Raw genomic sequence first — 288358 nt, 5'->3', positions numbered from 1 at the left:
GGACAGGCTTAAGCTGAAACCAAAATCTCTGAGGCAAGTTACAAAGGCTCAGAGGGCCTGAAGAGGGAGATGAGAGGGTATTAAAGATCACACTGATTAAAGGTCAGTCCCATGACCTCTCGACGTCTCTCGGGCCTTGCGCCCCCAATCCTAGTGGTAACCTACAGAAAATTGTTTATTGGCGTAAGGGAAATCACTGACAGGGAATGTTGATAATTAAAGTTGATAAAGGAGATGGACCAGGCATCAGGCATGATGTAAATAGCTTTCTGGTCCCCCACCCCCACTCCTCGGGGCAGAAGTTATATGAGCTGGATCTGGGATCGTGTGTAGATTTGGGGAGGGTGATTTGTGTATGTAATTGTGTTCTGATCTTCCAATCCGCAAGAATTCTTGCCACCTCCATCACATCCCCAATCAATAAACCCTCCGTCATGCTGAGGTGTGGCATGTCTTCTGCTGAAAACCTCAGATTCAGAAACAACACACACTGAGACACACGCTCGCGTGCGCGTACACGCACGCTTTATCACCCTCATGAAACAAGCTCCTTTCAAACTGGTTTAAAAATAGCACTAATCCATTCAGCTCATTTTTCAGCATTATTTTAAGATGAAAAATAGAAGATCCCCTGGTCTTTGAGAGGGAGAAAGGCTAAAGCCTCGCCTAGTCTTAAAAAGTCCTGATAATGTTGCTAGAGAGTAAGCCTTTGCAGTCTTTGTTCCATTTTCTCTTCCTCCATTCAACAAAAGTTGTTTATCGGCTAATACCCTGCCATCTGGGTATTTATAGAGGTGGGTTTCCTTTTCAGGTGGTGGTGCCAGGGCAAAGCTACAGCATCAAGCCCTTCCCTGTCCCTGGCCTCTCCGTCGGCTCTCCGCTCCCCACGCCCCCCTGCAGTGACTGGAGGCCGGTGGATTTGTGAATCAGCTTTCCCTTCCCCTACACAGGGGAGCCCCTAAACGCTGCTGGCCGTTTGCAAAAGGCTGTGTGTATGTGTGTGTTTAATTGCAGGTTTATTTGTTCCTGCTCTGGGAGTCTGTCTGTCTGTAACTTGGATGACTGCTCTCTGAGAAGCTGTAGCTGGCTGATTCCGTGGGCGACCGAGCAGGATGCGTGGGCGCAGGAAACAGAAGAGGGAAAAGAAAGCGGGAGGGAGAGAAAGGGAACGCGAGAGAGAGCGAGCGGGAGCCTTAGAATCTGTTATTTGCGTCACTTGAGGAGCTGGGGCTATCTGCCCGACAAACACACAGAATTAATCCGAGTTATAGCCAGAGCTGTCTCCGCTACAGCGGTCAGCTGCGAAAGGGCGGGGAAAGGACGCTCGCTCCGCGCCTGTGCCGAGGCGAGCTTGCACCCGGCGGCGCAGGGCGTTTGGGGAGGGGGGCTGTCCTGCTGGGCAAGCCCTGGGGGCCCCGCACGCCCGGTGCACACCAGGCTGCAGCCTTCTCTGCAGCTGCCCAGACCAAGCCTAGGGTGGCGCCCGCCTCCGCCGCCTTGCTTGTTCAGTGGCTGAGCCGAACACAAAGCGTCGTCTCTGAGCAGAAGCCTCTTCTCGGCTGAACCAGACCCACCAAAGAGGAGAATCTGCACGTGACGTCAGTAGCTGATGACTGACGCAGGCTGGCAAAGGAGACTCAAGGCGGCTGCTCCGCGCTGCCTTCATGAGTCTATTTTCTCCAACCCCTTCGTAGTGAATTACTAGAACGCAAAACACACATACACACACACAGACACACAGACACAGCGCCTTCAAAATATACATTTCCAAAGGCGGTGTGTTGCAAACACAGCGAGATTTTGCAAAGCATGGGTGGGAAACGTGGGAAGGGTATGGAGGGTTTTTTTTTTTTTTTTTTTCCTTTCCTCATTTGGGAATCTCCAGCGTGGACCGCATTAGACTCTAGAGCTTTTTTTGGAAGCTCCTCTGGGGATGGGGTCTAAGCACCCCACCCCACCCCCATTTTCCAAGCATGTCTGGTCAATGGGGACCTGCAGCTCTAAAAGAATACAACCACTCCAAAGCCGCCTGGTCGGGGAGACAGTGAGGAGCTTGCAACAGGCGGAGGCAGACGGGAGTTAATGGGAGGGAGGGAGAATATAAGCAATATTTGGGTGTTTTTCTGCTTTGAAAAAATCATCTGCAGTAATGTGAGTGAGTGTGGTGGTGCAGGGAAAAGTGGGGAGGGGGCGCTTAATGCACATCTAATGTTTTGGACGTAACGTTCCAGCGAAATGCCTTTGTGTGTGGAGGTTTTTTCAGTACTTTCTAAAAATAGCATCAGGGTTTGATCGTGTTCCAGAAATAGACCGAGGGCTGCACTGGGATAAAAAGCCAGCGCGGGTGGAAGAAAACCTGGACATCACCGCATTCCTCCCCCCCCCCCCCCAACTATGTCTGGAAATTAATTGTCGGATTTTTCCTTTCCTCTCTCCTGTCTCCCTCTCTCCACTTTCTCTTCCCACCCGTGTTTCTCTTTCTCTCTCTCAAGGAGTTCCCGTTTGGGTAAGTAATATTATGTCATGTGCATGCCGCAGACTGTGAGTATGAACTGAGGCTTACTTCGTGCATGCCCTGGGGTTCTTTTTTGGCTGCTTTTTCACCCCTTTTCTAAAGAGAAGGGTGGTACTGAGTAGGGGGTGAGGGGTATAGCTGTGTGTGTGCATAATGAATTTGGGGCTGCATGAAAAGGAACCGAAAGGGGGAATTCTTGCAGAGCCGGGAATCACCCTGACCAATCTCTGAATCAATAGCTGCAACTCTCTCTCTCTCTATGGGTCGGCGCTGTTGAGCCCGGTTCTCTCGACTGCCCCCCTCCGTTCCCTATTTTCTCTGTCTTAAAGGGTATCCAGATACGACTTAATGGGCCATCTCTCTGCGAGATTAATGGAGGCGATGCGATATAGATTAAAATTGCATGGTGGGGCTGGGAGGTAAAAGAAGGAAAAATCCGCGTTCCTTTGACAAACTTCCCTGTTCGCTCCGGTCCGGGAGCCCGAGGACCGCGACCCTGGCGGATCCCGGCTGGCCCAGGGCGCGGTAGCTGTCCATGGAAGGCAGGTGCTGAAAATTCCTTGGTCCTTGGCGAGTTCAGCTCCGAGCGCCAGGGGGCGGGGTTGGCGCCAGTTGCGGATAGCCCCGCCCTGAATGCAGAAGAGGGATACGGAGAGGAGAGGGTTAAGGATGTTCAAAGAGGATAGTCGTGACTTCGGTGAGAGCTTTGGGGAAAAGGAGGGGTGAGTGGGAAGGAAAGGGAAAAAATGTAAAGGAGGGGGTGCAAAGTGTTATATTCGAGGATGAGCCAAGGCCCAGCGCTCCAGGAACCGCAAGCCGGTGGTTTACCGGCTTTCTCCGCAGAGGCCAGGCACTATCTGGGTCTCCATTCCCAGGCGCCCGCACCTTCCCGCCAGTGGGTTTGAAAGATTTCTCTCCAGTGATGGTCCCTTTCAAATAAGAGGCTATAGGGTCGCTCTGTTCGGACTCTCGTCGCTCCCACTTCATGCCCCCCACGTTCCCACATCCTGCAGTTCCCGGGAGGTGTGTAAGGATGTGTCTGTGCGTTATGGCATTTTTCTTACTATTCCCTTTCCTTAGCGTCCTAGTCATGGGAGCCCCAAATGAGTTGGTGGAATGAATGAATTAGAAGCCAAACCAAAGCACAGGAGTTGCTGGTGCGATGCGCAGAAAATCCGGGCTTGTGAACATCGCCCAGCGCCTTGAATCCAAAAATGCCAAAGGGTTTCTGAAAACCGGCTCTGAAGGAACCTAGGGAGGGAGGGGGTTCTTCTCCAAGTTCCCAAATGTTATTGGGGAGACCATCAACTCCCTGGGGTTATGGGTTTGACCCAACGTGATATGCACTGCAATCAACTCCAGTGACTTTAGTTAAACCTGTAGCCAGACAGGTGAAGAGGGAGGAAGGTTATCAGAGGCCAGAGTGGGGGGGGTGGTGGTGAGGAATAAACATCACTCGGGCGTACAAAGACATCTTGCTGATTAACTCCTCGGGGAGAAATAATAAAAATGCATCCTCAAATTGGCCCACAAGGGTGGGCTGTACACAGTGGGGGGGGGTGTGTGTGAAGCTATCTTGTAGATCTGCAGTAAGCTTGTGTGCATGCAGGGATATTTTCTACACCTGTAATAATAATAAAGAAAAAAAAAGGACGGTGAGGTAAGTATCTGTGAGGTCTGGCCTTCAACTGAAAGAGGAGAGCCCAGGTCCCCCATCCTAACCCACTAACAGCCTATGGCTTCAGTGACCTGACCACCCCCCCATCCCAACTCTGGGCACTGGAGGCGTAGCCCTGGGGTGCGGGCTGGGGGTCGAGTTATTTTTACTTTAGAAGTAGTCTTATCTGGGAAGATTCCCTGGCTGAGACAGTATTCGTCAACTCATAATAGTAACAAGGGCTGTTACTGATGTTGTGGAGAATAACACAAATAACTTCAACCCACACTTCGTCTTGACAATTCAGCTCAAACCAAAGCTGCTCGCAGCCTCCCGGCCCACCCCTCGGCCTCCTCGTCACTCACCCGGACCCACTCGTTCCCTTTCCCAAGCCTCTCCCCTCTCAGCCCCACAAGTTGCGTGGTTATGTTTACAAATTCTGCCACATTTGCAAAGGCAAGAGCTTGGGGGGGGGGGGGGCGCGGCGCTAGGAGGGATGGCAGCGCAATAAAACATATGCAACACGTGGAGTGGTGGGAAGCGGGGTCACTACGGGGAAAGAGAGGACGCCCCATGTCCTCATTTTCCCCCCGACCCCTCTCCTCATCGCTTGACACAATGCACAAGTTTACCCCCGAACTAGATCCTATTAAATAATTCAATGGTAGCGGTGTAATTTTGGTTGGAACCAGCACGGATTCCCAAGTCGTGACTGCAAAAAGTGAGTAATGCGCGCTGGCTGCGTCATGGCTCTAGTCACAGTTCATTCCGAACTGAGAAGGAATCGTGACTTCGCCTGGAGACGTCCCCTACAAGGGAGACGGGGAGGTGGGGGGGGGGGACAAGCCGGGGGGGGGGGAGGGAATGGAGGTGGGGGGGAAGACCTATCCAATGAAAACCGCTGCCAGGGGGACTTTTGAACTCCGCCGCTCGCTGTCTGGCTCTTCCCTCTCGGCCCGGTGCACCTCTCTCCATCTGCCCCCCCCCACCCTCCTGCCGGCGCGCTCGCCAGCGCGCTCGCTCGCTCGCTCTCCCCGCGACCCGACGAGTCCTCAACAAGTTGGAGGAAGGCAGGAACGCAGGGGTTAAGCTCGGAGAGCCGCAATTACCAAGATCGTGACCCTCCCACACAGTACAGTAACTTATATACTTACCTGGAAGAGCCCGCTCTGCCGCCGGGCCAACACCCGTGGGGGGCGGGGAAGGGCGGGAGGGGAGCGGGCCGGTCGGAGAGGGGCGCCTCCAAGCTGGCTGCAGTGCGGACCGGACCGGCGCGCTCCAGGAGCCTGGGGACCCAGGTAAGGAGAAGGGGTGACGGTGCACAGGTCGGCCGGCGGTCGGTCGGCTCAATGGTCGGCTGAGCAGAACTTTTTCTTTTATTTTCCCCCCACAGGGGGCCGCGCCGCCGCTGCGGCGGCCGCGGACTGGGGAGCCCCCTCTGGCGCGGCGGACGCGCCGACGCTCCGAGGGTGTGTGCGTGCGTCTGCCGGTCGCCGAGCCGAGGGGACGCCGTGGGAGGGTGGGAGGGTCGCGGAGCTGCCGGAGGGTGATGGATGGGCGGAGGGGGTGGGCCAACAGAGACTTGGAGACGATCTAGCTGGATTTTCTCTGGGCAAGCTTAAGCCAGAGCGTGCGTGTGCGCCCGCGCCCGCCGGCACGTCGATTCCAGGGTGGCAAAGAACAAATATGGCAACTTTTCCCCCCAAGTTCTGGCGATGTTTTGCAACACCCCACTTAGGCTGAATCTCTCCTCCCCCGGGGGGACTACCCTCGGGGAGGGAGGTGGTCTGAATGTTCCTTTGCCCAAATCCTTCTTGGACCGTGATGGGGCGAGGTGGGGGGGGGGGGGGGGGAGGAAGACCAGACTGGGGAAGGGTGGCGCTGCCCTGGGGAGAAGGAGGGCAACCCCTCAAAGTTTGACTACGTTGGATGGTGGAGGGGGCCTAAAGGGAGAGAGGGAAGAGGGAAGGAGGGATAACGTAGGAAAGAGATCTCCCTCCTCCTTCCACCCTAGTCTCCCTTCCCCTCCCCTCTGCTTCCTCCAGCAGAGGGTGGAATCTCCCGGCGTTGTGGGAGCCGGCGGTCAGAGAGGGGCTCGCCTCTTGTTGTTCCCCTCAAAATTCTGCAGAATGGGTAGGGAGTGCGGGGCGGGGGCTGGGGGGGGGGGGGCTTGCAGCAATGAAAGGGCACCCGAGGCAAGTGGGACGTTAGACACTGAACATCTAGACGGGTTTGGGGGGGGGGGGTACGGAAGGAGGGGCTTCACCCTGCCTATCGAGCTTCCAGAACTTTACGGGGAGTGGGGTTCGAGCCATCCTCCTTTTTTTTTTTTTTTTTAAAGAAATAGGCTGACTACTGTGCAGTTTGGATATATTTTCTGTTTATCTTGGCCTGTCATTTTACGTCTGAATCTCCTGGCTTAGGTCCTGTTGGGAGAGGTCGCTCTCTTGAACCCTGGCCCAATATCTCACGCCCTCGCCTGGGCTGGAATGGGGCAGGGGGGCTTGGCCGGATTTTTTGCAACAACAATATTTTAACGTGTTCCAGTCTGGGTTTTGTTAAATAATTAGAAATGGAAATATTTTTTTCCTCCCTCCCCCTTCTGGAAAAAAAAAAAAAAGGAAATGTGAGCTCTCTCCTGATTGGTGGGTGACGATTTTAGTCCTCACCAATGAGCTGGCGGCCTCGTCTGTATTTATTTAGTGCTCTGGGGGAGTTTTTCTCTTTACGCAGCGCCTGTAGTCACGGCTGGAACCTCTGCTGGGGGACTAGGAGGGACAAGAGGGGGTTCAGGGGGAACCCGAACTGTACCTGTTTAGAGATCCGCGACCTTGCAGCCGGGGCTGGCGGAACCCTGAGAGGGGAAAGAGGGTGACAGGACAGATAGGCGTGGAGGCGCAGGGTGCTGGGATACCGAAGAGGGGTGGAGGCTGGGCTCCGGGATCCCTGGTCCCCTCTCCGCGCTCCTCCTCTCGCCCTCCACACACCTCGCTCGAGGCTGTTGCGGGCTGAGTTGGGGGATCGCGGACGGTGTGGAGAAATGGAGGGATGGGGCGAGGGGTTCGAGGAGGGGCGAGAGTCGGGCGGGCGGCGCGCGGGGTGGGAAGGCTGAGCCGCGTTGGAGCGCGCTGGGGAGACCCAGCCTGCTCGGCTCCGGGGTTCGGAGACATCCTGGGCTGAAGGCGGCGGCGGCGGACTGAAGAAGCCGACAGACTCTGCCCTTCGCGAATCTTTTTGCGGTCTGGGCTTGCTGTACATAACTCAATAGCCGGAAGCCCTTACCCCAAAAAGCATTCGCGGAGGGCGCACTCGTCGAGAAGACGGCAGCCACCAGCGATCGCCGAAGTCCGCACCTTCCCGAAACGACTCAGTCCGAGCCTTTCCCAGCCCTCTCCCCGTTTTCCACGGAAGAATCAGTCCTTTCCCTTGCGTCCTTCCCGCGCTCCCTGAGGCTTTGGTCACCGCCTGTCCTCCGCACAGGTCCCCCACCCCCAACTTTTTAATCGACTTTGTATCACAGGGGGAATCGGAGCAGGCGGTGTGCGTAATGTTTTAGGCGAAGTGGGAAAAAGCTGAAATACAATAAAAGTTTACACAAGTTGTGTCTCCCCCCCCACCACCACCAACCTCCGCCCACACCCCAATAAGCCCATTCACCCACTGCAAAAAAAAAAAAAAAAAAGGAATCTGGTCTTAGGGCCAAATCGGTACCTGGAATATGAATCAGTTTAGGACATTTTCTGGCCATTTTTGACCCATATGATTCAACTCTGCAATATAGGGGTGGGGAAGCCCTTGAGGGAGAGGCGGGAAGCCCTCAGCATCCCCTTTCCTAGTGGGGGACCCCGAGGTGAGGGGAGACGCGGTGAACTGGGCAGCTCCGAAAAAGAGGGAAAATACCCAGGCACCGCCCGCTCCCCGGAGTCCCTTCTTCCCCCCACACCTGCTTCCAACCTAATTTGAAGCGTTTTGCAGCCTCAGGTCCCCCTCATCTCGCCTTGCTCAAAACTAAGTAGCACAGAAAGGGATAAAACATGTGAAAACTGGGAAAACCCCCGCAGGGAAGGAGCATTTGGGAGACGTGGCTGCACCCGAGTCAGAAGCTCAGCAGTGGCAACAGCAGCGCAGTCCTGGCCTCTTTAGGTGCCCCGTCCTGGGGAGCGGGGCAGAGCTGCAGGATTGGGGATCAGCTCTGGGTCCCCCCCTCCTCACCTCCCCTTCCACTGCTTGCAGTCGTGACCGCTTCGGTTACAAGTGGCAAAGATCAGGCCTTCACCATGCTCTGCGCCCCCCACGTCCTTCGTCAGCTAGAAACACTGCTAGACGCCCTTAGGGACTGAACCAGAAGGACACACAGACACACGGAGGCTCAGAGGGATGGACACGGCTAGAGGATGAGTCTAGGGATATGAGAGTCCAAGACCCGAGGGCTTCGAAGCTTCGCATTTTCCGGGAGGGCCTGAATTTCGCCCCCCCTGCACCCCAACACCATTCTCCCAGCAAACTAAACGCCCACCATCATTCCCTTCTCCCTGAGCCGAGCACCCAGAGTCTACCCTCTCCCGTAGGAGGAAAAAGGGCTCCCAAGTCCGAGAGTGCTGGACAGAGTCAATCTTTTCTAGCTCAGCCTGCGAGGAGGCACGGAAGGCGAGGACTCCCAACTCCAGGGATAAATCAGAGCCCCTCTCCCCAGATAAAGGAGATTTTCTCTCTCCGGTTGCGTTTTCTGAAAGAGTAAAAGGGTCCCTAAGATCTGCAGAGGAGATGGAGCCAAAGCAAAAGCTCTGGGGGATTTCCTCCCTGCCTCTCACCTGGGGCCGTCTGTGGAGCGATAGCTTCGCGGAGGGAAGAAGCGCAAAAGCCAGGCTAGATTAAAAATAGCCTCACCCCGTGTCCCTTCAGCATCTCTTTTGTTTTTCTTTTTTTTTTTGCTTCTTACCTTCCCCTTCTCTCCCCAGCCAGAAAGCCCTCCTCTCTCCAAAAGCCGGAACCTCCACCAGGTTTTGGAGAGAGGTGACCTGAGCGAAGTGAACTCGCACAAAAACGGTAGAAGCCGCCTGAGTGAGGGCGGCTCGAGGTTCCCGCGCCCCTGGCCCGCCTCCCTCCGCCCACCGGGCGAGGTGTGGGGCCGGGGCTCGGGGGCCCACGAGCACCCGGCCGAAGCCGGCGTCGTGCGCGCCCGAGCGAGTCCTCGCCTCGCCTCGCCTCAGCCAGACAACTGTTGCTGCTTTGAAGAAGCTGCTGCGGCTGCAGCACAGCTGCTGGGGCGACCGGCCGCACACCGGCCGCTCACTGATCCGGGGCGGGGGGCTTGCGGAGAGGGGGTGGCCTCGTCCCGGGTGGGGGCAGAGGAAAGCACCCCCCTCCCCTTCCCCTTCGCCAGGAGTGAAAACTGGTGGCTTCTTGTGCGTCTTTCCTTCCCTCCTAAGGGCGGCTGCTTCACCCTGAGGCCAGTGGGAGCTGTCTCTCCGCTTTCTCCCCACTTTGCCTTTGCTGAGAAAGGAGGGCAAAGTGGGGGGAGGACCTCTTTGAACCCTCAAACTGCTAACGCACACACCTTTGGGAACAAACAAAAAAAAAAAGCCACGTCACCCAGTAAGCCAGGGGCCTGATGGAAACTTCCAGGCACTTGCATCTGATGCAAACTGTCGAGCGCCTACATTAGGGAGGAGGGGTAACGGCTGGAGACCCTTCCTCACCCCATGCTTCTCCATGGGGTGGGAAGTGTCCAGGGAGCCCCGGGGACGCTTGGTCCCCGGAGCCCATCAGCTAGCTCAGCTTTTGCCTGTGTCAGAAAATCCAGAGCAGGCTGGTCTCCCGAGCCGAGGAAGGGGTGAAGACATCACGGAGCCCCCTCTCTGTCACCCGCCCCCTGGTGGCGGGGTCAGGCTGGGGGTTCCACGCGCTCTCACCCTCAGGCCCAGTTTTGGTTGCTCTGTTCCTGCGCGGCTCCCCACTGCCTCTCCTGCTCTATCCGTGGCTGGAGCCAACTTTCCTCCCCTTGCCCGGCTCTTTTGCCCCTTCTGGCCTCTTTTCCAAGACCTGTGGTTGCTTTGAATCCCTTCCTTACCAGCCTTAGGCTGGAGGCAAAGGAAGGGACCGAGTCAAAGAAATTGAGCTCACGTCTGCAGTCTCAGACCCGGGCCCTCTTCTCTGTCTCAGGACTTCTCAACCCAGGGGGCTGTGTGGGCATCTCTGAAAAGCTCTCTTCTTGCTTCAGCCCCCGGCCTTGTAACTCTTGGCCCAGATGCGCCCCTCTGCCCTTTTCCTTCCCTGTAGCCTCCCTACCCCCATGATTTCCTACAAAATGTCCCAGCCCCCAAACATTCCCGTTCTCCTCCAGAGCCAGCAAAGTAACCTTGCCCATCCTTGGCCCTTTCAGGTGGTCAAACCTGCCCTGACCCCTGGAGGTCTGCGTGAGGGGTGGTCACTGAAGGAAGAGCTCTCAGAGGCCATAGGAGCTGAAGAGTCCGCACAGATGAATTCTGGAGTCCCAGGTAAGTGCAGAGCTACCCCAGCCCGTGGCTCCTTGGCCTGGGCACTGTGTGTACACTCCCCACTTGGTGACGAGACACAGGGAAGCCAGAGATCCAGTGCTTGGGGATGGTCCTCGATGGCTTAGCATTTGGCAGAGAGAAGCATCCACCATACAGGTGATTGGGGAGGGGCACAGTACCCCAGAAAGCAGCCCCTTTCCTGTCTTATCCCCTAGCAGGGCCTGGACCTGGGTGTTTGGAAGCTCCCAAGCCTTCAGGACTCAGGGGTGCAGGGCTTCTTCAGTGGGGCCCAGAGCTGCCCCTCTGCCCCCATGTCCTGGGCTATGTCAGGCCTCTTAGGGGCCCAGGAGAGTTGTGGAGTTGAACGGTGATTTGCTGCTCAGCTTAGTTTTTCTGAGGAAGCCAGCACATTGAGTTCCGTCTACTTGACTGGGGTTCATCATAGGAAAGATAGGAAGATTTTTAGGTTATTGATTTTTTTTTTGAGGGGTAAGGCATTAAACTCTAAACACATTTACTTTTACTATTAACCAACAAAATCCTTTGCTACAGAGCTTTTGTTTAGCTGCCTTGCTGAGCTTCAGAGTCATACTGTGATTTGCATTGGGAAATACAGTTCAAAGCTAGGCAGAGAATTTTGAAACTCCAGGGCTGTTAGATTTGTGAGATGGGGACTAACCGAGCTCCCTAACTTATCCTTGGCTGTTATGTGAGCAAAATGTAGGAAGCTGCCAGAAATTCTAGAGGAAACTTAAGGCTCATGGTAGAACAGAAGCACAGTCCATGGAAGACCTTCGGATCATTACACAACAGACCTATTTACTGAATTAATTAAATGACTGCTACATAGATTTTGTGAAATGTTTACTTTTGAGAATGGAACTTTAATAAGTTGATTGACTAGAAACCTCTATAATCCCACCTTGTAAAGTGAGAGCAAGATCTTCAAATCACTGGCTGAACCTAACTTCTCTTAAATTCCCCTTTTGAATATAAGTTTTCAGCATCTGTCTTAGAGCAGCAGGGCTGTAGTTCATTCCAAGAGGTTAACATCTCCTTCTCCCCCTTTAATTGATATTTCAGTTGCCTTGTAGAAACATCTAAGAAAATAATAGAGGGGGTAAGATTTTCTTGCCTGAAGGGTAACCTCTTCTAAAAACATCTGTTGATGGGTTATATCTCAAACTTAAATATAATACGTAGCATGTGAAAGCTAGAAAGAGCTATAGATATACAGACCAATACCTTTATTTTATAAATCAACAAACAGGGGTTCAGAGAGATTAAGTGATTTTACCAAGATCACACAGCTGGGGCTCGAACCCAGGTTGTTTACTGTCTGCTCTGGATTCTTCCGGCTTCGCTCAGTAATTCTTAGCACTACTAAATAATACAGACAATCCATAAACACTAATTGTAACAGATTTCCTTCCAAAATGGCTTGCATTTAGGATGCCAGGGTTCAAAGAAGAGTTTACCTAAAGGTTCGTCTGCTAGCAGTTAGCGTTCTGTGGGCATGACTAGGTGAGGCAAGGCTCTCCTCTCTTGCTTCTGACACAGCCTAGGCAGACCTCAATGCCTCCACGTGGGCCTTGATCCGCTAAGGAAGTCATCAGCACAAGAAATTTGCTGTGTCACGGAATCCGAGTACTGGTCTCTTCCAGAGCCTCTCTCAGCCTGCAGCAGTTCCATGAGGCCTAGGCCTCTCTCCCTTATTTCTGTCCTCTGGTCGGCAGCTTGAATCTTATCCTTCTTGCCTACTGGGCTTGACTGGGAGGTGTTAGGAGGGTAGTAAGGGCCAATTGAATTCTCCCAGGATTTCTTAATTACTTGACAAGCAAGGAAGGTCCATGAAAGCAGCTTTCAGACCGAGCAGGGATTCATTTGATCTTTGTCCCTCGGATATCTTTTAGAGTGCTGCGGGTCACCTGCTCCTAGGACACTGGCTTGGTCTGGTCAGTTTTAAGATTTACTGCCAACGCCTGGATCTAGCTCAGCTTTGCATATTTCCATCAGTGATAGCCATTTTGATGCCATTATTAATCATGTCTTCAGCACATAGGAAGAGTAGCCATGCTGTGTGTGCTATGACCAATAAATTATTGTGATGGCCTTTATTCATAGACCCTCCCTGCTGTTTGCGTCCTCACTTCTCTTTCCGGGTGTGCTCTTACTGGCAACTTCTAACTAGGAAATAAGATGCATTTCTCAACTTAAAAAGAAACAGATTGGAAGGAAGAAAAATGAAATGGAGTGAAAGATACAGTTAGGTTAAAAAACAAAACAAGGAGATTGGCAAACAGTGGAAGGCATTAAAAGAGTTAGTTCTATCTGATCCTGACTACTTAGGTTCATGACCCTGGAAAAGCTATTGTCTCCTTCCTAGGCTTCTGATCCTCCATCTATAAAATTAGGTGCTTTAGAGCTCAGATCCCTCTTGTTCATTCATTCATTCAACACATGTTGAATGTTTATAGAGTCCTTACTATACATCAGGCCTTATTCTAGGCATTGGGGATATAAATAAATTATTCTCCCTTTGATAACCTAATGAAGTTATGGAGCTTCTTCCCAGAAAAACAAAACAACCAAAGGAAAGAGAAAAAAGAGAAACACAGATATTTTACATAAAATTTCAAGGAGCTCATGACTTCCCTAGGCTTCACTGGGCCCTAATTAAACATTTTTCATCTAGTTAGTCTCGAAGTCCTATATTTTACAAAATTAAGGTTTGCAGCTTAGGTTGCATCATCAAATCTTGATTTGTAGCTGTTCTCTTTTTTTTTTTTCCTTAACCTAGCAGCTCTGTGTTGTGTTTTTAATCATGGTTTTTGGCCTCCCTTTTTTTGTAGAATAGATATTTGGAATTAGGTAATACTGCAAAAGGCTAGAGTAAATGCTGAACATAAAATCAGTAACTGAAAGGCAAAGCAGGCATGGAGGTGAGGGACAGAAGCAGATGAGAAGTTTTAATGGCCAAATCTAGCCCAGTCCTGCAGAATTTTGAAGTGACAATCCATCTTTCAGGCTAAATGTTCTTGGCAAAGTCTGGTGATTTGGAGGAGGGAACAGAGGTTGGTGTTGAAGCTGGACAGTGTAATGTCTCAACATCAGGGCTCATAGCAAAGATGAATTTTCTCTGGTGCTTTTGACCACCATGGAAAATTAGAGATAGACAGGAGAGGGATTCCTTGAGAAGGAAAGGAACAGTCCATTGGTTGGATTATTATGTTGGTAGACTGGCCCTGTCGGGATGACCCTGTTGGGTTGATAGGTTGCTTTTATATAGCATAGCTAGGGACTTTATGGCAGGCAGTGCTGCTGAGATCTTCAGTAAAGGAGAAATTGGAAGTCTTTAAGACTCACAGTGGACATGGAGAGGTCAGCGTGCAAAGGTCCCCCACCCCAAGTCTTCCAAAGCCTCTTTCTCCCCTGCTGTTAACTCCCTCAGAATTCTTCCTTGCAATGAGGAAGGCCTGGCTTTTTTCGTTTAGGTTGAAGGATGTTTATGGACTTTAGTGTGATCAGCTACTGATGCAAGCTTTACGTTCAGGATGAGCTGGATGCTCTTACTCAGCTCTCCCAGGGTAAATAGCCAGTGAAAGGCACTGCTGGGACATGACCTTGGAAGTGGAAGGTCTGGATTAAGATCTGAATTTGTAAAGACTTCAGGTAGATTGTGGGAGGATCCGGTGAAGTATGTGAGTTTCTACTTAAGCAAGAAAGTAACAGATCGCTGCTGCTGAGGCTAAAGAATAGAAAGATCCACCTAAAAGCAAACCAGTCCTTCTCATTTGCTCAATTTCCTTATCTGTAAAATGGGAATAACAATAACAACCCTAAGGTTCTGGTGAGGATTCAATCAGATTATGCATGTAAAGAGCTTCACTCAGTTCTCAATAAATGTTAATTGTTGTTATTATTATGTTTTTTTTCCCCTGCCTGACACATATAGCAATGGCATACAAGGCTTATATCATGGAATCTGCAGTCATAGGACCAGAGCTATTCCCTGAGTAACAGATAAAAGATAATCTTTTCTGAAAGCATCTGTCCATTTGCTCCATAGCCTGCCAGTGCCCAGGATTACCCGACTGGGAGTAAATCAGAAGGGCTGATAGGAAAATCTTTTTCTCTACTTGATGCATCCCTACCCAAAGATTATCTCTTTGTTGCTTCATTCCCCTTTAATTCCTTGCTTTCAAGTTCTTTTTAAAAATCTATTGAATTTAATCACAATATTTTTGCAAATCATTCCCTTTTTTACTTTTTAAACTTTTTTTTTGATCAGAGGGGGAAAAAAAGGATTCACCCAGAATACTTACCATTCACCTTTTACATTCGGCTTAGATCCAGTCCTAAGCTTTCAGTTTAGGTGATTCCCACCAAGGAAAGAGTAAAGGAACAATAGAAGGGCAAGAACAGATAACACTATTTGCTATCATCAAAGATGCTTTCTCTTTCCTTTTCACATATATTTTCTCTTCGTTCCTTCCTTCCTCCAGCTTCACTTTTCACTGTCTTATAAATCTTTTTGTCTTCTCTTATCACCCCTCCCCACCTCAAAAAAAATCTTTGCTCTCTTCTCTTTGATTCACTTAACTTGCTCTATCAAACATTTCTTTCAAGTCTTGGTTGAATGTTGCAGGGTGACGAGAGGAAGCATCTGATGAGGTCTTTATGTTTTCTGGGGAATACTAGAAGAAAAGGGCTACTCTTTGTACCCTGGAACCTATAAAGCATATCTGAAGCCATTTCAAAAGATGTTTTTGCCTATGTTTACTTTTTATGTATTTTATTTAATTTTCTTAGAAACAGGAGCCTTCTCCACAGGCCTTTCTGCATTTCCCCCACAACCTACCCATCAACTCTACTCAAAGACTTTTCTTCTCTTTTTAAAAAACCTGAAAGCTCAGGGACATGTCAAACGTAAACTGCACAGTAGTCCTTGCTATCTCTTCTTTGCAGCCTTTAAGGGGCGGCTAAAAGCAGCATAATTTGAGGAAGCAGTGCAACCTCTTGGTCTAAGACCACGGGCTTTGAGGCCAGTGAGATCTCGGTTTACTGGTCAGTTCTGTTCTTTTCAGCTGCGTGCACTGGAGCAAGTTCTCTCTCTGAGTCAGTTTCTTCATCTGTAAAATGGGGATATTCAAATGCCTATTTCAAAAGGTTGTTGGGGAGATGAAATATCAGTTAACAGACAGTCTGGTACTTCAGGTGTGTAGTATGTCCTCAACCAATACTCACTGCTAGTGTTAAGACAGGTGCCTGCAGACCCAGGGTCTAGATAGAGTCCTGGACTGGTTCAAAGAGTTGAAATAGGAATAGGAAGCAGGTAATACCACCAGGAGTTGTGAGGTGGGAGATGAGTCTAAAGTCAAGGAGTGCTGGGATCATCCTGAGATTTTTCCAGAGGTTGTGAATTGGGCTGGGAACTGGTCTGGAGCTGAACAAACAGTAATAGCCTCTCAGGACAGCTGTCATTCAAACTGCAGTGATTTATACCACACTGACCTTTTAACATCTCCACAGGCAAATCAGACTGACTTTGTAAAAAATTATGATCCCCAGGGTTGACCCTTCTTTAAAGCCCAGATCTTAGGTTGGTAGGAAAAACAATCAACTAAAAAATTAATTTCACTGTTTCACAGTGGAGTTAAGTGATTTAAAAAAAAAAATTAAGGGGTCTCTTTTACCCTTTGAGTTTGTGACAAGAATACTTGATCAGAGATAAGCAAAAGAGCAGAAAACCCCCTTGCTGGAGATGGGTGTGGTATGAACCAAAATCAAATTGTCTGAGAAGTTCTGCAATTCTTAGCTGATGAAGGGGTAGTAAGTAAACTGGCAGCCTATACATTGATTTTGAAAAGGAAGGGTGAATTAGATATAGCCCTCCAAACTTTATCCTCTATACTTCTACCACCTCTGAACCTCAGCATCACCTTTAATGAAATGATATTTGAGTAAAAGAGGAAAATTGTTTCCCCTTAGCAAATTTCCTTATGCCTCTCTTTTTAAATTTTAAGTTATATGTAGCTAATGGAGCACAGAAGCAGTCATTTATAATAAAACTTTTTAAAGAAAGAAAAAAAAATTATTGATAGCTTCCTGAATTAAAATTTGCTCACTAAAATCTTAAAGAATTAAAATTAAAATGTTAAGAAAATATTTTAGGCTGTAACACTAATTTAGTATTTTCATATATTTACAGACTTATGAAATCCTCCAGTTCATAGCTATTTCCCCCTCAAACTTGCCCTCCAGGGAGCTGGTCCAGGAAAAAAAACTGTTTCAGGTAGTTTTACATAAGAATTACTTGCATTTAAATATGAAACAGTCATGAAAACATTGCTGTCTCTTCAAATAATAAACAAATGGTATTTTAAAGATACAAGCTTATTACTTTTTTGAGGATTAGCTATTAGCTTTAGAATTTTTTTTAAAGTCATGCTTTAGAATTCTGAGAGAAAGGAAAATATTTTTTTCAAGGAAGGGGAATCTTTAAAGATAAACTGTAAAATATTTTTAATCTTATGATGAAAAATCTTGCTTCTCCACTGAGAAGCTACCTTTCAGCTTCTCTGAGATTTTAACATGAAATTTTGTTTCTTTTATTTGCATAATATTAAAGATAGTTTATCACAGTAAAGATCATTATTTAACCAAAGCTCAAATATCTAAGAAGATATTTTATTTACGATTATAAAGCATTAATTTTTCATGTGGCACAAAGGAAATATAATTTCCACAGAGCGATGTGTGATATTCATTAATATGCTTATTTTAGGGAGGAGTGGCACTTTCTTCTACTATTCATAAATTTATTCCTTAATTTAAAAATAAAATGTTTTTTTAATCTCTTTTTTAGTTAGAAATAGAATTTTCAGTCAAAATGTTTTCCCAGATATAATTTTAAATTGACCACACTTTTTTTTTTTTTACTAACATATTTAGGAGTTTATGTTTTAGCACTAGATTGAGTTCATCTTTAGTTTTTTTTCTGTATATGCTCACAGATTATAAAATGTATAGATTTTAATATAACACATCAAAATAGGTTGTTTTATTTCTAATATTTATGCTTCTAGAAGGATTATATATGGCACTAAATAGGGGCTATATATTTATTGATGTGTTTTTGGCAAAAATATTTTTTATTTTTTTAAAAAAATGTAATAAGGCTTTGTAATAAAGTAGTAGATTCTAAAAGTTGCTTGAGGAAGCATATTATGGAATTAAATAAAGTTTATGGGAATTTCCCAAAAGGATCGCAATTTAAAAAGCCAAATATCCTCCCCCAAAGTATAAAAACCCAGGTCATAGAATTGCTCCAAATTAAATTTCTTTTCAAAAATTTCACAGATCTTTCATTGTCTCTCATACCTTGTACCACAATCACCAACCTGTTGCAAATGTACTAAATCTGCCATAGAGAAGACATGATGTGATTAAAAGGATGAAATTCCTCATGTAGTCACTGACCTCTTCTCTCTGCCATTTTCTTGGGCAGACAGGCACAACCTCAGAAACAATTTCTCCATATACACAAATCTTTTCCCATTTTTACTGTTGTCTGTTAATATGCAGTCCTACAGGGGAAAATACAGCTTCTAGAGCTATCTTTTTTTTTTTTTTAATTAATGGAGGTTATTTGATAGTCAGGAAGGTGATACCTGTTAATTCTTCTTTCTTTTCAAGGGGGTCAGAATTATGTTTTTGATGTCATGCACTCTTGGAGGTTAATTAACATTTACTGAAAGTAGGGGAAGGAGTCTGTGATCTTAAAAAGATCCCCAAAGAATGAGGTGAAAATCTGTCACTAGTTTAGGAATTGATTCGGAGAGGACAGGCTAAAGAGAGATACAGGAACCTTATCCCAATGTCTTAGATCAGGGGCGCCATCAAATCCCTGAAACTGTATGCTCGACATCGGTCTACTTGTTAGTTTCATTATGGCGTTTTTGTTTTTTGTCTGTTGCGCATGCGCACGGGCACACATATACATATATATATTCTCACCAGCAGAGACGGTAGCTCATCTTTCTTACCCACAAAGTAAAACTTAACCACTTGTATCTGAAGGTAACCTAATGTTTGAACATAGTCTCATGCTGGCTTAGACTGACTGATATACTGGAAGAGATAAATTCCTCTAAATTTCATTTAAAATTAAAGTAGAGTCTGCACATGAATAAGCTAAATATTGACATTATTTTTGACATAAAGTAGTCTTTTCATTAAATGTAAGTTGCCCTCAACTCTGAATTAAACCTTAGAGGTCTTGTGTCCTTAAAAAGACTGATGGAACTGTGTCTGACAATGCTAAATAAAAATGTCTTTAAATAAATAAAATTTTAATCTTCAATCCTGAATACAGGGAAATTCCAGCAATGATGTGGGAAAGGCACTGCTTTGAATGATTTAGCATTAGTATCATGCACCCCCCAAAATTACAGTTGTCAAATTTTTAAATCCTGTGACAGGAGAAGGAATGCTGATTTTATTTTCTCTTTGTAAACTACCTTGAGATCCTTAGAAGGAAAACAGTAGATAATATAATTATAATCTTCAGTGTTGCTGTAACCATCATTATTTATTGATAATTTTGTTATTTAAAAATATTGTTCACGGGCAAAAAAGGAAATAGTATGAATAGCAGAATAAAAGAAAAAGTAAAACATGAAAAGAAAAAGGAAAGAGAAAACCTGACCATAGGAAATTAAATGTAGAGGACTAGTTGAGGTAGGTTTAAACACATAGTATAAATATCAAATGAAATTCTTCTCTATTCCCCTTTTTTTCTTCAGGAACGCACATACATAAACCTAAAAGTTATACACAAGAAGCAGTTTTTAAATTGATTTGTACAAGCTTATTTAAAAACTTCACTGCTATTAAATTTGCCATCATATTTGGTAAATTTAGAAATCAGTGTTTTCTGAAAGAAATTTTTTTTTCCAAACTAGAAACAGATTGAAAGGAGAAACGGTCCATTCATCCTTCACCCTGATAATTGGATTAAGGGCTATCTGAGTCATAAAGATAGTTAACTTTCTAAAATCTTAATTACTCCGTAATGACATAATTCTTCAAAAAGTAGCAATTACTTTTAAATATCCTGAATAAAAAAATAAAAATTTGGAGGAGGATTTTCTTTCACAAAAAAAAAAAAAAGGCTAGCAAACTCTACAAAAACAAACAAAAAGTTTGAATCTATTTTGTTAATATATTGAAAGTATAGATTTGGAGGGAAATGTTCTTTTGGGGGAATCTTCAGCAAAGAAAAAAATACATATTTGATTTTAGGAAAGGCATTACAGTGAGAAAAATATTTTTAAAAGGACATATATTAAAATATATGATGAAACTGAGTCTTAAAAATAGTCTTTTGAAGTTTTGGCTCAAAATTTTTTAACTGGTTTTCTTTTCTTCCCTTTTGAAAAATTTTTTAAAAATTATGTTGATTGAGCAATACTGATCTGAAAACCGTCCCCCTCCTTGTAGACTGGCTTAGTTTGGCCTATAAGAGCTAATGGCTGTACTTAACTGAAGATCCCTGTTTTAACAGAGCCCTTCTGCTGCTTCTATGTTTGCATTTAAAATATGTTTACCTTGTGAAGTACACTAGTCACTTTTTTTTCCCTTTTTCTTTTTTTGATGTTTTCTTTTCTCCAGAATTTTACATGATGCTGCTCCCCAGTCCCTCCAAAAAGTACCTAATCAAAATTTTCTTTTGTCTTCTTTTTTTTTTCTTTTTCTTATTTTATAAATTAATTTTTCCCTGCAGATCTAATACCTTTTACTTATAGCAAACTCATAGTCCTGATACACTAGAGCATTTTTATTGGGGCCACGGTGGCATTTCTGTATCTGAGGCCCAGTATTATGTGCCTTTGGTTAAAACAGTCTGGTGAAATATTGGAACTGCACACAGTAACCATTTGATGGGAACAAAGATGTGAGTCTGACCTTGACCCTAACAGCACCAAAGCCCCTGTTTATTCCTGGTTTTCTCTGACAGCTGAGGGAACAAAGGACACCTTATATCCTTGGGGAGGCATATAGAGAACTGTAGTGGGCTTCTCCTAAATCAAACTGAGCGTTCTCAGGTTCATCTGTATATGCACACGCTTGGTATACAAGCTGTGCCTTTTCACCCAAACCTGTCTTAAGAAGAGGTTTAGTCCAGTCTGATTGATGGTTTTGAAAATAGCTGAATCCAGATCAACTGGTTATTAAGTAGTGAATGATATGCCTTCATTGACACTCAGACTAAAAATTGATTGTTACATGTTCCCTCACTCCCTGCAGAAGTTGATGCAACCCTGTTGATTTATTCATTCATTTGGTCAAAAGAGATCCTTCTGGATGACCAGTCAGATGCTAAATGTGAATGAAGAGAACTTATTTGTTAATGGTGATCTTTGAGTTCTATAGGTCTGTGATTTTTTAAAAGCCATTCTCAACTGTAAGATTAGTGGATTTAAAACTAACCTTCACTAGTTTCTTAATAACAACAACAAAAATGATAATCCCTAGTAGAGAGTAACCAAGCCGTGTTTTTACTGTTTAGGTATTCACTTAAATTGTGAATTTCTTGAAAGTAGATTTCCATGGATTTTCAGCTTTTCACCTCCCCCGCTCAATGCACAGACACAAAACATTCTCAGAATACACACATACACACACAGAAATCTATTGCCCTGTTTCCATGATCTTCCATATTTTGTTGTACACAGGTTGGCCTGAAGAATTAGCCAATTCCCAAGTCATCTTGTGTATGTTCTTTCAACAAGGAATCTTAGGAACTGATTAGTACCTCTGAGGTCATCCAGCCCAAATGCCCCATTTTACATAAGGCGTCGTTGGTGGCTCAGATGGTAGAGAGTCCACCTGCATTGTGGGAGACCTAGGTTCAGTCCCTGGGTTGGGAAGATCCGCTGGAGGAGGGCATGACAACCCACTCCAGTATTCTTGCCTGGAGAATCCCCTTGAACCGGGGGCCTGCTGGGCTACAGTCCGCGGGGTCTCAGAGTCCTGGGGAGTTGGACACAACTGAGGGACACAGCCCGGCACACGGTGTAAGGCTGTGTCTTGTCGAAAGTTCATAGAATATTAGGAGCTGGTCCAGGGTGAGAGCCGTCTAGCTTGTTGAGGTCCGACTCTGGGCAGGATAGAGATATGATGCTGAGTTCCTGGGTGGGGCCAAGAAAAAGAAGCAGAAAAAAGGACACTGTTGTTTTCTGGCTAGGGCATTTTTCTAAGGTAGAATTATCAAAGACTAAATATTTGGCACCCCTTCTCTATGCCTTCCAACTGAGTTGAACAGTCTAATTTTTTCATTAAGTCTTCTAAAGGAGACGTATTTAAGTGGCCTCCTGGTGAAGCTCAGAAATCAAACTATTACCCTTCTCTTTAATAGAATAATACAACACACATTTATGAACATCTGAAATGTATGAGCATTACATGTTAGCAACAGAAGGATAAATTAGATGATGTCTGTGGAAGCACCTGGCATCCATAGTAGATGTTCAATAAACGTTCATTCATTCACTTATGACCAATAAGGACAGATTTAAATCAAGACAGATTCAAACAGCAACTAACAGAGGGCAAAATGAATTAAGTCTAACTAGAGGTCAAAACAAAGTTTCAATGCCCTGAAAGGAAGGACGCTTAATTCTGATGGGAGTTCTGGGGGGGCGAGGGACATGTGAGCTAAGCCTTGTATATTGAGTAGAATTTTGATAGAAGGATGGTGAATTAGGGATTCCTGGCTGTGGAACTTGATAATAAAGGTCTGGAAGAGTGAATGCGAGGTGGATTCTGGGGTAATATACTGTGATTGGAGCACTGGATGATTGGATGGTGAGGAGGAAAAGGCCACTACAAAGACCGGGGCCAGCTTATAGAGGAAGCTGAATGTTGAGCAAATGACTTTGTACTGAGTTTGGAAGGCATTGCAGGATCACTGAAGGCTTTAGACGGGGGAGTTGATCTCTGATGATAATATTAGAGAGTGGTTTCAAAGAGCAAGGAAATGCAAATAAGTGACTCAACTTCATTCTGGCCATTAGGAAAGACCCGCGTTTTTTGTTTTCCTTTAAGGGAAGTCAAGATATTGTGAGGGTATTTGATATAAACTTAAGTAGGATGATACCATTTAGGTGACCACAGAGCCTGATGACTTGAGGAGCCATGTGGGCCTTCGTTGTCTTCCCTGTAGAACTCAGGGTACCTGGGAGCAGCCAGGGCCCTCCAACAAGCAGTCAGGTGATTGGGCATCGTGCAGCTGTGTGTGCTGTGAATGAAGCATCCTTCCCGGGGTGGAAAAAGCCCATGTCTTGGGTGGAAGAAAGACCTCTGAAAATCCAGTGCCTTCACCCAGAGTTCCATTATGGCGTCGAATGTGTCTGGTCTCCGGGGTCAGTTATGTTCCTTTTGAACTGTGTCTGCAGATAAGGTAGTACCTTCTCGGACAGGTGGGAAAGCCAAACCTGTCGGGTGTCCATGCATATGTCTTGCTCCGAGGATACTAGATGTAGGCCTCTCTGATAAGAGCTGTTTTCTACTCCTGATGTTGAGCCTTTGTTTACTCATGAATCCGTCTTTTAAGTTTTTTTAATTTAATTTATTTTTTTTGGCTGCGCTGGGTCTTGAGTGCTTTCTGGGCTTTCTCTAGTTGTGGCGAGCGGGTGCTCCTCTTCACTGTGGTGCATGGACTTCTCCTTGCGGTGCCTTCTCTTGTTGCGGAGCTCAGGGCTCTAGGTGCGTGAGCTTCAGTAGTTGCAGCACGCGGGCTCCATAGTTGTGGTTCCTGGGCTCTAGAGTTTGGGCTCTGTAGTTGTGGTGCGCAGGCTTAGTTGCTCCACGGGCCTATGGGATCTTCCCGGACAAGGGATTGAACCTGTGTCCCCTGCGTTGGCAGGAGGAATCTTACCCACTGTGCCCCCAGGAAGTCCATGGATCCAATTCTTGACCCGGGGTCTTTCCCCTCCAAACTTGATCTCAGTGAAGTTAATTTGTCTCCCTTGCATCCCCGTTTCTGTCTGTGCTGGTCCATTGCCAGTAGGAAAGTGTTTTTCCGTGGGACTCAGAGTGGGAAACAGACCCTCCTTTTACGTCACTCCACCCTGCAGCTCTTGTCCCCTCCTATTTTCCTGGCCTTTGTGCCTGCCCGGTTTCCCTTTCTGCTCCCAAGTGCCCACATCACTGTTCCTCTTTCTCTCGTAGGCCTTTTGGCTTCCGTTGCTTTTCCTCCGGAATCGTTTCTCAGGCGTGCATCTCAGCTTTGCTCGGATGCCCCTGTCCCAGGCCTTCTGTGTCCGAGTGAGGTGTGATAAGTCAGACAAGGGAAATCCCCTCTGTGGGTGCAGAAAAGACTCGGGCAGACCTCAGCGTGCTGTGGATCAACAGGAGAGGAGGCCTGGGGAGTGTGTGTGTGTCTGTATAAGTGGGACTGCCCTGCGGTGTGTGTATCCAATAGAGCAGTTTTACTCGAGGGAATACCATACACTGAATGTTTAAACATCTGGGCTGGACTTCTTACATCCTTTGGACAATATCATGGTTTAGGAATTAAGTGGAATCTATTAGGAAATACTGCATCTAATCTCATTTTATTTTTTATAATACTTAGCTTGCTATCTATCTGATTAACTATCTATCCACTGATTCTTTTATCTGGATAAAAATTATCCGGATTGATGTTCACCTGATATCAATGACGGTTATTTCTAGACGGTAGGACTTGGTGTGGGGTTTTTTTCACTTTTCTTTTTTTTAACTTTCTTTTTGATGCTTTTTTGCATTGCTTAAATTCCTAATGGGAGATCAGAATACAGGAAAAGATATGCAACAGAGCCTACGTGTCCACAGTCTATGTGTCCCTTAGTACTTAATCTCATTCTGGTTTTGTTTTGTTTTTTTGCATTTCATACCAGTGACTCATTTAATTTGTAACTGAAAATTTGTACCTTTTAATCTCCCTCACCAACTTCTCTCAACACCCTCTCCCACTCTGGCAACCACCTATTTGTTTTCTGTATCTATGACTCTGTTTCTGTTTTGTTATGTTTGTTCATGTGTTTTGATTTTTAGATTCCACAAATAAGAGAAATCATACGTTTTTTGTCTTTCTCTGTCTGACTTATTTCACCATGAGTAATACCCTCTAGGTCCATCCACATTGTCACAAAAGGCAAGATTTCATTTTTTAAAGGCTGAGTAATATTCCATTGTGTATATGTATATATATATATATCACATCTTCTTTATTCATTCATCTATTTATGGGCACTGAGGTTGGTTCCATATCTTGGTTATTTTGAATATTGCTGCCGTGAACATAGGGGTGCATATCTTTTCGAATTAGTGTTTTTGTTTTCTTTGGAAAAATACCCAGAAGTAGAATTGCTGAATCTTATGGTAGTTCTATTTTTAATTTTTTGAGGACGCGCCATACTGTTTTTCACAGTGGCAGTACCATTTTACGTTTGTTCTCTTACCATATAAAAGAGGAGGAGATTTTAAAAGCCCCAGCCAGCTCCCCAGATGCATTATTTTAACTTTGTTTTTCTTTTTAAATAAAAATCACTATTGTTTCACTTTTAAAGGTACTTTATTCTTTTAAAAAAATTGTAATTTTAAAATTATTTTTTAGGCACATAAAATAGAACAACTAATGGAAGGATAACTGAATGCATGGTAAGAGATAGTCAATATATTATTGATGAGATACAAAATGAGATCATATTGTTATTTTGAAATAGAATGATTGTGTTTAATTTAACTTAAGTTGAAAGAAGAAAAAAGAAATTGAAGGAATTACTAAATTTCAAATACATATTTTTTGATCACAGGAAATATCATTTCTCAAAATATCCCTTCTAATTTTAAGAAGAGATTATGAAGTACCTTAAGAAGTTACAGCCTTTATGTTTTACCCTGAATGATTTTGTTTTTTAGGCAATGTTGATTTATTCCTCTCATGCAAGCATTCTTTTTTTTTTCTCCTACCTCTTTCTCCCTCACTTTGATTTTATTGTTGTATCACATTATTTTGCTATTGTTTTGATTATGTTTTTATTATTTGTGCATTATCAGGTTTCATATCATTTCTATAGCCATAATTCATATCATAGCTACTGTCTAGTATGTGTACTTTTTATTATATCTTTTACAACAGCTTCTCCACCCTGAAGTTCTTTATTTGGATTTATTGTATAATTGGCTGGATTTTATTGTAAACACTTTTTTTTTCCTTCTAAAACAACTTACTGTACTGTTTCATTGAGTTCTTTTGTATTTGTTGCCTATATGTTTGAATAAGCATACTATTCTTGGGTCACCCTTTATTTCTAAAGAGCTATGTAGTTATTCCTCTATTATCTTTTTGGCATTGAATATTATTTCGGAGAAGGACGTCAGATGATTATTTCTCATTGTCAGTAATTTACCTCGTCTGACTGAATGTGTGAAAAGTTTTTTCTTTACCCTTGATGTTGTGTTTTGGCCTTGTGAATTTTATATTCCATATTTCTAGAACCCAATGTATGCTTTTCAATAGACATTTTCAGTTCTACCTGACTTAATATTATTAACTGTAAGATCTTAGCAAATTATTCACCTCTTTATGCCTCACCTTATCTGTCATTCAGTCATTGTTCAGTTGCTCAGTCGTGTCTGACTCTTTGCAACCCCATGAACTGCAGCTCCCTAGGCCTCTCTGTCCATTGCCAGCTCCCGGAGCTTGCTCAAACTCGTGTCCATGAGTCAGTGATGCCATCCAACCATCTCATCCTCTGTGGTCCCCTTCTCCTCTTGCCTTCAATCTTTCCCAGAATCACAGTCTTTTCTAATGAGTCTGCTCTTTGCATCAGGTGGCCAAAGTATCAGAGCTTCAGTTTCATCATTAGTCCTTCCAAGGAGTATTCAAGATTGATTTCCTTTAGGATTGACTGGTTTGATCTCCTTGCAGTCCATTTACAACTTATCTGTAAATGTAAATAATTATGTATGCCTCTTAAAATTGGTTGGGATGATTTTAGTTTTTTTGTGTCAAGTGCATAGAATAGTGTCTGGCACATAATAAACTCTATTTTAAAGGTTACTGTTTTTAGGGAAATTTTCTTTTGTTGGGTCTTCTAGTACTTTTCCCCACTTTATTTATTGAGTCTGAAACTTTAAAGGTACCTATTATTATTATGTTTATCTTCCATGTTTATTGGCTTCTCCCTGATCTGCTTTATCTCTTTCACATACATTTAATTATTTCAACCTTTATTCTACAACTGTGATTTATTTTCAGCTCTGTCTATTCTGTCCCTTTGGTATTTTTATTTATAATTTTTAAATGATATTGTTCTGGCATCCATTTGTTCCCTCCAACCTGTTGTTTCTTTTTTTCATCTCATTCTGGTGGGTTTTTTAAAAATCATCTCTTGACCTCATGTTCTTATACGGTTGTTCTTTAGTTAAACGCACGTGAAAAATTTCTCTCCTCTTTCTTGCATTATATTTTCTAGGCTGGTTATTTGTGTGTCTTTTGCATGCTGTGTGTGTGTCATATACAGACTTGTTTTAGTGCCATTTCATTTTTTAAAAATATTTATTTATTATTTGGCTGTGTTGGGTCTTAGTTGGGGCATGCAGGATCTTCTGTTGTGGCAGGATCCACCAGGGAAGTCCCCGAATTTATTTTTTATCTTGATCATGCTTTTGCAGTTCTATCTATATTATTTTCTCTCTCTACTCTTACAGTGGTAGTGGTGTCTTAACTATCATCTCGCAGTATCATTTGTGTTTTTCCTTAAGGCCTAACACTTTAAGAGCTCTCCACTTTTTCCTAAAGAGCAAGGGAACAGAGAGGATTCACCTGGAGCAGGCTTTGTTAGACAGCTTGGGCTCTGCTCTCCCTTTGAAGGTTCATGAGTTGTCCTGGACCAGCGTTGTCACTGCCTGGCTCCAGTTGGGAGGTGGATCTCCTTTTGCTGGGTAGATAACTTCTGGCTTCAGATCCATGCCCCTCTCAGGACATGCCTGGAGCCTGCACTTCTGCAAGAGGCAGCCTTCTTGTCCACTCTTCCTGCTTCTCTTATGCAGCTTGCGATTGTTTCCCCTACTTCCCAGTGAAGGAGGAAAACCCTAGGCTGGTCCCAGTTTTCTTCTTACCAGTTTGGAGTTTTAAGTGAGAATTCTCGTGATTGGTGTGACGTATTTGTGAGAGGTTTTGAGAAGTCAGGATGCAGTTAGTGGCCGTTCCATTCTGCTGCCCGGCTCCACCCCAAATCAGAACTGATTTCCTTTTTAAAAAAAGTTTTAATGTATTATGTGTTTATTTGTTTTGACTTCGCTGGGTCTGTGTTGCTTCTCGAGGGCTTTCTCTAGTTGCGGCGAGTGGGGGCTACTCTCTAGTTGCGGTGCGGGGGCTTCTCGTTGCAGAGGCTTCTCTTGTTGCAGAGCGTGAGTTCTAGAGGGCATGGGCTTCAGGAGTTGTGGCGCTCGGGCTTGGTTGCCCCACAGTATGTGGAATCTTCCTGGACCAGGGGTTGAACCTGTGTCCCCTGCATTGGCAGGCAGATTCTTAACCACTAGACCACCAGGGAAGTCCCGATTTCCTTTTAGCTGCCACTTTTGGAGTCTTACTTCCAGCCCTGGCTATGCTCCTTTTCCTTGTTGCTACTGGAGAACTTCGTGGTCACTTCACTAGGTTCTAGGGAAGGGATATCTGTGAGGCAATTTTCTCCTGGTAACCAGGGTCATTCTCTGGACCTCATTCACTTCCATCTGTCTTGCTTCGTAGGACTATTGAGGGGCTGATTGTGAAGTTAAAAAAAAGAACTTTTATGGAATTATATTTACAAAACTAATACATGCTCATTTCAACCAGTTCAATAATACAAAACTGTATAAATACTAAGTTCGTGTTTTCCTCCCAGCAAGCGCCGCGTTTCCATTTCTGTGAGATAACAGCTTGGGTGTGGGAGGTAATGTCTTTAAAGACACAAGAAGCCTTTAGAGATAAGGTGTAGTGCGAATTCATTGTACCAATAATATGCACACACAGATTTGGTCCTTTTGTAAAATTAGCTAATTTGGTGGGATATTCCCAATGTGGTCTTGGAAGGCAACTTGAGAAATGTAAGCGCCACGCAAACAGGGATTGGGGCTTCCCTGGAGGCTCAGCAGTAAGGAATCTGCCTGCCAGCGCAGGAGACTTGGGTTCGATCCCTGGGTCAGGAAGATCCCCTCCAGGGGAGGAAATGGTAACCAGCTCCAGAATCCTTGCCTGGGAAATCCCGCGGACAGAGAGGGGAGCCTGGCGGGCTATAGTCCATGGGGTCGCAAAGAGCTGGATACATCTTAGACTAAAAAATACCACCGTCTGACACACACTGCTGACCCTCCATACTTCCAGCAGTGCCTGACACAGAGTAGCACTCATTTCATTTTTATCCAATAAATAAGCAAATGATGGAATCACAGTCCTCAGGTGTGTTTGTTTATAAAGACACGCATGCCACTTGTCTTAGGCAGCTCAAGCTGCTGTAACAAAATACCGCGGACCGAGTGGCTTAAATAGCAGACATTTATTTCTCAGGATCCTGGAGACCAGAAGTCCAAAATCAAGGTCCTCGTAGCTTCGGTTCCGAGTGAGAGCCAGTTTCCTGGCTTGGAGACTGCCTGCTCCTTGCTGTGTGTTCCCATGGCCTTGCCTCAGCACGTCAGCCCGTGTGCGTGGGGAGAGCAAATTCTGGCCTCTCTCTCTCTTCTTACAAGGGCACTAATCCCATTCTGGGACTCCGCTCTCATGACCTCCTTTACATCTAATTACCTCCCCAAGGCTCTGCCTCCTAATTCCATCACACTAGGGGTTAGGGCTTCAGCATATGAATTTTGGGAGAACACAGACATTCAGCCCATAATACCATTTGAGTGCGGTGGGTAAGGACTGGAATATATGACTGGCTGTAAGCTGTTTGAGTTAAGGTCTGTCATCCGGCTGTATCATCCTGATTATTTTAACCGTGGTTCTGCACCAAAAGATGGATGGGAAGAAACATCGGTATGTGGATTTGGAAAGAGAGTTCAGTCTGGGTCTGGGCTTTCCCTGTTAAGTAAAAGGAATTATTTCCTCTCTGGGCTAACCTTAGAGTTCATTGTGTTCAAATACTCTTTAAAAAAAATATTCATTTGTTTTTGGCTGCACTGGGTCCTCGTTGCTGTACATGGGCGTTCTATAGTTGCGTCGGGTGGGAGTTACTCCCTAGTTCTGGTGCGCGAGCTGCTTCTTATGGTGGCTTCTCCTGCTGCGAAGCACAGGCTCTAGGGCACAAAGCCTTCAGTAGCTGTGGCACACGGGCTGAGTTGCTCTGTGGCATGTGGGATCTTCCCGGACCAGGGATCGAACCCATGTCCCCTACGTTGGTAGGTGGATTCTTAACCACTGGCTCACCAAGGACGTTCTCCAATACTCTTGTAAGTGGTCAGGATAAAGAGGAACCCTAGACAGGTTGTTTTATTTCAAAGACAATATCTTCATCATCAAAGGCTCTGGAAAGTTCTTTGGCAGACACAGTGAGGCTGGACGTGAGATTGTGGAAGGTTTGGTGTCCACCTCACACAGGAAAGCTCCATGCCTCAGGATTGGCAGAAGACTAGCTTGGTCCATTTAAGGACCATTTAAGGTCCATTTAAGGACCAAGTCACTGCAACTGACTCCACACACACACAAAAGAATCCTCAATTTTCTTCTGAGGATTCTTTTTTAAGAATCTTTTCTGGATTCTTGGTCCAGAAGGACAGTAATATTGGAAGTATACTTTTGCTGTTAATCAGAGTTCATACATCCTCTGCAAGGATGAACACACATCAGTAATGAGTGAAACGAATCTTAGTTTGGTGAACTTTTAAATCTTTTTGAGTGAAAAAAGTGTTATAAAATGGGTTTTCATTTTTATTAACCTTACTAAGGAAAAAACTTTAATGTAATTTTATTTTGTGTGTGTATGGTTCCCATGTTTCTTGTCCTGTTAGGGTACTATATCTTTTTATCTCTTTTTAAAAATGTAAAAGAATTATGTTAACTTGGGGGAAAAAATCATTCAGAGTAGAAGATTGGATACAGAAAGAGACATAATCTGTTGGGATTCATAAAGCACACTTTTGTTGGCCAGTTTGGAAAAAGATAGTAATAAGTGATAGGTTATAGAAATGAATTTGGAATAATTATTATTTAGAATTTGAAATTCCATGGCTTAATCCTTTTTTTAAAAGCTTGCTTTATTTTTGTTTGTTTTGGTTTTTGGTGATTGAGTTTTTGTTTTGGGGATCACATAAATCTATGCCCTGATTATGCCATATTGTTTGCATAAACTTTATTTTAATGTGTTATTTCTAATTAAAAAAAATCCTTCAAAGAATCAGAGCAATATTTTTCCATATTTATTTTTAGCTCAGTGGTAAAGTTATATAAGAATTTAATCCAAATTTGTCTCTGAAAATGTAGACATAATCTGTTAATACAGAGTAAGACATATAACTGATGTACTAACCTGATAATTTTTGTAGCCAACATTTAAAAACTGTGATGCTGTTTGAGTAATATTTGAAATAAATGAAATAACATGGAGCTTTTGTGTTTAAAAATCATTATTATGTAACATAGGCTTAGTTTGAGTTGTAATATCTCAACTACATGTTTCATTCTCATTAGTTCCCCCATATATCTTACCTTATAATATGACCATACATGAAAAAAAGTGTGATTTTTAAATAAACAAAAATTCTGAATATTGAATAACTTATTTCTATTCTTTCAAATTATTAAAAATTTTTTATATAGGAATAGATATTTATTTTGACCTAGACTGGTGCAATTTGGTGATGTGAAAAAGTTCCTGGGCAAAAAATCTTCAATTAAACTAGAGATCCTTTAGACTATAAGGAAGGGCAATGTTAAAACAGCATTAATGGGTTTATTTGTGTGTGTGTGTGTGTTTAGTTGCTCGGTCGTGTCCAGCTCTTTGCAGCCCTTTGGACAGTAGCCACAAGTCTCCTCCATCCATGGGATTTTCCCAGCAAGAATATTGGAGTGGGTTGCCATTTCCTTCTCCAGGGGATCTTCCAGACCCAGGGATGGAACAGACCTCTCTTGCGTCTCCTGCGTTGCGGGCGGATTCTTTACCTCTGAGCCACCAGGAAAGCCCTTATAGGGATAAAGGCCCATTTTATTTAGATTTACTGTTGTTGGAAGTTTTCCATTTTGTAAATGTAGAACTGTCTGAAAATTGTGTACTGTGGCTTGGTTTTGTGATTTTTTTTTTTAATGTGCCTTAATGTTTTATTGTGCAGTCGCTAAGTTGTGTCTGATTCTTTGTGACCCCAAGAGCTTTAATGTTTAAGTGCCACAAAAGTAATCTGAAGGCAGCTACTGTTTAAAATGATTCACAAATAAATATTTGTTGTTACTAAATTGTTGAAAAAAATGAAAACTCAAAACAGGAAAAGTAGTTAAAGCTAAGATTTCCATCACCACCTATTATCCACACCAAAAATAGGATTCTCCTAATGGGTTAGTTCTCCTGTCATGGTTCCACAGATCCCTGGGTCTGGGATGGGTACCAGCTCACACCACAGGGTGAATCTCAGCTTCCTGTGTGGACTGTGGCTATGTGATCTTCCTTCTACCTCTTAAATGTGATTTGAAAATTGCTTAAAGTTGGGAACTTTTAAATAACATCTTTGAAGCTATGATGTACTCTTCAATGATACCATTTTATATTTTCTGTCTAAGTCAAATTGCAGCTGCCCTTCCGCCATGTCAGCTGGCTGTTAGTTCTGTGTTAAGGCAAGGTGGAAACTTGGGCTTCCTGGACTTAGGTCCTCCATCTAGGGGTGATCTTTGCAAAGAAGTTTGCAACACTTGCTGTTGGGAGCTGCTGGGTATGGGAGATTCCCACAAAGGGCAAGAGTAATCCTTGGCTGGGTTTTCTGTGGTCAGAATAGGCAGAATGTCTTATTCCAGAAAAGTAAATCTAGCTTTTGGACTGGATAGGTAAATAGCTATATGAACACTGGCCTGGAATTCCTTTCCCCATTTGCTGCTTCTATCTTAGGTGGTCCATGGAATGAAAGTGGATTTTTTTCCTATGTGTGCTAGAGTAAGATCTGGATCCTAAAGTCAGCTCAGTTACTAAGTCTTAGGCAGCTTGCCAAACCTCTGTCTTCATTTTGTCTTTTGTAAAATATGGAGCATAATAATTGCTTATTTGTAGTACAAGAGTGGCTCTGAAATCTAATAAAATTAGAATATACTGGAGGGTATAAAGTACTATATGAGGGCTTCCCAGGTGGCTCAGTGGTGAAGAATGTGCCTGCCAAGCAGGAGATGTGAGTTTGATTGATCCCTGGGCTGGGAAGATCCCCTGGAGAAGGAAACGGCAACCCACTCCAGTATTCTTGCCTGGGAAATTCCATGGACAGAGGAGCATGGCAGGGTACAGTCCATGGGGTCACAAAAGAGTGGGACATGACTTAGAGACTAAAAAATAACAACAATAACAATAAAGCACTATATAGATATAAGACACTTCTTATTATCATAAGTAATAATTACAGACTTGCTGGAGAAATTGAGTGCCATAGTCCCTTGTGTTCTAAGTTATTTGAGAGTTAACATATGTTCTTTGGAGACTGTGCTTGAAAATACACCAAAGAAATTATCCAGTCGTAAAGAGTTGTCTGTGGCATTGTGGATGCAGCCGATCTTATGGACAAGGAGCCCAGGACATCTAAATGAACCTGACCGGCAACATCGAGCAAAAGGGTCTAATGCTAGAACGTCAGGGTTGGACAGAAGTAGAAAAGATCCGAGGAGGTCATTTCATCCAAGTCTCTACTTCTGGTCAGGTCCATTCTTGAAACATTCAAGAAGGACCTATTTTATTTTTAAATATCCCCCAAAGGGAGTTCTCAGAGTCTCTACCTTAATCTTCTTAGTGAAGTTCTTCCTGACGTCTGACTGTACCCATGATTGTTACAACTCAAGCTCATTTCTGTAGACTAGGTGCTTTGAAGGTACAGAGGACAATATATCTGCATCCTGATGGAATCTAACTCTGGGCACATCACTTCCAAAGCCACCCATCTCAGATTTTCTCTGAGTGGCATGGCTGGCTGAGGCTGCCATGTGTGGATGTGGAGTAAGTCATCACCATGCAGTTATGGCTCGGTTTCACTAAGAGGACACATTTTTCAACAAACAATAATCTTACCCCCTATCATAGGTCATTAATGTTTATAAGACTCTTTCTCAAATATTAGTGCCTTTGGCTCTCATAACAAACTCAACTGTCACTGCCTCCGCTTTGAATATAAAGAAACTGATGCTTGAAGAGTTTAAATCAGATCTGTGTGTTTGGGGACTTCCCTGGTGGCCCAGTAGTTAAGAATCCACCTTGCAATTTAGGGATGTGCGTTCCATCCCTGGTCAAGGAACTAAGATCCCACATGCTGTGGAACAACTAAGCCCAGTGAGCCCCAGTACTCTGGAGCCTGCGAGACACAACCGAGACTTAACGCAGCCAAATCAATCAATAAAATCTTAGAAAAAGAAAAAATCTGTGTTCATCCAGTAACAAGGATGAAAAGGCAGAACTCAAACACAAGACTTTTGCCTCCAAGTGCAGAAGACTAATCAGGACTTTCCGGAGAGTTTTCTCATGTCCCCAGTAATTCTGTAAACAAATTGGGATAACCAGTGCTCTAGACAAAAGAGGGAGTAAAACTGGGATCGCCTATGACTTCTAATTTGAGTCCAGGCAATTAATGCTCATTCTTATAGGGATGACTCCCTTCTGAGAATTACATGCACCTACATAACAATAGAATGACTTGGAAACAATGACTTTCCAACCACTGCCTTGGGAGTCAGTGTGAATAGTGCTGCATGACCTTGGGCAAATTATTTAATGTCTCCAGAAGGTGTCTTGTATTCGTAGACAGGGAATTGCAGTAGTCCCTACTTCAGATGCTTGTGTGGACATTAAATAAATTAATATATGGAAAGCATTTGGCTCAGATGGGAATATGTTCAATGTGTAGTATGTATTATCTTAGTTATTATTGTGTTGAGACATTTTGTTTCACTCTCAAAATGTCCTGGAAGTCATATTGCTTCCTCATGTGAATCTTTGACCAGGAGAATTCAGGGAATCATAGAGAGAAGAAGAGTGATGGGAGTACTGGTATCTATACACTCTCCATTTGTGTGCGTACGTGTGTGCGTCCTGTGTGGCATATCCTAGTATAATACGCCTGAGAGCCACCAATTAAACTAGAAAAATTTCCAAAAAGAGAAGGTAGATGTCACAGATCATTTTCTAAAACTCAAGCATTTTATTCATGTCAAAGCCCTTCAAGCTCTGATTCAGAGCCCATGTGATTTTATTTAACTCTAATAGTTTTTTTTTTTTTTTTTTTTAAGAAGCACTTACTCATTATTTGGGCTTCCCTTGTGGTTCAGGTGGTAAAGAATCTGCCTGCAATGCAGGAGACCTGGGTTTGATCCCTGGATTGGGAAGATCCCCTGGAGAAGGGAAAGGCTACCCACTTCGGTATTCTGGCCTAGAGAATCCCACAGACTATATGGAGTCACAAAGAGTCGGACACGACTGAGTGACTTTCAGTTCACTCCTCATTATTTAACATGTGCCAGACCCTGAGTTAAGTACTTTACAAATAATAACACCTTTGATTGTCACGACAAGTGTAGAAGGTAGCTATATTAATATACCCACTTCCCAGCGAGGTAATTGAGGTACAATCATAAATATAAATCCATCTATAAAATAATATAAAAAGCATAAAATAATTGAAGTTTATATATTTGCATTGTACTACATACTTTCTTCTTTTACAAATGATTCTTAATTTTTTTAAGGCTTTTAAAAATTTTATTTATTTACTTATTTTTGGCTGGGCCAGGTATTCATTGCTGTGCATGGATTTTCTCTAGCTGTGGCAAGTGGGGGCTGCTCTAGTTGCAGTGTGCAGACTGCTCATTGCGGTGGCTTCTCTGAGAGCATGGGCTGAGTTTGTGGTGCTTGGGTTTTATTGCCCTGTAGCATGTGGAATCTTCCCAGACCAGGGATTGAACCTGTGAACCTTGCACTGGTAGGTGGATTCTTAACCACTGCACCTTCAGGGAAGTCCCTAGTGATTCTTAATTTTTGATGATCCGATTTCCCAGCCCACTTGAGGTTAGAAGCGGTGGGCTAGAAGTTGGGGGAAGGGTGGCATTGGTGGCAATAAGATGGAAAAGCTGATTTTGAGATAATAATTGATAGTGACAGGATGAGAAAAGCTGATTTTGAGATAACCAGTAGAAAGACTATAAAATGCAGTCATGAGAACTCAAAGAGCACACTGGTTCAAGACTGTTTAATGTAGTGGAAACAAGCCCTACACATTCAGTACATCTTGAGTGCATAACTCCTTTCTGGCCAGTAACAGGTTCACGCTGATGACTAGGCCGTCAGGAAGATGTTCCTCTGAAAGTGAAGGAACTATATATATATATTTTTAGCTTGTCAACATGTCTGTTTCAAATTGAGCTATAATTGACTTATAACATTATATTAGTTTCGGGTATTCAGCATGACTCGATACTATGTACGTACTGTGAAATGATCACCTCTAGAAGTCTAGTTAACATCCATCACCATGTAGTGAGGAATTCTTTTTCTTACAATGAGAACTTTTAAAATCTGTTCTCTCAGCAACTTTCAAACCTACAATACAGTATTGTTAACTATAATCACCAAACTGTACATTATATCCCCAGGACTTATCTACAGTTGACCCTTGAACAATGCAGGAGTTAGGGATGCCAACCTTCTGTATAGTTAAAAATGCACATAATTTTACAGTCTGGCCTCTGTATCCAGGGGTCTGCAGCCGTGGTTTCAAGCAACTGTGGATCATTTGTGTGCTCAATTGTGTCCAACCCTTGAAATCTCATGGACTGTAGCCCGCCAGGGTCCTCTGTCCATGGAATGTTCCACGTAAGAATACTGGAGTGGATTGCCATTTCCCACTCCAGGGGAATCTTCCTGACCCGGGGATCAAACCTGCATCTCTTACATCTCCCACTTTGGCAGGTGAATTCTTTACCACTGAGCAACCTGGGACCCTTGGGGATTGTTTAGTGATGTAGTATTCAGTGTTGGATCCAAGGAAACTGCCAGGAGATCCGTCCTGAATATTCATTGGAAGGGCTCATGCTGAAGCTGAAACTCCAATACTTTGACCACCTGATGCGAAGGACTGACTCATTGGAAAAGACCCTGATGCTGGGAAAGATTGAAGGCAGGAGAAGGGGACAACAGAGGATGAGATGTTTGGATGGCATCACTGATTCTATGGACATGAGTTTGAGGAAGCTCCAGGAGTTGGTGATGGACAGGGAGGCCTGGTTTGCTACAGCCCATGGGGTCACAAAGAGTCAGACACAATTGAGTGACTGAACTGACCTGAACTGATTCAGTATCAGAAAAAAAATTCATGTATAAGCGGATAAGCAGTTCAAACCCCTGTTGTTTGAGGGTCAATTGTATTTTATAACTGGCAATTTACACCTTTTAACCACATTTACCCTTTTTACTCCCCCTTCCCCAGCTCTGTATCTATGAGTTAGATGTTGTTGTTTGGATCCCACATGTAAGTGAGACCAAACATTATTTGTCTTTCTCTGTCTGACTTATTTTGCTAGCACAATACCCTTTAGGTTCATCTGTGTTGTCCCAGATAGCAAGGTTTCCTTCTTTTTATGACTGGATTACCTCTGTCTGTCTCTCATTCTATTTCTGCTTTGCAAATAAGTTCATCTGTATCATTTTTCTAGATTCCACATGTAAGGAATATTATACTGTATTTATTTTTCTCTTTCTGATTTACTTCGCTCTGTATGGAAATTTCTAGGTCCATCCATGTCTCTGAAAACACACCATTTGATTTCTTTTTTATGACTGAGTAGTATTCCATTGTATAGGAATCCATGTTCTTTATCCATTCCTCTGTCAATGGACATTTAGGTTTCTTCCCTGTCCTGACCACTATTTTCTTTGTAAAAATTTTAGAAAGTATGCTTAATCAAAAAGAACTTATTAATAAAATCTAGCATCTTAGTGTATGCAACTGTGTATAAGTTTGTTAGTTATAGCATCTTAGCGTATGCAACTGTGTATAGGTTTGTTTTACAAAAACAATCCTGTATATGGATTTTTCACTTAAACTATTGAGAACAGATTTTCATGTAATATCTACCCACGTATGTGCTAAGTCGTTTCAGTCGTGTCCAACTCTCTGCAACCCTATGAACTGTAGCCCGCCAGGCTCCTCTGTCTGTGGGATTCTCCAGGCAAGAATACTGAAGTGGGTTGCCATGCCCTCCTCCAGGGGATCTTTCTGATCTGGGGAATATCTACTTACTACAACATAATTTCAAATGGCTGAGTAGAACATGCATGTATCATGATGTATTTAACAATCCCTTATTGTTGAAAATTTCTCAGCCTAAAAATTTGGGGAAGAGGCTATTGTAGGTAATGTAGCAATGAATATATTTGCAGGTAAATTTTTGTGAATGTTCCTGACTAGTTCTTAGACTAAATTATTGCCAAATTACCTTTCAGAAAAGTTGTTCCAGATAGTAAAGCACTTTGTAAGGCCTTGTATGAAAAGCAGTTGAAAAGAGAGTTAAAGAGGGGGTGAGAGGGAACTGCATAGATGGGTCTGCTCCAGTTAACTGGGAATGTCCTTTTGTTGAGGAGTATCTCATTTCCAGATGAAATCATATACCTAAGGTGTTGTTTTCTAAGACCTCAAAGAGCTTTTTTTTTTTTTTTTGGTGTGTTCTGTTTTTCTGCCTGCTCCAAACTCAATGTGCAGGAATTATGAGCAGTGGATCAGAATTAAAAGCCTGGATCAATGTTCTGTGTCTGCTGCATGCTGTGTGATATTCGGAAAATATTAAGAGTCCTCTGAGCTTCACTTTTCCTCCTCAGTAAAATGGGAATAATAGTATTTCACATGAGGACTTCCTTGGTGGTCCAGTGGTTAAGGCTCTGTCCTCCCAAGGTACGGGGCCGGGGCTCAATCCCTGGTCAGGAAACTAGATCCCGAATGCTACAACTAAGAGTTCACATGCCACATCTAAAGATCCCATGTTTTGCAACTAAGTCCTGGCACAGCCAAATAAATATAAAAAAACAGTATCTCCCATTACTGCCTCATGGGGCCTTCTGAGGTTTAAAACCTCAAAATAAGGATTATGTACATGCATTCTCTTTTCAAAACAATGAAAACATTTATGCATGTAAGATATGAAGGATATAATTTAGTATATATATGTGTGTATATATATATATATATAAAATGTCCTACACACCCTGTACCTCTGATCAAGGAAGAAGGTCCCCCACCAACCTGACAAGGACGCATGGGTTCTAATCCTATATCTGACACCAAATAGCCTTGATGGTTTAAGCAAGTCACTTTCTCTTTCTGGAACTATTTCCATATTTGTGAAATGAAGGGGTTATATTATATGACCAGCAAGATTTTGATCTGATCTTTATTAGCAACTCTCATTCAGAACAGGAATTATTAGTCCTATAAAGGAAACAAGATCGAGACAGATTAAACCTGTTACCAATGGTTGCACAGTTTATATTTTCATCTGCTCCTTTCTGCAAGGCTTGTAGCAAGGGATAAAATGTGGGTGATTATTCCCAGTTGTTACTAGGAAAAATTTGGAGTATAGTTTTTCTAGCCCCTTTCCCTCAAGAATTCCTTTCTCATTGTCTTTTTCTCTTTTAGTCTCTTGGCTTGCTCCATTATTGTTTGGCAAGGTTAATTCAGGTATAAAGGGTTTAAAAAACATAGTTGATGTCACAGGGACCCAGGATAAAACTGAGTTCCTCACTACATAATGAGATCTTTGAAACCAGGGATATCTTACTAATTTTCATATCCCCAGCGTCTGACATAATGTTTGGCACATAATTGGTGATTAATGATAATTGTTATGAAAGGTAGGGCAGTGAGCAGACAGGGGTCCAGGCATTGTATAAGGTATCTGTCTTATAGTCAATTCTTGGTCTCAGACAACTAGCTCAGTAGGAGTCTTCTTTTTTAATATTAAATTTTTTAAAAAATTTCTTTTACTTTTTTGGCTGTGCGGAGTCTCTGGGGCTGCTGTGGACTTCTCATTGCAGTGGCTTCTCTTGTTGTGGAGTACGGGCTCTAGAGCTTGTGGGCTCATTAGCTGTGGTTCACGGGCTCAGCTATCCCGTGATATGTGAGATCTTCCCGGGCCAGGGGTCGAACCTGTGTCCCCTGCATTGACAGGCAGATTCTTAACCACTGGTCCACCAGGGAAGACTCACAGTGGGAGTCTTAGGAAGTACTTAGAAGGTACAAGGAACTTAGGAAGAAGCTAGTGGAGACAGAGGATGGGGTTGAAATCCTGGTTCTGACACTAGCTGAGTGTACTGAACCTCAGTTTCCTCATATGGAAAAATAAAATAGAGGTAGTGTTGCCTCACTATCATGGTTATATATAGCACTGGGATATAGTGAGGGCTCATTACAGGAAAGATCCTCTTCAGGAAAGAAATGTTACAAGATACTTTGGGGCAAGCCATGAGCAGCAAGGGAGATCTTTGGAAAACTTTGTTCTTGGTCATCTTTTAACTGATGCCACCAAAAAATTGGTATTTTCTCCTCATTGCTGCATCCACCAGTGGAATGTGTGAGTGAACACACTGATGTGTGCACCCACTCTTGGTTTCTCATGGATAAAATGATACCTGGAGAATATATAAGGTCTTCTAGAGGAACATGATGTTTTTCTTCCTGTGGGCATACTTTTAGCACTTGGGAGATAGCCACTTGACAGACAATTGAGCACATTTTCTTGGAAATTCATTAGGGAAGTCCAGTGTTCCAAGAGTTTTAAATTTGTTCCTTCCTCAAACCCAGTATATTTGATTTTCTATTATCTGCATGCTGACTGCCTATTTGATCTGTAGTCTATCCGACCATGATTCCAGCCTATCTTCTTCCTGACACGTAAAATAACTCTAACAAAGACCTTGGGTGCTGTACCTTTAATTGATTCTCTCCGGGAACATAGTTATTTTAATATCATTTTTTAAAAGAGCAACAACAAAGAAAGCAGTGCCATAAAGGTAATCTAGTTTAAAAATATATGTAGATGGGATTCCAAATATTTTGTCTTATTCTGTGTTTCTGAATTACTCATCCCATAGGGGAAATCTCAATGTTTCTGTTTAGTCTCTAAGTTGTGTCCGACTCTTGCGACTGCGTGGACTGTAGCCCGCCAGGCTCCTCTGTCCACGGGATTTCCCAGGCAAGAATACTGGAGTTGCCATGCCTTCCTCCAGGGGATCTTCCCGACTCAGAAATAGAACCCGAGTCTCCGGCACTTCGGGCGGATTCTTCACTGCTGAGCCACCGGCAAATCTCATTACCTCAGTGGCAAATATTACCCATCCTACCAGATTCAGCTCAAATGACACTTCTTTCATAAAGACTTTTCTTCCCCCAACTCTAGAATGGTCCATAAGTTCTTGTTTGGAGCCAGTATTATAGCAAGTCCAAGACATTAATTTATTTAGTAAGGAATAAAATGTTATGATTAAGAATTTATTATATAAAATTTATGTTTGAGATGTGTGCGTGCTCAGTTGTGTCTGACTCTTTGCGACCCCATGGACTGTAACCCGCCAGGCTCCTCTGTCCATGGGATTTCCCAGGCAAGAACACTGGAGTGGTTGCCATTTCCTACTACAAATGATCTTCCTGACCCAGGGATCAAATACTTGTTTCTTGCATCTCCTGCGTTGGCAGGCTGATTCTTTACCACTGCGCCACTTGGGATGCCCTTATGTTTGAATTTTGTTTTGTTTTAATCTTTTTTATTTTGTTTATTTTGTTTTGTTTTGTTTTGTTTTGTTTTGTTTTGTTTTGTTTTAATCTTTCAGAACTGCAGACTCCCACGTTGGCTATGGAGCCTCACTGCTTCTGGCCTAGGAAGGATATAAATTCCTCAGTGATCAAAATAGCTCTGGTCAGGAGTAGGTGACAGCTGGGCTGCAGTCATCACTGGTCTTTGTTACCAACAGATTATTCTAAATATTTGATAAATATAACTATCAAAAATACTTTGTTTGAGGTAACTGTTAAAAATAATAGTTAATATTTGAAGTTCCTCTCATATACCAACTTGTATATTGGTATATCCTCTCATATACTACTCCTTGTATATTGTTTCAAATTCTGACAACAACCATGAAGTGAATTTTCAACACTTTAGGGATGAGAAACTGAGATTTAAAGAAGCTAGGTTACTTCCTCAAAGTCACCTAGTTTATACTGACTCTTAGTTAATTGTATGGCATCACTTAGTCTGGCTTGGGCTCATAGTAGGTTCGTAGTAAATAGTGGTTATTATTATTGCCATCAGTATATTTTAAAGGAATGAGCATAGGTCTTCTAGAGAATTCCAAATCTCATGTTCTTTCCTCTGTGCTGGAGTACTTCTATTGTCTTTTCTTTGTCTGACTTCTTTCTGGTTAAAAATAATGACAGAAAAAGATGGCTATTTTCTTGGTATTAGATGATATAATTCATAGGAAATGTACTTTGAAACCTGGAAATTTTAGGTATTAAAATTATAATTCTATCAATTATTAAAATAGTATAATATTCAAATTTTAATTATTATTATTCATCTACTTCCATTATTATTAGATTGTGAATCCTGCTGCGTAGAAATCTTGTCTACTCTTTGTGTCCACAGAGCAATTAGTTACGTGAGGCTTAATAAATGTATTGTGCATAATGCATTTGCATTTACTTGCTTAAAGAGGTAGATTGGGGTCTGCGGACAAGTCTGGGTTTGGTCTAGGCTGATGGAGAGGTAAGCTGATCCAGTGGCCACTCAAGCAAGTTATACAGTATGATAGAATGGAGCTCCATTCATTCATTCTAAAAGGCATGTTGAGCATCTAATCCACGCCAGACACCACTCTAGACAAAGGGACATCTGTGAAGGAGAGTGAGAAAGTCAGGCAAAGGAAGCAGATAACACGTAAGTAGGAAAATTACCCACCGCACTAAGGAGTGAAGAAAATAAAAACGGCTAAAGTGAAAGAGAGTTTTTAAAAAGTAAGGCGGAAGATATATCTGCTTTAGATAGGGTAGTATAGGCCTTGCTGAGACCTGGATGAAGAGAAAAGACGAGCCACGTCCAGATCGGAGAGGAGAGGGTCCCAGGAAAGGCCAAGGCTATGAGGCGGACACCCGATTGGCATACTTGCAGGAGAAATGTGAAGTCCGAAAAGTAGTCAGGAGCCACATCGTTTAGGCCTTATTGTGTGTGTGCTCAGCCGCTCAGCCGTGTCTGACTCTTTGCAACCCCGTGGACTGTAGCCTGCTAGGCTTCTCAGTCCATGGAATTTTCCAAGACAAGAATACTGGAGTGGGTTGCCATTTCCTACTCCAGGGTATCATTCTGACCTGTGGATAAACCCACCTCTCTTGCATGTCCTGCATTAGCAGGTGTGTTCTTTTCCACTGCACCACCTGGGAAGCCCTTAGGCCTTATTAGCCCCAGTTCAAGAGTTGGGGTTTAATTCCAAGGTCAGTGAGAAAACCATTGGAGGGACTGAAGCAGAAGAGAAGGACATGCTCTGACTTATTCTTAAAAATATCTCTTTGGTAACATATTCAGAGGCTTAAAGAATGAACTCATGGTTGCCAGGGGGCAAGGATGGGGGGAAGGATAGTTAGGGAGTTTGGGATCTACATGTACATACTGTTATATTTAAAATGAATAATCAAGAAGGACCAATTGTATAGCACAGGGAAGTCTGCCCAATGTTATGTGGCAGCTTGGCTGGGAGGGGAGTCTGAAGGAGAATGGGAACCTGTGTATGTGTGGCTGAGGCCCTTTGCCGCCCACCTAAAACTATCACAACACTGTTAATCGGCTGTACTCCAATATGAAATAAAATGTTTAGAAAAATTAATTTGGCTACTGGTAAATGGATTGAAGAAAGGCAAAATGGAAGCAGGAAGACCAGTTAAAAGGCTGTGCTGTGCCCAGTCACTCGGTCATGTCCGACTCTTTGTGACCCCATGGACTGGAGCCCACCAGGCTCCTCTGGCCATGGAGATTCTCCAGGCAAGAATACTGGAGTGGGTAGCCTATCCCTTCTCCAGGGGAACTTCCCAACCCAGGAATCGAACTGGAGTCTCCTGCATTGCAGATAGATTCTTTACCGGCTGAGCTACCCAGGAAGCCCAATTAAAAGGCTGTTGCAGGGGAATCCCCTGACAGTTCAGTGCTTAGGACTCAGAGCTCTCACTGTGAAGGGCCTGAGGTTCAATCCCTGGTCAGGGAACTAACATACCACAAACCACACAGCCAGAGAAGAAAATAAAAAAGCTATTGCAAGTGAGAGATAACAGTGGGAGATGGTGAGAAGTGGATGCATCGTGGAGTTTAGGTTCTTGGTGCTCCCAGGAACCTGGGATGTAACATGCCGCTGATAGCTTCATTTTCTCTGGGGCTGGAAGCTAAATGAACAAAATTTTGCCTCTTCAGGACCAAAATTGTAGTCTTAGAGTTGGAAATGATTGAGTCTCCCATTTTACAGATGAAGATATAGAGGCAAAGATGAAGTACAGTGACTGGTCAGAGTCGCATAGCTTCTCACTGGTAAATCCATCAACAGGCCACTTCTCTCCCAGAGATCTTTCCTTGGCAGAAAGCCGTTCCTCCATAGCAGTGTTCGCTGCTTTTGTTTTGGCATAAAGCCTAAAAGTCAGGCCCAGAATATTAGGGGGATTTCCTGTGAGTTGTCTAAATGGTTTTGTGGTTTGGTGACTGGTGACAGTCTCAAAAATATGACTGGGCCTGATCCTTGTTTCTAGTACAGATGTCATCCACAAATAAAAACAGTTTTGCTTCTTCTTTTTTTTCCCCTAAACACCATGGATTTTGTCTCTTTTTTATTTTTCTTTGTTGCCCTGACGAGGACATTCAGTACAATGTTGAGAAAGGGTGAAAGCACAGAATCTTGCCTTGTTCCTAAACTTAATGCGGCGGGGGAGCTGTAGACTTGTATCAGGTTAAAGATGTGCTCTTCACTCCTAGTTCACTAAAATTGATGTGTTTTTTTTTTTCTTTTTCCTGAATGGTCATTTGAAGTTCTTTTTCTGCGTGTGTTGACATGATTGTGTTACTGTTCTTTTTTTTGTAAGTGTGATAAATTACATTGAACTTTAATATTAAACCAATATTACACTCCTGGAATAAACTCTCCCTGATTATGATATATTATCATTTTTATGTATTATTGGATTTGGTTTGCTAATATTCTTTTTAAAAAAAAAATTATTTATTTATTTGACTGTATCGGGTCTTTAGCTGTGGCATGTGGGATCCAGTTCCCTGATCAAGGATTGAACCCAGGCCCCCACATTGGGGGTGTGGAGTCTTAGCCACTGGACCACCAAGAAGTCCCTGGTTTGCTAATATTCTGTTAAATATGTTTGTCTATGGTCTCAAGAGATATTAATTATAACTTTCTTTTTTTATAATGTCCTTGGCTATTATAAGGGCATTATAATGCCTCATAAAGTAAGTTTGGATATATTTTCTCCTCTATTTTCTCAAAAAATTTATACAAAATTGATATTCTTTCTTTTTCGTATTTGGGTAAAATTTATCAGTGAAACCATCTCAGACTGGAATTTCCTTTACAGAAGATTTTTAAATCCTTCCCCATAGGTAAAGATACAAGGATTATTTGGGTTTTCTATTTCTTCTTTTATCAGTATCTAGGACACAAATTCTGTTTCAACTAAATTCTCAAATTTATTGACATAAAGGTGTTCAGAATAACCTTTTATTATCCTTTTAAAGTTTGAAAGATTTGTAGTGACACCCATTTTTATTCTTTATATTGTTAACTTGTATTTTCTCTCTTTTTCTTTATCAATCTACCTAGAAGTATGTTACTGCTATTGATCTTTCTCAAAGAATCACTATTTGATATTGAGATTGTTTTTCTATTTTATTGATTTATGTTCTTTATTATTATTTTTTATTACTACATATTTTGACTTTAGTTCCTCCTTTTCTAGATTCTTGCATTGTTTATTTAAAATCTGTTCTCTTCTAATATAAATGTGTAATACTCTGAGCACTATGTTTAGCTGCATCATACAATTTTTCTGATGTGATTTTTTAAAGTATTGTTTATTTCAAATTCGATTTGGGGATAGTTTACATCTCTTTTTAAAAATTTTTGTGTATTTATTTACTTTTGGTTCTCTTGGGTGTTCTTTGCTGTGAGGGCTTTTTTCTAATTGCGGCTCGTGGGGGCTACTCTCCGGCCTCACTGCAGTGGTTTCTCTTGTTGCAGAGCGTGGGCTCCAGGGTGCTCAGGCTTCAGTAGCTGTGGCTCCTGGGCTCCAGCGCACAGGCTCCGTAGCTGTGGCCGAGGGCTTAGATGCGCTGCAGCATGTGGGACCTTCCTGGCCCAGGGATCAAACCCATGTCTCCTGCATTGGCAGATAGATTCCCTACTGCCGAGTCTCCAGGGAAGCCCTACATCACTTGCTGTTAATGATTTATGATTCAATTCTTTTGTGATTAAGTAACATGCCGTATAGCTTCAATCCTTTGAAAGTTACTGAAAATGGTTTTATGACCCTGCCACTGCACTGTGCTTAGTCGCTCATTCGTGTCCAGCTCCTTGCGACCCCGTGGACTGTAGCCAGCCAGCTTCCCTGTCCGTGGGATTCTCCAGGCAAGAATGCTGGAGTGGGTTGCCATGCCCTCTTCCAGGGGAACTTTCCAACCCAGGGATCAGACCCAGGTCCTCCACATTGCACTAGGATTCTTCACTGTCTGAGCTACCAGGAAAGTCCTTTATGACCCTATATATGTTTTATTTTGGTGAGCATTTCCTGTGTACTTGAAAAAAAAAGTGTATTCTGCAATTGTTGGGTATAATTTTCAGTGTGTTAATTAAGTTGTTGATAGTATTGTTCCAAATCTTATATTCTCACTAATATCTTTGTCTGCTTGTTTTATCAATTACTGAGACAGAAGAGTTAACATCCAACAATAATTGTGGATTTGTTTATTTCTCCCCTTAGTTTTGTTTCGCTTCCTTATGATTAGTGTTTATGCATTATATCTTTTGCCATTTAAAATTTTTAACTCATCTGTTTGTTTAAAGTACATCTCTTTAGCATAAAATTAGGTCTTGTTTTCTTATGCAATTTGATAAGTGCCTTTAATTAGAGTGTTTAATAAATTTACATTTAACACAATTGTTAATATAGTTGGATTTATAGCTCAGCGGGTAAAGGGTCTGCCAGCAATGCAGGAGACACAGGAAACCTGGGTTTGATCTCTGGGTTGGGAAGATCCCCTGGAGGAGGAAATGGCAACTCACTCCAGCATTCTTGCTTGGAAAATTCCATAGACTGAGGAGCCCGGCTGGAGAAGGCAATGGCACCCCACTCCAGTACTCTTGCCTGGAGAATCCCATGGATGGAGGAGCCTGGTGGGCTGCAGACCATGCGGTCGCTAAGAGTTGGAAACGACTGAGTGACTTCACTTTCACTTTTCACTTTCATGCATTGGAGAAGGAAATGGCAACCCACTCCAGTCTTCTTGCCTGGAGAATCCCAGGGACGGGGGAGCCTGGTGGGCTGCCGTCTATGGGGTCGCACAGAGTCGGACTGAGCACTGAAGCGACTTAGCAGCAGCAGCAGCAAGGAGCCCGGCAGGCTACAGTCCATGGGGTCAAAAAGAGTCTGACACAGCTGAGCACATGGCACATAAGTCTGCAATCTTATTTTCTATTTGTCCACCTGTCTTTGTTCCTTTTTTTTCTCCTCCTTTTTTAATAATTTAGTATTACGTAGCACTATTTTATCTCCTCTGTTAGCCTTTCACTGTATCTATTTGTTTTTTTCTGGTTGATCTAGGAAGTATTATTTACATTCTTAACTTATCATAACCTTCCATGAATTAATTTGATGCCACTTTGCATATATTATAAGAATCTTGCAATGTGGTATTTTCATATATTTTACTTCTACATATCTTATAAACTGTACTTTTACACAATTACTTTTTAGGCAATTATACAATTAGGAAATAAAAATAACTATATTTATCTACATATATAATGATGCTCTTCACCTCTTTGTGCAATTCTTCAGCTCAAAGAACTTCCTTTAATATTTTTTATAGTATTTGTCTACCAGCAGTGATTTATCTCAATTTTTATCTAAAAAAAAGACTTTATTTTTGCCTTCAGTTTTTAAAGGAGGTAGAATTCCTGATTGGCAAATTTTTCTTTCAGCATTTTAAAGATATTCTTCCATTGTCTTCTGGCTTTCATTGTTTCTGATGAGAAGTCAGTACTTAAAATTTTATTTCTCTGTATATGATTGCCTGGCTATTTAATATTTTTCTATTTATTTTTGTCTCAGCAATATAACTATAATATGTCTAGGTATAGATTTGCTCTTATTTTTTCTTCTTGAGATTAATTGCATTTCTAGGATCTATGGGTTAATGGTTTTCATCAAATAAGGGGGAAAAGTTGGTCATTGTATCTTCAAATAATTTCTGTGATTGAAACTCAATTTCCTTTTCATCTAGGACTCCAGTTACACCTATACTAGACCATTTTATATTGTCCCTCATACCCCTGGGATCTGTTCATTTTTTTCAATCTTTTCACTTTCTGTACTTCAAGCTCTTTGATCTCTTCTCCAGCAATGTCCAATCTGCTGATTAGGCCATTTGGTAAAATTTTAATTTCAGATGTAATAATTTTTACATATAGAATTTCCATTTGGTTCTTTTTATAGTTTGTATTTATATATGGAGATTTCTTCTGTTCACCTGTTATGTCTAATTTTCACCTAAGGTTCTTACTATGTTTTAAAGTTCTTGTCTACTAATTCCATTATCTGTGTTATCTCTGGGTCTGTTTCTTTTGACTATTTTTTCACCTTAGTTCCAGGTCACAGTTTTCTGTTTCTTTTCTTAACTAGTGATTTTGTTTTCATAGTATACTGGAAATTGTGGATTTTACAATGTTGCAAGTGGTTTATTTTTCTTTTTTTGAACAGTGTTGACTTTTGTTTTGTCAGGTAGTTAATTTAGTCACAGATTAGCTTGATCCTTTTGAGACTTGCTTTAATGTTTTTAGAGAGGGTATAGAGTAACTCTTATTCTGTAGCTAGAATAGACCTACTCCTAAGTCTTTGCCCTTCTAAGATCTCAAAGGAATGCCCAGTATGTATAGTGAAGTCATCCTATTCTGATTTGTCAGACCTCCAATGTCTCCAAGCCCTATGCAATATCTGGAATCTTTGCACAGCTCACAGTTTCTTAATCATTATTCTCTGCCATGGCTTGTAGAGTCTTTTCTATGCATACATAATTTAGTCTCCAGTAAAAGAGTCAAGGAGACTTTTATGCAGAGTTATCAGAGTTATTGCTCTGTATACAGCCCCTTTCTCTCTGGTATGCAACACACAAATTTCAGCCACCTTAGCAAACCTGAACTCCAGTTATTATCCCATCAGATCAGTGAGATCGTTGTGCTTTGATTCAGTTAACCCTTCCTGCACCACATCCAGAAGGTTCTTTCTAGGAAGGAAGCTGAAGGTGATTATGCAACTGACATCATGTGTTTTCCTTTTCTCAGTGACCACATTGGTTCTCTGATTGTTGTCCAGAGTGTGAACACTTCTATTTCAGTTTTATATTTTTTTATAACAGAACTAGTCTAGTACAAATTCACCCATAATGACTGAAAATGGAAGTCTCTAGTACAACGGAGTGGTTCACGTTCAATTGTTCATACCTCTCCATCTTATATGACTCTAATTTTGTTTGTTTATAGCGGAAGTATAATGGATTTACAATATTTTGTTGGTTTCAGGTGCATAGCAGTGATTTGGTTATATATATATTTTCAGATTCCTTTCTATTATAGGTTATTACAAAATATTAAATATAGTTCCTGTGCTAAATAGTAAATCCTTGTTGTTTATACATTTTATATGTAGTGGTGTATCTGTTAATCCCATACTCTTAATTTACCCCTCCCCCACCTTTGCCCTTTGGTAATTGTAAGCTTGTTTTCTATGTTTGGAGTCTATTTCTGTTTTGTAAGTAAACTCATTTGTATTATTTTTTAGATTCCACATATAAGTGATATCATATAATATTTGTCATTCTCTCTCTGACTCACTTCACTCAGTATGATAATCTCTAGGTCCATCCATATTGCTGCAAATGGCAATATTCCGCTCTTTTTTTTTTATGACTGAGTAATATTCTGTGAATAAATATACCACATCTTCTTTATCCATTCATCTGTTCATGGACACTCAGGTTGCTTCCATGTCTTGGCAGCTGTAAATAGTGCTGTTATGACTATTGGTGTGCATGTAGTTTTGTCAAATTAGAATTTTTGTCTGTTCCAGATATATGCCCAGGAGTAGGAATCCTGGATCGTATGGTAGCTCTATTTTTAGTTAGTTTTTTTTTTTTTTTTTTTCAGTTTTTTTAAGGAACCTCCATACTGTTCTCCATAGTAGCTGCACCAATTTACTTTCCACCAGCAGTGCAGGAGAGTTCCCTTTGCTCCATACCCACTCTAGCATTTATGATTTTCAGGCTTTGGGGGAATGGCCATTCTGACCCGTGTGAAGTGGTACTTCATTATAGTTTTGATTTACATTTCTCTAATAATTAGTGATTATTATAGATGGCTCTAGTTTTACTTTTGAGAAATGGGATATCTCTGAAAAGGCTTGTGAAGCTATGTATATTTTACAGACAGAGAGCATGGCCAAGGTGATATGTGAAATTCAAGATGTTGTTTACAAACTCTGGTTTAATGTTTTTCCTGTAAGTGTGGTTGTGTGATTTTGTATATTCGTGTGTGAGAAAGTAAGAGTGAGAGAAGGTGAGTATTAGAAGGGGTAAAGACAGATCAGGTAAATATAAAAGTAGGGAGGACACACTGCGAGGGTCCAAACCTTTATATTTAAAAAATAATACTCCACATTGGAATGTCCCTTTTGGTCCAGTGGTTAAAATCCTGAGCTTTCACTGCAGGGGGCATGGATTCAATCCCTGCTTGGGGAGCTAAGATCCTTAGAGGCCATGCAGTCAAAAAACAATACTTAGCATGAAAGTGATTTAAAACATAAGCCAAATTTAACTCTTGTCACAGTAGCTAAATTTTCAACTGCCTTATTCTAAGTGCTTCTCGTATTTTAACTTAGTTAATCTGCACGACAACCCTCTGTGGTAGGTGCTAGTATTAGCCTCATTTTACAGATTGGGAAGCTGAGAAGCAGAGACATGGTATAACTTTCCCAAGGCTTGCTGTTCTTGTTCAGTCACTCAGTCGTGTCCAATTCTTTGCAACCCCATGAACTGCAACACACCAGGCTTCCCTGTCCATCACCATTTCCCGGATCTTGCTCAAACTCATGTCCATTGAGTCGATGATGCCATCCAACCATTTCATCCTCTGTCACTCCCTTCTCCTGCCCTGTCTTTCCCAGCATCAGGGTCTTTTCCATTGAGTCAACTCTTCGCATCAGGTGGGCAAAGTATTGGAGCTTCAGCTTCAGCATCAGTCCTTCCAATGAACACCCAGGACTGATCTCCTTTAGGATGGACTGGTTGGATCTCCATGCTGTCCAATGGACTCTCAAGAGTCTTCTCCAACGCCACAGTTCAAAAGCATCAATTCTTCGGCACTCAGTCTTCTTCATGGTCCAACTCTCACATCCGTATATGACTACTGGAAAGACCATACCTTTGACTATATGGCCCTTTATCAGCATAGTGAAGTTTCTGCTTTTTAACACGCTGACTAGGTTTGTCATAGCTTTTCTTCCAAGGAGCAAGTATCTTTAATTTCATGGCTGCACTCACCATCCTCATTGATTTTGGATCCCAAGAAAATTAAGTCTGTCACTGTTTCCATTTCTTCCCTATCTATTTGCCCAAGGTTACAAAGTTAATAGATAGGAATTAGGGCTTGACCTCAGGTGGTCTACATCCAAAACTCTACCTTTTTAACCTGTGCACTGCCTTCAGAACAGAGAAAGATCTTGTTACTCTTCATTACCCTTTCCTAATTTTTCTGTCCCCATACTTTAAAAGGGCTTCCCTTGTGGCTCAGCTGGTAAAGAATCTGCCTGCAACGCGGGAGACCTGGGTTTAATTCCTGGGTTGGGAAGATTCCCTGGGGAAGGGAAAGACTACCCACTCCAGTATTCTGGCCTGGAGAATTCCATGGACTTGCAAAGAGTCGGATACAACTGAGCAACTTTCACTTTCATACTTAAAAAAATTCCACATTAAGTTGTGGTGCGGTGTAAAAATCTCACTGGGATTTAGTGCTGGTGAGAGACGCTTGACAATTGAAGAGCCCAGCATTCTGTTGGTCCAGATTTTTCACTTCTTAACTTCTTCTATTTCATCAGTTTCAGTAACCAATATTTGTTTTGATATTTAAGTGACCTTCAAGTGCAGGCAAAAGTTGATGAGTGACTCAAGGAGATTTTCGGTGCCTATCCTCTTAATCTGGACCTCTTGAGAGACCAGCTGACAGTTGTGATGACCCATCTTTCTCGATGTCATAGGAAGTTGTTGGGAAAAAAATATCACTTCCCTAAATCATCAGTAATTCACATCGGGCGGCTGACTGTTTCTGCTTCTGACGGGGAAGGGTGCGCTGGGATCCTGATTGAGACTAGTGGCTGAATCGCGCTAGGATTTTTCTTCCCACTTCTCTACCTGCCAATTGCTATCTCCCTGGGATGAGTTCTTCCTGTGATCTTTGAGATTTCAAGAAGGAAATGGATAGCAGATTGCAGGCTATTATTACGGCAAGATCATTTCTCTTTGGCCACCAAACAGTTGTTCCCTGAGTCATTGAACCACTCTGTTCAGTGTCTGTCAAACTCAACTGCCTTTGAAATTTAGAGGAGAAAGTCTGTGTGTGCCAAAACCAAGGTCCTGAGTCACCCAGCGCCCTGCAGGAAGACAGCAATGAATCGGGCTGGAAGTAGTGCCAGGAACCACGCCTTTCAGTTAGTATGGACCTACATGGGCCTATTCCACAGACATCTTTCCAGACATAAAATCTCATGTCCTCGCAGATAGGAGGTAACACTGTCTATTCTCTCTGCTGTCTGCAAGGTTCCTCATTAGTGAATCATCTCCCTAAGTATCTTTTAACACGGATTGAGCCATGTACTAGGGAGATCATATTTTGAAATGTCTAAGGAAACTGCATTAGACATTACAGTTTATGATACAAAATAGAGGGAGTTTGTATTGGGAAACATAACCTCTTATTTACTAGGAAGACCTGAGTTTGGACAGATCTACCTGGGCCCATTTGAAAACCAGAAAACCACTGTCCTTTTTCTCTTGTCAACTAGAGTTCTGCAATTATTCTATATAATTGTTATTTTTCTTTTCTTTTTGGAAGGAGTCTCCTGCTGAAGAAAGAATCTAAAGAGATGCCTAAGTTCCAGGGGATTTTCCTCTAAGACTAATAACATCAAGATAGCTTTGATTTTATTTATTTATATTCATTATTTTTTTCCACAAGAGAAATGTATATCATCTTCAGAGATCTTGGGTTAGAATTTCTTATTTCACTTTTGCTGGTTGAAGATGAATCTCAAACCCTGATGCTGTATTTTTGTTTATTTCATGAAGAATTTCAGATGGTGCTTGACAACTGATACCTCCTATAAAACCAACAAATACTGTCATACACTGTGTCTATTAAAGATATCTTCCAAGTGTCATTTCACCAAGTAAAGAATTTGAACCACCTCACACTGTACATTTTTGGTTAAATATTTGAGAGCTATTATTTTGAAAGTCACCCATAGTAATTAATAACCAAGTCAAAAAAATTAAAATTTGGGGTCTGTTTCTACATTTATACTCCATCTTCTCCCTCTTTAAGTTCTTCTGGAAACAAAACAGAGTATCCCTCTTCCAGCAAACCACTTTCAAAATTCCATGTAAGAAAATAGCAGACTTGAACTTATGAAGCATCACCATCAGTTTCTGAGGATTCCGGGACTAGAACACAACCAGAAACTTTATTGTTTAGGACGTGAGAGCCTAGAACATTAACGTCTGTGTTGGAATGGTATTGGCTCCAAGGTTAAAAATAGAGGACCACAGTTTTATTGCCTGTGATTATGACATACTCCCCATGAATACCAGTATAGCTCAGACGTGTGCTGAAGGCAGCCAAAGGGTAAATAAATTAGCTGAGATGACTCAGAAAGCACCGAGGGAGCCAAGGTGTGTAGTCGTAATAAGGGACTTTGTTCTTGAGAACAACTCTACTCAGAACTCAAGGAACAGAGCCTCAAAGAATTATAGCACTTAAATGAGTTTCATTTATAAGCTTTCTCTACAGACATGGGAAAGAATACACATATGATGACTTATTATTATGTTTGGAAGTTCTGGGCACCTACCAGACATTCAAGCCAATGCACTTTTCCTTTTAACCCAACAGAATACCTGAGTCACGTGTACTAAGAATGTTTCAAAAATAGGGACTTTCCTGGCGGCCCAGTGGTCAAGACTTCACTCTTCTACTGCAGGGGGCTCTGGTCCCATCCCTGGTGAAGGTACTAAGATCCCACAGGCCATGTGTGGCAAAAAAATAAAAAATAAGTTTTTAAAAATAGGTGAAATAAAAAGACTAAAATACATTGATGTAAAGACCTTGAGATTTTCTTCAACCCCTCCTGCCAGCTTACTGCTTGTAACAGCTTCCTGCTAAGGCAGTGCGCTACTACTGAGGCTCATCTTTGTAGAATATTTTTTTCTCAGTGATTTGTCTGCACTTAACCTGGCTGCATTTTTTCTGTGCCAGGACAAGATCTGGTTGTCCATTGTCTTCCGTGAAGGCATCTATGAAAGGTTTTGAAGTCCACTGGTTAAGAGGAAAAAGTGCTTTCGTGTTTGATCAGTACGTGGGCAAAGGGTAGTTGGAAACAATGCTGAGTCACACTCAAAGCAGCTGCATTTGCAAACAAAGTGAGAGGGCTCCATCACAGGCTTTGAGGTCCCAAACCTGGGTTCTGGCCTTGGCTGAAATCAAGGGCAAACCTCTCAGTGACTCTCAGCTTCGTTTACCTTTTGGTTAAATATCAACATTTATTGAGCACTTACTATATACTAAGCACTTTTAGTCATTTTCACCTCACAACAATCCTGTGGAGTAAGCATTATTTTCACCCCCATTTTACAGATAAGTAAACTGAGGCTCAGAAAGTCTGTGAAACTTGTTCAGTGTTACACAGCTAGAAAACTAAGAAGACCAGGATTCAAATTCTCATCAGTCTCATTTCAGAGTCTGAGCTTTTAGTCACCCTGAAATGGGTCTAATAACAACACTGTTATTGACACTGTGAGGATCAAAAGAGATAATGTTTGTAAAAGCACCTAATTCATATACACATGAGAGGTATTATAATTGTTAGAATGAGGTCATTTAAGAAAAGGGAAAACTAAGAAATAGTTCTATGACTTGGTTATGGAAAAATATTTTCAAATGCCTATAAACCAGAGCTTACTTGTTCCTTGTAAACCAGCTTAAAATTTCCTGACACATTATGTTTCTTGACAGTACTCCATCAAAATGTGAAATATGATATGTTACATAAATCAGGTATAATGAATGACCATTTCACTTTATTTTTTGTTTTGTTTTTTATTTTAAATTTATTTTTTAATTGAAGGATAATTGCTTTACAGTATTGTTGGTTTCTGCCAAACAGACCATTCCACTTTAGATTGTATCTGTTTTTGAAAGCTGGACAAGCTGAAAGACAAAGAGAAGCAACTCTGATCCATTGTTAACCCTGAGCCAAGCTGCACTGGTTTGCTATTTTATTTAAGTTATGAACACATTTGCACAGAAATTGAGCTCAGATACCAGGGAGTAATAATGTTGGTTACCAGTATTCTAAAAAGTATTATTTGTTGCTTATAGGACAAAAGAGGATCAGAGTCTATAAGATGAAGACATAATGTTCCTTAAATCACCACCACAATCCTAAGTTCCTTTACTTTCAAATAGAAATTTAAAAGGACCTCAACAAGCAGTAAATTTAGAAACACAGTGATCAAGATGTTTTGTAGACGGATAGTTAAAAACAACCCAAACAAACAACAACAGAAACCCCCAAGAATATTGAAAAGATTTATTTGAATTCCATATGCTGTTTCTCAGAAGTTATATAAAAGCCAAGTGTTTGGACCCCAAAGCCAAAATATACTTTCCCCTCCATGGGATCTGTAGGTTCCTCAGATCCACAAAGAACTCTGCTTTTGCTGCATGAGTCTGTCTTCTGTGGTTAGAACTCTTTTGACAGGTGTTGTGTGAGATGGACGAGAAGGCTCAGACCCTTGTTCCTTCCTTCTCTGTGTCAGGAACTCATCAAGAACCCTTCAACCATCAGCAGGACGGTGATAGCGACATGGCATAACCAGATGGAGTCTCTTGGGCGAACCACTTCTTAGAGTCAAACGACTGGCTTGCCTTTTCCTAGTTCCCATAGTATTGATGGAATTCATTAAAGTGATTGGTTATTTTAGGGTTATGCAGACAGATATGAATGTAGAATAATAGGTAGATCCAAGAGTAAAGGAACTGTGGTCACACACATGTCACAACATGAAAACAAAAACCCTCGTTACCAGATACTGCGCCCTTTGGGGAGCCAAGGACTGCAAATTTAGAATTCATATTTATATCCCTTATAAAGAGTTTCTTCCAAATTCTTAAGCTTGATGGTAACAGTACTTCCCCATCTTTTTAGTTGGGGATATTTTACCTGATAGATGTCCCTTTTTTTCTGAATTATGAGTCCATAGATAGAAAATACCTTTCAGAGCTATAAATTTACATCACATTTAGTGCATGTTTCATTTTTATTCATTTTAATTCATTTTTATTGAAAAGAATAGCAACTTATGAAATTGGGGCTACACCAGAAAATCCACACTGAATGGTTTCCATACTTGTGGGCTATCCTAGCTGATCTCTATCTGCTGGATTATAAAGGTTTCTCTTCTGAAAATCAAAGGTTTAGTTGAGTCACAGCAGCAGTTACGTCGCTGGTATTCCAACCTTATGCCTGTTGTCCAAAATAGGAAAGGGTTTGCACACTAGACAATTTGAAGTGGTTTTGTAAAGTTGCATGGGCTCTGTTCTTGGAGAAGGTAAACCAGAGATGGGTTACCCTAGGAAGGAAGAAACAGGATGAGGTAACTGAATGCCCTGTACAGTGTTTGAGGGACAGGGAACTTTACACTCTTACTGTTCTAATCCCTATTGAACGCTGTTAACTTCTCAGAGCCCTTGGCCACCAACTACCCTTTTATTATCTGAAGTTGGAACTTCACTTTCATTCTATCAGTGAGAATATTGAAAATCCATTGTAGGATAAATAGAAGAGGGTACGTAATAAAGAAGGTGACCAGATTTTATAAATGAAAGATTTGCAACTAACTGATGGAATCTGCAATTTTTTGGAAAGGTGCTATTCTAGACTTACTAGCCTAGCGTCCTTTCACCTTAGTTTTACTAGTTCACGCACTTTGAAAAGAAAAGAGGGCATGAATAAGGAACCACCATATGAGAAAGGAAGCCATGAATCCCCTTGAGAAAAAATTTTTTGGAGGAGAAAGGCTTATAAAAATTTATCTAGGTACACCCAAACCAAAATGGCTTAATAAAGGACCATTTTGAAAAAGGCAGTCTCATGAATTTTAACATCAAGAGGGAATCAAACAGTTCTACAGGATATGTGATTAAATCCTTTTCTGTTTTGAATATTTTTTTTTCCTTTTGGTTAGCTCAATTTGTTTAATAGTGAATAGATGCTATTTGTGATGTCCAAGAGGTACTTTGTGGGTTTCAACAATAACAGTAAGCAAAAATAATATTGCTAGAGTCATGTTTTAAGATCAACTGATTAACAAAATTCAAGGCCTTGTATGGTTTTTGGATCTTGTGGCTACAGCTTTACTTTCCAAGCTTTATTCTGGAGTGAGAGTATAATTTATTTTAAAGGGCTGAAAATAAAGAATTCCATGCAAGATCTTGTTTTATCAACAGAGCAATAGCAATTGTTGGAGCCGTAAGCTGACATTCATTAGAACTTTTGAATCAATCATAGTTTTAAAATGTTTATTTCTTTTTACTGTTTTCTTTTTCAGTTTTATTGAGATATAACTGACATACAGCACTCTATAAATTTAAGGTGCACAGCATAATAACTTGACCTATATACATGGAAAAGTTATTAACAGTAAGTTCAATGACTAGAGTTATAAAAAAATTTTTTTCCTTGTGATGAGAAATTTTAGGATTTATTCCTTTAGCAACTTTCAAATATATTATACAGCAGTGTTAACTGTAGTCATTATGTTGTTCCTTAAATCCCCAGTAACTATTTATCTTCTAACTGGAAGGCTGTATCTATTAACCACCTTTATTCACATTTTAAACTCTTTTCAGTCTACTATTAGCCATTTAAAAAAACGATGATTAAAGATTCAGATTTTTTTTTGCACATTTTTTAAAGTAGCTATTTTTTATCTTATGAAATGATCCATAATGTTTTCTAATAAAGGGTTTCAGTAACATATAATTGAACAAATCTGTGTCTAACAAATTAAACCATTGCCACATTGTTTCCTTTCCCCAAAAACAAGTTATCTTTAAATAGTCTTTCAGCAATATGTTTTAAAAAACCACAAATACAGACTTTTTCCTTTTATATAAAAGAGTAAAAACACTTTCATTTGTTCATGAAACCTGGGTGGGGGAGAAGAGATAATTTATATTTTCCTTCATTATAAGTGCCACATGAAGAAGATCTGAGGTGAATTTTTAGAAGAGAAAAAGAAGAAGAGACCCTGGTAAGTTTTAAAACCATATATATATACATATAGGATGAACACTTAAAACTTCACAAGATTTCTAGAAGGCCTCAAATGCAAGCATTCATTGAGGTTACACATCGAAGATAGTAAGAATTACAATTCAAAATGCAGTCTCAAAAAATCACGATCCTTCCAAGCCTTATTCAATCTAGTTTCCTGTCTAGACTTGCAAATTGAACTGGAGAGTTGAAGCAATTATTCAGATAATTCAAAGGAAAAAAATCCCCTCACCGAAAAAAAATTTTGAGGAGCCTAAACTATCTGAATTGTTTGTCCTCACTGATCAATTCACCAGATAATTGTACTTCAGTCTGAGAATTTGAAAAGGGCCTTAAGATTTGAGTCAGTAAGAAATTTCGTGAGTATTTTTTTTTCCTGTGCGTTCGAACTCAATAAGACGTGTATAATTTATAGGAAAAAGAAAGGAAGCTCTCGGAGAATCCTCTTTCAAGAAAATTGGAAGCTATTTTTATGAGGGATAGAAAATCTTGTATTTGTAATGACCCCCCTCTCCCTACTAAAAAGTTTTCTTAAGTCTAACCTTCTAAGTACCTTTGTTTTTCAGATGAGATGACAAGATTTAACCAGAAGACAAAAGAAACTCATTAAGCTATCTTCAGCTGGATGCGATACCCTGTAGTTATGTTTACATGGTATTTGTATATTCTTGTGAAATACACTTTAAATAAAAGGAAGGAATTATAACCAGTGTTTAGTACACATTAGTATTTTTATTGGTAGATGCTAAGGTAACAGCCAAGCTTTGAAATTATAAAGGTTCAGAAGTTCAAAACTAATTGCACTGATCCAGTCAGATAAAGGTAGATAATGTTAAAAAAAAAAATTTTTTTAAACACATTATAAGTATACTTTAAAAATTTAAAGAAAATGTTCACATAAAACTGAACTGGACTGTAAATTTCAAAGTAAAAATTGTGTAGATTAATAGTCCAGGAAATATATCAGATATTTAAATTATTTGAAATTTGAAACCCATTCATGCCAGAAATTACTACTGCAAAGACCTGTCATACATCCTATTAGAAAATTAGAAGCATAATCTTGAAACCAGGAATAGTTAAATAAGTATTAAAAGGAAGCTTATTATTTATCTCACTTTTTTCAAATATAGACTAATGGAATACATTCAACAGAATCACATTAATTCTGATACTGCTTTAAAGAAAGTTCAGGCACACACAAAATTTAAAGGACAGTTCTTCTACAAACAAAAACATCATCAAAACAGTGATTCCAAATCATACATGAAATGGCTCTTATCTGTTCACAAAAATCCTAAACTTTATGGAGCTAGATTGATAACACATAAAAAGAAAACAAAACCAAAAATTAAAACTTTCTCAGATTTAACTTTTAGGATCTTCCATTACAGTTTTGTCGTATTTGAAGATTTTTTTCAAGATGGAATGATTAAATATTTTAAACTTTTTTTAATAAAGCTTTTATAAAGCCTGTGGCAAATACTGGCCTTAATCCCTAAATGTTAAACTAATAGTAACTGTTAAAATGATGTACATATTTTTTTTTTTTTTTTTTTTTTTTTGATGTACATATTTTTTAAAATTTAATGTATGTTCAGAATTAAAGTAAAAATAGATCATTCTAAGATAATCTGAAAAATTAAATTTTGTTTATTAACAATCAGTTTGGCAATTGTTTTATAACTTAGAAAAAAAGAAGATAGGACTAAAATATGTTTTGTTGGGAATCATAGCTTATAAATATGTTGAAAGCATGTAAGACATTTTATCATATGTTTACGTGAACCTTATTTTAAAGGAAAGAACCAAATTATAGAAAGAAGATGCTATCCTTGTAAATTACATTGCTAGAATTTTTGCCAAGTTGGAACATCTTTATGAAATCATAATTGATAACTATAGAAATTCCCTGTCAACATAGTCCTGAAATCTCTTTAATAATTCAAAAAATATTTTAAAAGACCAAAATTAACAAGTTTGGATTAATAATTAACATATGATACTGTTAAAAAGCAATATAATCTTGTATTTTCTTCCATAAGAAATCATTGGTAATTTCTAAATGTTAATACAAATTATTTTTAATTCATAAACCTTTTAGTTTAGGAATAACATTATTGTAAATATTGAAAACTCTTCTGCTTTTTAAAATTTTAAATTCTTGATATTTGAAATACTAATATTTGAAAGGAAGATGAGATAAGTTCATTAAAGTTTTATTTCTATGAAAAGCAAGGAGTTGCCAAGAAAGTACTAACTGCTTAAGATTTTTTAATTTCAAGTTTTGAAAAACTGAAATTAAAAAAACTCTGCATTGTATCTATTTATAAAACAATGGGAAAGTATACATTCTGAATAGAAATTCTATTTAAAGCACTTACTAAATACCAAAAGCAATTGTAACAAGATATAAAAAATTTTTAATTGTTTTAGTCAAGCTCTTTTTAGATTTATAAAGCAGAATAACAAAGTTTTATTTTGAGTGCTAAATATTTAAGTAAGTTGATATTTTACTGCTCAGATTTTTGTAACCTTTAGTTGGAATAGAAACCTTACTTCAAGTTATTTATAAATTCTAAATATAAAGTATAAATTCTAGAATTCATCCCATATTTATTTATTGGCTTTTTAAAATGCATATAAAAATAATGCATTTCTGTTTTCACAGATAAATGAACTAGTAGCAAGAAACAGAAACCATATGGCATATTGAAGATTTCTTGCATTTTATTTTTTAAAATTTGCTAAAACAATAATTTCAGAAGAAAAGGTTATTTTCATTTTATCTGAGACCTGTAGTAAAATAAGTAACATTTTCAAAGGAAAATAATACCATTAATTTTCAACTTTCTATTTTGCCAATTCTTAGGCTTAAATGAAACAGATATAGCAGTTTACAATTCTGATGCAAAGGGTAACTCAAAACATGGTTCATAATCTTATCTTACTAAACTAAGTATTTGCATTGCTATAAAAATAAATATTACATGTTGTATGGGGTGAAAATAATAATAAAATGGGTATTATACAGAATGCTAGGAACTGCCACAGAAAGAATCAATAAGGGGGGAAATTTTAATACAGTTTTAGAACCTTCAAATCTATGGCTAACCAGTTCCATTTACTTTGCTTTACTTTCTTAATGAATTAGTCTCACAATTTTGAAAGTTACAGAGGGATAGCTTGGTTTTAGAAGATGCACAAAGGTTAAACAACTGGGTTCTCAGCTACCTGACACTTAGAAACAGCCAGTTGTGAGGCATCATGCAGGCAACAGAGTCCTGTGCAGATTTTTGGTTTTCATACAGAAATGCTGACATTATAAAAACACAATAACTGGTTTTATAGTAACTATATGGAGTTATACCAACATTAAGAAAAATGTTAGGGATAAGCCCTATTATCTCCTGAATTTCTGTTTAAGCATTGTCCTTGATTTGAAAACAAAATTGACTCAATTACAATGAACTGTATTTAAGAAAAAATCATTTAGGTATGTTTTTGAGTTAAAATAACATGATTTAACAAAGTATTTATAGTGATATAAAATAGGAACCATAGAGAAAACTAAAATGGCAATTAAAAAATAACCCTAAAATGTCATTTTACTATTTTATTATTCACTACTATGCCTTTATGAAATACCAAAAATGTTTTAAAAATAGTAATGCTATATCTGTTAGCATATAATTTTTAATTAGCTTAAAAATTTCATAGTGTTAAAAAATCTGTTTTCTGGTCTCAGAGTAATTGCCAATATCAATGAAAGCTTAATAAGTAAATTGCATCTCTTTCTAAAACATAATTTCAGATATTCTAAATGATATTCCTCTCTAGGTTTTGATCAAAGAATTCTGACATAATTCTAGCCTTTGGACTCTTGATCATGATAAATAAATCTTTAAGAAGTTTTTTTAAATTTATTTTTTAATTGAAGGATAATTGCTTTATAGAATTTTGTTGTTTTCTGTCAATAAATCTTTAAGAAGCTTTAATTTTGCCTAACGTTAAAAAAAATCTTACCTGTATTTCAAAGTATTATTAGAAAGAATTGAAAAACAGTGGCAACTTTAATATAGGTAATAATAATAGAATAAAATAATAATATTTTAAAATTCTTCAGAAGTTTTTGTCTTTATGATTTTTTTTACAAATACCACATAAGGAGAAATAAAACCATCAAAGATTTACTGTATAACACAGTGAATAATATTTAATACTTTATAATAACCTATAATGGAAATAATCTGAAAAAATAATATATGTATATATAACAGAATCACTTTGCTGCACACTTAAATCAAAATAAATCTACTTTTAAAAAAGAAGAAATATAAAATTATGGTTTAAAATGTCTGCAATGTACCACATAAAATAAATATTGCAAAGCAATGATTTTTTTAATTACTAGAGGATCCCATTTCAATACAATTTTCTTTCCTTTTTTAAATAAAACATTTTGATTTTCTTTTTTTTATTAGCTTCTCATGTTTTGTTTTATAGTGATATCCCATTTTACTGGAGAACTTTCTGTTTGAGACTTACCCCAAATACAATAGATTTGAGCATTCTCAGTGACATTATTGGTTCAAGCTTGGCGAACTATTGACTACATTTCTTTTGCTATCCACATGTTAATAAAAACAGCAACAAGCAAACCCTCTGGTCTTGATCACTCTTCACTATCATGATTGACTAGAATTTTAGAAGCATTTTTAATTCTCAAGACGTGTTAGGCATTCAGATGACCCCTGGCTCACAACTCACAGATAAAAAAGAAATTGGCTACCCAAAAAGAACATATTGTGCATATATAAATGTTGATAAAAATGGACAAGAAGACCACTTCACTGTCTTGCAGTTTTTCAGGCTTTGACTTAAAAACATGTGTACTAATACACATTGGCTTAGGTTAGAATTAGTCTAATTCCCCCTCCTTTTTAAAAAAAATAACCTGTATTATAACCATAACCAAAGAAATAGCAAATGAATAAATACATGGAAGCACACATGTATATTCTTTTGGTTTTGCATATTTATTGTATTCATGGTTCTAACTAAACTGTGATACTATGTTATGCCGCCCGTAGACTATCCCAAAGCTCTCTTAAAAAGCTCCGAGATTCATCTAAGTAATTTTCAAACAAGTATTGTTGACTTTTGCAACGTCATTTAACTGGGTTAATCAAAAGTGTTATGAGCAACCTAAATGAGCACCTAAGAATGTCACTCACTTTTACTGATAATCCATACCATTAATCTTCATAACATTTCACCTGATGTCTGGGTTTACTGTTGCAAATGTTATAAAGTAGTTACTGGGCCAAACATGATCCCAGCCCTACTATTTATTTATTTTTTTTAATGGTGATAGAATTGGAAGTTGATTTACCTAGGACTGTTTTTCTGGAGAAACACGGATAATGGGTGGAGGAGGGTGGGAGGGAGGGGAAAGGAAGAAACGTCTTTATTCCTCTCTATCTACAAACCTGGAAAGATCTAATAACTGCCAATTCTGACAAAGCCTATTTGCAATCCCTTTGCATTGGACAAATGACCTAGACTTCTCAACAAAATATAGTAATTTTTATAATATTATAATTTTCCAAATGAACAGTGTCAAGTGATTCTAATGGGGTCCTGTAACATCTTGGTATTCAAATTGTGATCCTATGTGGGGTTTTTTTGTTGCTTTTGACAGGAGTAAGTCTAGTTCATTATCTCTAAATGTATCTTGAGAAAGCTACTATTATATTTTTATTTGTCCTTCGTATGTGTTCAATTTTCTCTCTACATTTTAAAATCTATTAGGTCACCCTAACCAATATAAAATTATACTGTCCTTAGAAGAGTTGACCGGCAGAGGATCCAAACCCTTTGGGAATTCCGTTCTTGGAGTTTATGGAGCTGGTGGTTTCCTCCTCTCCCTTCCCTCTTCTCTCTTCCTTATCACTTTTCTCTACATCTGCTGAGAAGTAAAAGAATCTGTCTGCAATGCAGGAAACCTGGGTTTGATCCCTGGGTTAGGAAGATCCTCTGGAAAAGGAAATGGCAACCCACTCCAGTATTCTTGCCCGGAGAATCCCATGGACAGAGGAGCCAGGGTCGGGGGTAGAAGGGCTACAGTCTGTGAGGTCACAAAGAGTTGGACACGACTGAACAACTAACAATTTCATTTTTTCAGCATATAAGGGCATGCTCTCTCGCCCACAGGCTCGACAGGCTTTATACCAGTTTACTCGGTGAATTCCTTGTGACTGCATGTTCTTTTCTGTATTAAAGGGTCACTATAAAATAGGAAAGCCCATAGGGTTGGGCTTCCCAGCCATGGCAAAACCTGCTGTGAGGTCCAGAGGAAATTTACAAATCAATACATTCTCCATAACTGTTTAGTAGGGATGTTGTGTGTGAGTCGCTCAATCGTGTCCAACTCTTTGCGACCCCATGGACGGTAACCCACCAGGCTCCTCTGTCCATGGGATTATCTAGGCAACAATACTGAAGTGGGTTCTCCAAATAGGGATGTTGGAGTGTTGAAATTCTTTTTTTTTTTTTTTGAGGGAATATTTGTATTTAGTCTGCTCTCCAAACAGGATGTTTTTAAATCTTGTTAGCTTTTTTTAAAAAAATTGGAATACCAAAGAAAAATCATAATATGTGAAGTTCAAATGTAGACACTGAATAAACAGAGACTTGCTTTCAGTTGTCATTTGGGAGAACATCTGATTCTGTGTCCAGGAGTTAGTCCATCGGTCGTGTCCGACTCTTTGAGACCCCATGGACTATAGCCCAGTGCCAGACTTCTCCGCCCATGGGATTCTCCAGGCAGGAATACAGGAGTGGGTTGCCATTTCCTTCTCCAGTGTGTCCGGGAGATCTGACTTTAATTCTGAGTCTGGCAGTGACTCTCGGTATAAACTTCTACAGTAATTTCTTTGTCTGGAAAGTGGGGATAACTCTATCAGCCACAGAGGTTTCCTTACAGGATTAATTGAGGTAATGGATAGTTAAACATTTTGGAAAGGTGAAATCCAGGGCATAGAAAAGAGAACGGGATGGGAGGAAGAAGTTCTGGATTTTTCAACCTGCTGGTTGTATCACTTTGGGTGCTTTCCTCTCCCATCCTAGTCTATTTATAAGATGTGCAAAGTGAGCTAGTTGAGTTTAAATCCTCTAGTTACTTTGACAACTTGTCTTCGGGGGTGATGATGAACCTTTGGGTAAATGTCTATTGACAAGATAGCAAGGCTCCGAATTACCCCCAAAGTGGGGGTTTCCAGAGTGCTTTTAATTTTTTTTCAGCTCTCAGCTTTACTCCATTTCTTTTGCTTCTCATGCTTCCAGTTTTTTAGGGGATACTGTCCTGGAGGGTATTAAAAATCACGAGAAGCCCCTGGGTACAAAGGTATCTGTGACAACCAGAAGCATTTTTGTCTAGATGCCCTGCATTGAAGTATCTTGCCACAGAGTGGGCTGTGGGGGAAGGTTGGCTATTTGGCTGCCTCAGCTTCTGTGTTTCTATGTATTTCATCTCCTTGTAAGAACCTAACTGGATAGCTAACTGAAGGGGTAAAAGGGATGAAGGTTTAAGATGGTTGAGTTTTTACTGCCTTAATTAATATATCACCTCTACTGAAGTTTCCCCAGCATTGGACTTAATGCCCCGTAAATGAAGTCTTAATCATCTAATAGCTTTCTTTTCTTTAAAAAAAAAAAAAAATGTACCTTTGCCTTTCTAAAGTTGATTGCTTGGACACATGACTGAGACTACAAAGGAGATTTAAGTTTTGGTGCAGGCAGCAAGTAGATGGTGGGTGGTTAGGCCAGGGGTAAAACAAAAATAATAATAATAATAAAGTTTCTTTGAACAGATTGGGTGGGAAGAAAGGGAACTCAAGTGTCTCTTTATAACTATTTAATAAGAGAGCTCTAGGTCTTCTTGTGTCAAGAAGACATTCTAAAATATATTTTAGAAGTAAACACAACTTACTTGTTAAGCTTTCATTGTTATTGGCAACTACTTTAAGAGACCAAAATACAGATTTTTAACACTACAAAAAATTCCTGAGTTAATTAAAAATTACATGCTAACAGATATAATATCACTAGTTTTTTTCTAGAAAAAGATCTTCCAAACCTTTTCCCTCACAATTCCTAAAGGCACTTTCTAATTTGTCCAGAGAATGGTCAGTCCAAATAGGCACCAACCGAGTTCATTTCAACCCATTCAGTAAAAGGAGACTATTAATATTAATACTGGGAAACAATAAGGTTCCATATAAGGAGACTGAATGAAAAACAAAAAAAGGAGTTTTTTTCTCTTTTCTTCCCCTTTCCTCTCTTGCATTGTAAGAACTGTTCTCTGTTGAACCCTGAGCTCTCTGCCGTGTGGTACCCTGCAATGAGCTATGGATTCTCAGAGAAATGAACTACCTTATCAATATTTGATGGAGAGCTCAATCTGTAGGGATCCTGCCATTTTTCTGAAGCATGGTTTGGACTGCGTCTTGGGTAGCCTCTGTGTCCTGCAGCCAGCGTCCTGTTTTTCCCCTCTGTCTCTCCCTCTCACCATACCGGGGGCTGGAGAGCAATCGGGAGGCAGTGGTTGATCACTCCACAGCATCGTGCTGGGGCGGGCTGGGTGTGTGAGGGGCTGGGAAGTGAAAAAGAAGGGGTGAAGAAAACGACCAGAGCTTTTCCTTCTTCTGAACAAGGTTGTCCGAAAGTACAATTCTTCATCTTTTAGTTTTGCTAGCTGTTCTCTATTATGTCCCTGGCAGTTCCTCGTTTTGAGCTCTTTGCATCTACTGAAGAAGATAAACAGTTCAGAAAGCTGTATGACCTCAGTAAGTCATTTTACCTTTCTCATCTTTCTCTGTAGAGAGAAAAAATTGAATTAGAAGATCTTTAAGGACCCTTTCAACTTGAAAGACCAATGTCTTATTACCAGGGATGCAGTGAGAATTAGTAACACTTATCTGATGAGTAAATGATGCTAACATCCTGTTTCTTGGACGTGCTATAAAGGACGGCGTAATATAAGACTACTTATACTGTAAACTTCACTTAGTTACTCTGTGCAGGGGGAAAGCTATCTTTTTTGTGAGCAATTAATGTTTTTTGATGTGAGTGTGTGTGTGTTGAGGTTCTTTCTTGTAACATCCCATTGAATGAGGGTAGGAAGGCGTCGAATGTGACGACCACGGGGGTAAGGATGGACGCGCAGCCTGTCTGTCCATCCACATATACACTGAGTGGCTCTGCAGACAAGGTCACTGGTCAGGGACGGGTTTCTGAGTTTTTAGATCTACTTAGGTCCTTTACAGCTTTTTTTTTTTTTAAACTTCTTGCACAGTTTCCAATTTTCTTGCCTTTAAATTCAGAAGAGTGGTAAGGGGAGGTAGCCAACTATTAAGTGATTTATTTTTCTGGAAAGATTTTTATGACTAAAGGCAAAATTAGAAGATTGTCTTTGGATTCTGGTTTCCCATACTGTCTGTTGGTCCCATTTTTGGTAGTAGTTCACTTTGATTTCCTCCACCTAAATTGTCATATCAAATGTAAATGTTTCCACACATATGTTTTTGTAAATGTACACGTGGGCATATTGGCGTGTCTTTTTTCCCCCTTGTTGGTTATCTATTTTATTTTTGGCGTGGCTTTTAGAATGAGGTTCTTGGGGGGGAGGCACATGGCTGAGTGTTGCTGAGCATGCCTTACTCAATTCTGATACTGTCAGTAAATCCTTTCTACTTCATATTTCTGCTGTAGTTCCCTTATTATAAAAGAAAAAGAGAGAAAATATAATATGGTACACTTTGGTTACAGAAAAGGGGTAGGTATTTTTATCTTTTCCTCACCCAGTTTTACCTTCGAGAACAAACTGAAATTTGTATTTCTTTAACTAGTTCGGTCATAGGTAAACCAAAAGAAAAAAAAAACAATTTTAAAAGAATAAGGGAACAACATTTTTAAGGTGGCTTTGTGGCTTCAGGGAGAAGGAGAAGATGCCAAAGGTAAAGTTGAGAAAGGAAGCGGTTTAGCTGTTATGAGCAATGCTATCACTGAGAATAGCATGGAAGAACAGCCTTCAAGTGTCGGAGCTTGCAAAAGCCTGACTGACCATCTTCCCTTGTTTGCGTGAGTTTTTGAGAAACAAAGATAAATAGATATATAGATATGGATAGAAGACGTGATCATCTCTAGAAAAACAAATAGTTTGCTGATGGTAGAGGAAAGATAAACTTAGGTAGGTTACTTATTTTCTTTATTCCTCTATTTCCTATAAAAGTATAAGAGAGGTCATTTGCCCTAGTCTTGATGACAAAGCATATCTCAAAATTTATGTCAGGTTAATTTCCAGTCTCCTTCCTGAACCCTTCGAAAAGCCTCTTTATTCATCACTCAATGAAAATCCAAATAATCCAGTTGTTCCATCCCCCTCATGGATTATTATAATTTTACTTTTCACAAATTAACCAAATAATTGAAGGAAAAGTGAATTTTTTCCTCCAAATTTCAGTGAATTTGACTGTATAGAAAATTACCACCTTAGCATCTTGTGTGGATGGGGCTATACAGACCCGTAGTGAATGATCAGGCAAAATAACCCCATTTTAAGCTATGTCCCTATATTCAGGGTTTACGGTCCCTTGTCCCACTCTCTGCTCACCAGGGCCCACTGATTATTGAGGGGAGATACCTATTTAAAATTCCACAGAATCTTTTATCCAGTTCTCATCCGTGTTTGATGTAACGTGACATCGCCAATAGACAAAGGGAGATGAGATGGTGCCTGATGCTCGGTCAGATGACGGGCTTGGAGCCGTCAGGGTAGGCATTGCTTTCCTAGCACAAGTGGGTGGAATTAGCCCCTTTAGAGGGGGCTTTCATTTAAGAACGTATGCACTTTCACTGATGAGAATAAAGACTTTAAAAATATTATCAAGAAAATCATATTCCAAGTAGAGAAATTAGAATATGGCCTGGGCAATAGGGAGTTATTGTTATTTTGGTGGCATTCTGATTATGTGGGAAAATATCCTTACTTTTTAGATGAACACAGTGAAGTATTTGGGAGTTAAATGCCACGATGTCTGTAATTTCCTTTAGAGTACCTCAGCAAAGAAAAAAGGGAGATGAAGCAAATAATAATTAAATGTCAATAACCATTTAAATAGAAATGATGTATGCATGCATATTTGTTATACTATTTCTACTTTTCTTTGAAATTTTCCATAATAAATAATTAGAATCACCCCCTCAAACCCTTTAGGGATTCAATATTTTGATGCCAAAAATACCACACATATTGATAAAATAAATTTTCATCGAGATAATATTTTTGTGCACATGCAAGAGGGAATCATAGATTTAGAATTTCTCTGGTCTAAGGGCAAATTTAAAATTCTTGGTGGTGCTTTAGTTCTTAAGAATATGATTAGTAAGACATAAATTGTCATAAAAAGAAAATCCTGTACAAAAATACTATTTAATGTTTTTTAAATGCATTTAAAATCCTAGAATTGAAACTACAAGAAAAGCACAATAGACATTAAAAAATGAAGACAAGTTCCTTTTTATTTACTTGAGCTAACTGATGAGAAGTTTGGGGTTCTGACCTTGGGGCAAGGTGGAATGTTGCTTGAAGAAGGTCACAGAAATAAAACTTGGATTCTCAGAAAAGAACTTGAGAGGAACTCAAGGTAGTCAGTATCACCATATAAGCTAACTGAAAATCTGATGTTGATGATATAAATTATGAAATTACAAATTGTACCAAGATATTTTATTTTAATTGTCTTTGGAATTGCCAGATTTATGTACTTCTTTTTTTCCCCATTTATTTTTATTAGTTGGAGGCTAATTACTTTACAATATTGTAGTGGTTTCTGTCATACATTGACATGACTCAGCCATGGATTTACATGTGTTCCCCATCCCGATCCCCCCTCCCTATGTACTTCTTTAAAATATTTCTTTGACCTTTTGAATAGTAATTACCACAATAGCTATGTTCTAACCAAGTAATGTAGTACTTTTATGGTATATTAGTATAGCATTTGTTTCTCACTAAATGTGTGTTTATTTATTGCCATGAGGACACTAACAGAAAAATACCTCCAGTAATGAAGGGATTCTTTCTACGTAAAATTCTAGAGTGCGCAGCTCAGCTTCACCTATGTTAATGTCAAGCTCTTTGATTCTTTGCTGTGCACAAATGCATGCTGGAAACTACTGTTATTATATTAATATGTCATATTGATTTAAAGATAGAAATAGCCCAATTTTGTTTATATAGGTAAGGAGAACTTTCCTTTTGAACACCTTTTATCTTTTTTTTTCAATTAATACATATAAAATGGGCTCATTTCAAGTATGGGGCTTCTGTGAGAAATACATTTCATCAAAATAGTATCACCATTTGAAAAAACTTTAAACCTGTATTCAACATGGAGGCCATTCTTAATAGATGTGAAGGGTCTGGTAATCTTGCTCTTCTAAAAACAATCACTGCCGACTTGCAGGTTAACGAAGCTCAGCTGTGCATCAGGAGATGAAGACAGGCCAATGCAGACTTGGTGATTCCCTGGAATTTGCTTTTTAGCAAGAGCAGTGTGGTTCAATAGATAAAGTCCTGGACTAAGAAACACGAGACATGGGATATTTTAAAGTCTTAAAATTTGTGTCTTTTAAGTTAGCCTTGCATTAGTAAATAGTATTTAAAAAAAGAAGAAAAAGCGGGGGTGTTACTCCTGGGTTCCAGTCCTAGACATTTCCTCTGACTTCTGAACTTAGTGTGTTCATTAGCAAATTGAGAGCTCACCCATTAATAGCTGCTGACGTCTTCTCAAACTGTTTACTCTTTGCGGGGCACAGTTTTGAGCGCTTTACATTAAATTTCTTTAATTCTCACAATCTTAAAGGAGATACTCTGATTATGCCTAATTCATCAATTAAGAGATTACATATCCTGAGGTAATCAAGTGCTGGGTGGAAATCAGAGGCTTTTTAGAGGTGGGAGGGTCCACGGAAATCATTTAAGCAGCGAGGCAGTGCATCATGGTGGTTAAGGGTACAAGCTCTGTCCCCATAATGCATGATTTTCAAACTTGGATCCTTCACTCATTAGGGATACATCTTGGGTTAATGACATCACCTTTGTTTGCCTCAATTTCCTCATCTGTAAAATGGGGATGATAATAGGTCTGCATTAGAAGATTGTTAGGTTAAATGAGCAATGTTTAGTCATCTGCCATCTAGGAAACACTTATAAATGGTATAGATGAGGAGGATGACGCTGTCAACGGTAGGGTAAGTAAACACTATTGTTTTAGTTAGAAGAATGTGTTACAGAGTTATTAAGAGATCCTCAATAAGGTCAGAAAAAGGCTGCAGGTGGCAGTGATGGTCTTGATGGGAAGAATGGAGTTAACATTATCAGTGATATAGAAGGTTTCTTAAAGAAAGAAAATAGTTTGAAGAAGCAAATTGAAGAGGGGACTGTTAGCCTAGAAAGGCAGGAAAAAAATGTGTGTTATATTGCAATTGAGCAAAAAGTTTACAGAAACAGTGGCAGCAGTAACATAGAAATGAGGCCCCAATTTGGGTGCTCATGTGGAGTGAGTCCAGTTTCTCTGGATCATCACAGACACATATAGAAATGTTAGAGCTAAATGGGACCTTGGAGATTGTCCTGTACAACCCCCTCATTTTACATTTCTATGAGAACAGAGTTTGGAGAAATTTGGCCGGGATTACGTTACAGCGATGCCAGGGAAATTTGTGGTATGTTTCAGGGAGATTTCAAGTAAGGATGAATGAAAACAGAGAGGAAGTTTCTTGAGTTTTTTAAGTGATACCCAGGTAGAAGAGCAGAGTAGAGAAGACAGTGAATTTTCCCAAGTTAATTTTAAAAAAGAGGGAGAGAAGGAGGAAGAGAGAGAACTCTAATTTTATGCTAAACAGTGTTCCATTGGATTTGTGATTAATGTATAAAAGTCCATGATAAAGAAAATTCTTTTTTTTTAAAATTATTTCTAGGAACTTGGCTTCTAAAATGAAAAGGAAGTTTGGGGGAGAGTCTGGCAGTGCTCATGGTTCTAGCAGATGAAGAATCAACCCCATTTGCAGCTGGTGTTGAAACTGGTAAGCAGTTAATCTGTTACTGTTTAGGATGAATATATCTTGGCTTTTTTTTTAAAAATCAGTTTTAACAAAGTTTAAGCTTAGTGCTTTCTTATAAATAATGAAGACTCTCAATAGGATTGAATGAGATTAATTTGGCGTGGAGTTCTGAATAGGTTAGGGGACAGAAATCCTCCTAAACACTAATAATACTCTGCTGAGTTTCCTTTGCAAGCCACTGAGCCAGTGTTGGGTTGGAGGGAGTTTGAGGGGTTTAAAGGCTCCTCACTGTGCTTGTTCCCCAGTAACAAAAGATAGGGTTAGTGAGTGAGGACTAGTTAGTCTGTTTACATGGAGAGAAAGCCAACAGCACTGTATTTTAGTCGCTCAGTCATGTCTGACTCCTTGCAACCCCATGACTGTGGCCCACCAGGCTCCTCGGTCCATGGGATTGTCCGAACAAGAAGACTGGAATGGGTTGCCATGCCCTCCTTTAGGGGATCTTTCAGACCCAGGAATCATTCTTTACCATCTGAGCTACCCGGGAAACCCAACAGCACTGAGGCTGAAGCAAAGTTTTTATGGCTCTGAATCCACTTGTGTATTCTTTTTTATAAGAAGCATTTACCTATCATGTCAATATTTTAGTAAGAGGCTTTTATTATTATTATTATTAAAAAAAAAAACAACTTTGCTGTTATTTCTGGCCATATCACCGCCTGCACTGGTGTAGGGTTTGGAGATTTTGGAAGCTGTTCATTTCGTTGCCTCAAGCTCACCCAATGCCGCAGCCCACCTCCTTTGCTGGGATGCTTCAGGAAAATGGGTGGGGTTGAGGAATAGACGCCCAGGGTTAGTTTAAGTCCCTCTGGTTTTGGCCTGTTGATTCTGCCTTCGCTGGCTACTCCCACATCAGCATCGGTTTGGTGTACTGAGTCAGAGAATGAATTGGAGATGAAGAAACTGAGGCACGATGTAGTTGTATGCTTATTTTCAATCCCTCAGGAGCGTATGACAGGCAAACTGACAGGCAGAACTCAAGCGTCTAGTCTGGGTGGGGAGACCTTGGAGGTCACGTGGCTTCCATCCTAGGAACTGGTTGAGTCTATGGGTGGCCAACTATTCTACCCTCAAAAGAAATCTTTGCTTTGTATTTGCAAATTATATCACAAAGTTTACATCCTTTGAAAATAATGGCTTAAGAAATCAAAGATAGCCTAGGGTCACATAAGGAAAGGAATTTTTTAGTGCTTGTGCATGTGAATTTTTAAACCTGTAAAGTATCAAGGTAGTTTGAGCAAGATTCTTTTGGTGATATGAAAAGTGATATCTGTGGTCAGCATTCTTTCTTGTGGATCTAACTCACCTGAGCTCTCCAACTTGATTCATCCATATGTGAATCCCACATGGGATGTCCTGGTGAAGAATAAGAAATTTCTGTATGGTTAATGAAAGCCCACAAGTCTCTAGTGGGAAGTGCACTTATTTGTATTTAGTGTATGAAGAGGTACCATCAGCCAGACTGTGAAACATGCATCAAAATACAAAAGAGAAAATTAGAATAGGCCCTCAAATGTTGGGGAAATAAATATTAGACAAATTGTGTTGGTGTTTAAAAAAAAAGCTAAGTTGGAGTATGGTAGAATCTTACAGAAGGAAGAATTAGAAAACAGGTCTAGGAAAAGAAATTCAAGGGAGAAACAGCATAATTAATATTTAATTTGAAGTATTAATAGTGGGTCCTTCTGTGAAATTAAGAGGAAACATAAGGAATCTGAAAATTTTCCAAGAAGAAAGTAATTTTTCTTTGGAGAAAAGGCATGATGTGAGTTAATGAATGTAATCCTGAATTAAAGTGGAGAAAAAATTATCAGCATAAAGAGGAAGAGGGAGGAGCAGGGTAATTGTTTTTAAAAATTCAGCCTAGATCTTATTCTGTCTTAAAGTATTAGTATTTTTAACTTAGAGTATGTAGCGTTTTAAACATCTATTTTTGCGGAAATTGATTTGTAGTTATAAAAAGCCTTTTGAAAGTTAGAAAGTTTAGGGTTTGGATTTTTTTGTTTCACATATTGATTTGATATTTAGACTATAGAAAATATATATAGAGGGGGCATTATTATGTATTAGAAAAATCTTAAAATACATAAAGATAGTTAATGGCTTCAATATATTGAAAGAGTATTAAAACTACTGAGCCATATACATAAGAACAAGATATACCAGTGACAGAATAACAGAACAAGTAAGGATAAGAAACTACTACCTTGTGATGGTTCTGTGATAAAATTTAAACAGTAAAACAGGATGACTTTTTAATTGACAGCATCTATTTAATTAAATTATATTTAGGCCTTGCTGTCTAAAATTATGACACAAAAGTTCAAATAGCCATCATCCTATTATGATTTTTTACAGAGTAGAAAGTGATCATATTTATTAACCTGCATCTTTTTCATTTCCATAGGAAAATCTAAAAAGTTTTATCTCCTGATGAACCATGAAGATTGTTTTTAAACGTGAAATGTATCATCTTTAGGTAAGGAAACGTTTTCCATTGTTTATCAATCTGTTGAAGAGATAGCATTTCGATTAGAGAAAAGAAGTAACATGTACTTAAACTTTGCTTATCCTAACTGATGCCAAACATTATGAAGAGAAGAGAAAGCAAGCTTTTTTAAATTAAATAAAACAAAGTAGTTGGAAAACTTTGATTTAAAAAGATCAATTTCCCGGAAAAAAAGGAGACCCTTTTTTTTTGCGCTTCCTCACAGACTGACATGATAATAGAATTCCCATCATTCCAGCTTTCCTAAGTATTTAGACATAAAGTTAAAACTACATTTAGAACAATCAAAAACTAGAGATTTTTCAGACAAGTAGAATATTCCTAAACATAAATGTAAACGTATATGGAAATAAAAAGTAGACTATTTTGATAAATTTGAAAGACTGGTCACTGTTTTAAAAGCAGGCCAATGAATTAAAGGTAATTAAGGTTTGAGAGAGAAGCTTAAACTCTGGAATAGACTCTAAATATTGCTTTGTAGGGTCATAACGTAAATATAAACAATTAGTTTAAATCAGGCAAGAACTTGTCCTGTGTGTGTACCTCTTTTCAGTTTTTGCTCGTGTAATACTGATAATGTCAGAGAAGAAAAGACAGACTAACTTTTTGAGCATAATAGAATATTAGCAGCTCATTCTATTTTGGGGAGAAATTCTATTAGTACAGTTTACGTGTATGAACAGTATAAATTACATATATGAAAATCAGATGTTTTAAGGTAGATAAACTAAAAATGCAGTTAAAATGTCTAAACATTTAGAGATGCTTTGAAGTATTTTATGGGTTAAAAGAATAAAAGAAGTAGTCACTGAAATTATATGTAGAATCTGTTGTAAGATCTGCAATCTGTACATTCTAGCTTTGTCACCAATACCAAATTTGGAAAAAGAAATAGATTGCAATGTTTGACTTCTATTAACATATATTCTAAAGAATAAACAAGATTTCTCCTAATTGTAAATAGGTTAATATAGTTACATGTGAATATTTTAAAAAGTACAGTATAGATATTTAGGTTTTTAAGAAATACACGTAAAAAATTCATGTGAAAAAACAGAACCTAAAAACTTTGGGAGAAAAATACTGAATTTTTGGTATGAATTTGAAGAATTTATTTCTAGAATATATTTGTTTCCTCCTTAGGAAGAAACTCATGTTAATATTAAGTATATAGGTTAAGACTTACTCGAATTACTTAATTAGGATATACTAAACTGCTAAGTTATTTTTAAAAGAACAACTATGGTAACCTGAAAAAAAACAAAATTACTTCTATTGTAATCTTTAAATGCATCTTTCTAATGTATCAATTTTAAAATCTCGTATTTTAAAGGATAAAAGAAAAGAAAAAATGACTAACCTCCTAATGGAAAATATGACCTCACAGCACTGAGTAGAGAGCTGTAAGCATGTAATACACATACGAGGAGATAAGTTTCATTTCTGACTTGATTTTGAGTCTTTCTTATGAATCATATATTTTAACATCAGGAGAGTAATATATAAAATATGCATTAAATTCTTATAGTCTGGCAGCTATTAAAAATAGGAGAAAAAAATGCAACTTCTTCTAGCTAAATTCTAACTAAAGTGTTAAGTGAAAATTAAAGAAATACAGAAGCTAAAATAGTATAATGAACTAAACTTCATAATATCTATGTATGTATAATTTTTTATGTCTTGTTATGTAGCATTTATCTCAGTTGTTAATGAAACAACATAGTGTGACATGAGTGAAAAAAATAAATGGATAAGTATTTTCTCATTGAAGTTTACTAGACCAAAACCTTTACTAATAAGCCAAATGTAATATGAAGAGACACGTTTAAAATAGAATATTGTAGAATAGTTTTGCTGAGGACCTATCTTAAACAACAAGGCTTTGGGTTTTTGCTTATGTATTAGGATTTCTGAGTTTTGTGATTCGAAATTCATGATAGATTTTGAATGCCCCTTCAAATGGCAAAATGTTTCAATGAAAAAATCAGATATTGTGTACATTTTATTTTATATTTGAGTATGAGAAAAATGGCAGATACTTTAGGAGAATTCTAGTTGTTGTTTTACTGCACGCATCAAATACCAAGCAATTATTTTGTCTGTCAGTCAGTTACAGGTCTGAGCAGGTTTCTTTCTGTTAACTACAGATTAGGCATTTAATTAATATTGATAACACAGTGATCTCTAGATGTGATTGTCATCTTTTTCTGAAATTATGGGCAATATACTTAAAAGAAATGTATTTTAAACCTCATTTTTAATTAAAATGAGAAAGACTTTGAAGGAGTTTGTTCGTGAGTAAAAGATTTGCTGTGCAGTTTTCTGAAAGAATGAAACCTTCATTTATTTTTCAAATTATATTAAAATGTTTCTTTACCTGTTGTTTGCTGATATTTTAAAGTCAGAAAGAAATAAAGCAATGGTTTATGCTGTAATCTGATTATCAATATAGAAAAAGGGAAGCAAAGTATGTTGGCATATAAGGTTTTCCCTTAAAAAAAATTACCTTGAAATTTAAAAGATATATTGCCCATAACTAATATTATCTTATTAGGACTTACTTAGACTTGCATGAACTTTCTTAGTCAAATATTTGAGGAAATTCGTCTTTATAAAATAGAGAGATGTAGAACATATGTGGCCAGTTATAGGCTAGTCTTTCTTGTTGCTTCCCAAAACTTCGGAAACAGGTTTTAAACTAATAAAGTTGAGTACCAAAACCTCTAGGCTATAATAATTTAGAAAAACGCCAGAAAGTTATAGCGAAGGGGAAGATTAATTGAAGTTAAGTGTCCCCTTGATTGACAAAACATTTGGCACTGTGAAGAGAGCTCTGGAGATAACAAAAAGTTCTCTGTCAGGGATAATTTTCTGGGCAGTTGGCGTTGTTTGTGTGATAAAAGAAGGCGCTGAGATAGTATAACTGTAGCTGCTTGACAAAACTTCCGAAGTTAGTTTTAGATTGTGAGGGTAAAAGTAGGTGTAACAACTAGGAGTTGGGATGGGTAGGAGAGCAGGGTTCGTCAGTCCCGGCGCCACGATGGGGTTAACCATGGCGCCGCCCGGTGCACTCTGGGAGTTGTAGGCCGCAGGCATTGTGGGAGTTGTCGTAAAAGTTCGCTTTCTTGCTGTGATGGCCGCCGCCGAGGCAGGAGTTTGGAGTTTCTGCTGTTCCGGACGGCTTGGGGGGCTCTCTGAATCGTTAGAGGGCCCCCAGCAGCCCCCAGGTTGCCAAGGGCCTGTTAGTTGTGTGTTTGGGAGGTGGGAGAGCGGTCTGACGGGTTAATTTGGTGGCCTACTGTGGTTAGATTGGCCAGGGGGGCCTTTGGCGGCTACAGGCTCTGTGAGGGGGGCCCCAACCTGTTAGGACCCTGGCCGTTTGGCCTTCTGCCTTTGAAATTTCTCTGTGGCTAGCGCCTGAAAGTTTCAGAGTCTGCTTTATTTTGTTGTGGTTTGTGCCCTGCGCCCCTCCCCTGTTTCTTATAGCGTTCCACTCTGTCCTGGTACTCGTTGATGCTTACGACCCTGTTAGGGGTTAGGTTGGGCTCGTTTTCGTGGTCTGGTGGGCTTTATGCACGAGCTGGGATTTTGGAAAGGGTGGACGGCAGTAGCTTGGGTGTTGTCTCTTTTGTTTTAGGTGTAAGAAGTTGCACGAGTTGTGAGTCTGTCGTTGGTGAATGTGTAATTCACTTTCTCTCGCTTGTTGTGAACTTTGCCCTTGTTTGCTAATGCTGCGAGGCGGTGGCCGGCCGTTCCTGCTTGTGAAATGCTTTTTTGTTGGCTTGAATGTGATGTTAAATCTTTGAAGCCTTCGGAGGAGTGTTTTGCAGTTGTTTGTAGGAAGGAATTGTGTGCAAAAATGGATATAAAGCAAATGCCAGTATCACAAGTTCCTTTAGTTCTAGGAAGCAAGCCCCTGTGACGACTCTGGTGCTCTGAAGTTGTTATGAAAGTTTTATGGGAATCAGATTTACTTTTCCTTGTGTTAATGTTACTCTTGGCTCATAAGATTCCTGTGCATGTTGGGACAGTTTGACCTTTGTTATTGGGTGTTTTCTCAGTATCAGGGCAAAAGGGGACACTGTGCACTCCCATTTAACTGCACCTATTAACTTCTCAGGATAACACCAGATTGCTAAGCAGGTCATCATCTGCCTTACCTACTGTGCATACTTGGACCTCACTATTTCTGGTGTCTAGGAAGTTCTTTCAAGTTTGGTGAAGTCGGGGATTTCCAGTAACGTACAGTAGATGCTTTGGAAGTCAGGTATCAGTTTTTAGATTGGAGTGGCAGGCCACGTTACAGAAATTATTTAAAGAGAAAGTAAGAAAGTATGTTCCCTTTTTTTCTTGGTGTAACTGAAAGCATCTGAAACCGGTTTCTGTGTCAGTACGTTACACCACTTCATGTATAATGGAAAAGCCCTTTGCTGTTTTGTGATGAAGTGGATTTTCATAACTTCGCTCTTGTTTGAATTTGCTCAGTGCTTGACTAGTTGAGAGATACTAATGGTGGAAAAAGGAGGAGCAGAACTAGATGGGTTTGTATGTGTGTTTCTTTTGAAGCATGATTTCAGGTTTAAATTGGCAGACTGATATTGTTGGCTTGCTAATCAGGTAACTTCAATTGTGCCACTCATGTAATGTGTGTTTTGTAATCCATAAAGCCTTTTCCTTTCCTCTGACCTCACCCCAGTGTGTCTCAGTAATATTAGCTAACTTTCCACTTGTAAAAAGATTGAGACACATAATTCTAAATGATCTGTATTTTCCATATTGGTTATGTTTTGGTGATTTAATAGTATAATGAGTGAGTTTTGTATCTTAGGAAAACTGGATAGCTGGAAGTTATAGATTTGTAGAATCACTCAGAATTAGTCAAAACCAAGCACGATTTTCTTTGAAAAAAGATACATAAGTTTTAAACTGCCAGGCTACCTCAGACTTGAGTTAAGTAGAACAAACAGTTCATAAGACGGTGCTCTGAGAGTGGATGGGTGTATGTAAGTTTAGAGATAAGCTTAATGCATTTGCAAAGAACCCTCGTTCTTGGGACATTTAACTAGTGGACACACTTCTTCACTAAATGGGAAGAGTTTATACCCAAGAACTGTAACATTTGGCCCCTGAGTTCTTTATTTTGTACCCTGGTTTCCATCTGTACTACTCTAGTTCTGCTCCTGGTGTAAAATGTGTTTTGTAAAACATAAAGTCAATAGTAGTTTCAGAAAAAAATATATAAAAATCCACTGCCTAGTGGGGAAGATAATCCCCAAGGTTTTGTATTGCATAGATGTGTCAAAAGCTGTCCTTTTGAAATTTAGGTTTGCGTGGGTTTGGTGAAATTTCTTTCAATGAGACATAAGCCAAAGGGTAACTTTCTTGACTTAGGCGTTAATAAGTGAAAGCCTTTGTTTCTGGTGTTCGTTCAAAAAAGAGACACAGACTTAGTTCCAGGTATGGCATACTCTGTTTTATTGTGCTTTACTTGGTTGCACTTTGCAGTTTTTCATGTTATTTGTTTACTTTTGCAAATTGAAGGTTTGTGAAGCATCAGTACCATTTTTCCAATAGCGTTTGCTTACTTTGTGTCTTTGTGTCTTATATTTTGTAATTCTCACACTATTTCAAACTTTTTCGTTAGAGTTGTTATGATCAGTGATCAGTGATCTTTGATGTTACTGCTGTGACTTGCTGAAGTTTCACATGAGGGGTAGCATTTTTTAGCAATTGAAAAAAATTTTTTTTTCTTTTTTGGCCACACCTTGTGGCATGCAGCGTCTTGGTTCCCAGGCCAGGGACTGAACCTGCGCCCCCTACAGTGGAAGCATGGAGTCTTAACCACTGGACCACCAGGGAAGTCCCAATTAAACATTTTTTAGTTATAGGTCTGTATGTTGTTTTTTTAGGCATAATGCTATTGCACACTTAACAGACTACACCATAGTGTAAACATTACTTTTATATGCCCGGAGAAACCCCAAAATTTGCATCACTTGTTTTATTTGTTTTATTGTGGTGTCCTGCAGCTGAACCTGCAATATCTCTGACGTATGCAGCAGTATAATTTGGGAGATAACAAAAAATTGTTTTCATTTTAGATTATAGCCAAAATTTGGAAACACTTTTGGGGGGAGGAGTAGGAGTATCTATTTGAGGCTTTTACTTAAGTCCTTTCTAATTCCATTTCCCTATATTTAATTGCTCACTTTGCTGAAAGTAAGCATCTCTTATTAATGTGTTTCTGTATCTGTGAACATTGGTGAGTGGTAAAACTGGGTATACAAACGCATTCAGAGTTTGGCCCTTGTTTTTTTGCTTACACTGTTTGAAGAGGAGGAATTGTTGAGTGTATTTTGTGCACTTGTATGTGTATTTTGTCTTCTTCAGTTTCATACTTTTGTTTTTAGATTGCAGTACTCTTAACCATGGGCTTCCCAGGTGGCTCAGTGGTAAAGAATCTGCTAGTGTAGGAGATGCAGGAGACGCAAGTGTGACCCCTGGGTGGAGAAGATCCCCTGGAGGAGGAAATGGCAACCCACTCCAATATTCTTGCCTGAAATGTCGCATGGACAGAGGAGCCTGGTGGGCTACAGTCCGTGGGTTCACAGAGTCAGACACGACTGAGTGACTGAGTGCAGCACAGCACGCAGAGTGTATTGGCACCCCTCACCTCCGCCTTTCCGGGAGAAAGAGGAAAAGTGTTTAAATGTTTTCCATGCTTCTCAATTTTATTTTCTGATTTTTTTCTGCATATATTTGTTGGATAACACACGTTATTTTTGCTCTGATGGACCTCATTTTTTGAAGTTAGAGAATTAGTCATATAATTTTTATGGGCAAGACTCAGCAAACCAATAGTTACTCAAAATACTATGTCTAAAGTAAAAGACATTAATTCATTTCCATCTGAAAGAGAGCAAGATCATTAGCATATATCCTGCCACTTAAAGGATTCTAGCTGTATCTTAAAGGTTCAGAAGACCTTAAGAGATCATTTTGCTGTGTCCTCTCCCTTCTTTATTTTTGTTTGACTTTCTTAGTGTGCCTTTGTGGTTCTAGAACTTAAATGACATTTTTGTTTAGTTTGGAATTTGTTTTTCCAAGTTAATGTGCTTCAACTTTTAAAACCATTTTTTTGATCTGAAATATTTGTGATAAGGACATTTTCTTAATAAAGGATTCTTGTCATGTTACAGTTTTATAATTAAAATGCTATGCATATTATATTTCTATGTGGTAGGGAAAAATGAGTTAATAATTACCTTAAACCTTAGCACAAAGTGCCAGAATTTGTCATCTAAAAAAATCCAGGGTATATAGCTAAGTTTGCTTTTCTATTAGTAGTAGTCTATAGTTAATGAAGAGACAAATGACTTGTCATTTTCAGACAAGTTTCACTTGAAGACAATATTACTTCTTGCCCGATACTCTCGTGAAATACATATTTTTGAAAAGTTTTATTAAGAAAATATTAGAAGACCTTAAATTCACAAGATAGAAGAAAACAGTTCTGTGTGTGTTTACTAACCAAAAACAATTATATTTGTAAACTGCTTTTGTAGTTTGTTTTTTTAAACTCTCTAATATATGTTTCTGGATTTTAAATTGTTTTTAAAGAAGTCTTTTTGAGGAAGTGAGGACCCTATTGTCATTGAAGTTGTTTTAAAAGAGTGGCCAAATTTTTCCTTTTTATTTTAGTGTCAACCAAAGATGTAAAGTATGTGCCGTTTATGATGAGAAATAAAAGGCCTATTGTATTAGAAAGAAACATTTTTAGAAGGAAACTTAACAGTGAAGCAAATGAAACTGTCTTATATTCTTCTACCTGAGGAGAAAAACTTGTAAAAAACATAATTTCTATAAATGAAACATTTTGAGCTATGTAATATAAAAAGTTTTTATAAATCAATCGGAAAAGATGGAAGGACTAAGCCATGGTTTGATAATTCACAAAAGAAAAATGTGGCAGACTCTCTTTTCCAAAGTTGGCCACAACAGTATCTCCCAGCTCACATGTTATGCAACATAATATTACAGTGTCATCAGAAGGTGGCATCTCTCCACTTCCTTAAATTTGGGCAAGAGAATATGGTAGAGGTGCTGTGCTTAGTCGCTCAGTCGTGTCCGACTCTGTGCGACCCCTTGGACTATAGCCCACCAGGCTCCTCTGTCCATGGGGATTCTCCAGGCAAGAATACTGGAGTGGGTTGCCATGCCCTCCTCCAATGGAACTTCACAACCCGGGGCTTAAACCCAGCCCCCCCACCCCTCATTGCAGGTGGATTCTTGACTGTCTGAGCCACTATGAAGCCCATGGTACAGGTGATGATGTGCATTTCCAGGTGTTGCTGTTAACTTGCCTGACAGCTCCTGCTTCCTGGAAGCCAGCCACTAAGTTAAAAATACAGTTCTCTGAGATCTGTATGTTACAAGAAGCCCAAAAGCGTGAGAAGAGGCCCTGGAAGATGAGACAGCGAGTAGAGAGGTCAAGGAGCACCACGGAACCAGAAGAAGTGAAGTGTAAGTGAAGCAACCATTCTGGAAATGGATTCTCCAGCCCCAGCTGCCTTGGCTGTTGCTGTGGAAATTAGGAGAACCACCCAGTGGCGCCTCTCCCAGTTTTTGACACCCAAAATATTGAACAAAATAAAATATTTGTTTTCAGCTTGTGAGGTCTTGAGTGCTTCATTATTCAACAACAGATCACTGGAAAAAAGTCCTGAGAAAAAAGATTTTGTTAATTTATAGTAGATGGCGATATTGGAGAATATATTTTCATGTCTAAATCCAACAAGGAACTAGTACCTACAATACGATAAGAAATACCTTGATCATCAGAAAAACAAAACAAAACAAATTACCAATAAAAGATGTTATAATCATGTTCATAAAACAGAAAGATATGCTCAAACTCATTAGTAATCAGAAGGGTTCATATTAAAGCAACAGTATAATCTCTCTCTACTTAGTAGACTAACAAGCAGAAGGATGGGTAATGTCAAGTGTTAATGGGGATGAGGCTATACATACACTGGTGCTGAGAGTATAAAGTGGTAGAACCATTCTGGAGAGCAATCTGGCGGAATTTAGTTAAATGAATATAGATATTATTAATAAATTGTTTCTGGGTATGTGTCCTCAAGAAGTCTTAAACAGGTCTCCAAAGAAACAAAAACAAGGATATTGATCTCATTTGTGGGTTTTTTTTTTGCAGTAGTTTAGAGTGAATCTGGGATTCTTTTTTTTTTTTTTTTTTAATGTATTTATTGGCTGTGCAGAGTCTCAGTTACAGCACGCGAATTCTCGGTTTTGGTACGTGGGATCTAGTTCCCTGACCAGGCATTGAACCCGGCCCTGCTGCATTGGCAGCACAGAGTCTTAGCCACTGCACTACCAGGGGAGTCGGAACCTAGGGTTCTTAATTCCTTTGGGGAGGTGGGGATAGGTAAAATATAGTGGAAACACATAGATAGTACTGTGCATTACACAGAAGCAAAGGACTACATATACTGACCACATATGCATATATTTTTAAAAATGCAGTGTTTAGTAAAAGTAATAATGAAGTCTATAATATAATACCATTTGTATACATTTAAAATACATGGACACAAAAATGTTTTAAAGAAAATAGTCAAAAACATGTCAAATATAGGATGGTTTCCTAAGGACAAGAAGAAGGTTGCCCATAGAGCAAAAAGTAGAGAGAACAGGAGCAGGAAATGAGGTAAGAAGATACTAAATGAAAAGAACAGTGATGATGATGTGCTATAAACCAAGGTATATGATCAAACTTTCTGTGGGTGAGATCCAATGATAAGTCTTCCCAAGAAGAGAAAATCGTATCTGGGAGGAAAAAAGTTTTAAATGAGATAAGTACTTAGAAAAGTGTGGTCAGACAAGCATTCTCATATTTTGTTAGATATACAAACTGGTATGACTTTCGTAAAGGACAGTGTTTTCCAAGAACCTTAAAAATGCTCATCATAGCAACAATAATTGTAAATTGTAGTTAAGAAACAAAAACCATGTCAATAGCAACAGTAAACATGAAATACTGAAGGATATATTTAGCAAAGTATGTTCAAGACCTGTATTCTGAAATTGCTGAGAGAAACTAAAGGATACCTAAATAATGAGAAAGATACCATGTTCAAGGATTGGAAGACAATATTGTTAAGATTTCACCTCTTCTCAAATTGGTGTATTGATCTATCTGTAGTTCAGGCTGAAACTTATATGCAAATACAAAGGCTCTAGAGTAGCCAAAATAAGAACAATGGGAATTGCACTATCTGATTTTAAGACTTTATTTTTCAAAAAAATTTTAGCCATGCTGCATGACTTTGCAGAATCTTAGTTCCCCGACCAGGGATTGAAAGTGCCAAGTCCTAAGCACTGGACTACCAGGGAATTCTCAAAACTTTAAAACTACAGTACCCTACATGTAATTTTAACAAAATGAGAAATTAACGAGACAAAACAAAATGGAGGTGTGCACATGATGTAACATCTAGTGATTTTCAAAAAAGTGCCGGAGTAAATCAGGCAAAAACAATCTTTTCAACAAATGATTCTGAAACAGTTGGGTATCCATATGCAAAATGATGAGTCATTCCTAGCCTCATGATATACACAAAGATTAACTTGAAAATCTAAACATAAGAGAGAAAACTAGAATAAAACGAGATAAATCTCTGTGATCTTGGATAATGTAAAGATTTTTTAGATAAGAAAAAATGAAAAAATGATAAATTGTCTTTCATCAAAATACACTTAAAAAAAGTTAAAGATCGGAAAAAAATATTCGCAACTTATCTCAATAATTGCATTTCTAAGAATTTAACAGAATAATTGGAGATGTGTATAAGAATATGCTAGTGCTTGTTTCAGCTTTTTTTATATTAATAGCTAAATACCTGAAACAACCTAAATACCCAAGAATAAAATGTTGTTTAAGTAAGTAAGGAAGTGTTAATTGCTCAGTCGTGCCTGACTCTTTGCGACCCCGTGGACTGCAGCCCACCCAGTCTCCTGTGTCATGAGATTTTCCAGGCAAGGATACTAGAGTGGGTTGCCATTTCCTTCTGCAGGGGCTCTTCCCCACCCAGGTATCAAACCCAGGTCTCCTGTACTGCAGGCAGATTCTTTACCAGCTGAGCTACAAGGGAAGCCCCAAATGTTTAGAATCTATGATATATCTATACTTGGAATCTGTCAAGCCATTAAAAATTATATAGAGAATATGACTTGGAAAAATATTTACTATTTTAAGTACAAAAGCAGATTACAATGTAGTATGGACTCTGGTTTTTTGCTGTTATGTTTATTTTGAAACTAGGTTAACAGAATACGTTGTTTACTATCATTGATAAATGAGGGGCAAGTGGGATTTTTTGTGATATTGTACCAGTGAGATCTGAAAATATGGCTACCTCCATATGTATTTCTTCATCTCATTAGAAATAGAAGAGATTAAAAATTTAGAGCAATGATATTTAGCTCCAAGGTAAACCAAGTTCACCATTTCCTTTTACTATAAAACAGGGTTTATACTCACTGTAAAAGGTATTGACTAATGTTCACTAATTCCCCAATTGAACCTCTTAGGTTTGACTTATTAAAAATCTCCCCAAGTTAGATTAAGAGGACACTTGTATCTCAAATCAGGTGAGAGTTCAAATGAGATTTCAACAAGGGCACAGTTATAACTAAGCCTGGATCCTTAGTACATTCCCTGGGATATGGAAAGGGTCAGAATATCTCATCCCATTTTACCTGTGTGTCAAATTTACCATCTGCTAGTTGAGCAGCCCCAGATCAGGAGTTCAGGATCACTTAAACTATTGACTACTTCCACTTTGAGAAGGTAAAACAGATCATCTGATAGTGTTTGAATCTATATTAAATAAGGAATAAAGAACCTACAGACTTCTTTGTTTATCTTGGTGTCCCAAAGTTTTCATTTCATGATGAAAAGAATGAATGGAGTAACTCTGAGATCTCCAACTTTGACCAACCCTAAAACATCAAGGAAGTTATCAAAACAGGATAAATAACTATTAAAATAATGGTATGTATATTTTCAGTATCAGTTAACTTTTTGAAAGTAAAGTAGAAAAATGTTAGTGGTAGTGTTCAACATTTTAAACCATATCTTCTATATACTTGGAAACCACACTCAAAAATTACAATCTTTTCTAAAAATTATTTTTGTTGTTTTTTATGAATAATATATATTCTTAGTTTTGGAAATCATCTTTTTCACGTTTCCATTTAAATGATTAAAATATTTCATTCATGAAGTGATGATTGAGCAGTATTTCAGGAACTTGTGAAAATATTAAAATTGAGCCCTTTGGTCTCTACAGATTCAAACCAAAAAGAGACCTTTGTTACAAAACTTAGAAAAAGAGTAAGTATTCCTTCCTTTCTTCATTAAACACACATACATATATGCAGATATTATAAGGTGCCAAATGTCATTACCCGGTGATGATGAAGGAAAAAAAATGTCTAAGCGACAGTGTATGGATTTGAATAGAAAACAGGGCCCTAGGAAGTACTCATGTTTTGTGAAAAGGTTTCTCCCCAACAAAAACTACATTTTCAAAGTTTTATTTTTAGACAGTTGATGTCAAAGAGCTATTGTCAATTGCATCCACATTTTTTCTTTCCCACTGAATTTCATTTAATTCAGATAATGCTGAAACCAAGAGCATTGTTTTACTTTGTGTCAAGCTATAAAGATCACTTCCTTTTTTAAAAACAAAACATGTATTTATTTGGCTGGCCAGGTTTTAGTTGCAGCCCATGGAATCTTTTAGTTGTGGCATGCCAACTCTTAGCTGCGTCATGTGGGGTCTAATTCCCTGACCCAGGGTTGAACCCAGGCCCCCTGCATTGGGAACATGGGGTCTTACACACTGGAGCACCAGGGAATTCTCAAGACAACTTGCTTTGTGCTCTGAGAAGAAGCCATTTCGCCATTAGGATTATTTCATTTTTTTCCTCCCTTCTGGTATTCAGAAAGTGGAATGTTGCCTAAATTGACTTGATTTACACATGTTTCTGATGATTTCTTTATTTGTGATGAATCTAGCTGCCGACTACATCTGTTTTTAGCTACTCTTGTCTAGTAGTTCTTTGTCAAGTTAGCTAGATACCATTTTTGAAGATGACTTAAGCTTTTTTCCCATGTAATCCTACCTTTTGTTTTGCTTTTCCTGTTCATCAAGGTGTTCTCAACGTGATAAATCTTTCACATATGTATGTTTGAAACTTTCAGAGATATAAGAAGGTATGTGGTGTGTGACTTAGCGGTATCATAGCTTTAAAAAGTTTTGTCACCGAATGCAGGTTTGTGTGCATAATTTCCGAGTTTGGAGTAGAGAAAGGCTTCTTTCAAGGGGCATACAAGGAAAATGGGTGCTTTTGCTCAAAAAACCTGAACTCCCTAATGTTTTTTGGAGAGAAGTCTTACAGGCAAAATTTGGGTTGGTGGCTGCAGGGTGTGTGTGACTTCCCTCTGATCTTCTGGTAGTGAGATAACAGAGTGATGTTCCAGCATTGTGCTCAGCCTGAACTTACCATCATCCTCCTGTTTCAGCAGGAACGTCCAGTTTTATAAGCAGTCAGTCAGAAGTACGCCTACAACCTGGATTTGCATTTGGTGCCTGAGTGGGGACAGTCTTGTGGGACTTAGCCTGTGGGATCTGATGCTATCTTCAGTAGTGTCAAGACTGAATTAATTTAATTGCTCATTAGTGTTGGGAAACACATTTGGACATGAGCTAAATAAACTTGCTTTCGTTTTGCTGTGGCCCATTCTTGAAATCTTTTCTGCATGAAGTCACAGATCCTCTCTTGGTGGCCCACCCCAGGAACTCCTCTGAGACCTGGGACATGAACATTCTCTTGTGCCCAATTTTCGTACAACAGAACCATAAGACTTCTAGAAGAAAACATAGACATGTGTACTCTTTCACATTGGTCTTAATATTTTGGGGGGATGTGTCACCTCAAGCAAGGGAAACCAAAGCAAAAATAAACAAATGAGACTACATCAAACAAAAATGCTTCAGCACAGCAAAGGAAATTATCAGAAACGCAGGTTGTGTGATGATAAGTTTAAGAATTAAGGATTTTGAGAGGAGGAAGATTAGAGGGCCTAATCTAAACATAGTTCCTTAAAATTATAGAAACTTTCAACATGGTCCACTGGAGAAGGGACCATTTCAGTATTCTTGTCTTGAAAGTTCCATGAACAATATGAGATGGCAAAAAGATAGGACACCGAAAGATGAACTCCCCAGGTTGGTAGGTGCCCAATATGCTCCTGGAGATCAGTGGAGAAATAACTCCAGAAAGAATGAAGAGGTGGAGCCAAAGCAAAAACAATACCCAGTTGTGGATGTGACTGGAGATGGAAGTAAAGTCTGATGCTGTAAAGAGCAACATTGCATAGGAACCTGGAATGTTAGGTCCATGAATCAAGGCAAATTGGAGGTGGTCAAACAGGAGATGGCAAGAGTGAACATTGACATTTTAGGAATCGGCGAACTAAAATGGACTGGAATGGGTGAATTTAACTCAGATGACCATTATACCTACTACTGAGGGCAAGAATCCCTTAGAAGAAATGGAGTAGCCATCATAGTCAACACAAGAGTCCAAAATGCAGTACTTGGATGCAATCTCAAAAACAGCAGTATGATCTCTGTTTGTTTCCAAGGCAAACCATTCAATATCACTGTAATCCAAGTTTATGCCCTGACCAATAATGCTGAAGAAGCTGAAGTTGAATGGTTCTATGAAGACATTCTAGAACTAATACCCAAAAAAGATGTCCTTTTCATTATTGGTGACTGGAATGCAAAAGTAGGAAGTCAAGAAATAACTGGAGTAATGGGCAAATTTGGCCTTGGAGTACAGAATGAAGCAGGGCAAAGGCTAATAGAATTTTGCCAAGAGACAGCACTAGTCATAGCAAACAATCTCTTCCAACAACACAAGAGAAGACTCTAAACATGGACACCACCAGATGGTGAATATCGAAATCAGATTGATTATTTTCTTTGCAGCCAAAGATGGAGAAGCTCTATATAGTCAACAAAAACAAGACCGGAAGCTGACTGTGGCTCAGATCTTGAACTCCTTATTGCCAAATTCAGACTTAAGTTGAAGAAAGTAGGGAAAACTACTAGACCATTCCGGTATGACCTAAATCAAATCCCTTACAACTATACAGTGAAAATGACAAATATATTCAAGGGATTAGATCTGATAGAGTGTCTGAAGAACTATGGACAGAGGTTCGTGACATTGTATAGGAGGCAGTGATCATCGCCAAGAAAAAGAAATGCAAAAAGGCAAAATGGTTGTCTGAGGAGGCCTTGCAAACAACTATGAAAAGAAGAGAAGCAAAAGGCAGAGGAGAAAAGTAAAGATATACCCATTTGAATGCAGTGTTCCAAAGAATAGCAAGGAGAGATGAGAAAGCCTTCCTCAGATCAATGCAAAGAAATAGAGGAAAACATTACAATGGGATAGACTAGAGAAATAGACTAGAGATCTCTTCAAGAAAATTAGAGATACCAAAGGAACATTTCATGCAAAGATGGGCACAATAAAGGACAGAAATGGTATGGACCTAACAGAAGCAGAAGACATTAAGAATAGATGGCAAGAATAAACAGAAGAACTATACAAAAGTGATCTTCATGACCCAGATAATCACTACGGTGTTATCACTCACCTAGAGCCAGACATCCTGGAATGCGAAGTCAAGTGGGCCTTAGGAAGCATCACTGCGAACAAAGCTAGTGAAGGTGATAGAATTCCTGTTGAGCTATTTCAAATCCTAAAAGGTGATGCTGTAAAAGTGCTACATTCAATATGCCAGCAAATTTGGAAAACTCAGCAGTGGCCACAGGACTGGAAAAGGTCGGTATTCATTCCAATCACAAAGAAAGGCAATCCCAAAGAATGCTCAAACTACGTCACAATTGCAGTCATCTCACATGCTAGCAAAGTAATGCTCAAAATTCTCCAAGCCAGGCTTCAGCAATATGTGAACTGTGAGCTTCCAGATGTTCAAACTGGATTTAAAAAAGGCAGAGGAACCAGAGATCAAATGGCCAACATCTGTTGGCTCATCGAAAAAGCAAGACAGTTCCAGAAAAACATCTGCTTTATTGACTATGCCAAAGCCTTTGACTGTGTGGATCACAACAAACTGGAAAATTCTTCAAGAGATGGGAATACCAGACCACCTGACCTGCCTCCTGAGAAACCTGTATACAGGTCAGGAAACAACAGTTAGAACTGGACATGGAACAACACACTTGTTCCAAATTGGGAAAGGAGTACGTCAAGGCTATATATGGTCACCCTGCTTATTTAACTTATATGCCGAGTACATCATGAGAAACACTGGGCTGGAAGAAGCACAAACTGGAATCAAGATTGCCTGGAGAAATATCAATAACTTCAGATATGCAGATAACACCACCCTTATGGCAGAAAGTGAAGAAGGACTAAAGGTTTTGATGAAAGTGAAAGAGGAGAGTGAAAAGTTGGCTTAAAACTCAACATTCAGAAAACTAAGATCATGGCATCTGATCTCATCACTTAATGGCAAATAGATGGGGAAACAGTGGAAACAGTGGCTGACTTTATCTTTTGGGGCTCCAAAATCACTGCAGATGGTGACTGCAGCCGTGAAATTAAAAGACGCTTGCTCCTTGGAAGAAAAGCCATGACCAACCTAGACAGCATATTAAAAAGCAGAGACATTACTTTGCCAACAAAGGTCCATCTAGTCAAAGCTATGATTTTTCCAGTAGTCATGTATGGATGTGAGAGTTGGACTATAAAGAAAGCTGAGCACCAAAGAATTGATGCTTTTGAACTGTGGTATTTGAGAAGACTCTTGAGAGTCCTTTGGACTGCAAGGAGATCCAATCAGTCCATCCTAAAGGAGATAAGTCCTGAATATTCATTGGAAGGACTGATGCTGAAGCTGAAACTTCAGTAGTTTGGCCACCTGATGCAAAGGACTGACTCATTTGAAAAGACTCCGATGCTGGGAAAGATTGAAGGTGGGATGAGAAAGGGATGACAGATGATGAGATGGTTGGATGGCATCACCAACTTGATGCACATGAGTTTGAGTAAACTCTGGGAACTGGTGATGGACAGGAAGGCCTGGCATGCTGCAGTCCATGGGGTCGCAAAGAGTCGGACACGACTGAGTGACTGAACTGAACTGAACTTCTCAGATTTGGTCAGAAAGAGATGTGACTGTGGAAGAATGGTCAGAGAGATGCAGGGATGCTGGCTTTGAAGATGTAGGAAGAAGAAGGGTTCCATGAGTCAAAGAATTCCTGCAGCCTCTGGTAGCTGAAAAAGGTAAGGAATCAAACTCTTCCCTAGAGCCTCCAAAATGAACAGTTCGATTTTAGTTCAGTAAGTCCCAGGTTGTGATTCTAACCTATAGAACTGTCAGAAAATAAGTGTGTGTTGCTTAAAGTCACCAATTTGTGGTAATTTATAATATCAACAATAGAAAACTCATACTATTTCTGTGTGTGTGCATGTGTCCTAAGGAAGCACAGCTGGTTGTGGCCTGTCTTCTTCACTACACTCAAGCGATAAGGGCCTTTTCTAAAGTCCTCAAAAGCACAAAGATCCATCTGATACCAACCATACTTTAAGCACTGTAAACGTCTGTCTATTTATTGGGAAAGACCCTGATGAAAGATCGAAGGCAAAAGAACATGGTGGCAGAGGATGAGATGGTGAGATAGTATCACCGACTCAGTGGACGTGAACTTGGGCAAATTCAGGGAGATAGTGGAGGACAAGAAAGCCTGATGTACTGCAGTCCATGGGATCTCAAAGGATTGGACATGAACACAACTGAACAACAACATAATTCTAGTAAACATATAATAGCTTCTAAATAAGTAGTCAGTAAATGAATGAATGGATTATTATTGTAGAAGGAAAAATGTAAAAGTTAATGGCAGGGAGCAATAACTTCCAGTTGGAAAGTAAAATCAGTCACATATTTTTAGCTATATAGCTCATCTTTTGGTTCTACTTTTCTCTTAAGTTATAACTCACAAGATTTTCCTTTATTAAACCAAGAATTGGAAAGAAGCTACACTTCTTTGTCTCACTGAGTCCAAATCAATTTTTTTAACTGTCTGCCGGAGGGGAAGCAAGCTGTTAAAGATAGTATACAGTTAGTTGGCTACTATTTGTTGTGCTTTTGGAGGCTCACCTGGTAAGTCTACCAACTTCATTGTCACCTCTTACTCAAGAGTGATTGGGTCTTAGGAATACCACCCCCTGTTACTCAGTTTACAGGGGATGTTGAAAAATTGAAATGCTGGTTATGTCTCTGTGAAATGGATATTGCTAGTGAACCTAGTTCACATTATTGATATAGGGGACCTAAACATATTTTCCTATCTCTAGCTCCCTTCTGTTTTTTTAGTTTTGCAATAAGAGAATTTTAATAAGCCTTCTCAAAATCTTCTAATTAAGATAGGGGATGGAGAAATAAATAGCCCCTCCCCTGCTTTCCAAGCGCCCAGGTATGGAGGGAACTGAGCAAAGAGTATGCCTAAAGACTGCAGGCTAAAGAGTTGAGGAAGGAAGAGGCAGGAGCATGACTGGCATACAAGGGAAGTAGGGCAGAAAAGGAAATGGTAGAAGCTGAGGTTAGGCACCTGTTGGCTGCATTCAACCGTAAAACCTCCTTGTTATACAATAAATTGCATTTATTCCTCACTCCCACATCCGTGAACCTGCTGGTGGCTCAGCAGTAAAGAAGCAAGCAACCTGCAATGGAGAAGACCCGAGTTCCATCCCTAGGTCTGGAAGATCCCCTGGAGAAGGAAATGGCAACCCACTCCTGTATTCTTGCCTGGGAAATACCATGGACAGAGGAGCCTGGCGGGCTACAGTCCATGGGGTTGCAGAATCAGACATGACTGAGCAGCTTCCACTTTCCCACATCCATGGGTTGACTCGATTTGGCTCCAGGCCATGGGCTGGGCTTAGGTCTTCTCTGTTTCACAATTATCTTGCATCACCCAGGTCAGATAACAACTCATTATCACATATATTGCAAAATATTTCAAAACCAGAATCTTCTCTTTCAAGAGTATGAGGAAAAGAACAAGCCCGAAGTTTCGTGACCTTGGACAGCTCTCGTATTTGGTTAGCTCACATGTAAAATGGGATGGCAAATAACGCCCCATCTTTCAGAGAAGATAGAGATAACAACTGAGAAACCTGAGAGGCCTGCTGGGTTTACACATCTACTAGTAGTGGGTGTGTTGCAGGACAATGGGGTGCAAGAGGATGGTCATGTGTCCCAGTCTCCAGCATCCAAGTGAAGGTCCTTGGCTTTGCACAGGAAAGAACCCAAGAACTGGCCACAGTATAGGGCAAGCAGGTTTATTTAGAGAGGGACACATTCCACAGGCAGAATGTGGGCCATCTGAGAAGGCCCTGATACAAAGGGTGGTTAGCTTAGTTCTGTTTCTTTATAATTTCACATATGTATTTATGGCTGTGCTGAGTCTTCATCACTGCACAGGCTTTCTCCAGTTGCAGCAAGCAGGAGATACTCTCTATTTGCAGTGTGTGGGCTTCTCATTGTGGGGGCTTCTCTTGTGGAGCACGGGCTCTAGGGCCTGTGGGTTTCAGCAGTTGCAGCACGTGGGCTCCATAGCTATGACTCCTGGGCTCTAGAGCGTTGGCTCAGTAGTTGTGCTGCAGGGGCTGAGTTGCTCCATGTCATGTGGGATCTTCCTGGATCAGGGATTGAACCCTTGTCTTCTGCACTGGCAGGCAAATTCTTTATCACTGGGCCACAAGGGTGGTTAGTTTTTATGGGCTGGGTAGTTTCATACACTATCAAGTGGGAGGGATGTTCTAACTATTCTGGAGACGGGGTGGGGATTTCCACCGCCCACTTTTTGACCTTTTGTGGTCTGCCTTTTATGCACTGGCATGGTGCCTGTGGGCATGTCATTTCGCTCACGCAGTGAGTGCGCACGCAGATTACAGGGACTTCCCTCGTGGCTCCGTGGGAAAGAATCTGCTGCCATTGTAGAAGACGGTTTGATCCCTGGGTCGGGAAGATCCCCTGGAGTAGGGAATGGCAATCCACTCCAGTATTCTGGCCTGGGAAATCCCATGGACAGAGGAACCTGGGGGGCTACAGCACATGGGGGTCACAAAAGAGTTGGACAGGATTCAGTGACTAAACAACAACAAAAGGCAACAACATGTATTACATCGAGTGTATCAGGAGGTTCAAGGTCTACTGGAAGTTGAATTTCCTGCTGGGTCAGGTCTGGTTTGTTTTAACCAGTTTCTCTTGTATCCTTAATGGCTAATGGTTGTGCGCTGCCCCCTTCCCTCCTTTCTCACTCTCAGACCTGAACATTTAAGTCTTTAATCCATTTTGAGTTTATAGGGTATGAGAAAGTAGTCCAGTATAATTATTTGGCCTATAGCTCCATGGGACTCAGCAGTGTGTTCCTCTGGTCATTAGACCTGTATGCCTCAGTGAAACATGCAAGTCACTCAGTTGTGTCTGGCTCTTTGTGACTCCATGGACTGTAGCCCACCAATCTCCTCTGCCCATGGAATTCTCCAGGCAGGAATACTGGAGTGGGTTGCTATTTCCTTCTCCAGGGGAACCTCCCAAGGATTGAACTCGGGTCTCCTGCGTTGCAGGCAGATTCTTTACCATCTGAACCACCAGGGAGCTCTCGTAGCTCGCTGTGAGCTGGGCACACCCTCCTGTTGTGGTGGGGTTGACTACTGCGGACTCTCTGGTAGGTGGGGCTGACCCTCAACCTGACTGGCTGCAAGGTCATGCTTCCTGCAATGGATACAGGCTTTCTGGAGCCTGGGGTAGTCTACTCTTGAGGCTGTCTCTGTGGCTCAGAGTTCCTGGGCAGCTTCTGCTGCTAAGGGTGGGGCCAGGTGCCTTGGTGCTAATGGTCTGGCTGGAGGATTACAAAATGGCACTTGCCACACCAGTGTTACTGTGGAAGAACGAGCTCCCCAAGATGACTGTCACCAATGTCTCTTTTCCCAGGGGTTGTTCCAGTTGCCTCCTGCCTCTCCCAGAGGCCCTCCAAGATCAGCCAGTGGGTCTGACCCAGGCTCTTTTCAAACTACTGTTCTGTGCTGGGGTTTGTGAGATTTTTGTGCACATTCTGGTTTTTTTTTTTTTTTTTTTTAAAGGAGTAATTAATCACCTCGCTGTTTTTTAATGGTACTTGCTCATTACAAAAAAAAAAATACAAACATTAAAAAGCAGAAAATGACTCCAGATCTTACCACTCAGAAGTAACAAGTATTAATATTCAACGAACATTATTTTAGACATGTGCATGTATATAGATAAACAGGTTGGAGAGAAGTATCCTCAATGAAGATCCTTCCACAGTTAGTACATACTTTAAAAAAAATTATTTATTTATTTGGCTGAACTGGGTCTTAGTTGAGGCAGGAGGGAACTTTGATCTTCGTTACAGCCTGTGGGATCTTTAGCTGTGGCATGCAAACTCCAGCTGAGGCATGTGGGGTCTAGTTCTCTGACCAGGGATTGAACTTGGCCCCCTGCATTGGGAGCCGCTGGACCTCCAGGGAAGTCCGTTCCCACCCTCTGAAGAGCAGAGTCTCTGTTTCCTATAGCTCTTGACCTCCTCCCCAACATAAAGCCCTGCTGTTTTTCAAAGCCAGATGTTCTGGAGCCTCATTTTCCTGGGGCAAGAGGTGCACAACCTTTGGGCTAGGGAGCCCAAAGTGGGGTGAGGGCCCTCGTGCTTCTGGGAGAGGCCCTCTATGATTGTGATATTTCTGGTGAGTTGCCCACCCAGGTGTGTGGGTTCTGCCTATATTGCATCTCCATTCCTCCTATCTGTCTCATTGTGGGTCCTTCTTGATGTCTTTAGTTGTAAAAAAAAAATCTTTTCTGATAGTAGTCAGGTCATTCAAATAGATAGTTGCTCTGTAAGTAGTTGCAATTCTCGTGGGTCCTTGGTAAGAGGTGAGTTCAGGGTCTTCCTACTCCACAATCTTGGCTACCTCCTCATAATTTAAAAAAAATTTTTTAATTTTTTAATTTTTTCCATTTATTTATATTAGTTGGAGGCTAATTACAATATTATAGTGGTTTTTGCCATACATTGACATGAATCAGCCATGGATTTACATGTATTCCCCATCCTGAACCCTCCTCCCACCTCTCTCCCCATCCCATCCCTCTGGGTCATCCCAGTGCACCAGCCCTGAGCACTTGTCTCATGCATCCAACCTGGACTGGCGATCTTTTCCACAATTGATAATATACATGTTTCAATGCTATTCTCTCGGATCATCTCACCGTTGCCTTCTCCCACAGAGTCCCAAAGTCTGTTCTATACATCTGTGTCTCTTTTTCTGTCTTGCATATAGGGTTATTGTTACATCTTTCTAAATTCCATATATATGTGTTAGCATACTGTATTTGTGTTTTTCTTTTTGACTTACTTCACTGTGTATAACAGGGCTCCAGTTTCATCCACCTCATTAGAACTGATTCAAATGTATTCTTTTTAATGGCTGAGTAATATAAAAATATGGAACACTTCACAAATTTGCGTGTCATCCTTACGCAGGGGCCATGCTAATCTTCTCTGTATTGTTCCAATTTTAGTATATGTGCTGCCAAAGTGAGCACACAATTTTTTTTTAACTTAAAAAAAGTATGTATGTTGTATATGTCATATGGCTTAATACTGACAGAGAAAAACAAATAGAAGATGTACTCCCAATTGCCAGCTGCAGTTAGTGGGAATAGGAAATGAGGTGGGATACTTTCTTATATGTGGACTTCCTTGGTGGCTCAGACAGTAAAGCGTCTGTCTATTAATGCAGGAGACCTGGGTTCGATCCCTGGGGTCAGGAAGATTCCCTAGAGAAGGAAATGGCAACCCACTCCAGTACTCTTGCCTAGAAAATCCCATGGACGGAGGACCTTGGTGCAGGCTACTGTCCATGGGGTCGCAAAGAGTTGGATATGACTGAGCAATTTCACTTTGTCACTTTCTTAAATACTTCTGTGAGCTTTTGAAACTAAAAAAAAAATATCAAAACTATATTTTTCAATCACTTGTTTCAAAATGACTGGTTTAGTTTGTTTTGTTTGTTTGTTTACAGAAGGTCTCATGAAACGTATGTTCTCTTATAAAGTAGGTGATAGAGTAGAAAAGAGCCCTGGGTGTTTAGAGAAGACCCCTTGGTTCTAGAAACAGACCTGCTGCACCAGAAAAGTTCTTAAGCAAGAAGTTCATCTCAAAGGGTTGAACTTCTTGAGAGCTGAATAAGTAGTGGAAACTCATGCTGAAACAAGAGAGTGCTAGTGTGATGTTTGAATGGATAATGTGAAGTCACTTTGAATGTGATAATGCAGTACTGAAGCATGTACATGTTAATGCTCATATCTTATGGTAATATTATGTTTCAGTAAAGTTTTACTTTTTTGGAAACCTCCTAGTTTCTAATGTCAAAGGCTTTTCTTCTTTATCATGGCACTATTTCTTTTTTAACCTAGAACTGAACACCTTCTCAACTGAACTTAAAGGAGAAATTAAGTGCAATATTTGGAACTACATTTAAATGAAGATGAGGTAGAAGACAGAACTGTTACAAGTATGTAAGTTTTATTGTACAGACAAATGAAGGCTTCAGCTCTGTTGTATTGTTAAATATTCCTAGCTTCTATGTAATTCTCTAATTACAGAACTTTATTTCATTATGTTGAACTAGTCCTGATTTCACCATGAAAATCTGACCTGAAACTCTGTTTACAGAAATATTGAATATGAATTTAAAATTAAATGTTGACTATTGGTATATTAAGAGATACAATTGGGTTGATTCATATTTTTTCCATGTTAAAGATTATTCTGAGCTCTAAATATTTTAAATAAATGAGACTGAAATCCAATGTGGTTGTGTCTGACTATGTTATCTGTGTAACAACCAAATATTTCTAAAGATTGTTCTTCATTAAGCTTATTTTAAATGCTTTAATTTAATTGGAGTATAATTGATTTACAATGTTGTGTTAGTTTCAGATGTACAGCAAAGTGATTCATTTGCACATATATTAATAGATATATTAATTCTTTTTTAGATTCTTTTCTCCTGTCAGTTATTCCAGAATATTAAGTAGAGTTTCCTGTGCAGTACAGTAGGTCCTTGTTGGTTATCTATCTTATACACAGCAGTGTGTGTTCATCCCAAGTTCCTGATTTATTCCCTCCACCGCCCCCCACGTTTCTCCTTTGGTAACCACAAATTTGTTCTCCATATCTGTAATTCTGTTTCTGCTTTGTAAATAAGTTCATTTGTAACTTTATTTTTAAAATTAGATTCCACATATGAAGGGAGAAGGAAATGGCAACCCACTCCAGTATTCTTGCCTAGAGAATCCTAAGAACAGAAGAGCCTGGTCAGCTAGAGTCCATGGGGTCACAAAGAGTTGGACACAACTGAGTGACTAACACATGTCCACATATGAGTGATATGATATTTGTCTTTCTCTGGCTTCACTTAGTATGATAATGTCTAGGGTCTAGGTCCATCCATATCACTGCAAATGGCATTATTTCATTCTTTTTTATGGCTGAGTAATATTCCATTTTATGTTTGTACCACATATTCTTCATGCATTCCTCTGATGATAGACATTTAGGTTGCTTTCATGTCTTTGCTATTGTAAATAATGCTACAATGACTATTGGGTGTGTGCATGCTCAGCTGTGTCTAACTCTTTGTGACTCCATGGACTGTAGCCTACCAGGCTCCTCTTGTCCATGGGATTTTTCAGGCAAGAATATTGGAGTGGGTTGGTATTTCCTCATCCAGCAATGAACATTGGGGTGCATGTATCCTTTCGGATTATGGTTTTCTTAACTACAGGTTTTAAATTGAAATTTCAGTTCTACACTTAGTTTCTATATGCCCATTAGGGAAGTTACTTAAATGTTTTAAGCCTCCCTTTCCTCATCTTTAAAATAAGGATAAGAGTAGTGCCAACCTCACCTAACACTTAGTGTCTGTGCACCATTTGCTGCTTAAGCAGTATTTCCCCATTTTACAGACGTAGAATTGGAACGCTTAGTAGTTTAATCCACCCAAGATCGCTCAACTAGTAAGAGGTAGAAGTGTGATCTTGTCCCAAATATCCCAGACACTGGAGCCCAACGTTTTATAAGACTGCTTCCTCTTTGGAGAGCTTTTAATGATTTTATATGCTTGGAGGTATGGCTCTACCAATCTCGGGGAACTGTGGCCTACATTAAATTTGAGCACAGAATACTGCTGAACAGTAGACCACCACAGGTTCCTGTATATATTAGTGTCTTTAGTGGTTCACAAAGTTTATCCAGGGGCAAATAATTGTTGTTCAATCCCAAAAGGGTATAGTCGTCTGAACTAGAAAGGGGTTAACTCTGGTGTGTACCGCTTCACTCTGCGAAGTCCTTATTTTTACTGTTAGTCAATAGAATAATTAATATTCCTTAAAGGAAGTTGAGGTGATCAGAATAAATGTGTGCATTGTTAACAAAAATTGTTCCTGTTAACTGCGTGGGTCATGACCAGATTTTACAGAGAAGGAACGGATACCAAAATGAGGTGGTTTCAATTTTTGATATTCCTTGAGTTAACATACTTAATATGATTTCTGACAGCAAAGGAAAGTATGTCTCTATAGTACCTGTCCTTATTTATTAAAAAAATCCTAAATTTCAAAATCAAAATTATTTTAACTGCCTATTTAATTTTATGTCAGGTACCATGGGAGGTGCTAGAGGGATGTATGTGTGTTCTTCAAAACCACAGCAAAACCATTAACGGATATTTGTTGCTCTTTCCTCTTCTCTACTCCACTCCACTCTTTGCCAAATTTGTACTTATTACAATTTTTACCATATAATCAGTTGGAAGTATGCTTAGTGTCTGTTTCTCCTGCTAGACTATTTTCCTTCCTTCATCATTCATCTATTCAGTAGGTATTTATTGAATACCTACCAAGTGTCAGGTACTCTGAGATGCATATCTGAGGTGAAGATGTGATGTTGAACAAGAAAAGGTCACTGCCTCATGAACTTACATTCTACTGGGAAGATGGACAGAAATCAAATAATCAAAGAATCTGAAAACATTAAGTATTATAAGGTAAACAAATTAGGGTTACGGGATAAATAGTGACAGGGCAAAGGATACAAGGCTATGTGGTTTATTTATGTAGGACAATCAGTGAAAACCAACTCTATATGGTGAGCAAAAGTCTAAATAATGTAAAGGACTGAGTTTTGGGAAACAGGAGGTAAAGGGTTCCGGGGGGAGGGAATAGGAAGTAGAACTGCTTTGAGACCGGAATGAACTTGACTTATTTGAGAAATTGCAAAAGGTATGGCTGGAATCAAGTGAACACAGGAGAGCCTGGTTGATACTGCTGAGGAGGTTGGGTGGATAAACTAATATTGGAGGGTTTTGCTCTTAATGTGATATAAAGTTTGTGAAGGGATGTAAGCAAAAGAATGATATCTAATTTACTTAAAAGAAATTCTAGTTGCTTCATGGAGAACCAACCCCAAGACAGGCTTCAGGGAGACAAGTTAGGAGAATATTGCCATATTCCAGCTAAGGAATGTTTGTCATTTGGATTAGGTCAGTAGTAGCAGAAGTGGGGGAAGTAGTCTGTCAAGTTATATTTTGGAGGTGGAATGAAAAAGACTTGCTGAAGAATTGGATATGGGAATGCAATGGAAAGGGAAAATAAACCAAGGTTGACCCCTAGATTTGGGGCTTTTGAAAGAGGGTGTATAGTGGTGCCTTTAACAAGGGAAAGAAGGTGTTTGTGTATGGCGAGGGTAGAATTCTGTTTTGAACATGGTAAGTTTGAATTGTCTATTTTTATTGTACATCTGGGTGGAGATGTTGAGTAGGCTGATGGAGATTATATGTGTGTGTGTATTTATATATATGCAGGTGAAAGTGTTAGTCGCTCAGTTGTGTCCGACTCTGCAACCCCATGGACTGTAGCCTTCCATGGAATTCTCCAGTCAATTCTCCAGGGAATCTTCCCAACCCAGGGATCAAACCCAGGTTTCCTGTATTGTAGGCAGATTCTTTACCATCTGAGCCATCAGGGCAGCCAAGATATATATACACTTATAATAAATGTCCAGAGACATTTGGAAGTTATCTGCTTACAGTTGATATTTATAAACAAGGGACCATGGACGTTCCCTGGTGGCTTAGTAGTTAGTATTCAGTGGTTTCACCACTGTGGCCCAGGTTCAGGTTGTGCCCCAAGCTGCGAGGCTTATCCAAGATCAAACAAACAAAAACAAATAACCCTCTTCCTCCCTAAAAAAGCAAGGGACTAGATTAAATGTAGAGAAGTAAAGAGAGCTGGGAGCTGAGCCCAAGGGCACTGCATTATTTACAGAGCAGCAAGAGCAAGGGAACAAGTGTCTTTTTAAATTCATGGCTGCAGTCACTGTCGGCAGTGATTTTGGAGTCCAAGAAAATAAAATCTGTCACTGCTTCCACTCTTTCCCCTTCAAGTTTCCATGAAGTGATGGGACCGGATGCTGTGATCTTAGTTTTTAAATGTTGAGTTTTAAGCCAGCTTTTTCACTCTCCTCTTTGACTCTCACCAGGAGTCTTTAGTTCCTCTTTGCTTTCTGCCATAAGAGTGGTGTTATCTGCATATCTGAGGTTACTGATATTTCTCCCGGCAGTCTTCCAGCTTGTGATTTATCCAGTCCAGCATTTCAAATGATGTACTCTGAATATATATATACTTTGCTTAAGTTAAATTAGCTGGGTGATTGTATACAGCCTTGACATACTCCTTTCCCAATTTTGAACCAGTGTATTGTTCCATGTCCGGTTCTAACTGTTGCTTCTTGTCCTGCATACAAGTTTCTCAGGAGACAGGTAAGGTGGTCTGGTATTCCCAGCTCTTCAAGAATTTTCCATTGTTTGTTGTGATCCACACAGTCAAAGGCTTTAGTGTGGTCAATGAAGTAGAAGTAGATTTTTTTTCTGGAATTCCCTTGCTTTCTCTATGATCTAAAGAATGTTGGCAATTTGATCTCTGGTTCCTCTGCCTTTTCTAAACCCAGCTTGTTTATATGGAATTTCTCAATTCAAGTACTGCTGAAGCCAAGATTGAAGGATTTGGAGCATAGCCTTACTGGCATGTGAAATGAGTGCAACTGTATGGGAGTTTGAACTTTCTTTGGCATTGCTCTTCTTTTGGATTGGAATGAAGACTGACTTTTTCCAGTCCTGTGGCCACTGCTGAGTTTTCCAAATTTGCTGACATATTGAGTGCAGCACTTTAACAGCATCATCTTTTAGGATTTTATACAGTACTACTGGAATTCTATCACCTCTACCTGCTTTGTTCTTAGTAATGCTTCCTAAGGCCCACTGAATTTACACTACAGGATGTCTGGCTCTAGGTGAGTGGCCACACAATCATGGTTTTTTGGGTCATTAAGACCTTTTTTACAGTTCTTTTGTATATTCCTGCCACCTCATCTTAATTTCTTCTGCTTCTGTTAGGTCCTTGTTGTTTCTGTCCTTTATTGTGTCCACCCTTGCATGAAATCCTTGATATCTCCAATTTTCTTGAAGAGATCTCTGCGTGCACATGTGCTAAGTCGATTCAGTTGTGTCCAACTCTTTGCAACCCCATGGAATATAGCCTACCAGGTTTCTCTGTCCATGGGATTCTCCAGGCAAGAATACTGGAGTGGGTTGCCATTTCCCCCTCCAAGGGATCTTCCCAACCCAGGGATCAAACCTGAGTCTCCCGTGGCTCCTGCACTGCTGGCAGATTCTTCACCGCTAAGTCACCAGGGAAGCTCCAAGAGATCTCTAGTCTTTCCCATTCTACTGTTTTCCTTTATTTCTTTGCATTGTTCATTTAAGAAGACCTACTTATCTCTTCTTGCAATTTTCTAGAACTCTGCATTCAGTTGGGTATATCTGTGTAAGTTATGACAAACCTAGTCATCATATTAAAAAGCAGAGATATCACTTTGCCTATAAAGGTCCATATAGTCAAAGCTATGGTTTTTCCAGTAGTCATGTACGGATGTGAGAGTTGGACTGCAAAGAATGCTGAGCCCTGAAGAATTGATGCTTTTGAACTGTGTTGCTAGAGAAAACTGTTGAGAGTCCCTTGGACTGCAAGGAGATCAAACCTGTCAATCCTAAACACTGGACTGCCGGGGAATTCCCAGAATAGTGTTGAATGAATGAATCTTTACCTCTACTTATCTGTTAGATAACTGAGTATCTCTAAGTTCCAGGTACTGTTCTATGTTCTATAGATTTGTAGTATAGTATTTCCAATAATCATAAATTGTACTGTGAGTTATATATATGCATAAAATATATACATATATATAAATGCAGCAAGATATGTATTTTTAACTTATATAACTCTCTTCCCCTCCTTCTACACTATTTCTAAGAAGGATGGAATTGAATATGTGGAGGGCCCTTTGTTGGTGAGCAATGATGTTTGTGATATATAAATCTGGGGCTATTCTGTAGGTAAAGGTTTTGACAAGAGAGAAAGAGGAGAAAGGTGAGGTAGAAAGAGAGAGTGGTGAGACTTCAGTTGAATTGGACAGGCATCTCCAACCAAAGTTGTTAGATTCATTTAAAATAAAATATGATGCCAGCTTAACTCACACTCTGTTGGGCAACTGACAGTTTATGAAGAACAGTAATTAATCCTGTAAGAAGGAGTGGAGAAATAATACATAATCCAGTACAAGATTATATCTAATTAATCATACAAGAGGAGGATGGAGGAGGTTTTGTAGGGAGCGATAAGTTTCCTAAATATTACAAAATTATGACTTTAGCTTCAGGATGTTGAACTGTTCACATTTAGAATTATTACACTTAAGTCCCTGCCTTTTAAGAAACTCTCAAGTCTTCAATCAGCAGCCCCTACTGGTTAAGAGATATAACAGAGGTGGATTCAATCCCTTGGTCAGGAAGATTTGAAGGAGGGCATGGCAACCCACTCCAGTATTCTTGCCTGGAGGATCCCATGGACAGAAGAGTTTGGAGGGTTACAATACATAGGGTCCGAAAGAGTCAGACGCGACTGAAGGGACTTAGCACGCACTGGATCAGAAAAAACTTCGGGTATCTTATATGATTTCCAAATCCCCGCCAGAAAAGGAAACAAAAATGCGTGTGAATCACTGGACAGCATCACACAATTTCTTAAACTTTGTCTTCCCCACCCGCCCCCACCCCCACCAAAAAACTCCGGAAATACAAAAAGAAAGTAAAAGAAAAACCTCAACAGTCCTTTAAGTCCTGTTAAACCACAGAGCCCTTCCCCCGCATCTAGTTGTTCATCAATCCATGTTCCCATAATATTTTCATTCATTTTATAGTTCTCATGCCATTGTGTATTATAATCATTCGACTCCATGACGTTTATTTGCCTTGAGCTCCATCCGGGACTCTAGGAACTTTGTGATTTAACGCTGGGCGCGGGACCGAGGCCTGGCATTTAGAAGGCCCTTCACGTACGATGTGTAACCGCAGCGAAGCTGTGCTGTGCGGCCGCACGGAAACGGGAGAGGCAAGCGTTTATTCGGAAAAGCTTCCGGGAACAACGACAGTACATGTGACAATGATACCGAGTTGTTTAATAAAGATGTGAAAATAAAACAACAGCTCCGCGTCAACTTACTACTACAATCTCGTTCCATTCGGTCCTCAAACCCGAGCTCAAACCAGACTGTGTCTGATTGGCCAATCGGAGCACAACCTCCCGTAGTCGCGAGGGCTCCTCCAGCCAATGAGAGACGTGGGCGATTTGGTGGGGTAAGAGGTCCTCCCCACCCCCCCACGGAGGAATCCTGGGGGCGTGGTGACGCGTTGGGCGAGGCTGAAGTTTGATTGGCAAGTGAGCGATCAGCAGCCTTAGAAAGGATACGCGGTCGAGAGGGAGAAGGGGAGGTCGTGGGCGGGGCAGTGGAGCTAGAGTCAGCCAATGACTGACGCGCTGCTCGCAGAGCGAGCGGTAGGTCACCAATGGCGGCACGGATATGGTGCTGTGGGCGGGGCTTAGGCTCAAAGCGGCGTCGGGGGCGGGGGGTGCGCAGCGCCTATTACTGTCGTCCTCACCGTCACCGCCGGCGCCTCTTCCTGGATTCATTCATTCGATTTTTTTCATTCACGAAGGTAGTGAGGCCTGGTTGAAAGCCATGGAGAGCGTTTTGCCTGCCACCGGTTTCCTGTACTGGGTGGGCGCGGGCACCGTGGCCTACCTGGCCCTGCGTATCTGGTGCTTGCTCTTCACGGCCGTTCGGGTCTGGGGTTTGCGTAACGAGTCGGGGGTCGGACCGAGGCTCGGTGAATGGGCAGGTGAGTAGAAACCCGCGCCGCCCTCCCCCTGACTCCTGCTGCTGTTCGCGCGGCTCTGGGCCTGGCCTGGCTTGCGCTCACCAGTTCCGGGCCCGGCGCTTGGCCTTCGCGTCCCCAGCTCTCCTCCCTCGTTTCTGAGGCTCCAGCGTCTTGCGTACCCGCTTGTCCCCCACGCCATCGCCTGGTTTGCTTAGACTTGTAGTAGAGTTTTTAAATACTAAACACACTGCTGGCTTAACTCAGCGAATCTAAAGTGCCACTTGGGTGCGGGAGAAATCTGGCCTCAACTCGCTGAGGCTTGTGCCGTTTAAGCCATTCTGGGTCCGGGGAGTTACTTGTCTTGCTGGTTGCTTCCTCAGTCACAGGCTACCTCTTCTGAGAGCTTTTGAAACAAAAAGTTTTTGGCTTGAATACAGGCCCTATGCTCAGGATGAAAAGCATTCTGTTGTCTTTTGGGGGGGCGAGGGTGGAGAATGGACAAGAATTTCCCAAGTCTTTCTGCTCTTTGGAACCTTGGGTTCGGCCTATTTCATATAATTTACAAAGTCTTTTTTTTCCCTTTTTAAAAAAAATTCTTGGCTAAACTGTCCTGGAGTCCTAATGAATAGCAGGAATCATTGTTTCTTCAAGATGGTAACTCTTCATGTAGAAGTCAGAAATACCTTCTGCAGAAGGAGATTTGCAGGAAAGAGTATTCCCGCAGAGAGTGAGCTAAACAAACCTAATCATAGTTTTGGGAGTTAGGGTGTCTGGTTTACGATTCCCTGTAGGCAAGAATTCTGAAAATGTACGGGGAAAGGTCAGATTTAGAGAAATTGGGAAAATTCCACAGAGAAGTTTTTGCTTTTTTCCATTTCTGCCTTTTTTGTTGACTTTCTTTCCCTGTTTAGTTTCTGTTAGCTTTTTTTTTAAACCAAGTGATATGCCATTCTCCAATTATTCATTCTGCTGTTTTATAATTGATTTTAAAAATTTTGATTGGTTTTATATATAAATCACAGAGCATTTTGGTCTGGTTAGGGGTTGATTTCAGCCTAGGCTCAAATAAGGTATATAAATAATTTACTCCATATTCTTAACTTTATTCACTCAGAAACATTTCAACAACTTGGTAGGAAAAACATAAATTAACCTTTTGGAACTGCAACAAAAAGCATCTCAAGTAGGAATGAATAAGCATCTATTAACATAATAAATATTTTAAAAACTTACTGTTTTTTCATCATTGAAAAAGCAAGTGAAGTGCTCAAGGTTGTTATAATCAAGATTATAATTTCACTGCCTGAGTTCTTGGTTGTCTGGTTTGGAAAACCTGTTGACTTTTGAAATAGTGGAATAAGACTTCAGTGTCTTAGAAAATCATATATGAAGATGAATAAATTTTATAGTTTGTAATTAAAGACTTATGGTAATATTTTTTTTTTTAACTGTCTAAAATTGACGACAGTGGCTGGTAACTTAATTGATCTATGTCATCTATATAATAATCCATAGTAAAAGCCAAGTGTTGTGACCTTGTCATTTCATGAGTGATATTTATATTGAAAAGATTTGGCCTCAGAGGAAAGATTTTGATAAATTAAGGACAGTGTTTAAAAAATTTAGAAATGAAATTTGAACTTGAACATTAGTATCTAGCAGAGAAGATCATAAACTGAAGTATTATCCAGTTTACTTGTTGGGAAATTTGTCTTTTTTAAATACTTAAGTAGAAGGAATGAACAAGTTGTTATTTGTAACATTACTTATATGTGGTAGCCTGAATCTTAAAATACTTCGTCCTTTATCTCTCCAAATTCAGGGAATCTTTGGAAAGCAAAAACTGAAATGATTTGGAAAACAAAGCAGCAGAGATGATACTTGAATAATTAGGGTTAAGTTGTAATTAAAAACAGGTAATTTGTTCAGCTGAGTATTAGGGTAAGCAAGCCAGGGCTCCTGTGCCTGTGGCCCTGAAAGCCAAACCGACAGCTGGTGTTTGCAGCACGATGAAGGTTTATCTGGGGCTTCCCAGGCGGCGCTGGGGGTAAGGAACCTGCTTGCCAATGCAGGAGACGTAAGAGACATGGGTTCAATCCCTGAGTCGGGAAGATCCCCTGGAGGAGGGCATAGCAAGCCACTCCAGGATTCTTGCCTGGAGAATCCCGTGGACAGAGGAATCTGGCAGGCGACAGCCCATGGGGTCACAGAGAGTCGGAGGCCACTGAAGCAGCTCAGCAAGCAAGCAGCAGACAGGTGTGGGAGACAAGTCTCAGATCCACGCTGACTTTGTGTTTAGAGTTTTTCTGTGTTTTGTTTTGTTTTCTAAAAGAGGCTGGGATTAATCATCATCTAGTGACATTTCCTAATCATCATTTCGGGAGTCAGAGTGTCTGGTTTACGGTTCTCAGGCCACGTGGTCTGTGGCACAGGGGTCTGTGAGCTCTCCTTGCCCTGGAGAAGCAACTTGAATTTGTACATTAATGACATTGATAACAGCAGTTTCAGTATATTAATGATATTAACAATAGCAATTGTAGTTTGGTTGATTGGTGTTCAGTTAGCACAGGATTGAGGTAGAAGGGACCAGAAAAGGAATAAAGTTTTGGATAAAGAGATTAATCATAAACTCAATAAGTGAGCTTGGTTTTAGGGAGTCTTGGTGTCGTTAGGGAGGCATTGTCTGCTTTCTGATATTGATGTTTGTTTAACATCTTGCTCTTCTTAACCAATTATTTTAAGTACTATATAATAATGTGTGTTGAGTTGGTGGTATATTTTTATACTTGTCATGCTTAAGTCTCTGCACGTGAGTATGATTAATTCCTGACCAACGCCCCCCCCCCCAGCCCCGCCCCTAGATTTTAGAATCTGAGAGGCAGGGACTGTGGGTCCTCCTTTTTTGTTTTTTGCCCGCAGTAATTGGCACATGGATCAGATATCAGTTCTTCTAAACTTAAAAGCTTGGAAAATCCCTGAAATACAGTCAGACTTTGCAGTCCACAAAAATACTCCAGACCACAGATTCCTTAGTCTAGTGGATTTTTAAGACCGCCCATTACCTGGCCCATCCTCTAACTTATCTCCTTCATCTCCTAATCAAGAGCTGGGTATTCCTTTCCCTCATTCTCTCCAGTTACAGTCCCATGCAAGTAAATTACTCTGATTTCACTAGGTCTCTAGCGGGTGAGTTTAGCCAATTTAGTAGGTAAGTCTCTCTTGCCTGCCATTGTCATGTGATACTTTCTATATTCCTTCCAAGAACATAGAGTCCTGTGAAAGTAGAGTTTCAAGTTGTTTGAAGATCTCTGTAGCAAGTAATGAGAAGAAGAAGGCTAACAAAGGTGATTAGGTCTTATCAGTTTCCTGAATGTCACCAGGGAGTTTATTACACTTACCAAGCTGAACCTCCAGAGAGTCACTAAATCCGTTTGAGAATGCCAGAGTGATAAACTTGGCACTTTGACCAGAGTGAAAATGAAAGTAGTGCTGGGTATTTTTGTGTGTTTTGTTTTGTTTTTTTTTTTTAGAGCGGGGCAAGTAGTATAAAGCAGAGAAACAGATGAACTTAGTCATAAAAGTTCTTAAAAATATTTATTCATTCTGCATTTCAGCTCTGAAAAGGAAGTCTGTAGGCCTAAATGGAGAAAATTCTCCAGATTGGAGTTGGCAGTGAGCTGTGTGCTCAGTCGTGTCCGCCTCTCTGCGACCCCATGTACTGTGGCCAGACAGGCTCCTCTGTCCATGGGATTTTTCGGGCGAGCATGCTAGAGTGAGTTGCCATTTTCTTCTCCAGGGAATCTTCCCGACCCAGGGATGGAAAATGCATCTCCTGTGTCTCTTACATTGCAGGCAGATTCTTTTTTTTTTTTTAAATATTATTTTATTAGTTGGAGGCCAATCACTTTACAACATTTCAGTGGGTTTTGTCATACATTGACATGAATCAGCCATATAGTTACACGTATTCCCCATCCCGATCCCCCTTCCCACCTCCCTCCCCACCCGACTCCTCAGGGTCCTCCCAGTGCACCAGGCCCGAGCACCTGACTCATGTATCCCACCTGGGCTGGTGGTCCGTTTCACCATAGATAATATACATGCTGTTCTTTCAAAACATCCCACCCTCACGTTCTCCCCCAGAGTTCAAAAGTCTGTTCTGTACTTCTGTGTCTCTTTTTCTGTTTTGCATGCAGGCAGATTCTTTACCTGCTGAACCATCCAGGAAGCCCAGGGGCAACCTTAAAGAACTCGTGCTCGGGCCATGTAAGAGATGGCAGGTGCAGCTGGAGGATGGGACCTAAAAGCATGCCCTAGTCTTATTTGGAGGAAAAACCAGCGAGGATGGTTTCCTGGAATTAGAAATTCAGCCTCTGTACTCTGAGCTGTTTCCTCTAAGCTCACACCAGCCTCCATTGTCTCCTGCTTCATGTTTTTTTTTTTTTTTTCCCCTTGTTCTTCCTTTCTGTGCAATGTTAAGTTTCCTATAAAGTGTCAAATGTGAGACCTCAGAGACTCAAACCTAGACTTGAAGTCTAGCTCCTTTGTACTTACTAGAGTGTAGCTTTGAGTAAAGTAGTAGACATCTGTGAATCTCACTTTCCTCATCTGCATAATGGGGATAATACTGGTGCCTGTTTCATAGTATTGTTGTAAAGGGTAAACGAGAATACTTACTCTTTGTAAAGCAGATGGTGCAGTGCCCTTGTATATAAATGCTTGATAACTTATTGTTACTAGTCCAGTAGTCATGTATGGATATGCGAGTTGGAGTATAAAGAAAGCTGAGCACAGAAGAATTGATGCTTTTGGACTGTGGTGTTGGAGAAGACTCCTGAGAATCCCTTGGACTGCAAGGAGATCCAACCAGTTCATCCTAAAGGAGATCAGTCCTTGGTGTTCATTGGAAGGACTGATGTTGAAGCTGAAACTCCAATCCTTTGGCCACCTGATGCAAAGAGCTGACTCATTGGAAAAGACCCTGATGCTGGGAAAGATTAAGGGCAGGAGGAGAAGGGGACGACAGAGGATGAGATGGTTAAATGACATCACCGACTCAATGGACATGAGTTTGGGTAAACTCTGGGAGTTGGTGATGGACAGGGAGGCCTGGCGTGCTGTGGTTCATGGGGTCACAAAGAGTCGGACATGACTGAGCAACTGAACTGAACTAGTAATAGTGTTAGCCTTAGTAGCATTATGTACCTATCACTTTAGCTAATTGACAATATAAAGCTTAGGAAGAAAAAATTAATAGCTGGGTGACTCCATCTTCAGAAAACTGAGATTACCTTTGCTACTGCAATTGAGTGTTGAGCTTCAAAACTAATTTTCTGTTTATTTTTGTTGGTTGAGGAAATTTCTTTCGGTTTCAGAAAAAATTATTGAAAAATTTAGTGAATAGAATATATGGGTAAGTGAATTTGAATAAGTCAGTTCCATTGTCTTTGAACTCATTTGTAGGTAAACGATGAGTTAAAAGAAATTTAATAGTGTGTCTTTGTTTGGGCTGCAATACCAAAAATACTGTAGACTCAGTGGCTTAGACAACAAACATTTCACTCAGTTCTGATGGCTGGGAAATCAGATCAAGGTGCTGGCAGATTCTGTGTCTGGTGAGGAACTGCTTCCTGGTTTATAGATAGCTGTCTTCTTGCTCTATCTTTACATTACAGAAGGGGCCAGGGAACTCTCTGGTGTCTCTTGTAAGGGACTGATACCATTCTTTAGGGCTCCACCCTCATGACCTAATCACCTTCCAAAGACCCCCACCCTCAACACCATCACATTCAAAGGTTAGGATTTCAACATAAATATTTTGCCCCTAACATAGGAATTCAGTCTACAGCATAGATCCTTCATTCCATTCCTCTCCTGCTCTTCTATCATGAAAATAAAAATACTGAAATATTATAGCAATTTGTATTTCTGCCTTCTGGAATAGATGGTGATTAAGGCAGGGAGCGTGGGCAGAGTGTATGATCCAACACTATTTATTTGTCCATCCGCTGCCCAAATCCTCTTGAGTTCTGGCCAGGGACCAGGGGGATGGCCAGTAGGGACGAAGAACAAAGCGCCCTGTTAAGTGGGTAAAAGCAGACGCCCTTGGTTCTGTGGAAGCTTGTGCAGGAAGGTCAGAGTGGTGTGACCCGAGATCCGAAGGGAAGTGAAGAGTAGCAGACAGGGCAAGGGCACCAGCAGGCGCTAGGCTCCTGAGTTGGGAGAGAGCAGGGTCCCTTTAAAATAAGACCTGAGTGCCTGGAGCCAAAAAAGGGTAGGCCTGATTTAAGATGGGAGTGGAGCGGGGTGAAGGGGCCAGTGAGCAAGGCAGTGTAAGAACATGGGAAACAATTTTGGGAATTTTAAGCAGAAGGGTAATGTTGAGTTGCAACTTTATTTTTTATTTATTTGGCTGTACCAGGTCTTAGTTGTGGCATGAAGGATCTTTAGTTGCAGCATGCAAACTCTCAGTTGCTGCACGTGGGATCTAGTTCCCTAACCAGGGATTGAACCTGGGCACCCTGCATTGGGAGCATGGAGTCTTAGCCTCTGGACCACCAGGGACATCCCTGAGTTGCAACATTTAAACAGAAGTTTTTGCTTCTGTGATCTTTCCGAAGCTGTTGTATTGCCACAGAGATAGATCAGTGCAAATTATTCAGTTCATCTCCATTAAAATTGCCTTTAAAAATGCAAGATCATACTTTATAGTCAGGGAGGCCATTTCTGTGCACCTTCTGGTTATCATCTTTCAAAGACTATTTCTCTCTGGGGGAAATCTAATCACCCTGGTGTGGGAAGTGCTACTCTTAATCAGGGACCGGATGATAGCGTTGTTGAATGAACCTGGAAACCAGGTCATTGCTTTCTTGAGGTCAGTCCATAGAACTGAGGTGTGATAGTTGAGAAGCGCCTCACGTCAGTCTCAGAGGGAATGCTTTATTATTGATTTTGTCTGGTGAAACAATGCGTTTGCCCAGTCTGTAACTGGCAGTTCCAGAGAGACTATCCAGTTTCTGATAAGTTATCCTTACTGTTATTAAGTGAAGTTATTTCTAGTTAAGTGATGTCGTCATTGCAGGAAGAGAGGAGAGGCAAGAAAAGAGCAAAGTCTTAAAAAATAAAAAAAGATTTTGAACCATTACTGCCTCTCAAGAGTGTGACAGTGGGTAACAGTAGCGCTAAGGGGAAGTTTGGCTTTGAGGTCAGTGCAATGTGAGCTCTGCTACTTGCTAAGCTGTTTGACCTTGGGCAAGGATTGCTAACCTCTGAGCATAACTCCCTTCATCTACTAAATAGGGCCAATAACTTTTGGGGATTATTATGACAATGAGATGACACTGAGGGTCTCATGTAACCTTTTGTGTGTTTTTATGGGTATCAAAGAACACATATTTAAGGCATCTTTATTTGTACACATTGTTCTTATTTGATAAAAGGGAATTGTTGAAACCAAGAAATAATGTAGTTCACTCAGCAGATAAACTGTTGGAAATCTGAGGCTGTGAATGGATCAGTTACGAGGTGATTCATGCTGTTGCAGGAGGATTCCTTGCTTTGTGGAAAGATTTACCAAAGTCTTGGTTTACCAAAATATGGTTCCCATTAGTGAACCTAAGCTATCATGGACTTAGAAAATCTGGTTCTATGCAACTTTTCAATGACATCTGTAAAAAACCTTAGGTTTTTCTTCAACTCTTCTTCTGGCGCCCATGTACAGTCCGTAAGGAGACCTTGCTGACTTTAACTTCAAAATACACAGAATCCAGTTTCTTCTATCACTCTGGTGTAAGCTACCAAAATCTCTTGCCTTGATATAACAACAGCCTCTTGTCACTGATTCCACCTTGCTTCCCCTATAATCGTGTCTTAAAGAGACAGCTTTTCAGCTTTTAAACCTGAAAAGCCCTAGTCAGATCATGTGATCCTTTGTCCAGATCCCTCCAATATCTTCAGATGAAAATGCAAAATCCTTCCTGTGGTTGACAAGGCTTTTGACCACCTGCCTCCTGCCTTCTTTTACCTCTCCTCTCCTATGTCTCCTCTCTGCCCATGGTTTGTCTTTCCCTCCCTCCCTCCCTGCTAGCTGCACTCTTTTTTTCCTTGAACTCGATTCCTTAAACATGCTTGGCATTGCTGCCTTGATCTTTGGTTATTCCCTCTTCTTGAACGCTCTTCCCCAGATGTCCGTTTGGCTAAGCCTTTTTCCTTCCTTGTAATTTTTACTCAGATATCACCTTCTTAATGAAACCTTCCCTTCTACCTTTAAGCCAGCAATCCAATCTCCTTCACCCCTCTTCTGACCGTGGTAGCCTGCTCTACTTGGCCTTTATGGCGTAGCATTTGGCACCATCTCCCATTCTGTAGATGTTCTTTTCTGATGTTTCTTGTTTATCTACTCCTGTTAGAGTGGCAACACCATGAAGACAAAGGTCTTTTTTGTTCACTTTTGTATCTCCAGCACCTAGAACAGAGCCTGCACTTAAGCGCTAATACTTAGTTGTTGAGCAAATGAAAATATTCAGGTAATCCAGTATTTTTGAGGGATAGTGTATTTTTTTGTGGGGGATTATCTTCTGTTTCTACATTCTCTTTTTAGTTATAAATCTAAGAGCTATTAGTGGTCTCCCCACCTCTAAAAGTGAAATTATTTAGTCTAAAAACAAAATATAGACTATAACTTCAGGGAGATGTTCTCGTAGTGCAGACCCTGGAATTAGACTACTCAGAATGACTTTCTGTGTCCCAGACATGCGTGTACTTACCTGCTTCTTTCTGCTTCTGTGTCCTTTTGTTCGGGCAAAGACTTTCAGTAGTTTCTGTGGTTGTTGAATGTTTTCTCTGCCTGGAGTGGGCTTTCTTCTGTTGTTCACTTTTTCTTACTCCTCCTGTTCATGAAGTTCTACCTACTTTTCAGAGTCCAGATTCTGATTGTTTCTGTGCAGCTGCCCAGATGGAAGCCATCATGTACTTTTGGAATTCTGGTAGCTCTTGTTTTATCATTTTTTGTGGGCTTTTCCACACTTTACCTTTTTAGTTGTTTGAGCGTATGTGTGTGCATTCCTGTGCATGCACGCATGACTTTGTTCTTAACTATGAACCTGTCAAGTTGAATTATATATGAATTATATATAGTGAATGAATATATTTTCTTTGAATTATATTTTGACGGGGATGGGGATGTTTTGCAACTTGCAGGTTATATTTTGCAAAATAATTTGTACACCTTTTTTTCCTCTTTGTTTTAAAACCTGAAGTGACGCCTTAAAAGCTGGTTGAAATTAAACCAAGGCTGACTAGACAAAGATGGGTTATTGAATTATTGCAGCAGAGCTGGGATAACAGTTTTGAAAGTGTGAAATGCAGTGAGAGCAAAGAGATGTCCGTGTGTGTGTGTGTGTGTGTGTGTGTGTGTGTGTGTGTGAGTGTGTGTGCAACCCCATGGTCTGTAGCCCGCCAGGCTCCTCTGTCCATGAAATTTTTCAGGCAAGAATACTGGAATGGGTTGCCATTTCCTTCTGCAGGAGATCTTTCCAATTCAGGGATTGAACTTGCATCTCCTGCATTGGCAGGCAGCTTCTTTACCACTGAGCCACCAGGGAAGTCCATCCTTGTGTAGCATCGGTAATAAGCTAATCTTTTTTCATACATGTGTTAAAAACCAACCACTCTGCCAGACTTAATGAATATTTCAGTATTAATAGAAATCTGGTAATATATTTATTATTTAAACCCGAGATATTTTTTTTACCCCGTTTGGCTGCACCACGTGGCTTGGGGGATCTTAGTTCCCCGACCAGGGATTGAACCCTCAAGTCCCAGTCACTGGCTCACCAGGAAAGACCCCTCAAGTCTTTAAAAATTGTTGTAAGTAGATTTTCCTTTTATAAGAGAGTCTTTCCCAATACAGGTTTTAGTGAAGTTTGCTAATTGGCAAAGCTGAGATGAATTAGTGAAAAAATTGAATTCTAGGATGTATTGACCAAAATGTAGTTTTGTTATTTTAAAGTCCCAATAAAATGAACCCACACCTTCTAGAGCCTTCCGAACTTTTGGGGGACATTGAACTGAATTTACTAGAATATCTCTTTGGTAGTAAAGGCATTGAATTGTCAGTGTATATAGTTAATAACTGCTAGAAAGTTAACCACAGAGCATTGAGTATATGCATTTTTTTGCTTCATGGAAAGAAATGAATACTGCAGTTGGTTGATCATCTACAAAAGTTTAGTTGGCCATTTTCTGAGAAACTTGAGAAAACTGAAAAATCATTAGGAGGCAGAAGAGACTAATGAGAGAATAATAAAATTGGAAGGACCTCTTCAGTTGAACTATTAGGGAAAGAAGCTGGAAGAGGTGAGATGATGATGTAACCTTTTGTGTGTTTTTATGGGTATCAGGGAACATGATAGAGAATATCTAGGCAAGAAGATCAGTGACAAAGAGCAGAAAATGGGGGATGCATCAGTGGTGGGTTGATTAAAAGCAGTGGTAGGAGTGGGGCTTCCTAGTGGTCCAGGGGTATAAGACTCCACTGCAGGGGGCACGGGTTTGATTCTTGGTCTGGAAACTAAGATCTGACATGCCCAGCAGCCAAAAAACAACCAAAAAAAAGTATTTAAAAAAAGAAGTGGTAGGAGTGATGAGCAGCAAACTCTGACAGTAGAATAGATTTGTCAGGGTGAATTAAGAGTGGAAACCTAGTAAGGAGGACTAGTAGAGGCAATGAGGGGTAACAGCAAGGGTGTTGGCAAAACTTACCTCCATCACACATTTCCACCACTGGTGTGAGGCGTACAGCCTCCTCTGAGCCTGCATTCTGAAGAAGTGCCATGTCTCTGTAGCCCCTAGGGTACCATCATTTCAAGTTCTCGTTACATGCCTGCATGGACATTGAGATTGGGGGACTTCCTCATTATATATGGTGCTTCAGGCCAAGTGGATCGATCCAGTATGCCTTATCTGTAGTTGGCTGTGCCTCTAGCCTTAACTACAGATGATGCTGATGACACTAAATTGCCAAGGAAATATTATATAGGTTTTAGGATATGCTTCTCAAGATGGCCAGGAAAGGGTACAGAGAGTCTCCTTTAGAAATTTAAATTCCAGTTTTTAAAGTTCCCTTAACCCTCCTGGTATGTTAACAAAAAACAACCCTAATTCTCCAGATTGATTTTATTGTAATGTCTGGTGGTAACTGCTCAGTACCAAGCTCACTTCCAGTGGAAACGATGCCAAGCTTGCTTTAATGATCACTGAAACTCCCATCTTGTCACATCAACGGAGCTAATAAACTAAACAAGCTCCCTTAGTCTTGCACATTCAGTCTAATAATTCTGCTGTGGAACAGGGAGCAGCTGCTTATCTATGTGTTCCAATACCTATCATTGCCTGTCTTGAGAAAGGAGGGGATGATCTCCTTATAGATAATGGGGGAAAAAAAAAATAACCCACAGAAGGGTAGACAATGATGTTCACACATTCTGAATTAGAGGAGGCTGGCTTAATGAGATCTTACCGTAATAATGACATCTTAATTTACAAATAGCTTTTGCAAGTTTTCTCAAATGATTTCCATAACCACGTCATATACCAAGACCAGAGGGAGCTGCAGTGACTGTAAGCATGTTACGCAGCTAGTAAATGACAGAGGAATCCCGGTGTTCCAACTGCAGACTCCCACCAAGGCTCCTGATGAGGGTGATTTTAAGGCAGTTTGCAGTACCTGTCCAAGAGCTTATATGTCCGAGACTTCCTCAAATGTTGCCTGAAAGTGAAAGGTCTATTTCTACCATATTTTCGTCATGACAATATCCATGGGACATAATCAGTTGGATGTGCTTGTTAAAAATAGAGCCTAGGGGTTCACTCCAGACCCATTCAATGAAAATCTCTAAGAAAAGAACTTGGGGAAATGTATTTTTTAACAAATTAAGTTGATTTTTAAGCTCATGCATTTTGGGAAGCACTGGGCTGGGATCAGGCTAGTCTTGGAAGAAGGCAGTGGGTTATACATGCAGGCTTTTTAGTCAGATAGCTATTCTTAGTACCAGGACTTGGTTTATAATAGTGTTAAAACTTCCCAGTGATTTCTGTACTAAATATTTACATGTAATTTTGACAGTTAAATGGAGATTCTATTTTAGACTACTTCTGTGTTTGTGCTTTGAAAATAGATTAGGAAGAAAGCAAACAAAACTTGAAACTTCTTTCTGTGGCTGTGCAGTGAGAACTATAAGCAGCATACCCAGTCTTTACTAACTGGAAATCAGGTGAGAGTAGGGGGCAATAAGAATGGGTTTTGGTGGATGCAAGTAATGGAAATTTTACTTTGCTTTTGGGTAAGACCATGGGAAGAATAGCTGAAGACTCTGGGAGCTTCTTCTCTATAAAGAATTGAGAGAACAGTATGTTCTTACTTTCTGTTTGCAGTCTTTTTTGGTGACCCCATTTTTTACTTTATTGCATTTACAGACAAGAACATTTTAAAATCTTTCTTTCTTTAAAGGTGGATTTTTACAAAGTTATCTTTATTATGAAATTAATGTAAGTGATACCGATTGGGTCAATAGACAGGAGAGGATATTCGTTTTCTTAAAAAAAAAAAAAAAATTAAAGTCCTCCAAATGATGAAGAAGCAAAATGGGTTTAGGTTTAACCAGAAGAAATTCCGATTTTAGTGGGCCATATGGATGACATTTGTAGTGATTAAACAGTGGAATCAGTTTGTTCATTCATTCAGCAGATACTCATGCATTATGTGCTGACTATATGCTAGGCATACAGCACTGGGTCTGGGGATTAGTAGGGAGTAAGAAAGTGTTGGCCTGTACCTTCTTTGTTCTAGTAGAGGACACAGATGATTACAAAAGCAGCTCCAGAAAGTTTACTGGGAGCCAGCTGTGGGGGCACCTCTTCAGGGGTTGAAAGGTTTTCTGGAAGAAGTAACATTCAATCCAATGTGTGGAAGGAAAGATGATGATGATGGTAATGGTTAATAATGGGAATAAGACAAAATGATAAAACTTACCATGTACCAGATACTCTTCTAAGTACCTCAGTTAATTCAGTTACTCCAATCAGGTAGGTCTCATTAATACCCCCATTTTACTGAAAGAAAGCTAAGATAATAGAGTTGTTGTTGTTGTTTAGTCGCTAAATCATGTCCGAATCTTTGCAATCCCATGGATCGTAGTATGCCAGGCTTCCCTGTTCTTCACTCTATCCCGGAGTTTGCTCCAACTCATGTCTATTGAGTCAGTGATGTCATCCAACCATCTCATCATCTTTTGCTCTATTCTTCTCCTGCTTCGATCTTTCCCAGCATCAGGGTCTTTTGTTGGCCCTTCTCATCAGATGGCCAAAGTATTGAAGCTTCAGCATCTATCCTTCCAGTGAATATTCAGGGTTGATTTCCTTTAGGATTGACTGGTTTGATCTTCTTGCTGTCTTTGTCAAAGGGACTCTCAAGAATCTTCTCCAGCACTGTAGTTCAAAAGCATCAATTCTTTGGTGCTCAGCCTTCTTTATGGTCCAGCTCTTACATTGGTACATGACTACTGGAAAAACCATAGCTTTGACTATATGGACCTTTGTCAGCAAAGTGATGTCTCTGCTTTTTAATATGCTGTCTAGGTTTGTCATAGCTTTCCTTTCAAGGAGCAACTGTGTTTTATTTTTTGTGGCTTCAGTCACTGTCTGCAGTGATTTTATAGCCCAAGAAAATAAAATCTGTCACTGCTTCCACTTTCCCCCCATCTATTTGCCATGAAATGATGGGACTGGATGCTATGATCTTAGCTTTATGAATACTAAGTTTTAAGCCAACTTTTTCACTCTCTGCTTTCACCCTCTTCAAGAGGCTCTTTAGTTTCTTTTCTGCCTTTAGAGTGGTATTATCTGCATATCTGAGGTTATTGGTATTTCTCCCGGCAATCTTGATTTCAGCTTGTGATTTATCCAGCCTAGCATTTCACGTAATGTACTCTGCATAAGGCAAAGGAGAAAAGGAGAGATATTCATTTGAATGCAGAGTTCCAAAGAATAGCAAGGAGAGATAAGAGGTCAATGCAAAGAAATAGAGGAAAACAACAGAATGGGAAAGACTAGAGATCTCTTCAAGAAAATTAGAGATATCAAGGGAACATTTCATGCAAAGATGGGCTCGATAAAGGATAGAAATGGTATGGACCTAACAGAAGCAGAAGATATAAAGAAGAGGTGGCAAGAATACACAGAAGAACTGTACAAAAAAGATCTTCACGACCCAGATAATCACGATGGTGTTATCACTCACCTAGAGCCAGACATCCTGGAATGTGAAGTCAAGTGGGCCTTAGAAAGTATCACTATGAACAAAGCTAGTGGATGTGATGGAATTCCAGCTGAGCTATTTCAAATCCTGAAAGATGATGCTGTGAAAGTGCTGCACTCAGTATGCCAGCAAATTTGGAAAACTCAGCAGTGGCCACAGGACTGGAAAAGGTCAGTTTTCATTACAGTCCCAAAGAAAGACAATGCCTAAGAATGCTCAAACTACTGCACAGTTGCACTCATCTCACACACTAGTAAAGTAATGCTCAAAATTCTCCAAGTCAGGCTTCAGCAATACGTGAACCGTGAACTTCCAGGTGTTCAAGCTGGTTTTATAAAAGGCAGAGGAACCAGAGATCAAATTGCCAACATCCACTGGATCATCAAAAAAGCAAGAGAGTTCCAGAAAAACATCTATTTCTACTTTATTGACTATGCCAAGGCCTTTGACTGTGTGGATCATAATAACATGTGGAAGATTCTGAAAGAGATGGGAATACCAGACCACCTGACCTGCCTCTTGAGAAATCTGTATGCAGGTCAGGAAGCAACAGTTAGAACTGAACATGGAACAACAGACTGGTTCTAGATAGGAAAAAGAGTACGTCAAGACTGTATATTGTCACCCTGCTTATTTAACTTATATGCAGAGTACATCATGAGAAACGCTGGGCTGGAAGAAGCACAAGCTGGAATCAAGATTGCTGGGAGAAATATCAATAACCTGAGAGATGCAGATGACACCACCCTATGGCAGAAAGTGAAGAGGAACTAAAAGCCTCTTGAAAGTGAAAGAGGAGAATGAAAAAGTTGGCTTAAAGCTTAACATTCAGAAAACTAAGATCATGGCATCTGGTTCCATCACTTTATGGGAAATAGATGGGAAACAATGTCAGACTTTATTTTGGGGGGCTGCAAAATCACTGCAGATGGTGACTGCAGCCATGAAATTAAAAGACGCTTACTCCTAGGAAGGAAAGTTATGACCAACCTAGATAGCATATTAAAAAGCAGAGACATTACTTTGCCAACAAAGGTCCATCTGGTCAAGGCTATGGTTTTTCCAGTGATCATGTATGGATGTGACAATTGGACTGTGAAGAAAGCTGAGCGCTGAAGAATTGATGCTTTTGAACTGTGGTGTTGGAGAAGACTCTTGAGAGTCTCTTGGACTGCAAGGAGATCCAACCAGTCCATCCTAAAGGAGATAAGTCCTGAGTGTTCACTAGAAGAACTGATGCTGAAGCTGAAACTCTAATACTTTGGCCACCTCATGAGAAGAGCTGACTCATTGGAAAAGACCCTGATTCTGGGACGGATTGAGGGCAGGAGGAGAAGGGGACGACAGAGGATGAAATGGCTAGATGGCATCACCGACTCGATAGACATGAGTTTGAGTAGACTCCGAGAGTTGGTGATGGACAGGGAGGCCTGGCGTGCTGTGGTTCATGGGGTCGCAAAGAGTCGGACATGACTGAGCGACTGAACCAAACTGAACTCTGCGTATAATTTAAATTAGCTGGATGACCATATACAGTTTTGAAATATTCCTTTCCCAATTTTGAACCAGTCCATTGTTCCATGTCTGGTTCTGCCTGTTGCTTCTTGACCTATATACAGGTTTCTCAGGAGACAGGTAAATGGTCTGGTATTCCCATCTCTTTAAGAATTCTCCATAGTTTTTTGTGATCCACACAGTCGAGGCTTTAGCATAGTCAATGAAGCAGAATTAGATTTTTTTTTTTTGGAATTCCCTTACTTTTTTTATGATCCAGTGGAAACAATAGAGAGGTCAAGTCATTTGTCTGAAGCCACATAGATAGTTACGTGGAGGACCTCCTGGGGTTGGAACTCCTGTGACCTCTCTGCAGACTGCATTGATGAATGAGAAATCGGTGGGTAAGGGGAGTGGGAGAATGGGAGAGTTTTTCAGCGGATAGAACACTGGGTGATGACCCTGAGGAAAGTGACAGCTTTCAGAAACTTTGGGCAGATGGTCCTTGGGAGAGGAGAGGCAAGAGATAAGACTTAGAGAAAGGGGCAGCGGGCCAGTCCTAGAGGACCTTGAGACCCTGTGAGGGTTTTGTTTATCCTGAGGGCAGTGGGGAGTCACTGAAAGATTTCCAGCCGTAGACCTCACCGTCAAGTGTGTATTTTGGACAGTTTACTGTGGCAGCTTGGAGATTGGATGCGGAGGGAGGCACCCAGAAGATCGGGAGCCCAGCAGGAGACGGTGGTGGTGATGGTGGTCAGCCAGGAGCTGAGTGATGGTGGTTGGGATCAGGTCATGGGGGCAGGGACTGAGCGAGGGAGTTAGACAAGAAAGACGCAGATACAGGTCCTGGGCCCTCAACATAGATGGGCTGTGGGGATGAAGGAGGCGGCAGAATCAAGGACTGTGGGGTGTCTGGGCAGATGGTGATGCTGACCTTGGAAACACACAGAGGAGCAGGGTTTGGGAGGGAAATAGTGATTGCTCTGTGGTTCTGTGCGGGAGTCTGTCCAGCAGTCTTCCTGTAGGTTAGCACTGGACCAAGCCTGGGGAACTTACCACAGTCCTTTGGCTCAGCAGTCATGTATAGTAGTCAGAAATTGTATGCCGTTAATACATCATGTATTTTACAGAAAATTTAGGACTTCTGTGGTGGTGCAAGGGCTAAGACTCCCATTTTCCCAATGCAGGGGGCCCAGACTCAGTCCCTGGTCAGGGAACTGCATCCTACGTGCTGCAACTAAGACCTGGCACGGCCAAATACATTTTAGAAACCACTATTTAAAAAAGGAAAATTTGATGGAATTTAGAAAGATGATAATGATGGCCCTATATGCAGGGCAGAAGAAGAGACGCAGAAGTATAGAACAGACTTTTGAACTCTGTGGGAGAAGGTGAGGGTGGGATGTTTCGAAAGAACAGCATGTATATTATCTGTGGTGAAACAGACCACCAGCCCAGGTGGGATGCATGAGACAAGTGCTCGGGCCTGGTGCACTGGGAGGACCCAGAGGAATCGGGTGGAGAGGGAGGTGGGAGGGGGGATCGGGATGGGGAATACGTGTAACTTTATGGCTGATTCATATCAATGTATGACAAAACCCACTGAAAAATAAAAAAAGGAAAATTTGGAGCCTCAGTATATAGTATTTTAGGAAAAAGAAAACCATATTTTTGAGCCATTTGAGTGTATCCCATGTAGCACTTTGTGGCTTGAATTGGTAAATGTTTGCCAGGATAAACAACACCCTTACAGGGTCTCAAGGTCTTTCAAGACTGGCCCGCTGTCCATTTTCTGCCCTTTTTAGGCAGAAAAGCCAGAAAGCAGACTATTAGAAGACCTGAGTTCCTAGCCTACCTTCCCACCTTTGACACTTACTAGCTGTGGAATCATCAGTCAGCCATTCTGTTTATTTCTCCTATCATATATGTCTAAAAATACCCACTTTGTCTGTCTTCAGAGATGCTGAGTCTCTGAATGTGTCTGGAAGCACAGCACGAAGTACAAAGCATTATGCACAAACAGGGCGTTGGGCTTTTTCCTTCTGTTTTCGGTGAGAAACCGAGAAACAGACTTGCCCCATGAGTTGATCAGATCCTTTATGTGAGGTTCAGATTGCTTCAGAGATTTATTTTGGGATCTGTTCCACCTTTGTCATGATCAACACCTAAGTTTCTATTGGTTTGATTGTCTAATATATGTCAATTTTAGAAAAAACAATTTTGTTGATGTAAGCTGGGTTTCTGAATTAAACTAATTTAACCACTAATATGTTAATTTTAAATAAATACTTAAACTTCAACTTTTATTTTTAACTTACACAAAATCTGTGGTTAGGTGTCAAGGATTAAGGATATAGTTAAATTACTGGTATTGAAAAGTCATTTCAACTCTGATGTAATTGGAAGACTCTCAAGTTTGACATAACTGTTTAAAGTTCCATTATTGTATTATAAGCATTACTGTAAGAAGTAATTATAAGTTCCTGTCATTTCTCATGCAATATCCCATTGTTTTTGTCTCCAGGTTTAAAGATAATCAGAGAGTACTTTTTTTTAGTTAAAGGTTTTCTATTACAATCTTCATTTAAGCTAGATTCTTTTCGGTTATGACATTGATGACGTAATAGCACTTTCTAGATCTCTATAGTAAAAGTATTATCTTTGATATGAGGAAATAGTTTTCAGGTGTACTTTGAACCTAATTTTTAAAACTATAGCAAAGATTAGGACTATATATGAACATCCAAATCTTCTAAAAATATTTGCTTCAAAAAAAATTACTTTTTAAAAAAATTGTGAATTCTTTTTTTGGGGGGAAGCTTCTTAATATTTCTTCAAATGGAAAACACTCACTTTTCTCTCCTTTGGCATTCCTGTCCTTGGGTTCTCCCAGAGGCAGATACTGGCAGAGGCAGAGGCAGGGAATCAAGTGCAATCAGTTTTTTGGAAGGTGATCCCAAGAAACACCAGTAGGGAGGGAGGCAGTGAAAGGAACACAGCCAGTACAGTGGGTATTGTCGAGGCTCTGTGATCACCTGGAGCTAGTGTAGAACTCAAGTTTCAGAGTTACTTTACCTTCGGGGTCTAGAAGCTCAGATATTTATACACCCATGGCCATTAGTCACTGGTTGAGGGCTGTTGGTGGGGAGCATTAATCTGATAGCACTTAGGTCGTCCACTGCGCACTTGCTGGCTTCAGCTACCAGATAAAGCGGTTGGGCAAAGAGATACACTTGGAATGTGCTCTGCAGTGGTGTGGACAGGGCATCACTGGCTTAGCTCTAATTCCCATCACAGTATTTGCCCTTGGTTTCATTTTTTTAATTTTTAAAAAATTTTTAAAAAGTTTTTTATTTTAAGGTGTTTGTTTTTTATGTGGATTTTTTTTTTTTTTTTTGGTCTTTATTGAATTCGTCACAGTATTATTTCTGTTTTCTGTTTTATTGTTTTGACCCTGAGACACGTGAGATCTTAGCTCCCCGACCAGGGATCAAACCCGTACCCCCTGCATTGGAAGTCAGAGTCTTAACCACTGGACTGCCAGGGAAGCCCCTCATTTTCTATAAACAAAACAACGAATAAAGCCCAAGGAGGAGGAGTTATTTCCTGGAAATAATAAATACAGTAGATGGGAGGTAGAGGTTGATTTATGTTAGACTCTTTCTTTGTGGTTGGGGGTTTTGCTGCCTCTCAGGGTGGTTGATGGATTGGCCTATTTTAAGTGTTTCTACACTTTTTATAAATACAGATGACTGACTAAATATTGAATAAACCTCATAGGCTTATGGTTGCATTAAGGTATGACTTAATTTCTTCCTCTCCATAATTGAATTCTGATCTACTAAACCGGAGATGGTTTCCCCAAGGTCCGTACAGAGTGAGGACGGCATTGGAGGGAGTTGTGGCAGATGTGGTTAGTTGCTTGCTGACAGAACGCCAAGTTTATGTAGGTATTGGACAGCCATACACTTCAGAGGAGGTTGGGCCTCTCCTCAGCCCCAGAGGCCCAGTCCTGAGTAGTTTACACTCATCTTGATGATTCCTCTTTCCTTGCCACAAGTTGGATCGGGAATAGGCATGAGCAGAGTTCTGGCCACTGCGATGTGTGGGATGTCCTAGGGGGAGGGCTTCTGAGAAGGCTTTCCTTCCTTTTCAGAAGAGGCAGAAAGAAGGGTATTGTTCTGTGAGGGTGTGATGCCCGTTCCCATCCTTGGGGCCAGAGGGGACAAACCGAGGAAGGAACCAGCACACCTTCTTTCAAGCAGAAAGAAGGGAAGCATCTGGGTCTTCGATTCTGTCCCTGAGCTGCTGAATTCACCCATTCTGGAGTGCCTGACACTTCCTGTTATTTTGAGATGACACATCCCATTTTTCTTAAAACTTTCTGTTACTTGCAGCTGAAAGCATCCTAACCTACAGGTTTGGTAGAAAAGGAGGGAGATTTTCTTCTGTGGAGTAAAAATTTTATGATTGATTTAAGGTCCTGTAGACTTGGACAGGGCTTCCCTCGTGACTCAGATGGTAAGGAATCTGCCTGTATGCAGGAGACCTAGGTTTGATTCCTGGGTCAGGAAGATCCCTCAGAGAAGGGAGTAAACTACCCATGGAATTCTCCAGGCAAGAATACTGGAGTGGGTTGCTGTCCCCTCCTCTAGGGGACTCTTCCTGACTCAGGGATCAAACCTGCGTCTCCTGCATTGCAGGCAGGTTCTTTATCGTCTGAGCCACCATTTGGTCTAAGTAACTGTTTAATTTTAGGGAGTACCTAGTGATCTGAGGACGTTGACCCAGTGTGGTTCAACTAAACTGGAAAAAGATCAAGACAGAGGGTGAAGAAGTGAAGGAGGTTGGGCATATGTGTGGGTCTTCTGCTTCCTTAGTGCTTGTGCTGTGCTTAGGCTCTTTCCGACCCCGTGGACTGTAGCTCCTCTGTCCATGGAATTCTCCAGGCAAGAATACTGGGGTGGGCTGCCATGCCCTCCGCCAGGGGACCTTCCCGACCCAGGGATCAAAGCCAGGTCTCCTGCATTGCAGGCGGGTTCTTTACTGACTGAGCCACCGAGCTTACTTCTCTCTAATTGCATTATAAGAAGCCAGTAAGGAGTCAATAGTATTCATCACCCTGGCGGTGTGTTCTTAGCTTTGCCATTTTCCCATATTGAGCTTCCCCTGTAGCTCAGTTAGTAAAGAGTCTGCCTGCAATACAAGAGGCCTGGGTTTGATTCCTATTTTGGGAAGATTCCTTGGAGAAAGAAATGGCAACCCGCTCCAGTATTCTTGACTGGAGAATCCCATGGACAGAGGAGCCTGGCAGGCTACGTACAGTCCATGGGGTTGCAAGAGTCAGACACGGCTTAGTGACTAAACCACCACCATGACATCCATTTCAGATATTCCTGATTGGGGACAGCAATCAAGTATAAGGTTAGAGATTCAGTATTATATAAATTCCCTTACTTTTAAAGTCTAGGGAACATTCCTGGCAGTCTAGTGGTTAAGACTTAGCCCTTCTACTGTGGGAGATGTAGGTTTGATCCCTGGTCCAGAAATTAAGATCTTGCATGCCACTTGTGGCCAGAAATTTAAAATAAAAAAATATAGTCCAAATGGGGAAATATGCCATCCGAGTCACTGAAAAGCTGGAGCAAAGATACAAGGAGCTTAGGAAGGTGGATTCTGCTTTATATCCCAGGTGGGGATATGGCCTTACTGATGCTGAGTTTAAGAACCAGGAGAACCTGCTGTGTGAATCTAAATACTGTTTTAAAAAGAAGGTATTGTTTGAGTTCCTCTTGAATAGCAGAGTGCAGAAACCAAGTCTAAAAGGACTGTAGTACAATAATTAAACCTCACAGGCCCGCCAAGACTCAGGTTGGCCCTGCACCACCCCTGGGGCTCAAGGGAAGCTGTGCTTTTTTTGTGTGGGTATGTCCCTTCTTATAAGAGAGATTCAGTAAGGTACTCAGATCTTGCCCTGTGAATGAAGGGGTGTGTGTGTTCTTTTCCTGCCTTCCTCTTTAAGAGGTGAAACAGTCATTGGTTTTTGGAAAGATGACTATTTTTTTTTTTATTATTTAAGGTAAGGCTTTATTGCTGATTAGTAAAAGAATCTGATTCTTTGATAATGAATCAAAGGCAAGTATTAGAAGACTAGCACACCTAGTGTTACCGGTTTTAATTTTGTAGCCTTTATGCCTCTTTTTCTTTCTTGTTACATTTTTATGTAACTACTGTCTCTGCTCCTTACTTGTACTGGCACACCATATCAGGCATAACAGATATCATGGATATTGTATCATCTGTTGTCCAGCTGTTTCCATACTCCCCTAATTATCCTTTTTTATTTGATTTCATTTAATTGATTCAACAAATATTTTATCATCTTTGGTGTGCCAGATACCTTGCAGTGTGCTGGGGGGATTAGCAGTGAACAAGATGGGCCCAAGTCTTGGCTTTCATGGAGCTTGCATTTTAATAGGGAAGGATGGACAGTAAACAAACAAATAGATACTTGGTAAGTCTTGTGATGAGGTCAACTAAGAAGAAAAATAAAGAAAGTTACGTAATGGAGAATAACAGAGGAGCATAGAGAGGAAGTGTGTGTGCCTGCTACCTTATATAGGGTGGTTCAGTCAGTTCAGTTCAGTCACTCAGTCATGTCTGACTCTTTGTGACCCCATGGACTGGAGCCTGCCAGGCCTCCCTGTCCATCACCAACTCCCAGAGTTTACCCAAACTCATGTACATCGAGTCAGTGATGGCATCCAACCATCTCATTCTCTGTTGTCCCCTTCTCCTCCTGCCAGCATCAGGGTCTTTTCCATTGAGTCAGTTCTTCACATCAGGTGGCCAAAGTATTGGAGTTTCAACTTCAGCATCAGTCCTTCCAATTAACACCCAGGACTGATCTGCTTTAGGATGGACTGGTTGGATCTCCTTGCAGTCCAAGTTTCTCTCAAGAGTCTTCTCCAGTACCACAGGTCAAAAGCATCAATTCTTCAGCACTCAACTTTCTTTCTAGTCCAACTCTCGCATCCATACATGACTACTGGGAAAACCATAGCTTGGATTAGATAGACCTTTGTCGGCAAAGTGATGTCTCTGCTTTTTTAATATGCTGTCTAGGTTTGTCATAACTTTTCTTCCAAGGAGCAAGCGTGTTTTAATTTCGTGGCTGCAGTCACCGTCTGCAGTGATTTTGGAGCCACCCCAAAATAAAGTCTGTCACTGTTTCCATTGTTTCCCCATCTGTTTGCCATGAAGTGATGGGACCGGATGCCATGATCTTAGTTTTCTGAATGTTTAGTTTTAAGCCAACTTTTTCATTCTTCCCTTTCACTTTCATCAAGTGGCTCTTTAGTTCTTCTTCGCTTTCTGCCATAAGGGTGCTGTCTGTATATCTGAGGTTATTGATGTTTCTCCTGGAAATCTTGATTCCAGCTTGTACTTCATCCAGCCCGGCATTTCACGTAACATGCTCTGCATTTAAGTTAAATAAGCAGGGTGACAATATACAGCCTTGATGTACTCCTTTCCTGATTTGGAACCAGTCTGTTGTTCCATGTCCAGTTCTAACTATTGCTTCTTGAGCTGCATGCAGATTTCTTAGGAGACCGGTCAGGTGGTCTGGTATTCCCATCTCTTGAAGAATTTTCCAGTTTGTTGTGATCCACACTGTCAAAGGCTTTGGCGTAGTCAATAAAGGAGAAGTAGATGTTTTTCTGGAACTCTCTTGCTTTTTCAGTGATCCACTGGATGTTTGCAATTTGATATAGCGTGGTTAGGCAAGGTTTTCTCGTGAGGTGACATTTGAACTCAGACCTGAATGGAATTGCCTGTCTCCACTCCAGCCTTGCTGGACTCCTGGCTGTTCCTTGTGCATCTACACCACAAACTTAGAACTAACCTCTCCCTCTGCCTAGAATACTCTTCATATGGATAACCAGGATTTAAATAAATGGGGGAAGGGTTTTGGAGTGACCAATTGTGTTGTCAGGCAAATGGAATTCTTTCTTCTCTTAGGACTGAGGACGATTGGTCTGGCTGCCACTGAATGGTGTAGAAGACCCTAACTGGAGCTTTTAGTTTTCTTTGGTGAAGCACTTAAAATAACATGAATAATTTGTTTAAATATACATGGTATTTAGATGATCTTTTGAAGACTTAATCCCACCCAAAATAACATGAATAATTTGTTTAAATATACATGGTATTTAGATGATCTTTTGAAGACTTAATCCCACCCAAGTTATTTTGCCCCATTTGCAACTTTAAAAAATTGAGTCTATCTATAATAAAAAACTCGGTGACAACGCTTTGTCATTTGACCTAATAAAGTGTGATTCCCTAGGTGATACCCATGGTCTTCCATCACTTTACTTTCAACACAATAAAAGCTTAGAAAACTTACTGATACGTTGAAGCCTAGCAACAGTTTTATGCAAAAGCCATTTTTAAAACAACAAAGGAACTGTTGTTTTATTAGCTCCTCTGAAAGCTGTACATTTATTGAGTTTATCTAGAAGTGCAGTATTTATGTGTTTCTTTACTAATCTTTTTCCTAAGCATATTTAAACTACACCCTTATGATTGATTAGGTATGTAAAGAAAAGGCAGCTGAATTGCTGAATAGCATCCCCTGTGGGTTTATCTCTAAAATGATAATGCAAAAATAGAAAAATTAAAAAAACCCTGTTTTTGCTGAGCATATGATTAATGTTATTGCAAAAGAACTGAATGATTCAATACTACAATCTCATGGTGATGCCTTGTTGGGACTGTTGTTTAGTCGCTGAGTCGTGTCCAACTCTTTTGCAACACAGTGGAATGTAGCCTACCAGGCTCCTCTGTCCATGGAATTTCCCAGGCAAGAATACTGGAGTGGGTTGCCATTTCCTTCTCCAGGGGATCTTCCTGACCCGGGGATCAAACTGGCATCTCCTGCATTAACAGGTGGATTTTTTTTTTTTTTTTTAACCACTGAACCACCTGGGGAGCCCAAGGGACTGTAGTAGTCATATATATGCTTATTGAAGAGGAGAATTTCTCTTTGCACTTACTTCTTGGATTACTCTGTACCTGAAGTGGGTCATTTTCACCATTTCTAAAAATCATTCTTTTCTTTCCACCTCATCTTTTATTTGTACATTATAGATAGTGGTGTTTGGAATATATTTTTTTGTTTTAGCTGTTAGCCAGTCAGTGATTATCTTTTATAATGGTTTTCAGGGAGAACAGAGATAAGTAAAATTCAGAAATATTATTGAAACATCCTTTCTGAGAGCAGCTTTAACCTCATTTCTCACCCTTACTTTTTTTTCTGGAACTATAGAACAGACCAAATTAGGTTTCACCAAATTTTCTTTTAGCTAACTGTGCCCTCCAGTGGAGAAAACACAGGGCAGTGAAATAGCCCAGGTAATAAGCAGCAGAGTTGATGTAATACATCCAGGTAAGAGCCAAGCTGCATAACTCTTTCCTGCATAAAACAAAGAGCTTGTTGTCACCTCCATAAGCAAGAATACTATGCATAAGTCCTTCTCTTTATGAGTTTGTCGAACATTCAAAGAGGAATTTATTCTTTGTGCTTTGACTTCATTGCTTTAAAAAAGTAGTTGATGCCAGGCTTTGCTGCCTTTTGTCTGTGTTGTGATGCCATGTTCAGTTTATGAACCATCAGGCAAGTTTAGCAAAAATTGAGAGGAGGTAGTAACTGGAGATGGAGAAGGCAATGGCACCCCACTCCAGTTCTCTTGCCTGGACAGTCCCATGGATGGAGGAGCCTGGTGGGCTGCAGTCCATGGGGTCACGAAGAGTCGGACACGATTGAGTGACTTCACTTTCACTTTTCACTTTCATGCATTGGAGAAGGAAATAGCAACCCACTCCAGTATTTTTGCCTGGAGAATCCCAGGGGTGGGGGAGCCTGGTGGGCTGCCGTCTTTGGGGTCGCACAGAGTCGGACACGACTGAAGCGACTTAGCAGCAGCAGCAGTAACTGGAGATTTCCTCCTAGAATGAACTCAAACAATGACTTTTTTTTCCCCTTAATTTTTAAAGATGACAAAAGAAAACCCAAAATTAATTTAGTGGATGTAAACAGTAAACATCTTGTTGCTGTACCTACCTATGTTTAAGGCATTCAGAAAATTGTGAATGGACCACTATTCCCCTCTTCTCTGAATAGAAAGGTCCGCTGCCTGTGCTCCGACTGTTGGCCTGAACATGGTCTTTTGGTGCACAGGCTTCAGCATCGAGCATGGTAACTGCACGTGCCTGAGCCCCTGAGAGCATTGCAGAGGCGCATGCGCAGAACGAGGGCTGGTACACGTGCAGCTCTGGGCTAGCGGATCTTCAGCCTGAGGGGGTGCTGAATTCTCCCACCTGATGGACATATTGTGGCCGCAGACTTCCTCCGTGTCTTTGCAGTTCTAGGGTCAGAGAACCGGATCACTCTCGTGATGGGGAAACATAAAAAGAGATTTGATGGTAGTTTTTATGTTAATGGAAATTTTAAGATATATATCGAGAAAATAAGTTAGTGGGTGATATCTGAGAAATAGTAAACATGGGTTTTCTTTTTCTTGACTCTTAAAAAACCCAGGCCAATTGTCTTTATAGTGAATTTTCATTTAGTATTTTCAACATATTCAAGAAATATATGCTTCCTTTATCTCCTTTTAATGGAGTATGTATTATGTAAACTTTTTTTTGCACAAGAGTGATTCTTAAAATTTAGGCATATGGAGGACAACTAGAAATAAAGATACCTGACTTAAAAATCTTAAAAATGCAGGTCTTTGAGCAAGAATCTTTGCAAAGTAAACTTCTAAAGGGTCTTTCACTTGAACTATCCTTTTGCGAAACAATATAAGTATCTTAAAGTGACACTGCCAAACTGAACTCAATTTTTAATTTTAAGTACATGTGGATTTTTAGAGGGGAATTTTGAAAATTTGGAGGGAAAATTTTGATATGACTGTGATTTGATATGATATGAATGTGATTAAAGTTTTTTATTAAAAATTATATTTATTTTATCCCTTTTATTTTAAATAATGAATTACATTTTAAGATCTGGTTCACTTTGAACTGTAATAACTGACTCTAGAGGGCGCTGATGAGCACCAAACACTTCCTAAAAATTTATATTGCTTTTTATTAAAATGAAGTTTCCTTTGACTTTTAATCTAGTGCTTGAACATAAATATTTTGCATCACCAGGAGAGCCTAAAGCAAATATACTTAGTTTTTTTAAAAACTGGGTAAATAATTTACCCTTTTACTTTGAAATTCTTTGAAAATTCCATCAAATGTGTGCAATTTCTGTAAACCACCTTTGCATCCCATTTTTGAAAGCTTGTTTAATATTTCAGAAGAAAAGCACCTACTTCATGGATATAAAGTACAAATCTTAGTAATGGATAAATTTGTCATCTTTTAAATTCAGGTAAACTTGCAGAGATTTTAATATTTTAGAAAAAAACTATTCCAAGAGTGTATCCTAAAGTTAGATTTTATGGAATTAATATTTAGCTATTAGAGTCCAGATAAGATATGCTTTATGTATTTTAGGAGATAAAATACTTTAAAAAGCATAGTGATATATTTGGAGAAAATAATCAGACTTTTAATGATGGGAAAGTTTTTACAAGATTGCTCCTTCTACCCAAACTCCAAAAATAGTGATGCTGAAAATGTACATTAAGAAAAAGATCTATATTACAGATGGGAAATCTTGCTAAACAAAATGAATTGTCATTAATTGGAATGTTAGCCACTTCAAAGAATGAATTTTTATATTAATGTTTGCATTCTCTCAAACTATGAAAAAATGATTTATTTCTTTTTTTCCTGACTACCCAACATTTCTTTGGAAATATCACATTGTTTTCATTACTGCAGGCAGAAAGCCATATTGAAAGAATCCTCTCAGTAATTTGATATGAAATTTTTTTTTTGAAGGTGTATGTGCGTGCTCGGTTGTGTCCGACTCTTTGCAACCCCATGGGCTGTAGCCTGCGAGGCTCACCTGTTCATGGAAATTCAGGCCAGAATACTGGAATTTTCTGTTGTTTTTTTTTCATGGAATTTCATGGTTTTTCAGGCCAGAATACTGAAGTGGGCTGCCATTTCCTCCTCCCAGGATTTGAACCCACATCTCCTGCATTGGCAGGGGGATTCTTTACCACTGCACCACCTGGGCAGTGTTGTCCAATAGAACTTTCCAGGGTGATGGGAATATTCTGCATCTGCTCTGTACAATTTGGTGGCCACCAACTGCATGTGGCTTTTGAACACTTGAAATGTGGCTAGTATGACTGAAGAACTGAACTTTAAAATTTTATCTGATTAAAATTAAATAGCCATGTGGTTAGTGACTACTGTGGTGGACAGTGTAGATTTAAAGTGCTTCTTTTGGATGATAGATATATCAGGGGTTGAATTAATGACTGATGGTGTGAATACATATTTCAGTTAATCCTCTGCATTTTTATTGTCTTGCCTGAGATACTATAATATGTAAACATCTGACTTTCAAATAACCACATTTGTGTAGAAACAAGAACTTTGTCCTGAAAACTAAGTCAATGTGTCTGTTTAGGTGTAGAATTCTGTGACTCTTCAAAGCCACAAATTAAAGGTTTTGTGCCCCTTGACTGTATCGCAAACCATGAACGTTTTCTTCTCAGTAAATACAGTTACATATTAAAACGCAGAGGATATGACAGCTGATTGCAAAATGGAGTGACTGATTAAAGCAAAGCAAAAAACCCCAACAAGTCAGAATTCACATGAACCTGCATAGGAATTTGAGTATTAGAAAGAGGAAATTTGTGCTCGTATCTGGTAAATAATGTTAAAAAGTTTGAATGATGCTTTACAGTTTCCCAGGCAGTTGCAGTTTCATCTTCTTCTTGGATTCAGTTCAGTTCAGTCGCTCAGTCGTGTCCAACACTTTGTGAGCCTGTAGACTGCAGCACGCCAGATTTCTTGGTCCATCACCAACTCTCTGAGCTTGCTCAAACTCATGTCCATCAAGTAGGTGATGCTATCCAACCATCTCATCCTCTGTCATCCCCTTCTCTTCCCACCTTCAGTCTTCTCCAGCATCAGGGTCTTTTCTAATGAGTCAATTCTTCACATCAGGTGGCCAAAGTGTTGGAGCTTCAGCTTCAGCATCAGTCCTTCCAATCAATGTTCACAACTGATTTCCTTTACGATTGACTGGTTTGATCTCCTTGCAGTCCAAGGGGCTCTCAAGAGTGTTCTCCAACACCACAGTTCAAAAGCATCAGTTCTTTGGCACTCAGCCTTCTTGATGGTGTAGCTCTCACATCCGTAGATGACTACTGGAAAAACCATAGCTTTGACCTTTGTCAGCAAAATAATGTCTCTGCTTTTAATATGCTGTCTAGGTTTGTCATAGCTTTTCTTCAAAGAGCAAACTTCTTTTAATTTCATGACTGCAGTCACCATCTGCAGTGATTTTGGGGCCTCCCCAAATAAAGTCGCTGTTTCCATTGTTTCCCCATCTATTTGCCATGAACTGATGGGACTGGATGCCATGATCTTAGTTTTTTGAATGTTGAATTTCAGTCTTGGATTATTAGCCCCATTTTACAGGTGAGGGAGCCATGATTTAATCAAAGATTTAAGACTCCTTCAACAGACATTTATTGTTCATTTATGATGATATGTAGATTTCTCAGTTAAAAATAGAACAGTCGTCCTTCCCTGGAGGAATGAGCAATCTAATGGGAAAAATTAAATAAACAGGAAATTACAGTATGACATGTTTGATACTATGCTGTATGTATGCGAAGGATGCAATGGAAGAGCTGGAGACGCAGTGACTGATAAGAGCGATGGGAGTCCTCCAGGTGAAGTCTGTGGGGAAGGGTGGGAGCAGAAGTGGGAGAATGTTTGTTATAATCAGGGAATCTATTTAGTACATTGAAGATACCCGAAAACTGGGGTGTACAAAATTTACTAGCGGTATTACATCTTCTTGTCCTTGTTTTTCTTCTCGCTCAGCCTGAAGAAGGGCTGGGCTAAAAATAGCTCCTGGTACAGTGATAAAGCATCCTAGTAACAATTCCAGGGAGAAAGGTCAAACTAGACTTAGTTATTTGGCAAACACTAACTTACTTTATTGATGTGCTAACTAGACATCATTTCATTTATTAAAACAGGTCCATAAAGATCTGTCCTTGTTTCCCCTCACTTGTCCCCACTTTTACATCTTTGCTTCTGCTGTCTCCCTGGGACTTTAATTCACTGTTTTCCCAGAGCCTAGAACAGTGCCTGGTGCATATTAGGTGCTCAGTAAATATTTGATGAAGGAAGAAACGAATCCTAGGTTATTATCCTACAAGTCACTGTGAATGTTTAAGAGTATTGAAAGATGTTTTTTCAAAATTGAAAAAATTGAGAGATTTTTAATATTCAGACTGGCCTTTTTCTCTCCCCAGTGCTGCAATTACCTTTTGTATATACCTGGGGCTTACTACGTTGCAGGCAGATTCTTTTAACCACTGAGCTACCAGGGAATCTGCATTGCGTATAACACGCTGTCCTAAAACTCAGTGGTTTTAAGAAAACAGCCAAGTGTATTATTGCTAATGATTGGTGGATCAGGAATTTGGGCGAGGCCCAGTGGATGTAACTTTGTTCCACATGTTAATGGCTGGGGTGACTCCACTGGGGCTAGAATGTTCAAGATGGACTCAGCTCCGTATCTGGGGCCTTGATACTCATTGAGGGGCCAGTTCTCCTCTGTGAGGCCTCTCTAGATGGTCGCTCCTCATTTGCTAAACTGGCTAAGAGTTTTCTTCCATGGCAGTGAGATTACCGTTCCAAGAAGGTAAAAACAGAAATTGCAAGGTATCTTAAAGCTTTGAGCTGGAATCCTGCAGTGTCACTTTTGCCACGCTCTTTTGGTCAGAACAAGTCATAGGACCCAGCCAGAATCAAGTAGAAAGGAAGAGATTCCACCTTTTGGTGGACGAACGGCAGATTCTCCCAGCAAAGTGGCCCAAGTTGGGAGGTGTTGTTGCAGCCATCTTGGAAATGATCTACCGTGGTCAACCCTCTGAGTGTAAGATCAGTTTACATTTCTTCCGCATGCAAAATATATTTACCCTTCTCCCAGAGGTTTTGGAGTTTTATCCCATTTCTTCAAGTTCAGGATCTTATTATTTAAATAAAGTACAGATGCATGTGAAGTTCTCAGCACCTCTGCTGTGGTACAGCTTCTTAGAGGTCTGTGAACTCCACACCCACCCATGCCCAACATACACTGGTGGGCCAGGAGCAGGAAAACTGTGAGAGCTACTGCCATTTAGAGAAAGGAAGAGTGCACAGGGAACTCTACTCAATATTCTGTGATAACCTGTAGGAGAAAAGAATCTGAAAAAGAATGAATGTTTGTACAGGTATAGCGGTACACCTGAGACTTACCGATGTTGTTAATAAACTGTACTCCAATCTAAAATAAAAATTTAAAAAGAAAAAGAAGAATGAGAAGAACGTAGCTATCATAGCAGTTCTGAAATTCAGCTGGGCTCTCCATTGCCTGTTTTCTTACTCCACGTTGTGAAGATATTCCATGATCTGTGCCCATTTCTCCTGCTTGGGAGTTGTCCCCTAATACACTGTTTGCTGGGGCTGTTCGCTCTACCTTTGGGGTTTTGATTTTCTCCTCTTGCTGCTTTTCTTATTCAGAAGAAATGGGTTGTATTCACAGCTAAGGAGCTTTGTCAACCTCTTTCCCATCTGTATGAAGTTGGGACCTGCAGATGCTTTTTTTCATTTTGAACTGTTTTTTTTTTTTTTTCTCTTTTAGTCCAAGATGGTAGTACTTTTAGCATTACAGTTTTCTTAAAAGCATTGAGGGTTTTCTGTGAATTTTATTGGGGGTTGATTATTCTAAATCCCCAAAACTACATCCATAATTTTTTCCCAAGACCGTCTTGTCTTTGGTTTCCATCTATAAGACAAGGGAGGTCCTTATGATTCTTACAAGTCCCTTTGTGTAGGTGAGAAGAGTCTATTAGATAATACTTTAAGTATTTCCAAGATCTCAAAAGCTTTTAGGGGCAAACCCTTGACCTAATATTTACCTGAAGACCATTTCTTAGTTTGAGAATCTTTGGCCAATTCTGTACCCTCTATGTCTTCTCTAAATTCTGCTTGGAAATTAAATAGGTCCTTATTTAGTTTATTTCTCTCTGGAAAATTTCATCTAGGAGGTTTTATATCTGACTTCTCTTGAACAAGAGTAAGCAATTGTACTGGATCTGCATTTTCACATTTTCCCTTCTCCAAGAATCCCGACCCAGGGGTTGAACCTGGGTCTCTTGATTGTACACAGATTCTTTACCATCTGAGTCACTTGGGAAACCCTGCTAACACTGCATTTCTAACATTAGCTGGTAATTACCAGTTTTACTCACTTATGGTACCTGTTTGGTTCCTTTGGAATTTGAGTTTGTATTCTTTGCAGTCACAGATGATTGATTTATACTGTAGGTTTTTTTAGAATAAAGAGGATAGAAAGTAACTGGTACGCATGTGGTGAAGTGGTGGGGATGTTTTAGGTAGGATGAACAGGAAGGCCTCTCTGAAGGCATGATATTGAGTGGTATTAAAGATGACAAGAAGCCAATCTTGTGACAAGTAGGAGTGTTCCAGACAGAGGGGAAAGCAAGTAAGACGACCCACAGGTGGGACTGGGCTTTGTGGGCTTGAAGAAAGGGAAGACCTTTGGCTGGGCTCTGTGACTAGGTGTGGGGTGTAAGACGGAAGTGGTCGTAGAAGAGGTAGGCATGAATGAGGCCATGAAAGATCCCACGGGACCTGGAGAGGACTTTGGATTTTATTCAGTGAGTGTTGGGACATCATGGAGGAATTCAAGAGGGGTGTTGATGTCGTGTGATGCCGTTAGGTGCGATCACATGTCATGTGATTTCATTAAGGTGACTATGGCTGCCGTGTGGCAAATAGACTGTCGTGGCCAAGGATGGAAGCCGGATGGGCTCTGAGGAGCCTTGTAGTCATCTAAGGAGCCTTGCAGTCATCTAAGGGAGGTGTGAATGGTGGTGCCTTGGACTGGGGTGTGGTACTTTATTTAGGGCAGGAGTCCCCGACCTCTGGAATCTAAGACCTGATAATCTGAGGTGGAGCTGATGTAATAATAAGAGAAATAAGTAGTGGTGCTCAGTCGCTCAGTGGTGTCTGACTCTTTGCAGCCCAATGGACTGCCTCCCGCCAGGCTCCTCTGTCCATGGATTTCTCCTGGCAAGAATAACTGGAGCGGGTTGCCATTTCCTTCTCCAGGGCATCTTGCTGATCTGCATTTCTTGCATCTCCTGCATTGGCAGGTGAGTTCTTTATCACTAGCACTACCTGGGAAGCCTGATAGAAGTCAAGTGAACAATAAACGTAATGTGCTTGAATCATCCCCAAACCATCCTTCTGCACGCCGTCCGTGGAACAGTTGTCTTCCACATGAACAGTCCCTGGTGTCAAAAAGGTTGGGGGTCCCTGCTTTAGGGGGTGAGAAGTACTCGTGCATGGTATGTATGTGAGAGATATAATCGACAGGTCTTGTGGGTGGATTGGATACAGGATGTGGGAAGGAGAATCAAAGCTGACTTCTAGGCTTTTGGCTTGAGCAGCTGAATGGGTGGTCCCATGAGGAATCTGGAAAGAGGAGCAAGCCTGAAGTGGGAATCAAGAGTTACTAAGTTTGTGATACCTACTATGAACATGAGACCAATGATAAAAACTAGCAATGAAATTGTTTTTATCTCATGGCTATTTGTGCTTTATTCCTTTATTGTTTAATAAACTGCCATTTTCAGATTGAGATGCGAGTTTGTAATGAAGCATATGGATGTGTATTGGAGGATATAGGTATTTTAGTCATTTACTGTGAAATGAGATATCTGAAATCAGATACCTTCAAGAGTCAGGCATTGTTTGTAATTGTAAATTGTGAAAACTTCATTGGCCCCTGAGAAAGATATCCATTCCCCCCACCCCCACCCCCATTTATCCCAACTGGGTGTGGTTATAAGGATCATGTGTCATTTGTCATTCGTATGTTATTGTTACGGAGAGTTCATTAATTTTTACCGTTAAAAATAGTGGCATGATGGTAATGTTCTGGGAGAACCTTCCAGAGGTGTGTAACTCTTCTCATTGAAAGCAGCGTTTAGCTGAGACCAGAATCCTGACGTCATAAGGCAGGAATCAGGAAGTTTAATGGCTTTGATGAATTAAAGTGCTGCTTGTGAAGGACAGTAACTTCACTTTTCTATTGAGCTAACAGCTTTTTATTGTAGAATTCCGATACAAAATGAGATAATAGGTTTTTCACTCCATCTCCAGAGTCATTTGAAGATAGCATTTTGACTAGATCTGCCATTTAAGTCAGTGGCCTTAGAAATAATTCATGATTTTATTTTCAAATTGCGATTTTAGGCTATTATCACGAGATGGTCATGATGCCACTGTGTTTCACTGTCATTGAGCTGGGAAGAAATAATCTTTTATATAAGATGAGTTAATAGTTTATTGCTATTACCATTGATTTTACCTTTTTTTTAGTAAATGAGAATCATTTAAACTTCAAATTCAAATGGATGTTTTATAGAGCGCATAACTGATTGAAAACTACATAAAATATGTCCTCTTGCTAACAAAACGTTCGGTTTTTCCTTCTTTGTGAAACCCTGAGTAGAAATGTGCTAGAGAGTGAGGGTGTTTGTATTCCAGTGGTGTAGCTGAACCAGACAGGTCTGCAGCGCAAGAGGTTATTTTTAGACACTGGGTTGCCATTTTTATCCTGCAGAAATATTCATCAGTGGCTTGCTGACAGGCCCTCAGTTTTATAAATGTGTCACACAGACCAGATTTTGTTCTTTGTCTCATTTTTCCTCCAACTCTTTCCTTTTCCCTTTGCTTTGTTCATATAACCATTTGGAGGAGGAGAATGTTTTTTTATTTCAATTCATGTATTAGATACTTCAATTCACAGATTTCAGCATCACACAGTTCATTCATCTCTCTGCAGCTGCTTACGCATTTCTGCTTATTATCTATTATGGGAAAACTATTGTAGATCACTGAGCTTGTGGGCAAGAAAAAGAGGTGCACATGCATTGGAGGTTATCTTCGTGGGCCCATTCAGCTTTTGGCTGCATTCTCCAGAAGTGTTATTTTATGTGTGTATTTGTATGCAGTGTGTGTGTGTTTATTTACTTGTCTTACCCGACTTGGGACTGGCATTATTTTGCATGAGCAGTAGCTGTCTAAGGGGCTAGGGGTTACCCTGTGTGGCAGAAAGCCTGTTGGTTTCTGTTGAAAACAAATCCATCATTATCTCTAAATATGTACAATACATATCATTTAATTTGTTAGGAGACCCTTTTTTTAATTCTAGATGGTTGAGTAGCAGATACAACCACAGCAGAAGGAGATTCCCTGCAATCAAAAGAAAGCAAGGGGAACCCATAAATATAGTAAATTCATTTTTTAAAAAACAAAGTATGCTCATATCTCTCCTATTTTAAGAAGTTTTATTTATTAGTTTATTTGGCTGTACAGGATCTTAGTTGAGGCACATACAGTATTTAGCTGTGGCCTGCAGGATCTAGTTCCCTGATCAGGGATTGAACCTGGGCCCCCTGCACTAGGTCTTAGCCACTAGACCACCAGGGAAGTCCCTCATGTCCCAGTTTTATAAACGTTTAGGTTTATATCAAACATCATTCTCAACAGTAATAATATAATAATAATGAAACATAATGGCTGACACATATAATGAGCATATATAATGCTGATTATGTGCCAGGAACTGCTGTAAGGGTTTGGTACCCATATTCATATCCTAATCTCTCGGTTAAGTACTATTACTATTGCCATTTTATAGACAAGTGCGTTGAGGTTGTTGTGTCGCATTGACCAAGGTTATTTGTCTTCAAGAACAAGAGGCAACCAGAGAGTCAGCATCTCATTCTCTGGTCAGGAGGATTGATTAGCTGAGTGTAGTGCTCATGGGGCAGAAACATGTAGGTGGAATCCCTAAATCCTCAGCAAAGGAAGGAAAGAGAAATCCGGGGCATGAGTTGAGCCTGAGGTGGCTTGTATGAACACTGGCACCCCGATCTCTGTGGCTTGGTTTTGCCGTTAGATGTGATTTGGTCCAGAATTCCCTCATGCTGCACAGACGGTCGTCCCATGACTAAGCCTCAAGCATACATCCTCCTCATCAGGTCCCACTGAACACTGGCACCGCTGATCTCTATGACTTGGTTTTACTGTTAGGGGTGATTTGGTCCAGAATTCCCTCATGCTGCACAGACGGTCGTCCCATGACTAAGCCTCACGCATACACCGTCCTCATCAGGTCCCATTAGGGTCCTCTGCTCCTAGAGCGTGTGTATGCTGCTTGCTCAATCGTGCCTGACTCTGTGGCCCCATGGACTGTGGCCCGCCGGGCTCCTCTGTCCAAGGCACGGATACTGGTTACCATTTCCTCCTCCAGGGGATCTTTCTGACCCAGGGATTGAACCTTCATCTCCAGCATCTCCTGCAGTGGCAGACATTTTTGTTTGTTTTGTTTTGTTTCACTTGGTTATCTCAAAATTAAATGAAAAATGATTTTCCTAGCTTCAGCATTGGCCATCTAACAGACTGGGTTTCCAAGATGAGGCACGTTTAGATGGTGTCTGAATAGCTCTTTTCAAACAAATGTTATGACATTTCCATCTGGTTTCTTGCACACATGCTGTCCCAAATTAGAATCTTGCCAATCTGTCAGGATACAGGTGTGGTCCACTCTTAAGGAAACCTGGTGTAAGAGAATATAAATTTACAAAAATTAGCTAAAGTAGGAGGGTGATATTTGCATTCCAAAAAGATTCTTAAGGCTTCTATTAAGTTAATTGGAGAGTTTGCTTCACATAATGATTCAAAGAACAGATTGTATTTGTACAGTATGTAAGTGTAAGACCACAGTTATTACCTAAAGGTACACTTACACATACGCTATATGGAGGACTTAGTCATGATACAATGTCTTGCTTATTCTCAGCAAAGGTGATGGTTGTATAATCAGGTGGCACATGATGAGAAGACTGTAGCCCGTTAAAGGCCAAGAGGCAAAAAATTCAGTGTAAAATATTGCAGCAGTTCCCAATTATTTTCAGTAGAGATGTTGCCCTCATTATTCTTATGTTACATGGTATCAGCTAACTCACCAGAAGCGGCTCAGTCTTTATGTAATTTTTATTTTGACTCTATTGTCCTTGAAATCTGAGTAGAAAGCTCCAGAAGATCCTGTTTAGAGGCAACTCTGTGGGAACTTTGAGTCTGTTCGAATCTTGAGCACGGCTAGGAAAGTAACTCCTGATTTTAAGCTATTTTGTTGGTATAAACTGTTGTTGTTGTTCAGTTTCCAAGTCGTGTCTGATTCTTCACAACCCCATGGACTGCAGCACGCCAGGCTTCCCTGTCCTCCACCGTCTCCCGGGGTTTGCTCAAATTCAAGTCCATTGAATCGGTGATGCCATCTAACCATCTCATCTTCTGTCACCCCCTTCTCCTTTTGCCTTCAGTCTTTCCCTGTATCAGGATCTTTTCCAGTGAGTCAGCTCTTCATGTCAGGTGGCCAAAGTATTGGAACTTCCCTCATAGAATAAACCATCATCTCTTGATGTTGAATTTTACAACTCTCTTTCTCCAAGTTCTTAGTATTACGATTAACAGTAGAAAACCCGCAAAATTCTCCTCTCAATATGCTCTTAGCCTTTCTGGCCTCTGATCAGCCCTGTTTCTCTTTGTTTTCCCCAGTCTACCTCTGGGTCTCAAGTTGGAAGAGATAAACTGAAGCAGGGCGTGTACAGTGGGCATGGCTGTCCTCTTCTCCAGTAGTGGTAGGATAGGTTCAGTTCTTTATTTTTTTTCGTTTGTAGAAAGCTTGAGTTTGGTAAGTGTTTTTCTATCCTAGGTTTTAAATGCTAACTGAATTAAACAGACCTTCTCACTGTGGCAATAAGCATATAATATAGTGACTTCCATAGTATAGTTCTGTTTGAGTTAGCACCTACAGAATGTAATTTTTTTTGAATTTTAAGCTTTATAAAAACATTATATAAGAAATACATTTAATTATTATAGAAAAATTAGAAAATGCAGCCAAGTAAAAAGAAGAAAATAAAAATCACAGCCCTCTACGTAGAGACAACTACCATCAACTTCTTGGCCTATGTATGACCTTTTAGACTTTCAAGAATTTTTCCAACATACATACGAACATACATGTATGTATGTGTAGAACTTTTTTTTTTATACAAAAGATAGTGATTGTACTTGTCATTCCTACTATTGGGAATTGACTTGTTTATAAGTTAGGGTTTTGATAAGCTTCTTCTGGCTCATCATTAGATAGTGGTTATTAGAAATTCCATCTAAGGGTCTTCAGGAGAAATAAACATTAAAACAAATATAGTCAATTTTGCTCCTCATGTTTTTTTCTCCATTTCACTTGGAAACATATCATAGACACCTTTCACTGCCAAAAGGTGTTCTTTGGTGCTGTAATTTTTGATAGGTGCATTGTATTTCCATTATATTGGTATATTATCATATATCATACAGATATTATATATAGTAGGCATATTTATCAATACACTATATGTTATTATATATGTCATAATTATATGCTCTATATAGTAAATATGCTATATACCCTATATATATTCTTCCATTATGTGTTCTGTGTAATTTATTTGTTGTTGTTTTTGTTAAGTCAGTAGGTCACATCCGACTCTTTTTGCCACCCTACAGACGGTAGCCGACTAGGCTCCTCTGCCTGTGGGGGTTTCCCAGGCAAGAATACTGGAGTGGGTGGCCATTTCCTTCTCCAGGGGATCTTCCCAACCCAGGGATCGAACCCGCATCTCCTGCTTGGCAGATAGATTGTTTACTGCTGAGCTCCTTGGGAGGTGATTTATTTAGTGGTCCTTTATTGTTGAATGGTTTTGATTTTGCTGTTGCAAACAGTGCTGCAATATACCAGCCTCTTAAAGGTCATGTTCATTCTGAAAACCTAAAAAGGAAAGGCAATTGAGCATTAAGTTAGTTAGAGGCCAGCAGATGGCATGGAAAGGCGTGACATTTAAAGAATTGCCTCAGATGCCCTTGTTTCTTAAGGATCAATGGCTAATTAAGAAAACCAAGGGCTACTGTTCATCTATTAGAATCCAATAGAATACCAAAATCTCTGAGTTTAGCAGTGAGGAATCCTAATCTTGAGAAACTGAAAGGATTTTCAGATCATTAAATAGCAGGAGATATTTATCCTTCCAGCTTACCTGTAAGGTAGGTAAGTCAGTAAACAACACAACTTTTAACATTAGGCATCAGAGACCTTATTCTTTCTCTTTTCCAGCTCAGTTCAAACAATGAGACTTTGTTAAATAATTTATATTTGAACAAGTTATGGAAACTTTCACTAGAGATCAGTGAGTTTCCACAGGTCCTCTGAAGAATAAAAAGAGATATAGGTAAACAAATGGGACTGCTGAAAAATACATGAGATTGCATGTTAGATCAGGCTTTTGTTAGAAGTTCTGTTTGTAGGAGGTAGCTTCTGGAAGGGAGGAGAATATGTTTCCTTTGATTCCATAATGCTCTCAGACGGCTATACTTGCTACCTAATTGCCTCTGAGACTAGGGCTTATCTATAAACTTGAATAAAGCGGGCTTCAAAGGACAAGCAGGAAATCATTTCACTGGTCTTTACCACTTCTAGAACTCCAGTGGTTCACAGGTGAAATAAAGTTATAAAACAAGCCTCGAGTTTTCTACCTTTCTTGTTAACTGTTTTTGGAAGAAAAATTAAAAGTTAGAAAGAGTTTTTGATTCAGTTACTCATGTTCTTTCTTTGTTGACTTCCTAAAGATGAGCTAGCCACAGGTTCTATTTTATTATTGTAAATCATGACCCTGACTTGATATCTCCTGTTTCTAAAGCTTGTGGATGTGTGTTTGTTTCAGTAGTTAAAGGTGAGAAAGAAGTCATGACTATGACTTCATATTCAGCATAGTCATGGAACCATGGAGTCCTGGCTATTCATATAATATGTGACTGCAATTAAAAAGGACGCTTGCTCCTTGGAAGAAAAACTATGACAAACCTAAACAGCATATTAAACAACAGACATTACTTTGCCAACAAAGGTCCATCTAGTCAAAGCTATGGTTTTTCCAGTAGTCATGCATGGATGTGGGAGTTGGACCATAAAGAAGGCCGAATGCTGAAGAATTGATGCTTTTGAGTTGTGGTGTTGGAGAAGACTCTTGAGAGAGTCCCTTGGACTGCAAGAAGGTCAAACCAGTCAATCCTAAAGGAAATCAATCATGAATATTCATTGAAAGGACTGATGCTGAAGCTCCAATGTTTTGGTCACCTGATGTGAAGAGCTGACTCATTAGAAAAGACCCTGATGTTGGGAAAGATTGAAGGCGGGAGGAGAAGGGGACAACAGAGGACAGGATGGTTGGATGGCATCGCTGAACCAATGGAGCTTGGGCAGGCTCCAGGAGATGGTGAGGGACAGGGAGGCCTGACATGCTGCAGTCCATGGGGTCGCAAAGAGCTGGACAGGACTGAGCGACTGAACAGCAACAGCAGCACTTAAAAAGATGCTGAAACTGGGCTCAGAGGTCTTAGCTAGTGGTCTAGGTTCACCGAACTAACAGAACTAGGACTAGAACCAAGGTTTCCTGACTGCTAGTCAACACACCCCTATTTTATGTAGACTGTGATCTCTGTAACTGAGAAAAAAGGAGTTGGATTACATGAAGCTCTTCTGAAAAGATGAGATTGAAAATGTATCTCATTGAGTGTTCATTTTGAGAAGTGTGATAGTTGTTAAGTTGCTTAGCATAATTTCCTTGGCAGTTTTGGGTTTTCCTAGACATTAGAAAGAGAATTCAGTTAGATCTCTGATGGGAGAAAAGTGTGCTTCCATTATTTTGTCTCTATGGAGATAAGGAAAAGGAAAAAAAAAAAACTGTTGGAGAGAATAAATTAGCATGCTTCATTTCCTTCCTCAAATTTGATGTTGATGCTTGCCAGTCTTCAAGATACATCATAAATTGTTTACCAAACTATCTTTTGGGGAAGTGGTTTTTAAAGTTCTTTTTTATTTTTATTTTTTATTGAAATGGAGTTGCTAGACAGGGTTTTGAAGTTCTTGACCAGGCCCCAGTCAGTATGAACTTGGTTTCTCTATAGGTGTAAAGTCCCTAGGGATGTGGTGAGGCCTCTGTGGTTGAAACATGAACACTTAGACCTAGGGAATTACTTAATCCTTGAAGAAGCAGAAATTACTCACTAGGAGACTCTGGCTCAAAATAGGAGTTTATTGCAGTTACTGTGATAAACCCAGTTTGAAAGCAGCATAGCTTCTTAGTTGGGAGGGAGTTAATTTATCAAAGTGACTAAAATTTGCAGTTGCTTTGTTTTGGAGGAATTTACCCATTTCTGATATGAAGAATATGGTTAAAAGCTTAAACTGGGGATTTTCCTGGCAATCCATGGGTTAAGACTCCATGCCTCCAGTGCAAGGGGCACAGGTTTGATCCCTGGCTGGTTGCCGACAAAGCTCCGTCTAGTCAAAGCTATGGTTTTTCCAGTACTCAGGTATGGATGTGAGAGTTGGACTGTAAAGAAAGCTGAGCGCCTAAGAATTGATGCTTTTGACCTGTGGTGTTGGAGAAGACTCTTGAGAGTCCCTTGAACTACAAAGAGATCAAACCATTCAGTCCTAAAGGAAATCATTCCTGAATATTTATTGGAAGGACTGATGCTGAAGCTGAAACTCTAATACTTTGGCCACCTGATGCAAAAAACTGACTCATTTGAAAAGACCCTGATGCTGGGAAAGATTGAAGGCAGGTGGAGAAGGGGATGACAGAGGATAAGATGGTTGGCTGGCATCACCGACTCAATGGATATGAGTTTGAGTAAGCTCTGACAGTTGGTGATGGACAGGGAAGCCTGGAGTGGTGCAGTCCATGGGGTCACAAAGGGTCGGACATAATTGAGCAACTGAACTGAACTTGGGTACTAAGATCCCGAGTGTCAAGGGGTCACCCGCTCCCCCCAAAAAAGTTAACCTGGATGAGTTAGGTTGAAATAACCAAATAATCTACACTAGACCCTACACACACACACACACACACACACACACACACGTACCTTGGGTTGTATAAATGCAGACCATTCAAAGAAGTTAATTATTGGAATTACCAAGTAGATTTCATTATAATATACTTTCACTTTTATCAGACCTGAATTACATATTTAAAGAACATTCATGTAGTAGGCAGTATTGTCCTACAAGTATACTGCTTATAAACTAAGAAAATGTTTGATTTTAGATATTACTAAATGTGTATAATCGTAAGATATGTCAAGACTAATATTTCTTATTTTGAGGTAAAGGACTGTTGCAGTTTGGACTTCTTGAAGTAAATTCAAGCATTGTAGGCATTTATAAGATGTATGTTTCTTACATAGGCATATGTTATGGATTATGTTGAATATATAATACTTACATAGGTTGGACAGTTGTTGTCATTTGAATGTTACTTACTCCACATGAAGAAGAAAATGGAGCCAGGATTGCATAACATGTTAGAGATAAGAATCTTGAAACTTTGCCGTCAACTCAATTCTTTTTCTTGCTTTATTTCTGTGCAGAATGTGAGGTCTTAGTTCCCTGACCAGGGATTGAACTCTGACCCTCAGCAGTGAAAGTATGGAATCCTAACTGCTGGACTGTCAAGGAATTGCCTTCTGTGGCTTATTTTATGATCTAATTAATCACTAGTATTAGAAGCAGATAAAAAGTCAGAGAACTTCAGTTCTGTTTCTTTGCTTTCAGTTATTTTGAACTTGTGAACAGTATTTAGCCTCAAATAATAGATATCAGGGCTTTGACATCCCAGAGGCTACATAGTGAGCCAGACTTAATGATTGATGTGGTCTGTAAAGCTTAGAAGTTCAGATTATTGGATGGTGGCTGATGGGGTTGGGGAGTAAAGAGAAATGAATGTCTCAACATGAGAAGTGACTGGGGCATGACATGGGGTCCATCCCCTGGCATGTTGCTTGGAAAACACCAGACAAACTGGCTCAGGTTAAGGGGCTGGTTAGGAATAATGAAAAATAAAAGTTGGATTCTGCATCACCAGTTTATTGACCTGGAAGCCCTTTGGAATATTTGTGTGTATACCATGCATTGTTGCTAATTGTGACTGTTTTAATTAGTTCCAAGTGTGTAAGTCAGTGTTCAATTGTGTAGTGGGTTCATGTTCTGGGGACAGATAATGTTGTCTTCACTTTATAGAGAAACTGAGACAGTTAGAGGTTCACTGTTGATAGGTTTGGGCTTCTCCGGTGGCTCAGCAGTGAAGAATCTGCCTGCAATGCAGAAGACATGGGAGATGTGGGTTCGATCCCTGGGTCTGGAAGACCCCCCCAGAGGAGGAAATGGCAACCCAGTCCAGTTTTCCTGCAGAGAAAATCCCATGGGCAAAGGAGCCTGGTGAGCTATAGTCCATAGGGTCGAAAAGAGGCCAGCAGGCTGAGCGACTGAACACAACACACACACATTGATAGCTTCTGGTAGATGGCAGAGTAGCCTTGAACCTTGCTGCTGTGATTTTAGCACCCATGTTCTTAACCCGTTCACTTACGCCCTTTGCACTTAAATGGCAAACGCCTACATGCTTTCCTTGATGCTGTCTCACTCGGCCTGTGATTCCCAAATAGTCACCACTTTGTCTCCAGTCACAATTCCAACTCTCAGCTCAGGAAGCCCCTTCCCTGTCACCCTCACATTTTGGGAATTCCCAAAGGAAGCCATGAAGCAGTTTGAATCCACGAAATCACGCTGAAGCACACGGATTGATGGCCTTTTAATTCTTCTATGAGAGTTTGCATTTTTGAAGAAGATGTGGCAGTAGCTGAAATAAATCATTATCTGCAAAGGTTTTCAGTTAACCAAGTAGAGTGAAAGAATCAGGCAGAAAGTATTCTGGGGTTTTGGTGCTACCAGAATGTATCACACGGCTTTGCCTGGAAGTCAGCCCAGGGGATTAACTGACTTAAGCGGATTCTGCTTTTTGCAGTTTCTTCATTTTCTCTATTCTGAACCTCTGGGTGGTTGGAGTCTTTTGTTCTGTTTTGGTTTTGTTTGTTAGTTTTTTGAGTGGCAAATTATAACTGTCTGCACTATTTGGTTGGGTCAAGAGAAGAGAAGGGACAGGTAGGAGAGAGGCCTGTTCAATAGGGAATCCAAGAGGGCTTAGGGGGAGAGGGGCCTGTATAGACCTGGAATAGCGTGTTTGTAAACTGGGCCTTTTCCTTCCATAGTAATAGACTATGCTTGAGAAGAGATGTCTGTTTCCCCAAATCATGAGGTTAGGGGGAATGCCCGCAGTGTCACGGTTGATGTATAATCAGGTATTTTCTTCCTATAAGATTGTTTTTTATTAAAATATGATGAGAACAAGTTATTATTGTCTTTTCTTATTTTGCATCACTTTCACTGTTTTTTTTTTTAATGAAAAATGCAGGAAGTTGCTGCTGCTTCCTTAACTCACAGGCTGCATGCCTGTCCTCTTTGTTCTTTGTTAAATATGAGCTGGCATGTGTTAGACTACTTTTGCATTTGCTCTTCGGGACTTCAGTGGTTTCTAAATTCAGCCCTGGCTAAGCCAGTTCTCTGTTTGCCTGAATCAATTGAGACTGCTATTTTTAGCAACAAAAGGGAATTGAAATAGCAATTTTCTTCCCATGTAATAGATCCCCAAGAGGAATACTGATGCAAGCTCTGTCATTTTCTATTCTCCCCACCCCCCAAAAGCACTCAGTGGAACCGCAGCTGTCATGGTTTGCGGCAGTATTAATCTTTAATCAATCCAGTGTTCTCTGCATTCAGGTGTTAGTGGGGGAGGGTGGGTAAGGGTCAGGAGAAGGAATCTGCCTAGAATAACTAAGCTCTTATGCATGGGCCCTGCAGTCAGAATTGGGTGGGTAGTGGCAGGGAACAGAAGAAGCTAAAAATAGCACGTTTGCTTCCAGCATTCCTCTAGTCTATTTTTGATGTTTGATATTGGTAAGGTTGATTGGATTCTTACTAAAAATATCTGTTCCTGGCAAGTTGAGGACACCAAGAGTAGACTATTTTTAACCTACACAAACTGAAGCATTTTCGTGGACTCTCTAAAATCTGGAGGCTGAGCCCTGGCCAGTTGCCAGTATTTTATATAATCTGTAAAAAGCAAGACACTTCTGGGTGCCAAGTTGGGATATTCTTTACAGTTGTCAGTTTCCATCTTCTCAAATCTTGCAAATTTGGTTTTGGGTGTTATATTTACATATGAAAACAGAAGCCTTTAAAAATCTCCTTCCCCTGGAGCGCCCCCACCTTCTTCCTCTTACTTCAGTTCTGCCCCTGGCCGTCGTAGACTCACAACCCGTAGGGTTATGGGTGATACCTGAGGCCGCTGGATTACGGGTGGGCGACACCTGTAGCGTTATTCTGTGTATTGTTGAAAACTACCTACTTATTCCATAGCATTATGGAATCGGAGAACACCAAATGTTAACTGAAGAAGCCAATCTTAATGACAAGAACAGAGATCTGTCACAGCTTTGTAATTTGGCGTGCTTTACTAAGCCCAAGAGATTCATTCCACCCCCCACCCCCCCCACCAATCTTGCTTTGGATCTGTTTAGTTCACATCCACCCTGGCACATTTTGAGTGAAGTAATTCTCTCTAGCATCGAAAATCATCTCTTTTCAAGGACCCCCTCTCCCAACTCAGAATCCTTTGAAAATGCCTGTCTATAGATTCACCATAAACTAAGTTAAACCTCTGAATGTGACATTTCTTAAATTTTATTTTAGATCACTGATCCTTGATAATGAGAGGGGCCAAAGAGTGCTGGGGATTGTGTGCAGTGGATGATTGGGCATTATTTCTGGGGAAAAAAAAAGTAGGTGAAGCAGTGGGGAGTGTCACAGAAGATAGTCCTTCATTCGTAATCTCCTTTTATCCTTCACTCATCTTGTGAAACATCATCTACTTTTTGCCAGACACCGTACTAGCCTTTAGACTGTGGTGACCCAGACCTTTATGGAAGTTTATATGATGAATGTCAGGTAGGGGAAGTACAGAGTACCAAGGGGCCAGGGGGCTACGAGATCCTGCTGATCTAGAGGTCAAGGAAGGTCCAAGGGAGAGGAAACGTTCAAGTGAAACCCTCAAGGATGGGAGAGAGAAACTGGTGGAAGTCATATTGGCGGTAGTGGAAACAACATTTGTGAAAAGAGAGCATGTTAACTTTGTAGAACTTAGAAAATTTTCAGCATGACCAGGGCAGTGGGTGGTAGGGGGACAGTGATGGGAGGTAAGGTCAACTCATGGAAGACCTTGTAAAGAATTAAGGGCAATGGGAAACCATTGGCAGGTTTTTGGCAGGGAAGCGATGTCACGTTTGCCCAATGGACCAGTCACTGTGGTTGCAGTGTGGAGAGTAATTTGGAGAGGAATGAGAAAGGGAGTAGGTGAGTGAGTTAGAAGTCTGTTGCGGTAGTTCTTGTGGGAAGTGAGTTCTCGTAGCCCAGGTGGTGGCAATGGGGAGACATGAATAGATTTGTGTTCCAGGTTTTATATAATTGGCTGTAGACAAACATTGTCATTTCTTGATGGAAGAATGAGATCATAAAAATGGTGTTTGAGTCCACGGAACTCTCAGGAGTCTTCTCCAGCACCACAGTTCAAAAGCATCAATTCTTTAGCACTCAGCCTTTTTTATGGTCCATTTCTCACATCTGTACATGACCACTGGAAAAGCCATAGCTTTGGTTATATAGGCTTTTGTCGGCAAAGTGATGTCTCTGCTTTTTAATATGCTGTCTAGGTTTGTCATAGCTTTTCTTCCAAGGAGCCAGTGTCTTTTAATTTCATGGCAACAGTCACCATCCACAGTGATTTTGGAGCCCAAGAAAATAAAGTCTGTCATTGCTTCCACTTCTTCCCCATCTTTTTGCCATGAAGTGGTGGGACCAGATGCCATGATCTTGGTTTTCTGAATGTCGACTTTGAAGCCAGCTGTAGCCGCCGCCTTTGAATTGGCTGGACAAAGGGCAGAGAGGAGCCTCTCTCTGATGGGTCACTTGTTTACCGCAGCCTTCCTCAAAGTCCCTCCCGACACTGCTTGCATTTCATTTCCTGAATTTAGTCCCGAGGCTGCACCTAGCTGCTGGGGAGGTTGTATTCCAGGCCGCGATTGCTACCAAGAAGGAAAGGAAGGGTGGGTTCTGAGAAAGACATTAGCAGGATCTGGCCCCTGTGTGTATATAATGTGAGAAGGATGGGTCCCCAGGGTTGTTTTTGCATATTTCTTACTCTTTTGGTGTGGCTGTATTTAATTTTTTTTTTGTTTTAAGAAGGCACAAAAAGCAAGCAGTACTTCTAATGTGGGTGATTTTGGAAGCAGGTCTTTGTTTCATTTTATTTTCATTGCAAAGTGGTAGAAATATCAGGGTGATAGTGCTTAGATGGTGTTTCCCAGAAGACCAAATAAGAGATGATCTTAGGTACTGCATTGATGAATACTTTAAAATTTTAATAGTTTTCTGTATACATATTTTATACTAATATTCTATTTATATTATATATTAATTGAAACTGGTGGTCTTTTACCAAATCAAGTAATTAAACAAATAGTAATTCCATTTTCTATTAAATTTAATTTTTTTAAAATCAGTTTTAAGAAAGTATTAAGTGACCTTAGGAAACATTGATGTAAGCAATGCTATACTGATACTTCGGAAACTAGAATAGATGGAGAATTTGTTGAATCAGTTTACACCATCTTTCTATTCCTGGTAGGAAAAGACTTCTTTTTTTGGAAAGGCAATGCACGCACATGGTTAAAAAATACTGACAGTAAGAAGAGTAAAAAATAGTAACCTCTTTGCTGTATTTCCCCAGTGTCCCAGAACAATTGCCAAAAGACTTTTGATTTAAGATGTGCTTTATTTAGCTTCCTAAAGTGAATGATGAAGAGTTGACTACCCAGACAGTGTGGAGCATCTAGTGAGACACACTGTTATTTTATAAAATTAAAAAAATTATTCAACTTGGTTAAGGATTATTTTCTATCCAACAATGAGCTGCTATCTCTGCTACTACTGTTGGAAGATTTCTTTAGCTTTAAAGCAAAGAATATACCTTTAAAAGCAAAGACAGAACAATCCTTGTCCCCGTCCTGCCTGCCTTAAGTTGACAAATTTAATCTTTTTTTGGCATAAAGTAAAACTTTTGCGACTGACTAAAGTTTGACAGATGAACTTGGCATGTTTGTGCATTATTTCAAGCATATTACCTATGATGACTTAGAGAACCAAAGAATTTGTCATTTCCTTTGATGGGGAAATTATGCTTGATCCCCCATTGCCTGCCCATTGTACATGACTCTGATTATTATAGATCTGCAGTGGTGCTTATAGAGATGACTAAGAGAGGCTCTCGGTTTCCAGTTTTATTTTTTGTTTCTTTGTGCCCATAAAAATAATTTTTATACTTTTCTATTTTCTCAGAAAAAAATATACTTGTGAGGCAGTGTTTGACTTATGTGTAACTGTATAGTGCTGTATTTGGTTCTGAGAATTCTCTGAATATGGGAAAATGATATTTTTAATCTATCTAAAAATATCAAAGGCTAAATTTTTAATACTTATGCAATTTAAAGTTGTATCATTTCTGTGTAACAGTTAAAGCCCTCACCGTGAAGTGGGTGGTTTATAGGATACCTAATATCCACAGTGGGCCTTAGGCATCATTGTATTCTCTGTAGTCATACACATGATAGTTTCTAAAAACCGTTAATTTGATTTAAATTTGATAGTTAATAGGAGATGATAGGAAAAAATGTTCTTGTTGGGAGCTTAAAGCCAAATCTTTTTGAGAAGTGTGTTTAGTATCTTATTCTCAACTTAGTCTGCTTTAATATGTTTAAGAGGGACCTTGGGGGAACTTCCAGTTTTAAAATAGGCAAGTAACAGTATTTTCTAGCCTTTTATCTCTTGGAATGTGTAGGAAATTATTTAGGAGAATAAGAAGCAGTAAGCACCATTTGGATGAAATGAGGGAACTTCTGAAATCCTTGATTCCCAGTCATAGAGAATAAAGTTGGAAGAGCGACAACTTACTTCACAGAGCAGATGTCTAAGAGCTCACAGATGGTCCACCACTGAGAAGCAGGCAAGTTTGCTATGGACCCCAGAAAAACACAGGAATTCAAAAGACAAGGATGAGGAAGGGCTCCGAACCAGATGTGCTTGTGAGTCCCAAAAACTGGGCGCAGAAGAGAGCGGAGGTGAGACACCAGACTGGAAACAGAGGTTAAGTGGCAGGTCTGCAGACTAACAGCTGCCCAGCTACTCAGCAACCAGCAACTCAGAAGACTGGAGTTTGGGGAATGAAGAGATCCCAGAATCCTAGAGAAAATACAGATACTGTTATCTGTATTGTTACCTGCATTTGGAAGAGTCATTTCCCAATGTTGGATCTGTTGTTTTGACTTTAACCTTTGCTTTTTGTTGCTGTTGTTATTATAATCATACATAATGGCCTGCTTCAGGTAACCCTGTTCCTCTGCTTGACTTAAACTGAAGTGTCTTTGTTCAGCTCATAGAGAGACAGTCTGGCCCAGCCCATCTGTGAATGGCTGCAAAAACAAGAAATTGACACCTTCCCACTGTGCCCGCCCCCCACCTCCCACCACTGGCCATTCCAGGAGGTATTTGCAAGATTAATAGCCTTTTTTACTTTACTTCCTTACCTCCTTCCACTCTGTTCAGTAAAAGAATCTGGCATCCAGATCCCACAAGATGGTTATTTTGAGACATTAGTCTGCCATCTTCTCGGTCTGCTGACTTTCTGAATAAAGTCTCATTCCTTCCCTCAACACCTCATCTGTAGACTTTTTGGCCTGTCATGCGGCGAGCGGAGCAAGCTTGGACTCAATAACAGTACTGACTTGTGGATCCCCTAATCAAAGAGCTGGTTTGCCCAATGATTACCCTATAGTGAAGGCCCCAATTTAGTCATCCCACCCATGCACCCTCATTGCCATGTTATTGTCTCCAAGATGAGACAAACCAAAACAATAAAAAATAACTTAGAGGAAACAGAATAAAAAGTAGAAGAAACTATAAATATATAAACAAATTCTAATTAATGTCCTTAGAGATAAGAGAAGATAATGAATGTATAGTAAGAACAAGCTGCTGCTTTAAAAAGAGAACAATCAGAATAGAGAAGAGCTCTTCATTATTAAAAAATTGACAACCTGATTTTAAAAGTCAATACAAAATTTGGAAGATATAAGTTGAAGAGATCTCCAGGAAAATAAATAAAAAGAAAAGTAAAATTAATAAAGAAATTGTTATATCCAAACTCTGGTTAATGGAAATTCTAGAGAACAATGTGAGGAAGAAATTATCAAATAATTAATATTTAATTCATAAGAAAATTGCCAGAATTGAAGACCGTGAATTTGGAGTCCCATCAGTGCCTAGCACCAATGAATGCAGAAGCACCCACTCCAAGTCCTATTATCATGACAGAGTCCTAAAGATGAAGTAACAATCCTGAAAGCCCCAGTGACAAAAAAGCAAATTGTCATTTGCAAATTGTCTGTAACTAGAATGGGTGAAATGTTCTTTTTAAGCAATACTGGTGCAGTGGAGGGTTGTTTTAAATTTTTTGTTGAAAATGATCTCCTGTTCCAAATTCTAGTGTAGACTTTAAAAACGTGCACAACCAAAAATTTGAGAATTATGTTTTATTTGGCAGACATACTGAGGACTAAAGCCCAGGAGACAGCCTCTTAGCTCTGAGTGACTGTTCCAAAGAGGTAAGGGAGGAGTCAGGAGATACAAGTTTTTGCAATAAAAAAACAAGTAATCAAAAGATTGCTGTTGATGAAAGAAAACCAGACTTCTCAAGTTAATGAATTTAGTGCTTTTTCATGTATGGGAAGATGCCAGAGTCTGGGTTTATTGAAGTCATTCCTTTGATATGCACCCTAACAGGCCAGTATCCTGATTCTCTCCATCCTGAATCCCCTGAGGGTGCACAGTTGGGGGCGGCTGCAGTGGCTGATGGCTTGATGACCTCAGCATCCTTTGTTTACTGATGGCAGGCAGCATTCTTTGTTCATACTAGTTAAACTACTACAGGTGAAGTTAGAATATAGACTATATTTTTAAAGATACAAAAGATTTAGAAAATTGACTCTTAAATGTCACATGAAGAGATGTGATAACTAAATTTAAAATTCTGGATGGCATCCTAGAACAGAAGGACACTCAGTAACAAGATTGCCTGAAAAAAATATGAACTTTAGTTAATACATCATTATTGGTTCATTAATTGTGACAAATTTTCCATACTAATGTAAGATGATAGATGCTAGTAATAAGAAGAACTAGCTTGGATTTTGAGAAATACTCTGTATTACCTTCATGTTTTTGTTGTTGTTGTTGTTGTTTTTGATAAGTCATACTTTAGACACGTGATGCAAAGAACTGACTCATTGGAAAAGACCCTGATGCTGGGAAAAGTAGAAGGCAGGAGGAGAGGGGATGACAGAGGACGAGATGGTTGGATGGCATCACCGACTCAATGGACATGAGTTTGAGCAAGCTCCAGGAGATGGTGAAGGACAGGGAAGCCTGGCGTGCTGCAGTCCATGGGGTCACAAAGAGTTGGACACGACTGGGTGACTGAACAACAAAAACTGCTTTAAAATTTAATAATTAGTTTTCAAAATGTTAAAAAAATATATCTAAATGCGTCCTTGTTTGGCAACTTAGATGTGCTCTATAATGAGGGACTAGAATAAGATCTAAAAAACAAGAGCTTCAACCCAGGAGAGAGAGTCCGAGAGAATTCCCAAGTTTAGGTTCTAGAACCTAGCTGTGCCCACAGAGTATCTATTCCAGGTTGGAATAGGATGAACGTTAGAGTGTTCTGTGAAGGTGATCTTTAAGGGAAAGAAAACCAAAAAAAAAAGAAGCATGAAACAAACTGCTGGGGTTGATTGTGTGGAAAATTATACCGAGAGGCCTTTAGAGACTGGGGGAACATTTAAAAGGAAAACTATGCAAATGCAAGAAAAGGTCATTTTAACTCTAGGAGAAGAAAAACATTGATTAGGAAAGAAAATGTAATTCTGCTATGCTGTCTGGTTCACTAGTGGATGATATATTTTTCTAGCCACAATAATTGTTGAATAATAAAGGATTTGACAGATTTTGTTCCTGCTCTCTGGGAAGTGAAGTGAAGTGAAGTCGCCCAGCTGTGTCTGACTCTGCATCCCCATGGACTGTAGCCTAACAGGATCCTCCGTCCGTGGGATTTTCCAGGCAAGGATACTGGAGTGGGTTGCCATTTCCTTCTCCAGGGGATCTTCCCAGGGATCGGACCCGGGTCTCCCGCCTTGTAGGCAGGCACTCTCTGGGGGGGGGAGTATCTAAATCCTTGGAGTTTCCTAAGTGATAGGGGTATCTTTGTTATTCATGGTGGGCTCTGATAATGTATGCTAGTGAGATCACTCATGGTGGGACTGTATGGAGAGCTTCAAGATGGGGGCTGGTCCTGCTGGAAACACCAACCTCGGGATTAGAAGATTGGCGCCTTGAGCCTTGGGATACCAGCTGAACCTGCCAACCTCTGCGGAGGGATGAGGAGCCTCGAGTCTGAGTTCAGTCCCATGGCCGATGATTCAATCAACCCACCTTTGTAATGAAACCCAATGAGAGCTCCATCTTCCCACCATGCACTGTTCTCCTCAAGAAAAAGTAACCACTCCTATGGATTTATTCTCCATTCACACTGGCTCACACTTGGAGAAGGAAATGTGACCCAGAAGGAAAGGCTGGCTCACACTCCAGTATTGTTGCCTGGAGACTCCCATGGACAGAGGGACTGGCGGACTATAGTCCATAGGGTCACAGTCGGACGTGACTGAAGTGGCTTAGCACTGGATCACAAGCTAGTACACCAGCTATTTTACTTGCTTTTAAAAATATATCAGTATTTCTAAAAGTCTGTGCAGTAGGACTTGATTTCCTTCATCTACCAAAAGCAGCTGTGTTGTGTAGAAGTCCCAGAGGCAATGCTGCTGTGTAACATGATGATTTAAGTAACATTAAACCCTTCTTGCAAAACTCATCTTGCAGTTCCTAGTGAGTGAACACACTGATGTTCTGGGGTGGGGCTGGAGGAGTGGCCCCCCTTACTCAGAGAGGTCCTAGAAGTGCTACAATTTGGGGCCCTCCCACACCTTGCCCTCTGTGGCTGTTCACTTGGTTGGTCCTGATTTGTATCCTTCATTAGAAAGCTGTAGTCATGAGTTGTCTTAGGTTATCCTGAGTTCTGTGAGTCATTCTGGTGAATTCTTGAACCTGAGAAATTGTGAGAACCTGAACATTGTAACCAACTAGTCTCGAGTGTGGGTGGCCTAGCGATGCCTGGACTTGTGGCTGGTGTCTGCCTCGTGGGCAGTTTCGCTGTCTTTAACCTGTAGGATCTGCACTCACTCTGGGTTAATGTCAGAATTGAAGTTACAGTATTATAATAATGTAATGACTAACTGTTGGCAGAATCTTGTGCTATAACTTCATTGGAAGGATGGGGAAATTTAAAGGGGGTGAAGATTCTATTCAACCCTAATGAGTCAAGTAATATAAAAATAAGTGAATCAGGGAATTAGAGTATAATAGGATTTAGAACATGTAAAGACAAGGAGATACAATTAAAAGCAGTGAAAATTGTTGTTTCTGGGGATAGGAGGAGTAGGAAGCTGCAGAAGGATACAGATAAAATCCCACTTTTTTTTTTGGTCTAAACCTCTTGAAACTGTTTTCTTTTTCAAGCTAAGTTACGTATTTCTTAGTTTTAAGTAAAATCACTTTAAAAAGAAGGGAACCTGACTTGTAGACCCTCTGTAGTTCATCACTCAATAGGCTTGGACATTTGTGATATGTGTATGTAGGGGAGGTATTTAGGGGGATGTTTTTAGTGGTACCTAAAAGTGAGTAAGCAAAGGAAGCAGGATAGGGCAGAGGGAGAAGTCAAACTGTTGCTGGGATGGCCCATCAGAGATCCCTAAGTGAGGTAAGGGAGCTGGATCTTTGTGTGAACCAGTAATTACGCATGTAATTACCTCCTCTTAGCCAGAGGAGGGCTGTAACCTTGGGCAAGGCAGCTCCCTTTGACTGAGGATCATTCCTGGGAGATGCTCTCTTGTGCGCCGAGAGCAGATAACACTCCTGGTGAGAGGATTGCCTAAAGATCTCTATACTGGAAGCAAGGATGTGGTTGGTACTCTTAATGGTGCCCAATGCCGACTACAAACTCCAGAAACTGGAGAGTCTGATAAAGTTTTGATACCCATTAGACAAATTTTATAATCTCTAGTCCTGGCATATTCTTGGCTTTGCAGGACTGTTTTTAAAGGGTGGTATGCTGGTTGAGGGCTTCCCAGGTGGTGCTAGTGGTAAAGAACCTGCCTGCCAATGCAGGAGACTTAAGAGACATGGGTTTGATCCCTGGATCGGGAAGATCCCAGGGAGAAGGGAATGTCAACCCATTCCAGTATGCTTGCCTGGAGAATTCCATGGAGGAGTCTGGAGGGCTACAAGAGTTGGGCATGACTGAAGTGACTTAGCTGCATGCCTGCTGGTTGAGGTCAGCTTGGAGTTGGCAGTTTTCACACACACACAAATACACACACACACACACACCAGAGTCATCTGTATTCTTTTGAAATATGTATATTACAGTCAGAAATTCTAGACGTATTAGTTGGGGTGAATTTATTGTCATTTAATTATTGAGCTTTTTCATATTAAGGGATTTAAAAACACCTAATCTGAGAAAGTCTGATGTTGCCATTGACTCAGTGCTATAATCCCACATAGGATTTGCTTGCTCCACAATTGTTGAGCATAAACAGAATAATCTAGGTACCAAAGGCTCTGTGAGTAGACAGGTTGAGTGGCAGACAGATGAGAGTATAAGGTATTGTACTTGTATCATGAAGAACTTTGAGAAACCAGGTTCTCAGGGAAATCGTCTAAGTCTTGTTTTGTAGTTTGTAAGAGCAACTAACTGTGAGCATCATTCATGCATTCAGCAAGTGCCTACTGAGCACCTGCCTTGTGCACGTCACATAGCACGGAGCCTAGAATCCAGGAGAAGAATTAAGACATGTAAGGAAATGCATTTCAAAGTAGAGTGGCAAGTGCTCTAAGAGAAGTGCATGTAAAGATGTGGAAGAGAGAAAGGATTTGTTTGAAGTGATCTGAACAGTGCAGTTAGTCGGTGGACTCTGAACACGCTATGAAGAAAGAGGCATGGAGATGAGGTTCTGGGGATCTGGCTGAGAGCAGAAAAGTTTATCACAGAGAAAAGGAAAAGGAGAGAATTGGAAACAATTAGAAAATGTTTGTCCTTCTTGTGTGAAACATTCGTGCATCAGTGACAGGAATTCAGTGTAAAATTTGGGTCCCCATACTTCCAAAATACTCAGAAGATGAAAAGTTACAGAAATGTGCAACAGAGTTGATAATGAGGTTGGAGGAACTTGCCTATGATACTTAATTTCCTATAGGTGGATTCCACTACAAATATTTAAAATCATGAGTTAATAATGTTTCTTGTAAGCAAAATCACAATCATAAAAACACATGAGTTACCTTTGAGAGGTATCAGAGAACCAATTTATTTTGAAAACTGGTAAGTAAAGGAAAAAAATCCAACATTTATCTTGTGCTTCTGTGCAAACTCTGTATCAGATAACTGATAAGGAGCCATTTCTCTATGGAAATATTCCAGCTAATAAATTAAGCTGGGATGACAGAATTCAAGTAGCAGTATAGTTCAGTTCAGTCACTAAGTCATGACTGACTCTTTGCAATCAAATGGACTGCAGCACGCCAGGCTTCCCTGTCCATCACCCTGTCCAACTCCTGAAACTTACTCAAACTCATATCATTCACGTCGGTGTTGCCATCCAACCACTTCATCCTCTGTTATCCCCTTCTCCTCCCTTCTTCAATTTTTCCAGCATCAGGGTCTTTTCGAGCCAGTTCTTCATATCAGGTGGCCAAAGTATTGGAGTTTCAGCTTCAGCATCAGTCCCTCCAATGAATATCCATGAACTGATTTCCTTTAGGTTTGACTGGTTGGATCTCCTTGCAGTCCAAGGGACTCTCAAGTCTTCTCCAAACCACAGTTCAAAAGCATCAGTTCTTCAGCCCTCAGCTTCAACTCCCACATCCATACATGACCCTGGAAAAACCACAGCTTTGACTAGACAGACCTTTGTTGGCAAAGTAGTGTCTCTGCTTTTTAATACGCTGTCTAGGTTGGTCATGGCTTTTCTTCCAAGGAGTAAGCATCTTTTAATTTCATGGCTGCAATGAAATTAAAAATCATCTGCAATGATTTTGCAGCCCTCCAAAACAAAGTCTCTCACTGTTTCCATTGTTTCCATGGCAAATGGGCCTGGATGCCATGATCTTAGTTTTCTGAATGTTGAGTTTTAAGCCAACTTTTCCACTCTCCTCTTGCACTTTCATCAAGAGGCTCTTTAGTTCTTTGCTTTCTGCCATAAGGGTGGTGTCATCTGCGTATCTGAGGTTATTGATATTTCTCCTGGCAGTCTTGATTCCTGCTTGTGCTTCATCCAGCCCAGCATTTTTTAATGATGATGTACTCTGCATATAAGTTAAATAAGCAGGGTGACAATATACAGCCTTGACGCACTCCTTTTCCTGTTTGAACCCAGTCTATTGTTCCATGTCCAGTTCTAACTGTTGCTTCTTGACCTGCATACAGATTTCCCAGGAGGCAGGTCAGGTGGTCTGGTATTCCCATCTCTTGAAGAATTTTCCACAGTTTGTTATGATTACACAGTCAAAGGCTTTGGCATAGTCGATAAAGCAGAAGTAGATGTTTTTCTGGAACTCTCTTGCTTTTTTGATGATCCAGCGGATGTTGGCAATTTGATCTCTGGTTCCTCTCCCTTTTCTAAATCCAGCTTGAACATCTGGAAGTTCACGGTTCATGTATTGTTGAAGCCTGGCTTGGAGAATTTTGAGTGTTACTTTACTAGCGTGTGAGATGAGTGCAATTGTGTGGTAGTTTGAGCATTCTTTGGCATTGCCTTTCTTTGGGATTGGAATGAAAACTGACCTTTTCCAGTCCTGTGGCCACTGCTGAGTTTTCCAAATTCGCTGGCATGTTGAGTGCAGCACTTTCACAGCATCATCTTTCAGGATTTGAAATGGCTCAACTGGAATTCCATCACCTCCACTAGCTTTGTTCATAGTGATGCTTCCTAAGACCCAGGGTGTCATTCCAGGGTTGTCTGACTCTAGATGCGTGATCACACCATCGTGGTTATCTGGGTCATGAAGATCTTTTTTGTCTAGTTTTTCTGTGTACTGTTTCCACCTCTTCTTCCTATCTTTTGCTTATGTTAGGTCCATACCACTTCTGCCCTTTATTGAGCCCATCTTTGCATGAAATGTTCCCTTGGTGTCTCTAATTTTCTTGAAGAGCTCTCTAGTCTTTCCCATTCTTTTGTTTTCCTCTATTTCTTTGCATTGATCATGGAGGAAGGCTTTCTTATCTCTCCTTGCTATTCTTTGGAAGTCTGCATTCAAATGGGTATGTCTTTCCTTTTCTCCTTTGCCTTTAGCTTCTCTTCTTTTCTCAGCTATTTGTAAGGCCTCCTCAGGCAACCATTTTGCTTTTTTGCGTTTCTTTTTCTTGAGGTCTTGATCACTGCCTCCTGTACAATGTCACAGACCTCTGTCCATAGTTCATCAGGCACTCTGTCTATCAGATCTAGTCCCTTGAATCTATGTCTCACTTCCACTGTATAATCTTAAGGGATTAGATTTAGGTCATACCTGGTGGTTTTCCCTACTTTCTTCAATTTAAGTCTGACTTTGGCTATAAGGAGTTCATGATCTGAGCCATAGTCAGCTCCTGGTCTTGTTTATGCTGACTGTATAGAGCTTCTCCATCTTTGGCTGCAAAGAATATAATCAATCTGGTTTTGGTATTGACCATCTGGTGTTGTCCGTGTATAGAGTCTTCTCTTATGTTGGAAGAGGGTGTTTGCTATGACCAGCACACTCTCTGACAAAACTCTATTAGCCTTTGCCCTGCTTCGTTTCATACTCCAAGGCCAAGTCTGCCTGTTACTCCAGGTACCTCTTGACTTCGTACTTTTTCATTCCAGTCCCCTGTCATGAAAAGGACATCTGTTTTGGGTGTTAGTTCTAGAAGGTCTTGTAGGTCTTCATACAGCCGTTCAACTTCAGCTTCTTCAGCGTTATTGGTCAGGGCATAGACTTGAATTACTGACTGTGGTATTGAATGGTTTGCCTTGGAGATGAATAGAGATCATTCTCGTTTTGAGATCATATCTAAGTACTGCATTATGGACTCTTTTGTTGACTGTGATGGCTACTCTATTTCTTCTAGGGGATTCTTGCCCACAATAATAGATATAATGGTCATTAGAGTTAAATTCACCCATTCCAGTCCATTTTAGTTCGCTGATTCCTAAAATGTCAGTGTTCACTCTTGCCATCTCCTGTTTGACCACTTTCAATTTGCCTTGATTCACGGACCTAGCAATCTAGGTTCCTATGCAGTATTGCTCTTTCCAGCATCAGACTTAACTTCCGTCACCAGTCACATCCACAACTGGGTGTTTTTGCTTTGGCTCCATCTCTTCATTCTTTTTGGAGTTATTTCTCTACTGATAATCCAGTAGCATATTGGGCATCTACCAACCTGAGGTAGATGAGGAGCTCATCTTTCATTGTCCTATCTTTTTGCCTTTTCATACTGTTCATGGGGTTCTCAAGGCAAGGATACTGAAGTGGTTTGCCATTGACTTTTTCAGTGGACCACGTTTTGTCAGAACTCTCCACCATGACCTGTCCGTCTTGGGTGGCCCTACATGGTATGGCTCTTAGTTTTATTGAGTTAGAAATGGCTGTGGTCCATGTGATCAGTTTGTTTAGTTTTCTGTGATTGTGGTTTTCATTCTGTCTGCCCTCTGATGGAGAAGGATAAGAGGCTTATGGAAGTATCACCATTTTGCAGTCTCTAATGAAATAATATATCTCAGTGGTGAACATCAATGGCTGCTTACATAACAAAAAGCAAAATTAGCAAACCTGTGCCTCCTGATAGAAGTATGTGCTATTGCTTATAAAGTATTCTTACCCAAAAAATTAAACCTGAATTTGATCACCTAACTATTAGTGGACAGAAGAACATGTTAAATGACATCAGGAGGATGCAGTCAGCCAGTGACGGGCTGGTTAAGTTAAATGTACGTTCTAATATATTCAGCAAGTGCCAGGGAGGGGAGGGGGAGGGAGGCAGAGGGAGAGGAAGCGAAGCCGATAGAGCAGATAGAAATTGGCAACCTACTCCAGTATTCTTGTCTGGAGAATTCCATGGATGAAGGAGCCTGATGGGCTACAGTCCATGGAGTCACAAAGGGTTGGACATGACTAAGCAGCTTAAGAGGGGGAGAGACAGAGATGGAGACAGACATAGATATGATTTCATAACCTGTTCTGTTACTTCATATTCTATTCTGGTTGTGAAAGGTATGACTAGGAAGAATTTAGATATGTTTGCCATATTTCTGAATAGTAAAAGTAGGGAAAATGTTAGTTGCTCAGTCATGTCCAACTCTTTGTGACCCTGTGGAGTATAGACCACCAGGCTCCTCTGTCCATGGAATTCTTCAGGCAGAAATACTGGAGTGGGTAACCATTCCCTTCTCCAGGGGATCTTCCCGACCCAGGGATTAAGACCCAGGTCTCCTGCACTGCAGGCAGATTCTTTACCGTCTGAGCCACAGGGAAGCCCATTTTGGGATGCTATTCACAACCATGCTATGAATTTGTTAGCAAACAGAATTTTAGAGATAAGATACCATGGTGTGGTCTGACCTGTTATCATTGTCAAGTGTTTATGCTACATAAGATTTTAGAGCTTTAAAGAGAAATATGCTTTCTCATAGAAGAAATAGATATTTCTCGATTTCTACTACCTATATATATATTTTAACGTTTTTAAATGTATAAGAGGCTAGTGTGTACTTACTTGTACAGCTCCATGCATTTTTACATACACATGTACACATCAAGATATAGAATATTTCCTACATCCTGAAGGTTCCCTTAATGCCTTTTCCCTATCATCTACCCCATTACTCAGGAGTAGCCAGTATTGTAACTTCTGTCATTATAGATTAGTTTTTCCCTTTTTGGAATTGGATAAATGGAATTGAAACAGCTTGCACACTTTTATTTCAGGCTTTTTTGGCTCAGTATAATGTCTGAGAGATCTGGTCATCTTTTGCATGTGTTAATAGTTCTTTTATTTAAAAAATTGCTATTTAGTATTCTATTGTGTAAATATACCTTAATTTACTTACTCATTCTCTTGTAGTTTAATATTTGGATAACTGTGCATCAATAAAGCTACCATGGACATTGTTTTGATAGACATGATGTTTTTATTACCTCTTGGGAATTGTTAGGTCACAGGTGGAGGCACGTTTATTTCTGGACATAATGCAAAGTCATTTTTCCAAAATGAATGTGTCAATTTATAGTGCCACCAGCATTGTATGAGAGTTCTAGCTGCTTCCCATCCTTGTCAGCCCTTGGAAGTGCAGTTTTTTTATTTTTAGCTTTGTGCTGGGTATTCGCTCCTAATATTGAACCACTGGTTCAATCTGGCTCCATCTTTTACATCAAAGTATAGTTGACCCCGTCAGCAGCACAGTCAGTTAGGGTCACGGACCCTCCTCCATGCAGTTGAAAATCCAAATATAACCTGACAGTTGGCTCTCAGTATCTTGAGATTTAGCTTCTGAGGTTTCATATCTGTGGATTCAACCAACCTTGGATCATGGAGTACTGTACTATGTATTTATTGGAAAAAATCCGCATATACATGGACTCTTGGTGTTCGAAGCTGTGTTGTTCAAGGGTCAGCTGTATCACACAGGCCCTCTTGTGTCTAATTGGTGGGTGTTAACTATGATCAGTTCTACATCGTGATTCTGAAACTAAACTGTTACTTTTTTCTTTTCTCAGTTGTCACAGGTAGTACTGATGGAATTGGAAAATCATATGCAGAAGAAGTAAGTAATTTTCAAGACTTTTCTTTTTGGTATAAAAATATAAGAACAAATATAGAATGCTCTTTTACAGTATTTTGATTTTGAAGTTAAAAGCACCATTAGAGCATTATACAATTTAATAGAGGTACTTTGTTTCTACCTTGTTAGCAATGCTATGCTTAAACACAACTTTAAAACAAATTTTGGGGCATAATGGGTGTAAAACATTTTGTCCAGATAAGTTGGAATTGTGAACATTTTAGTGTAATTTTATTTTATATTGTGTAACTATGGACCGTTCTCAGTCTTTAAAGTTAATTGCCTTGGATTATTTTTCAAAAGGTAGATAAATTATGAGAGAGCGATTGAATATGCAGACTAGCCGTGGTATCGTTTTCACAAGAAGGACTGTGATTGATAGATATTGACAGACACCCTCAGAGGATTCCAGTTGTCTGTAATGTAACTGAAAGGGAAGACATCGTAATAGTTTGAACAGAACTGTACAGACCAGAAGCATTGACCGTGCAGTTAAGGCATGCAGTCCTAGTTCCACAGAGGCACCAACAGCCTGAGATATTGTCTGATTGTGACGGAGATCCTGGCCAATCCACTGACTCTCTCATTTATCCTTTCAAACGGGTTTTTAAAAAATCCTTTGGTTTCTCAGCCTTCTGTTTTTAATACAAAATCTACAGAAAAGTTGCAAGAAGAATACAGCAAGCACTCATACACCTTTCATCAGGATTCACCAGTTGTTAACATTTTGCCCTGTTTCACTTTATCATTGTAATTTGGTGGGACCATTTGGGACTTACAGGCTTCGTAACAATTCAGCCTTAAAGATTTCAGCATGAAGCTTCTGAGAGCTAGAACGCTCACTCTTGTAACCGCAGTCCAGTGATCACACATGGGATAGGAAGTTTACCTTGACACCATGCTACTGTACAATATATGAGAACTAGAACGCTCACTCCTGTAACTGCAGTCCAGTGATCACACATGGGGTAGGAAGTGTGCCTGGACACCATGCTACTGTACAATATATACTCTGTGTGAACGTTTCCCTGTCATCCCAGTAATGGCTTTTATAGAGCTTTTTGTATTCCAGAACCCATTTAGAGATTATGTGTTGCATCTAGATGTCATATTTCTTGACTAGGAGAGCTCCCTAGCGCCCTTCCTCGAAGCCCCACCCGCCCCCCAGCTTTTTTGCCTTTTTTCTTTTACAACAGTGGCGTTTTGGAAGAAATCCACGCCAGTTGCTTTGTAGATTACCCAGTTTGTCTGATTTGTCTGACTGTTCCTCGTGACTGTGTGCGTGTGTGCTCAGCTGCTCAGTTCCTCATGATTCGGTTCAAGTTAAATTTTTTTAGCAGAAATGCTGCACAGGTGTTAGACATTTTTTAGCAGGAATGTTACACAGGTGATAGTGTGTTCTTTTGAGTTGATCTTATCAGGAGCCACAAGAAGTCCATTCGTTCCTTTATTGATTATGTTGAGATAAATCACTTAAGATGCTCTCTACCATAATTTTCTATTATAAAAGTACCTTTTCCCCCTTTGTAATTAATGAGGAATCTGTGGGATGATTCTTTGTATACATACCTCATTTCTCAACAGTCTTCCTCCCCAGCATCTGTTGCTGATTTTTGCCCAAATTAGTTATTGCTAGGGTAGTTTTAAAATGGTGATTTTTAAATGGTATCTTTCCTTTTACAATTATATTAGATGCCATTTTTCTATAAATAGGCTCTTTTTTTTGTTCTTCCTCTCCCCATTAATTAAAAAGAAAAAAGAACTCTTTGTATATATTTGTGGGTTTTTTATAGTGTTTTTATAAGAGATTAATTCTGCAAGTTATTACCAATCTTAATTATTTTTTTTTAAAAAAATGTTCCATATCTTCTCATTTGCTATACCACTTTTTACTTAATAAAAGCTGACTTTAGGATTTAGGACTGGAAAATTAGTTTACTAAATCATTTATAGTTCAGAGCACATAATTTATTCTCATTTATATACTGTCTGTAGTAGTTCACTAAAGATTCTGTGTATATCAGTGTTTTTTCTTCTGCTCCTATATTTATGGGTCTCTGGGGGTAGGAACCATGTTACTATAAATCTTATTCATTCTGTGCAGTACTTACACAGCCCTGGGGAAGTACACAGAAGGGACTCCTCAGGAAATTCTTTAATAAGTCTTTTAACTAATTAAGTCAATTAACTATCTTAGTTTGCCTTTGTAGTCCATAAAGTATAGTATTTAAATAAAAACTTTAAAATTGATTCTGTTTATGAATTCCCAACATGATAACCGTAGCGTCCTTTGCTAGTTCTACAGTCTTCATATATCCAGTCTAAGACAAAAGCTTTTAAAGCTAATTTTTAAATTAAAGAAGTAATAGATACTTAGGAATAAAAAAATTAAGTATGGACAGGTGCAAAATAAAAGTCTTCCTTTTTCTAAAACCCATTGACTTTTTTTGTTTTCCCATTTATTTTTTTAGTTGGAGGCTAATTACAAACCCATTGACTTTTATACACTAGCTTGACTGAGAAAGATAATTCTTTGGGGGATCTTTTTGTAAAGTCTTCATTTTGGTTTGCCCATTCATTACATTCAGGGGTATATTTGTTTTTTAACTTGAGTTATCATATGGGTCAGATTTTCTTAAAATGAGACTATATCTGATTTACATTTTAAAGTGAAACACACAGATGTGATTCAGCTCTTCGGTGTCTTCTTTTATTGTTTCAGTTAGCAAAGCGTGGAATGAAAATTGTCCTTATCAGCAGATCACAGGACAAACTGAACCAAGTTTCCAGTGAGATAAGTAAGTCCTCATATCACCCTTCCCCTTATAATCACAAAAGGAGTACAGGTAGTCTAAATTTAATGTTTTCAAGCAGCTATCTAGCATTAATGTATTTATTTACAGTTCAGAAAGCTTCTTCTTCTTCTTTTCTTTGTTGTTTTTGCTGTTAATGGGGTGTTTCAAAGGTGGATCAGTTTTTTCAAATTAATTTAGTACCATTATAAGTTGCTTAAAATGTATTTTACTGACTCATTTAGGTTCTTTTGTGAAGAATCAGATTCTCAGATTATGTTCTCCTTAAACATCTGCATTCCTTTTCTGTTGCTCCTTTTAAGTATTCTAACTTTTTCTTTCACTCTTTGACTTCAATGTCTTTATTTACTGGCCACGCCATGTGGCATGTGGGATCTTGGTTCCCCAGCCAGGGATGGAACCTGCACCCCTGCAGTGGAAGTACAGAGTCTTAACCACGGGACCACCAGGGAAGTCCCTGACTTCATTGTCTTTAAATGTATATCATATATGACTGAGGAAAAATGCAAAAGGCTAGCATATATACATGTGAGAGAGAAACTATTTTGGACTTTTTTCTTAGACAGCTGTGCTTGAGACCTGATTTATAATATGGCAAAAACTCTTTTCAACTAACATCTCGTTAACCAACCAGATGGTTAAACCAATGCTGTGCATTTCCTGGGTAAAATGTGTTAACTCATGTTCCTCATACACTGTTTGTGGCTGGTAGGCTTCTCAGTATGATGCTTGTGCACTTTTATTCCTGTGGGTCTAATGGTTTACCTGTTAGCAGTCAGTTTTATTTGTTTTCAGACTTACTTACACCAGGTGCATTTGTTATTAAGCATTCTGTACACTGATGAATTACTAGCGTAAAAGGGAGAGTATGATAACTAAGTTGAATGCTCTGAAAAAAAGTGAGAAAAGCAAGTTCTTTTAGAAATTGGCTGTCAACTTAGAGGAAAACAAGAAAAATGCAAAATATTGGGGAAAAAATTGTTTGGACTGTTATCATATGTGTTGAAGTTTTTGCTGCATTTTATGAGAACTGAAACTGCAATTACAGATAATGTGTTATGGGTGTGGGGGTGTTGTATATTTAAGAAAGACTGGAATTCCAGACAGCAGATCCAAATTCAGATAAAGACTTGGTCCCCTTCACAGAGGATTGGTGAATGAATTATACTTACTCATGGTGTCAGTTAAAATGGTTATAATGTGTGCTTATCATTTTTTAGAATTCCTTGCTTTAACTGACTTCTCTGAGTATCCACCTAAAAAACTGCCATAATTCTTTCAGAAGAGAAAGGATTTCTACTGTATTTTTCTGTTTTCCCAGCTTTTTTGAGATATACTTGACATATAACATTATTATACCATATTATTATTAACATTGCTATCTACTACTAACATTTATATAGTATGTTGTGAGGTGTATATTTTGTTATTATTTCTACACAGACCATAACTGGTCCTGTTGGACAGATTACACATTGAGACACTTTAGGTGAAAAACAGATCTTTGTAATATAAAATATATTAAAATTTTTTTAAAGTCCTGTTGAGGGCACAGATCTTTGCAAAAGTGAGATACGCAATAAGTCTTTGGTATTTAAGGATTTCAGCTTTCAAAGTTTCAACTATGTAAATGCAACCTTGAAGGTCTAAGACATACAGTATCTTGCAGTTTTGCTGAGGTGTGAATTCGAATTAAGGAGTGCTCCTGTGACACTAGGCAGTCAGAGGTATTTACTTAATGTAGTAGGTGATGTTAGCATATTGCCTGGATCTTAGTACTGTTTCTTACTAGTTACTTGTAGTTAAATGTGTGTTATAACTCTTACAGTGATAAAAACATTGTGTGTGTGTTTGTGGGGTGTGTATGTAAAACTGACTGTTAGTGAAAGCACTTAGTAGTTGCTAGAAATAAAGGTTCATAGACCGAAAATAGAAGCTTTTGATTAAATGGAACATTGAATTTTGAAATGTTGTACTATGAATGACTCCACCCCCTGTTTGATACAGAAGCAAGAAAAGCTTCCTCATGACACTCACAGCAAGTGCTCCAGGCTGTACAAAAATTTCCCCATGAGTCAGAAGATACACTTTAATGGCATTTGAGAATTTTGTTAACTTGTGATATGAGGTGACACATGACTGTGGGCAGAAATGTGATTCTGGAAAAAGACAGGATCCTGTTCAAACATTTTTCATGCAGAAACAGATGGTGAAGGCACTAAAATGACCTTTATTACGAGGAAAAAAAATTTTTTAAGTTGTTGAAAATTTTGAAAAACATTTTTCTGGGCATAATATAAATTTACTGGGAGAGGTGATATCAGCAAACCAGGTCATCTGTTTTAGGCTGAAAAAAATAAATACACAGAGGCAATTTATAAGTTTGTACAAGTTTTCAACTCAGATGTAAATCATCTGTGAGGGGATCATGTTTTCCTGAATATATGTATTCCAGAAGAGGGAAGGACCAGAATTTTTAAAGTTGGCAAAGACAGACTGACTCTGTTTATGCCTTCAGCAAATCTTTATTGAATGCCTGTGTACCAGGTACTATGTTAGGCAGTCAAGATACAGTAGCGAACAAGATATATGCAGTTGTTCTCGTGGAATGATATGTAAGTGGAGGATACAGAAAAAAAACAGGAAAAAAATAATAAAACCAAAAAAAGAGAAATAATTGCAGTTTATAGTAAGTACCATGAAGGAAATAAATACGGCGCTGGAGAAAGAAAATAGGGAGTTCTTATATTGTAGCAACACAGTGAGTTTTATGACTGGCAGACTAATAAAGGGCCACACTAGTGACCTCTTGCCCACATAATAAGCAAATTGGTGCTTCAGTGAAGCATCTGCTGGGCCCTCTTGGGGATGTGGTCTTGGAGGGATTATGTGTGCAAATTGCCATGATAGATCCACTCCAGCATTTCTACTTTGTTAAACTTTTGGGTTCTTGACTCTACATTATGCCGTGAGAAGTTGTGGCCTCTGTAGCTCAGATGGTAAAGAATCTGTCCAAAGGGTTGGACACAACGGAGCGACTAACACTACTATTACTACTACTATTTTATTAGCTGAGCTATTTAAAATCCTAAAAGATGATGCTGTTAAAGTGCTGCCTTCAGTATATCTGCAAATTTGGAAGACCCAGCAGTGGCCACAGGACTGGAAAAGGTCAGTTTTCATTCCGATACCAAAGAAGGGCAATGCCAAAGAAGGTTCAAACTCCATATAATTGTGCTTATTTCACATGCTAACAAGGTAATGCTCAAATCCTTTAAGCTCGGCTTCAGCAGTCCATGAACCAAGAATTTCCAGATATATAAGCTGTGTTTCTAAGAGAGAGAGGAACCAGAGTTCAAATTGCCAACTTTCCTTGGATCATGGAGAAAGCAAGGGAGTTTCAGAAAAACATCTGCTTCTGCTTCATTGACTACAAGAAAGCCTTTGACTGTGTGCATCACAACAAACTGTGGAATCTTCTTAATGAAATGGGACTTTCCGACCACCTTACTTATTTCTTTAGAAACCTGTATGCAGGACAAGAAGCAACAATTAGAACCTTACATGGTACAACTGACTGGTTCAAAACTGGGAGAGGAGTATGACAAGGCTGTATATTGTCACCCTGCTTATTTAACTTCTATGCAGAGCACATCGTGCGAAATGCCAGGCTGGATGAATCACAAGCTGGAATCAAGATTGCTGGGAGAAATGTCAGTAAACTCATATATGTAGATGATATCATTCTAAAGGCAGAAAGTAAAGAGGAACTAAAGAGGCTCTTGATGAGGGTGAAAGAGGAGAGTGAAAAAGCTGTCTTAAAACTCAACATTCAAAAAACTAAGATCATGGCATCCGGTCCCTTCACTTCATGGCAAATAGAAGGGGAAAAATTGGAAACAGTGACAGATTTTATTTTCTTGGACTCTAAAATCACTGCAGACAGTGACTGCAGCCTTGAAATTAAAAGATGCTTGCTGTTTGGGAGGAAAGCCATGACAAACTGAGACAGCATATTAAAAAGCAGAGACATCACTTTGCCGACAAAAATCCATATAGTCAAAGCTATGGTTTTCCCAGTGGTCATGTACGAATGTGAGAAGTGGACCATAAAGAAGGCTGAGTACCAAAGAACTGATGCTATAGAGTTGTGGTGTTGGAGAAGTCTCTTGAGGATTCTTTGGACAGCAAGATCAAACCAGTCAATCCTAAAGGAAATCATCCCTGAATATTCACTGGAAGGACTGATGCTGAAGCTGAGGCTAATCCATTACTTTGGCTACCTGATGCCAAGAGCTGACTAACTGGAAGAGAAGATTTGAGGGCAGGAAGAGAAGGGGCGACCAAGGGTGAGATGATTGGATGGCATCACCAACCTGATGGACATGAGTTTGAGCAAACTCCAGGAGAGAGTGGAGGACAGAGGAGCCTGGCGTGCTGCAGTTCGCGTGATAGCAAAGAGTTGGATGTAACTTAGCAACTGAACAACAACAGGAATCTTGTTCACTGTGGACCATCATGGAGTTGAAGTTAACTCTTGGGGCTCTTTTCAGCGGTAGAAACTAACCTTTAAATCCTAAATCTTTCACAAATGATTCATGGAATCGATCCCTGGGTTGGGACAATCCCCTGGAGAGGGAATGGCTACCCACTCCAGTGTTCTTGCTGGGAAATCCCATGGCCAGAGGAGCCTGGTGGGCTGTAGTCCATGGTGTTGAAAGAGTGGGACACAACTGAGCAACTAAACCACCACCAATCTGGTGTTATATTTTGTTTTCCTTAGTCTAATACTCATAGAATCTACTCACACCCAGATTTTCCCAGATCTCTACCAGTACATTTTTCCAGATCTCTACCAATACATACCAGATCTATACCAATTGTATATTAAAAAAAAAAAAAATGGACAGTTACTGTTGTGTGTAAGTTATTACTTCATGGATTAGACTTTGTACTTGTGCTCCCAGAGAATTTCAGTATCTAACCCTATTATGGGTGGTGATAAGGGATGTTCGGGGTGGTAATAAGGCCTCCTCAGCTAGGTCTTGAGTAGAAAAGGCATTCCGTTGCAGATGAATTACCCTTGTATTTATGGTGAGGTTTTTACAGGATTTTCAGGCCAGGAAAGCTAATCTCTTCAAAGACAAGAGAGCAAGCTATCTCTGTTTCCACCGGTAGGGCAGGCTCAGAGTGGCATTGCAGGGGCAGCGTGTGTGTCAAGATGCTTTAGCCTCGACGGAGTCCACCCAGATACCCTCATCTCCAGTCTCAGGGTCTCACTCTTTCTCATGCTGCTTCACTTTGGTCCGTGAAACGTGGTGAGTCTGTGAAATTCAGCTTCTGTGTAATTCTGTGAATGACACACTCGAATCTGGGATGTTAGTGAAGTGAGCTCTGTGACTATAAGACATAAAAGTTTTTACTGGAGTTGCCATAGAAATTCTCTGGATCCAGGTCATAAATGTGATCTTGAAAGCTTAAAGACCCAAGCTTGTTATTTTCTTTCTGTTAGAGCCCCATTGCATTCAGAAGAAACCACATAGTGCAGTCTTTATTTTTTATTGAAGTTATAGTTGATGGATGATATTATATGTTGCAGGTATGCTGTACAGTGATTTGCGGTTTTTAAAGGTTATGCTCCACTTATAGTTATTATAAAATGCTAGCTGTAGTCTTCGTGTGTACAACATATCCTTGTAGCTTGTTTCATATATAGCACTTTGTGTGTCTTTGTACCCTCCCGCTACACTGCCCCTCCCCGCTTCCGTCTCCCCACTGATAACCATTAGTTTGTTCTCTTTATCTGTCTTTCTCTTTTTTGTTATATTCACTAGTTTGTTGTATTTCTGAGGTTCCACATATAGATGATATCATACAGTATTTTCTCTCTCTGGTTTATTTCACTTAGCATATCTTCCAAGTCCATGCATGTTGCTCCACGTAGCAAGTTTTCATCATTTTTTGTGGCTGAGTCGTGTTCCTGTGTGTGTGGGTTTGTGTGTACTCCCTCTTTGCCATTCATCTGTTGGCAGACACTTAAGTTGCTTCTGTATCTTGGCAGTTGTAAATAACGCTATTGTGAACATTGGGGTACATGTATATTTTCAAATTGATTTTTTTTCCCTGATATATCCCCAGGAATGGAATTGCTGGGTCATAACGTAGTTCTGTTTTCAGAGTTTTGAGAATCCCCCATTCTGTTTTCCACAGCAACTGTACCAGTTTACATCCCCCCAGTGTCTTAGGCGTGTTCCCTCCTCTCCACATCCTCACCAACACTTGTGGTCTGTGTTCTTTTCGGCGGTCATCATTCTGACAGGTGTGAGATGATGTGGTTTTGATTTGCTTTTCCAGCCTTTGTAGTCATCATTTCTTCCAGACTGAAATGTCTGCGCCAAGGAGCTGTGTGGGCTCTTAAGGCACTTCTTCAGTAGATGCTAGAACGATGGGCAACCGCCACTAATGGTGACGCTGCGGCGTGAAATCACGCCAACGTAAAAATCTCTTGAGGTCTGTACTTTGGTACCCTTTTCCGTACAAGTCAGAGTCAGGAGACGGAAGCCAGCTTGTCTGACTAGGCTGACGTGTCTCTTCATGCTCATGCTCAGTCGTGTCCGACTCTTGTGACCCCATGGACTGTAGCCCACCAGGCTCCTCTGTCCGTGGGATTTCCCAGGCAGGAATGCTGGAGTGGGCTGCCGTTTCCTCCTCCAGGAGTTCTTCCTGACCCAGGGGTCGAACCCGTGTCTTCTGCATTTCCTGCGTTGCAGGTGCATTCTTTACCACTGAGCCATCGGGGAAGCCCTCTCTCTCCAGCTTTTAAACTCACTCCAGTGGGTAGACTCATCCTTCTTTCTTCCCTGTCCCACTGGAGGAGAAGACAGGAAAGGAGGAGACTGAAAAAGAAACCAAGTGGAGAGAAACAGGGCTCCTCTCACCATCTAACTCTCTACTGTTATTATGTAAATTTGGGGATTCTGTGCCTTGAGATGTAATTGCTTGTGTACGTGGAGGAAAGCCTACTCATCAAAGCTCTTCAGAAAAAAATTTAAAGGATTATATATAATATTGTAAGGAACTGAATGTTTCGCCAGCAGTGGTTAAGTGCTTTTCCAGGATTGACTGCTTGGATGAAATTACAGTTCTTTGTAAGGATACCTGTCACTTGTTGAATTAAGACAAGCTGAAAGTCATCACACATATAATAAGCTTATTTTATTATCATTGTTAGCCAGGATTATGAATATATTAAGTATTTTTTATTGATTTTGATTTGTCAAAGATAAAAAGACTCCTGGATAATTGTCAGAGTTGAGTTGTGCTTTACTTGCAGTAAAGCACAGTGCAAGAGAAACTGGCTTTCAGAGCAACTTAATGGTTCATAGAATATAGAGGAGGAAATGTTAATAGTTCATATTATTGTGTGGCAATTGATAATTCTCATTGCATACAATTTAATCAACTTTGATTTCAAAAACATACATTTCTGTCTTTGATTAAAGAAAGTGAAGTCACTCAGTTGTGTCTGACTCAAGGCGACCCCATGGACTGTAGCTTGCCAGGCTTCTTCCGTTCATGACACTTTCCAGGCAAAAATACTGGAATGGGTTGCCATTCCTTTCTCCAGGGGATCTTCCCAACCCAGGGATTGAACCTGGGTCTCCCGCATTGCAGGCAGACTCCTTACTGTCTGAGTCACCACAAATATGATGTCTCTTTTGTGTCACTTATGTCAGGATGAAAACCTTTAGGATGGCCCCAAAATTTCATGACTCTATTTCTTCAAATGTAAAGCTTTTAGAAAACTTACTGGTAAATAGTCAACAGAGGAATAGGTTCAGGTGAACAGTATCAGTTTTACTTTTTCAGTCTTTACCTATGATCATATCTGTGCAGTTAAAGTGCAGACTTGACCCAGCATGTTGTACCCATGTTTTTTTGATGCGCCATCAGTATTGTTAATATGGAGCTTTACTGTAGTTAACTTTTTCATCTATCTAAGGAATATGAAACATTCTTGAACACATAAAGATCTTTTTGTTTTATCTTTAATAAAGCTAGAACCGTAAGATTGTAGGAATAGAGTTAATCTCATGTATTCCCTAGAGTCATATCTCTTTTATCACTTCTATGGTACCAAAAATATCTTAAAGGCCCTTTGAGTTCACCTATTTCAAGGTCATGAACCATTGGGAACCAAAAAGACCATCCAGTATGCCTCTACTGATTTTGCCTATTTGTAAGACCATAATACCTATGATCTTACTCCAAGTTCCCCAAATAACTCGGTGTTGTTGGCCTTCAGAAAGTGACATTTTTTGCTCCCCATAAGACTCCCTTTAAGTCATAGAGGAGGTACCAGGAAGGTTTACTGGGAGGTCTTTGAACCTTTGTTTCCCCATATGGGAGTGTAATCCTTGTTCCTTACTTGTGGGTTTGTTATGCCTAATTAAGTGAGATGTACTGTTAAATGAAACATTTCTGGCATGGTGATAGTTATAAATTTGCTTTAATTGAATTTATGTCCTGGTAGGAGAAAGTTAGATTCCTACTGAGCCTATGCAAATAATTACATCACCATGTAAAGTAAAAGGATTTGGGACTTCGATAGTGGTCCAGTGACTGGGACTCCATCATGCTCCCAAGGCAGGGGACCTGGGATGGATCCCTCATCAGGGAACTGGATCCTACATGCAGCAACTAGGGACCCATGTTCCACAATGAAGATAGACGATTACGCTTGTTGCAACCAAATAAATGTGTTTTTTTTAAAAGAACTCAGTAAAGACATGTCTTGTAATACTTGACCATTGTTCTGATTAGGTTTGCAGACAAGGCCAATGAGTATGTGTTGTATTTTCTATACGATTTCCATATTTAAATTGACCTAACAAATTACTAGTTTATATTCAAGTTACTATTGCCACATAACAAACTACGCAAACTTATCAGTGTAAAATAGCCATTTGAGATGCTCACAAATTTTGTGGGTCAGGAATTTTGGCAAGACTCAGGGAACAATTCTTTTACCATCAGAGCATTATTGAGGTCACTCATGGATAACACAGTGGGTGGTTGCCTGGCCTGGAAGAGCTGAGATGGCTTCTCCCAGTTTGCTGCCACGGCAGGATGTGGCTGCAGACTAGACACGGCTGGGACTGTTGACTTCAGTGCTTCCATGTAGCTTCTCCAGTACGTTCATCTCACGGTAGTTGCACTTCATACATGGTAGCTTTCTTTCCCCAGAGTGCATGTCCTAAGAGAACTAGGCAGAAGCTGATGTCTTTTTGGTGACCTACCCTCATAATTCATGCGGTGTTACTTTTGACATACTGTGTTGGTCAAAGCGATGATGGGCCGTCTCAGATTCAACTGAAGAGGAAAAGATACCACGTCTTGATGGGGGGGTGATATGGTAACTTTGGAGAACATGTGGGAAGGGAGATTTTTTTTAAAATAAAATCTTGATTTGGAAAATACAGTCTGCCACATTTTATAAGCTATATGAAGATTTCTCAGAGAATGGCTTTGTTTTGTTTTTTTTTCCTCCTGAATCCAGAGGGCTTGGTCAGAGTAATATAGCATTCAAGGAGTGTTTCATTTCAGTATGCCCAAGTATAGCCAGACACCATGAGAATTAGTGAGAAAGGGAGAAAGAAGTTTTGTCAAAACCAATTAAATTTCCCTCATGGGTTCCATTCAGTCTTGCAAAATTAATTCTTTTTCCGTTGGATCTTGGGTTAGCAGCCTGGTTTTACAAGGTGTCTGATTTTCGAATAAAAGAGTCTTATAAATACTGACTTAGCCCCCTGGTACATTCCATCTAAGAGCCTGCTCTTGGTGGTGCTGTTGGGTTACACGGGACAGGAAGCCCGACCCGTGAGTCCATAATGGTCAAGGGTACTAATACAGGCCTTTATCAAGGCTTTATTGTTTGAATGTTTCATCCTAGAGACCCAGTTTTCTCACCTCCAGCCTATGGCCTGGCCTTTCAGCATTTTTGAAGGAAAAGTAGAAACCACCTGTTAATAAGACTGATGGTCTCTGGTTAATTTATTACAGCAGTTAGCAACATCAGAATGGAATCCCCTGCTGGAGGATAATATACAGCCACTTAATGGTTCAGTCAGTGATTATCCCGAGGGCACGAGCCTTATGATGAGCACTAAAGGCACTGATAAATAGATCTCCAGGGACCTTTATATAGTATGTTTTAAACCTGCCATCAATTCACAAGAGTATTTAACATTTAGAAGTCATATTGTTTGCATGTTGTGCCAGGCCTCTTCACAAGATCTTGAATGTGTTCTGTCCAAGTGTTGAGCCATACTCATTATTAGTTACTTCATGGATCTGCCCATTTTATGGGTAAACAGGGCAACTCTTACTTAAGAGTCAAGCTAAGTTACAGATACGGCGCATACACTGACATATCTGGTTCTTCCTCACAGCCCCCTTGCTCGGTACTGCTGCCCAACGACTGTCTGGGAAACACCAGAGATGGTTTGGATGTAAAGTATATCTTAAATAATGCTATTATTTTTAATTTGAGGCTTATGTTTACACAGGCAGTATCATAAAGAGTTGTCAGGAGACTAGTGATTACAGCAAAATATAAGCAGAAGTCATAGGTGCCCAAGACAAGAAATGATTATTGTCCTGGTTTGGAGGGACAGTAATTCAAATAAAGCATAGCTGCAAGAAAAGTAATTATTATGAAATCTGGCTTTCTCAGAAGCAAGAAACTTTTGTTAAAAAAAATGTTTCAAAGGCACAACAAAAGTCAGCACAGAAACTCAAAAAGTTAACTGGTTGTTCGGAAGTGAGAGTGTTCTGGGTAGATAAGGAACCTGGCCAGGTTAGGAACTGGACGCACAGAATAGCTTGGTTTTAGAGTCTTCTTATTAAGAGAAGATTATATTATCAAAGGTCAAGTTTCTGTGCAACAACTGGTTTCTAATGGCTTAATTCATAAGCTTTCTTTGTAGACTTTAATATATTTTATAAGCCCATTTATATATAGGTATGTGTGCCTATACATATATATTTAGATGACAAATGAACACTTTTACCTGTAACTTAGAATGTATTAACTGTATTCTCTTAGTATAAGATGATGCACATAACCACACTGAACTTAATATCCTAATTAGAGTTTTCTTTAGGAATTTTAGTATTCAGAAATCAGCCAGTTAACCAAACATTCCTCATTATTTAAATCACCATGATACTACTATAGTATCTTAAGGCCAATTAAGAGTTTTAGAGGTTTATTTCCAATGACATTACAGAGCAATACAATCATTTTTGACACCAGATTTGTCAGAGATGGCTTTTAAAAGTTTTACACAGGAGACAGGAAGAGTGATTAAGATAAGATGATTTGCAGCATTGTCTGTAATTTAGAAGAGCTAATAACCCTTTAATAAAGACATCAATTTTCATGACTTTAAATTGTATGTGTGGAAACAGTGATAATGCTTCTAACTAGTAAGACCTGGGTAGAAAATTTAAAAGCTAAAAGAACGAAATCTTACAGTGCTTTATTTTTTGTAGTGTAATATGATCAGAAAGAAGACATATTTAAAAAACCAGTTCTAATTTGGTCAAGTATTTACCTTAATTAGAGGTTTATGGAGAAGTTGGGTTCTTACCAGTTATTAAAAATATTTCAAAAGTTCATATTAGAACAATTATAAGTAACTATTAGTTGCTAGTCGAATGTCTGTTTGACTTTTTAAACTGTCACTGCTTGAGCTGATCATTTCTTTCAGAATGATTTTTCTGAATTCATCAGCATATGTAAAGCATTAGAAGTTTTGTCCTTGTTTGTTCAAATTTTTGAGTTTTCACAGATTTAAGTAAGCACTTACTAGTCAGAAAAGAATAGGTGTTTCAAGATTTAAAACAGTTGCTTGATAGTATTCTTTGCACTGAAATCTACTGTGTCCAACTTTATTTTGATTACTGTTAGTATGATATATCTTTTTCTGTCTTTCTTGTTAGTCTATATGCACTTTATATTTAGAATGGATTTCTTATAGACAGCATAGATTTAGTCTTGTTTTTTATCCCATTTGATGATTTCTGCTGTTTAATTGGTTTGCTCAGGCCATTAACATTTAACGTTATTGTTGAGGTAGTTGAATTGAAATTTACCACTTATTTCTTTGAATTTTTACCATCTGTTCATTTGCTTTTTTGTTATTTTTTTCCCTGCCTGCTTTTGGATTAATAGCCTGGTTTTTATTATTCCATATCATTTTCTTCGTTAGCTTATTGACTGTACATCTTTTTCTGTTTGTTTTTAGTGATTGCTTTTGATTTTGCAGGGTACACTAACTTACCACTGTCCTACTTCACGTGTAGCATATGAACCTGAGGATCCTGTGCTTCCCCGTCATACATTCTGTTCCTCTATGTGTTATAGGCTGTGTGACATAGTACTTTTGCCTTAGTATTTTAAAGAGAATTAAATTTATTTTTAAAGTATTTTATATTTATACACATACTGATGCTCTTCATCCCTTCATGTGAATAGATTTCATTTGGGATTTTTTTCTTTTTTTCTGTTTGAAAGATGTCCTTTAGCATTCTCTTGTAGTGTTGGTTTGCTGGTGACATTCTTTTTGTGTATCTGACAAAAAACTTTTACTTTTGAAATATATTTTCCCAGGGTATAACATTTTAAGTTGACTGGTTCTTTTTTGCCCCCCAGTACTTTAACTATTTGTTCCACTGTTTGCAGTGTTTCTGACAAGAAGCCTGCTGTCATTCTTTTGGCCATTAGTTCATCAGATATTCTTTCTTTCCCTCACTCTTTTCCTAGGACTTCAGTTATAGTATATTAAACTGACTGAAGCTGTCCCTCAACTCACCGACAGTGCGCTCTTTCATCTTTTTTTCAAACTCTTTTCTCTCTGTATTTCATTTTGGATGGTGTCTCTTGCTATATCTTTACATTTACTAACCTTTCTTCTACAGTGTCTAATCTGCTGTTAATCCTGTTAGCGTATTTTTTTTAATCCAGAAATTGTGTTTTTCCTCTCTCAATAAAAATTTAGATCTTTTTAAATATCTTCCTTATCTCTTTTTAAAATATTCACCCTCTAATTTCTAGAGCGTAAAGAATACAGCATGTTCTCCCTCTCTTGAGAGAGAGCAGCACTGGTTTGAACTGCTCAGTGTGTGCTGCATGATCTATAGAAGCACATGTGCAGATGCGCATATCCTGCAGATGTGCAGTGCTGCCTGTGAAGTTAAGTGTTGATTTCAACTGCGCAGGGGGTCAGTGCCCTGATTTCCGAGTTGTTGAAGGAGCCACTACATATATATATATCTTTCTTACTGTTGTTCTCACTCACTTTTTCTCTTCACTCTGCTAATTCTGCAGACTCTGTGTTTCCCAAGTGCTCAAGTCTGTTTCCCCAGCTCAGGGGACACTGCTGCTATCTATGTGAGTTCTCTCTTCATTCCAGTCCAGGAAGCCTAAGCGGGCAGTAAGCTAGGGCAACCATAAGGGTCACCTTATTTATTTCCCTTTTATTAGGTATTCCTCTCCTGAACAGCCTATTGTCCAGTGTCTAAAAACTGTTGTTTCGTATATTTTATCATTTTTTTTTTCAAGTGGTGGAGTAAGTCTGGTTTTTGTTAAACCATCCTGGCTATAAGCAGAAGATCCCCTCCCCACTTCCCCACTACCATTATAGATTTTCTGGTAAGCATAATTACTATCTTTGCAGATGTCTATAAATGTTTGGTCTGTATTAAACTTTGAAGAGAAAAACGGGGCCTGGCATGACTTAAGGGGGTGAAATGTGTCCACTTAGCAAGTATTGTTTTGTTGGCTGAAGAGTCATTATGAAACCTCATCATATTTTTAATATTACACAAAAAGATGCTTTTGACATTCAGCTGACGTTCCAACTATGGCACAAGTGTTTTTCTAAGCTAAGGCAGGATCATGTTCTAAAGCTGTCCAACTAAACAATTTCACCAAATGTAGCTGATTTCAACTTCATTACTGTTTGTTACCAATCATTTACTCCAGCAGAGAGCAACATCTGTAATATGGGTGGATATTTTGTTAGAAATGTAGCGTACCTACCAATTAGTTGGCTCTGCAAATTAGCATGTGTTGGTCTGCATCTCCAATTAAGGCAGCTGCTTGAATGTCGCTGTTCTGCAGCTGGCACCAGGCGTGTGGGAGTGTGCTGCACCGTGGCCAGACACTAGCTATACCTCTTAATTAAAATATTTGCTTATGTTTGTGTGATTTCTTTAAAACAGCAAGTGGTCTTTCGAATTGTGTTATTGATGGTTCCATGACTTTTCTATGAAACAGTTTTCTTGGTTAAGGAAATGTGGGACCAAGGTGTTCTGAAATGTCTCCCATTTAAATAGATAATTGGTGTTTCTCCTCCCACTTCTAAATTGTTAGTTGTTGTTTTAAGTGGATAATTGTAATTTGGGGTACAGCCTTCAGCTTTAATAAAAGAATTTGTAGAAAGGCATATTCTTTAAAACATAAAGTTCAGTGGTCTTACATAGGGATTGCTTTCTTTTTCATCACAGAGAGAAAGTATTTTTGAAAGCTTTATGGAAAAGGTTCATTTTATCTTGATTTTTCTGGCAAGTGAAGTTCTATGTTTTCTTGTCAATTATCTACTGTTTTAATAATCTCTTTATACCATCAGTTATTAAATGTATAATTTATGTTATATGCTGATCTTTAAAATAACTACAAATGAAATTTAGATAATCTACTGCTGTATCTCATACTAGAATCAAGAGAGAAGATGAGTCCATTAAAACTGACAGGAAATTTCATAAATTTTGAATTATTTTATTGCTTTGTTATTAAAAAGCAATAGAATTAATGTTTTGTAACATCAGTCTACTAGTAATAGAATATTGATATAGAGTCAGCTTTTGTTATGCATTCATTCTGTTTAATGCTGTAGAGATGTATAAGATCTAAAATGCAATCACTTTTCAGTAACTGATTAAAATATTAAGCCACAAATATAAATATATTCACTTTTGTGGAATACATAGAATCGTGTTTAGGTATGTGTAGTTTGAAAAGCACACTCCACACTATTTTAAAAGGGCATCTCTGTTTAGGAACCACTGATGGATTAAAACCCTCATTTTATTAATATGGAAACCAAGTCTGAGAAGCCAAGTCATAACTAATTAATGGCAGAGGTAGACAGGGTTCAGATCTTTGGCTTCTTGTGCTGTGTTTTCCATTACCCCCATGCTCTTAAATATACTTTGAATGGTGTGGCTGATAACTGAATGATAACCTTTGGGGAGGTACATTTCAAAAACTTATTGCCAGAATAACCTAGCATCAAGAGAACAAAGAACAGGCTAAGCCAAATTTGCATTAAGACTATTTTTGAATGCAGTTGCCTATTACATTTATTATCATTGGATCATTTAAAGGATGTGTGAGCATTTTGATTGAATGGATGTATTCTTTCTCTTTGAGATAAAGCCACCCATATAAAGCCATAAAGGAGGACTTTGAATTGGTAAAACTCTAACAGAACTATATAAAACTGTTGATATTAAAATAAGCTTTGAGTAAAAGCAAATATTCTTCTAGTAATATTTGAGATATTTCCTGAATAAGTAGTGAAATAAACATTCATAATTGATTCTTAGAACCATCATGAGGACAGCCTGCAGGCTTACCCAAGGTCACAAAGTAGGCAGCATCAATTTTAATTACAGACCAACTAACCGCAGGTCTTGTTCTCTTTCCACTCCTAGGTGACACTTCTCATCATTCGCCCCTTTCCCCCAAGTTATCCTTTATGGTATTAATATAGATTCTCAAGGTGTCTTGAGTATAGAGAGAATCCATGTTTTAGACTTCCATTTCTGAGTGGCATGGAAGATTCTAGAAGGCCACTATTCATCCTTTGTGTGTCTTTAGTTGTGATCTGTGGAGTTGGATATTGGACTTGCAGGAAGGTAGGGGGCACCCTCATGGGTGGTACTCCAGCTTTCCTTCTGCTTCAGTGTTGGCCACTCTGCGTTGATCGGTTTTGTACACGGAGTTGTGTGGACTTTTGATAAAAGGTCCTGTTGAAAGTGAAGTTTGGAAACCATTGCTGAAAAAAATCAGTGCTTGTCACTTAATTACATAAATCTTAATTTATGTCTTTGACAGTCCAAATGCTTTGTTCACCCTAGGCCCAGCCTTCCTGTAGAGCAGCTGTCAGCTGGAGTTGTGGCCTTCTTGGCCTTTGGGTGGGGACTGTGCTGTCAAGTATATCCCATCCCCTCTGCACTCACACAGTGCCTGCGTATGTACTTTACCAGGCCCGCTTCACACAATTGGGAGATGTGCTTGGTCCCTGAGGACGTGTGAGTTTGCAGCCTCTACTATCCTTGACAGTCTTTCTAAGCAGCACATCTAGAGAGAAATTCTGTTTCATTTGCAGGGTGTGGTAGAACATTTGTATCACTTGGATATGCCTTATCTTCAAAAAAATGTACTTCTGGTATGGTATAGGGACACTTTTCTATGTATTCTTGGGCTTCCCCTGTGACTAAGTGGTAAAGAATCTGCCTGCAATGCAGGAGACCCAGGTTTGATCCCTGGATCGGGAAAATCCCCTGGAGAAGGAAATGGCAACCCACTCCACTCTCCTTGCCTGGAGAATCCCATGGACAGAGGAGCCTTGCAGCCTACAGTTCATGGGGTCGCAAAGAGCCAGACACGACCAAGAGACTAACACTACCACTTTCACATAGGTACACTTTATAAACATTTATTAGTTTTGTTTTTGTCTTGTAACAGAAAAGTGAAAGTGAAAGTCACTCGGTCGTGTCTGACTGTTTGCGACCCCATGGACTATACAGTTCATGGAATTCTCCAGGCCAGAATACTGGAGTGGTTAGCCTTTCCTTTCTCCAGGGGATCTTCCCGACCCAGGAATCTAACCCAGGTCTCCCTCATTGCAGGTGGATGCTTTACCAGCTGAGCCACAAGGGAAGCCTTGTCACAGAAACATACTTATAAATATTAATACTGAAAACAAATATAAACTTAAGATAGAGAAAAAACAGATTTTTACTCATGTTTTAACTCATGTACAGGTTAGTGAATGAACACAAAGTTGAGGGAGTCACATGCTCCCTCCCAATTATTACTCTCTCTTTCCTCCCCCAAAGTAGCCACTGTCTTAATTTCTAATATTATCATTTAGCTTTGACTTCTTTGACTTTCTATACATTGCATAATACAGTGTGTATTTTTTTTTTTTTTTTTTGGCCTCTTCAACTCAGCATTTTGCTTGTGAGTTTTGTCTGTATTTTTAAATGTAGCTGTAGTTCATTTATTTTCATTCCTTTGTGAATATACCACAGTTTAGTTGTCTGTTCCATTGGTGATGGACATTTGGGTTGTTCCTATCAGTGATGTTGCCGGGAACAATCCTGTGTATGTCTTTTGGAGCACATGTGCATATGTGTGCATTTCTGTTGGATCTATAGTATGAGTGGACTCATATTCTTCATAGCTTCTTTGGCATACACATAGCACTGCTCTCTCTTTCAGGGTCTTTGATAAAGAGATATCAAGTACATTTCTTAAGATCACATTGCAAATGTTATGCATTAGCAGATTCAGAATTGGCACCCAAGACCTTAATTCCTTCTGTGCCATTTTCAAAACAAAACACAACAAAGTAAAAAAATTAAAAACATCTAATGAGACTGCAAGCTGCCTCTTTATTTTTATATCTTAATTTGTAGTAGTTTTTATGAATTTATATATGTAATTTATATGTATTATTTATACATATATATATTGCTGAACAATCTAATCTTTTTACTGAACTGCTTTAAAATTTTTCAGACCTAACAAAGATTTTATAAGTTGGTTCACCTGACAGTTTTCTTTCGCTTGGCATGGCTCCAAGCAGTCAGAAATTGTAGTGAGGAGACTTAAAGTACACTTTAAAGATCATGTTAATGGTAATGGAGCCTGAATATGGTAGATTACTGTGTTAAATGGGAAATAGTGTAAGCTCCCATATTGTACCCCACCCCTGTTTTCTCTTAAAAGTTTATTCTTAAAAATGTTATAGAACAGATATGTGTACTCATATAAGTTCACATGACCCTTCCTAAGCAAATCATTTATTAAAATAGATTTTGGCTTTCCCTCCTTTCCATCACCCTTTCACACAGTTAAAATATTATTAATTGAATTTTCTCTTGATGTAACTACAAGATGAGTTTTGCAAGAAGGGCTTAATGTTTCTTAAATCATTGTTTTACACCACAGCATTGCCTCTGGGACTTTTACACAATGCAGCTGCTTTTGGTAGGTGAAGGAAATCAAGCCCTACTGCACAGACTTTTAGAAATATTGATATGTTTTTAAAAGCAAGTAAAATAGCCAATGTACTAGCTTTGACCCAGTGCTAAGTCACTTCAGTCGTGCCCAACTTTTTCTGACCCAATGGACCGTAGTCCGCCAGTCCCTCTGTCCATGGGAGTCTCCAGGCAACAATACTGGAGTGTGAGCCAGCCTTTCCTTCTGGGTCACATTTCCTTCTCCAAGTGTGAGCCAGTGTGAATGGAGAATAAGTCCATAGGAGTGGTTACTTTTTCTTGAGGAGAACAGTGCATCGTGGGAATATGGGCTGTTTGTAAATCTTTTTTTGTGAATGGGTTTTAGGTTGTCAGATGCTTGTTTGGGGGAAAGAAAATAGTTTCAAGCCTTTTTGAAGATGTTTAGAAAAATTAAAGAATATTTTATGGAGAAGATTTTACTAGATTTAAAAATATTTTGTAGTTTGTTTTTAAAAAAATAAGCTTTATTCTTTAGAGGTGATTTTCGGTTCACAGCAAAATTGAGGGGAAGGTACAGAGATTTCCTATGCATACAGAGCTTCATACTATCAAAATCCTGCACCAGAGTATTAGCATTCATTACAGCTGATGAGCCTGGGTGTTAACACACCATTATAACCCAAAATCTGTAGTGCAGGGTAAATTTTTCATACTCTTGGAAGGAATATATTTAAATCTCAAGTTTGTTTTTGTTGTATACTGCTACAAAATGTGTCTTAGATGTCTGTTTGGATTCCTTGGCTTATACTCTTTTGGCTTTAAAAAAAATGGCATAGAAAGTAAAATTTTTGCTTTCCACCAGTTAAGTTTTTTAAGTTTATTTTTGTTTTCAAAAAGTATATTTTACTACATGCCTATCTTTTCTGTGTCTATATTGTTCACTGGACCTAAGCTGAAAGGGATGAGTTTAGGTCCCAGGTTAGAAATGTATATGCTTCTAGAGACCAGGCAGGTAATGAAAATGAATCACCTGGGCTAGAATGAGGCAAGAAGGAGTGGTCCGGTCTGGGGAGCCAGAGAGCTCTCGCACTGTGTAAAGATGTTGGCTCTTACCAAGTGTTACTATGTGGCAGTTCAAGCCTGAGGGTGCCACAATTTCTAGTTATTTAAGAAGGATTATAAAAAGAAACCAGGATGTCTTAAGTAAGACTTCACAATTTGACATCAACTTAACTCTAATTGGGGCCAGATAAAATTGAGGAGGCCCCAACATTCTACGGGCAAGTATTTTATTTCGTTTTATCAAAGTATTACTGGCCATTCAGGTATGGCCTAATCAAATCCCTTATGATTACACAGTGAGGGTGACAAATAGATTCAAGGGATTAGATACAGTAGACAGAATGCCTGAAGAACTATGGACAGAAGTACAACATTGTTATGGGAGGCAGTGACCAAAACCATCCTCAAGAAAGAGAAGTTCAATAAGACAAAGTGGTTGTCTAAGGAGACTTTACAAATAGCTGAGGAAAGAAAAGAAGTGAAAAGCAAAGGAGAAAGGGAAAGATATACCCACAGAATGCAGAGTTCCAGAGAATAGCAAGGAGAGATTAAAAAGGCCTTCTTCAGTGAACAGTGCAAAGAAATAGAGGAAAACAATAGAATGGGAAAGACTAGAGATCTCTTCAAGAAGATTGGCGATTCCAAGGGACCATTTCATGCAAGGATGGGCACGATAAAGGACAGAAATGATAAGGACCTCACAGAAGCAGACGAGATTAAGAAAAGGTGGTAAGAATATGCAGAAGAACTATACAAAAAAATGTATTAATGACCTGGATAACCACAATGGTGTGGTCACTCCCTAGAGCTGGACATCCAGGAGTTTGAAGTCAAGTGGGCCTTAGGAAACATTACTACAAACAAAGCTAGTGGAGGTGATGGAATTCTAGCTGAATTACTTAAAATCTTAAAAGCTGATGCTGTTAAAGTGCTGCACTCAATATGTCAGCAAATTTGGAAAACTCAACAGTGGCCACCGGACTGTAAAGGTCAGTTTACATTCCAACCCCAAATAAGGGCCATGCCAAGCAATGTTCAAATTATCGTATAATTGCCCTCATTTCACATGCTAGGAAGGTTGTGTTCAAAATTCTGCAAGCTAGACTTTAACAGTGCGTGAACTGAGAACTTCCAGACTTACAAGCTGGATTTAGAAAAGGCAGAGGAACCAGAGATCAAATTGCCAACATAGTTGGATCACAGAGAAAGCAAGGGAATTTCAGAAAAACATCTACTTCTGCTTCATTGACTATGAGAAAGCCTTTGATTTTGTGGATCACAACAAATTGGAAAACTCTTAAAGATATGGGAATACCAGACCACCTTACCTGTCTCCTGAGAAACCTGTATGGGGGTCAGGAAGCAACAGTTAGATCCTTACATGGAACAACTGACTGGTTCAAAATTGGGAAAGGGTTATGACAAAGCTGTATATTGTCATCTCTTTTTATTTAACTTATATGCAGAGTACATCATGTGAAATGCTGGGCTGGATGAGTCACAAGTTGGAATCAAAACTGCTGGTAGAAATATCAACAATCTCAGATATGCAGATGGTACTATTCTAATGGTGAAAGCAAAGAGGAACTAGAGAGTCTCTTGACAGTGAAGGAGGAGAGTGAAAAAGTTGGCTTAAAACTCAACATTGAAAAAAACTAAGATCATGGCATCTGGTCCCATCACTTCATGGCAAATAGAAGGGGAAACAATGGAAGCACTAACAGATTTTCTTTTCTTGGGTTCCAAAATCGCTGTGAATGCTGACTGCAGCCATGAAATTAGAAGACACTTACTTCTTGGAGGGAAAGCTGTGACAAACCTAGACAGTGTATTAAAAAGCAAAGACATCACTTTGCTGACAAAGGTCTGTATAATCAAAGTTATGGTTTTTCCTGTAGTCTTGTATGGATGTGAGAGTTGGACCATAAAAATTCAGCTGAGGACTGAAGAATTGTTCCTTTTGAATTGTGTTGGAGAAGACTTTGGAGAGTCCCTTAAGCTACAAGGAGATCAAACCAATCAATCCTAAAGGAAATCAACCCTGAATATTTGTTGGAAAGACTGATGCTTGAAGCTGAAGCTCCTATACTTTGGCCACCTGATGCCAAGAGCCAGCTCACTGGAAAAGACTCTGGTGCTAGAAAAGACCAAAGGCAAAAGGAGAAGGGGATGACAGAGAATGAGATGGTTGGATGGCATTACCGACTCAGTGGACATGAGTTTGAGCAAAGTCCGGGAGATAGTGAAGAACAGAGAAGCCTGGCATGCTGCTTGTCCATGGGGTCGCAAAAGTTGGACACAATTTAGCAGCAACAACAACACCAACAATTATTTCTCTGATCATTAAATGTGCTGAGGGTTATTCTCAGAGCTTTGTAGAAATCTGCTCATTGAATCAAGCAACACTGGGGTTGGTACTTTTGTTATCCCCATTTGAAAGGTGATATAAATCAGATACAGAGGGGTGATTGTCTGTGATAAGCAGAGTTTAAGATGCTCCTAAAGATTCAGGCACCACAGTGCACAGACCCCATAGAATCCCTTCCCCTTGAGTGTAGACGGGACATCTTGTAGCTAGGTTACATCTTATGGCGGAGGTGAAGGGAATTAGCAGATGCAAATAAGACTCTCATCAGCTGACTCTGAGTTCTTCTAAAGGGAGATTACCTTTGATGGGCCTGACCTCATTAGGTCAGCTCTTTCCTAACTGGCTCAAGCCTTCCCGAGGTGAAGATGAAGCAGCAGAATTATCCTTGTGGCCGTGAACAAGCAAACTGCCTTGTTATGGGGAGGACCGTGTGACAGGGAATGGCAGGTGGCCTTTAGGACCAGAGAGGCTGAGTTTTACAACTGCAGGGAGCGTTGTTCTGTCCAACAGCCAGTGAGCTTGAAAGCAGAGCCCGAGCCTCAGGTGAGATCACAGACTTCTGAGACTCTGAGCAGAGGACCCAGCTATACCATGCCTAGATTCTTAACCTACAGAATCTGGGGGCTCATGAATGCCTGTTGTTCTAAACAGACAAGTTTGTGGTCGTTTAATGTGCACCAATAGGGAACTCGTATCTATTCTCCATTTCACATTGCTGAGGTCACACTGCAGATCTGGGGTGTGGATCCCGGTGGCGCAGGTACAGAGTACACCGCCCCGTGTCACAAATGATCCTAAGAATGTATTTTTGAAAGCCTCCACTCTGTCCTTCATGGCCGCAAGGTGTATATTCTACTATGATGTTTTCATAAATCCACTTTTGTGGGCAACTCAGAAATTTATTACTTTAAGTTCTCTTTTTATCTCCCCCCCCCAAATTAAGAAGCTGTATAAATATATACATATAACATTTATTTATACATGGAAATATCCTTTACATAATATATTCAAATCTGTTTTTATTAAAAAGCAGCATTTTTTTCTGTATTGTGAACTAGTGTTAATGTTTCCTTTCTAATCTCTTTGGTATGAAATTGTAAAAAATGTGCATTTCAGGGTATGCAGATAAAGTATTTGCTGAAATCCCTTTGAGGTGTTGTAGAAAGTTTATTTTCATTGATTCAAATTTTTAAAAGATGATGGAGTATTTTACAACTTGTAATTGAATTAATGACATTCATCCTGAACTTTCTGACCTTCAGAACTTACAGTCTATCTTATATTTTAAAATTGTGAAGTGGAACTGATCATTTTTGACTTCACTTGCATGTACTTTTAAATATGTGAAACTTGCCCAATGTAGTGCAAAGGACGTGGCGTGGAGTATAATCTTCTGTGTGGGCAATAAAAACTCATTGGTTATTTTTATAGGTATTAATGATTAATGAATCTTAATTATTACGGGCTATCAAGGTTCTTAAACGAGCTGGAGTCCATACCTTTTTTAAAAGGTTCCAGTTTGGAATGTGAAATCAATCGACAACATTGTTTTTATCCAGAATGCTCTGTTAAATACCAGGTACTACAAACAGAACATGATTCTGTGACCATAGATTAGCTGTTAGGCGACCTGGATCCATCTCTGGTCTTCCCCTGAGAACCTTTGGCACCTGAGACCCCTGGTTGTCTATTGTACTTTGTGTTGGACAGATATATTCACATCTATGATGTTGATAATATCTGCTTTCTATAACTTAGAGGATTATAGTACGGATCAAAGAAGATAATATACTTGAGAAACTTCTGAATGTAAGGGGAAAGCTTAAATTTCAGTATTTGCCTTTCCCAGTATAATATGTTAATTGCTTTCTTGGGAGCCAAGTGAGAAGTATAATTACTGTTGTCTTCCCCGGTGGCTCAGCAGTAAAGAACCTGCCTGCCAAGCAGGAGACACAGGGTGAATCCCTGGGTCGGGAAGATCCCCTGGAGAAGGAAATGGCAGCCCACTCCAGTATTCTTGCCTGGAGAGTTCCATGGACAGAGGAGCCTGGTGGGCTACAGTCCATGGGGTCCCAAAGAGTCAGATATGACTGAGCAACTTTCAGTCACTAAGTCTTATTTCTTGGTGGCATTTGGTAATGAGGAACAGGAGAGGATTAAAGGGAGATAAAAGATCTCTTGCTTTTCAAGGTAACTCTTCATGACAGTGACACTGTGGTCATTACTGAAGCTTATAAAGCAAAAAGGAAATGTTGCTACAGAAGAATATTGGCTCAGGGCCCAGTTCTGTGACTGCCAGGGGTCTGCCTGAGTTTATTACCTTTAGGATACATGAATTGATTTCCTCAAAATGACCAGTGAGACTTCTAAAAATTTGGTTGAAATACATATAGAGAGACATGGACTTTATTAATGATAGTCACATTATATCTTTATATTTTACGTTAAATTGTATGACATTTGTCAGTTGGAAAAATTTCAAGTACTCATTTTTTGCTTAGAAATAATTGAAAAGTATAGTAAATACAAGTAAATAAAGTTTACTTCTTGAGGATTCAGCATTCAATTAGTTGTCTAATTCAGTCCATTAATGACCTGTGATACTATGATTTTGTCATAGACTAGGATTGGCATGGAATTTAAAGTGTTGTATCAGTTTAACACATTAGGAATAGAATTTCTTAGCTTCAAAAAATAGTCTCGTTTTAAAAGAACTGTTGTTCGGTCATTCCCTGTCCCTCTCACCTTGCTTTTATTTTTTTCCCCCATGGCATTTATTACCAAATAAGATGAGTTATATTTTTGCTTCTTTCCTGGTTCCCCCTACCCTGCAGTAAACTCCAAGCTCCAAGACAAGCAGATTAGTTGGGTCATGGCTAACATTCCCACGTATAAAAGGCACTCAAGAAATATTTGTTGAATGAGTGAGTGAATGTCCATAGTATTAACTGCCTTATAAAGAGACTTAGGAGGATATGCTTTATTTTTTAACTGGAATATATAGCTGGTTTACAGTCTTGGATTAGTTTCTGCCGTACAAGCAATAAGTATACGTGTATCGCCTGCTTGTACCTCCCTCCTGCCCCAGCACCCCCGTCCCATCCGTCTGGGTCAACCACAGAGCACCAAGTTGAGCTCTCTGCACTATCCAGTCAGTTCCCATTAGCTGTCTGCTTCACACAGCGCAGATACCTTGGTCCCAGTCTCCTAATTCTGGAGGGTATGTTTTTTAGATGATTTAACTCCCCAGATTTGAATGACATCATCAAGAGGAGACTAGCTAAACTCAAGGTGTTACGGGCCATGTTTCTAGAGATTCATACACTGAGAGTTTCAAAAGTGCACTTATGGGTTAAGTGTAGCAATAAACCTCAGCACGCAAGAGTCATCCTAAAACTGAAAAAAAAATGTTGTTATTTTGTTCCTCACAAAAAATGTGGATCTAAACGGAAGGCTTACCAGCCTCAGTTAGTCCGGAAGCAGCACCTGACGCCATCGAGAGAGAGTGGGACTGGGAGCAGGACGCCTTCTCCAGACCCATCCGGGCTCTTGACAGAACCTTCTGGCACTGGGCGAGCTATTTCACTTCGGTTTAGAATGGAGACAGTCCTAGCACGGCGTTCTAGGATTGTGGTGCGAATTCAGTGAGATGATTCATGGAAAACACTTGGCACAGGGCCTGGCACGTGCAAGCTCTCAGAGGTCGTCATTGTGATTTTGTTAGAGGAGCCCGTGAGATGAGAGAAACAGACCACGAGAGTTCCACATTGTCAGAGGAGCGTGTTCAGCTCTGCTGCTGAATATGGAATCGGGTTGTAGGCAGACCTCAGTGGCCAAGGGGTGGGGTACCTGGAGTGGCCCGCAACAATGCATTCATGCTTGCTGCCAAAGAGTGCTGGCCAGGGTAAGGGACGGAGAGAATCCATGTGCATGTGTGTCTAAGACAGAAAGCTTAAATTCAGTTCAAAAGGAAACTCTTGGAGAACCGACCCAAGATTTAGAAGCTGAAACCTGATTTTGTCCGAATATTCAGAGTAAATACGCCTTTCAAGGGTAAACTTGCATGAAATCAACTTTAAGAGGCTGGTAAACAAAACGACAGAGGATGAGATGGTTAGATGGCATCATTGACTCAATGAACATGAGTTTGAGCCAACTCTGGGAGATGGTGAAGGACAGGGAAGCCTGGCATGCTGCAGTCCATGGGTTGCAAAGAGTCAGACACAACTGAGCGACTGAACAGCAGCAAAACAAAACTAAATGTCCAGTTTTATTTATTTATTTATAGGAAGTATAACTATGGTGACGGCTAGGATACTTATCAGTGTCACTGCTTCCTGTTGGCAGATGTAGAGAGGAAGGCAAAAGAAAGCCAGAAGTTCCCTTCGTGAGCATGCCGTCTATTGCCCAGAGAGTCTGTGTGTTTAGGGGCATCAAGTGAAAAGTCTGGCGTTTCCATTTCCATGAAGGGAGCAGCCTTGCCAGGATACCTCGCATTTGCTGCCTCTGGCCACCCTCCCTCGGCCAGTGCCTGGTGAACCTTTCCAAAACTTGTCTTAGTGACCCTCGTCTTCCTACTGCAGGCCTCTCCAACATTCCCCTCTCTTCTACTCAACACTTTATTTCCTTATGTGGTTTGCTGCTTGCAGCTTGGCTCTCTTTATAGTTCTTGTAGACCTGGGAGCGAGTCTTGACCAGAGGAGTTATTTTTTTTCTTTTAAAATGACAGAAATGCTTCTGGCTTTCTGAAATTCATCAACTAATTAATTCAGACTGTAAAAAAGCCAAAGTTGTGGAGAAGAAAATGGCAACCCACTCCAGTACTCTTGCCTGGAAAATCCCATGGACAGAGGAGCCTGGTGGGCTATAGTCCATGGGGCTGCAAAGAGTCGGACACAACTGAGTGAGCAGCTGGTCATTTTGAGGGGAGGAAACAGTCCCAGAAAATTTGAGGCGCTCGCTAAAGGCCCCTGAGCTTTTGATGGCAGAGCCAGAACTATGGCAGAGGACTCCCAGCTGCCAGGCCTCTTGATCCTGGCCTCTCTCACCAGATACCCGTGTAGAAAACTAGAATCTAAAGTATGCCCACGGGCTTCCCTGGTGGCTCAGTGGGAAAGAATTCAGCTGCCAGTGCAGGAGGTGCAAGTTCCATCCCTGGTCCGGGAAGATCCCACATGCCTTGGAGCAGCTGAGCTACTGTGCCACAACTACTGACCCCGTGTACCACAACTCCTGAAGCCCGAGAACGCTCGAGCCCTTGCTCTGCAACAAGAAGCCAGCAGTGAGAAGCCCACACACCACAACTAGAGAGTAGCCCCTGCTTGGCGCAACTGGAGAAAAGCCCACACAGCAGTGAAGACCCTGCACAGCCATAAATAAATAAAATCATGAAAAAGAAAAAAAAGCCGAAGTTGATTCCTTTTTCTCCTGTACCCAATTTAAAAACACAAATGCCCTGACTGTTCTACATCTAGGAACTTACCTTACAGAAAAAGTCAAGTAGCTAACTGCATGAAGATTTAGGTGCAGGATATTCAACGCACGTTGTAGTAGTGAGATATGAGAAGTGTCTATCAGTGACTCCTTAATCCACCCTTCTGTTTGATTAGAGACAGGGCCCTGCCTCTCAGTGGAGATGGTAGGCCCTAGATGGTTCTGTGTTAACAGACCAGCTTAAACGCAGGGCAGTGGGAACATAAGCCACCTCTTCTTGGTCCGTGACTCCTTCCAGACCTTGATGTGGATGACCAGAGCAGCAGTCATGTGATTTGTCGCCTGTCTTGACCACAGTGGCCGGCGTCCATAAATAGCCCTGAATGCTTTGACTCAGTAGGACTCTTCGATGTGTCACTCAGCCTTTTCTTTTATGACTTCATGCCTTTGTCTGTTGCCTATGTTACAGTCTTTCCCAAATCTCACCCAGGCCATTCCCAAGGTGGCCTTAACTAGACTACAAATATCCTTGCCTTGGATTTTGGTTTATTCTACATTCTTTAGTTGTGTATGTATGTTTTTTTCTCTTTTATTATCATGGCTTTGGCTGGGGGAAGGGTCTTGGAAGCTGGGGCGGGCATATGTGAGGGAGCAGCCTTAGTTGCAGCCATCACTTCCTCTGGTCAAACGGCTTTTTGCTTTAGTGTTAACATAAACATTCTGTAGTTTCCTAGGTCCTTATTTTGTCTCTCTCTTTTTTTTTCGTAAAGCCTTGGTGACCTATAAAACCCCTCTGCATTTGTTGGCTTCTCACATTCTGTTTCTTATAACTTGCCAGGTTACACTCCCCCTCTCTAATACAATGAATTCTTCTTTAGATCTGTGCCCGCTCATACTGTGTTTTGAATGGCTCATTAAATTATGGCCCAGAAATTCTATGTAATTAAAAATATCTCTCAGTAGGTACTGACCTGAAAGGCCATCTTTATTTAAAAAACAATTTAGAGACTAACATATTTAGAGAAGGTCTGGTCTTACTGTTGTTTAAAAGAACAAAAAACCCAGCCTGCCAATGCCACATATGTACAAATAAAAATATAACAAAACTCAAGAACCAACTCTGTGTGTGTATATGTCTAGATGCATCAAAAAAAGATCTATAGGATAACAGACCATTCACAGTGGTTATTTCTGGGGAGCTGTTAAACCAAAAACACTTATTCTTTTGAGGGTAATGACCGCTTTGTGATTCCAAATAAAAACCTTATTTCTATAAAAAATATGTACATATACAGAGTATCTTACCTACAAATTTAGGGAGTTCAGGGACTCTTCTGATAATTTTTTTGACTCAACCCATGTGTTTTGGTATTACAGTCTAATATCCATCTTAGTTGGTCTGTTTTTAAGTACTGAGAAAACACTTCATCTTTGCCTTTATGATATATACATTGTAATAATATGTATTGAACTTCTACTATATTGCTTTGAAGCAACTGTAAGGGTAATAGAAATGATATTGCCTCTGTCTGCTGCAGAGAAACTGGTTAATTAAAAGGTTTAACTCATACCTCCTTGAACTTTTTTTTAAAGGCCCATTCTACACAAATCATTCTAAAGTCTAGGAAGCCAATTTTATTGTATATTAAGTGGGACCAACATGTTTTATGAACAAATTTATGATATGATAGTTACATTTTTTACATGATAAATACATACTTTATAGTAAATTGGGTCCTTAAGACAATCAGTATTTGGGAGAATAATTTTACTATTTTAAATTATTATAGAGTCTAATGGTATTATATGTTTGTATATTTATGTTATGTTATTGGACTTAGCTATGATTGATTTTGGTACCAGAAATTCCAATTATAAAATTGTTTCTGTGGGTAAATGGAATCTATTTTTCAGTATCTGTTTAGTGTACTTTCTGGAAATGCTTTGAGCAAAGTATGTGGAGTTGCTTATATGTTTTTAGCATGAAACTCCATAGGTAACCAAGAGTCTGTTTTGCCCTTCACAGCTCAAATATTATTTCATACTCCAATCTACCAAGGCAAGGCCCCAAATAAAGCTACCCCTCCTTAAACTAAGAAACTACAGTGTTTCATCAGCCTTTATTTCACGTTATGTATCAAAGACATTTGTGCATCTAAGATGTTGTTGTTTAGTTGTTAAGTTGTGTCTGACTCTTCTGGGACCCCATGAACCATAGCCTGCCAGGCTCTTCTGTCCATGGGATTTCCCGGGCAAGGACACTGGAGTGGGTTGCCATTTCCTTCTGCAGGGGATCTTCCTGACCCAGGAATTGAAGCTGCATCTCCTGCATTGGCAGGTGAATTGTTTTCTGCTGAACCACCTGGGAAACCTGTATGTAAGATACTTGGACACATTTGCAGTGTTCCAGGCTTTGGAGAAGAACCAGGGCCTGCCTGCAGCGCCTTTGGCTACTCTGCGAAAGCGTCTCAGATAGCATCTCTCAGCGGCCACTGAGTCCTCTCTGGGACACGGCCCAGTGTGTACTTGTATCATGCCTGGGACTCTGTAAAGTTGGTTGCCAAAGCCTATGTTCTTTTCTGGGAGCAGCTACACTCCAATCATAATGAGTAAACTCACCACTCATATCTCGGTTTCCAGATACTGTTTTCTAATAAAGGGTGCAGTGCTCCTTGGAGACATTGCTAGTTCCAGGGCTGGAGCAGGGAAAATAGAAGGTGAGCCTGGAATATCTTATTGTGCCAGAATGCAGGAAAGTATTCAAAGAATAATTAGGATGTATCAAAAAGACACAGAAACTAGTTTGAAGAGACTCCCTCCCATTAGTCAAATCTGGATAAATTGAACATTAAAATTAAAATGATAGACATTATAATTATTGAATAAAATAGGAAGTTATGAACCCAGACTCATAATAGTAAATGCATACATTGAAATTTTAATGAGAAAGGGAATTTTATATAGTCTCAAAATCTCTCCCCACAAAAAACCCAAAATATTTGTAATTACAAAGGGGAAAACACTAACTTTACAGTGGAAGAGCTAAGCAGTTACCATTTTAATAAGAGATCAAATGTATCATGGGTAATAGGACAGTTGACAGGGTACAATGAGAAACACAGTTTCATGTCTATGATATTCCTGCCAAGGATGTATAACCCGAATCTAATAATGAGGAAACATATAAACCTAAATTGAGGAGTGTTCTACAAAGTAATTGGCCTGTGATCTTCAAAGTGTCAAAGTCATAAAGGTCAAGAAAAGACCGGAAAACTGTTGTAGGTTGAAAGGCTACACAGACATGGCAGCTAAATGCAACGGGTGATTCTGGTTTGGATCCTTTTGCTGTAAGGACATCATTGAGACAACTGATGAAATTTGAATAGATTCCAAGAATTACAAGGCAATACTGTATCAAGGTTAATTTCTTAATTTTGATGCTTATATAATATTTAGGAGACTGTAGGAATTAAATATGAAAGGGACATTCTTAAACTGTCCTGAGACTAAAAAGTTTAAGAATGTCCCTTTCATAGTTATACATATTTATACATAACTTCCTATTTTATACACTTCTGTACACTTAAAAATTGTGGAGAATCCCATAGAGCTTTCGTTTGTGTAGGATACAGCTATCAATGTTTATTGTATTAGAAAGTCAAGCTGGCCAATTTTTTAAAATAGTTTTTTAATTCATGTAAAAGTAATAGCAATAAACCCATTCTGTGTTAGTGTAATGTATTTTTAGTAAGGACAGTAACTATCTTCTGAAACAACAAGATTCAGTGAGAAGAGTGGCATTACTTTACATTTTTAAAACTCTCTTTGATATCTGACATAGAAGACAGTTGTGTTTGCAGATCTGTTTCTGTACTCATTATGTGAAGATACGTTCTTTTGGTTGAAGTTTAAAAAGAAAGGGCTTCCATGGTAGCTCAGCTGGTAAAGAATCCACCTGTTTGATTCCTGGGTCAGGAAGATGCCCTGGAGAAGGAATAGGCTACCCACTCCAGCATTCTTGGGCCTCCCTGGGGGCTCAGATGGTAAAGAATCTGCCTGCAATGCGGGAGACGTGGGTTCGATCCCTGGGTCGGAAAGATCCCCTGGAGAGGGCATGGCAACCCGCTGCAGTGTTCTTGCCTGGAGAATCCCATGGACAGAGGAGCTGGTGGTCCCTGGGGTCACAGAGTCAGACACGGCTGAGCAGGTAAGCACAGCACGTGGGAAGAGGCTCTGTTTACGCAGATGTGCAGCCGGAGAAGAGGAAGTGATCTGGGTAGCCTCTTCAGATAATTGTGGATTGTTTTTTTTTTGTTACTACACCAGCTTTCCTTTAGTGGAAATTTCTTCAAGGTTTGCTGTGATATGGAATCTGAAAACATATCAGTGGGCTTTTCATACTCCATTACCTTAAAATCCGTATGTCTGTCTCCCACATTGAAGAGGTCTTTTGTCCATCATGATTTTTTAACTTTATGATTGGTCTTTGGAAAATATTGATTCCTGAGTTTTGCGAATCTTACAAATGTTGACACAGTCCCCCCCACCCCCCGGCAAATTAAAATTGCTGATATCAGTCCTAATCTCATCAGGAAAAAAAATCTTTTCTTTCAGTCTCAGGATGGTGGATATAAGTTTTACAGAATTCTAATTTTCATTTAAAATCTCCAATTTTACCATGGACAGTAAATCCTGTTGCTTTTGTTGAAGTGCCAGACTTACTTCATCCATTTTTAGGATATGTCTGCCAAATCTGAATAATTACAGTTTTTCTGTCAGTTGTTCTTTAAGGGAAAAGGATGCTGCCTGAAAAAAGGGCAGCTCATTCAGCTCACAATTCAGGTGTGCTTGCTTTTTCTCAGGACGGCCATTACACTGGGTATGCAGAGAAAGCGCTTTATGTAGACTTCCCATTTTGTCACATGGAACATTAAAGAGATGTGTACTCAAGGGTAGAGATTTAATAAAAATTATTTTACTGCTTCATCAGGAGCCATTCTGTAACGAAACGGACTTTTTTCTTTTTTACTGCAGGTATGTGAAGAACACGGTGACTTTTAACAGTTAGGTTTCTTGCAAAGATTCTGGCAGTTTTACCCACCATTACTTTTGTGCTGTTGGTGCATTTATCACCAACTAGCAAAGGCAAATAATGTCTTAGTGATTTTGACTCTAAAGAGCCATCAGGGTCATGGGTCACTATTTGAGAATGGCTACATTGAAATATTTATGGGTGATGGAATCTGAAGCAACTGAATGAAACATGGCTCAGGAAAAAAGTTCCTTGTACAGTATTTGCAACTTTGATTGAGATTATTTCAAAATTTAAAAAAACGTAAATAAATGATAGCCTTTCAAATGATGAAAACTGGAATTTATGATAATAGTCATTTGTAAGTTTCAGCAAGCTACCAGTAAATTCTTCTGCAGATTAAACGACATATGTCGTTTAGTAAACTATTTGGCATCTAGTTGATTCTTAGCAAATGATAGCCTATGAGTTATTACTGTAATGGCTGTTATCAGGTATTACTCCTGTTTAGTTGGTAGACTATTAATTGCACCCTAAGCATTTTACATGGTACCTTTGCGTTCTTTAGGACATCCTAGAGTCTAGATGATTGGTGTCAGATCTGTATTCTTAGTTCCAATAATATAGGAGGACATTCTAAATCAGCACTTTTGCTTTTACTTTGGTTTAATGTGTAAAAACTGTACTCCTTCTACTTTAAATGAAAAGTGTTTTGTGTTAAATAGAAAAATGGTTCTACTCTTGGCAAAATGTTGAACTATATTGATCTTCAGAGTATTAATTGCCATAAAGTAGTTATTTCAATAGCTGATATTTTAAATTTTATGGTAATTTTTTCAAAAGTTCCTGGATTGGTTTTTTTTTTGACTTTAAAGAAATAAAAACAACTAACTGTTAAGCTTCCTTTTTCTAAATACTGATGTGAAAGACCTAGATCTTGAAAAGAATACTTTTTCCTGTGGTGAGATTTCACAAAACCAGAATGGAATCTTGTAAGAACAAAGTGACAGGTTGAAATAAAAAGAGGTCACTTAAAAACAAAAACAGCACAGTCAGCATTTTTAGAAGACAGGTACTGTGTGATATTTGACTTCTAATTAATTCTAACTATCTTTTTATTTGAAAGAAGAGAGAAATGTTATGGAGGGTTACAAAAATATTCCTTTTGCTTTTGAAGTTGATTTTTAGTTCATGTATCCTGCATGGGAAATTCGTCAATTCTGGTCCAGATCTTACTGGTAGTACTCACTACCTTCTGTGTTCATGAGTTCCACGTACTAGATCCAACCAACCCCAGGATCACGTGTTATGTTTACAATCCTGAGTTGGTAGAATTAGTAGATATGGTGGGCCGAATATGGAACTTGAACCTCCGTGGATTTTTATATTCACAGGGCGTCCTAGAAACAAAATATATCGATACCAAGAGATGAGTTTAATTTCATTTCTCAAGCCAGCAAAGAGAGGTACCTCAAGAAAAAAGTTACTTTTCAAAAGAAAAAAAGTATTTTATGTAATTTTAAAAAAAAATGCTGAGACATAATTGGAGGAATTGTTATATATCTTTATCCCACAGTACTTAGGGTATTGATTTTAACTTATCACAGCTTCTACCTTGGAAGAAAGACAACAGAGGCAGTCATGTCGTGGACCGTTGTGGGGGACAAGGATCAGGGTCCTCAGAAGTATGTCTCCAGAGCTTCGGTGAAGTTCTTACTCTTCTCTAGTGGTGGGCTGTTGCTGGGTTGTAGACTGGTGGTCGTATGAAGAGCCTCGGGTAGGAGACGTGGTAAATGTGGAAGTGAAGGTTATATTGGAATGGCCAAAAGATTTGCTCAAACCTGAATATAACGGTCCCCACTTATGTTCCAGGTGCTTGTTGCATCCTTGCGCTCATGTTTAAAACAGAGGGTTCTTGTTCATCTGTGTTGGCTTCTGTTGGCAGGGCCAGATGAGAGTTGATAGGCTATGGGAAGCGGGGAAGAGGGAGATGCCTAGATTTATTTCCACAGTTCCTAAGGAAGCCAGCTGTCTCCCACCCCAGCCTTTTAGAACATCTGTCATTATTCTCTTCTAATGGCCTTGGCCCAGAGAGCGGCATCTCCTGTCCTGTTTTTATGTACGTGCTACTATTTTTGACTCACACAACTTGGTGGTGGCGGTTTCGGGGGGAGTTCATGGAGTCCTCAAAGCTGGTCCATGGCCCTGGTCAAGAGCATGCATAGCCCATAACCCTGAGAAAGGAAATGTGAGAGCAGACTCCTGGATTCTTCTGGGGGGAGTTTTCCTCACTATAAAAGGGACCTATAACAGGATGTCCCATTGCTGCTTCTGAACGTTACCTGCATGGATGCTTGGAATGGCAGTGGCCCTCTTGAAACCAAGAGAAGAGCCAGTCTAGAGGAATAAGAGAGGGTGGAAGGACCCTGGAACCTTTGTGACATTGTTGAGCAACTGAACAAAACAGATCCAAGTCCTTGTCCTCACAAGCTTAATTCTGGTGGGAGCGGACGACAATAAACATGTACATTAGCAAAGTACATAGTAGATTAGAGAGGGGTAAGCACCGTGGAATGAACGAAAGCAGAGAAGGGGGAGGTGGAGTGCAGTAGAGGAGTAGCTGCCTTTTTTAAAAGGCCAGTCAAGGAAGACTTCTCTGACCCAGCAGAGACACGGGATCTGGAAGAGCATTCCAGACAGAGGGCATAGAAAGTGCAAAAGCTGTGAGTTTATTTGGAGAAGATTCCGTGTCTACAGAACTGCCCGGACCCCTGTGAACAAGGCTGGGGAGTGACCAGAGAGTAGATGGGTCAAGATGAGTTTGGTATCAGGCTGTTGCTGAAGACTTTGTTTCTTACTGTATGTGAGATGACACCCTTTGGAGGTTTGCAAGGAAGGAAGGGACAGGATCTGACCTATGTTTTTAAAAAAAGAGAAGCCCACAATAGGGGCAGCAAAGAAAAGAGAAAGAAAACAGTGTTAACTGGACTAGAGCAGGATTCAGAGAAATTCAGGTATAAGTTCAAATTTTTATATATCTGGAAAAACTTGCATCAAAAGCCATTTTATTTATCCTAATGTGGCGACATAAGAAAACTTACTTATGCCATAGGTATATAAGGCTGTGCCATGGAAGTACATTCACCAAATCTTCTGAGATCTTAAAGTAAATTTGATTCAGTGGCTGTTAGGTGGATTTTATTACTAGAGAGAAATTTTCCTAAATGTCAGCGTATAGTGCTAGTGTGGAAACAGACTTTGCTTTTCTTAAATAAATAGATAAATTTTATCTTATTTTACCTCTGGAATAAAGTTTTACTTTCAATAAAAGATTTCCTTCAGCCTTTTGATTTTGGTCTTTTTTCTTGTGAATTGGTGGCTCTAATAAAGGCAAAGTTCTTTTCTTACTTGTGGTAGATTCTGTGAACCATTTGTGATAAGATATGTTGGACCAGCTATGGGGAAGTTACAGTCTTATAACTGGCTGTCCATTACATGAGCACATATCATAACTCAAAATGTAGGTGTACCTTTAACATTAGATAAGGTGTTTTCCAGGTCAGTTATTATCCTCTCTGGTTTATTCATGGATTCCTATCTAGGGTCGATAACTTTTCATTGAGTCTAACTAAGAATAAATCTGTCGTGAACCAGCTGTTTTAGTTTCAGACATAAATCCTTTTAGGTCAAGAACAGAAATCTCAGGATTAATGCTGTATATTCTGTGATGAGCTGGCATTGACTTCAAAGGAAGAACATTTTATTTTTGGAAGTAGGGTTTTTAAATTAATTCTTTTGAATTCTCATCCAGTTCCAGAGAATAAACATTCTCAGAGACTTTATGGACTGCCTCCTGTATGCCAGTACATAGTAGTATTGATAGTACTAAAGGTAATAGTTTTGTACCTTTGTGTTGATAGTACTAACGAGTATTAGTACCTTCATTTTCACAGGAGGATGCAGAGGCCCATAGAGGGTATGTGACTTGCTCAAAGTCATTTAGCAAATAAGTGTGGAAGTGAAATTGGTACCCATGTCTCGGTAACCTCTCAGTTGATGCTATGTTCTCAGAGCAGCTCACTAGTGAAGGCAGAAATCACCATGACGTGTTCCTTCTCATGAGTATGCTTTCTCCAGTGTCTCACTTCTCAGTTTGTCATCTCCCTTAATGGCACCCCACTCCAGTACTCTTGCCTGGAAAATTCCATGGCCTGAGGGGCCTGGTAGGCTGCAGCCCGTGGGGTTGCAGAGTCGGACACGGCTGAGCGGCTTCACTTTCTGTCTTCTTTCTTAGCTCTGTTCGGACCTAAATAGCCCTGTGCACAGTGGAACGCAGGCCTTTCTTGTGTCACTTTGTGGCTCCGTTACTGTGCATTTTATGTGGGCTTTTTAAATGTAGCGACTATTTATTATTAACCAAGTTTCCAAATTCTAATATCATATTCTTTTTATTTCCAGATTAATAATATGAATTTTTTGGTTTTAATAGATCACACTTTACAATATTTTGTGACATAGAGACTTCTTCCAGAAAGAAAGAAGTTATCAGTTTGCAATTAAAATCACAAAGCTAGAGATATTTAAAGAGTATATAACATGATGATATGAACCATGTTTTATAGTTTGTACCTAAGGGTCTAAAAAGTCATCATTATTGATTTATAGGAGAACTGATTAAGGAACATTTAGGCAACTCTGTAATAACACTGGAATTCTTACTTCAGAACTATTGTGCTGACTCTATAGCATCTCTTAGATGGTCTCATGATTGCTTAAAATTATCCTGGTCTAAATTTCATCTCAAATTGGGGCAGGGAAAGTGTTTGAAAGAGTAATGCCATCAAATGCTTGAATCTTATTTGCCATATATTAATTATCCTCTCTCCATTTGTGTTTTTTTTCCCCTAGGAGAAAAATTCAAAGTGGAAACAAAGACCATTGCTGTTGACTTTACATTAGAAGATATTTATGGCAAAATTAAAACAAACTTGGCAGATCTTGAGATTGGTGTTTTAGGTTTGTATCTTTGTTACATTTATAGATTCTTCTTGCATCTATTGATTAGGACTGTTTTCATTTTGAATGTTAGGTGTTCAACTGGTGGCCTAACTAGTGAAAAGAAAATTGTCTTGTTAATACAAATGATCATTAGATGATATTAATTTATATATGCATGAATATTTACGTTTTGTGTTGTATTTTAATGACGACTACAATTTAGATTGTTTTCTCGGCCCGCTTTATTTCCAGTCTTTCATTCTCTCGGTATGTATTTAAATATAGCTATATTGTTATAATCTTTTACAGCAGCTGATGCTGACCCAATTTGACAGTTCAGGAAATAAAAGTTTAGAGGGGTATTTCTTAGCCTTTGTTCAGTATTACCTTCTCCCCAACAAGGAGTCTTTTTAGACATTATTTTCCACTAATCTTCCCTCCCATGAAATTTTAATACCACAGATACACTGTGTATCTTGTTTATGTGCTATACCTGTGCTTTATATACAGAAAGGTTAAGAGCTCACACCACACCCCCAAAACAGTTTTTGCCCACTGAGGGGAGCTATCACCCCAGTTGAGAAGACGTGACTCAGATGAGTGACTTGCCTGAGGTCACACAGAGGTTGAGAACTGTACCTGGGTTTTAGCCACCACAGTAAATCCCCTACCTAAAAACGAGTTCCATTCTGAGAGTGTGTTCATAAGTCCAGTTAGTAAGTTAACCAAAGTTAGCCTAGGTCCCAGCTAACACAGCTGGCTATGTAATACTGTACTGTAATAGGTGCATAGTATTTTTCACACAAATAACACATAACAAACAAGCACAAAAACCAAAAGAACATGTTTTTAATCTTACACAGTGCACACAGTACCTTGAAAAATCCTGTTGAGTATTGTACTTTTGTACTTTTCAATAGTGTACTAAAAGTACTATCGTACTTTTCAGCAGTGGTGTACCAGCCATATCATTGCTGCTTGAAGCTTGCTTCCAGATGTCCTGGGCTTAAAATAAAGATACTGCACGACTACACTCGATGCAGTTTTTGTTCAGCCACCTAGTCGTATCTGACTCTTTGCAACCCCGCGGACTGCAGCATGCCAGGCTTCTCTGCCCTTCACTGTCTCCTGGAGTCTGCTTAGACTCACGTTCATTGAGTCGATGATACCATCCAACCTCTATACAGTACTGTACAGTCAAGTACACAGAAGCACCGCCGCTTGTAGAGGATGCATGCATATGACAGTGTATGCCACACACACGCACTAACCCACGTGATTGGACATGTGGGTGCTGTTCACATCTTTGAAAGTTTGCAACTTGAAGGTTCACGTGTAGCGGACTTACTGTATTTGTTTTTTTCCAAGTCTATTACTTCCTTATGTTACACCTCAGCTACCTTACTCTTATTACCAAAAATCGATGCTTTTGCTGAGATGTAGGAACTATTAGACCTTGTTACGGAAAAGATTCACCAGATTTTAAGGAGAAAAAAAATACAGGCTTCAAAAAGTTACCCGCCATTCTCTGACTCATTTCTAGAAAGAAAAAGGGCATCTAGTTCAGAAAAACATCACTTCTTCACTAAATCTCATTATCCCCCTGCCTACATGGGTGTGAATCTGGCACTTGCCATTGTTTTCTGTATTGGAGTATAACAGGAGGAATGACAGAGAAAATACTTTTAAAAAATGTTTCCTAATTTTTCTTTAGTCAGGACCCCACCTGTCTTCCTCATACTATAAAAGAATGACCTCTCATGTAATTTATTGGTAAGGCAATTAAAAAGTACTATATACGTATCGCCCTCCATGGTGCCCTTGGGCCTGGGGTTAACCCTGGCTTTACTATGCTATCTTCTCAGCCCCCGCCTGGCCCGTGTCACCATCACCATACCCCACTTACCCTCAATGTAACTCTCACACTTATAGGAGAGCAAAAGATGAGTGAACACACTGTTCTAGTATTTGCCTTGTTCTTCTCTAATGCATACACCCCCTGGAGTCTTTCACAAGCTCTTCTTCCCTTAGCTAAGCGTAAATCACGACTAACATTGTTAAAACTGGACTTTTTTCTAAACCTCCAAGTCAGTAGCAGCTATAGCTTACTATTTAGGATAGACACTGCCAAAATCTCTCCGAAACCCTTTCCAGCTAGTCATGGATTAGAGAGTGAAGACTGACTTAGGCCAGGAGGTGCATCGAGGACCCCTAATGAGAGGAGACTTATTTTGAACTTGTGTTCTTGGAGAATGGCTTTCTTTCAGGGGTAGTTCAGTTAATCACAGTGGTTCTTAGCTTTGTAAGATTTCAGCTGCTTTTCACCAGGTGACTTTGAAATTGTAACTCCTCTGGGCTGTGCCACTGAAGATGGAAGATGTCAGGCGCCAGTCAGGCTGCTGAAGGGCTTGTTGCTGCTGCGCAGTCTCAGTCCTGTCCGACTCTTTGTGACCCCAGGGACCGCCGCCTGCCGGGCTTCCCTGCCTTTCACTGTCTCCCAGAGTTTGCTCAAACTCATGTCCACTGAGTTGGTGATGCCATCCAACCATCTCTTCCACTGTCACCCCTTCTCCTCCCATCCTCAACCTTTCCCAGCATCAGGGTCTTTTCCCAGTGAGTCAGCCCTTCACATCAGGTGGCCAAAGTATTGGAGCTTCGGCTTCAGCATCAGTCCTTCCACTGAATATTCAGGGTTGATTTCCTTTAGAGTTGGAGTGTTATAAAAGGCATTCTTCAGCTGTCCTTTCCTGACCCAGTATATAGAAAGTCTACAGCGTGAGTTTAGGCACAACAGGTAGATCTGTGAAGGATGAGGTACAGGGTACCCACTTCCAGAATCCTAGGACTTGTGTCAGTACATAAGCATTAACATTTAGACCTAAGAACTGATATTTTCCTGGGCCACATATGCTAACGGAACCGCTGCTTTTGTAGTTCGGCCCCTTAGTAAATTACAGCCTGCGAGTCCGCAGTTTCCACCCCTTCTTTAGTCATTCACCAGTCAGTGAACTGGAGATACAACGCTGAACAGGAAAGCACCTAGCTTTATGTAGTATAATGGAATGGAATGGAAAGACAGCCCTGATCAAAAATCGTTATCAATGGGATAAGTGTTGAGACGGAGAGGGCAGGGTGTAATAAAGAGGGTAAAAGGAACGGCAGAGTTGATACGGGAAAAATAGTGGTGACGTGGCCTAGCCAGTAGGGTAGGGAAAAGGGCGATTCCAGAAATATGGACGGAGTAGAGGAAGCAGGACTCTACACATGAGAGACGCAGGAGAACTCTTGATGACCTTCAGGTTTCTGGCTTGAACATCTGTGTCAATAATACCATCTAATAAAATGGGGAATCCTAGAAAAGGAATCTTTTTGGGAACGAGGATCGTTTAAGTTTGGGGATCCTCTAGGATGCCCAAATGGGTTGTTTTTTTTTAAATTAATTTTTATTTGAGTATAGTTGCTTTACAATACTGTTAGTTTCTCTTGTACAGCAAAGTGAATCCGCTATACGTATACACGTATCTCCTCTTTTCTGGATTTCCTTCCCGTTTAGGTCAGCACAGAGCACGGAACAGAGTTCCCTGTGGTAAACAGTAGGTTCTCGTTAGTTATCTATTTTATATATAGTAGTGTATATGTGGGCTTTTCTGATGGCTCAATGGTAAAAAAAAAAAAAAAAATACGCCTGCCAATGCAGGAGATTGTCTGCCACTGCCAACTCAGGGCTCCATCCCTGGGCCAGGAAGATCCCCTGCAGGAGGAAATGGCAACCCACTCCAGTATTCTTGCCTGGGAAATCCCATGGACAGAGAAGCCTGGTGGGCTACAGTCCATGGGGTTGCAAAAGAGTCAGATACAACTTAGCGACAAAACCCCTACAACAGAAGTGTATTTATGTCGATCCCAGTTCATCCCCTCCCCACCAGGTGGGGTTGTCAAGCTGGACTTAGGGGTCTAGTTTACAGTAGAGCTCTGAACTAGAGAGAGAGCTTAGAGGTCAGTCATCTCTGAGTCGTCATCTCATTGGAGAAAGGAGACTGGAGCTAATCCAAGGAGAATGGAGAGAAAGTAAAGAGGAAAACTGGGACAGAGCTCTGTGTCATCAAGGGCTGCCTGGAACTAGTGTGGAAGAGGGGTAGTTTTTTGCACAAGTTCAGCACTGTCCACTGGAAATATAATGCAAACCACGTATGTGATTTTAACCTGTCTTGTAGCCACATTTTTAATAAGTGAAAAAAACTTAATTTTAGTAATGTGTTTTATTTTAACCCACTATATCCAAAGTTTTATCATTTTAACCAAGTAATCCATGTAGCATTTTTGGAAACATTTTTTATTCTTTTTCTCATAGCAAGTCTTCAAGTCATAGGGTATGTTTGACATTTATAACATTATCTCAGTTCAGACTAGCTACCTTTTAAATGTTCGGTAGCCACCCATACCAAGTGAAAAGTGTTAGTTGCGCAGTAGTGTCTGACTCTTTGTGACCCCGTGGACTCTAGCCCACCAGGCTTCTCTGTCCATGGAGTTCTCCAGGCAAGACTACTGGAGTGGGTAGCCATTCCCTCCTCTCCAGGGGATCTTCCTGATCCAGGGATCGAATTGGTCTCCTGCATTGCACGGAGATTCTTTACCATCTGAGCCATACACATGCCTAGTGATAGACATCTATCTCCATTTCATCTTGGCTGTCTTTCATACTCAGTTTGTGTGGGAGAGCCATAAGTATAACTACGAGGTTTTTCTTACACTTTGACATGGCTTTTAACCTGGGCAATTTTGCAGTGTCTGGCAATATCCAGACACATTTCTGGTTGTCACTAATTGAGGAGAGAGGAGGAAGCTCTGTTGGCCCCTGTGAAGGGCGGGAGGGAATGCTGGTAAACATGCTCAAGTGCTCAAATAGATTCCCTCCGCAAAGAATGATCAGGCTGAAATCTCAGCAGTGCTGAGGTTGAGGTTAAAATCTTAACAGTGTGGCTTTGACGTTATACTGTAATTAAACAATTTGATTGAATACTTACTTAGGCCCCCACACACATACACAGACAACTTAAGTTTTGATTTCTAGGTTGGTTGCAGCTCAATAATAAAAATAACTAGAGCTCATGCTCGTTTAAAGTTTATAGCAGCACTTTCACATTCATTATACTATTAATTGGCTATACACTTTGTTTTCTTCCTAATCTGTCAGAGCTATCTCCTTAATCATAAGCTTTGTATAATTATTATTGACATTTATTAGCAGATATATGGCATTATAATTTTAATTTGCCAAGAGTTTTGAGGAAAATATTAAAATGTCCTTATGAGCTAAATTTTATCTCACTACTAGGTTTTATTCAACCTAAACCTTACAGTTCTTTCTCTAGTGTGGGTGTAACCATCTAGAACTTGTGGGAGGGGTCTGGTATTGATTTTTTTATATTGTTATTGTTACCTGAACATATAGCCCTTCACTTTGTTCCCTCTTCCCCCCACCCCAGTCAAGATCCCATTATACCTCCGCCTCTGTCTAAGAAGGGGAAAATGATCTTAGTTTATTCTCCTTCCTCCTCTGCTTAATGTCAGTCTCACCTTTATAACATTACCTAAAATAACAAACATATACATTGATTTCTAGTAAGATTTAGCAGTCAATCCATATTAAGTCATGAGAAAGATTTTTTTTCTACTGAAAAAATTTTAATGAAACCAGTAATGATAAAAAGAAAGAAAAATCACCAAGGTATATTCCATTTGTTTGAGTAGCATTGACCACTAAAAGCATAGTCAGTACTTAATAAAGAAAATTTCTATTTTCAGAATTGCAATAGAAAATGCTCTGTGTTAGGAAAGAAATATTAAGTTTTCAATAAGATAAGTGGGGAAAAAAATGGCCATGAATTCTGTGAATTCATACTGAAAGCTCACCATAACTTGATCAGACTGCAAATGTGTAAGGCTGAGATGATGAACTCTTTACTCTGTTGTGTAAAATAAGCAAACATTGTCTGTCTTCTGTCAGGCAAATGCCAAGAAACACAGGTTTAAGAAAACTTAAAAAAAAAAAAAAAAAAACTCCAGCTATTTAGAGAAAATGACATCAGTCCTGCTTTCAGTAAGCAAACAATTGGTTAACAGAATGTGACTATTATAATGCTCACTTGATTCCTCAAGAGAGACTCTCATGTGTGTTCCAGATTGGTTTGGAGGACTTCATACAATACATCACAGAAGGCGTAATTTACCAAGGCCAGGGGAGTAGACTTGGTTTTGAAGTATGCCATAGACAATACTTTTCTCAAATTCCACTCTGACTTTTTTCTTTTTTTTTACTTTTAAATAGTGGCATTCTTTATTCTAGAGGCAAAAATAGAAAGGTCCTTCTGGAAAAAGATGCTTAGTTTGTGATTCATTTTTTTAAAAAATCAACCATAGCTTTTTTCAAGCTTTTAATGCATACTGGACCAAGAGTTTCCCCATGCCAAGTGCTGTGAAGGTCCTCTCCACCCATATGTCATTGTTTATGTAACTTGTAGAGTCCAGAAAATCAGTGGGTACAGGGTCTGCAAGGGCTTAGGGTCTTAGACCTGTTGATTACCCATCAACTTATTTCTCTCTCTACACAGTGCCCATAATTACATTAAGAGGCGTCATTTAAATAGCAACAGCATGTATAGACAATAAAAGTCAGCTGATTGCAAAATCTGAAGTAGACGTTATTCTCTTTTCTTCCTGTGCCCTTCATAAATAAATAATTGTTCTCTTAATGTATTTGGTGGATTGTTTTTTTAATTGGTGTCTTCCCTTCTCAGCCGAATGCAAAAGTATCTCTTGATTATCCTTACCTGTGCAGCCGTATGGATTATGGGGAAAACATCAGAAGCGTTTGTGTTCTGTTTGTCCCCCTATAACTTAGTGTGTGTTCTGGGATGGAAAACTGTTGAGTGTTGGGAATAAATATCTTAAAAGATAGTTTGAGCAGAGATTAATAGTTAAGATCAGTCCACTCTGTAACCGTTTATACTTAATTTTCAAAGCTTCTTAACAAAAGACCCAAAAGTATTATTAGCTACTTCGGGGAAAGGACAGCTTAGCTTCAAAATGGCAAACTCCCAGGGAATTAGTTTGGTTGAGATCTCTAGAAGGCTTCCTTATAGTTCAGTCCCCAAAGCGTCAGAGGGACAGGAGGCAGGTGGCTGAGCGGGAACCACAGGGCTGTAGGAACTGGGCTGAGGAAACCTTTTCTAGGAACCCTGGGAAGGGAGGAATCTTAGGCACCTTGGGAAGTTTTTATGTGGCTTCCCAGTCCCAGCTGATGAAAGAAATTACAAGTAGAAGAGTCTTGCTGCTTTTTCAGAGGGTTTTAAAATATGTAAAGCTACAGATGATCTTCTTGCCATTCTCAGGAACTTTACTATTTAGAAATTAGTTTTAAAGTGCCTTCTTTTGAAATGTAAATATCTCTGAAAGAGTGATGACATCTTCATTTACATCTTATTGGTATTAGTGTGTTCAGTTTACTGTCTACTTGCTGGATCAGTCACCTTGAGGAATGACTATTTTAGTTAATGAAAGATGTGAAGAAATCATTTTGAAATGAAGTAGCGAGGCTTAAAGAGGAAACTGTAGTGGTAGGTTGATGACTAGTGGAAGTGCTTAGGTGGTGCTGGTGATTTAGTTGCCAAGTCGTGTCCAAGTCTTGTGACCCTATGGACTGCAGCCCACCAGACTCCTCTGTCCATGAGCTTTCCCAGGCAAGAATACTGGAGCGGGTTGCTGTTTTGTTCTCCAGGGGATCTTTCCAACCCAGGGATCAAACCTAGGTCTGCTGACTTGCAGGTGGATTCTTACTGACTGAGCTACCAGGGAAGCCCAAGGGTGCCTAAGAGGGGACAAAAAATAGAAGGGCAAGATAAGGTTAGTTGAGAGAGCGCCAGTGATAAACTTTGAATGTCTGGAAACAACCTTCTTCCTTTTCCTTTTTTTTTTCCCCCTTCCCCTGTAGCCCAGGTATAAAATGACTCTGGCTCAAGAAAGGACAGAGGCTATTGTTTTAGTATGCAAGAAAGGATTAGAGGAGCATGGTAGGATGGTAGGATGATAGTTTGTAGAGAGGGTGAATTTCCTCTATTGTGCCAGGATATAATTTTCATGCCTTCTTGCGGTTTAGGGCATTTCCAAAACTTCTCTTTTCTAATACAGTCAAGTTCTGTCCCAAACCACCAGAGTTAGTGTAGACCCCACAAGTATGATGACACAGTCCCCAAACAGGCTGCACTCACTTCAGACACGAGCTGTAAGTTTGGAGGTCCCCAGGCCACCTGCACGTCTGACCAACTGGCCACAGATTTGTGGTTTCCCATGAGCCTTTCAGGTTCAGCAACTTGCTATACTTAAAATTACAGTTTTCTTGTGCAGGATACAAACCAGGACCATCCAAACGAAGAGACAGAAAGGGCAGAGTCCGAGAGGGGTCCGGACACAGAGTCCTGTGTCCTCTCCTTGTAGGTTGGGACTCATCATCCTTCCCACACATCTGTGTGTTCACCAGTCAGGAAGCTCCATCGAGCGCAGGGTCCAGAGTTTATATTGGGGTTTCATCATTGAGGCATGGTTAATCAAAACTTCGGCCAAGTCATTCAACTCAATTTCCAGCCCCCATCCCTTTTCCACCGGTGGGGCTGGGTCAAAGCCCCAACTCTAGTCACCGGTGACTGAGCCCAGGTTTTTTGTCTGGTTAGCTTAAACTCAGATGTGATCCAAAGGCCCCACCATGAATAGCAAAGACATTCCAAGGGTTTAGACATTTCCATTCAGGAATCTGGGACAAGGACCAGGCAAACTATATTATACAGCATTCTTTATAAAACAGCATTTTTTTTCTTTTTTAATTGTTTGTCTTCCTCTCCCACGCCCCCCTCCCCACCCCCCGCTACAGGCAGATTCTATTTTTTAAAAATAATTTTTTGCATTTATTTACTTTTGGCCGCACCGGGTCTTTTTGTTACTGTGTGCAGACTTTCTCCCGTTGTGGTGAACAAGGGCTTCTCCTCTCCGCTGTGATGCTCTTCATTGCGGTGGCTTCTCCTTGTGCGGGGCACAGGCTCTGGGTACGCAGGCTTCCATAGTTACAGCACGTGAGCTCAGTAATTGTGACTCACAGACTTGGTTGCTCCATGGCATGTGGAGGCCTCTGGACCAGGGATTGAACCCTTGTCTCCTGCATTGGCGGGCGGAGTCCCATCCACTGTGTCATTAGGGAAGTCCCTTCCTGTGTGTTGATAGTCGTACCCCAACTCATTCAACAAGTAAAATTGCAGAGAGATAGCAGTAAGCAAAACTGATACTGTTTTTGCTTTCATGGAAGACAGCCACTGAGCAAGTAATTAGGAATATGTTTCATGTAATGAAAGGGTAAATTGCTGAGAAGGCTAAGGGTGTCAGGATCTCTCCAAGAAGTAATATTTAAGTTGAGACGTGAAAGCTGATTAATCCTGCAAGAAAAGATGTTTCTAGGTAGAAGAAACAGGATGTATAAAAACCCTGAGGTGAATGTGCTTGGCAGGTTTGAGGAGCTGACAGAAGGTCTGTAAATCTAGAGCACAGATTGCAATGCTAGAGCCTGGAGATTAAGCGACACCACAAAAGTCTTAGAAATCCAGGTTGATGCGTTTGGACTTTATTGGAAGGACAGTGTAGACATTGTAGAGTTGTAAGCAGTAAATTGATATCATTCTAGCATTTTAGATCATTCTGACTCCTGAGTAGAAGAGGCAAGAATTGATGCAAGGAGACTGATAAGGCTATTTCAGCAATGAAATATCAGATAAGGGTGGCTTATATTAGAATGGTGGCGGTGGGAATGGGTAGAAGTGAATTGACTGGAGAGATGTTTAAATAGAAATAGGACTAATTTCTGATGAGGTCCTTATCAGAGGTCTTTTCTGACAGAGGAGTCAAGAATAGTAGCAGTTTGCTTTTAATTATTATTGCCGAGATTGATTAAGTGTTTTTATATGCCATGCACCATGCTAATGAATCTCATTCAGTCCCCAACAATCCTATGAGATAGATATTAATATTTCTATCCCATTTAACAGACAAGGAACAGACTTACAGTGATTAAATGCGCTGTCCAGGATTATTTTGTTGTTTAGTCGCTATGTCGTGTCAGACTCTGTGACCCCCTGGACTGCAGCACATCAGGCTATTCTGTCCTCCATTGTCTCCTGGAGTTTGCTCAAATTCATGTCCATTGAGTCAGTGATGCTACCTGACCATTTCATCCTCTGTTGTCCTCTTCTCCTTTTGTCCTCTTTCCCAGCATCAGTCTTGTCCAATGAGTCAGCTCTTTGCATCAGGTAGCCAAAGTTATTGAAAAGCAGTCCAAGGTTATACAATTACTAATTAGCAGCGTTCAGGTCGACTTGAGTAGCTGGGTGCTATTTCTCTAAGACAAGAGACCATGGACCAGGAGCAATTCTGTAGAAAACAAGGATGATTTAACTTTGAGTTATGTTAAACTTGTGAAAGCTATGAGAAAGCAAAGTGGAGATTCAAGTAGACAGTGGGATCTGGTTGTAAACGCCCTGCTTTGCGCTGAATGAAGCAGAAACCTGATGCAGCCAATGATGGCAAGCAGAACAGGTACATGGAATTTTTAGGAGACTCATCAGGAACATTATTAGACTAAGTATAGTGCCTTATGGGCTTCCCTCATAGCTCAGTTGGTAAAGAATCTGCCTGCAATGCAGGAGACCCCGGTTCGGACGATCCCCTGGAGGAGGAAATGGCAAGCACTTCAGTATTTGTGCTTAGAGAATCCCATAGACAGAGGAGCCTGGTGGGTACAGTCCATACAGTCCCAAAGAGTAGGACACGACTGAGTGACTTTCACTTTCATAGTGCCTTATAGTTCCATCAGATGTATTGAATGAGATTGGATTTCTAAAGTGAGAATAAGGTTGAATTCAAATGTATTTCCTTTTACTCAAAACCCACTAGTGGTATTAATTAAAGCAAAACCTTTAGCTTAAAACTGGGCAATTATCTGTGACTTTAGAAATGTAAGCAGAATCATCATTCATGAAATTGACACACGTTCCTCCCGTTCACTGAGCTTTAACTACCAACCCTCTCCCATCCTTCTGTCCTCATTCTCTCTTCCAACTTGATGGATGGCAGATCTTACACGGTTTTGTAATGTGCATCACGTAGCAGTTTGTAATTAAACAGTGGAGCTGAAATGTTCTGTTGTGTTGCTTCTGACTCAATCTTAATTTTTCAATTTCTGAGTAAAAGCGCTGTAGATTTAAAGCCTTGTAAACTCTCTTTTATTTAGAAATTGCTACTCACAAGTGTAGGAAAACTGTAAAGTTTGCAAAATGTTTTACTTGCTGTTCCAAATATCATCTGTCAGAGTCTGAACATGTGCTAGCTACAGCAATATGTTAAATAAGGCAAAGAAGGAATTTTCTTTGCATCACTTTCCAAACTCCGCAGACTGTAAGATTAGATTACATGAATGAAGTAAAGAGGGTACAGGAGCAGTTAGGGTAAATTCAATCCGTGTAAAGTTATTCTGGTTAACTCTTGCCTGGAGCTGTCTTTTAGACGGATCTTCCACTTCAGGGCTGGTTAATTACAATAAAAAGAAACCTTGGCTATTGTGCTGCAGCCCCAGGACCTACCCTAGTGTTGGGTGCAAAATAGGAGTTCAGTAAACACTTGCCGAATAAGCAGCCGAGGGTGGGATGTTCAGAGAGAACAGCATTGAAACAAGTATACTATTAAGGGTGAAACAGATCACCAGCCCAGGTTGGATGCAGGAGACAAGTGCTCAGGGCTGGTGCACTGGGAAGACCCAGAGGGATGGGGTGGAGAGGGAGGTGGGAGGGGGGGATCAGGATGGGGAACACATGCAAATCCATGGCTGATTCATGTCAATGTATGGCAAAAACCACTACAATATTGTAAAGTAATTAGCCTCCAACTAATAAAAACAAATGGAAAAATTTTTTTAAAAGTGAATAAGTGACCATACAGCAATAACAATTTTCTCCCCAGTTATTAACAGACTAGTATATTCCAAGTGTTAGTCGCTCATACAAGTGTTGTGTCCAACTCTTGAGACCCCGTGAACTGTAGGCTGCCAGGCTCCTCTGTCCATGGAATTCCCCAGGCAAGAATACTAGAGTAGGTTGTCGCACCCTCCTCCAGGGGATCTTCCCGACCCAGGGATCCAACCCAGGTCTCCTGCATTGCGGGCAAATTCTTTACCGTCTGAGCCATTAGGGAAGCCCACCACTGCCACACCTTTGAGGGGTTTCACTTGGGTTTCTCTGGTGGCTCAGATAGTAAAGAATCTGCTTGCAGTGCAGGAGAGCTGGGTTTGATCCCTGGATCGGGAAGATCTCCTGGAGAAGGGAATGGCTACCCACTCTAGTATGGGTGGGTAACCTGGAGAATTCCATGGACAGAGTATGTTCCAGGCATTGGCTTAAACATTTTTATGTGTATTATCCCATTTAATGCTTAAATTCTTATGCCTATTTTATATATAAAGGTGATGAGGAAACTGAGGCTTACTGGAATGAAATCACCTGCATCTCGTTAGGACCTGGTAGTGGAGACTGAAATCTGGGTCTGTTGGCCTCTGAGATCCAGCCCCTCCTGGTTCGAAAGCTTAAAATAAGAGAAGTTTCTCTACACTCATGGTGTTACTTGGGTCTGCATTTTTAAAAAATTCAGTATCTTTTGCAATAAAGTGAGGTGGCAGCATTTTTCAAAATTCATTTTTTTATGAATGAACTGCATTAGTGTATCCAACTACAAATGTGGCCAAAATGTAAACTTAGTATCATGTTTTCTACTTTGATGTGATGAGAGAGAAATAGAGAAGACGGCATTATTTGTTATGTATTAGGAAGCCCCATCATTAGGCAGTGTGTTTTTAAGCTGCCTTAATGTCTTACATGTGACTAATCTGGAAGAGGCAGCAGGTTGAAGGTGGTCTGTGTGTGGTTACCCATAGCTGCTATTATTGTGTTCGTTCAGATGGACTTTTATTGTCTAGCAATTTATTGTCATTTGCTCCTCCCTCATGCCCAACCCAGATGCCAGAAATCGAATTTCCTAATGACATCATTATCTCTACAGCAGCTGGTTTTGACAAAGGATTCTAAGTCCAGTAAGGGTGGAAGCAGCAGCAAATGAATTCAGAAGAAACAAATCTTGTGTATGTTCTCATCATTTTTTAAAAGTACGAGAGGTGGAAATGATTTTTAAACAGCAGTATGGTGTAATTTAAAATATTTCTATGACATTCAGAAATACTCTGTGGATTTGCCAAGTCTTTAAAATATGACTTTTCGGTTTCGATGTTTTTGAAAGTCCTGGATGGCCGACGTGGCAGACACTGTTGAGCATGGTGCACTGACAGCTCCTCTCTGCAAGGATCCGCCGCCTTCTCTCGCCACTTACCTCGTCCTTGTCCTTGGTCTGTCTTCACCTCTGTTCTCCGTCTGCCTCATCTCTTCCGTTGAGCTCTTCCCAACCTTAGAACTCCATTGAGAAATCGATGGGAGAGTTTCTGTCTGTTCATGGTCCTGTGATGATTCTTGGGGTAGTGCTTGGAAGTCTGAGCTTACATGTACATATAACACCTCGTTTTCTGAAAGACATGGTGTGTTACATGAGTTAAAAGGGGTTTTCAGGTCATTGAACAAAAATGTCCAATCTGCCTCTGGTGCCTGACTTGAAGAATTCAAGGAAACTCACTAATGAACAGATATTTAATGCCAATTTAAAATGCTGCTGTTTAAAAGGGATTTTCAATTATCTGAATGATGTTGGAACAACTTGTGGCATTGTTTGGTTTGGCGAATCCTGTAATGAATCCTGTAATATAAGAAGATGGTATTGCATGTACTCATTCTTAATGAGATTAAATTATAATGGAAACATTTCCACCCTTCCCTCCTACCCAAAGCCTGTTTTCTTCCTTTTCTAAGCCCCTGCTGGTTGGTTGCCTTTTCCGCCTGCTCTCTGGTTGTTGCTGCCATCTAATGTCTGAAGATAAAATTGCAATGAGTTTACTTTTTCCAAAAGATTCTCACCGTTGTGCAAGTTTACAGAAATAACATTTGAGAGCAACAGTTGTTTTTCTTGAACTCTTAAATAATAGCACTCTGAGGTGATTACTTACTGTGGAGAGAATGCAGATAGCATATCTTCCACCAGCGAAAGGTCCGACTAATAAAATAGCAGGAGATTTAAGAGTAATGGACCACTTGCCGGTGTGACCTTGGCATGTATTTCCCCTCATAAAGTCAGGCTCAGTGCTCTGGAAGATCTGTTCCAGTTTTAACACCTTTTTTTCCTGTGTTTGTTTTTGATTATAAAAGCATAGCCCTTATACATAATACCATTTGTTTCTTCAGACTAAAGGTCTCAGCATTGACTGTGTTTTCTTTTAGAATTGTGTTAAATAGATGGTCACATTTTCACCACTTGAGTAGATAGCTGTGATGTTTTTGCTTTGCTCAATTAGCAGAGACAGATCTGAAGGCTTTGTGTTGTAGATACAGCCTTACCCAGAGCATCGCTTTCTTGCTTGATCAGTTATGTATGGGCATCCTTAGCTGGACTTTGGCCCTTGTAACAGAGGTTACCAAGAAGGCGGAGTTAATGGTGCTGCTTACAGTATTCCTGGTTTTTTTCCTTCTAAATCCAAATCCGGACTGTAAAAGATTTATAGTAACACTGTTCAATTTCCTTCAGCATTTTGAAAAGGAGCATTAGTATTTCCATGGGCTAGAAAGAGACCTAGAATCTACATCTAGATTCTAGATCCAGAGACCTACAGCTAGAAAGTTTTCTAGATACAAGAGAGTGAAGAGAGATGGAGTTCACAGCATGTGATGGAATCTTCTTTCCCGAAGAACAATTCGGAAAAACCTTTCCTTGAGGACTCCAGTAATCATACACTGACTTTCTAAAGAATGGTTTAACATTTTAACAGATGTTTTGGTTGTTGCTATTTCTCTGTAAATAAGTCATTCATCCTTTATAACCTTGTAGATGGCTAAGGCAAAGTCGAGTGAACACAAACCCGCACCTTCAACTAGTTTTGATGATCTTTAAAGAATTGATTCCTAGAACCCTTGGTGGGTGGAGAACATTTTTGATTAAAATAAAAATGGATTTGAACCTGCTGTTATTTTTCTGTTTAGATACCATTCCTATTCAAATGGTCATGAATCTTAATTAAATACAGTTTGCTTTGCTACTGTCCTTTACTTACAGATTTTTCAGACAGGTTTCAGTGATCTTGTTCAAGCCATCCTGACCGAACTGTACCAGTAAAATCTTGAGACTCACAGCCAGAAGTGACTGACTTACTGCTAAATATAGAACCTTTATTGAGTTCCTTTGAGCCACTAATTTTGTTAGTCTGTTGAAAAAGTTACTGTTACTACTATCAGGTTTATCTGGCATAATTCCTTATAAGCTTGAACAGAATGATCAGAATTTCATTATCTTTTTGCTACTGAAACCTTTCTTTTCTGATACCTTACAGTTTTATTAAACATTGCTATCAGATTTCTGTTTATTATCCAATTATTACTGACATTTTTTTCTCTGAGCTGAATAAGGAGTGAAGTCATAGGATGGCTTTAAGTAGTGGTTAAGACACCTCTGAAGTCAAATATTCTAGTTTGAATCCTAGCCTTACTTTGCTCTATGACCTTGTGCAAGTTATTTAACCTCTGTGAGCGTCAAACCCTCCCTCACCTCCCAGATGAGGTCTGGGACAGGCCCCACAGCACTCTACTTTGTAATGAAATAATTGTTTAATTCTTTTTGTTTAGTCTTTCTCTTTCTACTGGATAGTTTGCTCCATTATGCAAACTATTCTTTATGGTTTTTCTGGTTCTTCACACATGTCTTGCACACAAGTGAATGGCAAATTTTTGTTGAATAATTAAAAACATGCTCTCATTTAAGAGGTGAAGACGCTGAGATGCATATCATGTGTGACCAAGTCACATATTTTCTGAAACAGTGGCAAGTAGAACTCAAGTTTTCAGTCTCCTATATAACTGTATCCTCCGCTCTTTCTACTGTTCTCTGCAAATTGAAGATCTAAAGAGAAATTGGACTTCCCAGGTGGCTCAGAGGTAAAGAATCTGCTTGCCAATGTAGAAGCTGTGGGAGATGCAGGTTCGATCCCCAGGTCAGTAAGATCCCCTGGAGAAGGAAATGGCAACTCACTCCAGGATTCCTGCCAGGATGATCCCATGGACAAAGGAGCCTGGTGGGCTACAGTCCATGAGGTCACAGAGAGTCAGACTTGACGGAGCACACACACACACACACAGAGGTTAAGCAATATCTACAGATGTATTACAGAGGCTGAATGCACACATACTCCGAGGGGCTATGGAAATTGGAAGGCCAAGAAAAAGTCCTTCTGCCAGGGGTTGGATACAGAAAGGCTTAGTGAAAGAAGAGACATTTGAACTGTCCATATGGGTAGATTATGGATAGAGAGATCACTCAAAATATAAACATTTTATGTAATTGTATGTATCATCTCAGTCTCATCATTTTTAATCTCTTTATGTCAAATCTACAAAATGTATACTAGCTAGCTAATGATCTTGTTTTATTTCAGTGAATAATGTGGGAATGTCATATGAGTATCCGGAATACTTTTTGGATGTTCCTGACTTGGACAATGTAAGTTGTTTTTTGTGGATTGTGGTCATAGAAAGAAGGTATGCAGGCATGGGTGAGGCAATATGGTATAATGTTGAAACTCTGAGTGCTGGCGTCCATCTAACAGCCGAGACTTACGCCCTGGTCCTCCTGCTCACCACCTGAGTTCCCCAGGGAATGACACAACCATCCTTAGTCCCCGTTCCCTTGTCTATAATTTAGGCAGCTTTACAGAGACGTTAGAAGGATTGAATGAGAAAATATTTATCATCTCATCTGCATAACGCTAGGTTCAATAATAGCTCCAGTTTTATTATTATCATTTTTATTATGTCAAAGCAGCTCTGTTTAGGTATCAGGATTCTAAACATCAATTTAAAAACCATAATTGTGTTAATAATATACAGCAATATGGTGGATTCAGGTAAACTAGCTCTACCAAAATGAAAGCTATATATTTGATGCATGTCTAATTCTTTAGTAATAACTAGAAAACATGTTATTGAAAGAATATGTGAATTTGAAAAAATTGTTGAAAATCTTAGATTCAATAGTTTCTTCTTTCCATATTAGCAGAGAGGAAATTGCATATTTATTTTAGGTTTAGTGTGGTTTTTTTGCTTGCAGATTTTACTTGTATGTATACTTTGGATTTTGTATATTAGTATGAATTGCTGCATTTAATTGAAAAATACTATAATACTGAGAGTAAAATATAATCTGCCTGTTTACCCCAAATCCTATCAGTTTCCAAGGTCTGTACTGTATCTGGGGAAACTTTCAGTGCATCTCTGAATTATTTATATATCTCTACCTATCTATCTTATATATAATATGGTCGCTTCCCTGATCAAATCTATGTAAAATGATCAATATTTCTTTTGCAGACCATCAAGAAACTGATCAATGTTAATGTCCTTTCTGTCTGCAAGGTAAGGAAACTTATAGTAAATGTGTCATCTTTATAAATATGTCACCTTTTTCTGGATCTTTCTATTTAAAAACACTGAATTGGTTTGTTCACTTCAGTCAGCTCTTATTTTGATTCAAGTACGTATTCCGGATGAAAATGATTTATTTCCTTACATTTTCAGGAAGTAGAAAACCAAATACCAAACAAACATCTATATAGTTCTTCTTTTTAGCAACTGAACATTTATTAAATGCCCCCTATATACAAACACTCCTACAAAAACAAAGTGAGTCCTGGGAATATGCAGACTAATTTAGGCTGAGGATTGATTCTTTTACAGAGTTTTCACCTACAAATAATTCATTGCCAATCTACTGTTTCCAGTTCATATCTCCTGTGGTCCACGTAAGCTGATGAGCTAAATGTTGTGGAAAAGCATTGTATGTGGGACCTCAGAGTAATGAGAGTGATTTTTTATTAGCCACACATGAAAATTACTCATTTCTAGTTGCTAGACGTGCGTTATAGCCATGTCACTTGTATATGCCAGCAAAAGACACCACAGCTAATATATGCTGAAAGGAAGAATAGCTAGCAAGTATGAGCATCTCAGAACCATCCCTTCTTACCTCTCCTAGGATGAGAAATATTACTTTCCCAATCTGGGATTGAACCTGTGCCCCCTGTAGTGGAAGCCTGGAGTCCTAACTACTGGACCACCAGAAAGTTTCCATTTCCCCTTTTATTTTAACAGTAACTACAGTGAGATAGCATACCTTGATTATACATAACAGAGCAGCAGAAAATACTGCTTAAGGCAGAATTTCCATATGTAATGTCAGGTAGTTTAAATTTGAACATACTAATGGAACAGCAAAAGTATTAATACTTTCATTAACTCATATACTAATTTAAGATAAACAACAACAAAAAAAAGTGCTCAAAACTATTTGGACTGACCAGATAAATATACATAAGAATGTGATTATATATATGGCATCGTCTTTTTTTTTTTTTTTAATTGTGAATATTTAAAGAAAAGTTCTCCTTGGGTCTTCATAGTCCTGAGAAACCATAACCCTTACACAATTGATTTCAAAACCCTAAAATCTTATGCCAAGTTCAGAGACCCTAAAGTCTTATTATGCCTTGTTCAGCTTTTCACATACGGATAGGTGTGCTTCTCCCTGTGTAATGTATATGTTGCTTTTAAAGCATGTAGTTAATTCAGTCTTTATGTGATTTTAGCAATATAGTTGATTCAGGTAAAGCAGGTCTATCTAAAAGAAAGCCACACTGTTGATACATGCACACCATGTGACATCTGGCAGCTTGTTACCTAAAGGCACCTCAAATGAATTACATTGTAAGATGACAAATAATTTTATAAAACAAATAGTCGCTCTGTCTTTTTTGTTGTGGTTAACCAAGATTTTTTCCCAAGTAAGATTCAGTGTGAGGCAAACTACTAGCAAGTGGATCTGTGAGTAGCTTTGGCTCAAGACCCATGTGCACAAAATTAATGCTTGTAAAACATGGTTAATGTGCACATATCTGTATAGTCTTAAAGGTATTTCCCTTGGCCTGCTATGTAAATGTAATCATTCTTCAATAATCTGTGTAAGGTTTCAAGTTAATTAAATAACTCCATCATTTACTAGTAATACAGCCTTGAGTGAATTACTTACCCTCTGTGCTTCAGTTTTTCATCTATAAATTGAGGAGGATAATTCTCTTTACCTTACAGAGTTATTTTGGGAATTAAGCAAGGTAATATGTGTAAATCTCTTAAAATAGTGCCCAGAGCATACTAAAGGCTCTAAAAAATGTTTCTATTACTTTGTTAAACTCAGAGGTGGTGAAGATTTTGAGTAAATGTATGCAGCTATTACTTTTTTAGCAAGCAGATTTTTTTATCAAAATTAAGATCCCTTGTGGTCTATAATTTGTTTTATGGTTTTTGCCTTTTGAAATGCTTTCTAATATATTTGGCCAAATGCTTAAAAATAATGAGTTTAAAAATAATGTTGGAGAGGCGGTCCTAAGATGGCACAGTAATAGGACAGGGAGACCACTTTCTCCCCCACAAATTCATCAGAAGATCATCTGAATGCTGAGCAACTTCCACAGAACAACTTCTGAACACTGGCAGAGGACATCAGGCACCCAGAAAGGCAGCCCATTCTCGTCAAAAGGAGGTAGGACAAAATATAAAAGACAAAAAGAGAGACAAAAGAGTTAGGGATGAAGACCTGTCCTGGGGAGGGAGTCCTGAAGGAGGAGAAGTTTCCAAATGTCAGGAAACCCTCTCACTGTCGGGTCTGTGGGGGAGCTTTGGAATCTCAGAGGGCAACATAACCGGGAGGAAAAAAACACAAAACCCACAGTATACGCACCTAACCGCAACTCCCAGCGGAGAGGTAGCCCAGACGCCTGCGCCCGCCACCAGCGAGCGGGGGCTGAACGGGGAGGTGCAGGTAGCATCGCTCAGGGTGAGAACCGGGCCTGAATGCCCTGGGGACAGTCTCAGGGAGCCAACGTGAGATAGCAGCCCCAACTGTGGGATAGCCAGAGAGAAAGAGAGAGAGAGAGAACTTTCAGACGAAAAGCTCTAACCTAAGGCACAGCCTGACCCGCTCACAGAACAGAGGACTGAGCGAATACCAGAGGAGAGCTAGCCGGCTGCGGACCGGCCCATCCCCCGCCGGAGGCAGAGAGGCATGCGGGCGACAGCCAGAGCCGGAAGGCTAGGGGCAGTCTCAGCCCCAGAGATGGAATCCTCCACCAAACTGTGAGCAGGCACCCAATTGCTAACCAAGTCTCCCTGGGGTCCTGGACGGTTGACATCTGCCAGGAGGGTCGCAGCCAGAGATCAGCGCCCCAGAGAACACACACAGCACACCTGAGACGGCGCTCTCATGGCTACCCGGGAAGCTGAGAGGCTGGGACAGCGGAGGTGGTAAGACGCACAGGCCACCTGGGACGGTGTGTTCGCCAAGCGTCAATATCTGCAAATCAGTCAGTGTGATACACCACATTAACAAACTGAAAGATTAAAACCATAAGATTTTCTCAATAGATGCAAAGAAAGCCTTTGACAAAATTCAACATCCATTTATGATAAAAACCCTCCAGAAAGCAGGCATAGAAGGAACATACCTCAACATAATAAAAGCCATGTATGATAATCCCACAGCAAACATTATCCTCAATGGTGAAAAATTGAAAGCATTTTCTCTAATGTCAGGAACAAGACAAGGGTGCTCACTCTCACCTCTACTATTCAACACAGTTTTGGAAGTTTTGGCCACAGCAATCAGAGCAGAAAAAGAAATAAAAAGAATCCAGATTGGAAAAGAAGAAGTAAAACTCTGACTGTTTTTAGATGACATGATCCTCTACATAGAAAACCCTAAAGACACCACCAGAAAATTACTAGAGCTAATCAATGAATATAGTAAAGTTGCAGGATATAAAATTAACACATAGAAATCGCTTGCATTCCTATACACTAACAATGAGAAAACAGAAATTAAGGAAATAATTCCATTCACCATTGCAGTGGAAAGAATAAAATACTTATGAGTAAATCTATCTAAAGAAACTAAAGACCTGTATATAGAAAACTAAAAAACACTGATGAAAAAGAAAAAAAAAAAAAGAAATCAAAGAGGACACAAATAGACGGAGAAATATACCATGTTCATGGATTGGAAGACTCAATATAGTGAAAATGAGTATGCTACCCAAAGCAATCTATAGATTCAATGCAACCCCCTATCAAGCTACCAATGGTATTTTTCCGAGAACTAGAACAAATAATTTCACAATTTGTATGGAAATACAAAAAACCTCGAATAGCCAAAGCAACCTTGAGAAAGAAGAATGGAACTGGAGGAGTCAACCTGCCTGACTTTAGGCTATACTACAAAGCCACAGTCATCAAGACAGTATGGTATTGGCACAAAGACAGAAATATAGATCAATGGAGCAAAATAGAAAGCCCAGAGATAAATCCACACACCTATGGACACCTTATCTTTGACAAAGGAGGCAAGAATATACAATGGAGAAAAGACAGTCTCTTAATACAGATGGCTAACAAACACATGAAAAGATGCTCAACATCACTCATTATCAGAGAAATGCAAATCAAAACCACAATGAGGTACGACCTCCTGCCAGCCAAAATGGCTGCTGTCAAAAAATCTACAAACAATAAATGCTGGAGAGGGTGTGGAGGAAAGGGAACCCTCTTACACTGTTGATGGGAATGCAAACTAGTACAGCCACTATGGAGAACAGTGTGGAGATTCCTTAAAAAACTGGAAATAGAACTGCCATATGACCCAGCAGTCCCACTGCTGGGCATACACACTCAGGAAACCAGAATTGAAAGAGACACGTGCACCCCAATGTTCATCGCTGCACTGTTTACAATAGCCAGGACGTGGAAACAATCTAGATGTCCATCGGCAGATGAATGGATAAGAAAGCTATGGTACATATACACAATGAAATATTACTCAGCTATTAAAAAGAACGCATTTGAATCAGTTCTAATGAGGTGAGTGAAACTGGAGTCTATTATACAGAGTGAAGTAAGTCAGAAAGAAAAACACCAATACAGTATACTAACGCATATATATGAAATTTAGAAAGATGGTAACAGTAACCCTATATGTGAGACAGCAAAAGAGACACAGATATAAAGAACAGGCTTTTGGACTCTGTGGGAGAAGGCGAGGGTGGGATGATATGAGAGAATAGCACTGAAACATGTATATTATCAAATGTGAAATAGATTGCCAGTCCAGGTTTGATGCATGAGACAGGGTGCTCAGGGCTGGTGCACTGGGATGACCCAGAGGGATGGGATGGGGAAGGAGGTGGGAGGGGGGTTCAGGATGGGGAACACATGTGCACCCATGGCTGATTCATGTCAATGTAAGGCAAAAACCACTACAATATTGGAAAGTAATTAACCTCTGATTAAAATAAATAAATTAATTTTTAAAAATGAGTGTTACATTATGTACATGTGTTTCATAATATATTATAATGAAGTAATGATGAAAAACATGTTCAAGTGTTTTTAAATTGTACTTTATAGAATTGTTAGTGCTAGCTCCATGTTAGTCTCCTGATCATTTTAATTCCTCTGTCAGAGAAACAGTGTAAAGTTTTTGCTCTATATCCATTAATTAGTATCTTCTCCCACAATCTCCATACAGACTGAAGTCATTAAGAGAAAAACAAGTATCATATATTAACCACATGTGTGTGGAATCTAGAAAAACGGTACAGATGAACCTAGTTTCAGAGCAGGGATGGAGACACAGTTGAAGAGTGCGGACATGTGGACACAGTGGGGGCTGGGTGGGAAGGGTGGGCTGAACTGGGAGACTCGGTTTGACATAAACACACTACCAGGTGTCAAACAGACAGCCAGTGGGGAGCTGCCGTCTAGCACAGCGAGCTATACGATGACATATCTATGACGCTCCGTGATGACCTAGATGGGTGGGATGACGGGGCCAGGGGAAAGGAGGGAGGTCCAAAAGAGTGGGGATATATGTATACATGTAGCTGATTCACTTCACTGCTCTGCAGAAACTAACATGGCATTGTGAAACAATTACACTCCAATGTCAAAGAGAAAAAACAAGAAAAAGAAATCCTGGCCGCCTCTGTCTCCCAAAGCACACACTTTGGGCTGGCAGTCTACGGGTTAGCAGTGATGAAAAGGCCAAGGTCCTGACCTTGATCTCTGAGAACCGGTCAGCTTGCTGTGCTCTGTGGTCACACACCGCATCCTTTGAGCAGCATCTGAGCAGCGATCAGCGTGTCCTGGTGGGGGTCACCTCGTGGCCCTGCTTACAGATGAGTAGTACAGGGGCGGGAAGTGTGGAGGAAGCACCACCAGTCCACCGCACTGCAGAGCATCCTCAGTTTTCTTTACTGTAATGATGAAATAATAACAAGACATCAGTCCTGGTATCTTGACAGATGATAAAATGCTCTGCCCACCTCTCCATTCTTCTTCTTCCACTTTCTTTTTCCCCATGGGCATAGATGCTTTTTCCCATGAAAGGAGTCAGTGGAGACAAACGCCAAACTTACTAAACATCATACCCTATCATTTTGTGAGCCATACTGATGAGAAGTATCACCAGCAGAAGAGATGGATATATGCTTTAAAAGTTTGTCTGTTAACTTCCTTTTGCAAGTCAAATCCCATTTGCAAAGCGCTAAGGGAGTTTGCTATTCAGAATTGCTTCTTCGTTCAGCCAAAGAATGAAGAATCTTTTAATGTATCTTTCATGTAAATATGTATTTTCCTGTCCGTTTGTGATGGGCGCTTTTAGTGGAAAAACAGTTCAAAATGCTTGATTTATTTATCATGGAATTAGTACCATCTGGAGGCCAGCCAGTCAGTTTTCATTGTACTGTAGGCAGGATCCGGGTCGTTTGTAGCGCATTTGACTGACTGTTCAGGTATGGCAATAGTTTGACTCAAACAGCGGGAGGTGAGTGGTGTGCAGTGGCTTTCCAGAGGCCAGGAAAGTAAGTTAGGACGTGATTGTTCAGGCCCTTGAGTGCCATGCTCAAGAGGGCGGAGAGCCTTAAAGTAGAAATAAGGTGTGATCTGGTGTACATTTTAGAAAGACAATTCTCGTGGCAGAGTGGCATGGCAGTGTGTGTTTAATGGCGTGTGTGTTGATCTCGTTTATACTGAGACGGGGCATTCACCTTGATGGAGTTGTGTCTGATGCTCCCAGGTTTCGTGTTCTTTCGTGCTGCTGTGATTTGCCCTGTCATGTATTTTGATGAATTGCTCCTGTTGTCCTTCAGTTGACCGTGTTATACTGCAGGTCCAGGGCTATGTTTTCAGTAGCAGTGGCTGTTCGGAGCTCCGAGGTAACTTAGAAGGAGATGAAGATTGCTCTAGAATCTTATAAGGTTTTCTGGTGGTTGGACATCAGGGACCCAGGGCATGGATGTCTATGACCCAGTGCCTTAATAAGTGTGTTGGAAAAGGCTTATATACGAAGGAGAATGACATTTTCTGTCCATCAGTGTTGGTTCAAGTTTTATCTCCTCAGCAAACCACATGCTGGAGGCTGACTGGCTGAGAGGCCTGCCAGTAGAGGTTGGAGAGGAGAGCTTGCCCTGTGACCTTGGGTTTGTGCCCCTAAGTTGGAGATACTTGCTGGGTAGGGCCCAGCATCTGGCAGTCCTGTGCTGTACCGTGAGCGCTGAATGACCTGACTTGACATTCCAGGATTAGTGCCTGCTGCCTGTGTTCCTGTCCATGTATCAATAGGTCAGATGATGATAAAAATCATCGAAGTCCCCCGTTCCACCAGAGGAGTAATAAAACTGCAATATCCTGGCCAAAGGATTTACAGGTCGTCACTGGATGAAGTGGCGATGAGTGGTCCACAGAATACGGGGGAAGAAATGTTAACAAGAATGGTGGTGACTCTAGACCCCTGATGTTCAGTCAGAGAGTCCGGATTCGCTCTCGCAGGCCTTTATCTCTCCAGTCCTATATGGTCGTTCCACTTTTCATCTTATTCAGTAATTTAGAATTATTCCTTTTTTCCTCTCTCAGTGACTTGCTTAACTGGATTTTCCTCTTACCAGCTTAGTTGAGGTAATCCAAGAGTTATTTAGAAGCCTTGTTGCCTGCTTCGTAGTTTTGCTCTTAGTACCTTCAGGGCTAAAATTCAGTCTTGTTCTCATTCCCTGTAGAGCAGGAAAGTGCCAGTGTCTGAAGGTCTTCAGACCAGAAATGGTAGCATTTAGAGATAGTTGAACCTCCAGATATTAAACCACACACTTCTACAATAGTTTGGATTTTGTGTCTGGCGGGGGGGGCTTCCCTGGCAGCTCAGACTGTAAAGAATCCACCTGCAATGCAGGAGACCTGGGTTCAGTCCCTAGGTTGGCAAGATCCCCTGAGAAGGGAAACAGCCACCTGCTCCATTATTCTTGCCTGGAGAATTCTTTGGACAGAGGAGCTGGGCAGGCTACAGTCCATGGTGTCGCAAAGAGTCAGACACGACTGAGCGACTTTCACTTCACTATGCCTGGAAGGAGTTTCCATCTTGGAATACTGAAAGAGTTTGCAGATGAAATTGTAGTATTGCTATTGGTTATTATTAGAGAAATCATAGAAAAGGGGGAACACGCCATAACTCCAGAGGCAGGTATATATTGATCCAAGTCCACTTTCAATCAGGTGTCACACTCAGCACCAAATCCAAAGACTAGTTCTGAAATGGATCTTCTCCGTGTTGTTTGTCACTGATTTGAGATCACTTGTAACATCTGCCAAACTGAGAATTGCCTTCCTTCTCGAGGCCTGATGGTTCTTTGATTCCTTTAATGGCAGTATAAGAACCTCAAGGGCACTGTAGATCTTTCACTTCTTTTCAGATGAACACAGCCCAAGCTCTTTCCATAGCTTATCTAAGAATGGGAAAGCCATCCCTCCTGAAGGTACTGGGCCTTGAAGCTGCGGCTGGGCTTGGTGAATATGCTGGACAATCGGGAGTGGCCCTACCTATACTCAGATCCCTTAGGAAATTTCCAGACTATCATTCTGACAAATACAGGGGCTGTCCTACTTTCTTTATTATCTTTCTCAGAGCAGAGAAATAGGTGAGTGGGGATCAAGGTAAAATTTATTAACAATTTCCACTTACAGTGAAGTACCACTCAGTCTTGTTTTATTTGGGAACAGGGAGGAAGAGTCTTAAGCAGGGGATCAGAATTTAATTCTTCCTTCATCAGATAATCAGCCAAAGTGGAGTAGTTGAAAGAAGTAGAGATGTTTAGCATGGAGAAGGGAAGCATGACATCACACACACACATGCATATGCATGCGTGCATGTGTGTGTGTGTGTGCGCGCGCGCGCGCGCGCACACATACACACACACACACACACACTCAAGACCAGTTAGCTTAACCTCCTAACTGCTCACCCAATGATTTCTTCGAGACATAACACACACACACTCAAGGCCAGTTAGCTTAACCTCCTGTTTACACACACACACACACACACACACACACACACACACACACACACACAATCAAGGCCAGTTAGCTCAGCCTCCTAACTGTTTTGTAAATCAACTCACCCAGTGATTCATTCCAGATTCCAAGCGCCTTACATTTCTCAATGGGAACCACTCAAGTAGCCTAACCAGCCAGCTTATCTTTCTCCAGTCCAGTCACCGCGCTCCAGTCAAAGTGTTATCATTGTACTCTGGGCCGTATCCCACGGCTGTTGAACCCCTCTGTGACTCGACCTGTGGGGAAGGGCCTGCGTTGCTTTGGCTCCTCTCCACGTCTCCCTTTCACCTCCAAGCGCTGTGCTCAGCGCCTTGAACTCGCCTCAGTCCGAGTCCCCTCGGGCTGTGCCCTCCGCATGGAGGACGCGCTCGTCTCCTGCTTTACTAGTTCTCCTCACTCTTCAGTTCTCAGCTAAAGCGTCACACATCTGGCGGTGGGGAAGGGGCAGGGAGCCTCCCAGGCTCCATGAGGTCTCCCAGCTGTGTTGTTTCATCGCACGCTGTGTGCTTCCCCTCTCTTAGCGTTTCGTTCTTCGTTGAGTGTCTCCAGTGGTTGTAAGGCCTGGGACCAGGTCCTGGTCTTTCTCTGCCATTTCCCAGCCCTAGCTCTCACAGGGGGCAGGCGTACTGCAAATGCTTTTTGAATAAATCAGTGAATAAATTTAAAAGCAGAAAATTCTACTTTGGAAATAAGGATCACACTTAACTTTGTGGGGCTCTGCAAGGCTGGCCTTAGATCGGTTGCTGATATTTACCCTGAAGTGAGCTGTGAGAGCTTGCTAAGCTCTGGATCTGCCAGAAGGGGAGTGGGTGGGTGAGTTCCTTCTGATTCTGGGTCAGAGGTTACAGATGCATAGTCTGTGAGCTGGATGTGGGCTACTAATATATTTTGGTTGGCTCCAGCAGCGTGTTCAAAATTAGGACGTTTCCCAGCTTTCTAGCTTCTCTTGGGAAAACTTTGAAACGAGGGTGACACAGACCTGAACTGCTGCTGGGCAGTGAGTGATCAGAGGTGAATAACAGCGGAACGTGCTCGGTAGTTGGGCCTGCTCTCTCCAGATCACCGCAGTCCCCACTGGCCCCTGTTGTCTGACCCACTGCACTGTTCTTTGTCACCCACATGGCCCTTTCAGGCATTTGAGTTTATGGTTCCCCCGCTGCTCCGTTCCCCCGCTGCTCAGGCTGAGTATTCAGCCTACTCAGACTGAATCATTGCTTGCTTGGAGGACTTGAAGAATTAGACTTAAATCTATCTCTTCCATCCCTATGATTGTCTGAAATCAAATCACTTGGAGTATAAGACCCTTTGCCAGCTTTTGAAAAGCCAATTTTTTTTCCTCATGATACAACTATGTATTCATTGTTTATCACCTTAGCCATAATGCTATGTCCTGCCCATGGAATAGATAATAGTAATAAATGTTTGGATGGACGGACAGATGAAAACACACACAAAAAATATTTGTTTACTTTTTTAAAAAACATGGATTTTCCTCTGGCATGTCACATAGTACCAGTAGGGGGAGCCCTCTATTAATTTGGAAATCCATCAGGAGAATTTGTTCAGCACTCTGAAGTGAAGTGAAGTCGCTCAGTTGTGTCCGACGCTTTGCAACCCCATGAACTGTAGCCCACCACGCTTCTCCATCCGTGGGATTTTCCAGGCAAGAGTACTGGAGTGGGTTGCCATTTCCTTCTCCAGGAGATCTTCCCAACCCAGGGATCAAACCCACATCTCCCGTATTGTAGGCAGACACTTTACCATCTGAGCCACCAGGGAAGTCTGTTTAGCAGTCTAGTTGTATTTAATTTAGGGGTTATGCTAAGAAGTTATCCTCCGACTCTGCCCCCAAAATTCAGGTTAACACAATAGGAAATTAATCAATTGTAGGAAGGAGAGTATGCTTCTCACCACTGCTCCTGCCCAGGGCTTTTCAGAAGAAACACATTCCAGGTTAATATCCAGAGCCTTTAGATCTGTTTGAAAGCAGTTATCATTAAGCTCTTAACAATTTCCAAGTTGAGGAGCATATTTAGCCTTAAGAGTCTCAGAGTAATGGGCTGCTTCAGGCACAAATACAAAATGATGGGTTTGCCAAAATACAAGACCACCACTCTTTCCACATCTTTAAAAAATGAGGGAGTAGTTGGAGATTCCATGGTTCTTTGTAGTTCCAAGTAAAGCTTGTTTAAAGAAGAAATGCCTTATAAATGAGTGAATGTGTAAAAATCTGTATGAGAAACTTAGGGCTTCTTTTCTCCTCCAAATCTGTCACTTTTGGAGAAGTCAGCTTATTTGGGGAAAAGATAAGTAATAGAAAAGAAACTCTCAGTATATTGGTTGGATAGTATCACCAACTCAATGGACGTGAGTTTGAGCAAATTCCGGGAGATAGTGAAGGACGGGAAGCCTGGTGACCTGCAGTCCATCAGGTCACAAAGAATCGGACATGACTTAAGGACTGAGCAACAAACTTGGAAAAACAGTGTGTGATGGTATATGTGTTCTTTTTATTTTCATTTTTGTTTAGAGTTTAAAAATTATGGCTTTAGAGTCTTCATTATTGGCATCCAGTTCTCTGTTCTGGAAAGTTCTTTTCTTTTTCTTTTGTTAAGTTATTAAAAAAAAATTTAAACCAGAATTTACTATCAAAGAAAAAGTATTGCTTTTTATAGTATGGGGTTGAATTTCACGTTCAGTTAATATGGGATGGGGGAAATGGCAAAGAAGGTTGATAACTTTGACAAGAAGGGCTGATAACTTTCACAAAGACCTAAACATTGGTAGAGGAGGGGCAAATAATACTCAGATCTCAAAGCTATCTAAAAACTCAGTCTCATTAAGCTTCTCACCTCCTGTGCGGTAAGTATTTTGTTAGCCATACATATGAGATTCTAAGAATTTATAATTAAGTTGTATTCTTGGTACCAGAGCTCAAATTATACATTTCGTCAAAGGAAATGTGTGCTGTGTCATTCTAGTATGACTTCCAGTGGAGTTACCACCTGATTTTCTCCAAAACAGGCATTGTGTAACATCGTTGTTACTTTATGTAATTCTCTGCACTATTATACTGTGGTTTTAAAATGTTATTGTTAATGATTCCAACTGAAAATTTGCTTAAGGCATTTGTATCTATTTCCTTTTCATTTGTGTGGGTTCATTTTTCAGTTGCTTGAATTCAGATCCTGTTTACTCCATGCAGGTTTCTGTAGGGTAGAGGGCAGGGCAGCAGTGGACAAAGTGGCTATCTGTGATGTCCTGACTATTTACCAGTATCCCCTGGATCATCGAAAAAGCAAGAGAGTTCCAGAAAAGCATCTATTTCTGCTTTATTGACTACGCCAAAGCCTTCGACTGTGTGGATCACAATAAATTGTGGAAAATTCTGAAAGAGATGGGAATACCAGATCACCTGACCTGCCTCTTGAGAAACCTGTATGCAGGTCAGGAAGCAACAGTTAGAACTGGACATGGAACAACAGACTGGTTCCAAATAGGAAAAGGAGTATGTCAAGGCTGTATATTGTCACCCTGCTTATTTAACTTATATGCAGAGTACATCATGAGAAACGCTGGGCTGGAGGAAGCACAAGCTGGAATCAAGATTGCTGGGAGAAATATCAATAACCTCAGATATGCAGATGACACCACCCTTATGGCAGAAAGTGAAGAGGAACTAAAAAGCCTCTTGATGAAAGTGAAAGAGGAGAGTGAAAAAGTTGACTTAAAGCTTAACATTCAGAAAACTAAGATCATGGCATCTGGTCCCATAACCTCATGGGAAATAGAGGGGGAGACAGTGGAAACCGTGTCAGACTTTATTTTTTTGGGCTCCAAAATCACTGCAGATGGTGACTGCAGCCATGAAATTAAAAGACGCTTACTTCATGGAAGGAAAGTTATCACCAACCTAGATAGCATATTAAAAAGCAGAGACATTAAAAAAAAAAAAAAAAGCAGAGACATTACTTTGCCAACAAAGGTCCGTCTGGTCAAGGCTATGGTTTTTCCCGTGGTCATGTATGGATGTAAGAGTTGGACTGTAAAGAAAGCTGAGCACCGAAAAATTGATGCTTTTGAACTGTGGTGTTGGAGGAGACTCTTGAGAGTCCCTTGAACTGCAAGGAGATCCAACCAGTCCATCCTAAAGGAGATCAGTCCTGGGTGTTCATTGGAAGGACTGATGCTGAAGCTGAAACTCCAGTACTTTGGCCACCTCATGCGAAGAGCTGACTTATTGGAAAAGACCCTGATGCTGGGAGGGATTGGGGGCAGGAGGAGAAGGGGACGACAGAGGATGAGATGGCTGGGTGGCATCACCTAGTCGATTGGGCATGAGTTTGAGTAAACTCCGGGAGCTGGTAATGGACAGGGAGGCCTGGCGTGCTGCGATTCATGGGGTCACAAAGAGTCAGACACGACTGAGCGACTGGACTGAACTGAACTGAACTGAACTATTTGTACAAGAAGCCTGGATTCCTGGAGCTTTGCCCAGATTCCAGAGCAAATTGTTACACTTTGCCTCCTATTTATATATAATGGTGATACAGGTGTCAATATTGTTTTCTTATTTTAACTAAAGTATCTTGAATTTTAATCTTTTCATCTGTTTTTTTAGTTATCTCTTTGATCATTATGCAATAATGTTTTCTTTATACTTTTATACTTTTCTCTCCAAAAAAATGATGAAACACAAGAGGTTACATGATACAAAAATAATTTGCTTGTAAAATAATATGCATGATTCATTTGTGTAGGCATTGGTTTTCATACCAAACTAGAAAAGTGGGAAACTTGGATTGGCTTTTGAGTGTAAAATAAGATTTTTTTTCTACAAATTCTTGATTACTGATGCCAGAGAAGTGAAAAAGAAAAAAATTTATCCGTGTTAATTTCTTTTAGAAATAATATTAGTTGTGGGAGCTCTTCTGATTGCAAAAGCAATGCAAGCAGTTGCCAAAAATAGAAGAAATATTTCAGAATACTAAGATGGATACATTTTAATATAACATTTAAAAGGATTTTCTAGGTCAGTCAGTACATTTTTGAGTCAGGTTATCTCAACTGAATGATCTAATAATACTGATTTTGATTTTTGTAGGAGCTACATCAGCCTCTTACTTATTTCCCAGCCAGAACATGACATAACTGTGGTAGTAAATATATAACTCTTGAAATAGAATATGTGGTGTCCCCAAGAGGAATTCTCAATTGAGCTATCATTGGTGAAGACTGTGCCAGGCTTGCATACAAAGTGATAGAGTATCTTGGTGTGAAATAGCATGTATCGACCTTTCTCCCTTTGATTTAGGCTTCTAGGACATTTTTGTGGTAAGGATTGATGAAACTGTCCCTAAAAAATATGTCTCTATAAATAGGAAGCATTTGTTTTTTTTCTGCAAGAATTTGAAGCTGCCATTGTTGTAGAGGTGCTATTATAGGACTTTTATTTACTTTTGAGGAAAGAATTAAATTTATATTGTCTGCTGTATACTTTTGGAAATAACCTTAATGTAGAAGAAAACAAGTATAGAAGTCATGTTTACTACTATTTTTGATATTTTTAACCACTGAACTTACAAGTTATGGTAACCTTATTTTAGCAGTATCTTAAGAGGAACAAAATTTTTCCTGGTACAGCAATTATCACCTGCAGATGGCCTAAAATTAGCATATTGAGTTAACTCCAGAAACAGCTTGTAAGCTGTGAGATGGAGTTCAGATAGTGAGATTTCACAGAAACACTTGGTATATGTTATAAATAACCAGCCATCAAGATACCAATTGATGCAAATAAAGTAAAATGAGACTACTAATAGCTTAATTTAAATATCCTATGTAAGACTTGACGTTAAAGAGAATTTAATTTGATGTTAACGTAGTGAAGCCTCTCTACTTACACACAGAATATTAAGAATTATTTGTATGCACATACCCCAACAAAGAATGCTTGAAATTGAATTTATTATGACGTGTATTCTGAGTAGAAAGAAAGATAATTTAAGTGTAGACGAAGGCATTAATCAGCCTTATAAAAGCCTGCGGATTTCAGGTTAACTCTTCCTGGGCTTTTCACTGTTGTTATATCTGACAGATCCAAGAAGATACTCTATTTTATGGCAAGGAGAGGTCATTTAGAAACAGAATTTAAGAGGAGAAGCCAATGACCAATTCAAAAGAATTTAACATTTTCATGCATGAATTTCCATCTTTGATGATGAATCATTTGTTCAAATGAGGATTGCAACAAGTATTTCTGGCCCTTTAACAGCCAGGCATTGAAAACACTGCGTCTTCCTTTGTGTTATTAAAACTTCTTGAGTTTTAATTCACTTGTATAAAACTATGGAGAAGGAATTAACTTCCCATTCCAGTATTCTTGCCTGGGAAATGCCAGGGACAGAGGAGCCTGATGGGCTACAGTCCACAGGATCGGACCCAACTCAGTGACTGAATAACAAGAACGGAAAGACTTGTTTCAGCGCTCATTTCAGCAGCAGAGATACTTGAATTGGAATGATACAGAGGAGATTAGCATGGCCCCTCTGCAAGGGTGACACACAGATAGTAAAGCATTCTGTATTTTTGATGTTAACTAAACTTTATTGTGGTAATCATCTTACAATATATACATATATCCTTATGGTGTGTACCTTCAGTTCAGTTCAGTCGCTCAGTCGTGTCCGACTCTTTGCGACCCCATGAACTGCAGCACGCTTGGCCTCCCTGTCCATCACTCTTGGAGCTTGCTCAAACTCATGTCCATTGAATCGATGATGCCATCCAACCAGCACATCCTCTGTCATCCCCTTCTCCTCCTGCCTTCAATCTTTACCAGCATCAGGGTCTTTTTCAAGGAGTCAGTTCTTCGCATCAGGTGGCCAAAATACTGGAGTTTCAGCTTTAGCATCAGTCCTTCCAGTGATAATTCAGGACTGATTTCCTTTAGGATTGACTGGTTTGATCTCTATGCTGTCTAAGGGACTCACAAGAGTCTTCTCCAACACCACAGTTCAAAAGCATCAATTCTTTGGCACTCAGCTTTCTTTATGGTCCAACTTTCACATCTATACCTGACCACTGGAAAAACCATAGCTTTGACTAGACGGACTTTTGTTGGCAAAGTATTGTCTGTGTCTTTTAATATGCTATCTGGGTTTGTCATAGCTTTTCTTCCAAGGAGCAAGCATCTTTTAATTTCGTGGCTGCAGTCACCATCTGCAGTGATTTTGGAGCCCCAAAAAATAAAACATGTCACTGTTTCCACTGTTTTCCCATCTATTTGCCAAGAAGTGATGGGACTGGATGCCATGATCTTCATTTTTTTGAATGTTTAGTTTTAAGCCACTTTTTTACCTCTCCTCCTTCACTTTCATGATGTGTACCTTAAACTAGTAAAAAAGTTATGTAGATTATATCTCAAATGAAACTGGGAGAAAAAGTGAATATATTTTGAAGCTATCCACAAATTAACAACCATCAGGACTGACTGAACGTTTAACATGCTGTTGATGTAATTTTGTAAATAAGATAATACCTTCCCAGGCTTTATTTTGTCTCTGATCACTTCCTGGGTAATTTTTACCATTCAGAAAGGAGACATTTCATAGATGACATACACACAGTATAAGGAAAAAATAACTCCCAAAGTGTGCATTTATATTTCCTTAATAGCCCAGCTTAAAGTGCTGTTTCTTATTGGACTGTATTTAAATGTGTACATTTATGTCTTAGGGGAAAAAAACCTGAATTGAACTTTAAAACTCTGCACAACTGGTTATTAAATATTCAAGTGATACTGAAATCCCTGATCAGAATAAAGGACTCCTTCAGCGGATCTTGTAGACTTTCCTGGTAGTCCTCCAGATTGATCACTGCCTACAAATCCCATCCCTCATCGTCTCCTTTTGTGCAGAAAAACTAGGCAGTCAGTGGCTCCCCCTGTCAACTCCACTTTACTGCTTCACACATTACAAGTTTCATTCCTCACCCCAAATGCACGTGTGCATACAGACACCCTGACCCCTGGATGAGAACATTTTTTATTATCAGTCTTCTTCTTCCTCATCTTGTTTCTGGCAATCTCAGGACATTGGGGGAACTGTTTAACAATTTCTCCTTACAGAATGCTGGGGAGCTCCTTATAATACTGAGCCTAAGCATTGTGGTCCCCTGATGAAATGTATTAAATAAAATATATGTTCAGATACTGCTAAAAATGCATATAATCTATTGTTTTGCCCGATGTCCGAATCCCCGAGCAGGAAGAGAGAAGGCTTCCAAGACAATGCAACTCGCAAAAAAGGGAAGTTTATTACTGACTCGAGCCAGGGCTCCTGCCGCACATCCAATGCAGTGGTGCAGGGTCAGAGAGCCCCGAGCCCAAGCTGTTACCCAAATTTATAGGGTATGCATAAACGGTTGGTAGCTGGCTTAAGCCGATTGGTTACATGTTTGCAAAGCAATTTTATTGGTACAAACTTTCTCGGGTTTTTTCAAACTTGGGTGTTGGCAGGCTTTTCAGCTTTCCATTTGTTTCTTACTGGGTGCATATTGATTGGCTGGCTCCAGGCGGCCTGATGCGGGTAGGGAATCTTACCATTTCAGGGGAAACCGAAACTTAGGTCCAGGCCGCCTGTCATAGTGTTAGCCCTGGCAGCCTCACATCTATCCCTAAAAGCAAAATCCCCCACATCTGTTACCATGCCTGCTGTCTGTGATGTAGTATGTTATGCAGATTGCAAGTCATACATAATGGCATGCACATTATTTTTACTTCTTTCTACACCCATTCAACAACAAGTTCTTTTAATGCATTAATTCTATAGCATACATTGTAAGTTTCGCATTCTGTTCCCTTGATTAGAATTTTTTTTCTGCCTAGGGAACTCATTTATTCTTTCAGAATGTTACTGAACCGTAATCTGGGAAGCTCTGCCTGTTTCCCCAGACATAACTAGTCTGTCTCCTAAGTGTTGGTGCCCTCCGCCCTTAACCCTACTGTCTCACTCATAACACTGTCTGGTAAGAATTATTTATATAAATACCTGTTCTCCTACTCCATCGTGAGCTCCCATCACCCAGCCCCAATCCAAGAAACTAACATGCCCTCTACTGAGTGGAAGAATGCCTGTTTTATTACTTCGTGTTGCTCCAGGCCATGCATAGAGCATTTTGAGAGCTCTTTTATTTCTTGTATTTGATAAAGTAACATCAAATGTATTTTGTGACTACAGTTCTTTAACTCATCCATATGATTATTGAGATTTGCTTTAAAAAACAGCTTTATTAAGGGGTAATTTATGCACTTTACAATTTATTCATTTTACATGTACAGTTGAATGGTTCTTGGTGAATACAGTCCTACCGTCATCATGACACTCTAATTTTAGAGCTGTTCTTTTACCCTAAAAAGCTCCCAGTTGAGGTATTTGACAGTATTGCTGGGACTGTCCAGAAACTTCTGTGTGGTGAGTTGAACTGGATGACCTCAAAATGTGTTACCGTCTTTTGCTGTCAGCTGTCAAGCACAGCAAGCCGGAGTGGGGCCTGGGTACTTAGTGGTGCTGCGTCCTGAAAGAGTACACGCTGGCAGCAAGGGACACGGTTTCCTTTCAGGGCCTGCTCTGTGCTGGCTGTCTGTGCTCGGTTCGTTATATATATCACCTTATATGAGATCGCAGTCCCTTGGACCACATGGAGATCCAACCAGTCCATCCTAAAGGAAATCAGTCCTGAATGTTCATTGGAAGGACTGATGGTGAAGCTGAAACTCTAATACTTTGGCCACCTTATGCAAAGAACTGACTCCTTGGAAAAGACCCTGATGCTGGGAAAGATTGAAGGCAGGAGGAGAAGGGGACGACAGAGGATGTGCTGGTTGGATGGCATCATCGATTCAATGGACATGAGTTTGAGCAAGCTCTGGGAGTTGGTAATGGACAGGGAAGCCTGGCATGCTGCAGTCCATGGGGTCGCAAAGAGTTGAACACGACTGAGCGACTGAACTGAACTATTTGAGGTTACGGCATTATACAAGGAAGAAGGTTAGAGATGCTTCAAGCCAAACTCTTTTCTTACAGTGTCTCCTTTTTTTTACCTGCAAGATTTGGCGACATCAGAGACTTCTGTTGAAACAATCCCCCTAGGCTTTGAAGACACCACTTTGTCTGTTTAGAAGTTGGCAGTGTGTTCTCCTGTTATAACACGGTGTCGGTTCAAATTCATGTCCTTCCTGGAAAAGTGTATGCAGCAGCTCAAAAGTTGACTTCCGAGTTGAGAGTTCTTCAGAGCAGGTTCTATGTTGGTGAAGTCTGGATGCATTTTATTTTCTTTGAGGTGTTTCTAGGGAAAAAATGCTTTCTTTGTCAGAATGCTATTTTGATTGAGACATAATATTATTCAAGATAGCTTGAGATTCCTGTGCCTGGCATGCATGCAAACTTCTCTAGAACAAAACAGCATTTGTTTCTTCACGGACTGATGGTATGCTGGAGTCCAAAGTTCATGCTCCAACTTAACTGTGCTTAACTGTGATGTGGCCTTGACTAAACCAGTGGATTAACTTTTCTGAGTTAATAATATCTTAAAACAGAGTTTAGAAGTATTAATAGTTTCTCTCAACATAGTATATATATGTTGGCAACAGTCATGAAGTCCTTTAAAAATGAGGGTGTCCATGGAATTCCGTGGTAGTCCAATGGTTAGGACTTTGTGCTTCCACAGCAGAGGGCCAAGGTTCAAGCCCTGGTCGGGGAACCAAGATCCTGCATATTGCTTGGCTCCGCCAATAAAGAATAAAATTGCTGGTGCCCCTTTTTTCATTGTTGGTTACTTAAGATGACAGATAACATCAACTTTCTTTAAGGTTGCATTTTACTCACAATTAGCTTGAGCAAGAGGAGAAATATGTGTGAAGATAGACTTAATATTTGCCTACATGTCACTTTATGGCATTCTCCTCAAGGTTTTTTGATAGGAAAAAAATTATTTGATCTGTTAGGATTAGAAAGCTTAAGTAAGTTTGGTAGGCAGGATATTTCTTGTAACATATGTCATTTACTGAGAATGTATTTTAGGAGACATGGATTTCACCATAAATCCTTACTTATTTGAAGATCTCCATGCCAGTATTACATTTCTGGCAAGACTAATTTTAGCCAGGTTCACTGAAAGTGTGTTTCCCGTGTTATCTCCAGTAATTTCCCCTGGTTCCTCTTTATGCACTCTTGCAAACGTTCAGTCAGGGCTGCTCTCGCCTCCTGCGACGGCCCGTGCTTCTGTGGAGTATGTTTCCCCAAAGGTCGCTCTTACCTTCTGCATGGCCCATACTCTGTCTGTGGAGTGTGTTTGTCTATCAAAAAAAAAAAAAGTTCATTCAGGTTTTTCCATAAGAAGGTATGGCAAAACCCAGTTGAAATTTCTGGCCAACCTGATATATAAATCCATAGAATAAACTGCTGTCTGTAGAAGTGGGGAGCAGCTCAGTGATTCCCCCCCTCGTGTGTGTGGGCAGGTTCTCTCCACTCTCGGTGGCCTGCATCCTCAGTCACCATGGATGTTTTGTTTTTCTCTTTCACAGATGACACGGCTGGTCCTGCCTCGCATGGTAGAAAGGTGAGTCATAAGCTCACACACAAACACTCAAGCTCATGATTATTTATAGGGAGAATCCTTTCTTTGAAAATTTCATTAAAGTGACTAATGAACCTCTCCTCCATGTCTTGGTGACAGAGTAATGTGCCAGGCGAGTCACACGGTGGGGCATGAGTCATCCGGTGGTGCAGGCCTTTTCCCCTCGATTCCCTTTTATTTCCCTCACCAGGGTGTTGGTGGTTCCTTTCCATCAGGATTAAAAAGCCTGCCTGAGTCACCATCACTAACTCAATTGCCTGTTCTTCTGAGGGGGTGGACAGAGTTCCTAGGATATTCCCAGGAATGCCTTCTTAAAGTGGTATGTTGTCAGAGCCCAGCTCAGTGGAGTTTCATGAAGTGAGACTCCACATCCTCTGGTTTTTCTGTTATGGGAGAAAGGATGTTTGAGGAGCTCAGGCATGTTATAAAGTGATCTTAAGGGGTCAGCCTCCCCCACCCCCACCCTTGGAGGAAAAAGGCTATGTCCTCTAGCTTCAGCTGTATTTGTATTGGGTTCCACTAGGATTTGCTAGATGTCTTCCTTTCTCTTGAGAAATGTGTTGCTAAGTCCTTATGTTAGGAATAGCAGGAAGTATAAGATGGGAATTAAATTCTGTTCCTCCCTTGGAGAAGTGTGAGTGATGGCTAAGCTTTCAAAGAAAACCTGTTGCAGACGGATGGGCTTGCTTGGTCATTTGCTAAATTTAGGGTTTCACAGTCATCCTTGCTGTGCAAAATGGCTTTGAGTTTGGGAGAGATACACAGGAATCACAGCTTTGCAAAGAGCCAGGGACCCTACTTCCATGAAGGAGTCTCTGTGACCAGCTTCAGGCAAGGATTTACAGCTTATGTTTATTGATTACATGTTCTTTGCCAGGTGTCGGACTGAGAACCCAATAAGTGTTTGCTTATATAACTTTGATAGCCTCCCACCATTGTACAGATGAGGAAACTGAAGTTCGGATTTGGTAGCTACTTTTTAGTAAGGCTCTTTGTTTGTAATTGCATTTTATGTGTGATTTTTTTGTGTGTCTTTATTGCTTTATTTTAGTAAATTTTCCCGTTAAAACCTTTAAACTACTACTGATGGTTGAGCATGCTCCTGATGGTCAGATATGGAAGTGATGGTGGTCAAACCAGACCAGAATCCTGAATGATTATAGAGAATTCGGGCAGACAGCGAAGAACTCAAGACGGATGAAATTTGGGTCATCAGCTTAATTCTATTAATTCTTGGATATCTGCAAGTGACACAGTATAAATTCAGGGTAGTATTCTACCCATTAAAAAAGAAATACTTATATTCCACAGAGGAATTTTTAACTATGTTGTTAAAAACCATATCCAAAGAGATACTGGTTATGACGAATCAGACTTGAAGAATCATGGAATTTCAGTACTTGAAACCAATCCCCCCTCATTTGACATAAAAAGTGAGATCCAAAGAACTTGAGTGCCATGAGGCTACATAGTGAATTAATACATGATACGAAGTGCTAACACATCTCTGTAGACCTAGGAGCCACCATCACAGTTGTAGCTGAAGCCTTAGATAAAGAATGCAAAGGAAAGGATCCATCCATTTCACTGAGTATAAAGTTTATCATATGGAAGATGAATTGGATCCTTGTCTTTAAGAAATCAAATTGATTTTACACCGAGGTTGTGAAATGATCTGGTGGAAAGCTATCAGGGGCTGAAGAACTAGTCAGAAATGTAAGGGGGTTTTATGAATTGGTACTTTTGGGATAGGAGAAGGAACAGGTCTGTCTGTCTGAATTAAAGGCGTTACTTGTTGTATTAGTCAAGGCAGGCTAACTGCTCTAACAGACCACGCCAGAATCTCAATGACTTAAAATTCTAAAGGTTGATCCTCCCCTCACATTAGAGTCCGGTGTGGATCAGTGGTCAGGACTCTGCTCTACACAGTCAATCCAGGAATCTCAGGGCTCCTTCCATCTGGAGTTGGGGGGGCTACTCTTCCCTTGGGCTTCCCTGGTGGCTCAGACAGTAAAGAATCTGCCTGCAATGCAGGAGACCAAGGTTTGATCCCTGGCTTGGAAAGATCCCTGGAGGAGGGCATGGCAGTTCACTCCAGTATTCTTGCCCAGAGAATCCCATGGACAGAGGAGCCTGGCAGGCTACAGTCCAGGGGGTTGCATAGAGTTGGACACAACTGAGGCCTTGCAGTTCTCTGCAGAAGTATCTGCACCCAGCCAGCAAATGAGGGAAGAGAGAGGAAGGATGATTTTACAGAGTGTTTCGTGGGTCAGGCCTGCAGGTGGTGTCCTTTACTTCTGCACTCGTTCCCTGGTCTAGAACTCAGCCACAGGCTACAGCTAACTGCAGGGGAGACCAGAAGCATTGTCAGCTGTGTGCCCAGGAGGGAAGAAAGACTCCAAGTTCACAGATCATCTCAAAGCATTCTTACTTACACATCATAAGTGATTTGATCATAGCCTGCCCTGGGAGCCATCCCCAAATGATCTATTTCCTATGGTTGGTTACCGTAGGTTTCGTATCTCCATTGAGGAAAAGCAGAGCTCTTTGTTGTGGTGGGTTTGTTTTGTTTTTTCCTTTCACTGATTCCACTTCTGATGCATGTGGCTTTCCACACTCTCTAGAACTATAGCCTAAGGCCAACTGATTATCACTAAACAAGTCAACAAGTCTCTGTAATCAAACTAAGGTATTATTATTACCATAGAAGTAGAAAGTACGTAATTATGTTATGGAGGAAACTTGCTCTTTCCACGTCCCTGGAATTATAAACATTGTGTACAGCTGGAGCCAGGAGGTGGTTGCCATAACAACCATGGAAAAGCTAAAAATAGCCTCTTTCGTACTGTATTACTTAAGGTGGAATTATGACATGTTATGGTGTTTTAGGGCAGGCAGTTCTCTTTCATGTGGGAAATGTTTGCAAACTTTCTTCAACAAAGCAATATTTGTATAATGTATTTGGATCGCTGGTTCTAATTATATACCTGACCCCCGTGATCCAGGATTCTTTTCTGACATGGAACTCTGTTTTGATATGTTTCTCAGTCTTTTTGAGAACCTCTTAGAGAACTGTCTGTACCAATATTCAGTGTTATGTTTCAGCTTCAAAAAAAAACACACAAAAACTAATGACCCTCCAAGAGCAGACTTAAGTGCTCCCTGATAAGAAGTGAAAAGATGAAGAACTGGGAGGTAGTCTTTTTTGCACAACCCTCCTCTTTCTGCCATCACTCTCTGTATCCTGTAAGCTGTCCACATTAAGACCAAACTTGTGTTCCAGTGCTGCGGAGCAATATTTAAGCCTCCGTCTCTCTCCCTCCCCACCTGCAGGGTGGAGCAATGATGAGAGTCCCAAGGAAGATGGAAATCAGAGACTATTTCATGGGAGCCCTGGCACTTCCTCCATGACAGTCCTGTTTAAGAGCTGGGCACAAGGATACTACAGCTGTCTGATAGAATAGTGGGGCACGTGTGGGAGAAAAGAGACTTGGTAATTCTTTTATCCAAGTGATCATTAAGGAGAGTTTTCTAATTGGGAATTTCACCGAACTTAGGAAATTCTAGAAAGCATAACGAAAGGAGTCTACAAATGCAAGGAACTGAATTTCATAGGGTTGTGTGTGTTTAATGTCTGGCTTGTGGGAGGGCTAGTCATTGAAGAGAATATTTTTAGATGAAAAAGTGCTTCCTCATCAGCAGTGGTGTTTTCTTCTTTGTCTTTGCATTATTTTAATTCTAGTAGATCCTCAGTAACTTACGCCACTGAGGCACCATTGTGTGGCTGTTAGCAAGCAAGCAGCATGATGAATTAAGAAGGTTGTATCACAGAAAATATTACTGGACTTGTTTATTTGGGTACTTGTCATAACAAACTGGAAATGTTCAGAAATATGAGTATCGGGAGTCTTCATTATGGAACTTCAGTGAATATTCTTAATGTACCTTCCAATCTTAGAATTGTTCCCCAAGTCCCTGGAAAATGAGAGATTAGCCAGGGTTTGGTTTTATGTTTGTTTCTGTGTGCAATTAAGCGCAGCCCATTTTGTCCTTCTGCTTGATATAACAGAGTTGTCGTGAGTCTGGCTGTGCCATGGAAACTAGTTTGACGTCACTAATTCTGCTTAGATGGGGGATTAGCACTAGATAGAGTAGTTGATTTTAGAGGCTGGTCCTTTGTGTGTCTCGATCCCAAATGTTCACCCCCATCTCTACGTAAAGAATAGATACTGTATACAGTACAGAGAGTAAGACAGCTCTGCAAAGGTGCTATTGGTGAGCCAGACAAAACTAAGTTGAATATCATTATCCTTGGAGAGAAAGAGGGACTTGTGTCAGGAGGGTTTTTGCAAGACAGACAAATACATGTGCTGCTCTGCAGCACAGTGTTTTTGTGGAAAAGGTGTTTTTTTTTTCTCTGCTGTCATTTTGCTCCAGTGATAAATGCTGTCCGCTTCGTGTTTACTTAGACCTCGTGCATTCTCTCTTTATACTTTTTAATGCATTTTTGAAGTACAAATATTGTGTTTTGAATAAAGTATCTTCCAATTCCAACTTTTCACTTAAGTCAAACTAACTCTAACCCCTGGAAATTTTTAAATTAGGGTAGAATATTTGAGAAACAAAAATCTCACTTGCCTCAAGGAGTAAACAACTCAAATCACATGCTTGCATAATTGTGGCAAACCATATTTGACTATTGGTCTGTATTAATTTTGCAAGCAGGAGCAAGGTTTTTTTGTTGTTGTTGTTTATTTATTTATTTTTTCCATTTATTTTTATTAGTTGGAGGCTAATTACTTTACAGTATTGTAGTGGTTTTTACCATACATTAACATGAATCAGCCATGGATTTACATGTGTTCCCCATCCTGAACCCCCCTCCCACCTCCCTCCCCATCCCATCCCTGTGGGTCATCCCAAGGAACAAGGCTTTTATTATCTTGCAGTGAACTTTCCTGTATTGAAATCATTGCTTTGGTGAGTGGCATTTTAGGAATCCATTTTGGTGAGGTCAAGATTTCCTTTTTAAAAATGGTTGTTTTTTTTTTTAAATATTTATTTATTTGGGTGCATTGGGTCTTAGTTGCAGCACACATGATCTTCGGTCTTCAAGGCAGCATGTGGGATCTAGTTCCCTGGCCAGGAATTGAACCCCAGGCCCCCTGCAAATGGAGCTCAGAGTCTTAGCCACTGAACCACGGGAAGTCCCTAAAAATATTTTTAATAGCATTTAAGCTTTAACTTTTAGAAGACTTTTAAATTGTATTTCACTTGTAAGAAAGGAGAGAAACAGAATGTAAGATTTTTGTTCGAGGGCACATGCCGCCCTTTTAGTCAAATTGAGTATTATCTAGCCCAGAATCCCACTGATTAAACCAGCAGTGATCGGCTACAGTGAAAAACACCATCTTCTACAACTACTTAAATGGCTTTTCTTCACTTGCTGTGATGAGTGAGGATATAGCAGTTGCTGGTTATATGAGAAAATGTTAAAATAAAACACCACCTAAACTTACATTGATGCTTGGGGCTCAGGATAGGGTGCCAAGATTTGGTCTTATTCTCAGAAAGCAGATTGTATTGCAGGAGATAGCTTCTACTTGATTGGGATCTGCTTTTAGCTTAAAGGTAACACATTCTAATAAATTATAAATATATTTCACTCTCTTTATATATAGATTTATTGAGATATATTTCACATGCCCTAAAATCCGCTCATTTAAAGTGTACAATTTGGTGGTTTCTAGTATATTTACAGAGTGTATCATCACCACAATCTAATTTCAGAACATTTTTAACATCCTAAAAACAAAGATATTTTAAACATCATAAATTAATACTGTATTAAAAGTCTCAGTAACAAAGGTGGTTTTTAAACCCTTTTAATCAAAGGAATTTCTCACAAATATAGATAAAATGAAATTACTAGATAACTAATTGCTAATTCACCTGTTTTTATCTTTGAATAATTGGGTTCTAAGTCCTGATAGACATTCTTACTCTTAAAATTTAAAAAGAAAAGCCTTTTCTGTGTGTGTGAGAGACACAGGCAAAAACTACACGAACGGTATAATTAATACGTTGACTAAATGTTTCGAACTTTCTTCAGAAAATTTGAGATTTGATTTCTAAGTCCAACCTGTTAATTGAGTCACCACTTAGGAAAGTGTATATTACTAATAAAGACTTCAGTTCAAAAAAAACAGAAGCGAAAAAACAACTCATTTTTAGTGACTCATTAAGTGGAGGGCCCAGACTTCCATTTGATGGTTGAAGTGGCATCTCGCCTAAGAGGCTGGCAGATGGACTGAGTGACCTTTGGGGATTATTTCTTTTCAGATTTATGTCTAAAATAACTTAGAAGCCATTTGGTCTTGTTTCTTTTATTATTTTGCATAAGAAGGGCCTATATAGTCCTTTTAAAAAATACAAAAAAAAAAAAAAAAAAAAAAAAGGCCTTGGGAAGTAAATTCAGGCCAAGAATAATGAGAAAGTAAGAGCTTCCCTGATAGCTCAGTTGGTAAAGAATCCTTCTGCAATTCAGGAGACCGCAGTTCTATTCCTGGGTAGGGAAAATCTCCTGGAGAAGGGATAGGCTACCCACTCCAGTATTCTGGGGCTTCCCTTGTGGCTCAGCTGGTAAAGAATCCACCCGCAATGAGGGAGACCTAGCTTCGACCCCTGGGCTGGGAAGACCCCCTGGAAAAAGGAAAGGCTACCCACTCCAGTATCTGGCCTGGAGAATTCCATGGACAGCATAGTCCATGGGGTCGCAAAGGGTAGGACACGACTGAGCAACTTTCACTTTCAAGTTGAAAGAAAGGCTTCCCAGGTAGTACAGTGGTAAAGAATCCATCTGCCAACTCCAGAGATGCAAGAGACTCAGGTTTGATCCCTGGGTAGAGAAGATCCCCTGTGAAGGAAATGGCAACCCACTCCAGTATTCTTGCCTGGAGAATCCCATGGATAGAGGAACCTGGCGGATAACAGTCCATGGGGTCACAGAGAGTCGGGAGCATGAAAGATGAAGGAAAGGAACCTGATCTAGAGGGCAGGAGACAGGTAGGGTCAGGTCGAAGTTGCTGAATAAGGGGACCAACCCTCCTGAGAAGAATGGATTTGAGGACCAAAAGTTGGTTGTTAATTCTGTCTAAAATTCCCCAAACCCTAATTTCACACTTTACCCAAGCCATATACAATTGCTAGCAACATGATTACAGATCGAGATATATAATTATTTGAAATAGAATAACCTGGCTGTTTTTCTAACCCACCTCTCTCCTTGCCTTTCATCAGCATGTGCTATGCTTGGTATATTTACAGCATTGCTTTTCTCAAACTAATTTTTACTATTTGTAGAACGAGTCATTCCTGGTAACTTTCTGACTCTGAAATCTCATTAGTTTCTAAAAGTTATAGTAGAAATTGAACTTTGCCTTTTGGCAAAAGAATATGATTTGGTGAACTATGGAGTAGCGTGACTTTAGAGTCAGCTCTTCATTTAGCACTTGAATGCCTACCACCTGGGAAGGTAAGAAGGCGGGGCATAACCATTCATTCATGTACATACCTGTTACATGCTCACCACAGGCAAGAGTATTTTGAGGAAAAGTATAAATGAAGAGCTATGATGTTAAGAAGCGGATGGGTTTTATGAGGGATAAAAATGTTGATGATCATAGAATGATTAAATGCTGCAGCACAATAGTATGTGACAATGTGCCAAATTAAAAGCATACCAGAAGTATGAGAGTGCTTTTAAGAGTGATAATTCTTGGTGCTATGGCCAGAGAAGACCTCAGAGGATAGAAATCAACTCAAGAAGACTGAAGATCTAATCTGGTCATGCCCCAGATTACTAAGACTGAGCAGTGAGCTGATTGCAAAGAAGAGCTATTTTTAGTTGATTGAGTTATGCCTCATTCACTGACCAAGCATAGCACACGCTGATGAAAGGCAAGGACAGAGGTGGGTAAGAAAAACAGCCAGGTCATTCTATATCAAATAATTTTATATAGCTCAATCTGTAATTTACAATTGTATATTTGGTTTCAGACTGTTTACTTGCATCTTCTCTTTTTTAGATCCAAAGGGGTAATTCTGAACATCTCCTCGACCAGTGGCATGTACCCAGTTCCACTGTTGACCATCTACTCTGCAACCAAGGTGAACAGTTTTTTAGTAAATGGTGTCAGAAGAAGAATAAAGAATAGTTTTCAGTCTGAGAAACAAGCGAGGGACTTTCTTGAAGTTCTATCTTTAGCCATTTTCAAATGGACTGAGAAGAAAAGGAAAATAGCCAACCCTAGTTTCAGAAGAGCCGGAGCTGGAGATAGACTGACTGGTATCAACTTTACAACCAAACCGAGGCACCAAGATCTCAGATCCACAGATGATTTTTTTTTTCCCTCACGGTTCACTGGTTTTAAAACTGGTATTTGTACTTCCAATAGAGAGCCGGTCTGGGCCAGTTAGCCCAGCGGATCAGAGCATGGTGTTAATGAGTCTAAGACTGGGGACTTGGTTCATGAATGACTCGGCATACAGCGTAAGTGCCAAGTCCGCAGAGCTGAGGAGTAGGATTGCAGCTAGTCAGCACATAGGTAAACACAGTAGACACAAGATAGATGGGGAAACTGTGACTGTTTGGCAACATTACCCAAAATTCATAGATATTTACTGCCACTTCTGGAGTGAGACAAGAATTTCCAGAGCTCTCTGTGAGATTCCGTAATTCTGTACCACATCACCATTCACCTCTTCACACTACTACCAGGACAGTGATTTAGAATGCATCTTATACTGCCTGCAGGTTGATAGCATTGTTCTCAAATACATTGTTGAAGCATAGGATACATCTCTGAAGTAAAGGTGACCACTGAGATGCTGCTTTTAGGGGAAAATGAGCAAACTAAAATGCACAGTAAGAGCTTGCATTGTGCAGGGGGAAATAAAGAGCAAAATACCTGCCCTCTTTTCCCTTGCCTTTTGGCCCCTGGAAAAATGGGAAAGTACTGTATTTTGGAAAAGCTTGCCGCGCCCCCCCCACCCTGCAATCTACCTGCTTTCTGTATCTCTGAAACATACAGTAGGCGTGTTTAAAATGAACACCATGTTTCTTGAAGTGATTGCTGAACTTCTTCCAGCCTGTTCTGCTCCACAGACACAAGACTATTGATATTATTAACAGGGACTCTAGTAGAGTCATCATTGATACATTTCAAGCCTGAGGTTGAGTCCACATTTGAAAAAATGGTATATTTTACAAATAGATTTAGAGTTGTTCTGTTGGAAGAAGATGGGCTGTCACGCTCATCTCTACACTTCTTGGATCTTGCCATCCCAAAGGACGAAGAGAATGCTTGCTCTTTTCTTCTCTTTACTGACAACAAAATCCCCGTAGAACAGACTTGAACAGAATTCATACTGTGTTTCTGTTCGAATGGCAAGTGGGGAAGAGGAATGTATCCTTTGTTATATAATAAGAGGTTTTTTCTTGGAAAGTAATTTTCTGAAAACAGAAAAGATAAGAAGAGCCTCTTCCAGTTCAATCAGAATTTGATTTAGATATTATATTTGGTTAAAGAATACTTAATTAAGTGGCAGATAAAGAAAATGTGAGGTTTTGAGTTTTTTTTTTTTTAAGGTCTCATCTTCATTTGAAGTGAAAAGAATGATTAGAAACTATAGTGTTAAATGGTTAGTTGATTATTTTTGTTTCCATGGCTACAGATCAGGCCGATTGATGTAATGTGTGTGTTCTCACTCCCACCCCCTCCCAGGCTTTTGTAGATTTCTTCTCTCAATGCCTCCATGAGGAATATAAGAGCAAGGGCATCTTTGTGCAGGTGAGTAGAGTTCGGTTCAGTTAAGTATCCCTGTTTTTGTGTGGTTTCCACAGCAACAGTTGCTGTCTTGGCAACGAAAGAAAATCACATCCCTAAGTAAGTGAATGTGACGTTAGCACACCGTTAAAGACATGGTTTCTTTTCCTCTATGCCCTTAAGTCTAGATTTTAAACAGTTATTCTCTAGAATTTTAAAGCAATGACCCCTAAAGTAGAACTATGCAGCATAAACAGTTGGTACATAGTAATTGTAAGTGCTTATGATTTTATTTTGAAAGAATTAGACCATCAGTATCTCTTAGCTGCCAAGTATGCTAGGAGTGCCACAGTTTATCAATGATAGGAGAGGAGAGTGCTGAATAAAGCTAACTTTTACTAAAGTGAGGATGACTGCATTTACCAGGTTGATATAGGTATGGTAGTGATTTTTTACTTTTTTAAAATTGTGGTAAAATATACACCAAAAGCACCATTTCTGTCACTTTTAAGTATTCAGTTCAGTGCCATTAAGTACATTCACATTGTCTACAGCTGTCACTGCCTTCCATCTCCAGGACTTTTTGCAGTTGTCCAAAACTGAAACTCTCCATCCTTTAAACAGTCGCTTTCCATTTACCCTCCTCCAGCCTCTGACGACCCCCATTCTACTTCTTGTCTCTGAATTTGACTACACCAGTACTTCGTAGGAGTGGAATCCCACAGTATTTGTCTTTTTGTAACTGGCTTATTTCACTTAACATAATACCTTCAGGGTTCATCCATGTTATAGCATGTGTCAGAATTTCCTTTTAAGGCTTAATGTAATTCTGTTACTGGTATATATCACATGTGTTTATCCATTCATCTGTCGATGGACATTGGGTTGCTTCCACCTTTTGGCTGCTGTGTATAATGCTGCTTTGAGTGTGGGTTTACACCCATCTTTTTAAGACCCTCCTTTCAGTTATTTTGGATATGTACACAGATGGAATTGCTGGATCATATGATAATTCTTTTTTGGAAGAATCACCTTCCTGTTTTCTACAGTATAATAGCTGCCCTATTTTATATTCCTACCAGCAATGCATAAGGGTTCCAATTTCTCCACATCCTCACCAATATTTGGTATTTTCTTTTCACTTGTTTTTAGTAATAGCCATCCTTATGAGTGCTTCCCAGGTGGCACAGTGGTAAGGAATCTGCCTGCCAATGCAGGAGACACAAGAGACGTGGGTTCGATCTCTGGGCCCGGAAGATCCTCTGGTGGAGGAAGGAAATGGCAACTTGCTCCTGTACTATTGCCTGGAGAATTCCATGGACAGAGGAGCCTGGCAGGCTATAGTCCATGGGGTCGCAGATTCAGACACGACTGAGTGACTGATCTGAGCTGATGCTTATGCGTATTGGTTTTGATTTTGATTTGCATTTCCTTAAGGATTATTGATGTTGAGCATCTTTTCAAGTGTGTACTGGCCATTTGTCTATCTTCTTTGGAGAAGTATCTGTTCGATTCTCCACCCATTTTTTCATTGGGTTGTTTGCTTTTTTATTTTTGAATTGTCGGAGTTCTAGATATATTCTGGACATTAACCCTTTATTAGATATATGATATACAAGCATTTTCTCCCAGTCTGTGGGTTACCTTCTCACTCTGTGGGTAGTTTGCTTTGGTGCTCAAAAGTTTTAAAGTTTGATGCAGTCCAGCTTATTTTTCATTGCTGTCACCTGTGCTCTTGGTGTCATGGCCAAGAAACCATTGCCAAATCAAATGTCATGAGGCTTTCCCCCTAGGTTTCTTAAAAAAAACTTTATTGAAGTATAGTTGATTTTTCCCCTTTATGTTTCCCTCTAAGAATTTTACAGTTTTAGCTCTAATATTTAGGCCTTTGATCCATTTTGACTTAATTTTTATAGAGACCTTGGATTTTATTATGTAGCTAACAGATACAATGCTGTGAAAATACAATACAGAACATAACGGATCCAATGAAGGGGCTTTTATGGGTATCAGTCTCATATCAGCTATCGCTCAACACAAAGAAATGATGGCTCACAGTATTTCCACGGTTCAGTCAGTTCAGTTCAGTCGCTCAGTCGTGTCCGACTCTTTGCGACCCCATGAATCGCAGCATGCACATCCATTTTCCATGGTTAGGCACATTTTTGTCAATGTCTCGGGAGAGACTGCAATCCTTATCTCTTTCCTGCTCCTGTCCGTGACCTGCGCCCACCTCTTCACACATCCAGTGTTCCTTATGGCTTTCCATTCTGTGAGCCTAGTATTTTCCTTTCTGCACCCTGAAGCCCCAGATGATCAATCACAATACAAATAGCTAATGTTAGAGGGAATACTCTTCAGGCATCATGCTAGGTACTTCATATGTCTCTATGTGTTTCATGGCATCTCCTAATGATCCTAGAGTTAGTCACTCATCCGTGTCCGACTCTTCGCAACTCCCTGGACTGGAGCCCACCAGGCTCCTCTGTCCATGGGATTCTCCAGGCACGAGTACTGGAGCAAGTTGCCATGTCCTGCTCCAGAGGGTCTTCCTCACCCAGGGATCGAAGACAACTCTCTTAAGTCTCCTGCACTGCAGGAAGGTTCTTTACCTCTAGCACTACCTGGGAACCCCACTGAACATTTATTGGCTCCATCTGGTCAGGCAGAAGGTGCTGGGCTGTTCAGTTCCATTTCCTCCCTTATATCTTTAGGGTAAATATTTCCTCATCTTCCAGGGTCAGTTTAGAGCCTGTTCCTCTAAATGTCACCTCCTTCCATATCATAGCCCTTTGGTGTTACTCCAGTCTGCAGCCCCCCATGAATACAGGGTACCCTGGAAGGTCAGGGTTTTCAAGACTCCTGAATTTTATATGGAACTACTATACGCTCCCGCCTTCCCCTTCTCTTGACACCAGTTATTTCAATGCTAACAGTCTGAATCTGCTACATAGAAGGTGTTGTATTTTGGTAACAGGAGCTCCGTAAAGCGCTCAGGGGAGGTCAGGCCTCACGTGCCACCCCGTGTCATGCCATCTTCTTATTCTGATGAATCAATTATATTCAAGCTATTAACTTAGAATTTTTAACTAATAATTTTTAAACACTATAGAGACCCAGTAGGAATCTTAAAGGTCCATTGGCGAGTGACCTGGAGGCAATGTGACCAGAAGCTGCCAAGTGTTTCAGTGACAAAAGGGAGTCTGTGAGTGCCGACGAGCAGTTTCTGAACTTCCGTGAACAGACGAGACTGTTCCTTCCCTCGTTTCCGTCTTTCCCTCAAACATCATCTCTGCGTGTTCTCTGCCTGTTGATCTGCTGTGACCAGCAGCTCCTACAGAAACACATTAGCATTTGTCTAGGAAATATTTTACTTTGATAAGCTTTTCTTTTTCCTAAAGATGAATTACCAGTGATGTGATTTCATTGATCCCTGTGTTCCGTCCCGGGAATTCACGCAAGGTTAGACTCAGAGTGAACTTGGCGAAAAACCAAAACCCACAATGTTTGTGAGGAAAAGTAGTTGTTTCTGCATGAACACATCAGAATGCTGAGGTAGAAGACTCTCATGTTAACTTTGACCAAAGGGATAAGGAAGAAAAAAAAAAATCCAGTCTGAATGCAGCTCCCTTACAGAGTATTGGTTTTTTCTGTTTCTTGGGTCTTTGGGTGAGGAGTATTCACCAGCTGGTTTCCCTTCCACTCCTTCCCACCTACCGTTTCCTGGGCGATCTGATTCAAAGCAAGCGAGATGTGTAGCCTTCCTTCAGAGTCCTCCAGTGGCTGCCCATCAAGGTCAGGATTGGGTTCAGACCGCAGAGGCCATCGCCTCCGAGCGCTCCATCATGCCACCCGAACTCCAGCCAGAGCGGACGCTGGCGTGTGCGGCGCGTGCTGCGCCCTCGGCGGCGCCCTGACCGGCTCCTCCTCTGCGGGCACGGCCGCACCCCGCTCCTCTGCCAGCCCCCCGTGCACACCTCCTCCCCGCCCCGTGGGCAGCGCAGCCCGCGGGCCCGCCCCTCTCTCCGGGCTTCGGCCTCACTTCACCCGGGAAGCCCCATCTCAGCTGCTGGGCGCACGTGGTTACACCTTCCCTTTTGCTGTCGTATTTCTCTCTTTTAAAAACTGGATCTGTTGGGCTGTTCTGGGTCTCCGCTGGTGTGCGGGCTGCCCCCTCGCTGCGGTGAGCAGGGGCTGCCCTCTCGCCTCGGAGCACGGGCTCTAGAGCTTTCGGGCTCCCGTATTTGCGGCACATGGGCTCAGTAGCTGAGGCCCCTGGGTGCTGGAGCGCGGGCTGTCTCCTTGAGGTGCACGGGCTTAGTTGCTCTGCAGCATGCAGGACCTTCCCGGTCCGGGGATGGAGCCCGTGTCTCCTGCATTGGCCGGTGGAGTCTTTAGCCTGAGCCACCAGGGAAGCCCCCCTCTTATTTCTTATTAGGTATCTGTGTCTGATACTCTCTGGCCCCAAACTCCCCCATCCCCTCCCAACCAGTGTTTCCTTGGATACACCGCATCTAGTGGGCTTTGTATCATGTTTGTCTCTGTTGCTCATGGCACCTGCAGTGCGGGTCACACCAGAGACCTGCCATCTGCTGGCCTGGTGCAGGACCCTGGCAGTGCAGGGCTGTGTGTGGTGATGCACAGTCCTCTGTTTTAAGGCCTGAGCGGCTTCTGTTGCTCGCATAGGCCTCTGGTCTTGAATTTTCAACTTCTCTATCTAGAGGGTTTCCAGGCTAATGCTATGATGTCACATTTCAGTTTCTTCTAATCTTTGGAAAACAAGTTCTCTTTCTAGGTCAGTGTCCACGTGGAGATATGACAGATTGCTCTTTGGGGGAGAGGGAGAGAGAATGTTTTTCAGATTCTAAATTGTTTTATATCCATTCCTTTGTTATATTTTTTTCTTTGCTTTGCTCTCCTCATCTTTCCTTCAACTCCTTCCCTATAATTTTGTAAGAGCATTTAACATTTCCTTCATGAATTCAGATTTGCCAGTAGATAAGCTTTTCCTGGAAACACAAACAGTAGCAACAACAAGTGATAAGAAACATCTGAGAGGTGCATTTTGACTCTGTTGATGTTAGAATAGAGGATAAGAAATACATTCTTGTAAATCTCATTAAAAGTTGCTCTGTTAGTAAGAACGATCTGTTCTCATTATTACCCTATAACTAAATCCCAGTCAAAGTTATACTTAACTCTTTCAAAGGGCAAAGTCGTAAGTGATCTGACTGGCTAGTTGGTGGGCCCCAGTACCAGGCTCCATCCCTTAACGCCAAGCAAGTAAGAAAGAGCTGAGACCAAGATGGCATCCTTAAACTGTACTTCTTGATCTCTTATTCTGTAAAACTTTCACAGGCCTTCTTAAGTGTGTGTTTTTTTTAATTTGGAAATAATTTCAAATCTGTAGAAAGCTTGTAAGAACAGTACAAAGAACACCCCAGTATTGTTTATGCAGATTCACTTATGGTTAATATTTTCCTCCATTTGTTTTATCATTGAGAGTTGAGCTCCACGTATCATGTTTCTTCACCTCCAGATCCTTCAGTGTATTTTCAAAGAATAAGGATACCCTTGTAACTAATCACAATAGTTACCACCTTTACAGTTAACATTGATGTAGTGTTTTTATCTAACCTACCATCTGCATTCTAATTTTTGACCCCACAGTATCTCTTATCTTCGCTGAGCTTCGTGGCTTATGGGATCCGAATTCCCCGACCAGGAACGGAACCTGGGCTATGGCAGTGAAAGCTCAAAATCCTAACCGTTAGGCCATCAGAGAACTCTCTCGTAATATTCTTTATAGCATTTTTTACCCTCCTGTAAATAATTGAGTCTAGGACCAGGTATCATATAGTTTTCCTGTCTCTTGAGTTTCCTTTTATCTGGAATATATCCTTAACCTTTGTTTGTCTTTTATGACATTGACATTTTTGAAGAGTATAGGACTCCTCTGCCTTTTTAATGGAACATTTCTCGCTCGGGGTTTCTCTGATGCTTCCTCATGGTCAGATTCGGGTTATGTTTTCCTGGCAAAATGACATACGTGACGCTGTGGCCTTCTCAGGGCGTCACATCCAGAGATGCGTGATATCCATCTGCCCCTTCCTGTTGATGCCTACGTCGGCCCTTCAGTCAAAGAGTTACCTGGTGTCTCTGCTGTAGCGTGACTGTTCCTTTCCCCCTCGCGCTGATAAGCAGTCTGTGGGGAGACGCACTGAAGACCACGCACATGCCTACCCCCATCACAGTTTCTCCTAGATTTAGCATCAGCAATGACTCTTCACAAACCTGCCTTATGAAAAGCTTTTTTTTTTTAATCTTTTGGCTGCACCACGCAGCATGTGGGATCTAGTTCCCCAAGCAAGGATCGAATGCACATCTCTCTGCAGTGATGGTGTGAGGTCTTAACCTTCGGACCACTAGGGAAGTCCCCATGAAGAGCTTTCTGATGCTAAAGAATTTGTGAAGCCCTGCCCAGATATCTAGCCATTTCAAAGCCAGAAGTCTCAGCCTCTCCGTCCAGGCTGTGGTTTTACGCAGACCACACTGATTACCAGCGTGCTTGGTGGCGGTAAGGGAAGGATGCTGAGCCTAGAGTCAGCAGGCTGGGGTTTAGTCTGATAACATCCCTCTGTGGTCTAACCCACAGAAAGCTGCCTCATTCCCTTGAGAGTCAGCCTTCCCCTCTCGCTTCTGGGGACACGTGATATTGCATGTATAAATAAAAACACTGGAAACTCTGCAATGATACAGAAGCATGACATAAAGAGGAAAGAAACTCACATTTATTTTGACTACCTATAATGCTTTCACCTCTTTTGTTATCTCACTTGAGAGAGATGTTAACCCAATCCCGTTTTTACAACCAGGAGGCAAAGAATCAGTAGGCGTCGTGTAACTTGCCTGAGGTCCCTGCAGCTGCTCAGTCACCAGGTGCCTGCTCCTGGCTGGCTCTTCAGCCAGGCAGGGAGGAAGCAAGTGAGTAAGACTCACAGTTCTGTCCTCAAGGCACCCACACAGACAGACATTTAAGCACACTACGATGACAAGAGAGAGTGAGTCCCAAACCAGAGGTGCATATTGTGTTTCACGTTTCTTCAGTCAAGAAATACTGGGAGGGAACTGCTGGGAGGTGGGGCTGCAGTGGCAAAAAGACAGGTGGAGGCCCTGCTGCGGCAGAGTTTATATTTGGTGAGAAGGAGACAGACAGCAAGCAAGCGAACACACACACACGAACGAGACGATTTCACACAGCGATCCGTTCTGTGAAGACTCTAAAGGAGGATGCTGTGTTGGGGGCGTGGGGGAGGTATAGGGACTTTAGGAGTTTCCCATCCGGATTGGTCAGGTGGGTTTGAGTGACGCCAAGGTCTGTGTTCTTTCTGCCAGGCCCCCGTGCTTCTCCCTGGGGTGTTACCCTGCACCATAGTTTTCTTGCTTGGAGCTGGGGAAAGCCAGGTCTCTGGAAATGTTCTCAACACGGAGATCATTCACTGACTGAAAGCACCCATTAGGTTTAGTTTGAAAGGGAGAGTGTCAGTTGCTCAGTCACGTCCAACTCTGCAATCCCATAGACTAGAGCCCACCAGGCTCCTCTGTCCGTGGGATTTCCCAGGCAAGAATACTGGAGTGGGTTACTGTTCCCTTCTCCAGGGCATCTTCCCGGCCCAAGGATCGAACCAGGGTCTCCCGCATTGCAGGCGAATTCTTTGCTGTCTGAGCCACCAGGGAAGCCCAGGTTTAATTTACCTGACTCTTTACCAGAGGAAAGGTGAGGATGCAGGTGGAGACCATCCAGACCCAAAGAAGGCAGGTGTAGGTTTCAGCCAGTCTGGCCTAAAAACGAAGGGGGGGCTTGTCACACTTAGCAGGAGATTACAAAAGAATGCTGCATTTAAATGTGAACTTATCATAACGGAGAAACGCTCGGGGCTTCATTCTCTTAGAGTCCTACCTTCCAGTGGTTTGTTTCTCCTCAGCGATGAGAGTTGGCAGTTTTGTTAATTCTTTAAAAAGACGTAGTTTTTAGAATAAATTTAGAAAACAAGTCAGACAAATTGAAGTGAGGGAGCAAACAAGATTCCAGTTTATTTTGTTAATGAAAGAAGATATTCTTTGTGTGTATTTTGTTAAAGCATTTTATTGCTTAGCGTAATCAGACAGATCCTCGAGGCTTCAACGAGCTAGAAAAGCTCAACGTGGAGAAATAGGTGTTGGGAATGAAAATGTAAGTCTCATACATTCTTCTTGTTAATTGCCAGTGACAATAAAAGAAGGCAATGGTGTGTGTCTTTAGTGCAGATGGAGTCTAAATACAGAGAACAATGAAGCAGCAGAAAGATTCTCACAGGAGATAGCTGTATCTGGTCAACTACACCAACTTTGAGAAATGTCTTTAAGAATAATAAAATTAGTCCTGTTGGGATCTTTGGACCCAGACCCCTTCCAACTAGGTGAATCCTCATTTTTGTCAGTGATAATGACTTTTTTCCCTTGGGTTTTTTAATAATGTTGCACCATGAGAACTAAAAACCTGAAGTGTCCTTTAGTGATAGTGTTAGTTGCTCAGTTGTGTCTGACTCTTTGAGATCCCGTGGACTGTAGCCCGCCAGGCCCCTCTGTCCATGGAATTCTCCAGGCAAGGACACTGGAGTGTGATGCCCTTCCCTTCTCCAGGGGCCTTCCTGACCCAGGGACTGAACCAGGTCTCTCACACTGTAGACAGAGTCTTTACTGCCTGAGTCACCAGGGAAGCCCTTCTTCAAACACTTTAAATCTATATCCATGAAGGACTCAGATATCCAGGTCATTTTTTTTTATAGCAAATGGTGTTCTTATACTTCTTACAGGATATAAAATGTTAACTAAGTTTTTCTTTCTCAATCCATTCTGAAAAATATAAATATTAGAAAACTTGGGAAATTGCTAATACATACCAGAGTTCAAGTCCCACACTCTTGAACTGACAATGTTCTATTTAATCCTCGTAATAATGCAATAAGGAAGATGCAATATACCCCCAAGGAAGAAACTAAAGCTCAATATTTTGCTCAAGATCTCATGACTAGTAAGTGGTAGAGTGGAATTTGAATTCAGGTCTGTTGATTTCAGAGCTGATGTTCTGCTGCCTATATCTAGCTTATTGTTTCTTTTACACCCGAAATTCCATCCATCCGGAAATCTTCCTGACTTTAGTTGATCCTTTAAACACATCCACTACCTGACCACTTTTCGTGACCCACCACTGCTGCTAATCTGAGCCATCTGATCTCTTGGCTGGACCTTTTGCAGTATCTTCCTGTGTGGCCTCCCTACTCCCACCCCTGCCAACCGCCGTAGTCTGCTCCTGCAGAGTGACCTCTTTAAAGCATAATCCAGGTGGTTTTACTCCTCTGCTCAAAATTGTCCTGTGGTTTTTCATCTCTTTCAGAGTAAAATCATGAATTCTTATGACCTCCCTTGTTCTGATTGCAAGCATTTCACATTACCTCAACCCTACCCCTGCTATTTCTCTGGCCTCCTTGTAGTTCCTCAAATGCTCCAAGTACACTCATGCCTCAGGACCTTTGCACTAGCTGTTCTTCTGGTCTAAGACTCATTATCCAGGTATGCTTTTGGCTCACTCTCTCCCTTCATTGTAATCTTTATTTATATGTGATCATACCATATATATGTTACTGTATCACAGAGGGCCCTTCTTGATCACCGGCAGTAACAGCCCCCATCACCTCCATCCTTCACTCAGGTTTATTTCCCTCCTTCCTTTTTTATCATCACCTGCCAATCTTATAGACATTCTTTTACCATCTGTCTGTAGATTCTATGCACCAGGTTCCCCTCCCCCCAACTAAGATATAAGCTCAGTAAGGTCAGGGATTCTGTCTTTGTTCATAACTGAATTCTGAGTGCCTAAACCAGTGTTCTGGTGGGTGCTTATGAAGCACTTGTTGTTGAATACATGATTTTTTGGGGGTGAAATTACACTGTTTGTCCTTTGGTTCTCTGAATTTTAACGTACAAATTCCATATATATGGAAGTAGGTCATTGTAAGATTATCAGCCAGCCAGTGTTGATCAAAGATCGTCTTTGTGCAGAGCACAATACGTCAGCTCCTTTATTTTGTGCTTAGGCCCTTTGTAGCTAATGTTACTATGGGGCCCTTGCTCATTGCCGTGGAATCAGGGATCACTACAGCATCAGGATGATTCCTTTTTCCTGAGATTTTCTAGCAAGTCCAAGGATTTGTTTCTACTAGTGAGATAATCAAGGGCCCTTTGGTGAAAATGCTCATCTCCTGGTCTGCTAGTGAAATAACCCAATCTCAGACAGCAGAGAGTCTGGCTGCGATGCAGGAGACCCGGGTTCGGTCCCTGGGTCAGGAAGATCCCCTGGAGAAGGAAATTGCAACCCACTCCGGCATACTTGCCTGGAGAATCCCATGGACGGAGGAGCCTGTCAGGCTGCCGTCCATGGGGTCGCAAAGAGTCAGACACGACCGAGCAACTTCACTTTCCTTTCCAAAAGTAGGATCTAGGTATGTGATCATTCAGATTTTCTGGAGGACATCAGATCCTGCGATGGAGGATGAGTACACAGACTTAAGGGAAGAGATTCCCTGAAACGCCTCCGAGGAGCTGCAGCCTCTGCCTTGAGAACGTGTGCCGTCTTCCCTGGTAAATGTAATGCTCGTAAAAGGCAGACCAGACGCCCTGTTGAGAATTCCGTATTGTACAGACAGACTGGAACCTGGTGTTCTCTGGATCTTTGTTTCCCAAAGCATGGTTGGGGATTGTTGTAGTCATCTTTAAATTTGAGACGGCATGTTCACTACACAGGTGACGACATGAAAGATCACTACCATATGAAGTTAGAATGTTTGGTGTTTGATTCTTGAACACCTGTCGGGCAGAGCTGGGCATCCATCTTTCTCCTATTCTGTGACATTAACTTGTAGTTAAACTTCCAGTTCTGAATTGAGGGCCCCCTAAGCTGTTCCCTAAAGACCAGATACCTCAGCAAGCTACTCAGTGGGTGAGAAAAAGGATACCAAATTTATCTCCAGGGATTTTTTTTTCTTAATAGGCTGATGCAAGGATAAAACATCAACAGCTTTGCTTTATGGCCTAGTTAATGATTTTCGGTTTGAAGACCAGGGCATGTGCCTGCATCTGTAGCTGTCAAGGGTCAAGCTGTTTCCAGGCTGACTGTATTTATCACAGCAAATTGTTGAGCTAAAGCAACTTTTAAAATTTGTTGTGTTCTGCCCAAAATACTTCCTATGAAAGTATGGGTATCTTCTTGACCTGTTCACTATAATGTTTCCCTGCATAGACAGGAAAGACAGGAAAGGTGGATTAATGATCATTTATTGGGTTTTAGTTTAACTGTTTAGATGACATTTTGACCTATAAGATATTTCCTAGTTGTTCAGTCACTAAGTCATGTCCAGCTCTTTGCGACCCCGTGGACTGCAGCATGCCAGGCTTCCCTGTCCTTCATCCTTCACCATCTCGTGGAGTTTACTCAAACTCATGCCCATTGAGCCAGTGATGCCATCCATCCAGCTCCTCCTCCTGCCTTCAATCTTTCCCAGCATCAGAGGTTTTTTCCAGTGAGTTTTTTTTCCATTTTCTTCTCATCAAATGGCCAAAGTATTGGAGCTTCAGCTTCAGCATCAGTCCTTCCAGTGAATATTCAGAGTTGATTTCCTTTAGGTATTTTCTTATACTGTCCTATGCTTAGTCACTCTGTTGTGTCCGACTCCTTGCGACCCCATGGACTATAGCTCGCCAGGCTCCTCTGTCCATGGAATTCTCCAGGCAAGAATACTGAAGTGAGTTGCCATGCCCTCCTCCAGGGGATCTTCCCAACTCCAGGGATCAAACCCAGGTCTCCCGAATTGCAGGCGGATTCTTTACCATTTGAGCCACCAGGGAAACTTTTACGTGATTTGAAATACTGCTTTTTAAATGCCAGCTGAGCTATAGAAAAAGCTATATGTTTGCTTTTGTTTAGATAGATAGATAATCTTAAGTGTCAGAATGTCTAAAGTTGTGGTTTGAAATGTCATATCACGTTGTCGGCTTTCTGGTGTCATTAATTTTCTGGACTGCAGCGGTAGAAAGGGACCCCAGTAGTGTATTCAGGGCTGTCCCGAGAGCTCTGCTGCTGATTCATTCAGTAGATCCTCTTGGCGCTCAGCACATGCCCGGCTGTGGCGGTGGCTGAGCACACAATGGTGAATGAGACCGTGACATCACAGAACTCCTGCTCTGGAAATCAGTACCGTCGTGGTTGGACTTAGTTTTCTGTGCTCTTTAGCCTTCCTCCTGGCACTGCTTCGTGCCTTTCCTGTGGGTGGACTGTAGGGAATTGTCGCAGGTCCCTGAGAACATCCTGCTCCCTGTGTCTCCTTTTCTTTGCTCCTGCTGTTCCCATTACCCAAAATGTTCTGCCCTTATTCGTTTACCTGACAAACTCCCATCTCTGAATCCTTTCCATCCTCTGCTAGGCCATGTGAACTGCTTCGATTTTAAACCTTTGTAGAAATAAACACCCTTCCCAGAGAAGAATTGGTATGTCTCCCTTGTCCCAACCTCCAGAGCCAGGACCTCCTCTGGACAAGCTGGAGGTTTAACTGAATGATGAGTTGACATTTGGCACCATCAAGTGGTTCAGCCAGGCAGTGCGATTTAATTTAAGATGAGAACAGTCTGATTTATGCCGCCCCAAGGAGGGAGGCAGGGAGGACTAGAATAGAATAATGTAATTGGAACGTATCATTAGTAGACCATCTTTATACTGAGAGGCTCGAAACTTCACTCTTGATAGGCTTGTGATCTATATATGAGAAAGGTTTTTTTGTTTTTTTTTTAATCTTTCCTTTTTTGTAAGCAAGAAACCCAAGGCCCAGGGGTGTAACAGCGTTTGCTTAAGGTCCTTCACTGCTGAGTCAGAGTGCACGCACACATTCTCTCTGCTCTGTTCGATACTCAGCTTGACGAACAAGCTTTCTTTCCCTACGCATTGTCAGAGCCTCGTGAGCTCTGCATTTCACACTGTGTGTTAGCCTGGGATCGCTCTTTGGTTTTACCATCGCATACTGGATCCTTGCAGCAACATGGTGTTAAAATAAGAACCTATTTGACCAAAAAAAAAATGCTTTTAAGTGAAGAATAAGTGTAGAGTAATAATTCCAGTAAGTGTGTGTGTTAATCACTCAAGTCATGTCCAACTCTTAGTGACCCCATGGACTGTGGCCCGCCAGGCTCCTCTGTCCATGGAATTCTCCAGGCAAGAATACTGCAGTGGGTTGCCATTCCCTTCTCCAGGGGCTCTTCCCGATCCAGGGATTGAACCCAGGCGTCCCGCACTGCAAACAGATTCTTTACCATCTGAGCCACCGAGGAGGCCCAATTCCAGTAAACAAACTGTCAGACGCCAAAAAGTCACCCAGTCAAAGTTGGCCCAGGCATTGAAGTACTTTGGGGAAGTTCGTTTCCTTAGTGTCGGGTTTGTGACTGCGGGGAGTAAGGAAAGGCTGGCGAGTGACAGTGGTTAGGCCCTTGGCTTCATGGTTCTATTAGGTGGGTTGCACCTTCAGCTCACCTGTTTCGGAGGGTGACTCATGCTTGGGAATGAGAAAAAATAGCAAAAGAGAGAGATGGGAACTCCCCACTCTTATCAGAAAGAAAACCTATAGATTGGAGCACCTTTCAGTTTTATTTCTGCCTTTAGTAATGAAGTTTTTGATTTTGACCACCATGTGTTGAAATAGATCCACTTCCTTAATAGAAGTTTCATTGTAATCTATACCCTTTCCTTTCACGCATTTCAGATAAAGAGAGTACATTCACTCCTTGGTATACAAGCGTGCCCAAGTAATTTCAAAGTGTAGAAGGGACCTCTTGTGTCACGACTCAAGAGGCACTGTAGGAGGCTTTCCTTGCGTTCTGTGTTGCAGCATATCTAAAATATAGCAAGCATCAGAAAGAATTAATTCCCCTAAATAATAGTAATTAATTCCCCTAAATAATAAATAATTAATTCTCCTAAAAGGTAATGTCCAGGTCTGTCATCCCACATTAGTGCTGTCCAATGTCTGTTAGTTACCCAAGCTGTTTCCGTAATGTTACCCTGTCTCCCCCACAACAAAGAAAAAAGAAAAAGACAAAGACAGATGGTGGTCCTAGCTTATCCGCAGCAAAGTTTATAAAACTCAGAAGCAGAGTGGTAAGAAACTAGGGGAGAAAAGTGGGTAGGCCAAAGCTGAGAGTGTGAAATGTCTTTTATTTTAGACGGGCCAAAGCTGATAGAACAAGCTTAGTAAGGGTAAAGTAGGGAGAAAACTAATTTTCCCTTTATAGGGACATAAAATGTCAAAAACTCCTATATGGTGGTTCTGTAACCATGTGTTTAGTCAGAGTAGAAAGCATCCTATTGCCAATCTCTGCTCTAGATTTGTTTAATGCTTCTTTTTAAAGACTCAAAAAGGTGTGTTTCTGCTTATTTTTTTTTAACACTTTCTCTGGTCTCGAACCCTGTTGTATTGATCAGGCAGCTCAGTTCAGTCGCTCAGTCACGTCCGACCCTTTGTGACCCGTGGACTTGGGCGCGCACAGCAATGAAGAAATTTTTCTTTTTTTGGTCTTCGTTGCCACGCTCGGGCTTTCTAGCTGCGGCGAGCAGGGGCTACCCTTCCCTGCAGCGCCCAGGCTTCTCACCGCCGTGGTCCCTCTCGCGGAGCGAAGGTTCTGGGCGCTTGGACCTCAGTGGTCGCAGCGTGCGGGCTCTGCCGTGCAGGCTCAGTACTGAGGGTTCACGGGCTTCGTCGCTCTGCAGCTTTCTGTGTCCTCTGCATTGGCAGGCGGATTCTTACCCACTGCGCCCCCAGGGAAGTGACAGATTTGGTTTGGTTTTGTTTTTTAAACTTGTCTTCTGCAGTCATTTCTTCTATCAAGGTCGCTTTAGATAGCTGCGTCTCTTTCTTCTGTCTCTCTCTAAAGATACAAACTTTACACTTTCTCAGAATGTTTCTGCCACGCAGAGCAGTCAAGCATCACAGGAATTCTGGGTGTATGGCCTTGTTAACCAATGGCGTGTTTTTGTGGGGTTCTAGAGTGTCCTGCCCTACTATGTTGCAACCAAACTGGCTAAAATTCGAAAGCCAACTTTGGACAAGCCCTCTTCGGAGACGTTTGTGAAGTCTGCCATTAAAACCATCGGCATGCAACCCCGGACCAATGGATACTTCATCCATTCTCTTATGGTATGTCAATTTTTAAGTCCCGAGTTAGTACTTTGGTTCGGGGTTTTCTTTCCCTTTGACTCACAAAATTAGTATGTGATACATTAGCATATATATATTGTCTAGACTTACTAGCAAGGCCTCCGTGTTTTCCACCGCACATCTAAGAACCCTTAAATCTATCTATAAATAAACAGTAATATAGTAAAACATAAGATCATATGTGTGAAATGAATTCAGATTGCAGGCCTTAATTGCATATCTCTCCGTTTCTTTCCCTAGGCCTCAGTAGTCTCAATCCTGCCTTCCTGGTTGTACTTTAAAGTGGCCATGAATGTGAACAAATCTGTCCGGGCTCACTATTTGAAGAAAATGAAGAAGAACTGAGCACTGGTAACAGCTTTGAGTAACTCAGCAGATGCACCAGCCTTGGCGTGTTTGCTGCAAGGCACCCACCATTTCCAAATCTTCAGTTGTCATGCTTATTAACAGTTACTGATAAAGCTAAATGTTGTCATAATTAGGAGGAAAGCAGAGGTTGCTTTCAGGAGTTCCTGGCATATATTCTGGATGCTACCAGGAGCTATTTTGAAGTTTAACATAAATGCTCATATCAAAGGATATAGAACTAACATTAGCAAGAACTGCTTACTATTAATAGAAGGAACATAATTATAGCAAATCAGTGAATGACAGAGTCAGACATAAGGCTAAACAGTTTCATCTGGCCCAAAATGCCAGTGATGATTATTCTTGTATTTGCAGAGAAATATACTTTTAAAAAGTAATGGCCAGCTAACTCTTTTTTTTTGGTTTTGTTTTTGACTTTTTAAGGGAGTGGGGATTCATTGATATGGGAAGACACACTGCAGTCTGCAGAGCGCTCTGTAAGCTTTCCTCAGAGTGTGTTTGCACATTTATGTAGAACTTTCCTTTCGCAGGGGTAGCTAGTGACGTAAAAATAATGGAGTTATTTTTGATCCATGATGCCTACTGAAATACGCTTTCCTCTAATACAGATGTCTTCTCGGTTTAAATGTATGTAAACACTGAACGCTCTGCGGTATGATTTATGAAGGTAAACAGGCCAAAATGCACGCTGAGGGGCAGCCCTTCCAGTGCCGCTAAAACCCTGGCCCAGGAAGGCGGCCTTCTTGGATCGCAGGTTCTTCGTTTCTGCCCTGCACCGATAGTGCTCACATGGGTGACACCGGGCCCCTCCTAGGACAGTGATGATATTAGGGAATACTAATGAATGATGCTTTTAAATAGGTACCCTATAGGTACTGATACAATTAGTTTTAATAAAAGATGATATAACCATGATGTTGATTGAAAATGTATTTCTTTGGTGCTTGAAATTAAGGCCATTTTTGCACTGGCTTAATATCAATTAAGACTTTTTTCCTGCTACATACATAACTTGTTTGGGGAACTTGCTAAGAAATTAATTCAGTGTTGTGGAATATGCATGAAGCCAGATCTTTACCTAGGCTGTGGTTCCCAGATTCTGAGTTTTAGGCACCAGGAAATTTGGAAAACAAAACAAAACAAACATCCATTTTAATTGGCATATTTAAAAGTGTTTCTAGTTTTTAAACTTGCCAGCCAAGGACATTGAAAAAAAAAAACAAACAGCAAAACCCAAATCACCATCTGCCATTGCATCATTATATAAAAGTAAAGAAACTTTAGTATACTTAAAATAGGAAGAATATAATCTCAGAATAAAAAAATAATCATTTAAATTGAATAAATTTAGCTTTACAAAAAACACTTTGCCTTTCTCTCTCTCATTTTTTTGTACAAATGGTGACGTCACAATGACCTGGGCAATATATTATTTGCTTTCACACATTTGTTGGTTGATTGTGGTGGTGGTGGTTTTGGTGGAGAGTTGGTAGAGAGGAGGGATTGGTGTGCAAGTATGCAAACGCTGCTTCTTTTACCCCATCGAGAAAATAGTTGTAATCTGGCGAGGAAATCCCTTAGCAGTCTCAAAACTTCTGAACTGTGGCTCTGACTCCTTCAACTCAGTAAATATCCTCTTGTATATGACACTCAAGGCTGAAAATGCTGACATGAAAATCTGCAGGAACATGAAAGAAAAAGTACACTAAAAGAGAAACCAGTGTTCTCAAAACCCATTCAAAATAGTGAAGCATAATTTTTAGACTTCATTTTATAGTGACTTGACTTTATAGTCTGATGTGTGCTAGATACAGTTTGAACCCAAAAAGAGTAGAAGATAATATTTATTATTTATGTAGAATCAGCTCAGCTCATGACATAGAAAACTGGATTTTAATTTATTGGTCCTTCATTGTCCTTTCAGGACCATAGCATGGCGGGCTGGTGGACAAGAGAGGTATTGCCCTGCACACAGAATGATGTAAGCTGTTTTGATTTGTCCTTGTATCAAGCCCACGTGCACTGGGAATAAAGAAAGATACTAATCAGTTTCTATTTCCTCAAATGTGGTCCCGATCTAAAGAGATGAATTCTTAAGTTCCCATTGATATTTATTGCATCAAAATACAATGGAAGTGAACTTTATATAAAGTGAACATCAATTCTAATTTTAGTACAAATGGTGCTAATACGGTGTAGAAGAGGAGATTTGGGGGTTAATAATGCAAGTATAAAATGAGCTTGTGTGCATGTGTTGTCACTCACTTGTGTCCGACTCTGCAATCCCATGGAGCCTGCCAGCCTCCTCTGTCCATGGGATTTCCCAGGTAAGAATACTGGAGTGCACTGTCCTTCTCGTGGGGATCTTCCCGACCCAGGGATCAAACCTGGGTCTCCTGCATTGCAGGCGGATTGTTTGCCATCTGGAACTATATAGCGTCCAGGGACTATAATTTCTGAAGTCTGCTGATACCAAAAATTACCTGAGACTTTGGTGGTCTTGGGTTCTGCTACTTTGCTCTTTAGCTTACCAGGATCAAAACATACCAAAACACTTTATTTAATACGTTGGATAAAAATATTTAAAAAATTTTAAGGACTCACTACTTTGTGACATTCTAATATTTTTAGATTAGCATATTTATGTTACTCATGATGTAAAACATATAAATAGGGACAAAATTAAAATTCCCGTGTGGAAATGTAATTCTTCCTATTGAGATTTATATGGAAACATCTAGAAATGAAACACTAGCATGAACACAGACTTAATAGATGAAAAAATTTTAGCATGCTGAATGGTAATACCATAGCTTTGTCCCCTTCCCTTACCTGTGTCATTGAAAAGCAAGCAAAATGGGTACTACAGACAGTAATGCTAAAAGGATATAAAGCTAGCTTGTCATCCTTGTTACAAAAGCTTCTAGACAAACTGTTGTGTGAATTTATTGAATGCCAACCATGTCCATTTACGCTCCAGGAGGCTGGGGAAACTGCCCTGTTAAGCTAACCCTTGAGCTTGGGGATGGGGGAGAGCCCAGGGAGGGAGCAAAGGAAAGACAGGTAATAAAAGAAATAAACGCAGTGTAAGTGCTATATGCGGAGGGGAGAATGAAGCAGAGTTAAGGAGGACGGGGAATCAGTACTGTCGGGGTAGGGGTGGGAGGCTTGTGCTGTTAAATAAGGTACTCACGGTAGGCCTAGAGAGGTGGTGTTTGAACTGTCTTGAGTAAGCCTTTTAGCTCTCTAGGGGAAGAGCATTTCTGGCAGACCAGCCTGCGCAAAGAGCCCAAGGAGACAGCATACCTGGTATGTTCCGGGAATAGCCAGGAGTACATACATATTGAAGCACATACTAGGTGACCGATTTCTGGACGATTTCAGAGATCTTGCTTTAGTTTAGTTATGACTTTCTAGTGTTATCACCTTTACATTCTTGATCTTATTTCACTACCTTTATTCACTGCATAATTCAGTTTACTGGTATTTTAGTTGGATTTCTGCATCTATATTTAAGAAATGGGCTTGCAATTTTTCTTTCTCATATTTGTATGGTTTTCATATGAAGATTATAACCTCACTGGGAAATCCCTGGCAGTCCAGTGGTTTGGACTCAACACTTTCACCGCTGGGACCGTGGTTCAATACCTGGTCAGGGAACTAACATCCTGCAAGCTGCAAAAAAACAAAAAAATGTTTATAACTTCATTAAATGAGCTTGGGAGTGCTGCTTATTTTACTATGCTCTAGAAGAATCTGTAAAAGATTGAGACAATAATAAACTGTTTCTTTGAAAGTTAATAAAACCAGTCTGGCCCTAGTATTTATTTGTAGGAAGATTATAGCATCTACTTATCTTGTTGCTTTAAAGATAAGACTAGTCAAGCCTTCTGTTTTTCTGAGTTAATTTTGAAAGCTTTTTTTCTAAGCATATACTCATCTCCACCCTCCTCCAAATTTATTAGCATAAGAAACCTGAGGAACTTTCTTATTTGTTTAAACCTCTGCTAGATATGTGTCTATTTCCTTCCCCAGTGTTGTTTGTCTTCTCACTTTTTTCCTTGACAAGTTTGCCAGAAGTTTGTCTATTTTATTAATTTTTAAAAGAACTGGTTTTTGGCTTTGTTGATTCTCTCTGCCTTTTTTTTTTTTTTTAATCCTCTCCTGCTTTCTAGAGGTTTACTGTGTTATTTTTCTTTTTTCATAATTTGAACATTTAATTGTTTCATGTTCAATGTGTTTTTTTACTCTTATATAAACCCACAATTTGTGTGTGTGTGTGTACACATATGTATATAGACAAGTGTATTCTTCAGTGCTAACATTAAAGCTTTACATTAGGATTTCTATGACCTATGAATTTTTTAGAAATGTTTTTAAAGACACAAATTTAAGTAAATGTATTTCCTTTAAAAAAAAAAACTTGTATTCATGTTACAATTAATTTTACATTTTGTACATCCTGACATGATGGACTAAAGATACAGCATCACTTATGGTGGTATTCCTAGCAAAAATGTATAAACTGGATATAATCAAGAAGAAATGTTTTTCAAAAAACTAAATTAAAGAATATTCTACTAAATAACCAGCTTATACTTGTAAAACTTTCAGATTAAAGAAAACTAAAGAAACATGCAAAACACATGATCTTGGGTTGGATCCTGATTGAGAAAATTTTTTTTTCCTCTACAAAGGACAGTTTTGAGACAATTTGTAAGATTTGAAAAGTCTGAAGGTTAGATAATAGCATTATATCAATGTTAATTTCCTGAGTTTGATCATTGTGGTTAAGTAACTGTATTTACTTAAGAAAAAGTTCTTGTTTTTTAGGAAATGCACACTAGAATATTTATGGATAATGGGACATTATATATGCAATGTAATCTAAAAAGATTCAGAAAAAATATGTATACAGAAAATGATAAAGCAAATGTTAGTATGTTAACATTTGGAGAATCTGAGTGAAAGGGAAATGGAAATTCTTTGTGCTATTTTGCAAATTTTCTGTAAATCTAAAGTTATTTCAAAATAAAAAGTTAAATCTTTTGTTGATTTCTAAATAATTGCACTCTAATCAAAGAACATGTGAATATGACATAGTTTTAACCTTTCTCCACTTCAATTTTGTGTTCTGAAAAGTGGGAATAATGATAGCACCTATCTCATAGATTGTTTTGAGCACAACTTAATATTTTAAAGTGCCCAGAATCCAGCCTAGCATAAGGTATACACACACACACATATATGTTAAGGCATATCCAACTCATTGTGACCCCATGGACTGCAGCACGCCAGGCTCCTGTCTTCCACTACTCCCGGAATTTGCTCAAATCATGTCCATTGAGCTGGTGATACTCTAACCATTTCATCCTCTGCTGCCCCCTTCTCCTTATGCCTTCAATCTTTCCCAGCATCAGGGTCTTTTTCTAGTGAGTCAACTCTTCCCACCAGGTGGCTAAAATATTAGAGCTTCAGCTTCAGCATCAGTCCTTCCAATGAATATTCAGAGTTGATTTCCTTTAGGGTTGACTGGTTTGATCTCCTTGCTGTCCAAGGGACTCTCAAGAGTCTCCTGCAGCACAATTCAAAAGCATCAGTTCTTCGGCACTCAGCCTTCTTTGTGGTCCAACTCACATCTGTAGTCAGGCAGGACTGAGCAAGTAACAGTTTTTGATTACATAGACCTTTGTGGGCAAAGTGATGTCTCTGCTTTTTAATATGCTGTCTAGGTTTGTCCTCCAAGGAGCAAGTGTATGATAAAAAATGGTACCCAAAGATACCAGGTTTTAATCCCTGTATCTGTGTTACCTTATATGGAAAAGGGGCGGGTATGATTAAGTTAGGGAACTTGAGATGAGATTTCCTTAGGATATCCAGATGGACCTAAATGGAATCACAGTGTTCTTAATAAGAGAGAAGCAGAGAAAGATTACTGAAGTAGGAGATGGCAACCCACTCTAGTATTCTTGCCTGGAAAATTCCATGGACAGACGAGCCTGGCAGGCTGCAATCCATGGGGTCACAGAGTTGGACACGACTGAGCACACACACAACCAGAAGAGAAAGCAATGTGACCACAAACACGGAGATTGGAATGATGCAGCCACAAGCCAAGGAATGCCATCAGCCATCAAATGTTATGAGCCGGGAATGGATTCTCCCCTAGAAGTTCTGGAAGATGCAGGGCCCAGTCTTTGTATTAGTAACTGAATTTGGACTTCTGGCCTCCTGAAATGTGAGAGGCTAGTCTTAATTTAAGCCACTGAGTTTGTTACAGCAACCATAGGAAACTTAATCCCTAACAAATGCAAACTTATTACCTAGTCTCAGAAGTTTTTGAGACTTATGTCTAGGTATAGCCAATGCTTTAAATGTGCCAAATGTGCTTAAGAAGAATGTCTATTTTCTAATTGTTATTTTTCAGTATATGTCCTTTGTTTGTCAATTGTATTCAAATCTGCCATCTCTTTACTAACTTTTATCTGCCTGATCTGTCAGTAATTGAGAGAAGTGTTTTGAATTCTCTCACTGTAATGGATTCCTCAAATTCCCCTGTTTTATCCATTTTTATTTTATACATTTTGAGGCTATCTTTTTAGATGAATAAATTTTAGAATTTTGACTTTCTGGTGAGTTGAACTTTTTTTTGTCATGTACTGACATCCTTATTGCTAGTGCTTTTGCCTTAAAATCTCTTTTCTGTGATATCAAATTAGGTACCTCTATCTTTCTATGTATTTATGTTTCATAAGCAAAATAAACCTGGGTCGGGCGGACAGATAGTTTTTTTTTAATTTAGTAGTCTGCTTTTTACAGGCAAGTTTATTTCATGTATAACTTATGATTCTTAAAACATGAAGGCTTCTTTCTATAATGTTATTTTGTTCTCTTTGTTTCTTTTATGCTTCTTTTTTCCTCACTTTTTGATTGGCTAAATTTTTTTTTCTTTTACTTTGTTTTTCCTCCTGTACTAGTTTGGAAGTTTTACATTCTTCATCTTCCTTGTCTTTACTCCTGAACATTTTCAGTGCATACACAATACAATTTAAAGTTATCTGGAGGGATTTCCCTGGTGGCCCAGTGGCTAGGACTCAACACTTTCACAGCAGGGAGTGTGGGTTCAATCCCTGGTCTGGGAATTGAGATCCCACATGCTACCCAGTTCAGCCAAAATTATATGTATTATACATATATGTATATACATACCCTCTTATTAACATCCTGCCTCAATGTGGTTCGTTTTTCGCAACTGATGAACCAGTATTGTTACATTTGATTATCAACTAAAGTCCACAATTCATATTAGGGTTTTCTGGACCTTTTAACAAATGTGTGTGATGTGACCGTCACTACAGTATCATAAAGAACAGTTTCACTGCCCTAAAAACCCCATGCTCCTCTTATTTATCCCTCCGTTTTCCTCCACCTCCAGACCCCTGCATCCGTGATCTTTTTGTTGTCTCTATAGTTTTGCCTTTTCCAAAATTCTATAGTTGGAGTCACTATAGTACATAGACTTTTCAGACTGTTTTTTTTTTTCCACTTCATATGCATTTAAGTTTCCTCCATGACTTTTCAAGTCTTAATAGCTCTATTCTTTTTATTGCTGAATAATATCCCACTGTACAGATGCACACAGATGCACAAAAAAATTTGCTTATCCATTCACCCATTGAAGGGCATATTGGTTGCTTCTGGTTTGGACAGTTATGAATAAAGCTGCTATAACAATTTGTGTGCAGGGTTTTATGTAGGCAAAAGTTTTGAACTCATTTCGGGTAAATACCATGGTGCATGATTACTGGATTATATAGTAAGAGTGTTCAGGTTACTTCTGCTTAGCTTCTTTTCTGTCAGTTATCTTTTAAGTTCACTAATCCTACCATATTAAAGGTACTTTCTGCTGTTAAATCCATGTAATATCAAGTATTAATACATTTCATCTCTGGAATGTTCAGTTGATTCTTTAATTTCTAGTCATCTATTTAAATACTCCCTTTTTCATGTTTTGCCCACTTCCTCTGTTTTCATAAATATTCTAATTGTTTTAAAGTCCTTGTCTGCTTACTCCTACATCTGGATTTTTTCTTTTGAGGAGCGGTCACATTTTTCTGCCTCCTCACATGTCCCACAATTTTTAAATACTACATGCTGGAGATTCTATGTAAAAGAACCAAGACTGAAGTCAATGCTATCTTTTTTTAGGCAGGCTTTGCCACCTCCCTAGTAGATAGGATGGAGACCGACCACTTCAACCCAGATAAATCCTGAGCTGAGCCAGGGTTAGGTTGCCACTTTCCTTATATTCAGTGCCACTGTCGTTTGACATGTCAGCAGAGTGAAACCTGTCATATGTTTCTTGTGGGCTCATCTTTCTGAAGATTTAGCTTTTCAAGGGAAGTAAGACCATGAGAGGTTCCACCTTGTCTTTTCATCGCAGACCTCTACCCTTCTGTGCAACCATGTACTCAGCAGATGCCTCGTGGGCGGAACTGGTCATGCATCTGAGAGTGCTTCTAGATCCAGTCCATCATGTCATCCCAGTGACAGTCAAAAGGTCTGTTGGAGTCTCCCCTTGTAGAGATGCCACTGTCTTTGGCAACTGCAGTCATCAGTTGCCATGCTTGGAAAATGTCCCAGGGGAAGAACACAGCCAGCTCACCTAGTGAGGGCTCGCTCTTTAGAATTTTAGTTAAGCTAGTCCTCATTGCATCCAACTATCTCCAGTGTCTTCAAAGGAAAATTATTTATAATTGTTTTTCCTGCTCTAATAGTGACTGCTTCCTACTACCATGTCCCACTGAAAAATAGGGACTTCACTGAGTTTTTAATTTTAATGGTTACATTTGGTTCTTTTTAAAAAAAAAATAGAAAAGCTTTGAATTTTTGATGGTTTCAACTATACTTATATCTTTAATTGTTTTATTTATTTCAACATATTAAACACCATTATGTTGTGTTTCTTATGGTTCCAATAATCCAGTTTTTTTTTGTAGATGCTTCTGTTGTTTCTGCTGACTTTTGCTAATGGCACTTCATTTCCCCCTGTTTTTCATGATTCGTGTGAGTTTTTCATTAGACCTATATTGAAATTATTTGGAATCTTACTGAGTGTAAATTTTCCTGGCAGGATTTGTGTTTGTTTTCATCAGGTATGGGAGTGTTACTGATTTTCACCTGCCTTATATTAAAATTCTCAGGTTTGCAGCTGTTGGGTTTCTATTGTTCTTGGGTGTGGGGGAGGGGACAGGGAAATTGTACAAATGGTATTAATTTGTCCTTACAGAAAGAAAAGAAAGTGAAGTCACTCAGTCGTGTCCAACTCTTTGCGACCCTATGGATGTCTGTAGCCTACCAGGCTCCTCTGTCCCATGGATGGGATTTTCCAGACAAGAGTCCTGGAGTGGGTTGCCAGTTAAACCCATGGAAAATTAGGCTAGTGGCCATGAGTTCTCAGGGAAGAGTTCTTCCTACCCTTAGTTAATGCCAAGACAAAAAAGTTTTCTTGCTGTTGGACTTTGTGACATTTCTGCACCCCTTTCCGGTATCGACTCCTTCCTGGGTCCCAGCTTTACGCGGGTCTCTGCTACAACTCTCCTCCTGCGCTTGGGCTCCATCCTGTCCCAACCCATCTGTCCCCTCCCCCAGGAATATCCAAGCAGTGGGCCACCCAGGAGTGTGTATGTCCCAGCTTACTCATCTCTCTGGACTCAGATTCCCACATTTTCCTAGTCTCAGCTGCTGCCGCTGCTAAGTCGCTTCGGTCATGTCCGACTCTGTGTGACCCCATAGACGGCAGCCCTCCAGGCTCCCCCATCCCTGGGATTCTCCAGGCAAGAACACTGGAGTGGGTTGCCATTGCCTTCTCCAGTGCATGAAAGTGAAAAGTGAAAGTGAAGTTGCTCAGTCATGTCCAACTCTTAGCGACCCCATGGACTGCAGCCCACCAGGCTCCTCCACCCATGGGATTTTCCAGGTAAGAGTACTGGAGTGGGGTGCCATCGCCTTCTCCACCTGGTCTCAAAAGAAATCTTTTTTTTTTTTTGCACAAACTAATTCATTTATTGAAAAGCATTTTATCTTTATTAGTGTTTTATAGCAGATATCACTCAGGATCTCCAACCTAATTTCTAAAAACAGAATTTCTACGTACTTTCACCACATGGAGCCAGATTCTCCCACCTAATGTTCTACTGACTAGCTCACCTCCCCGGAGCCACTGCTCTGCCCCTGAGAGGACAATGGGGCAAGAACTGGAAGAATCCTTGCAGACTCATACCCTATAAATGTAGTTTCTGCCCAGCAAGTGGTACTAGAAGGATGAAAAATATGAGGCTACTTTTAACACACCCCATACTGATGGCTTTCTGTGTTTTTTTCATTCATGCATCCACCCTGGTGCAGATGTTGGCTGCATTTGACAATTGGACAAACCAATTATGACTGACAAGCACTACGCAACCTATGGGAAAGTTATAAGTGGAACCTCGGATGAATACTCTATTTAAAGCTATGTCATCTCTGGTTCTTTCCAGGCAAAAGACCTAGGCAGATCAATTTAACTTTTGTGCTTCTCTACATAATGGATTTGCTTCTACAAAGTGGATAATTTATTTCTAAGGCATTAAGGGACTTAGTCCACCAATCATTAACTTAATAATTCCAGGTACTTTTAATTTATTCAGTAATAAGCTTTTATTGACTATTTTCTGACCAGAATCCTAATCACTTGAAAGAAAACAATCCCTGCTTTAAGACACACCTAAAAACAAAAGGGCCAATATTCTGGTTTCCCTTTAGATTGTATAAATCTTTCACCTTCTTAAAACATGTGGACTTGACAACCATTTCAAAGTTTTCTATGAGATGGGAAGTGAGGGAGGAAGGGCCCTTGAACATTTAATGTTAATCATATACTTCATACCATATGTAAACTAATGTTCAGAGTTTATTATGCCTCTCAAGGCCTGCACAAGCTGACGCCTTTCTGTGCTGCGCTTAATTGCTCAGTCGTGTCCAACTCTTTGTGACCCCCAAGGACTGTAGCCCACCAGGCTCCTCTGTCCATGGGGATTCTCCAGGCAAGAATACTGAAGTGGGTTGCCATGCCCTCCTCTAGGGGATCTTCCCAACCCAGGGATCGAACCCAGGTCTCCTACATTGCAGGTAGATTCTTTACCATTGGAGCCACTACCTCATCTCAAAAAACTGCTTCCTTCACTCTCTATTCCTGCAGCAACTTTCTGTTTCTCCAATATTTCCCATGATGGAGTGTGGTAGAATGATTGCAAAAATGCTTCAACACTCTATTCCTCCCATTTTCCATACCCTTTGGGATGTGACTTTACAACTTCAGTCAAGAGGTAAAGTCTATTTCCCCACTCTTTGAGCCTGGGCTAACTTGATTTAGCCAGGAAATGAAAAAGTGGTTCTGTGCCACTTCCAAGCCTGGGCCCGGAGAGGTCTTGTGTATGTTTACATACACCTACCCTGACCCCACCATTAGATCATGCCTACTGAGCTTGTTCAAGGATGAGAGACCACATGGAGGACGAATCTGGACCAGCCAAACACCAGCTGCTGACCTACCTGCTGAATCAGATCCAAATCCAAACTCCCAAGCAACCTGGGACCCAGCATACGATGCAGACACAACTGACTAGGTTAGGTCCCCCATGTCTCATATAAAATACGACAACTGTAATATCTATTTTTTAAATGTCTACTTCCCCTGCTAGACTATAACCTCCATGAGGGGCGGAATCAGCTCTGTCTTGATCCCAACTTTGTCCCTCACATCTAGCATGGTGCTGGCCACAGTCAGCACTCATTATTAGTGGATTAAATGAGTATATTAGTGAATGTATGAGCAAATCTTCACACAGTCCAACAGATCAGGAAACTAAGGTTGGGAGGGCTTAAGTAACCTTTCTGAAGTTACTCACCAAGGAAATAGTGACGCTGAGACATAGTTCATACACTTGAAATCAATACAGTTCACACAGTTCTGAAGACTCGGTAACTTTAAAGAGCAATCTGCTGAGCCATCTAGATAAAGCCATTAAGAATGACCCATAACCCAGGGTCTGCTGGAAAATATTGCTACCAACCCTTCAGTTGTGTAATCACTGAAAGAAACCAGCTACAAGACCCTGGGAAATGGCTCCTTGTATGATTTGGGAACAGTCCTGCCTTTTCTATTTGGCTTTCATTCTACCATGCATTTGTACAGAAGTAGCATGGTGGCATCATGAAGCAGGATGGTTCGGTTTTCTCCTTTGAAAATGGGACTATTTGGTAATATTTGGTATTATGTTATGTAATAAATATGGTAATATATATATTCAGTTCAGTTCAGTTGTGTCTGACTCTTTGCGACCCCATGGACTGCAGCACGCCAGGCCTCCCTGTCCATCGCCAACTCCCAGAGTCCACCCAAACCCATGTCCATTGAGTTGGTGATGCCATCCAACCATCTCATCCTCTGTCGTCCCCTTCTCCTACTGCCCTCAATCTTTCCCAGCATCAGGGTCTTTTCCAATGAGTCAGTTCTTCGCATCAGGTGGCCAAAGTATTGGAGTTTCAGCTTCAGCATCAGTCCTTCCAGTGAATGCTACTGCCGCTGCTGCTAAGTGGCTTCAGTCATGTCTGACTCTGTGTGACCCCATAGATGGTAGCCCACCAGGCTCCGCCGCCCCTGGGATTCTCCAGGCAAGAACACTGGAGTGGGTTGCCATTGCCTTCTCTGCCTTCTGATGAATATTCAGGACTAATTTCCTTTAGGATTGACTGGTTGGATCTCCTTGCAGTCCAAGGGATTCTCAAGAGTCTTCTCCAACACCACAGTTCAAAAGCATCAATTCTTCGGTGCTCAGCTTTCTTTATAGTCCAGCTCTCATATCCATACATGACCACTGGAAAAACCACAGCCTTGAGTAGCCGGACCTTTGTTGGCAAAGTAATGTCTCTGCTTTTTAACATGCAGTCTAGGTTGGTCATAACTTTTCTTCCAAGGAGTAAGCGTCTTTTAATTTCATGCCTGCAGTCACCATCTGCAGTGATTTTGGATCCCCAAAAAATAAAGTCAGCCACTGTTTCCACTGTTTCCCCATCTATTTGCCATGAAGTGATGGGACCAGATGCCATGATCTTAGTTTTCTGAATGCTGAGCTTTAAGCCAACTTTCTCATTGTCCTCTTTAACTTTCATCAAGAGGCTCTTAAGTTTTTCTTCGTTTTCTGCCGTATGTATTACCTACATCATAAGGCTGTTCTGTGAAGTATACTGGTGTCAGCATGAAAATAATTGGAGCAGCCCTTGACCTGGAAGATGCTCTCAAGATGCTTGGGTGGGTCAAGTGGGCACTTTTGATGACATGGCTTCTCCTTTGGCATATTTAATTGTGATAGTTAATGGACATCTTTGCAGTTTAAGATGACACTTTTAAAATAGAATTCTCTCATAATGATGCCTTGAGCCCTGCCACTAAATGGGAGAATCAGCAGAAATTGTAGTATCTTATTTGCAATTGACATTCTCTATTGTAATTTTGTTCCTGTTTTAAATTTTTTCTTTTTGTTTCTTTAGAAAGATGTAGCTCAGTTTTCAGTTTGAAAAGTGTGCAAGTATCAGAGCAGAAAAAGACGTAAAAGGAATCCAGATAGGAAAAGAAGAAGTAAAACTCTGACTGTTTGCAGATGACATGATCCTCTACATAGAAAACCCTAAAGACTCTTCCAGAAAATTACTAGAGCTAATCAATGAATATAGTAAAGTTGCAGGATATAAAATTAACACACAGAAATCCGTTACATTCCTATACACTAACAATGAAAAAACAGAAAGAGAAATTAACGAAACAATACCATTCACCATTGCAACAAAAAGAATAAAATACTTAGGAGTATATCTACCTAAAGAAACAAAAGACCTATACACAGAAAACTATAAAACATTGATGAAAGAAATCAAAGAGGACACAAACAGATGGAGAAACATACCGTGTTCATGGATTGGAAGAATCAATATTGTCAAAATGGCTATTCTACCCAAAGCAATCTATATATTCAATGCAATCCCTATCAAGCTACCAACGGTATTTTTCACAGAACTAGAACAAATAATTTCACAATTTGTATGGAAATACAAAAAACCTCGAATAGCCAAAGTAATCTTGAGAAAGAAGAATGGAACTGGAGGAATCAACCTGCCTGACTTCAGACTCTACTACAAAGCCACAGTCATCAAGACAGTATGGTACTGGCACAAAGACAGAAATATAGATCAATGGAACAGAATAGAAAGCCCAGAGATAAATCGATGAACCTATGGACACCTTATCTTTGACAAAGGAGGCAAGGATATACAATGGAAAAAGGACAATCTCTTTAACAAGTGGTGCTGGGAAAACTGGTCAACCACTTGTAAAAGAATGAAACTAGAACACTTTCTAACACCATACACAAAAATAAACTCAAAATGGATTAAAGATCTAAATGTAAGACCAGAAACTATAAAACTCCTAGAGGAGAACATAGGCAAAACACTCTCCAACATAAATCACAGCAAGATCTTCTATGACCCACCTCCCAGAATATTGGAAATAAAAGCAAAAATAAACAAATGGGACCTAATGAAAATTAAAAGCTTTTGCACAACAAAGGAAACTATAAGTAAAGTGAAAAGACAGCCCTCAGATTGGGAGAAACTAATAGCAAATGAGGAAACAGACAAAGGATTAATCTCAAAAATATACAAGCAACTCCTGAAGCTCAATTCCAGAAAAATAAATGACCCAATCAAAAAATGAGCCAAAGAACTAAACAGACATTTCTCCAAACAAGACATACAGATGGCTAACAAACACATGAAAAGATGCTCAACATCACTCATTATCAGAGAAATGCAAATCAAAACCACAATGAGGTACCATTACACGCCAGTCAGGATGGCTGCTATCCAGAAGTCTACAAGCAATAAATGCTGGAGAGGGTGTGGAGAAAAGGGAACCCTCTTACACTGTTGGTGGGAATGCAAACTAGTACAGCCACTATGGAAAACAGTGTGGAGATTTCTTAAAAAACTGGAAATAGAACTGCCATATGACCCAGCAATACCACTTCTGGGCATACACACTGAGGAATCCAGATCTGAAAGAGACACGTGCACCCCAATGTTCATCGCAGCACTGTTTATAATAGCCAGGACATGGAAGCAGCCTAGATGCCCATCAGCAGATGAATGGATAAGGAAGCTGTGGTACATATACACCATGGAATATTACTCAGCCGTTAAAAAGAATTCATTTGAATTAGTTTAAATGAGATGGATGAAACTGGAGCCCATTATACAGAGTGAAGTAAGCCAGAAAGATAAAGATCATTACAGCATACTAACACATATATATGGAATTTAGAAAAATGGTAACGATAACCCTATATGGAAAACTGAAAAAGAGACACAGAAGTACAGAACAGACTTTTGAACTCTGTGAGAGAAGGTGAGGGTGGGATGTTTCGAAAGAACAGCATGTATATTATCTATGGTGAAACAGATCACTAGCCCAGGTGGCATGTATGAGTCAAGTGTCCGGGCCTGGTGAGCTGGGAAGACCCAGAGGAATCGGGTGGAGAGGGAGGTGGGATGGGGGATTGGGATGGGGAATACATGTAACTCTATGGCTGATTCATATCAATGTATGACAAAACCCACTGAAAAATAAAAAATAAAAATTTTTTAAAAAAGTGTGCAAGTCACTTTGTTACCATAAAAATAAATGTGTTAATAAAAAAAAGAACCTCTCAAGAAATGTTAACAAATAATATTATTTGCTCCTATTTAATAACAAGGAGGGGCTTCCCTGGTAGCTCAGCTGGAAAAGAATCCACCTGCAACACAGACCCTGGTTTGATTCCTGGGTCAGAAGATCACCTGGAGGCGGAATAGACTACACACTCCAGTATTCTTGGTCTTCCCTGCTGGCTCAGATGGTAAAGAATCCTCCTGCAATGCAGAAGATCTGGGGTCGATCCCTGGGTTGGGAAGAGCCCCTGGAGAAGGGAATGGCAACCCATTCTTGCCTGGGAAAATGCCATGGACAGAGGAGCCTGGCAGGCTACAGTCCATGGGGTCGAAAGAGTCAGACACAACTTAGCGACTAAACAACAGCAATGAATCACTTACACTGCAGTTCATATCTCTGGCGGTATCTGCAATCATGCTGGGCACTGAACAGGAGGAGTTCCTGTCTGGAGTTTGAGGAAACATCCTCTCTCC

At 40.4% G+C, this 288358-nt stretch overlaps 1 protein-coding gene, 1 long non-coding RNA gene and 2 other non-coding genes across 4 annotated transcripts; 3 read left to right on the top strand and 1 right to left on the bottom strand.

Annotated features, from left to right (window-relative positions):
- The first annotated feature begins 78663 nt into the window (after positions 1 to 78663).
- On the top strand, positions 78664 to 84197 carry LOC136174915 (uncharacterized). The gene is made up of 2 exons (XR_010664423.1): positions 78664 to 78757; positions 83812 to 84197. It is a non-coding gene; the product is annotated as an uncharacterized lncRNA (long non-coding RNA).
- Positions 84198 to 98185: 13988 nt separating this feature from the next.
- Positions 98186 to 98292, bottom strand: LOC136176179 (U6 spliceosomal RNA). The gene has a single exon (XR_010664546.1). It is a non-coding gene; the product is annotated as a U6 spliceosomal RNA (small nuclear RNA).
- Positions 98293 to 106756: 8464 nt separating this feature from the next.
- On the top strand, positions 106757 to 272993 carry HSD17B12 (hydroxysteroid 17-beta dehydrogenase 12). Its single transcript, XM_065944514.1, has 11 exons — positions 106757 to 107045; positions 168152 to 168198; positions 170939 to 171014; positions 208154 to 208261; positions 224907 to 224971; positions 225838 to 225882; positions 246536 to 246570; positions 254676 to 254757; positions 256374 to 256439; positions 271541 to 271690; positions 271952 to 272993. Exons 1-11 carry the CDS (start codon positions 106886 to 106888, stop codon positions 272054 to 272056), a joined length of 939 nt encoding a protein of 312 aa, XP_065800586.1. The 5' UTR covers positions 106757 to 106885; the 3' UTR covers positions 272057 to 272993.
- On the top strand, positions 241439 to 241541 carry LOC136176112 (U6 spliceosomal RNA). Its single transcript, XR_010664492.1, has one exon. It is a non-coding gene; the product is annotated as a U6 spliceosomal RNA (small nuclear RNA).
- Positions 272994 to 288358: the final 15365 nt, after the last annotated feature.

This window comes from Muntiacus reevesi, chromosome 9 (assembly GCF_963930625.1).
Source record: "Muntiacus reevesi chromosome 9, mMunRee1.1, whole genome shotgun sequence".
NCBI classification, from domain to species: Eukaryota; Metazoa; Chordata; class Mammalia; order Artiodactyla; family Cervidae; genus Muntiacus; species Muntiacus reevesi.
This window is presented reverse-complemented; position numbering and strand designations above follow the sequence as displayed.

Bases quoted from the DNA above. Each gene is read 5' to 3' on its own strand.
- HSD17B12 (XM_065944514.1), top strand. From the start codon at position 106,886: ATGGAGAGCGTTTTGCCTGCCACCGGTTTCCTGTACTGGGTGGGCGCG. The intron at 256,440-271,540 runs GTGAGTAGAGTT...GTGGGGTTCTAG, and splicing joins GCAAGGGCATCTTTGTGCAG to AGTGTCCTGCCCTACTATGT. The intron at 271,691-271,951 runs GTATGTCAATTT...TTCTTTCCCTAG, and splicing joins ACTTCATCCATTCTCTTATG to GCCTCAGTAGTCTCAATCCT.